Source organism: Spinacia oleracea, chromosome 6 (genome assembly GCF_020520425.1).
Source record: "Spinacia oleracea cultivar Varoflay chromosome 6, BTI_SOV_V1, whole genome shotgun sequence".
In the NCBI taxonomy this organism is placed as follows: domain Eukaryota; kingdom Viridiplantae; phylum Streptophyta; class Magnoliopsida; order Caryophyllales; family Amaranthaceae; genus Spinacia; species Spinacia oleracea.
In genome coordinates, this window is record NC_079492.1 from 139,063,359 (window position 1) to 139,351,716 (window position 288,358).

Here is a 288,358-nt window from a genome sequence, read left to right on the forward strand (position 1 = left end):
CCAACAAAACCTCATATAGTTCTCTCAATTTTGCAGTAACCTCAGAAAGTCAAGACCAACAACATGGTCAACCAAATCCCTCTCAGGATGAAACCCTCATTTGGAATCGGCTTATTCCGCAACCGCATGTTGACTCTTCTTCGAAGTACCATTTTCTGACGATGAACCATCATTTGGAATCGGCTGATTTAACCAATAGGAGGGAGACAGGTGTAAGGTCGAACACATACGTTAATGGGTCCCTCAAAAGTTTTATGTCAATTACTATAGCTTGTGGGGGAATAATACGTACAGGGGTGGTGGTAGGTAAACTAAAGTCTGTTTCTAATGTGTTGATTACTGTGTCAAGTTTTGTGAATTATGAATTTCATAAACTTATCCGTCAAACTCCTGATCACCAAAAGACGACCATAAACTAGTGATGGTGTTCAAGTATTGGAGGTATCGGTTCTAGTCCAAACCCGTCATCTAAAGGAGAAGGATACATGGTAAAAAAAAAAAAATTAGATCTAAATTTGAGAGGTCAAAATGAGAATTCATTTTTATGATTTCAAGGACAAAAGTGAAAGGATCTCATAGCGCGGATCTATGTTTCTTTTATAAAATAAAATATTAATGTACGTTTTATTATTAGCTTTGGTGCAAATAATAATAATAATAAATTATAATAATAATAAATGATGATAACAATAGCGCGTATCTGTGTTTCTTTTATAAAATAAAAATATTAATGTACCTTTTTATTATTAGCTTTGGTTACTAGCTTGCAAATAATAATAATAATAATAATAATAATAATAATAATAATAAAGGATGATAACAATAGCGCTGATCTATATTTTCTTTTATAAAATAAAAATAATAATGTACTTTTTATTATTAGCTTTGTTACAAATAATAATAATAATAATAATAATAATAATAATAATAATAATAATAATAATAAAGGGATGAATTAGTTAGTACTAAGCTAGCCCCTTCTAGAAGTTTATATAGGTAACCGTAAGACTTTACTTTGTTGTTTGGCTATGTTTTCAATAGGTACCACAAGCTAGAAAATATGAGAAGTTACAACAATAAGTAAGTGGTCTTATATTCACGCGATACATGGGAACATATATAAGAAAGAAAAATAACATTATGTAGAAAAAATTATTAGCAAGGTTTATCTAAAGAAAAGTAGACATCAAAATAATTAGGGGATGAGTTTTATTATGTTTATTTGATTGAATATTTTTTTTAAAAAAAATAATTTAAAATATGATTTTTTATTTTATTTATTTTTGGTAGAGAGACCTTGAAAAAAATTAAAATATGATTTATTTATGACAATATCAAAATGTGGCATAATAAAATACTCCACTTGTTTTATAAAAAAAAATACTCCACTTGTAAGGAAAAGGTAAATCACAACAAATAATTAATTTTTTTTCTTAAAAAATATTATTTAATAGGGAATTGTCCATTGATTCCACAATAACTTGGTCCTTCCTATGGACTTTGTTGTGACTAATGCAGATTGCACGAAGTGGAGGCTCACTGGAGTATATGGTCACCCTGAGGAGGAGATGAAAGTGCACACTTGGAGCCTGATGGAACAACTAAAAGGGGATTGCTTTCTCCCATGGTTGTGTTTTGGTGACTTCAATTGCATATTGGCTCATAATGAAAAACAAGGGGGCGGCCCAAAAAAACAGCATGAAATCAATGGCTTCCGAAGCGCCGTTGACCACTGCCATCTTCGTGACATAAGGTACGAAGGCTACCCCTTTACATGGAGCAACAATAGAGTGGGTGATGACAATGTACAGGAGAGATTGGACCGTTTTATGGCCTCGGACGAGTGGTGCTCACTTTTCCCGTGCACAATGGTGGAACATCTCCCACGTAGAAGATCTGATCATGTCCCTATCAAGGTTGTTATCCAGAAACAACTCCAAGTGGGTGATCGGGACAAGAAAAGAAGACGAGCCTTCCGTTTTGAGAAAGAGTGGTTAAGAGATGAAGGCTGTGGAGAAACGGTGATGGAAGCATGGAATGAGTGGCCACAAGGAAATGTCAAACAAAAGTTGGAATGGTGTGCGAACAGGTTGAGAGGATGGAGCTCCAAGAGGGCTAATGATTTTACAAAGGAAATAAAAAAGAGGAGAGAACATGTCAGGTACCTTATGACTCTTCCCGCAACGGCAGAAACTATTGCGGAGATTCATTCGGTAGATGCAGAGGTGGATGAGTTGGAAAGAAGAGAGGAAATTTATTGGGCTCAAAGAAGCAGACAAGATTGGCTCAAGGAGGGGGACAAAAACACAGCTTTCTTTCATAGAAAAGCCGACCAACGTCGACAAAGGAACACAATCAAAGGTGTTTTTGATGATGGAGGGATTTGGAGGGAAGTTGAGGAGGAAGCGGAAGCAGTTTTTGTCTCTTACTTTCAATCACTTTTTTCTACCAATAACAGTACTGATGAGGAGATGGCACAGGTCTTTGATGTTGTACAAGCGCGTGTGACGGACGACATGAACACGATGCTCACAGCAGCCTACACGAGGGATGAGGTAACTAAGGCTCTCAAACAAATGCACCCCTTGAAGGCTCCCGGGCCTGATGGAATGCCGGCATTGTTCTATAAGAAGTTCTGGCATGTCATAGGTGAAGAGGTAATACAACACATCCTCAACATTCTCAATAATGATGCCCCTAATCACACTAATATTGTGCTCATTCCGAAGAAAAATACTTGTGAGTCTACTAAAGATTATCGTCCCATTAGTTTATGTAACGTCCTTTACAAACTAGTGTCGAAGATAATCTCTAATAGACTAAAGAGTGTGTTACCATTGGTTATCAGTGAAGCCCAAAGTGCCTTCGTCCCTGGAAGGTTGATTACGGATAATGTTTTGGTTGCCTATGAACTATTTCACTATCTCCGTAAGAAAAAGAAGGGGGTCACGGGTCACGGGTCACATGGCCATGAAGCTTGATATGAGTAAGGCGTACGACCGGGTGGAGTGGAGGTTTGTGGAAGGTATGATGCTGAAATTGGGGTTTGCGAGGAGTATGATTGATCTTGTTATGAAATGCATTACGTCTGTATCTTATTCGATTCTCTATAATGGCTTCCCATCAAAGAAATTTAAGCCAAGTAGGGGGCTCCGTCAAGGGGATCCCATCTCCCCTTTCCTGTTCCTTATCTGTGCCGAAGGTCTCTCATCACTCTTGAAGGCGGCAGAATTGAAGAAAGCCGTCCATGGGGTTCGAATCAGTAGAAATGTGGTCCCAATTTCTCACTTATTCTTCGCGGATGACACGCTGCTGTTCACTCGTGCCAATGAAACAGAAGCAGAGGCGGTAATGGATATTCTAATGCTCTATGAGGTGGCATCTGGGCAAAAAATTAACTTGGAAAAATCGGAGGTCTCTTTCAGCCAAAATGTTAGTGCTAATATGCAGGAAATGCTTCTATCGAAGTTGAATTTTAAGGCCGTGCTAGAGCACGAAAAATACCTTGGTCTGCCTACATACGTAGGTAGGTCCAAAAAGGTTGTTTTCCAGGTTATTCTTGATCGGGTGTGGAAGAAAGTGAAGGGGTGGAAGGAGAGATATCTATCAAGAGCGGGAAGAGAAGTGTTGCTTAAATCGGTAGCCCAAGCTATACCCACTTATGCTATGCAATGTTTCAAACTCCCGGAGGGGTTGTTAAACAATTTGAACTCCATATGCCGTAACTTTTGGTGGGGGCAACGGGAAAGTGAACATAAGTTGGCACTCATTAGTTGGGAAAAAATGTGCAGGTCCAAAGATGCTGGAGGAATTGGTCTTAGGGACCTTAGTGCTTTCAACAATGCGTTACTAGCTAAACAATGTTGGAGACTAGTAACTAACCCTAATTCCTTTGCTTCGTCGGTTCTTAAGGGGAAGTATTTTCCTCGCACAACACTCTGGGATGCAAAAGTCCCGCCTAATGCAAGCTACACTTGGAGATCGATTCTCTCAGCGCGCGATCTCTTATGGCATGGGTCGAAATGGGTGATAGGTGATGGGAGGTCTGTACGTTTCTGGAAGGATAAATGGCTCACAGGGATTCCTGGTGGAAGAATTTACTCCCAGCCTAGATGCAGTGAGCAAGGAGAGGGCATGGTACATGAGTGGAGAAAGATGGATGAGAGTGGATGGAAGGAAAGTGAACTTGAAGCAATCTTAACTATGGAAGAACTTGATGCAGTGAAGCGGGTTTATGTTGCGAATGCAAACCAACCTGATTTCTTGGCCTGGGACTACACCAAAAACGGCGAGTTCACTGTGAGGAGCGCTTACCATTTAGAGATGCAGAGAAGACATGGCGAGATTGGATGCTCCAGACCAGATCCGAAGGCTAACCTGTGGAAGATGATCTGGAAAGCAAAGGTTCCACAAAGAGTGAAGAACCTAGTATGGAGGGCGGTTAACAATGGGCTGCCCACTATGAGCACACTGGCAAGGAGGGGGCTGAAGGTCGATCCGAGATGCCCACAGTGTGGTGAGGCTATGGAAACAACGACCCACATGGCTACTCAATGTAGTGAGAGTAAGTTGCTTTGGCTCCTCTCCCCTGCACGAACGGTGATGGTAGAACCCATGGGTTCCTTTGCTGAGTGGTGTTTTGAAATGATTAAGAAATGCAGGATCGCACGTATGTGGGAAATTGTGATGATGCTAATTTGGCAAGCCTGGAACGTGAGAAACATGTGGACTTTTGAGAAGAAAAAAATGAATCCCCTACGAGCCTGTAACAAAAGCATGTTGCTGTTAGGCGAGTTCGAAGCAGCCATGGAGCGTGATCATCCTCCTGCGGATACCCCTGCGGATGGAGTTGATAGATGGCAACCCCCAAGAAGCTCCCTATACAGGCTAAATACTGACGCTGCGGTGGGAGAGGAAAGAATAGGCCTAGGCATGGTGGTGCGAGATGGTGTAGGGGATGTCATGATGACTGCAGGAATGAGTATCAACATACAATGCAGTGCTCTGAGAGCCGAGGCAGAAGCGGTTCAGTTTGGCTTGATATACTCATTTGATGCAGGCCTGCGACAGTTGGAGGTTGAGTCTGATTGCTCCCCGTTAGTGCAGCTGCTCAATAGGGAAAGGAAGGAACGCTCTACTACTCAAGTACTAGTCGAAGATATCCTAGCTTTGGCGTGTAAATTTGATTTTTGTGCTTTCCATTTTGCTAAAAGATCTTGTAATAAGGTGGCACATTCAATTGCCAAGTGCTCTCTCCCCTTAGATGAGACCTTGGTTTGGATGGAAGATCACCCAACTGAAGTTCTTCCCCTTGTTATAGCTGACAAGGGTATCCCCATTGAATGAATTTTGATATCTTTCCCGTCAAAAAAAAAAAAAAAAAAAATGTTCGATAGTATGTATTTCTTTTTTAATCGTAAAACAGTTAATTTCTATATAAAATTTAACATTTATTTAACTTTACAAAATTTTGGCATGTAATAAAGAGTTCATATTTCCGCATAGGTAATTACCTATTCAAAATCAATATGGTATGTCAATACCATATTGATTTAACTTTCATTTCTTTTTATTTTTGACTTTTTGCAGGTTGTGAATAAGTATTTGATTGATATTCCTTTTATGCCATTTTATAACTAATATTAATATAGTTTGTAACTAGGGGCGTTTTAGACTATTGCACAGGGAAACACCAAAATGTCAATTACGATAATAAACGCTGGAGCTTTCTTATAGAATAAAGATTTTTGTCACCATTCTAAAGCGAAATATAAAATTCAAGTAATGTCTAAATATTTAATATAAATAAAGTTTGGGCTTGGTTTGTCTAGTTTGGGCTTGGTTTATCTTATAGTTTGGGCTTTAACTTCTATTTAAAAAGTAAGTTTAAAACGTTTAGGATTTGGGATTGTATATTATTTTATCGGGTTTCAATTTCAGGTTACAAGTACTCAATATTGAAACCGGGGTTGACAAGGTACTCGACAAACTCCTTTTTCCCAAATAAATTGTGAATCGAACTTGTTGGCTTATTGTGATTTGTGACTGTTTGGGCTCCCAATTGATTCTCAATTGGGCCACTAAGTCCAAAGCCCAATGGCTCTAAACAAACAGCATCAAACCCACCAATGGCTAGTCAGCCATCCATCAAGGCCCAAGGCCCAAAAGCAATAAATGACCTATGGGCATTTATTATGCAAACACTATAAATAGGCCGCCAAGGCTCACACCTCAAGGTACGTCCAATTTATCGCCTTAAGACTACTCTTCTAGAGAACTTCTCTCTAGAATCCGAGCATCGTTCTTACTTAGGCATCGGAGGGGCTTTCCTCGGAAACACCCCCGAGGCTAGTGACTTTGCTCTTGTGCAGGTGAATTCGGACTCTACTCATTCAAACAAGCAAGATCTTCAACACATACAAAAGGGCCTTCATTCGAAGCCCATTGTTTCCATCTTTACAACACCGGAACAATTTGGCGCCGTCTGTGGGGAAGAACACTACAATTTGGCGCCGTCTGTGGGGAAGAACACTTCAAAGCCTTTGAAAGACATCAATCACCTCTTTCCGCGAAAATGGTGAATGATGTTGTTAACAACAATGACGACGATATGATGGTGCGGTCAGATTCAGAATCTGACCAAGAGGAACACCCTCAATCGATGGCGAGGTCACAGCCAAGCAGAGCTACGACCGCCACAAATGCAGGACCTCCGATTCCAACTAGGGAAGAGCTCACTGCGGCCATGACCATCATGCAAAACTTCCTCTTCAATGAGAAGCAGCAAGGACTGGCAAATGACCGCAGAGAAGAGAGGAGGACCAGGCGAAGGCTGAACGAGCCACCCAGTGCGGAAGTGTCTAGACCCGAACGAGAGCTCCTTCCCTTGACAGGTACACACTTGACGTCGAGGTGGATGGAAAGCACGTGGGACACCCAAAAAAGGGCACAACAGCAACCAGATTGGTTTGCGAGACCATCGCCTACTCCAACAGCTCTCCAAAGCGAATCGACTACTCGTAACACTCGGGTCCGAAGCTCGGTGCTCAGCAGGTTGAGGCCCTCGGTCCACTCAAGGTTAAGACCCTCGATCCATACGAGACTCAGGGTGGGCGAGCCAAGCAGATCTGGCGAACGACCCGAAGTCAGTAGCCGAGAGAGAAGAAGAGACAGGAGGCATGATCGAACCCCTAGCCCCCATCGTACGCCCGAACGTTCTAATCACAGAACCTCGGCAAACGAAGGCATCAGGGCTAGACTCGGGAAAAGAATCATGACTCCCACGTCATCCCCTTTCTCGGACGAGCTGATCATGGAAGAAATACCGAAGGTAAGACTGCCAGCGCACCTGACCTACAGCGGAATCACAGATCCGAGGGATCATGTCATCTCCTACGAGCAGCAAATGTTCTTGAGTCCCTACTCCGAAGCATGTTGGTGTAAATATTTCCCAACCACGCTAACCGGAGTGGCGGGAGAGTGGTTTAGATCGCTGCCGAAGGGATCGATCAAGAGCTGGAAAAAGCTAAAAAAGAGATTCTGCACACAGTTCGTGAGCAACAATCGCCCCGAGCGAACCACAGCAGAACTGACCTCAATCCAACAAGAAAGAGACGAAAGTCTGAGAGAATTCATGGCCAGATTCATGAAGGAATCAACAAACATACCGAACTTGCAGCCAGACGTGGCCATCTTCGCCTTGAAGCACGCGCTCCAGGAAGGGAAGTTCCGTGACGAACTCTCAATGAAGAACCCCTCCAGAATAGCTGACGTGCTCCAAATGGCTGATGCGTTCATCAGAACCAAAGAGTTTAACAAGGCCGCCGCAAGATTGAAGGGATCGTCGGATCCGAGAGACACAAAGAATACCCAGAGCAAGCCCGAGGGCAGCTCAAGGAAGGGGAAAGAGAAAGTAGGAGCTAGAGAGATGAGCCCGAAGAAAGACGGGAGAAGGGGTGAACTTCAACCCAAGTACACCAACTACACTCCACTAGCTCTGCCCCGAAAAGAGATATTTAGCCTCAACAGAAATGACGAAAAGTGGAAACTACCTAGGAAGCTCAAGTCCAACCCAGCTCGGAGAAACAAGAACAAATGGTGCGAGTTTCATGATGACTTCGGTCACCACACCGAGGAATGCAACTCGCTGAAAGACAACATTGAGGACCTCGTTCGCCGAGGCTACCTGAAACAGTACTTGTTAGACCGAAGGGAGGAAAAAGAAAAGGCCGCAAGCGGCAAACAACACGAGCAACCCCAGAAAAGGGTCTACGAAGCAACAGGGCACAAGAAGAATGACATCCTAGTGGTGTTCGGGGGACAGAAGTCTGGCCAGGCCAGCAAAAAACACCTAAGAGCCCTCTCCCATCGGGTCAACTTCAGCGCGGTGGGAGACAACCAGCCACACCCCCCGAACATGACCTTCACTGCTGATGATTGCTTCGGAGTCCAGTACAAACATGACGATCCTCTGGTCATTTCCATGGACCTCAATAACCACAACGTACATTGAGTGTTAGTCGACGGAGGAAGTGCCGTCAATATCATCTTCAGAAACTGCTTCGAGCAGCTGATCCTCGAAGAACCAGAGGAAGCACTGACGAAAGTCAGTTATCCTCTGATCGGATTCAACGGATCCGCAGCTATCCCTCGAGGAAAGATCACCCTGCCAGTCACAGTGGGTGAAGGCCAAGCAGCAAAAACCCTTCGGGACGAATTTTTGGTGATGGACTGCGACTCCGTATACAACGTAATCATGGGGAGAACCATGATTCACAAGATGCAAGCAGTCCCCTCCACATACCACCAGCTGATGATATACGTCTCGGATGCAGGATTCGCCGAACGAATCAGAGGTGATCAAGAAGTGGCGAGAAGAACCTGCCACACTGCTGTCCGAAAGCCCAAACTAGGGGACGGCCCCGAGGAAGAAAAAGGAGCTACGGGAGAGGAAAGCGAGGCAAAAAGGAGAAGAGCAAGCACGAGCAGCTTGTCCCCCGCAGAAGTTGATGCCCGCCCCGAAACCCTATCTCCCGAACCAGATCAAGAAATGGAGGATATCTTCCTCGAAGAGGATTCAGACAGGAGCGTCCGAATAGGCAAGGGCCTAAGCTCAGGGCTCCGAATCGATTTGATCCGATTACTCAGGGATCATAAAGACATCTTTGCATGGTCAGCAGCAGATATGCCAGGGATAAATCCGAAGCTGATTTGTCACAAGCTGGACGTCAACGCTGAAGCTCGGCCAGTCAAGCAAAAAAAGAGGAACTACTCCTCGGAGAAAAACAAAGCCATCGCCGAGGAGGTGAAAAAGTTGCAAGAGGCCGGATTCATTGAACCATGCATGTATCCGAAATGGCTGGCCAACGTGGTGATGGTCAAAAAAGCGAACGGCTCCTGGCGAATGTGCGTGGATTTCACAGACCTGAACCGAGCCTGCCCCAAAGACTGCTATCCCCTGCCAAGGATAGATCAATTGGTTGACTCCACCAGCGGCCATGCACTGCTCAGCTTCATGGATGCCTTTTCAGGCTACCACCAAGTATTCATGCACCCCGATGACAGAGCAAAGACAGCGTTCATCACAAGCGCAGGAGTATTCAACTACAAAATGATGCCTTTCGGCTTGAAAAATGCCGGAGCCACCTACCAGAGGCTAGTTGATCACGTCTTCGCCGACCAGAAAGGGAGGAATGTGAAGGTCTATGTGGACGAATCCATCGTAAAAAGCATCAAGGAGGAAGACCACGTCAAAGACTTGGCAGAGACCTTCGGAAATCTGAGGAAATACAGCATGAAGCTGAACCCAAAAAAATGCGTCTTCGGGGTGAAGTCAGGGAAATTCCTCGGATTCATGGTGAGCGAAAGAGGAATTGATGCGAACCCAGACAAAGTCCAAGCGGCATTGGATTTACCCGAGCCGAAGACCAAGAGAGATGTGCAGAGGCTAACCGGCAGGTTAGCCGCACTAACAAGGTTCATATCAAAAGCCTCGGACAAGGGAGCCCCCTTCTTCAAAGCACTGAAACCAAAGAGCCTCCCCGGAGGAGAAGCAGAACCAGTCAAGAAAAAGGGGGTCCCGAGGAAAGTGGATCCCGAACTGATATGGGAACAGGAGCAAAAAGAAGCTTTTCAGCAACTCAGAGCCCACCTAGCTCAACTGCCGACACTGGCCAGACCAAAGGAGGGGGAAACCCTGTACCTATATGTCGCAGTTAGCCCTGGAACCGTCAGCGCAGTGCTTCTTCGGGAAGAAGAAAAGAAGCAACAGCCAATCTACTTCACCAGCCGAACACTCACAGGGGCCGAAACCCGGTACCCGCTCATCGAGAAAGTCGCATATGCAGTAGTGGTAGCTGCACGAAAACTGAGGCCATACTTCGACTCCCACCAGATCACAGTGCTAACTGACCAACCGCTCGAGAAAGTACTCGACAAAATAGAGAGGTCAGGAAGATTGGCTGCCTGGGCCTTCGAACTATCAGAGTTCGGCATCAAATATCAGCCGAGGACAGCAATCAAAGCACAAGCGTTGGCCGACTTCTTGGCCGAATGCTCATACCAAGAAATGCTGGATGACACGAAAAGCACTTGGGAGGTCTTCACTGACGGATCTTCCACAGTAAACGGCTCAGGAGCAGGAGTTGTACTAATCCCCCCGACGGGGAAAAGCATAGAGTATGCATTGAAGTTCGGCTTCAAAGCAACTAACAACGAGGCCGAATATGAGGCCGCAATCGCAGGGATAGAACTTTGCTTATCCTTGGAAGCCGAGCATGTTCGCCTCAAAACTGATTCCCAGCTTGTAGCCAACCAGATCCGAGGGGAGTATGAGGCCAAATGGCCCAGCATGACAGCTTACTTAGCAAAAATTAAGTCCTTAACGTCAAAGTTAAGATCCTTTGAAGTCATTCTCATTCCCCGAGGACAAAACACGCAAGCAGATGCACTGTCAAAACTCGCAAGCTCAACACTCATCGACCTAAACAGGTCGGTCCACGTGGAAGTTCACCAAGAGAGAAGCATTGACTTGTTACCCACCACAGTATGCAGCTTACGTACCGAACCCAGCTGGATGGACGCAGTAGTTGCATACAAAGAAAGGGGAGAACTTCCCGAGGATAAGCTGCAGGCAAGAAAACTGAAAAGATTCAACAAGTGGTTCATCATCAGCGCTGAAGGAGAGCTCATGAGGAAATCATTCTCCGCTCCGCTGCTAAAATGTGTGGGTCCAACAGACGCTGATTACATCCTAAGGGCAATCCACCTCGGGATATGCGGAAACCACATCGGAGGCAGGACATTGGCACATAAAGCCCTTCGGGCTGGGTACTGGTGGCCCACTATGGTTTCCGAGGCAAAGCAGATGGCAAGGAAATGCGGGAAATGCCAAAAGTTCGCACCAGCCATCCATCAACCAGCTCAAACCCTACAATCAACACTGTATCCATTACCATTCGCACAGTGGGGGTTAGACATCATTGGTCCCTTCCCCTCAGCAACGAACCAGAAGAAGTGGTTGATTGTAGGAGTCGACTATTTTAGCAAATGGATCGAAGCCGAAGCTGTCTCCTCCATCACCGAACCTCAGGTCCGCAAGTTCATATGGCAGAACATCATCACAAGGTTCGGCATACCAAGACTGATGGTCTTCGACCACGGGAAACAGTTCGACAACACCCCGTTGCAAAAGTGGTGCAAACAGTTCGGCATACACCTAGCTTACTCGGCAGTCTGCCACCCACAAAGCAACGGGCAAGCTGAAGCTGCTAACAAACTCATCCTCAATGCACTCAAGAAAAGAGTCGAGGATGACAAAAACAAGTGGGTAGAAGAGCTACCCGGAACGCTATGGTCCCTTCGGACCACCGAGAAAGAAGCTACCGGGCAAACACCGTTCCACCTCGTATATGGATCCGAAGCTGTAATCCCTGTGGAAATCGGAACTGAAAGCCTGAGGATCCAGGCATACAACAGGTATGATGGGCTCCAAGGAGAAAGCAACAACCAACTTCTGTCCGAAGCTCTCGATCTACTGGACGAAGCTCGGAACGATGCAAGGACGCTCAACGCAGCCTATTTGCAGAGGGTCAACAAGCATTATAATCGAAGAGTCAACGCCAGACCCCTAAAAGTCGGTGATCTAGTGCTCAGAAACGCCGCCTCGGTTCAGAAAGGACGGATCCATGGCAAACTCTCAGCCACTTGGGAAGGACCATACATCATCCATGCCGAAAAAAGGCCAGGCACGTTTATGCTGAAACAGTTAGATGGAACAATTCTGAAGAACCATTGGAATACCGATGTTCTCAAGAAATATTTTGTATGATCTCTGTCTGTAAACCAAGTAAGTTGTTTAATGAGAAGAGGAAAGCCATTGGCACCGTGTGTTTCATTAAACTTATCTCTATATTTATTGTCCCCTTATATATATGCAGCCTCGGATCTGATCAATCCGAGACTAAAAACAGGTTGACTTTGCCCATTCCTTGATAAAATGCAAGGAATGACCAAATCATACACTTCAGGGAATCGTCCAGAATCCTCGGATTCGCGATAACCAAATAAAACTTGTTCGCCACAAACAGTCGCTCGAATCAAGTTATAAAACTCCGGCTCAGATCCACGGATCGCCGAAGGCATAACTAAGAGGCAGACTAACGATCTCTTGCCCAGGTTTCCGAACCACAAGAGATCGGAAGAACAATCCAGACCTCTGAGCAGATCGACGGATTTGAAGAGTCTGGAAACTAAAGAGTCTCTTAGCAGATCTACGGATTTGAAGAACTCGCAAAACTAAAGAGTCTCTTAGCAGATCCACGGATTTGAAGAACTCGCAAAACTAAAGAGTCTCTTAGCAGATCTACGGATTTGAAGAACTCGCAAAGTTAAAGAGTCTCTTAGCAGATCTACGGATTTGAAGAACTCATAAACTAAAGAGTCTCTTAGCAGATCCACGGATTTGAAGAACTCGCAAAACTAAAGAGTCCCTTAGCAAATCTACGGATTTAAAGAGCTCGCAAGATCAAAAGGTTTTCAGCAAGTCTACGGATTCAAAGAAAAGCTCGAAAGTACAAAATTGAAAAGCAGCCAAGTAACTAACACTCATTTTTCATTCAATATTTGGGGGAAGTACAAATACATTGAAAACCTCAAAAATTGAAAACAAAATGAAACAGTTAAAATCGGCAGCCATCAACAGACAATACCGGCCTACCGAAGTACTAAGAAAGCAAAAAGAAACGAGTACAACGCAGCGCCGAGGCAAAAGGGGGAAAAGCAAGCACATATTCGGAAGTCCTCAACTGGAACCGACCGACTCTGAAGAAGACGACTGCCCGAATCCCTAACTCTTGGGAGTCTCAGGAGCGGCCCCTAGGGGAGCATCCTTCGAAGAACCCCCAGCAGTAGTATCACCCTCGGAAGTTGCCTTCTGGGCCCGAGCCTCTGCGAGAGCAGCTTGGCGTTCAGCTTCAGCTTCATCTCGATCAGCTTGGCATTCCACCAAGTGGTCCTCGGCCTGCATCCATAGGGGAACTTTCTCGTTCCAAGGGAAGTGAGGCATGTGCTTCGCAAACATGCGCCGAGCACCCAGGATGCCGTTCCAGTACTGCTCTCTACACTGATCAGCAGTGTAGAGGTCGACTCGCTCCTGCTCCAACTTCCGAATATAGTCATCCTTTTCCCGAAGCTTCAGCCGAAGGACAGGCACCTTATCAGCTTGCTGCTGGATCAGCTCCCGATGCTGGACAAAATGGCAAAGCCTTAACTCTGCCTCTTTATGCTCCTTGTCGGCCGCTTCAAATTTAGACTTCATCTCCTGGAAGAGTCTATCTTTTTCCTCAAGTTCGCTAGCAAACTTAACGGCCATATCCTTCTTTTCCTCAGCAAAGGAAGCGATCTTCTCAGCATCCTCTTCAACTCGGAAGATGAGCTGGCCAACCTCGGCCCCAATCTTCTCAGCAGACTCTCTAGCCTCGCGACTATACAGAAGGTACAGCTGCTTGACTTCCGTAAGCTCGGAGAGGAGTTGCCCAGCCTTCTGGTCCAAAATGGGAATATCACGAGCATAAGCCTCACGATATTTCCTCAATTGTTTCTCCTCAACCGAGCTACACTCGGAAGCGAACGAGGACCAGAAAACAGCCTGGGAACGAGAGAAAGATGAGCAAAAATAGGAAAAACATAAAACAAAAACACAACTCAAAGAGAAAAATCTAGCAATTACCTCGTTCAGATAGTACTGGGCCATCATAGCCGGATTCCTCTCTTCGGCCCCAGGAACCCTCCACTGCGGGTTAGCACGAATCAGATTCTCCCGAGCAGCCTCGGGGCCCACCAAGGATCCCACATGAGCCAAGGGGCCCTCTCCCAAAATCGGAGCCCTGGCATACCGAGCCATCGCCTCCCTTACTTCTTCGGGGATCCGTTTTAGCGGAACATCCGAACAGGGATCAGCATGGATCAACCTATCCAGGGCCGAGGTAGAAGTAGAACCCAAAGTTGAGTGGCGCCTCTTCCTCGTCAGACCTTGCTCGGGCTGCTCCTCCTCTCCAGCAGAGGGAACCTCCTTCTGAACCTCGGGAACCGCAGCTTCGGGGCCCGAGAGATCTATCATCTCCTTGTCTGGACTCTTCTCTCTCTCGAAGGGAAGATCAGCAGACTCCTTCTTCTCCCCAGCTACCTCAGGGACATCCGAACCAGGAACAAAATCGGCTTCAATCGCCTCCATCACCTCGGTGATATCCTGGATTTCGATCCCCAAAGCAGCAGATGGTTTCAGTGGAGAGGGGATGATATCTTCCTCGATCAGCGGCTGGTCCACGGGCGGCGGTTCAGCAACCACCACACTCTTTAACTTCTGCCCTGGCAAGGGCATGAAGTGAAGAAGATTCTTAGGAGGAGGCATGACTTCCGAAACCGCTTCCTACATAGCAAGTGTTCAAAGATTAGTTTCGGAAAAAGGGAGAAACGAACTACAAAAAACTCCAAGTCAGAACAAATACCTTCTCCGAGGGCTGAGAAGCCTTTGCTTTCTTCGGATGCGTGGAAGGCCTCAAAAGAGTGCTACCCTTCCTTTTGCGTTGATCCTAAAAAGGGGAGACCAAGGGTCAACGAATGTAAAAGAAGAAAAAGGAAGAAATAGAGAAAAAAGCGTGAAGTACCCGGTTCCTAGATAAAGAGATATCTATCCGAGCCGGAGATGAAACCGAAGGAACGGCACGCGGCACAGCGTCAGTCCCAGGACCCTAAAAGATGGTCCAGGACCAAGACGTTAGCCGACGGCCAACCGAAAAGAAGAAGACAAACAGAAAATCGAGCCTATAAATGAACACTCACCGGGTCCGAAGTTGTCTTCAACACAGGAAGCACAACCTTCACAGGAACAGCTTCAACAGAGGAGGCGGAATCCCACGGATCAGCTCGAACTTCGGATATCCGAGCAACCCCCGAAGGAGACAACACGTAATCCTTCAGGCGAGGATTACGAGGGTTATCTTTTCCGAACTTGTACTCGGGAGCCGGGTCGTGAATAGTCTTCAGATCCAAAGAAATGCCCAACTTCTTAGGATCAATGCAGCTAAAGCCGTACTCTGCAAAAACAAAGCACAAAACATGTCAGCAAAACGAAGCAGGAAAGAGAAGGACAAACTCACTGAAAAAACGGTCTCAGCCGAAAGACACCTACCCCTGTCAAAAATCCTGCTGAGACCGGCAACAGCAAGAATGTCCTCCCTCAAAATGTAATTGAGATTCGGGAGCCAGCTAGACGGCAGTCGATGGTTATCCTCTTGAGCCAAGAACCACTGGAGGAGGTCCACATAGTGGCGATGATTCCGATCTGGAGCTGCCACACTCCTCATATCAGGATCAGGAGCCACGAACCACTTTGGAGGACGATAAAAGTTGGGATGCTTCGGATCCGTCGGCACACGAACGAGCAACCACTCCGTCTTCCAATTGTGGTCAGAGCTAAGGTAGGGGTACGCCGTGATGTAGTTCGGATCCCCCCTCTTTCGGGACTTCTTGTTGACAATGGTCCACCAACCATACCCATCACCCTTGGAAGCATGGTTGAGAACCAGATCGTGAAGATCCCGAAAAATAGCGACAGAGCAAGGGAAATTGACGAAGTCACACACCCATCTAAATCCGATTATGTGCCTCATAGATTTGGGTGTGAGCTGGGCCAAACTAATGTTGTACGACACCAAAAGCTCGGATACGAACGGATCCAAAGGAAAGCGGAGACCATTCTCCAAATGGTGAGTGTACACGGAAATGAACCCCCTCGGTGGATGAGTCACCCGAGGACGCTCTTGTTCAGGAAGCTCGCACCAGTACCCCAAGGCATGCTGAATTCCGTATAGCTCCTCGGCCTTCCGATGATAATTCCCCAACTTCGCTTCCACCAACCAGTCACCGCTGACCGATTTCTCCAACGGACCGTCGATCTTGGTGGTCTCGTGCAAAATTGAGGCATACCTGCCCTTCGGATCAGCTTCCGTCCAATGAACTGGAAACTCGGGGTAACGACGACGAGCACCCGAAAAGCCAGCTCTCTCACCAGAGGTTGCGCGTTCAGACACGCCAAACCCACCAACTACATCATCTTCGGAAGCATCCCAACCAATCGAACTCTTCTCCAACGGCCTTGCCGAAGGCCGACCCCTCGAAGTTTTCGGTAACCTCCCCGAAGGCACGTTCTCCCTCTCACTAGAGGAGCCAACGACGAACTTGCTTTTGCCCCTATTCTTTGCCATGGTCGCGAAATCTCGATCTAGGGTTTAGATTGAGGGGTAGAAGGAAGAACGAAGAAAAAAGGAGAACTCAGAAACAAATTACCTTTTTCCGAAGCGGAATTCGCCGATAAAGCGAACAACACAAGTTCCCGAAGTCTAAAGTTGGCCGAATTTCGTAGATCTGAAGAAGCAAATTGCACTGCGATCGCCGGAATTTAGAGAGAGAATGGGTTTGAAAGAAGGGGTAAAAAGTTCGAAAAGAGCAAAGCACCCAGTATTTATAGAAAAGAAAAAGGGGCGCATCAACTTCCTCAACCCACGATCTCCACGACACAATACAACTCCCAACACTTGTCATCAATGCAAATCATCCCTTTTCAAAAAAGAGAGGGAACTTTCGGACTTCTGACAGCTGGAAACCCACCCATTTAATTCTAAATGGACCGGGTCTGGGGGGCATGTTGTTTGGGCTCCCAATTGATTCTCAATTGGGCCACTAAGTCCAAAGCCCAATGGCTCTAAACAAACAGCATCAAACCCACCAATGGCTAGTCAGCCATCCATCAAGGCCCAAGGCCCAAAAGCAATAAATGACCTATGGGCATTTATTATGCAAACACTATAAATAGGCCGCCAAGGCTCACACCTCAAGGTACGTCCAATTTATCGCCTTAAGACTACTCTTCTAGAGAACTTCTCTCTAGAATCCGAGCATCGTTCTTACTTAGGCATCGGAGGGGCTTTCCTCGGAAACACCCCCGAGGCTAGTGACTTTGCTCTTGTGCAGGTGAATTCGGACTCTACTCATTCAAACAAGCAAGATCTTCAACACATACAAAAGGGCCTTCATTCGAAGCCCATTGTTTCCATCTTTACAACACCGGAACAGTGACATTTTCCTAACCTTTCGTTAATGGGATTCAGACCTTTACCACTGGTTCCGGTTAGTCGGTTACGATTATGGTTACTCTACTTTTTGCTCAGAATTACTCCATTCGTCTTTTTTTGTTTTTTTAATATTTGGTATGTTGCAGCCGATTTAACAAATAATTAATGTGGTTAAATATGATCGCGAAACGGCTCGGACAGACCCGACACGAAAAAGCCTCAAAGTTGTGGGTTGGACCTAGACCGTATTTTTTTGGAAAAAGTACGACTCGACCCGCCACGACAAAGCACACTAAATTTAGTAAAATTAGGCTTAGGCATGACGCCCAACCCGGCCCAGCACGGCACGACAACCCGTGGGTCCGGGCCCTATTTTGAAGTTTTCAGTTCGGCACAGTGGGTCTGATGTGGGGCCGTCCGTTTAGGCCAAGGTCATGGCTCAGCCCAAAGCCTGACTCGACCCGACCTACGGCCATGTTCAATGTGGATAACGATTCTCTTTCTGTTAAAATTAAACAAATGCAAATTACGTTTATTAATAATATTTTCACTTTTATAAACAATCTGACATCGGAAAAATGAGAAAATTTTATTGTTTCAAATGGTAAATGTGAGAAATTTAATGATTAAAATGAACCAATAAATTTAATTGGTTGAAATTATCGACTTTTGACAAAATATTAGAGAATTTTATGCTACAATATAAAAGGAAAGTTTTGAAGTATAAAAATTAAAATAAGACACTATAAACAAAAGGCATAAATAATAAATTGGGACGGAGGAAGATGTACTTATCTATAGACAAATTTCAAAATAAAAAATTAGGAAAACCCCTTGATTGTCTAACTCTTTCGAATCAACCATGTCCCAAATAGAAGTGGCCAAATCTATCGACGTCATATTATTTTATGTGTTTGATTTACAGGCCATATCCACTGGAATGGCCCGACGGACTCTACCTTTTTTTCCCTCGTGCTTTTAGTCTAGTTAGGAGACAGAACCTAGGCCCAAATATAGAGTGAATAAATATAAAGTGAATAAAATAACAATTTAAGGAAAGTATAAGACGGTCTTATGTATAAGACCAAATTCTTAATAAACCTTTATACTAGCTTTTATCAAATAGTTACTTATTGTGATCAAATAGTAATATTTTACTATTATTTTGACACTTTCCAATCAAATAATTATACTTTATAATCATATAGTTATAGTTTCTAGTCAAATTGTTACTACTACCTTTTTTTTTATTTTTTTTATTTTTTTTAACGTTAACATCAACGGTCACTCTTTAAGGGCTCTGTTCCGAGATTTGTTCTATTTGAATTATTTTAGATTTAAAAAAAAGCGCAAAAACATGATTTCCGTCATGATAAAAATGCAAAATTATGATTCTCGTCATGATAAAATCCCCCAGAGATTTGTTCTAATCTAAAATAAGTTCAAAAAAGTATGATTTTTAGATAATTTTGTAAACAAATGAAACAAAATAATTTCCATAAACCAAGTCTAATGAATTTAGCCTAATTATTAGGCGGATTATTTCATGTGTTGTCTTCACATGTTGAGAAGGAGAATCATCGCAGACAATCACAACCGACTTGTAGAGAGTAGAGACAACAGAAAGCTTTAAAAATGTAACACAAACGTACTTCTATAATCATATATTCATATCTCAATCATAGTCTAAAATAAATACAGGGTTGGTAAACTATGATGCAATACTTTTAAAGAAATATTACGATTTTAGTCAAAATACAATAAATTAAAGATATTCTGCAATTATACGTGCAAATTATATTTGTATAATTTCTTATCCAATTGTTGGTAGCAAATTATATTTGTATATTTGTATAATTATACCTACTTTCTCTTTTCGTAGCTGTAACTTTGTAAGTTGACTTACGTACTTTGATCCTTAAAATACATAACTAAGTGTATAAAATACGAGTATGCATTATGACTTTCTATGTGATTATATATATATGCATGTCATCAATTATACAAAGTATGTACTTTGTCCACGCACAACTAGACACTCTAGTACAGTTGTGCATGGGTCATGTTTGATTAGGATGTTAGATCAGATCTCATAAATTTTTGGATAATATTAATACCAAGTACCAATATTAATTACCCATTACAACTTCCTAAATTTGGATAATATTAGTTAATGGTGTGTACCTATTTTTTTGGGTGAAATAGATCGGGGCAATTAATATTGTGTACCTAAGTAGTAATGTTAGTTGTTATTAAAAAAAATCACGTTGACGTAAATTTTTATAAAAGATTGTCTGATACATAACTAATTTTCAGACCATATGCCACGTTACTTATTTACTACTTAATTAACATATTATTAGGTATTATGTATCACAGTTAAGTAAATGTAAGAAAGTGTAATAGAAGACTACGTAGTAGATGTTTATTACTTGATCAATTAACATATTACTACTACGTACATATTAAGCATGGTCTGACAGTTAAATACCCAATTGCTTTTATCTTTCTTTGCAATATGGACCTGATATTGACCCATGACCTACTTTTTGATCCGTTAAATATCAACCTGCTTTAAATGAACCTTTCATTATACAACTCGCTTTTGAACTATATCGACCCTAGTCCAACTCGCACACCTAATAACCAGGTCTATATAGAATTAAGATACTCCGTACAAGATATGCACAACCCATATTGAATCATCTTAATTTAGTTTTACATTTATAGGGTACACAAAATTATAAAGGGATTAGGAGAACATTATGATTATTATTGAGTGAAAGGAATACAGAATTACAAATTATCAATATCATTATATCTAACATTGCAATGGAACATAATTTTTCCCTTTAGGGATTGCAATCTTGTAATCTCTAGCTAGCTCTCATTAGTAGCTAGATAGAAATGCTCATTACATTTTACAACAATACAATTTTAACCAAACAAACTAATTTTACACACAAAGTTACAATAAGAGAGAATTGAATAATATAATCTCTATAAACATTACGATCAGTCTTATTACAAATAACACATTTAATTATGAGTAAGTATATTAGATAACTAATTAAGTCTGAGCTCGAACCAGAGGAGACATAGGTGAGTGTGGTGACCCAAGTTGCGAAACACCCATCAAATCCTCCAACCTTCTAGAAGATAATCTAAGCTGAAGGTTAGTTTGCCAACACTTCCTCTTTGCCGAACCAACAGGCTTCGCAACCTTTTGAGCTGCGAAAGTTCTAATCCTTTTTAAAGCAACCTGCATTGTTTCATCATCCATATTAGCAATACAAACCCTGAACCACCCTGGTTCATGGCAATGGAACGAACACCCTGGTGAAACGTTAATCTTGACGTCGTTAATAATCACCCTCCACAAAGCTAACTCACCCTCCATTGTTAGATCTTGCTCAATCAATGGACGTAAATTCATCCATACAAATAAACCAGCATTACTTTTCAAGCATTGGATTCCAACTTGACTAAGTCCCCATGTGAAAACATTGTGTCTTGTTTCAAGCCTTTTACTACTTTCGACCAAGAATTTCTCAACAAACACCTCATCAGACAACATCGAGGCTATTAACATCTGGGTTTGGGTCGAAACCAGCCCGAAACTCGACATCTTCCTAGCAACGTTTACAACCTTATCGTTGTAGGAGTACACTATCCCGACCCGAAACCCGGGGAAACCCAAGTCTTTTGAGAGGCTGTACACGATGTGTATGAGTTCTGGGTTGTGTTCTTGTTCGAGCATGACCTCTGATATGCTAACAAAAGTTGGGTACCCGAAAACAGTTGCACCATATATCTCATCACATACTAAATGAATGTTTTTCTCAGTGATGAAAGATAATATGCTTTTTAAGGTATCTTTGTCTAGGACTGTTCCTAGTGGGTTTGAAGGGTTGGTTATAAGTACACCTTTTACTTTAATGTTGGCTTCTTTAGCTTTCTCATATGCTTCTTCCAAGGATTTTCTTGTTACTTTGAAGTTATTTGAGCTATGGCATTCAACTGGGAAGAGTTCTACCCCTGTTCTCCACCTCAAATCTCGATCAAATCTGCAAATTAAATAAAACACTATTTAGTTTATATAATTATTTCAACTTAGTATCATAAATACAACACGCGTAATTAATGACATATTCTCTTTAGTTACAGGACCATCCATTAATTACTTGATTTGAGAAAGGGACCTTAAGGCGTAAAATATTAATAATTGGACCGTTCAGTTACTGGAGAGAATCCTGATCTATACTAGTGTTTGACTAGTAGTACGTGTTTGGAATAATAATAATATTGTTTAATACAAAGTCAAAGAGTATATATATACGTACCCAGGATAGTAAGGTGTAGGAACCAAGAAAGCTTCACCAGGGTTAGCCAAGCAAAATGCCATAAGTTCATGGGCTCCAGTAGCTCCACCACTCATAACTATGCGATCAGGATCGAATGTCACCTTGTAACCTCTCACTCTCTCCATGAAACTTGCTACAGCCTGTTAAATTTCAATTTATTCCAATAATTAGCCGCAATTTAATTAACCATAAACATAAATTTGACATGAACTAGAATAATATATGCTTTATATAGGGCTGCTATTTTCAGTCAAAGTGTGACGTGGAATAACACATAATAATATGTTGTGAGCTACTCGAGATCGACTCAGTCAATTAAACTCAACTCGAGTCAAAACAAAATGTAAAAAGACTCGAGTTGAGCTGATTAAACTTCGAGCTCAACTCAATACCACCATTTTATAGTAATAGATTGACCATTGGTGAGATTTTTTTTTTTTTTGTTTGTTTTTACTAAAATTAATTAGTTGATAAAAAGTCGAGGAAATTACATTTCTGAACGCTGGCAAACCATGGTAATCCTGAAAGATGGCAATATCTTTGAAGTGATCCACTCCTTCAACAGTACAAATAGAAGCAGCTGGGTTTTTCAGAATCCACTCTTTCACCAAATCAAAGCTTAGCTGCAAAAACAATAAATAATGTTAACAATCAAAATTATTGACAAAAATTAAAGTTGCCAATTAATTAGATGATTAATTAAGAGAGTGATTAGCAAATAATCACCTGATTTTCAGCAAGACCCATCTGAATCACACCAGTGGGATTAGTGGCAGGGTGAAAAGGGTCATTTTCATAGGCTTTCCAGCCATCAAAATAGGCAGATTCTTCACCATGCCCATTTCCTGCTGCAATCCTTGACAACAATTCAGCCACCATTATCTTAAAATCTTGAGATTAATTAGCACAAATGACAAATTTAGCCCTTAGAAAAAGTTTGTTATAATAGTAAGTTTTCTGGTTTGAGAAAATGAAGCAAAAGAGGTTTGTATATATAGGGGAAGGGAAAAGAATGAAATATAATTAATGATGTTTGAAAGATCGCCTAATATAGCTGGCACTTGATTTATGTTGAGAATTAATTGGACATTTATGTTTGGAGTTGGTAATTTTCCCTCTGTATTAGAGTATTATTTATACTACTACTAGCTACTTTAAAGTACTTAATATTATTGGTTTACAGGAAGTTTCTCATTGTGGAGGGCCCTGCCTTAATCTTAAACCGTGGAGGTACTAAGAGAAACGGATCGGATCTACTCTTATTTTAGTCGTTGTCAATCTCCTTTCATCATTGTTTCTGTATGATAATAAAATTTGCAGTGAATTTTATGGTAAATTATTTTGTACCAATATTTAAATGTGTATCACGCATTTGAATATTGGTATTCCTTTAAATTTACAATATTTTAACTGAGCGAATTTTAAGGTAAACTATTTTGTACTGACATGTAATACACATTTGAGTATTGGTGTTCCTTTTATTACAATATGTTAACTAGTGTTTGTTGTACTTTTCAAAATTCTAAGACATAAATCGATGTTTCTTTTATTGTACAATCCATTATATCATGTCCCTAAAGAGTAAAGACCGGTATTTGCTCAATTGTTCATTCTCCCCTTGCTTTAGAACCGATAAGTAAGGGTGTACCATGTGATTTTAGAAAATCGAGTTTGAATTAAAAGTTTATCGATTAAAAAAAAAAAAAAAAGACCTTGTGAATATAATGAGGTTGCATTGAGAGGAAAAAAAACAAACCAAGTCATTTGCTTTTTAACCAGTCAATTAAAGATTCAAAGTAAAATGGCATGTTCACTTGGGTTGAAAAACTACATGTTCAACGTTTGATCATTTATGGGTGCAAAACTGCAAACCGTGCAAGTGTGCAACAACTACTTGTAGACCAGCATCAAGGCATTGACTCTAGCTTAACACTATCGAAGTTTTCCTTTCCAGAGTTTACTGAGATTCTGAGAAAGTGCAATTCAAATCATCCTTTAAAATGAACTACAAGGATTTGTAATTTATCAACATAAAGAACAAATATCGTCACAAATATATTTACTTCATTTTAAAAAATTATACTCCATACGAAATATAAATTTCTTTTATCCTATTAATAAAGGATATTAAGGGTATCTTCGTAATTGTATTAGTGTACGATATCACTACATATGAGTCTCGGATACTTGTGTTTCTCATTGTGGTGTGGTTGTACTTTATGTCCCTATTAAGTTACAAATCGCTTACATTTTTACAAAACGTTTCTCAAGTCAGCGTATTGAGCTTATAAGCTCCAATATGTGTGTGGTTCCCCTACACAATTTGAGGGGTGTAATAAAGGATACTAAGGATGTACTCGTAATTGTATTATTGAACGATATTATTATATATATGAGTTTCAGACACCCGTATTAGATTAAGCCATATCATAATATTCACACCTACATTAAAAAAAATGAAATATAATAAACATTGTTTTATAATTTACGCCTTGCAATATGCAAAATCATTAATCAGGATTATTCTTGTATGGACCTGGTCCACAATAATATTATTGTAGACCTAAAGCAAACAATTTACCCTGCTGCATTTTTCATACATAGTGACATTTATTGTTCACCTAGTGACTACAAGAAATTAAACCCCGATTCTTTAGATATAGTAACCAGTTTTTGAATCGAAGTAACCCCATATTTTTAAGAAAGTATCATTACTTAAAATTATATTATTCAAACTCAACATGTACTAACGAAAGCAATTTGATAAATTTTTCATAATAACTCTAATAAACACATCTAAATAAATTAGAATTAAGTTGTTAACTTTAAAAAAAAAACATGATTCACGATAAATTTAGTGCGTACCAGGTCCATTTAAAAAGCATCATTCAAACATTTTACTTTCTGAAACTTACACTCAGAGAAGTTCTATCAAGTTTTTGTTTAATATAAATAAGTCGAGCAATATAGTTTCGACCTCATTTTGTTAAATTTATGTCTCGAGGTGTATTCATTTAATTTTATAACGAGTGAGATTTGACCAAATATTAATTTAGAATTGTATATGCTCCGACACTCCGTACAAATATTTGCTACCCTAGGAAAATCTCAACGACAGAAATCGCCTAACCAACCGGAAATAGCCTAGAAAGAATTGTTTCATAAATATATGGAAAAACCCTAAAATCAAAGTGGGGCATAAATTTAATAAATTAAATTAAATTATTTTGGATATGGTTGGATGGTATCTTTATTACACACGGATGCACCGTTATTTTAATAAAACTTGCACGAATAGAAACACGACAACCTAGATATATATTGCACGACTGTCTGCTTATATTTCACTCACTTTTTATACAATTATTTTGTAAGTAAATATTTTCCACTTTATTGGGGCACAAAAAAAAGTCTATTGTTATTTATATATAACGCGTAAAAAACATTTCTACCAAACTTTACTGCTTAGAATTTCTTAATCTTTCCGGCTCGATCAAAACAAATCATTATCTTTTGACTTCTATTTTCATTCTCTTTTCGGCTCAAAACAAATCTTTTTTATTATGTTTGTTTGTGGTTTTATAATTATATTTCAATAGTTATAAGGGCCGGACACCGGGAGTGCATTGTATTCATTGTGCATCGAATGTACCCGATACATGGCTTGTTGTGAATTACATGATATGTGCATTGCACGAGGTTTTTAAAATGTATACTTATATGTATTTTCAACTGCATATATAAAAAAATATGTAAACCATATAAATAAAATGAACGACATAACATACAAAAAAAACATGGTACCCCGTAGTTGAATTATACTACTATACTACATGTACTTAGTAGTTAGTATAAAGAAAGAGATAAATTATTCACGTTACATGTTCAATTCTTTTATCACAGATAAACATTAATTATCACATGACTAATTGATTTTTTTGATTTTTTACTACGTAATACTACCTCGGTTTCAAAATGATCTTTACACTTTTCGTTTAAGTCGGCTTCATAATATTCTTTACACTTACTTTATGTTATTTTTGGACAAGAAAATTTACCACCTTACCCTTCTACCTCACAATATTTACCATTTTCACTCACTTTCTCTTACTTTGTTTTTTTTCTTACACTCACTCACCTTTTTACACATTTATCTTACTTTATCTATATTTTATTATATTCAACCAACTTTTAAACTTTTGTTTTAATATTTGTGCAAATAGTAACTGTAAAGATCTTTATGAAACAGATATAGTAAATGTTTTTTCATGATAGGAGTATGTTTTTTCTTTATATATAAATTTACTCTAGTTTACTAATGAACATGAGATTCGTTCTTTTATTTTGAACGGAAAGTGAATAGAACATTAGTCATTAGTGTAGCATGTTTATTTATAGATGCATATGAGATTTTTTCTTTTATTTTAATCAGTTTATATTGCATATGTAGTGTCATATGCATCGTATTTTCACTTATATATTTTCACAACACACCTTTTTTTTTTACGAATGACAAGGTCACAAGGAGTATATGTTTAAATAAATTAAAAAACACTAGACCTCAAATACAAATCAAGTTTCACTTGCTAGAAAATGCTATGAAATCCGCCAAATAACATATCTTCTTCAAAAGTATTTTTACAAAGGTACTATTCAAGCATTGTACTTTAATTAATAAATGTAAGAAAATTAGCATTTTGATCTGTATGTTGGTTGTTATACTACTATGTGGTTTAGAAAATACAATATACTCCCTCCGTTCCTAAATGTTATATCCATTTGGGAAAGTGGGATGTTTTTAAGAAAATTGAAATCTTGGTTTGTATTGGTATATGTAATGATTGGGTGTAAGAGAAATGATTGTATGTAAGAGATTATAATAAAAAATAAAAAAAAATAAAAATAAGGTGAGAGAGAAGTGATAATGATGGGTGATAAAGGAGGTGAGATATTGGGTATACGGGGAAGTGAAAAAAATTAAATAATAGGGGTGGGAAAATTTAGGTGGGAATATGGGTAGAATCTTTAGGTATCTTGGTAATTAGATAGAAATGTAAGGGTATTTTAGGATAAAATGTATGTCCAAAAATAGAAACGGATACAACAAAAAGAAACACTTAAAATAGAAACGGATACAACAAATAGGAACGGAGGGAGTACTCCCTCCGTCCCGGAATACTTGACCTGTTTTCCTTATCGGGCCGTCCCTTAATACTTGACCTGTTTCTAAAAATGGAAATATTCTAACAATATTATATTATTTCTCACTCCACCCCTATTAACCCACCTACCCCCTACTCCATACAAAAAATAATTAAAAATTCAACCCCTACTCTCCCCCAACCCCACCTCTTACCCCATCTCCCACTAACTACATTAAAATAATACCCCACTATCAACTATTACCTATTAAATTAAATAAGTCAATTTAAGTCCCTTAAACTCTGTGCCGGTCAAATCGGGTCGAGTATTCCGGGACGGAGGGAGTAGTACTTTATTCCACTTTTTCATGTACTATATTCCCCTTTTCTTAAAATTCGTATTTTTTGTCTAACAGAAAGATAATTATGGGATGGAGGGAATAGTAATCTTCGCATACATATTTCTGTTCTTTATGAAAGTACATTCAAAAAGAACTCGCGCGTCGAGTGCAAGATGTTTTATACTTTTAAAAATATGGTTTGACACGCATACTTGGTACACACGTGACAAGAGCACTTGATATAAACCAGAAGTGTGAGTAAATCGTGTGCGTAAATATGGACATCGAATATATGCAAATAGTAAAACACGACCTTATACGGTTATACCCAAAAAAACGGTGAAGAAGCAGCCAGATTCAGACCCTAATACTACTACTATATGTGGTCGAGAAGTTTGGCAGAAATCATTATTCATGCAAAAAGTGTGCCCTAAAATTGCTTTACACTCGTTTCATCTAAAGAGAAAATAACTACGAGTACTGTAGTATAATTCCCATGAGGAAAACCTGTTCCTCTCAATGACCTTTTCACAAACCCACATTCCAGAATAGACCGGTTCAACGGGCCTAATTAGGATCTAGACTATAAAACTAATACTTTGTAATTTCTTTAATGGGAAATTTGTCACAAATTAAATGACATTTTATATAGTGTCATTTTTGTGATAAGGCGCCTTTTAAAAGAAGGTGGCAAATAAAGACCAAAAAAGGAAAAGGTTGTGAGATAGAACCTTACCTCATTTTCCAATGTTTGACCAAACTTTCAGGTGTTGATCAAGCCGTGCAGGACATTTGTTATTTGGTCCCCACCATCTAACCACTCAAGCATTGTGGAACAGTTAAATTGCAACAAGTGTTTCATTAGGTCAGTTTTTAAGAGGTTGTACTTCTTCACAAAATTTGAACTCTTAATACGTCATACGGAGTATATTAATTTCCAAACTTGCCCTCATTTTCTTTACCAACTGAGCTAGCTGGATGGTTGAGAAAGACCTTTTACGTAGCCAATTTTTTCCCCATGACCTGATTGTCAAATAAGACCAATGTCAAAAGCTGAAAAAACTACACATATGATATATCCACAAGATTTTGAATTAGTTCATAGGTTTACCATTCAATTTCTTAAAGATAGAATAAATGAATAATATGAAAATAAATGCATAAGAAAATCATAGGTAAAAGGTCAAATATGCACATGGGAGGCGATTAAAATTAGCTTGTCAAAGATGAATATTTGGTCCAAGACTTCAAAACCAACTTATCTACAAAGACTATTTTCATTTCAGCAGACTTGCGTATGTAATTCCTTAAATATAAAGTCGCACTTCAGAATAAGCCTACTCAGTCTTATATTTTTCTTCTTCTTTTTCTCTTCATTTTAATTTTATTTTTCCACGAGGTGGTGTTTGAACCACAAGCAAGTCAGCCATGGTGCTCACGACGCCGGCCCACCGCGCGTAAACTTTAATTACAAACTAATTTACATTGTGTTTAACAGTATAATTAAGCATATGCTTTGATGATAATGATCTTCAGCAAACACAAAGAGTTCTTTTGACTAGATTAAATATGTAGACCTTTTTGGAGGTTTACATATAATAATAATGTCACATCACTATAAACATATACGTAAGCATATGTTTTCCATTTTTTTCAATTTCCTAATGCGGAATTGCTGATGAATTAAGGTTATGAGAACGATGATTCTGTTTACAAGAAAGGGTCCGTATGGCTCTATCGCAATTCGCAATGGAAGAGAAGGATTGTAGCTTGTAGGAACTTTTTGAAGAGTTGAAGGCGCCTTTTTTTTTTTTTTTGTTTGATAGGTTTTCATATTTTAGACAGAATTATTAGGTTACTGTTAATCCAGTGATGAACGAATGAGTTCCTATTTCTTCACCAAGCGTTGCCCCATGATTTATTGCTAGTTTTGTTGTAAGTTTTTATGGATATTGTGTCGACACACACTCTAAAGCACCCAAAATTCAACAAAGTCAAACAAATAATTTTCATTGGCGGTCCCGCTTGTGCTTGCATCAAGCGCCCCGATCGACTCTCGTCACTCATCCCTCGTTCTTGTCGATCACCAATATACAAGCGTGTCCATTCCAAATCAAACACTCGCTCATGCCCCTATGAGTCCCGAGACAATAATTCCGCATAAGGCTTGTACCCTTGCCACCAGAAGGCAAGAACGCGTCGCACAAATCAGTGGCACTAATTATTGCTCTCTTCGTATGGTCTAGTCATATTTTTCTAGTTTTTTATCTGGTCAGATTATTCTTAGTTTTGTCTAGTATGGTCTGAATTTTCTGGTCTAGTGTGGTCTGATTATTTCTGGTCCGCCCTAGATGTTTTCTTTTTTTGCCCTTTCTGGTCTGGATTTTTCTTATCGATTACTACCTCCATTTTAAAATGATCTTTACACTTTTCGTTTTAGTCAGTTTCATAAATATTTTTATAATTATACTTTATACGTAGTACTACTTTTTGACATAAAAATTTATTACTCTATCCATCTTAGCCCAGAACATTTACACACCTTCTCACTCACTTTCCCTTTATTCATTTTTTTTCTTACACTCACCCACTTTTTTACACATTTATCATATATTATCAATATTTTATTATATTCTCCCGTCTTTTTCGCGCTTTCACTACTTTGCCTTAATATTTGTGCAAATAGTAGCCGTAAACATCATTATGAGACAGATATAGTATGATTTTAAAAAGAATAGGTGATAAACATATGAATAAGGTGAAAAGAACATGCATAACCTAAGAGTACCCTCTTAGCTCTTTTGAGAGGATTGACAACTTTATAGCTAAGAGAAGGGGTTTGTGAGGGCATATGCTAATATGAATGATGATTAACGTTACATGTGTTATGTGTAAGGTGCACTCGGTCGCACAAAACAATCATGTCGTAGAATAGTAGAAAACTTCGTGTTACCTCCCCACTCACTCGTCGCACAAAATCCATTCATTCGCTTCACTTTCAGTGGTTGTTTAGGAATAAATTGCTGGGACACACAGCCATTCACAAGTCAATTTCACGTTGCTTTTATAGGGCCCACATACAAGAAAAAGAGTTGAACAAAAATTGGCCAAAATAATGGTCACCCACGCCCTCGCAGACGACACGGCATATACGAACAACATAATGTAGCTTACCATTCAAACATCAACATTGTTGCTGCAGTAACAATTATACTAACTTTGACATTCACCCGTTTCTACTAATGAAACGCGAGCACAAGTATCGACTATCCTGAGTTATTATTTTTGTTGACAATTTGGATCATGGTAGGCCCCGACTCGACTCCCAAGAGCCTACCAGCTAACCGGCTTATAGCCCACCGTACTTTATATGTACTCCGTGGTGAGTTAGGCGGAATGACTAACATGTTTGTTAGCAACTTATTCTATATCTAATACGAAGTATGTATTTTTCATGCGATGCTTAGGCGAAATAGCTAACATGTTTTTTTCATCTTATACCCGTTCATCTTCAATTGAACTAAGATCGAGTCAATCTCTATACATAGCTTGAAATTTAGCTTAATTCTTTTAAACATGTGTAGATGTTCAAAAAAATCATGTTTTACTTTTAAATACGTCAAAACTTCTTAAATTTGACTTCAAACAAGATACAAAGATATTTTAAACAAAAAATTCATTTCAACAAAAAATTCAACAGAAAAATCAAGGATTGTGAATTGTGCCCCAACAATAGTTTTGTGACTTATAATTTGGTCAATTAGCCAAGTTGGTATAAAAAATATTTCAACTCTTTGCCATAAATTCTTACTTTCTCCCTTATCCTTCCCCGTCTCCCCAAACCTAGATAACGTCATAATGGAGGAGATAAAAACGGAGAGGATAAACGAAAATAAGAAAATGTCATGCCTCTGTATTGAGACTCTGGTGGTAAAATAAGCCTCAATAATGTCATCGGCATATTTTTACACTTACATGATCCCATTGTTTATATTTCCTCATACCAAAGTTGCAAAGACATATTTTCTTAACAATTGGCCCACGGTACTTAGATATGGGCCATATGGCCCTTTTCATTTTTGGTACGGACAATAAATGGTATCCCAACAACAATAATTCAAGTCCTTCCGCCGGTGGCTCTTGCTCAATATACATTGATCCTAATTCTGTCGGCCAATACCAGAATTTAGTAACAAATTTACCATAGAACTGTGAAAATGCTATACACTGTTAGTTGTAAATTGTAAGTATTACATTGATACATGAAGCTTTTGCTAACTTTCGGCCAAAATAACAAAAGCTATACCCATTACCCGATACTTTTGCAAGCATTATCATTAAGTCCAACGAAAAGGGCAGCACACGAGATCCAAGTATTTAACCACCGTGAATCTTTAAACTGGTGGTCACCCTGATTAGTATAATATGGCAAGAATTTCAAGCTAATGGGGTAACTACATGAGACTAATACAGTGACATTGATCTTCTATATCGGGTCCTTTACATCTTCATCAGTAGAACCACTGTATGAGCTGCGATACTTCTATTTTCTCCAAGACTATCGACCTTTTCATGGGTTTTTGCTTTCAGATTCACGACAGATGGATCAACCCCGAGCAGAGCAGACAAATTGTCCTTGATTGCCTCTTTGTGTGGGCTAACTTTAGGTCTTTGGAGAATTAAGGTGGCGTCTAAATTTCCAAGCTCATATCCTGCCTCATGCATAAGTCTCACCTGTCATTATAAAACCACAGCATAAGCCTAACTTAGCCATAGTAATGCTTACTAGGAATCCTACATCAAACCAAGCATTTGGAGGTGAAAATGTCTATTCGTCTAACTAAATATGCAACAAACACAGGAAAAGTGTCCTTAAAACCCTTAATAACATACTGCAGTACTATAGTTTAACTCAAATACAAGCACTATCAACAATTCACCCCTTGTTAGTTGCCAACTGTTAGGCAATTAACCGGAGTCTATGGGCAATGACGAAAGTCTATGTTCCATCCTGTCACAGTGGTCCCTCTAATGTGATGGACATCACTCACAAAGGAAAACAACAAATAAAGGATGGATAATTAGGTGTTGGGACATTGTAACTTGGGACCATAACTCAAAAAAAAAAAAAAAAAAAAGAGGAATTCTCAGCTATAACCACAAAGTTAGACGTTTGGAGTTCTTCTTTTGGCATCTCAAAAGGTTAGCCACAACTCCTAGTAGCTTACTCTTTCCCCTTTAATGGGCTAAACATACCTCCAATGGTTGAATAATGGCTACATGTATGAATTTTCTTCAAAGAGTCCCACATGCAAACGTTCAAAAGGTTGGTTGGGGTGGGGGACACCCTAGTGTTGAAAAGGGGGCTACTTCATCTCCCACTTGCAACGACAAGTGTCACTAGCTGAAGAGTGAAGACTAAGGATAGTTGATAGTATTATTCCTACTTATTGAGCTTTTGTCTTCTTTTTTGCTTCTTTAAGCCAAGCTAGATCTTATTGTAGCCAAGCTGCTAAACCTGGCAGGTTTCCTACTTTCTCTCTATGGTAAGGGAGAGTACAAGTGGGTGAAATGATCATAAATGCAATGTCATCTCTCTATCAGTTTAATTAGCTAGCGGGGTACCAAATACGTTCTTAGGTGAGGATAAGAAAACTAGCAATAATTCTGATAACAAACTGCCACCACACTGAATTATCAAGGGCATCAAGTCGATATTATCCTGCTGTAATCACTAACCAGGATTGTGAAATATTTCTTTAAAGGAACTAGAATGCATAAGAAGTGTGATATCACCGACATTTCATAATCTGTTTCTGCTTTCACACTGTTAGCCTACTCCCCCACTGCATCAATACATCACTAGCTCACACATCAGATTATGTGAACACTAACCACTGAGGTAAATGATGATCAAGCCACCTAGATGTTTAGTTATCCTATCTGGAAATGCACCAACGAAGTGGTGTTTGCAAGTTTAATTCAGCTCTTTTGCACATGAAACAAGCTGCGTTACAAAACTAAAGCGGACATACATTTCGTCCTTTCATGACACTAACAGATCAAAACAATTCTCTTTACATTTTACTAAATCTATGAAAAAAAATCCCATTCCGGTATAAATGGTGCAAGCTATAGAAATTTCTTGAGCAAGCAGGAGTGGTTTATTGCTTTCCTTCAGGATGTCTTGCCAACTTAAGGACTATTTCCCCTGATTAAGGATCTAGATGGAGAACCAGTGGCAGAATATTAAGAGAAGGGCACCCCCCCCCCCCCCCCCCCTCAAAAAAAAAAAAAAAAAGTCTGCTTTATGTAATGGCCAATATGCTATGCTTTTTAAAGTGTAAAGGAAAATAAGCGTAATGGCATTGGATAAACTAAAAACGCCAATAAGGAAAAGGACAAAGGTTCACATCTTGGCCCCGCCTAAATTTTTTACCAGTTATCGACATTGCAAAGCACTAGTTATTACAGAGGAACAATATAGGCTTTATGGAACTCCGTGAGTCAGTATGATTAAATCATGCATAAGAGACGATCGATATCACAGATTTACACCAGTAATCCATCTATCTACCATATTGGCACTGGAGGCAATCAGTTAGAAATCTACACTGGCAGATATTGAGATAAGCCTACTAGTTTGTAATAAGTTTGTGATGTATAAATGTATACTGAGTATGAACCGTATGACAGTAAAAGAAGATGCAAAAGCACAGCATCAAAGAATTAGCATGCCTACATTTAATCGGCTAACTTTACACTAGATATGGTCCATTACAAGTTCCAGATTAGCAGTCAAGAAATTTGTAATGGATTTACCAACAAAGACAGTGTAACAACATCCAAAACTACATCATCAAAGAATTTGGACGCCTGCAGTTGTTTCAACTTGAATTCCTGAAGCATTTTGTCTTCACTTCTCTGAAAACCTCAAGTTTAACCAGCAAACTTTCGAAGTCATCCCCTCCACTCATAAAGTGACATGTAAGACTGCAGCATCATTAAGCACATAAGGCTGTCACTTCTATTAGGTTGCAGCTAAACCATATACCAGTTTTTTTAGGCAAACATCTATTATTTGAGACAATTGGTTTACACTTATTGTGAGAGTCACAAAATGTACACCTCATGTCTTAATCATCTACTTGACTTATTCAATGATGGGAATGGTCCTCCCTAGTTTTAGCCCAGCCCATTTCAATACTTAATCTTGGCATTATTGGGCCTCCAGCCCATGTTACTCTTAAGGAGTATATCTTTCAATCTTTTTTCTTGTAGTGGCCGTACACATATATGATATATATATATATCATCAGAAGACAGATCCTTCTCAGTGTTTAGTTTCCCCACCTTGGAATTTGGCGTTTCACTCTCTTCATTCCTACCATCTACATCCTTCACCTGACTGAGTTACTACTTTATCTGCTTCAAGTGATTTACTTCTATAATTCCAGTACATTAATTCCACTACACCTGTTCACATATATCCCCGATTTCTGAGTATTTGAGTTTTCGATTTAGTTAGATTCAACCATTGATTGATCTAACTTTCAGATTGCACAAAATCCCATATTATGTTCCTTGTATCCGGTAATAGTTATTGGACTGTTTAATCGGTATTCTGTGACCAAACTCCAAAGTTCCCAATTTGACTATAAAAATCTACTCAAAACAACCATGAAAGCCTATTTGCATAGCAATTAAAAAAAAGAAAGCAACAGTGAAAACGATTCTGGGCCTATAACCATTAATGACAATGTCTAACATTACCCCATGGAGAACAACTTAGCTACTGATTTGCTGGATGGGACTAACTATAACCGGTGGATAAAACTGGCCTTATAAAAGTTACCTAAGGGCTAAGAACAAATCAGGTTTTTAATTGGTGACTTGTGTGACACCCAACTCAGAACTCGCCTATCTTGCAACAATGGAAGAGGTGCAGCCTAGCTAATACATTCAGTCACCAAAAACATTTCTCCTAGTGTCCTTCACTGCAATTCATCTACTGAGATTGAAATGAGCTTATGAGCTTAAGATAAATGGTACAAAAAGTCACCATGCTCAACAGGAATAATCACCATTCCTCAAGGAAATCATTCTGCTTCTAACAATTTCAAAAGATTAAGGGGGTTCGGGATGACCGGATGAGTGCTCAGAGCCATCAATATACTTAAAACAGTTAAACGCACGTGTGTTTCAGCTCAAGCTATACTTCAATTGATAAAAAAAAAATCATAACAGCTAATGCAATTCCTTATGGGCCTCAATGTCCATAGTTTTATACAAGGTCATTCAAGGCAACATCCTCGTGAGTCGTGATTACCCCCTGCCGGATGTTACAAAGCTTATCAAATGACTCCAGAAGAAGAGAAACAGATGTAAAATCCAGCATTTTTGGTTTCAGATTCAGCAGCGATGACATATCACCAAGTTACGACAAGTTGCCAAGAGATACCATCGTCAACAAAGTTACAACAGAAACTTGGGGAATGCTTTCTCTATTAGAAGGAACAATCTACATAACCGAATCCAAAGAAACTTTAATCAATACCTCTCTCTCAAAAGGCACCTTTAAATGGATATACAAACTTCTGTGACCACAACAGAAAGCTCCTTTATTCTCCATTATTATCCACCTGAATTCAGGGCATGAAAGAGTACAAGGCTTGCTGCATATGTTCAGGATGACACTGGATCAGATGATGACACTCTTACTACCTCAGCTCAAGCTACAATTTCAGCATCAAATCTCACTCTAGAGTACCACCAGTTTATGCAGCACCAAAGCAAGGAAAATTTCTCCACCGAACCAGAATTCCTTGTGACAAGAAACTTACACTGCTGTTTTAGTAGTTGAAAATGCTTATCTTTGTCATCTAGCATTTCTTTTAAATCTATTGGGTTCCCTATATAGTGGAGCAACAGGGCACATTAACCCTTGTTTACCCTTGTTTAAGTCTTACATAAAGATGGCATGACCTAACAACCATGTAACAATGCCAAATAATACAGACTAAGAGTTCAAGTCCTCCACATAGGAACAATCAAGTTGAAACCTAACATCATTTTGCACAATGTTCTCCATGCTTCTCACCTCAAATTTCCAACACTCCTGCAATTGATGAGGCCAATTTCTCACCTAAATTATCTCTACTATAGACAATTCTAGTCTCAAACCTATCATTCTTTCAGTGAGGAGTTCTGGTAGAACAAATGGATCACCATCTGAACTAAAAGACTACATGTTCTACAGCTGCCGAGTCAACTGATGAAAATTGGCGCAACAACGTGCAGTTTCCTCAATTTCATACCACTCGTAACGCTCTGTGTCCAGCCTTAGTTCCCACAGAACATGTAAAACTAAAACAAAATCTGAAGCTTCACAAGACCCTAATTTGTTCAATGAGATGCACTGAAGCTTACAACCTCCCAGCAAGAAAAAGACCCAGAACACAAATGGTGTTCTGTAAACTCAAAGTTAGACGGAAACATTAAAAGGTCCAAAGTCCTAACCAAGGCCAGTGGCAAAGGGATTCACTCAAAGTTGCTGACATTGATTTCCAAGAAACTTTTTTGCTGAGTTAAAATGTCAAGTATCAGGTGAATAACGGTTATTGCAGCACTGGGACTCCGGGAGGTACCAATTGTTGATAACTAATGCCTTCTTAGTTCTTAAATGAGAAGTTGTGGGAGGATGTTTAAATGAAGATGCCTGAAGGCATAGAAAACCCAAATAACAAAGTTTGCAAACTGACCAAGTCCTTACATAAGCACGCAAGCAGAAAATGGTTCGCAAAGACAACTGAGGCCCTAAATAGAAAACAAATTTGAGCAATCCAAAAATGATTACTCCAACTCCATCAAGAATGTAGAGGAAGGGCAACGATTCCATCATTGCAGTATATGTAGGTGATACTTCAGTGTAGTTATACTAAAAGCTCAACTGAGTGGGGTTTTCAGCATTAAGGACTTGAGGAAACTCAATTGTAATTTAAGACTCCAAGTAGCCAATCTATCTGAAGTCATTTTCTTGATTTGGCAAAAACAAACTATGGAGCTCTAAACTGAATGTGGAATTACTCATTGTTAGAAGTCAGTCCTTAACATTTGCACTTACAGCTGATTTTAGATGAGGGAGCTTCGCTGCAATTCCCAGGAATTTGTATAGCTGACTTGTCCTAAGCTGTACAAAGTCTACAAGACTACAAACACAAAGAAAAAACATGTTGAACCCTAGATATATCTATCTTCAAGCTTGCATCAAATCCTACTTGTGTCATGGAACCAACGGTCAAGGCATCATTCTCAAAGTTTGCTCTAACTCTCACCATTCAAGTTCTTTCTGATTCAGACTTCAACCTTACAGACCCAACATCTAGAATGTCAACATCTAAGTTCAATAATCTATTAGGTCAGTTTTAATCTTCCTAGCTAGCGACATTGCACCGTGACAACTAATCCACACTCCACACAGAAAAGAACACCATATTCCACGAGCGATCAGAGCACATCAAGATTATGGAATACATGTCAGCTAATATAGTTCCTACATGAAAAATGAAAACTTGAAAAAATAAGGGAGCAGCAATCAAATAAATTACTTACAGCTTCTTTAATAAAAATGGAAGAAGCAGCACCCTTCCACTTAGGATCATTGTCAGGGAAAAGCTGCCCGATATCCGGAAGCCCTAATGCCCCCAATATTGCATCCACCACGCAATGAAGCAGCACATCCCCTATATTTAGACAAAAAAACACATAAATTTCCAGTATCCACTTCGAATTTGCACACACAAACACAACAAATCCAAAAAAAACGAACTAGCTCAAAATAATTCCAAAACAAAAATTTCCCAGAATTATTCAACAGCCAGAAATCACATAGACATCATGAATTTTCAATTTCTAAAATCCACTTCAGAGTTCCACACAAAAGTTCCGAAATGACCCAGAATTATGCCAACCAAACAGGTCCTTGAAACACAATTGCCCACCATTATTTAATACACTATTCAATTTTCAGACAAAATCAAATTCTACAAAAAATCGAAAACAAAAACCCGGAAATAATAGAAAAGAAAGGTACCATCAGAGTGAGCCTCGCAGCCTCTGTCATGAGGAATATTGATACCGCCAATGATCAAAGGATAACCCGGCTCCAAACGATGGAGATCGAACCCGTGACCCACTCGAAAGGGAAGGGTTTTGGATGGGTTTGAATTGGATGACGAAGTGGATTGAGATGTTTCAGCAATTGGTGTAGAAACTGCTGAAATTGAGAAAGATTTGACGGATTTTAACGATGACTTGTTGAGAGAGAAGTGAGTAAGAGAGTTTGGGAAGACGGGAGAGGAAGAGGAAGAGGAGGAGGAGAGAGACAGTAGAGGTTTGTGCGCCGCAATGTGGAGGAAACAGCAACTGTTGAAGACGGTTGCCATGGTTGTATACGAGTGGTTTGAATTGAATGGTTTTCACTGTGCGGCTCGTGGTCCTGGATATATACCATAGTTGCATAATTCAACATAGGTCATTTTCGGCAACACTAGCGGCAGCGGAGTGGTTTTTAGCGGTTGAATACCGGATAGCTGTCATTAGTAAATGTTACAAATATCGTATAAAAAAAATTATAAGATTACCTACAATATAATTATATAAATAAAACATCATATTGTATAAAATATTTCTCATAATACAAGTTAAGAAATATCAATATCGGCTATATGTAATAATTAAAAAAATACAGAAAAATCATTTAAATGTCCACAACTCATTAAAAAGAACTACCACTACTCCGTATTAAACTACAGCCATTTCCGGTAGAAATGGGAGAAAAAGGAAGAAGAACAAGATGTTTTTTGCCTACTTCCTCCATACTTGATCTCTCGTAATGGTGGATCATCTGGATGAACGTACATTGGAATATTCATTACCAATTATTTCCAACAAACAACGTACAACAACAATAGAAGCATGACATATGGCATGCTCAAATGGGAGAAGGAAGGAGAAGGAACGAGGAAAGTATTAAATTCTTTGCACCACTACTTCCATGCAAGAAACGTTACTATTTGTAATGTTTGAGATAATCTAAACCTGAACAAAAGGCGGGACGGGCCGGGTTCGGGCCGGTCCGGGAGAATAAAAACTGCTCATTGTGTCGGGCCGGGTCGGGCTAAGGTTCGGGCAATTTTGTGTGCCCAGAACCCGCTATTTCGGGCTAAAATTAGCGGGCTTTTCGGGCCCGATTGGCCGGGCCAAATTTATAACTAAAAATGTTGTTTTGCGTTGCCCAAAGCCCAAAATTTTTTAAAAAGTTCGGGCCGGCCCGGAATAGGCTGCCCAAAACCCGCTAATTTTCGGGTCGGGCCGGGCCGGTCCAGCAGGTCGATCCCATGATGATCAGCTCTAAGATGATCTACCAAAACGCTACCTCAAACTCTACCCGCTACTCCAACCGCTACCTCACCAAACACTCATATTTTTCTTACTAGTGTTTTGACTAGATCAAAATGTTAACCGCTACTCCAAACGCTACCGCCGAACAGGGCCATGGATAGACCACATGTCCACAGTCCTTAGTCCTTATTGATCGTTGTAAGTGTGGACGTCAATTAGTTTATTTAGTTAAAGTCATGCAGTAGCAGTCACCACTTCTGATCCAATTTCGTCTCTAATCAAATCACTCCATCTCAATTTCTTCTTGAGTCCATTGTCAATAGAATTATGAGCTAGTCTTCTCCGTTGGCTTGTGAATTAGGAACATCTCTCGCTATCTTTTTCATTTAAGGTTTATGATTTTCTCTTACTTATGACTTTGTGAGGTAATTAACTAATCATCTTTTCATTTTACTATTTGTCTATTAGGTGGGATTGAAAAGCAAAAACACTCCCTAAAATTACACCTATGGTGATATTGTAAACCAAACTCCTCGATAATTGCCTTCTTCATAATTATTTCATCTTATTATATTTGAGCTATCGTAGATCCTCAAGGTGTCACTCCTAAGCTGGAAATTTTCAACATAATTTGTCCATTTTCTAGCCGTTTGAACCTTCTTCCTTGATTTGTATCTCTCGAGAACAAATGTAAAATAAGCTAAATGAATAATTCTTATAGCATATATGGTTCATCAATCTACATGTTATAGAATTTTATATTTAATTTAATTTTTATTCCTCTCTTTGGGATTTGAAAATGATATAATTAGTAAACATTTGAGCTCGATTTTTTGTAATCCGGAATCATAGTAAATAAAAGATACCTCGAATGTGTTTAATTTTCTTTTACTAAAGGCACTAATGCCAACCTTAACTCATCAAACCCTTCTCCTGGAAGTGAATTATACTTCATCAAAATCGCACATGTTACATATAGATACGACCTTTATAAGATCTATTGGATTAGAAAATATTCTTATAGACTTTGCATGTTAATGAATTGCATGTATGTACTTGATAACCTATGTCATTAATCCTCGCCTTATTGGTTAATAAGTAGTTGTGAAATCCATCAACAGGGGCAATGATTCAAATTTTGAGTATATACTTTTAATTTGAATGCAATTGACATGAAAAATAAGCGTCATTACATATTTCTACCTTTAACTGACCCGTTTCAATTAGAATCATTGTCTTTACTATTTGGAGAGTTTGAATTCCTTTTTCATCAAGGAATATTTTGTCATCAATCATAAATCGTGATTAAGATTGTCCGCTAATATGTGCATGTGTTCCTCCAAACTCCTGCTGGCGCCGCTTATCGTCCCTCCGTGGACTGGGCCGCCAGAGATCACATACACGGGTGGTTTTTTCCCGTTATCCCTTTGTTCTGCTCTGGCACTGGTTTTCGGTTGTCTTTGTTCAATTCTGGGTGGCTGATATGGTTGTTCGATTCTGGGATATTGATGTTGACTTTGCTGTTGTTGTTGCCGGTATGAATTGGCAGGGTTTCCTCCTACCGAGTTGTTGTTACTATTTCCTTGTCTCGCCCTATACTGCGAAAAATACCCCTTTCTGACCATGTCCTCAATGTTGTCTTTGAGGTCTCTGCAGTCCTCTGTGAGGTGGCCTTCTCCAACCGTCCATTTTGTTGTTTATGTTGTAAATTGCCGTCCGCGGTGTGTTCAACGGAGTGTAATTATCAAAGAGTCCTCTTGACTCCCTTCTATCTTGCCGGGGTCTCTGCCCCTGGGGATTGGCATTTCTATTGCTCTGGTTTTTCTGGCTTTCCCCTTGCTGATTGTTATTCTGGTGAAAATTGTTTCCTCCTCTTCCCGCCTGAGGGTTGCTATAGTTTGGATTGTACCCGACACTTCCGCCGGTTGCCACTGTTACACTGGAGATCTTCATCATTTCATCCCCTCTGATGTACTCATTTGCCTTGTGTAGGACATCGCCCAGATTAGTGTATGATTTCCGGCTGAGGTACTTCTTGAATTCACACTCTTGCATTCCCCTCATCAAAGCCAGAACCGCAACCTCCTGTTGTAGGTTGGGGATAGTGATTGATTCGTTATTGAAGCGGGTGAGATAGTCTCTTAACGGTTCTCTATCTCTTTGAGCAAACGACATTAACTCTCCTGGCGATTTCTTTCTCTTCTGCTTGCTCACAAAGCGTGACAAAAATGCCGCTTGTAGTTGCCTAAAGCTGTAAATGGACTGAGCCTCTATGCCCTTATACCAGCTCGCTGCGACTCCTAAGAGTGTGGATGGGAACACTTGATATGTGCGTTTTATATAGTGTTTCACCCCCGTCCCTTAGTACTTTTTATGTGTCAAACGTGCTCTTAGGAGCCGTTTCTAGTACTAATGTGTGTTATTGAGTGTGCCTTGAGTTTCAGGTTTGATTATGAGAAATTGGTCTTTTTAGACCCGTTTCATGTTGATCTAGGCCACTATATGAGCCCGAGGAAGTTCGGGACCTTCACCGTCGACTTTCGGGAGCCTTGGATGCTTACGGTTGAGCCCCGGGAGTTAGACTCGGTGATATGGGCGAGTTATATTGAAGATTGCAAATCGCCCTGGAAGCTGAGGGCGAAATGCAACCATCAGGCAGTTTAGGAGCAAATAAAACTCATCAACGCGCGCCCGATCGGGCGCTGCTCGCCCGATCCGGATCGGGCGGTCATCCTGGAGCTTATGTGGAGAGTTTGCAATCCGCCCGATCTGGCGGATTTTGGCCCGATCGGGCCGACTATCGAGTGGATCGCCCGATCGGGCGACGCCAACCTCCTGCATTTATGCGCGAGTTTTCTTTCCGGTTTTTGGCTTGTATTTTGGGCAAACTATAAATACTAGCCCCTTATATTTTTAGAGGCACCTTATTTTCTAGTATTGAACCTTAGTATTATTTCCCTTAGCCTAGTTTTCTCTCTAATTTATGCAAAAACACTTGGTTTAATTCTCAATAAAAATTCAAGCTTTCACTTCCCTTTGTTCTTCAAATAGGTATTGTTTCTTATTTTAATTCTTTGTCTTGCTTTAATAATGCTTTCAATTATGATTATTGCTTTGTTTATTGTCAACATGCTTGAGTAGTTTAATTTCTAGGGTTGGGGATCCATGAATAATATGAAGGGATGATTGAATGATTATGATTCTTGGCATTGTAATTGATTCCTATTGATTGGTTTATTTCACTATACAATTAGATTTGCGCAGGTTTAATTGTGGTAGTTATGCAATATCAAATTAAGATTCGAGAGATGCAATTTGATGTTTAGGCTTGTGTCAATAGGTGGAATTAGAGTTAATACGTAGCGAGAGCCCGTTAATTCTAAGTCTATGATTAGTATCGACTTGAGAGAGCATGCTAGTCTAATTAATTACTTTGTTGATTATCGTGATTGTTCAATGTCCTGGATTATTATTTGTTGGCGAACCTATGCCCTAGATTCCTTAGTATATTGATTCATTCTTGTTTAATTATCGTTCGTAGTCTTAGCATACAAACCACCAACCAACTCTTGTTCACAATAGTCTAGAGTAATTAATTGATAGTAGAAAGAACGCCTGTTTCCCTGTAGATTCGATCCTGACTTCCCTTGCTACCTAGCTAGTGGACCTTAGGTTATTTTTTATTAGGTGATACGACTTTAGCCTGTCAACACTTTGCACCACATGGCGTCAGAATCTGTGTACAGCATCATGTGTTGTTCAAAGGTGGTCCAGTGATCCTCCGGATCCGTCGTGCCATTGTATTTCCCTGTCGGGATTTTTATCTTTTCCATCCTTTCTTCTAGGATTTCTCGGCACAGGGGAGAGTCCTTTAGCTGGATTGTCTGCCGCCTAGGTATCTGTAGTACCGGCCCTCTACGCTCATACTCCGAGATGGGGTGTTGTTCTACTTCCGGCCGCTCATTTTCTTGTGGGTCCGGGCGTTTTCTTTTTTCTGTTGTGTTTTCTTGATTGAGGGAGGATAGGAGGTCTCTAACAGGCAGGTGGGGATTTGCCGACTTGGTCTTTCTAAGACTGCCGACTGAGCCTGGTTGCTGGGTGGCGGGTAATTCCGACAAAGCGGTCATTACTGCCGACAGTGTTTTTAACTGTTCTCCCGTGAATATTTCCGACAGGGGAGACAGGTGCTCCTGCAGCGTCTGCTCTAGGGGTGTTGTTGGTTGTGTCCTGATAGGGCTTTCTATTTCTAGTTCGTCATCATCTTCTACTGTGAAATCCTTTTGTGCCGGTATAGGTATGTTTCTTATCACTGGGCTTATGATTGGTTGTGCTTGTATGGGGTTCATTAGGTTTACGGGTGAGAGCTGAGATTTGGCGATTCCCGCTGACTGAGAAGTTGTCGCTTTTTCCTGATTTTTCTTTGACTTTTTACTGTCTTTGAGTGAGAGATCCATGCTAATTGTTTTACCGTTGATAGGGATGAGGTCCCCCCCTTCTAGCGCCAATTGTTCCGGGTGTGGAATGAGAACAGCTGACTGTGGGATACTGGATTCCTGTTGAGAGTGCCGGTTGATATCTGCACAACAGAATGGATTAACTAGCCTCGGGGGTGGTTCGAGGATCCCCCCTCCGATGCCTAAGTAAGATTATTGAGGGATTAAGAAGTGATTAAGAGATAATCAAAGAGTAAGAAAGAAGTGTGTTTAAGTGTTTTTGTACCTCATAGCAATAAATGATGTGCTCCTTATATAGACCAATCCAAGGGTACGGTCAAGTGGGTCCCTTGTGGTGGGATAGCGACATGTTGACAGTGACTCCTGGTTGATCGTTGGTTGGCCGTCCTCTTTATAATGCCGGTAAGGTATTTCAAATGTGCCGGTAGGTGTTGTTTACCTAAGATGACCAGATTACCTGCAGGTTAAAGTTTACTTACGGGGAGTTCTGCCGGTATCTAATAGTGCCGGTAGGACACCCCGTACAGGTTGTTTGGTCGTTGTTGTTGTTCCTCTACTCTATTGCTGCATAATCTTTCCTCCATTCAGGTTTTGTTATCATAATTTCAAAGATGAATCGCAAAACCTAGGGTTAGGGTTTGGTGCAATTAGTAGTATCCAGTTGATGTAAATCGTACTCTTAAAGCGTTTGACTGATTTTGTTGATGTTGTTATTCTTGATGGTGAATAATTTTAGGTTTTTTATTTTGAGTTTTTTTAATTTGATTTTGATTTTGATTTTGATTTTTGTTTTTGGTTTCATTTAGTTTTTTATACGATTAGAATGAATTAGATTAGGTTTTTGTTTTTTCATTTTTTGTGATTTTGATTTGATTGATTTTTGATGTGATCTAGGTGATTTCCACGGTAGTCAAATTACCGTCAATGAGGCTTAATCTCGCAGTGGCGGATGCGGCGGCGGAGGCTACAAGGAGGTGAACCGTGGCAGCTGCGGCGGATACGGAGGTGAAGGTGTTATGGTGCTGGTCGTCGAAGAAGCTAAAGAGCTGTCGTTATTTCTTTGTACGACAGCCTGGTGGTGATGTTATTGCTCGCTTTTGTTGTTGTTCGGGGCTATTGATCAACTAAGCCACCAAAACCTTTCTTGCTGCTTGTTTAGTTTATATACATCGAATTATTTGGTGACTATAATGTACTCCGTAATTACGTATAGTATTTTGGGACTATAATGTAATCAATATACTACGTAATTGATATTGAAATTTGGTTCGTATAAAGTATGTCATAATTAACCATTTAAGTTAATTATGTTAGTTATAATGGAATTTGTTTTAGTTAGGATAATATTTTGGATGTTTAGTTATCATAATTCGAGTTTTAGTCAAGATTATCTTGTTTTTAGTTAAGATTTGTTGAGTTTTAGATATGTATTTTTGAGTTTCGGTAATTTTTAAGCACTGAAACTAATTAGTTAAACAATAATATCAATTAGTTTAGCACTGCAACTAATTAGTCAATCAACAAAACCAATAAGTTTACATATATAAAGAAAATATTTGTTAAACCTGAAATTCAATTAGTTAACCAATGGGCCAAATAGTTAAATAATTGAACCAATTAGTTAACCAATGGGTCAAATAGTTAAACAATTGAACCAATTAGTTAACCAATGGGCTAAATAGTTAAACAATTGAATTAGTTAAACAATTGAACCAATTAGTTAAGCAATGGAACCAATTACTTAAGCAACGAAACCAATTGTTTAATAATTGTAACTAGTTAGTTAGGCAATTGAACCAATTAGTTAAGCAACGAAACCAATTGTTTAATGATTGTAACTAGTTAGTTAAACAATTGAACCAATTAGTTAAGAAATAAACTAATTAGTTAAGCCTGAAATTCAATTAGTTAAGCAATGAAACTAACTAGTTAAGCAATGAAATAAATTAATTAAAGCAACGGATCTAATTAGTTACGCAATGGAACTAATAAGTTATCGAAAATAAAGAAATATTTGTTAAGTAGTGGAACCAATTAGTTAAGCAACTGAATCAATTAGTTAAGAAATGATACCAATTAGTTAAGCAATTGAACCAATTAGTTAAGCACCTAGAGAACCAATTATTCTTAACTAAAACATAAATATTATTAACTAAAGCGAATTTAACCGTAACTAAAACAAAATAAATTATGACCAAATAGTTATGCTTTATGACCAAATAGTTATGCTTTTATATAAATTAGTTATAATTTAATATAAATGGTTGTACTAATAAACTGAATAGTTAAACTTTTATATAAATTCGTTTAAGTTAAAAATAATTTTGTTTTAGTAACGTGTTTTTGAGTTTTAGATTTTTTGAGTTTTAATTAAGATTTTCTTAGTTTTAGTTACGGTTTTCTTGGTTTTAGTTTAGATTTTTTGAGTTTTAGTTACGTATTTCTAAGTTTCAAAAAGAGAATTAGTGAAGCAATGAAACTAATTAGTTAAGCACCAGAACCAATTACATAAGCAATGAAAATAATTAGCTAAGACTAGAACTAATTAGTTAAGCCTAAAATTCAATTAGTTAAGCCTAAAATTCAATTAGTTAAGTTTTGGAACCATTTAGTTAACCACTGTAACTAATTAGTGAAGCGTTGAAATTCAATTAGTTAAGCATTTGAACCAATTACTTAAGCAATGAAACCAATTAGTTAAGCACTTGAATTAATTAGTTAAGCAGTCGAACTAATTAGTTAAGCATTTGAACCAATTAGTTAAGCAATGAAACCAATTAGTTAAGCACTTGATTAATTAGTTAAGCAATCGAACTAATTAGTTAAGCATTTGAACCAATTAGTTAAGCAATGAAACCAATTAGTTAATCAATCGAAGTAATTAGTTAAGCATTTGAACCAATTAGTTAAGCAATGAAACCAATTAGTTAAGCACTGTAATTAATTAGTTAATCAATCGAACTAATTAGTTAAGCATTTGAACCAATTAGTTAAGCAATGAAACCAATTAGTTAAGCACTGGAATTAATTAGTTAATCAATTGAACTAATTAGTTAAGCATTTGAACCAATTAGTTAAGCAATGAAACCAATTAGTTAAGCACTAGAATTAATTAGTTAATCAGTAGAAATAATTAGTTAAGCATTTGAACCAATTAGTTAAGAAATAAAACCAATTAGTTACCCAACAAAACCAATTAGTTAAGCTTGAAATTCAATTAGTTAAACCTAAAATTCAATTAGTTGAACTATGAGACCAATTAGTTAAGCAATTGAAACCAATTAGTTAAGCAATTGAAACCAATTAGTTAGGCACTGAAATCAATTAATTGAGATTAAAATTCAATTAGTTAAGCTTGAAATGCAGTTATGCAATGGAACCTATTAGTTAAGCAATTTAATCAATTAGTTAAGCATTGGAATCAATTAGTTAAACTATGGAATCAAAGTTGAGCAATTGAACCAATTAGTTAAGCGCTGAAATCGATTTAGTTAAGCGTTGAAATCAATTAGTTGAGCAATAAAACCAATTAGTTAAGCTTGAAATTCAATTAGCTAAACCTAAAATTTAGGTACACTATGGAACCAATTAGTTAAGCAATGTAACCAATTAGTTAAGAAATGAAACTAATAAGTAAAGCATCGGAACCAATTAGTTAAGCAACATAACCAATTAATTAAGCGCTGAAACCAATTAGTGAAACACTATAATTAATTAGTTAAGCACTAGAAACAATTAGTTAAGTCTAAAATTCAATTAGTTAATCCTGAAATTCAATTAGTTAAGCAACGAAACCAATTAGTTATCCAACAAAACCAATTAGTTAAACAACGAAACCAATCCACGTTTTTACATCGGCGGTATTAAACGAGGTTAAAGAGCTCATAATGGCAACTATTTGTATGATACTTTAACTAATTTGTATAAAAACTTAACTATTATGCTCATAAGTGTAAATATTTGTATTATACTCCGTAACTAATATACAATAACTTAACTATTTGGCTAATAAGTGCAACTGTTTGTATTATACTTTAACTAATTCACATAAAAACTTAACTATTCAATCGGCTCACAAAATGGAATTATTTATACTCCGTATTATATTATAACTAATTTATATAAAACCTTAACTATTCGACTTAAAATTGTAACTTATGTTTGAATCATTTAGTTACATAAATAATACATTTAGTTACATAAATAAAACATTTAGTTAAATAAATAAATTCTTTGTCTCTCCCATGTTTACAAATAGTGCTTTTATTAACTTTGAATTGTCCATTCTTGACAGTTGCTCCAGTACTCTCCACCCACAAACATCCTCAAAGAAATGAGATATTGAGATTTCATACCACGCATACATTCCGATCAACCGATTGCATAAATCTGCAATTCTGCATTATAATTCCACCCAATCGACCGCCATTATCGCAACCACCAACCTCATCGCCGCCATCTGTGGAACCACCAACCTCGTCACCACCAACCTCGTCGTCGCCATCTCCACAACTACCTCCGTCGCAGTTGCCTCCATCATCGACGGAATAATCGGCTTCGATCTGTTTAGTAAATAAATCAGCGACAACGCCGATTACTTACTCACACCTTCCCCGCACCTTCGATCTGTTATCCCTTCGGCCCTTCCCCTATGTTGCGTCGCCGTCAATCATGTCAGCCGATGCTCCTCCCCGATGAACTTCTTCATTAGAAATTGGTGAATTAATTAAGGTTTAGATGGAACTTTAAATTGAAACAAAAAGTAGATCAAACCGATCAGAACAACAAGTAAAAACGGATCTTGAAAATCAAAAGAAAAAAATCAACAAAAGCTGAAAAATCCTAAGAATAATTGAAGAAGAATGGAGGAGAAATGAAGGAGAGAGATGGACAAATTAGGAGAGAGAGAAAGAAGAATCAGAGAGAATGGGCTACGCAGAGGAAATGAGGAAGGAGATAGGAATTGAAAGAAACCAAAATTTGTAGGCGCGTGAATAGATGTGCGCATGGGAAACACACCCGGTCCGACGCGCGCGTGAGCGTCAGGCCGTCTGACAGGAGAGTTTTTTTTTTTTTCAATTCTTATATTTTGCGACAGATTGACAATCAGTGGCCTAATTGGATTTTAGAGTTTTTATTTTGGAATGTTATATCCAAATTTCCGATTTACAATAAGTTTTATTTAATGTTTTGACGAGAATAGTGCTACGTTTTATTTATTACGTAGAATGTAGTAGTACATTGATTGAAAAAAAAAATAGGGGCCTTTTTTCAATTTTGCCTAGGGCCCTTAAATTGTCAGGACCGGGCCTAGAGTGTATCATCTCCCATACGTAGGTTCGGTGTAAGGCCCTGTTCTTTTTGGCTTAATTTCAGCTTCAGGACTTATTTGGCAGTTCAGTTCAGTCCAGTTAAGTTCAGTTCAATTCAGTTCAGTTCAGTTTAGGAGCATTCAGTTCAGTTCAGGAGCATTCAGTTCAGTTCAGTTCAGTTCAGTTCAGGAGCATTAAGTTCAGTTCAGTTTAATTCAATTCAATTTAATAATAATAATAATAATAATAATAATAATATTATTATTATTATTATTATTATTATTATTATTATTAATATTACTTATATTATTATTTATATTATTGTATTACTTATTACTTATTATTTATATTTATATTATTATATTATTATATTACTTATTATTTATATTTATATTATTATATTACATTTATTATTATTTATAAATAATTATTTATATTAATTAGTTACGGATTATTAGTTATTAATTATTTAGTTATTAGTTATTAAATATGAATTATTATTATTATTATTAATATTTATCATTATTGTAATTATTTAGTAATCAATTACAGATTATTATTATTTATTATATATTTATTTAGTTATTAATTAATAAGTATTCTTTAGTTATTAGTTAACATTTTTTATTATTAATTATTAATGATTATTTATTATTTATTATTTATTTCGGTAATATATTCTGTTAAGTTAAGTTAAGTTCAGTTCAGTTCAGGAGCATTCAGTTCAGTTTAGTTCAGTTCAGAAGCATTCAGTTCAGTTCAGTTCAGTTCTAAAGAACAGGGCTTTAAGGCGTTGAAGTACTTTTATTTTGAGCCGTGAGATTTATACCCCACACAAGTTCTTATACAACACCGCGAAACACAGTATAATCAACATTCTCCCCCAGTCCCTCTCCTTTTACAACTACCTCCAACCCCCGCAAAACCCTTCTCTCTCTCTCGCACATTTCTTCTTCCGAGAGCAGCAGCAGCCAGCAAACCGAACATGGCTGCTCCCAAAGCCCCCGTACGCTATGTCGGCATCGACCGACAATCCGCCGCCTTCCGCCTCATGAAGCAAATGGTACTCTACTTTCTCTATCCTCTTACGCCTTTCTTCAATCCGTTCAAAATTTCAATATTACCGGAACTTCGATTTCTAGGGTTTTCCGTTCAATAGGAAGATAATATATTTTAATTTCATAATTTTACCTGCTGAATTTAGGGTTGGGAAGAAGGCGAAGGAATTGGAAAAGACAAGCAAGGGATCAAAGGTTACATCAGAGTTGAAAACAAACAGGATACTACTGGTTATTATCCCTCTCCTTTTTTTCATCTTTTGTTTTTTATTTTTGGATATTTTATGAAAAAGTTGGTTGTTTAATTGGTGAAATTATGTGAAATGTGAATAGGTATTGGACTTGAGAAGCCTAATCAATGGGCATTTGATACCACTCAATTCGACAACATTCTAAAAAAATTGAAAGTGGTGGTAAGCTTACACTTCTGTTTAAGCTTTGTTAAATTAAGCAAATCTAACTGTAGTTTGTAATTTTTTTTGATTTGATCATGTCTATATTATTCATTTGGACCTTTTGCAATTCTTTAGCTTATTTAACTCCTTTGTTAGTTTGCTCTATTGAAAATTTTCACACATTTTATGAAGAAGTTACTGCAATATACATGAACTTTTGGTCCAAATATTTAGGAGTTGTCCTATTGTGGAATTTTCTTACTAGATTATTTGGATAAATCACAATTAATAGATGTGGTGTCTTCATTGTCATCCTTCTTTGTGTGTGATCCTTCCAAAAAATTAGAATTCAACGGTTTTTGAATTAGATATATTTGTTTTGCATCAATCATCGTTATAAACTTCCCATTGCATTGTTTTCCATATTGTAAGGGAGTGTTCCTTTTTTTCGAAGTTTCATCTCTCTCTGTTGTCATAGCTTATTTTCTCACAACCTTTATATTTGCGTCAACTTGCAGCAATCAGCAGAGATCAATGTTGAAGGTACTAGCAACTCGGAGAGTACTGTAGTCCGTATATTTAAATTAAATTGTTGTTTGCTTGTTAATATTGTGTTGAATTTGGCTTGACCATTATGCTCGTAACAGCTAAAGAAGACGATAATGCAAGTACTGAGACTTCTGAAGCTGTTGAGACAGCGAAACCAGTAAAGGTTACTCGACCACAAGGAAGGTATGAACTTTATGGGGTGGTGGTGTTTGCAGTTATTTTTGGATTCAAATTTTGTTGTTCCAAGGATTCTTGATACCATGTGAAGTTTTTAATGAATGTTCAGGTATAAGAAGAGGGAAAGAGGAAAGTTAGTTCAAACCTACTCTGCTCAGGATCTTGAAGGAATACTTGTGAGTGTCATACTGTCATCTGCTCCTTGCTAAATGTGGTGTTATTTTCCAATAAATAAATAAAAGTACATATAGGTACTGGCACAAAATTTGCAGCTTGTTTGAACTCTATGAAGCTGGAATGAGAATAACTAAGCATAACTTATGCGTTCGGTTATACTTCTGTACTTAAATGTGGGTTTATCAGTAAGTAATTAAGTATTTATGAAAATAATTTAGAAAATAAAAACCTGTAAGTACCTATAAGATGGTTATTCTGTTTGGTAGCACCTTAGTACCTTACCACCAGATTCCAGCCAATAAGTTCAGATTCCTACCTTGAAATTCTTCCCTTTTTTTCTCTCTTATTCTTCCCCATGTATTTTTTTTTGGTGAAGTCCAGTATTGATCCATCAAGATTTTTATCTTTATTCTAAATTCCAATATTTTTTGAACTTCAAACCCATGGAGTCCAGTTCAGAGTAGCACGGGGATTGTGATAAAGAAATCTTTTACTGAGATAAATTAAGTGAATTTCAAGATGAAATACTTGTCCACATCCATTTATTTCTGTAAATTAAAGGTGCTGTATGTTGAACATGCTGATCCAATTGAATTTTTTGAACTCTTATTCCTATTCTTTAAGGTATTATTGTACTTTATTTTGTACTCATATCCAAATCTGATGTTGATACTTTGATGTAGCCTTATTTCTTTGACTTATATGTTCATCTCATTTTTTTGTAATTGGAAATTGTGCACTCAGGTGAAGAAGATTGATAAACCAACAATCCCCTCAGAAGATGAAGAATTAGAGACAAAGGTTTCTGATGGTCTCCACTACGAAGCTGAAGGTAATGTTTGAACCTGATTCCTGAATCAAGTATGTATAACATCAGATGCTCTAACTTTTCATGAGTTTTTAACAAAGTAGGACACCAGGACTGGAGGTTCGTTTAATTGTTTATCTCTGAGTATTTTCTATGCTGAATGTTGTAAGTAAAGAGAGGAGTAGGATAGTTTTATTCACTGCCTTATGACTTTTAGGGACATCAATTTGTGAATCATCCCGATGTTTGTGGTCTAGTGTGTAGTGTGCATTAAGTAAAATATGCATGAGAGGTTGTCTTTCTAATCTCTCCTCATATAGTATGAGATGTAACAACGTAACATTAACATTTTAAGAGCCTGCAGGAATTGAAAACCACAAATATATATTGGAAAGACAAGCTGAACTATTTAGCTGTTTTAAGATGTATAGGGTTTTTTGTACTTCGTACTGAACTCCATGAGTTAGAGCTATTACAGCTTATAAAGGACCATAACTTATGTCTTGTCTTGGACTCTTGGTATTTGAAGTCGAGTGAACATCTTAAAGCTAGTCTTATTAGTTGGAGTGATTTCAGTAATGATTTATTTATATTGCAAAATCAGCACAAATGCCGGATGCTGGTTGTGGTCTTTTTGATGAATTGGATCCTGATGTATTAGCTTGTTCCTCATCGTATGAATTGAATATTTTCTTCAACCTTTAGTCACAGTATCTTCGATCATAGCCTGGCTACCCGCTGCTGATATTCGGTATCAGTAGTATATTATGCTTTTTAGAATATCGAGCTAAAATGCTGTGCTACTTCTTAGATAAAGTTTGTCCAGAGTGCAAAAGTGACCACATTGAGTTGATGCCTTAGGAAGAGAATTCCAAAATATGCAAAAATCCAGGAGAATGTAAATCTGCCTGATACTCTGATTTGAGATCTCATCTATGAGCGAATGCCTAACATGAAGGTTATTCTATTGATTTTTGGTTCTAGTTGGAGAAACAAGCTGGGCTAAATGCAGGGCTCTGTTTTAGTATTATTCACTTATCAGCTGTCAAGACATTTTTGTTAAAATGAGCTTCAAAAGCTAACTCAAGCAGTGGCGGAAAGCGAATACAGTCTTGGATTTTATTTGAGGTTCCCAGCTGATGATTACAATCATAGAAGTGGAGTGGCGTGAGCTAGCTTAGAGCATGTGCTAGGATAGTTACTGAGCTGAAATCCCAAAACAACCAAGCTTTGCTAGCCCTCTTAAAATAATAACTAGACTTCTTGGTGCAATGGGCTAAGTACCTGCAAAAGTCTATCAACTCATCCTTAATGGTTTTCTTGAGCAGCTTCTTGGAATCTTATTTGGAGATTAAAAATAAAGGTGTCATCAATGATTATCGTTTGTTCCTTTAACTTTTCAATTCCTCCTCCCCCCGCCCCCCTCCTCTCTTCCAGGTCAAAATTAAACTGCCAGTAAGTATCTAGCCCCTTCCGAATGCATGCCATTTCATGCATCTCCAACTTTCTGACATTTGCAGCTAGCTTTCAATAGAATTCAACAATAGGTATGATTGGTAGAAGTAAGGGAGAAATAAATATCACTCAGTATCAGTTACCATTTTTCAGTATGGTTTCCTTGAAATTGGAGGGAACTTGGGAACTGAGGTGTAAGAGAGAAATGACAATGAGGGGGAAGGAATACTTGTGAAGAAACTCCTGTTGAAGTTAACCGTCTCACTACTTATGAATCTAGCGACTAGCCACAAAATGCTTTGTATTGAAGTCAAATGAAAGAATCTTGGCTCAGTTGAAGTTATAATGATAGTTAGATGAGTAAGAAGGATTAGTAGTCGCAGACAGCCAAGCAAGAGTAGTTTATGAGAATCAGAACCAGTGTTACCAGATTCGCGGGTACCCCCTGCGAATCTCGAACCAGTTCGCCCGTACCGAATCGGGTTCTCCAGCGACCCAATTCCCTGTGGTTCGCGAACCAAATCGTTGGTATTGTCATGCTGAATCCAAAACCCTAGTTATAGCTATTGAAGGTCAAGAGAAGAAAATATATGTTGGGGCTTTTATTTGGGAATGAAATAACATGTTATTTGAGTATGAATGTATGAGTATTAAAATAAAATCTTGAACAATTTGTTTTATAAATCCTGGAAAAAAAGAGTTTCAAACCCCTCTTGCGAACCTAAAACTAGCCAACCTGCGAATCGCGAACCCGAACTCGTACCCCGTACCGAAGCAAACCACAAATCAGGTAACCCTGATCAGAACGAAGTAACAAACTGAACCTTTAAAGTAAAACTGTGTGTTTTGATGACTGGGGAAGGAGTGGAACTTTGGAAGTAATCAAATGGGTCCGATAATGATAGCTGTTTCATTACTCATTTTACCATAATGGTCACTGTACTATTGACCTATTAAGGTACGTAAGGTAACTACTCTGTTTAAATTCTGAGGTTTATTTCAGCTTGATTTGTTAAGGTTGCAGAGTTTGAATGTCTACAGATCATTATTTGAGGGCCTTAGTTAGCTTGGTATACTTATTGAATGATGGAGTTTGTTCAAAGGAAGAGGAAACATAGTCATGAAGGATGTGTTCAATAATAATATCAAACATGCAAGCTGAAACCGATTATTTAATGAGATTAAGGAGCTTGTTAGAATGCCTTTAAAACCGCTTATTTTGCTGTTTTTTTCTGGGCCTTTATAATCCTAGATAATATGGTTATTTTGTCCGAGATATGGAAGTACCAAGATTTGGTGCTGGAAATTCGCTGATGACACCTGTGCCTTTTCAGAATTTATTCATCAGTTGTATGCTAGCCTGGCTGTGGCCTTCCCTGAGCTGCAAGGCTAAGGTACCCAAAGTTCCATGTACTTCAGCCCTAGGCCTATGCATGATTTCCAAGCCAAGACTAGGGTGTTTTAATCGCTATGCTTTAGGTGACTCTAAACCTAAAAAGGCCTTTTGTAGAGTTGATATTGGTCATGACGGGAGGACAAAGATCCACTTCTCTTCCCCTAACCCGCCAAATGATTAGTGGTCATAACAGGAGGACAAAGATCTACTCCCCTTCCCCCCAAGCCGCCAAATATAAGCCACTGGAAAAACTAATACTACCTCCGTTTCATAAAGATCTTTACGGTTACTATTTGCACAAATTTTAAGACAAAAATAGAAAAGTTGGTTGAATATGATAAAATATGGATAAAGTAAGAGAAATATGTAAAAAGGTGGGTGGGTGTAAGAAATAAATGAATAAAGTAAGAAAAAGTAGGTAGAAAATTGTAAATATTGTGGGGGTAAAAAGGGTAAGGTAGTAAATTTTTATGTCCAAAAATAAAATAAAGCAAATTGTAAAGAACATTATGAAACGGACTAAAACAGAAAGTGTAAAGATAATTTTGAAACGGAGGTAGTATATTGAAGAGTATGCGCCATGTTACTAGATGTTGTGTCGCGACTGATGAGATGCAAATTAAATTATGTTGTTGGATAATACTTTTGCGGAGGAGGCTGTTGCTGGAAGGATGGCACATATTTCACTTTTGGCAATTAAGAATTTATTCTGCTACAAACTGTCAAACTTATGTTTTTTGTCTCTGGCTAATGCCTACATATTTTATGTTTATCTGCAGTTATGGAGATTATAGAATATCCACCAGAGTGGTGGGGCTATAAAAATGGTTTTGTTATCGGGGGCTTTCTTGGAGCCAAATCTAAAAAGAGGAAGGCTGCTGCTGATGAGGCTTCTATGTCTAACAAAAAGATCGGTTTTCTTGAAGAAGATCAAGAGAATCTGTACAATCTTTGCCAAGTGAGTAATGATCTTCTAATTGTTTGGCATATGATCCCTTTATACCCCTAAAAACAAAGAGCAGCAAGAATAGTAAATAGTGATCCTTTGTACCTGTGTGGTGCATGATTGTACAATTTACTCTCGACTTCATGCTTCATTTACTTGAATCAATATGGGTATTTTTGAGAAGCTTATAAGAACAATCTAAAATTATTTGCAAATGTAGCGAAACTGATACGTTGCATTTGTACCTGATTTTTTGGTTCAAATGTTAAATCGAAAGTCAATCTTTTTCGTTGGATTAGATAAGAAATGGATTTTCTGATACTTTTGCACAGGGGATGTCCAGAGGTCTAGTTACAAGCATTCTTACTCAGTGGCAGTATAAACCGCCTAGGAGAAAGTAATGTATTCCCATTAACGACCATAATATGCTTGAGACATGCTTTGTCAATTAGTTATGATTAATTCCCAGTACTTCTTGACCAAACTATCAATGATGGATATTGTTTCTTCTTGTGGACGTGTTTTACTGACAATTGATAAGCTGTTAAAGCTAGACAAAAGCTGAAAAATTGTAAATTGGTTTTGATTGAGATCTGGTTAATTCCAGGATAAAAAAACAACTGGGAAACAAGGTCTTGGTATGAAAGATAGGCCTAGGAAAGTTGCTGGTGTTCACTTTGGAGGGAAAAAGACAACCTTTGGTGATAGCGATGATGAAGATTCTGCGAGTGCTGGTTCTGAAGAGGGAGAAGAACACGATGAGATGCCTGAAACTGACAGTGGTAAAGAGCCAAAAGTGAAGCTGAAAAAGTTGTGCCGCCAGTTGCTTCGTCAGGTTTGTTATCCTTATACTCCGTATTAACAAGACTTTAAGCAAGTCTGTTGTTTGTTGAGAAGCTAACTAGTTGCTTATTGCAGGTGCCTGGTAAAAATTTGAAGCTCAAAGAGCTGAAATCCGCGATAGATCAACATTCTGCTACAATTTTCTCAAGTTTCTCTTCTAAAGCAGATGCTCTTTCTTTTCTAAGACAAAAGGTATGTTATTATAAATAATACAAGTACGTTATTATAAATTTATTAGTATGTCTATTGTTTGTTTTATACTTGTTGAGGGAAAAGGAAACGAAAAAACTTAAAATCCTGAAGTAGAACTTGTAGCTGTAACACTTATGTTTCAACCTCCCCCCCCCAAAAGGGAGATAAAACAAGAAGAAATTCCGAAACTACACTCTAATAAATATCCTGTTGGCTGCAGCTCGAAGGAAATTCAAAGTTTTGTGTGGCGGGAAAGAGAGTGACCTTATCTTCGAAGAGAAGGTAAAATTTTGCAGATGTGTCGTGAATGTAACGATATGTACATTGCAGATCAGATGCAAATCTTCTACTATAGCCGTGCAAGCCTCGAATACTACTGCAAAGCTGCAGTCGGCTGTGAGGTTATATTTATTCTTATTTTAAAGGTATTGCTAATAGGTGTTAGGCGTCATGTTTTTCACAAATGAGAATGTAATTCTTTTCGCGGGAAAGCAACCTAATGAGCTTGTTTATTTGTTTGTATCAAAATCATAGCATGCTTTCTGTACGAAGGAATAAGGATGTTTATTGTATCAGTTTCTACTTCGAGTAGTATCAATTTTGGCCTTTTGTTTTTTTGCTTTTATTCTTCTAAAAAATTCATATTGTTGTAATTGCCTCATGTAATTGCTTAATATTAAGCACAATCAGGAAAAAAACGCTGCATTCTTTTTCTGTAAAGTTATTATGTTAAATACTACGTATGTTTTACTAGATTTCTCCCTTCATGTATATACTAGATTTCTCCCTTCAGAGTCACAATTTTTACCGATTCTCTACGTTTGGTCGATTTACTGAGATCGATGGAGGTTACGGATATCCACCTCATCTGGACGCTTGCGGAAATCCAAAGAATTGGAAAGACCTTTCTATGGTGCTGTATTAACAAGGTCGATAGGCAGAGAGTTCATCAGGCGCACAAGCTTGCAAAGGCAGCTTCTATTTTATGTTTGTCGTTTTGTAATTTACCTTAATTGCTTGTATAAGCTTATGTCAAAAAAAAAAAAAAGGTAATGCGAAATGCAAATTTGGAACCACTCTGCGGGGTTAAGCCAAATTTATTCTCTCTAGTCCCATTTTAGTAATCTTTCCACGTTTATGGTGAAGGTCTATGGTTTTAAAACTTGCTAATGCTTTGGCGTACATGGGAAAGTATTAACTATGGTCACCAAAATGTTCGGCGATTTTTGTGTAAGACTGTCTTATCGAAAAGACCTCTTCTATTGCTTAACTAATTGGTTCATTATTTAACTAATTGGTTTCGGTACTTAACTAATTTGTTCCACTGCTTAACTAATATGACATCAATGCGTTTTCTTGTGCAAGACTGCCTTATAGTTTATACAAAACGTTAGATCGGATCAAATCTGCTCTGCAGTCTTTATAACTATAAGTAGTTGCCAACTTGACATACAATTTTCATCTTGCATATAAGTGTAATTTTACAGACGGGTGAATGATAGAGATATGAACAGTTGTTACTACATTGAACCTGTATTAGAAACCAAGCTTCACTTCTAGAAGGGTATTACATGTTCATGACCAAAGACAATATTTTAGCTAGGTTCAATACTTGTCCATCCAACATGGTAATAGGTAAGCCATACTTTTGATAGGTTGTGGGAGATCACTCATTCTCAATTCACTCAACCTCAACAACATTCAAAATGTCGTATTAGCCGTGGCAAAGGGGGCTGGTCCTTTTATTCCTTTTGAACCTATTTTTATTATATTTTCCCTAATTAATCTAGTTTGCCCTTTTGTTTGTTATCTCACATTATTGGCCAATTTGGGATTTTGTCTGTCATTTTTTTCAACACGGTTACCGACTTATCCGACTCAGCATGTACCACTCTATTGTTCAACTTGCATGATTGAGAAGCGCCAACATTAGCTGACCCCTATTTCAATGACTATAGATTAGGGATAAACTATCAATATTACATATTCCAACTTGTTTGACAAGTTAATATCATTTGATATTTTTAGACAAACATTTTAGCTCGTCTACTCTTAGGTTTTGTAGTGAAATTTCTATCATTTGATATTTTTAGACAAACAAGGACTCATGTAAAGTTAGTGATGGAAGAGGAAGAACCGAGGAATTCGATTATGAGGAATTCGATTAAGAGATCTACAAAGGCAATAATACGTACTTCGTATAATCATATATTTGATCCGAGATTACCACGACACCTTCTAAAACAGGGGTGATGCCCTGTTATTGGTTAAATATGTCATGGCCCCTCTCAATCATAAGGGGATTTATGTTACTAATACTATTTATTTGTTCTAAATGTTATTACTTTTGTTCATGTTAAACAAAAATTATACTTCATATCAACTGATCGAGCTCCCTACATCATTCACAAAGTAGCCCGGCTTTGCCTCTATTCCGGAACATTACTAGTTAAGGACTTAAGGGGGAGTTTATCTCTCTTGTATAACATGATTTGATTTGGATGGAGAAATGATCGAGTCTTAGATTTTCAAATCCATATATCGCCAGTTTTGTTGTAATATTATACTGTATTATCCCAAGAGTCTTACTCCATACTTTCCTCCAATCACCTTCAACCTAAGGATAAATTCACCCTACCAAAATTCCAATCACTCATGTATACTTTGATACTAGTGTGACTGCAGACCTATAGTCATGAAAACCCAATTTATTGGCTGTATATCAAAGACTTGACCGTTGACATGAACCTCACAAGGGTAATCAATCTAGAATTAATTTGTACCTTTTTTTTTTAAATAGGAAGAATTAATAAGAACTATTGTATTATTAACTCCGTCTCTAAAAGATTGTTCTATTTTACTTAGGTTTTCAAGATAAGATTTAAAATGTAAATATCTCTAACTCCATACGTTTATAAGTTCTAAAAAGTTGATATTTCAAAAACGAATCAAACAAGACTCCATATTACTCCCTCCGTTTCTTTTTGTTGTATCCGTTTCCATTTTAAGTGTTTCATATTGTTGTATCCATTTAGAATCTATTCTATTTTTGGACATATATTTTATCCTAAAATACCCTTACATTTCTATCTAATTACCAAAATACCTAAAGATTCTACCCATATTCCCACCTAATTTTCCCCACCCATAATATTTAATTCTTTTTCATTCCCCATATACCCACTCTCTCACCTCCTTTATCACCCATCATTATCACTCCTCTCTCTTACCTTAATTCTTTATTATTTTCTCACTCCTTTATTTATTATAATCTCTTACACCCAATCATTTCTTTTACACCCAATCATTACACTTATACCCTTACAAATCAATATTTCAATTTTCTTAAAAACCACACCAGATTCCAAATGGATACATCAAAAAGAAACGGAGGGAGTACTATATTGTTATTTCTTATAGGCTAATGAGAATTAATTGTTAAAGTTTTCAAATTTGACCAAAATATTACAACGGGACAATCTTTTAGGGAAGGAAGGAGTATTAACAATAATTTTGGGCTTGTACAATTGCTAATATTGTGACATGGCCCATAGGCCATGGGACACAAGTCAAACACTCAAAAACTACGTTGCCATTATTAAAGAAAACAAAAATAAAATCAAACTCTTTGACAATTTTACCAAGTCAACCCATTATTTTAATCAAAATTCAAAACCCGGATACCATTTCTCTGCCAGATTCCCACCCTATAAATCCCTCAATCCATTTCCTCAACCCTCTTATCCAATATCATCATCATCATTATTATTCCTCATCACCAAAGTCCACTTTTCAATTCCCTTTCAGAAATTAATGCAAAAAATAGTTTTGAAAATTCCAATCAATAACAAAAAATGATGAGTGAGTTTAGCTTTGATATAGCAAGTGACTGGGATTTGCAAGCCATTGTCAAAGGAAGATCAATCACTACTAGTAAAAACAACAACACCATGTCATCACCTTGTTACGACACTTGGTTCGAATCGTCTTCGTTAGACCTTGATGACTACAACTACCAATTAGGCCATGAAAACTCGACGTTCATCGTCGAAGAAAATGAGCCACTTAATCATGGAATTTCTTCTAGTTCGAGCTCCCCCAAAAATATCGTCGATAGTTCCATGACGAACTTTGACGTGTACAATAGTAGTTCAACGGATGAGCCGAAAAAGAAGGCGGTCGATGTTTCGTGTGCTAATAGTACTCGAGCATCCATATTGAAAAGAAGGTTTGTTATATAATTAAGTTTTTATATATAATTAGTTTAAATAACCACTACACGAAATTGTACTATTCACGACGGAAAATCCCGTCGTTAAAGGCGAATAATTGTTGATTTCCGTCGTGAACCCGTCATAAAAGGGGCCGTCGTTAATGAAAAATCCCGTCATTAACCCGTCGTAAAAGACATTTGCGACGGTTGTTCCCGTTTTTATTGGGTAGATTTTTACCCGTCGTTATTAGGTTGTCATAAAAGATACAAATTTTTGTAGTGAACTAACTAATTTTGGTTGTTAATTTAATTTATATGTTGTTTAATGAATTATTGTGATTGGACAGGAAAAACAAACACAAGATTGTGAAGGTGGTTCAACAAGCAGGAGGGGATCGTGTTATGTCTGATAAATGGAATTGGAGGAAGTATGGAGAAAAAGTTATCAAAGGTTCTCCATATCCAAGGTACATTCTTTCCCATCGATTCCCTTTCAAACTCTTTTCACACCAAACTACAAATTTTGTTGCATTCGTCCACTTTTTGTTATTCAATTGGCTAGTCGTGGTTCGATTGATGTCCTGATTTGTCCCTTCCTAATTAATATCGTAATCTTACACAATAGTAGTGTTTATTAATTGGATGACATCATAACATGGCAGATTGTTTGTGCAATAGGGGTTCTACGAGACGTGTGTGATTTCTTACGAAACACTTTTTATATATTACTCCCCCGTCCCTTATTGTATGCTTTGTGTATTACAGAACATAGTAAAAGTGTTTTATTAAGAATTGAATTAAGTTGAATGAAATTAATCAAGAAAGACAAAGGTGGTATAACAAATGTTTTGTGGGAGAGTAAGGTTGTTATCCACATGGTATTTTAGTAATGAAGCAAATTAAGACAAACATTTAAATAATAAAATAAATTAAAATTCAATCCCTAAGTAAGGATTACTTGTTTGGTTCACATAAGAATTAAACTTCCCAGTTCAAGGGAAGTTATTTTCCTTGTAAAATTCTTCGGAAATTGCTTAAAATTGTTTAGTTGGCACAAGACGATCACTCTTCCTAGAAATCTACGGAAAGTCCACATTCCTAAGACAGTTCACATTTTTTTTTATTATCCCATTTCACGCATTTCTCCCATCTCACATATTTCAATGTCAACCAAACACCATGTAAATTTCCACTTCCTAACAAGTCATACTTACCCCATTTTCTAATGCATGTGTTTCTAAAAGGAAGTTGAAATAGTTAAGTGTACTCGGTACTCCTTAGGGTTATGAACAAGTAGCTAAAAAAAGTAGAAATATTAAGTATTAAAAACTCCAAACCACGAGTGATTTTGACATTTTTGTGATTGCTTTGAAAAATCAGGAGCTATTATAGATGCAGCTATCCAGGAGGGTGTTTGGCAAGAAAACAAGTGGAGCAGAGCATAAGTGACCCAGAATTATTCCTAATAACATACATGGAAGAACATTCACATCCTTATCCAACTCGTCGCCATTCTCAAGCTGGCCGTTCTGCTCGAAGGTTTAATAATAATTCTTCTACCACCAAAATTGCCACCAAAAACGAGTCACAAAACATCTTGATGAGGTCTATATCCTCCGAATCATCAACGACTAATAATAAAGATGATCGAGTTTTAGTCCGCGGTAACGAGGATGGTAGACATTGTTGTGCAGAATATGTAGGTGGAGAAGGTGTGAATTGTATGGGAAGTAGGGTGTATAACGAGGATGATTTTTTTGCAGGGTTAGACTACTTAGAAGGATTAAACATGGACTATTATGCTTAGTCTTAGCTTTTGTGGCTAATTATCATTTTAATTTATGTGTTTAATTCAAATGATGTTTTATAAGTCATAAAATATGGTGTTGTAGATAGAATTACGAGTAGTGTTAATATGAAGTCATGGTCTTTGTTAGGAGGAATGACCAGGGAACTTTCATTATTGATCAATGTGATTAATTTTGTGAACATCTACTATGTAATTTGCTAGCTCTATCTGAACGGGCGGTTATATAGTGGTTGTTTAACCGTCTTTTAAAGCTCTAATTTTATTGAGATTTGTGTTTTTAGTGGGAATGTATAACATAATTTAAACAAGGGTGAAATTTGAAGGTTGAAAAAAAATATAAATGAAATGGTAAATTGATATTGAGCGTTAAAGAAAAAACACTTGAATTGGAAGAGTTTAAGTTTGAATGATTATACGAATTAAATGTTTAATTGATGTTGAATGAGGAAGATGAAGTGGAAGAAGTGCCGAAGCTGTAAGATACATCAGAAAATAAAAAGAAAGTTTGAAAAAACAAAAAAAATCAAATTAATGGATAGAAGGAGCTAACATGGGATATCTAATCATACATGGTTTCACTTTTTATAAACTAGGTATAGATTGTACTACCTCCGTTTCAAAAAGATCTTTACGCTTTCCTTTTTAGTTCGTATCATAATATTCTTTACATTTTGCTTTATTATATTTTTGGACATGAAAATTTATTACCTTACCCTTTTTACCCACAATATTTATCATTTTTTATTCACTTTTTCTTACACCCACCCACATTTTTACACATTTCTTTTACTTTATCCATATTGTGTTATATTCAACCAACTTTCCTACTTTTATCTTAATAATTGTGCAAATAATAACTGTAAAAGATCTTTCAGAAACATAAATAGGGTGTAATACTAGCTGGAGGGGAGGTGATAAATCCAAGAAATTTTTTATTTCGTCCAAGAAAATCCACATTTTTTCAAAGTTGATTTCCTTGGAAGAAGTGAATTCTTCCTTGGATTTATCGTTTCCCTAGCTGGAGGTATATAACAAAAGACAAATTTAAAGGCATTACTCTAGTAAGATATTTTTTCCATCTTTCAAGATACAATAATTCATCTACGTTATTGCTATATTGTACTACTAGCTATTAGTACAACGTAACACCTTAAAAATTAAAATGCATGCAACCGACCCATAAAAGTATAGAACCTTCAAATTTATTTAATTTAAATTATACTATTCATATATGCTTGATGCCAATTTCATCAATTTATAATGATGTAGGACATGATTACATTATGTTGGCCAATTCAAAGGTCTCATTTATAACCTTCCACATGAAGCTCAACTTGGAAGATTCCGCGGCATGAGTACCGGAAAGCATATCAGCCAACAAACCCAAACCCGCAGCATTCAAGTAGGTAGTAGGCTCTAAATGGGTATGGTCTGATCTCACATCCTTGAACCCATCATTTGCATCCGGACCTCCGACAATGGCTCCGACATGTACGTTTGGATTCGGGTTGTTGTTATTGTACCAATTTGAGTATCCCTGGTTGCAGCCTACTTTAGCTGGATGGGCTTTAATGGATGGGATTGAAGCTCCTCTGTGGTGCACTTGTTGTGGGAACTTGTTTCCAAAACCCACCATGTATGACATTTTCATAGGGTTATCTCCTAGAATATAATCCACCTACAAAAAAAAAAAAAAAAAGGGAATATTATATAGGACCACAATTGAGATTCGATATTGCAATCTATCAAAAGTGCATATATGCAAGTTGGGGCCCTAGGGTTAAAGGGGCAAAACCCTTTCTAGGAGGGTCCTTAAATTTTGTATAAGAATGAGGGAAAAGGTGCAAGTAGTTTGTTGGAAATATATAACAAATGGAGAATTCCGTCACTCTATGAATCACAGTATTTGTCGTTTAAAATATGAACGTACAAATATGAACTATCAAATATTCGTTTATAATATTAATATATTCTATTTACGATGAGTACTTGTCGGTTTTACTATTTTACGCGAGAAGTATTTTGTCAAAACTTTTACTTGCAAAAACTTAAACGATAATTAAATTGAGAAGTATATGAACCTGTGATTTTGTGAATGCCTTGATCTTAGAAAGAGATAGATTAACTGAGCCGCATTGGACACCAGAGACATGAGCTTTTTTTAGAGCTTTAGCATAGATAGAGATTATCATTGATGCACTTGTTACATATTGCAAATTTGCTGTATCTCTAACAAATAGAAGTCCACCTGAAGTTCATAAAAAATAATAATAAAAACATAAAAACAAATTAGAAGGAAATTAAACAATATTTAATTAAAATTCAATTTTTTGTTACAAGAAATTTATGTGCATGTACCAGGAGTAGTTTGAAACTGAGCAGAACCACTTCCAGGCACAATCGAACATACAAACGAGTCTGCTTTGCTTTTATAATCACTCAGCATCTGCCTACCTCCTAAAAATTCCTGAAACAAAAGTGCATACGCGTAACTCATGAGCAAAGGAATTGAAGCTCTTGTCATTCTACGTCTGCAAGGGTTTAACCTGGCTTTTCTTTCCTTATAAAAAATAATCATAAAAAAAAGCTCGAGGCCGACTAGGCCACCAATCTTAGCTCGGTATCAATCCCAATCTGCATATTAAAACTCCAAGGCATTCCGTGACATATCTCCATGTGTCACAATTACTTGGCAAGTGACATGACATAGCAGTGCCATGTCATATGCACACATCTTTTATTGCGTCCTCATAAAATTGTGATCCACATGGGGGATGTTTATAATTTTGGTACGTACCTTGGCTAGTAAAACTTGAACCCCAGCATACTTGTTATCCCAACTGAATTCGGAAACTGACTGACTCCATCCTTTATTGCTGGAAACATAGTTCAAGTATTTGCTTTTCCCAGTTGCCTTGTACAGCCATGCTGCAGCCCATAGAAGTTCATCCTTCACGTACAAATTACAGAAGTTATATTTAATAAAGGCCAAAATAGTACTGACTATAGTATTGGATTTAGTAACACTATTGTCATTTGTCATTATATGCAGATGGTAGTTTCCCGTTTTTCTTTGTCACTTTCAAAATCAACAAGATCATTAATTAATTAATGGACGATGATAAAGGTCGCAAGTTGCGACAACATTTAGTTGTCGCAATCTTACGTGTCGCAGTTTAATTGGTACATATAAGCGCCACGTAGGTTACACGTCATTATAATATTTTTACTATTAATTCAATATTTCTACTATGAAAATATGTAAATAAGGTAGCCGATATAAAAAAGGAAAAAAATAGAATATTAAGATTTTCCTACCTTTTTTTATAACATGTATAATAAAAAATATAAGTTAAATATTTTAATTTCCAATTTAAATCATGACATATAAGCATGCCACATCATCATTGTGACACAGCTTAAAGGTCGCATGTTGCGACCTTTATCATTTTCGTTAATTAATTAAGGCTATGAATAATTTAGTTCAGGAATTGCTTTCAAATTTATAAAACAAAAAACTGAAAACTAGTTGACAGTGATGCCAAACAGACCCTTCGTAACACTATACTAAGGTGTTAGTTAAATTTACCTGATAACCAGAATAAGAGCAGTAAAAAGGGCAAGAAGCTGAATAAGATCCTCTATACTTGTCTGCAAAGTTAAAGAGCTGAAACATAACAGTTTATACAACTTAATTAGTAGTCCTAACGATCGAGTAGTCGTGATTTTATTCATCTACATGGAAATGGGTTTTTTGTCAAAAATGACCTTTTATAAACGTTTTTTTGCGAGAAAGGACCTTTTATGACGAAATTGGTGAAATGGGACCTAAAACATAAATTTTTTTGTTGATTGGGACCCTTTACCGGTTTCTTGGAGTTGACCCAAGATTCCGGCAACGACTTTGACACGTGGCAACCGGAGAAGGCCACCTGTCCATTTAATGATTAAAAAAAAAAAAAAAATTGCCCCAAAAAAAAAAAAAAATCCCCAAAAAAAAAAATTAATCGAATTTTTTTTTACCCCAAATCGATATTTTTTTTTGCCCCAAATCGAAATTGATTTTTTGGCCCCAAATCGATTTTTTTTTTTTTGCCCCAAATCGATTTTTTTTTTTTTTGCCCCAAATCGATTTTTTTTTGCTCCAAATCTACCTCCAAAATCCCAATTGCCTTAAAGTTCGTCACTGAAATTGTCTGCCACGAATTGTTATTCATAGCCACACGAATGAGGTTTGCTATTTTTTCCCCTCAAATTCCTCCTCAATTGTTCTAATTTTGCTTCGAAAAAATTAGGGTTCTTCGCAAAATTGGGGCATAAAAAGAGAAATTCTATTTGGGGCAAAAAAAAAAAATCGATAATTTTTTTTTTTAGGCAAAATATTTTTTTTATTTTGGGCAAATTTATTTTTTATTTTTTAATCATTAAATGGACACGTAGCACTCTCCGTTTGCCACGTGCCAAAGTCCTTGCCGGAATCTTGGGTCAACTCCAAAAAATCGGTAAAAGGTCCCAATCAACAAAAAAATTTATGTTTTAGGTCCCATTTCACCAATTTCGTCATAAAAGGTCCTTTCTCGCAAAAAACCGTTTATAAAAGGTCCTTTTTGGCAAAAAATCCTATGGAAATGGAATTAGTTAAGTGTAGTTTATGTGGCGTTTCTTACTGATTGTGCATGTTTTAATAGCTTAGAAGAATAGTTGGAATTAAGCCCTTTGAACGCGATCGATGCAGAAGCCATGGCAGCTGAGGCATCGGCGGCGGCTTCAGTTCCAGGGGATGAAGAAGTGATCTTGTAGAGTGTTCTTGGTGTGTCCATGTCTTCAGGGCGTTCCCAACATTGATGATCAGCGTTTCCATCTCCTACCTGCGTGCTTAAAGTCACCACAACAAGAATAAAAACCTTAACTTTTAGAGGTATAAGTGTATAACGTAATTAGTCCTCTTTTAATTGCTATACTTTTTTCGTTAGTGAGATTAAAGTTCCAAAGTAACGCAACAATTTTAATTAAATTATTTTTTATCACCTCAAAAAAAATCAAAATATTGTATTTTACTACCTAAAAAAATCAAAAAATTACTTTTTACCACCTAAAAAATTAAAATTTGTTTTTACCATCTGAAAAATGAGAAAATAGATTAACTGTTATTGAGGCCCACTAATTCAATTTTCTCCCAAAATTTTACAACCTTCTATAATTTTCTTTAACTCTTTCACCCTTCTCATTTTACTACTATTGAACTTTGTCCATTTTGTGAATTTATGTGAGGAAAAATTAAGTAAATTCATGGAAGAGAAGGAAGCATGGGAAGGGAGAAAATATATTGTATGCACCCGGGTGCAAAATGCTCATTGTGCACCCTATTTTTAGATGAACATATTGTTCAAAGAACATAGTAAATGAACATATAATTCAAATCCAAAGAACATATAGTTCAAATATTCCACTTGTACATGTACATTGAAACCATTCTTCTTGTTCAATAGATGCTCAGTAAATGTTCATCAGGCTGCACAATGAGCATTGTGCACCCGAGTGTATAATCCAAATTGTGGGAAGGGAAATGATGTTGAATAGATGAAATCGTGGAATAAGAGAATATATTAGAGACATTACTGTTGTTGTGGCTCCTCACATTAATGATTTCATTTAATTTTCATTTTCAGGTGGTAAAAATAAGTTTTATATTTTTTTTAGGTGGTAAAAAATAAGTTTTATATTTTTTAAGTGGTAAAAAATAAGTTTTATATTTTTTTAGATGGTCAAATATAAGATTTTGTTATTTTGGTGGTAAAAAACAAATTATCCTATTATTTTTATTGCAAGTGATTAATCTCTATCGCACTCCATGTCACATCGAAGTCTCTCGATCTTATAATCTTTTTCATTCTCATATCTTTTTCTTTTCATCGATCACATATTTACATTGGCTCCTTAATTAACACGTACTTATAAACCATGTATTTGACAACCATCATTTAATTAAATTAACAACTACTCTTTCCGTCTCGGAATACTCGATCCGGTTTGACCGGCACAGAGTTTAAGGGACTTGAATTGACTTATTTAATTTAATAGGTAGTAGTTGATATTGGGGTATTATTTTAATGTAGTTAATGGGAAATGAGTTAAGAGGTGGGGTTGGGAGAGAGTAGGAGTTGAATTTTTAATTATTTTTTGTATGGTGTAGGGGTAGGTGGGTTAATAGGGGTGGAGTGAGAAATAATATAATATTGTTAGAATATTTTCATTTTTAGAAACAGGTCAAGTATTAAGGGACGACCCGATAAGGAAAACAGGTCAAGTATTTCGGGACGGAGGGAGTAATTAACATCTAACGACTAGCTAGTGCAGCACCTAAAACATACTATTGCAGCAATCATTTGTTCAACCGGACGCAAGCATGAAGGTCGTGAAGATTGTACGTAACAACTATTTACTTCATACTTTATCGAGTAAATATATGTTTCATTAAGAAAATAAAAAACAATTATAAAAAGGTGAATTGAAGATGCATGCCTGTGTGTAGAGGGTATTGGAAGAGGTGTGAGATTTTATGATGAAATCGGAACCCCAACGGATGGCTTGGAGAAGGTAATCAAGTTGTTTGGCTGAAGAGATCTCTGATTTATATTCAATTGCTGTCCAACTTAACAAGGCTGTCGTAAATGACATTGGCCACCCAAACTTCACATTGTCCCCTGCATCATAGTATCCTCCCACCAAGTTTACCTGCCAATTAATTTAATAACAATTAAATTAAAATAGATAATTACCTTTCAATTCTAGGATAAATAAGTACTTCATCCGTTTCTTTTTACGGAGTAGTTAATTATCGGTAAATGAAGTTATAAAAAATTGATATTCACAAATTCATTAAAAGAATCTAACAAGATCTCGAATGAGTACGATTTTTCTAAAGTATAGATCATCAAAAATAAAAAAAGTAGATTTTATGAATAGTGCAAAAAGCAAAATGCATGTTGCAAATATTTTGAAAGAGATGAAGTTTTTTTTTTTTTTTTTTTTTTTTAATCATAGCTAGGTATGGTATTATAACCTCGCTCGTTACTTTATGAATATTGCATAATACTACTACTAGTAGAACTTCAATTCTTAAATTGTGACTTGCATGTACAACTAATTTTACTACGAAATATACCAATATAACACCTATATATTATTCCAAATTTCCAACTACTACATCTTATTATGCTTCAAATTTTATGTTGAAAAACGTTCGGGTGTTGGACCCCCATGACCCCGTCCATCACTAAGAAATTTGGCGAATAACATAACTACTCATTTCGTTCCTTAATACTTGCACCGCTTTTCTTTTCGAGTCGTTCCTTAATACTTGCACCGCTTCTATAAATGAATTTTTTTATCAATATTATATTATTTCTAACACTTACCTACTAACCCACCTTCACCCATACTCTCTCAAAAAATGATTTAAAAATTCACACCCCACACTCACTACTTCTCACCCCTTACACATTTCCAATAACTATATTAAAAAAAATACCCCACTATCAATTATCCATTAAATTAAAAAGTCAATTCAAGTACCTTAAACCCCGCACCGGTCAAATTGGTGCGAATATCAAGGACGGAGCGACGGAGGGAGTATAAGAATATCCTAATACGAGTTTTGCTACTTATTAACAAAATTTAATAACAAGATATATTTGAGAACGTCAATTCGCCCTATGATAGCTCAAAAGACCATTAATTAAAAATATCGATACGTTATAACATGCATGTCAGTTTTTATAGTCAATGCAATGTTTGACAACATATCTTAAAAACTTTTGCATAATAAGAAATAATGAAGGGAATAATATAGGAGTACATGCAAGTACAAAGTGTATGTATAACGCACATTATCAGGCCTTCCATCAGTTAGGGCAGAATCTCCACGCCACTTTACCCTTTGGCTCGCCGGCAACTTACCCGACCGTTGCCCTTCAAAGAATAAGATCGCTTTGCTTAATGCATCTTTGTAATCATAATTATTAGCTTGCAAATTGTATAACTTATCATCTCCCCCCTTACTTAGCTTTACAAAACAAGCTAAAGCACAAAAGAAAACTACAATTAACCTCATCATGAACTTAGTCATATGACTCTTCTAATTGATAGGTTACCAATACCAACATTTATTTATAGGATTGTGCTAGGACCGTATATATATATATATACCATGCATGATAATTACGACACATGTAAGTTCGTCTCTAATTAACCGGTCTTGAAAAGCTTTTCAAAGGTGCAAGATAAAGTTTTTTTTCTTTTACCCTGAAGTCGTAAATAATTATGAAATGATGAAGTCATATAACATGTGAACGTTACGTGAAGAATTGGGAAATGCATGGGAACTATAATAAGTCACACTCTGAAATGGTGAGATTCCATATAATTGTTCTCGATCTGTCGTTATATCAAACATGCATATTAGGTATGGCATCATAATATCATTCGTACTACGTACGTAATATGTGTATGGAAGTTTAACGAAAGTTTAAGAAGTTTTGATACGCATAATATCTTGATTAATTGAATTACTGATTGATTTAGCTTAAACTTTCATTTTCTAACGTACTGGCATATGGTTCTCCAAGCACTTTTGTTAAAATGATTAAGACCATCATCCATAAGGAAAATAACGAGTTAAGACCGGCCATGTGCCATGTCATCAATCTCCTACTACGCATCTAATATATTTGAGCATGTAGGATTGGTCTAACAGTTAAGTAAATGACATGATAGGAGATTAATTGTTATGTATTATATACTTATGTGTTCATTAGACCTTATTATTGGACGGATAGGCTCAGGATCGGTGCAGGTTAAAAGGGGATCGGGTAATGAAAGGGTTACTTTTAGAGGGTCGATAATTGGCTGGTCAAAACGGGTTGCAGGTCAATAGCGGGCCGATAGTGGACGGATCAATAAACGAACAAGGAAAAATGGAAAAGAAAAAAAAAGTTGTGTGCAAATACAAGTGAATATGAAGCTATCCATATAATTTTTCACATCATAACTATTTTAGTTTTCAAAATTATTGTGTTATAAGTTTGGCCTTATATTGACACTGTCCAATAAAGGCCATGTCCAATAAGAGTCTTACCCAATAAGAGCTCTATTAACATGATCCAGGCCCTATACCCATTGAGCTACCATTTCTAATAACCAGGTCTAATGTTCATTAGTCATTACAATATAAGGGTAGTTGACCAAGCTTAGAATGAGCCAGAAGAGTTACGTATGAGGGTAATTGGCTACTAATCGCTAGTTCGCTACTACTTATGGCTAGTGATGGCAATGGGTAGGTCTGGACCGCATCCTACTAGATCCAGATCCGTTTTCCACACATGGATCCAGATCCGGATTTGCGGATCCAAAATTTTTGAATCCAGCGGATCCGCGGGTAGGATCTGGATCCACATGTAATTTTTTTCCCTTCAAAAAATATTATTTTTATGCTACTTTTTTTACAAAAGTAAAATAAAATAATAATTCATTCACCCTATAATACAAATAATATTCTAATGGAAATACAGAAAATAAATATCAAAATTATGAAAAAATTAAAATTCATATTATTTTATACATATTTTTTTATTAAAAATAAAATTTCATTTTAAAACGGATCCATGGGAAGGATCTGGACCGGATCTGAATCTGAAAAACGGGATTCAGATCCTATCTGTCATAAATGAATTTGGATTCGGATCCAGATCCACAGGTTCCAAAATTTGAAGTTTCGGATCTTGTAAAACAGATCTTGATCCACCGAATCTGTACAATGTCAAGGATCCATTGCCATCTCTACTTATGGCGCATAAGCACTAGCAATTTATCTAGGTGGCCGGTTTACTCTACAAATTCACCGGCCTATCCCTTTAATTTCCTTTGTTCAACTTGAAGATCTATCTAGGAATAATGCTATCATTTCTTTTTTACTCCATTATGAATTTCTAGGATTTCCCTTGCTTTTTTGGAGTGAGGGGGCAATGATGAATTAACGAAAGTGGCAAGATAGATAATAGCTCTTCTAAACGTAACTACGTAAGATTCTTTAGCCGATAATTTTAGATTAGCTGACGTATTTTGTCAAATATTGTGTAATCTCGTATCATTCTCATTAATAACACACGTATATATAGTACAACTCAGTTACCTAAACCCTAGGTACACATTAGGTAACTTACCATAGTTAGGACTCTACAGAATATTCACAGAATAATATCTAATATCTTAACATATCTTAACATCCCCCCTCAAGGTGGAGCATGTAGATCTCGAATGCCCATCTTGTTCAAAAAAAACTCAAATTGCGCCTTCCCCAACGCTTTGGTGAAGATATCTGCTAACTGAACCTTCGTCGACACGTACGACGGACTGATGATCCCTTCCTTGATTGCATCTCGAATGAAATGACAATCTGACTCGATGTGTTTTGTCCTTTCATGGAACACCGGATTCTGTGCAATATGCAACGCAGACTGACTGTCGCAATACATCCTCATGCCTTGGTCGTGTGTCACCCCCAAGTCGCGTAGTAGTTGTTTCAACCACTTCAACTCACACGTCAGAGCTGCCATCGATCGATATTCTGCCTCAGCAGACGACCGAGAAACAGTATGCTGTTTCTTGGTCTTCCAAGAAACTGGCGACATACCAAGTGACACAAACCATCCAGTCACCGACCGACGCGTCATTGGACACCCTGCCCAATCCGAGTCGCACCACCCCTCCAACTGCAACGCACTGTCCGACCGAAGTAGTATACCTTGACCCGGACACTTCTTCAAATATCTCACTACTCGCAAAGCTGCTTCCCAATGTGCCTCCTTTGGTGCTTGCATAAATTGAGATAGGACATGTACAGAGTAGGCAACGTCTGGTCGCGTGACAGCCAAATAAACCAGACGTCCGATCAGACGCCTATACTGCTCACCGTCCGACAGGTCTGGCCCGTCTGCCAATGCCAACCTATGATTCTGTTCCATGGGAAAGTCCACAGGCTTTGCTCCCAACAATCCGGCCTCTGAGATGATGTCGAGGGCATATTTTCTCTGACATACATAGAACCCTTGACTACTTCGTGCCACCTCTAACCCAAGGAAGTACTTCAGAGCCCCGAGGTCTTTCATTTTAAAACACTCCTTCAAGTATGCCTTAAAACTCTCAAGCGCAAACTTGTTATTGCCTGCGATAATCATGTCGTCCACATAAATGAGCACACTCAGCTGCAACGTACCTTTAGACAGAGTAAAGAGCGAATAATCGGACAGCGACTGTCGAAATCCATAGTGCGTCAATGCCGTCGACAACTTCTGGAACCAACATCTAGGTGCTTGTTTCAACCCATACAACGACTTTCTCATTCGACACACTTTGTCAAAGTGATTCTTCAGGAATCCAGGAGGAATCTTCATATAGATCTCTTCCTCCAAGTCACCGTGCAAGAACGCATTGTGGACGTCCATCTGATGCACGTCCCACTGTTTGACAGCTGCGACAGCTAGGAAAGTTCGAACTGTCGCCATCTTCGCGACGGGAGCAAATGTCTCATTATAATCCAACCCTTCCTCCTGATGATTCCCTAAACATACCAATCGAGCCTTCAGTCTCAACAAATTCCCATCCTCATCACGCTTCTCAGTATACACCCATTTACTCCCCAGTGCTTTCTTCCCTTCCGGTAAATTTTCCAACGTCCATGTCCCCTGTTCCTCCAACGCGTCGATTTCAGCAGCCATTGCCTGACGCCACCCCTCATGCTGCATCGCTTGTTTAAAACTCTTAGGAACTTGCCCTTCTTGCAATGCTGCTATATAATGCCTGTGCTTTGACGAAAAACGCTCATAATTAACAAAATATGTGATAGGATAAGGAGTACCTGAGAGTGATGACGCCGTAGGTGTTTTGTCGGAAGTACTATATTTTTCCCGTATTGTATGTATCACACAGTCTTTCAGCTTTGTCGACGGAAACTTCGCACGCTTCCCCCTTCCTAACTCCGTATCCTCCACACACTGCTTTGTCTCACTCTCGTCACTACCCGTCGTCTCCTCTACACCTGTCTGTGAGGAGACGATGTCTGAATCCACTCGACTAGGTGTTTCATGTTGTTGTTCCTCCCTCACAGGCGACGACACTCCCCTGTCGTCGCCACTGGTCAATGACACCCCCTCATCAGCTCCCGGATGCGACAACACTCCCTCAGTATCACCTGTAGGCGGCGACACCCCAGCAGTATCACCTGCAGGCGACGACACGGTCTCAGGACCCGTAGTCCCACTCTCATCCAAACTCCAACGGTCAATCCCCCCATGACCATCATGCACCAGTGGCAACACATCCGATTCATCTACAAAAGGAAACGTCCCTTCATGAAACTTGACATCCCGTGAGACGAAGAACTCATGTGTCTCTAGATCATAAAGTTGCCATCCCTTCCTGCCAAACGGATAACCCAAAAACACACATCGGCGACTCCGAGACTCAAACTTATCCCCTTTACACCGGAGATTATATGCATAACACAGACACCCAAACACGCGGATAGGCACATACGATGGTGGTTTACCAAACAACATCTCATAAGGTGTTTTATTGTCAAGGATCGGGGTAGGTGTACGGTTTATCAAGTAACAGGCGGCCAAAATACATTCCCCCCAAAATGTTATTTGAAGATTTCCTTGAAAACGTAACGCCCTCCCAACATTCAAAATATGTTGGTGTTTTCTCTCGACTCTCCCATTTTGTTGAGGCGTCCCAACACACGACGACTAAAACAGAATCCCATGTTGACGAAAATAATTTTGTAAGCAATTGAATTCAGTACCATTATCACTGCGTACTACTCGAAGGGATCTATTAAACTGACACTTAATCATGGCAACAAAATTAAGAAATGTCGATGCAACTTCCATTTTATTACTCAGTAAATAAATCCACACACCTCTAGAATAATCGTCAACAATGGTAAAAAAATACTTTGCCCCACAAGACGAGGGAGTCTTGTAGGGTCCCCATAAATCAAGATGAACCAATTCAAATGTGCGACTAGCACGACTAACACTAACTGGAAAACTCTCCCTACATTGTCTCGCCCGCGGACATACATCACAAATTGTTTTATTCTTCCTAATCTTATGACTCACATGAGGAAGTAACTGCAACACTTTTTCCGACGGATGCCCCATCCGTTGATGCCACAAGTCGACCACACACTCCACTGCTAGCACACGAACCTTTGGAGCCCCACGGAAAAAATATAGTCCTTCCTGTCGATCACCTACGCCAATCACCATCCTCGTCGAGCGGTCCTGAAGAACACACATTTTGTTAGTAAATTGAGCAGCACAATGTAATTCGTCACTTAATTGAGTTACAGAAATTAAATTGCAGTTCAATTTAGGCACAAATAGAACATTATCGAGCACGAAACCATCCTCCAAGACCACCGAACCATATTGGTTTGAATTTGCAGGTTGACCGTCCGGCAACACAACCTGTTGATTTCTTGATGTCTTGATATTTCTCAGGATTGAAATATCACCCGTCACATGACGTGATGCCCCACTGTCAACAATCCATCGTAAATCAAGATTACCTTGCAACTTGTTTGAAGGTCGTGACAAGATGTCAACTATTTGCTGGACTTGATCCTTCGTCACCCCAACAAGCTCATGATTGGTTGTCGTCACTGCACCCTGCGATCCGTCTCCACTCGTCACAGTGGTTGTCGCCCCTCCTGTGGCATTGCTCACGGCATTGGCACGAGCGACACCACTGGTCGACGACGCTGCCCCACGAGCTACTCTGCCTCCTCTAATCGACGTCCTGCCTCCTCGACCAGGCCCTCGTCCACCTCGTTTCTTCTCATCCCACCATTCAGGAAATCCAATCAGCTGATAACAAGTTTCTTCCTCATGACCCTCACGATTGCAATGACCACAAAATCTGCCACTGACATCTCCCGACCTCGACCGAGCCTTAGTCTCGACCTTGAACGCCATGACACTCTCCGGACCTCTCGCAGCCTTGGCGCGCATGGTCTCGGTATTCATAACCGTCTGGTACGCCTCGTCGAGTCCTGGCAACGGCGATCGTGCTAACAGTTGTGCACGAATGGCTTCATAGTGATCATCCAGGCCAATTAGGAAATAGTGCAGACGATCTTCATCGTGAATGTCCCCCACCTGCTTCGCTATATTACACGTACAACCCGCACATACACACCTGGGAACTCGTGCATACTGTACGTACTCCTTCCATACCTTCGACAAGCGGCCATAGTACTCCATGACGCCCTCAGACGTGCCCTGCTTGCAACCACTTAGAGCCATCTTAATATGGCAGACCCTGGTGCCCGACACGACGCAGTACCGCGTCCTCAAATGACTCCACAACTCGTGAGCAATATCAAAGTCCTCCAGATTCGAACGCAAACTCTCGTCAATGGTGTTTGTGATCCAAGACACCACCATCGAATTGACCGCAATCCAATGTTTCATCTTCGTCTCGTCCGTAATGGGCTCCTTCACAGACCCATCAAGAAAACCAAATTTGAATTTTGAAATCATCGAGCGACGAACCGCTTTGGCCCACTCATCGTAGTTCGACGCTCCTCGAAGTTTTACAGGGGTGATGACAATACCGGGGCCGTCACCTGACCCAAGATAGTAGTCCAGATCGACGGCGGCGGCGATTGTCTTTTGTGGTGGCTCCTCGTCATTACCCATTGTTATGCCCTAGGAATTTGTAACTCCTCAGAACGCAGTACTCAACAAGCGAAGGAATTCGCTGTTCTCAAACTCTCTCAAACTCGTGCGGAAAAAAATCTAGGGTTTTTAACCTAGGCTCTTGATACCATGTCAAATATTGTGTAATCTCGTATCATTCTCATTAATAACACACGTATATATAGTACAACTCAGTTACCTAAACCCTAGGTACACATTAGGTAACTTACCATAGTTAGGACTCTACAGAATATTCACAGAATAATATCTAATATCTTAACATATCTTTAACATACATATTTACACTACTAATATTTGATAATTTGAATTTGATATCGTCAGTAATACGTCCATACATTTACATTACTATTTATGTTAATTGGAAGTTATCAATGGAAAATATCAAAGGAATTTCAAATGTCGTTCCTTCAAATAAAGTGAATAATTGAAGGTACGTGTGAGGCGTCGGCTATGTATGTGGTTGTATCACTTGTACGGGATTGAAAACTCACTGAGGATCTTAAGGACTTTAATTTATACGGCACGACGCACTAAAAAGTAAGTGATGATACATAATACACTTCTTCGGTTCGTTTGAAATTTACGGCAATGATGGGACTTTTACATTAATTTATCGCAATACGCACGTGTAAGTATTTTATTACGGAGTACGTATGTACGGAGTTATATTACTTGAGTCGTATTCACGGTTTGGTTATATACGGAGTACAGTACAATTTAATCAGCAAATATGTGTGTGATAACTGATAAGGCCTTGGCCCAAACCACCAAACTACAACTAACCCAAATAACATTGATCAAGTGCTCAACAATATATACGAAGTATTTGCAAACAAGTGTGTTATTTAAAAGAGACACGTATCCATCCTTAAAATTCAAACACTAATACCTTTTTAAGGGGGTGGACTTAGTTGTTTACTTGTTTAACTAGTATAGTACCCGTACGATGCACGGTTTACAATCTAAAAATCAAATTTGCACGACATCTATACTATATTTATGAATAACTTATAATTCTGTTACGTTATTGCCCCCCATTCATTATCATTATCATTATCATTACCCCATTGTCTCAAAGAGGCTCCCGCAAGAAGCGGGGTAAGGGGGGCTCGTACGTACGCAACCTTATCCCTGCAATTGTAGAGAGGTTTTCAATTGACCCAAAAGCGATAACGGGACGACAACCGACCGACCATCTTTTACTTCATGGAAAGGAAGCGAAAGGCTTTAAGAGTCATTTTGATTTAGTCCATTAGATCCCACAGCCAAAAGAACAAATGAATTTTAGGCTCCATCGGAAATAAGAGTACATAGATAAATTTATTTTAATTTCTTCCCCTTTCATCACTCGTGTCAAACATAAACTTATTCACATCCTTCCTTTACTTTGATAGCCATACCCACATAATTCCACTATATCTACATCATTATCTGATCACTTACACCTACTCTCGCGTACTTTATTCAACTAGATATGACTTCGAGTTAGGGTGGGCATGGTATGGAGGATGGTCCATTTACCTGTATCTACCTGAAAATCTCATCTTCATCCCAAGCTACTACAACAGGTACGCTACTCATTTTCATCCAACTCCCCGCCTGATAGAACTTATCACCGCTCCATCACACCCACCTCAAACTGACCTAGCTCTAGACCCCCTTTTTGGTAGAAGAGTTTTGAAGTTTAAAACTCTATTCTAGAGTATTCGACAATTTCGTTGTCTGATTAGAGTAACCGTGTAAATAAACAAAACATTATAATATGTGGTAGTAGTGAAAAGCGAATGTTGATATATTCATACAATTAGATGAATGATAAACGATGACAGACAAGTCCTGCCTAAAACCCGTGCAATGCATGATTTATTTTTTAAGTTTAATTATTAAAAGAAAGGTGAATGATAGAGTGACATTTGTCATCACCATATTGATTTCCTCTCTTTTAGTATAGTATATAGATCAATATATTGAAACTTATGGGATTCTATTGGAACTTATAACACCTGATTGAAACGTATTGACGTCATAACACCTGATTGAAACTTTTTTATACTTATCTAAATATATTAGACCTTAAACTTATTTTTTTTTAAGCCGAATTGAATACACCTTAAGTCAACAAGGGTGTACGTTGTGCACAATTGATCATGAATACGGGTATATGGCGAGCATGCATACGGTGATCATTATAAACTACAGTAAAAGAATAATTTCCTTCTATTATCGAACAATTCTTTTTCCATACATAGAGTTATAGAGGGCAAATGGTGTAGACGTAATTTGATTTTGGTTTTAGGTGTCACCCCTTCGAAACTTTACCAAAGTACTAATGGTTTCCATCTACATTATCGAATCTATTACTTTATATTAAAACAGACACCGGAAATTAATGACACATGCCATTTCCTGGTGTAATTTTTTCCCACAAAAATCCTAGTGCTAAAATAATAATTTTATAATATCCGTGTGTGCAAGGGATATAACCTAGTTTATATGATAAAAGAAACATGTGAGTTAGAGGTTAGCTAGGTGGTGGGATAGTTTGAAAGAGATTTTTATTTTAGTTTGTAAAGGATCTAAGTGTAAGTCATTTTAATTGTCATATTTTACCAGCAAATAAATCATTTATAATTCCAGCACAAAAATACACATACCATTTATACCATATTAAAGTTCAAGTTACCAATATAAAGGATATCGTCAATAATTTACAATGTGAGCTCAAGGTGGAGCGGAATCGGGTGGATCGAGCTCATGATCTCGATCGCAACTGAAGCATCAATATATTTAAATTGCTTTTCTTATTTCCCGTAATTTGTTTAGTTAGCCCATGTTAAAAGAAAAAAAATATTACAATACAAACTTTGACTTTTCAACGTCAATGGATTTAAGGAAAATGATCAATTTCTTAAATCTTAATATATGTGAAACTTTCTACAACAATGTCATATTAATTTAGATCGGAGGGGGTACGTCGTGATACACAAATTTATTTCTCGGTTCTGACAATTAAGAACATAAAGTTTCTTATTAGCATTAAGCAAGCAACAAAACATAGATGTAATTTCAAGTCATTTTACCTTTTTCATCCAACACGAATACTATATAAAATAAATAATCTAGTCTAATCGTCACATAGTGTAATACGAAGTAGTATTAGAGAATAAAATGCAGAAAAAGCAAAAAACCTAGCCGTCCTCCTCCTTTTTTTCTCTCTAGGGATTACAAATTTCAAAGGTTTCTAGGCCGGAAATAGTCAAATTTCTTCTGAAATTTGGCTATTTTCGGCCCTTTTGGTTTAATTATTCATGTGTTTGTCTTCAGATTCAATAAAACTACATCGTTTGAGTGTAGTAAGTTCCCCTATGGTGGGATTAGTGAGTGTATTAAGTTCCCCTATGGTGGGATTAGTTGAGTATTTGGGTCTTAGTATTAGTATAGTTTTGGTGGAGTATCGTCGTGAATTCGGTTCGTTGATAAAGAATTATACGAGATTGAACCAGTTATCAAAATTTCAAATTGACTTAGATGAATCGGATGGAAACCGTCCTCGCGGCTACAACAAATCGTTAGACCGTCTCTCCGTAAAGGTTGTATGTTCCAGCTATATGTGCGAGAAATGTCCCACAGTGCAATATCTTTCCAACGATGGTAGTTTTGATGAAGGAATACCTCTTTTTGATTCAATTTGTTATATATTTGTTAAATTCGATTTCTGTTGTAGATGTCGTATGACTTTCTATTAATGAATTGATTTTACATTCAAAAAAAAAAAGTAGTATTAGAGAATAACACATCACATCCTTATTACAGTTTTTAATATGGAAATGATTTTACAATATCTTTTTGCTAAATTTTAATTAGTGTATAATCGTATTCTTAGTAATAAAATCAAAGATATTATTTTATTTTAATTTTTTAAACTTAAATATTTATATTAAAAGAGAGGTCAATCAATGAGTGACATTTGTCATCACCACATTGATTTCCTCTCTTTTAGCATAATATATAGATAGATTAGGGCTTGGAGTGTTGCTCGGCGAAGATGAATTGGAGGATGGTGGTGCTCTTGCCTTGTCAAAGATGGAGTGATGATGGTTGTGGTGTTGAATGGTGGAAAATGGTTAAACGGGAAAAGAGGAGAGAGGGGCAAACTGGCAGCCCGAAATGGCCGAGGCGGGTGCAGCACGATATGGAGTGGAGTTGGCTAGGAGATTGGGATATAGCAGCGTGATATTGGAGAGTGACTCCCTGAAGGTTGTTCGTGCCATTAAGACAAGGCAGGAGGGTGTATCCCCTATTTACATTTTGTATGATGATATTGTTGGTACATGTAGTGAGTTTTTCCAATTTATGTGTGTTCATGTTAGGAGAACGGGTAATACGTTGGCCCATTGCATTGCTAGATGGGAAACCGGTATTGACTCAGAGCGTATTTGTATGAATTCATTCCCTCAAAGTTTGACAACTTTGGCGGAATTGGATTTGATTTAATGAATTGGTAGCTCGGTCTTTCTCTCAAAAAAGGAGAGAGGGAGAATAATTATTTTCCAAAACTAAAATGAAAAAGTAATAAAATATGTGACGTGGTGATCCACGTGGACCAATAAAAATTCCCTAAAAAAACATGGACCTATAAAAAGTAGTGGCATATCGCGAACCGTACAAAGAAACTGGACAGAGGAAACTTTTGCTTATATGGCTACGTACATAACTAGGTTTAGCACACAAACATCAGTTACATCACATCACTAAATCATGTAAGGGTGAGTTTATCTCTCAGATCCAACCTCAATTTTCAGACTCTATCACATTAACTTTCCACTAACTTTTATTGTCTATTTTTTCATTATTCAATCTCACACAAGACTCTTCATTTTTACGCGCGTACGTTATTCCCAGACTCACCTCAAACTCAACTAAACTCCTAAAAAAAAGAATTAAATATGATAAAGTATGGTGATGTGACATAATTTATTTGGTTGGAGGAAAATGAATCCCGAGTGAGTCTTGTTTTATCAAACTCACCTCCAGACTTGCTGTAATCTTTTACCACGTTATCCTAGAATTTGACTCTAAATTATTTTCAAGACTCCCCTCAAAACTAGGGATAGACTCACCCTAATGTAGTTTAATTAATTGAATTTTGCATCATGAAAATGAGAAAATCTACCAGCAAACTACCATAAACTAACGAAATAAAAAGATCGATCCTTGAAATTCAAGTTTAACAATAGCATGCAATCATAGTATCTAACTTGTACACCAATAACGACCTTTTCTAATTAAAAATACTATTTTAAGTAGCGATTTCTTGTTTCTTTGAACTCCTTACGTCCCATTTCTAATTAGCCCATTGATAACCTATTTTTCTAAACTACTTGATCCAATTAATTTCATACATCTAATATTATATAAATCCCCCAAAATAACTATACAATTACGTGATTCATAATTAACCATTTGATAAGCTTAACTAATTTTAATCCTCCTTAATTGGTCGCCAAACTTGTTAAAACATTCTCTTGACTCAAATCACACGCAATCCCGGCTTCCAATTTACTTCTTCAAGAAGCTCAATCCAGATTTGATCAACTAGCGACAATATAGGCTATCCAATATTGTTTATGTTTACAAGTTGTTCTCAAACTTTCGATAGTTAGAAGACCAGAAATTATTACTTTAGTTGACTCTGAAATGTTTTTGACTCTGAGATGTTACTAAGGTTCTCATGTCTATAGTATACGTAGTAAAAAAAAAATTTTTTTGACAGCTAGTTCATTCAACGAATAAAAAGCAAATACAACCTAAACTAGAAAGCTAAAGAAAGGCGAATACAGCAAGTCGAATACGTAGTATGAACTATGAAGTGTACGGATATGTGCAAAGGGGATTCCTTTACCATATTGTTTATAAGGATGGCATTGGGCCGGTTCGGCCATAGACAATTGCTAAGGAATGAAGTCGTGGCCTGTGCTCGGACCATATTTTATTTGGAAAAGCGTGCCAATATTACCGAGATGACAAAGCACGATAGGCATATAAATACGGTACAATACGACACGACACAAGGCCACGTGGGTTTTGGGCTGCACTTTTTGAAAATTCTGGCATGACATGAAACTAGTGGGTATGATGTGGACTAGATCTAGGAAAATTTGCCAAATACAATCTAATGAAATTTTCTATTTGCCAATTACAACCTTAAATTTCTAATTTTGCCAATTACAACCTTAAACTTACACATCCATTTTAAATTATAACTCAAAGTTATTTTTCGGCAAAAATCACCGGAAGATGATGTCATAATGTTATTAAAAAAAATTGTATATAAAAATTAAATCGGTACATAAGAATTAAAACAAAAAAAAAAATCGATTTTTTTTATATAGATATTATGTACTTTGTATTTTTTTTTTAATAAAGTTATGACATCATCTTCCGGTGATTTTTGCCGAAAAATGATTTCGGGTTTTAATTTAAAATAGATGTACAAGTTTAAAATTATAATTGACAAAATTAGAAATTTAAAGTTGTAATTGACAAATGGAAAACTTTATTATGTTGTATTTGGCAAATGTTCCAATTAATAACCCCAAGGCACGAGACTCATCACATTCACAATAAGGAGCGAGCCACACGTACAACCGTCTTTATGTAATTATACTTTGTGAGTATATGAGGAAAAAAAAAAACTTTGATGTACAATCAAAGCAGAATCGGTTATACAGTGAATATAATCCTCTTTTTGGAATAAAATTAAAATTAACATGGAAAAATTGGAATTGAACAAGATGAATGGCATTTTTAGGGGTGGTAATTCCATCCAAATTCGACGGATATCGGAAATGCTACCTTGCCAAATACTTAAAATAAGTAGCGTTTTAATTAGGTTAAAACGCTATCCGCTACCTCAAATGATACCGTCGAACCGATCTTAGGCAGCGGGTAGCGTTGGATGAATTTATAGTATAGTTTTAAAAAATATATTTCACTTCGTACATATCTTTTACAATATCAACCGCTAGCTACTTTTACCGAACACGCATGCTATTTATTCGTTACTTTGACCGCTAACTGTCACCACTATTGTTCACCGTTACCCCGTTACTCTAACAGCTACCCACTACTCCATCGTTAACTGCTACCTGCTACTGCTAGTTTTGCCGAACGGGTCTACATCGTGTAAAAATGAGGCTGCGCAGTAGTTACCTACCTCTGTCTACCTTCCTCCAAATACCCTTCAACTACCTCCATCTTCCCCTTGTTAATATAAATACCATCCCCAACAAGCAAGAAAACATTCTTATTCTTTCCAATCCACATTTCACCCAAACTTTCAATTTTCTCCAAATGGAAGCAACTGGGATAACATCTTCATCCTTATTACCCCAAGATTTTACCCAACAACCATCAACCCTAATACCTAATTACAATACTCATGATGATCATCAAATTATGCACATTTTCGACACCGCTAACAACGTTATTAATAATCATCAGTTTATCCAAAACACATTTCCATCCACCCCTACATCTTTATTTACCAATAATAATGATCTTAATAACAACATTATTAGTAATAATAATGTTTCTTCATCCTTAAACCACCTATTATACTCCCCATTATCAATACCTAATTGCTCACAATATCATCAAACTCCTCAACCTCCTATCTTGGATAACATTGATTGGGTTAATCTTTTCTCTTCTTCTTCTGGTGATCATCAACAACAGGCTCTTGAGCCAATAAGCGCGGCCCCATCAGTCGGATCATCAACCTCATCTGCTCCAGCTAACAACAACAACAACAACAACAACGACGACGATAATAGTAACGGTCATACCGGTACAAGTAGTAAAGCAAGATCAATAGCATGTTCTTCTACTAGTTCTATGAAGAAAAAAGTGGTAACCCCAAGGTTTTCTTTCCAAACAAAAAGTGCGGAGGATGTTCTTGATGATGGGTATAAATGGAGAAAATATGGCCAGAAATCTGTCAAAAATAGCACCCACCCTAGGTACGTACGTGTGTCTTTCAATTCTTTACGTATTATTTAACATACTTTAATTAAGTTACGTTTTTTCTCGATCGTCCAAAATTTGTTGTTACGTGTGTTAAATATAGGCATACTAGTGATTATACACGTGACGTGTGTGTGAATTTTATAAGAATGTTGTAAAGGTTTAAAGGAAAAAACAAATTCAACATGTCATTAATTAAGGATATAATAAGAAGCTAGCAAAGTGATAAATGTTACAACTTGCAACAAAATAACTTGTGCCACAACTATTTTTTTAGTTACATAAAAATATATTATTAGATTGTAATTTCTATATAATTACAAATATAATAGGAAATAGTACGTATACATTTACTATAACCATTATAAAATTCATTTCCCTCTTTTTTTATATGGATTACCTTATTTAATATTTTCATAGTAAAAGTATATATGATATTGATAGTAAAGATAATTTGATGAGTCGGGGTCTACGTGACACTCTTGTGGTACCATTAAACCCGTAGAATTGCGATATATTTTATTTGTCGCAACTTTCAACATTTATCATAACATTTACTCTCTTCTAGTCCTATATATCCAATAAGTTTCGATCAAGTCTAGCTAGTCATGCACGTCCAATAAATCAATCCGTTCAAATAAGTTTCAGATAATTTGTTCATCAGGAGAATTCAGGCGAAGATAGTGCACTCCAACTCTTGTAACTATATATTACTCTGTACTATTTTAAGACAACTCGATCACATGCAGGTACAAGAAAATTATTTGTAAACTGTATGTCTTATGTCTAGAATAATAGTTTTAATATACAAAATTGTATCCTAAAAAGAAAAACAGGAACTCTAGACATTTAAGCTGGAGGTTTCAAGAGCCGATCGATACCAAATTAAAGAAATAACATTTCTTATTCAATTATTTTATGTAATAATAGCTTTCTTTCATTAAACACTTTAACTCATTTCCTCGTTGCACCAAAATACATTAGAGCATGGTCAATAGTTGTTGGAGGCTGTTCAGATCCCTTTAAAAAAGCTCACTAAAGGAAGCTAAGGTAGACAAGCTAAACTACGTGTCTATGTACGTAGAACAAGTAATTTATATATCTTCCCGAAAAAGAAAGTAATTTATATATCCATTAATTTTTAATACCCTGCCTAATTGTTTATTGTTTTCCTTTACACGAGCTCGCTCCAATTCACTAAAATCGCAACACTTGCAATTTGCCTAGTAATTTAGGCAGGAAAAAGATAATGCATGTGATCGATCGATTATGCAAAGTACATAAAGTATACTATGTATAATTCATTTTAAAGAGGGTATATAGAGAAGAGAGGAGTGAAAATGAGTATGAAAAGTGTGATTAAATAAATGGTATAGAGTACAAGTTTATTTTAACAAAAAAAGGAAAATTAAGTGTTGCATTTGCAATTATTTTGAAACATCTCAAACTAACATGCTAGTGTTGTAAATTCACTTGAAATGAAATAAGTATCAAATAATTATGGCTTGTAATTAGAGAGTAGTAATGTTATATGATACGAGTAGAATATACTACTTCCGTTCCTTAATGTTCTTTACGCTTACTATTTGCACGGACTCCAATGCAATATTCAACGACTTATATATCCATTTTCGTATGTGAAAAAATTATAAAATTTGATATTTTGAAAATACCTAACGAGACCAATTTAACAAAATCTTACGTGATAACATTTTGATGTATATAACAGTGGAAATCTACGGCCAAAGTTTTCATACTTTAGACACATATTCCAAAGCGTAAAGAACATTAAGGAACAGAGGTAGTACTTCCTCCGTTTCAGAAAGTTCTTTACGCTTTGAAAAATGTGTCCAAAGTATAAAAACTTTGACCGTAAATTTTCACCATTATATACATCAAAACATTACATGTAAGATCTTGTTAGATTGGTGTCGAGATGTATTTTCAGAATATCAAATTTTTATAATTTTTTCACATATGAAATTAGATATATTAGTAGTTAAATATTGCATTGGAATCCGTGCAAATAGTAACTGTAAAGATCTTTTTGAAACGGAGGTAGTATATCTTATTTGATAGAGCTATATATGAACTTGTGAGTATTACCTTTATGCTTTAAGGAATTATAGTATCGACTTTAAAAATGTTTCATTAACATTGTCTAATTATCTTTATTCTTGGCATGGTGAAGGAGTTATTATCGTTGCACATACCACACATGCAACGTGAAAAAACAGATACAACGTCATTCAAGGGATAAAAGTATCGTAATTACAACATACGAGGGCATCCACAATCATCCTAGCGAGAAATTAATGGAGACATTGAGCCCTCTTCTTAAGCAACTCCAATTCCTTTCTCGATTTTAATTAAAGTTGAAGTTCAATTGAAAATCGTGTAGTCTTATGTAATTAATTAGCTAATTAACACCATGAATTTGGTGCATGTGCTGATGTGCACCAACGAATTAATGTTTGACCATTTCTTTTGTACGTACAAGCTAGCTAGGAAAATGTACAAGCTATATACTTAAAAAAGCAATGCAATATCAATTAATGAAAAAAAATATAGACATAGTATATACGATTATATGAATACGTGTTTTTTTATTAGTACGATGAAAAATCCTACCGTACGCTATATATATTTTAAAATTATTCTATATAATTGATACACAAATGAGAGTTGTTAGACTTTGTGCATCATTGACTGAATTTCAGTCAAATTAAAAACATTTTCTCTCTCATCACTACAAGAATTTGTATTGTTAATGACAAATTAATAACGACGGGTCAAAATTTCGGTCGCAAAAGTCTTTTGCGACGGGGCTAACAACCAAATAATGGCGGGGAACAACCGTCGCAAATGTCTTTTACGACGGGTTAACGACGGAATTTTTCATTAACGACGGCCCCCTTTTATGACGGGTTCGAGACAGGAAATCCCGTCGTTAATGATATGTATGTTTTATATAGTGTTTTACCCCCGTCCCTTAGTACTTTTATGCGTCAAATGAGCTCTTAGGAGCCGTTTTTAGTATTAATATGTGTTATTGAGTGTGCCTTGAGTTTCAGGTTTGATTATGAGAAATTGGTCGTTTTTTAGACCCGTTTCATGGTGATTTAGGCCACTACACGAGCCCGAGGAAGTTCGGGACCTTTATCGTCGACTTTCGGGATGCTTATGGTTGAGCCCCGAGAGTTAGACTCGGTGATATGGGCGAAGGATATTGAGGATTGCAAATCGCCCTGTGAGCTGAGGGCGAAATGCGACCATCGGGCGGAAAGAAGAAGAAATTGAAGTCATTTGTACGCGCCCGATCGGGCGCACTTCGCCCGGTCCGGATCGGGCGCCCATACTTAAGCATATCCTAGGCTTTCGCAAACCGCCTGATCGGGCGGAATTTGGCCCGATCGGGCCGACTATCGAGCACATCGCCCGATCGGGCGACGCCAACCTCTGCAGCTTTTCGCGTGCTTTCTTTTCCGGTTTTTAGGCTTTATTTTGGCAAACTATATAAAGAAGCCTTAGTTAATTTTAGAGATACTTTTGTTTTCCAATATTGAACCTTAGTTTAATACCCTTAGCCTAGTTTTCTCTCTAATTTATGCAAAAACACTTAGTTTAATTCTCAATAAAAATTCAAGCTTTCAATTTCCTTTGTTCTTCAAATAGGTATTGTTTCTTATTTTAGTTAATTCTATTGCTTTAATAATGCTTTCAATTATGATTATCACTTTGTCTATTGTTATATGCTTGAGTAGTCTAATTTCTAGGGTTGGGAATCCATGAATAATATGAAGGGATGATTGAATGATTTTGATTGTTGACATTGTAATTGATTCCTATTGATTGGTTTATTTCACTATGCAATTAGATTTGCGCAGGTTTGATTGTAATAGTCATGCAATATCAAATTAAGATTCGAGAGATGCAATTTGATGTTTAGGCGTGTGTCAATAGGTGGAATTAGAGTTAATACGTAGCGAAAGCCCGTTAATTCTAAGTGTAATACCCCGAATTTTTAAAACTCGATTAATTATGCTTAAGTATTTTTATTTAGTTTAAAATCGTTTTAAATCCTAAATTCGAACTTTATTTTAATTAACGAAGTTTTATTTCGCTTGAATTTTTAATTTTTATAATTTAATTTCATATTTACAAGCTTAATCTTAATATTTTCGGATTCTAAATAATTTCGAAACGTTCTTATCTTTATTCGAAAACTAAACCTATTTTACAAAAGTTTTATTTCACGATTTATTTTTCAGATTATATTAATCTCGTATTTTCGAGAATAATTACGTTTTAAATATTTCGTACGTTTTCGTTAACGACTTATTCGGAAAATAAATTCAATTACTTGCACTTTATAAAATTATTTTCGGAAATTAATTTAGCCAAATCATTATTTTAATTTTAGTTAATAGTAATTAAATTCTGAAAATTAGCTCAAAATTACGAAATTACCCTTATTAACACCTAAATGAAACAAGTCAGTTTCACTTTTCTCTTCTTCTTCCTCACGCCATTTTGGCCATGGAGTCAAACTACTTTCTACTTGTCATCACCCTAATTCATCTCAATATGACTCATCACCTATATGACACTAATCCAAATTTATAAGCCTTATTCATCAAAGCTACTTGCAAATCTGTAAACCTAAAACTAGAATAGCCAATATGAATCACCAATTTCCTTGCTCAACCTCTTACACTTGGCACTGCAAACAAGCTTATTTGTGGCATCAATGGAGCACCCATGACAACTATAAATAGCTGCTCAATCAGCCCAAATACAACACAAATCAGATTAACAATCAATTACAATTTTCACCATTGAAATCTATAAAATTTCTTACTTTTACTGTAAATTCAAATCAAACCACCACCACCACTCTTGCCGCCTACAACCACCGTACCACACCTCCCTTATTGATCCGACAACCCAGCACCACCTCCACCCTTCGTCGTCCCATCCCCCGCGCCCAATCTCCCCTTCGCGTCCCTCTCCTCCACGCAAATCCCCTACCTCCTCTCCTCCGCGCAACCGCGCAGCCGCCACAACCACCACCGCTCAGCCGCCCCTTCCTTGCGCACCTAGGAACACCACCTTCCGTCGTCGCCGGCCACCGCCCAGCTCCCCTGTTTTCTTTCCCTCCTCCCTCTGTCGTGCTCCCTGTCGCCTCCCCTGCTTCCTCTCTGTTCCTTGCGTGAGTTCCAGGAACCAAGTTCCTGTTTTGGAACTTTGTTTTATTTTACAATTTCAAGTAAGCCCAAACTCCTATTTTGGCCCAATTTTCTTTACTAGGTTATTTTACTTATTCTAAATATGTTTTACCTATTTATTCTAAAATTTGTTAATATGTTTTACTTAATATGTATTATTCAAGTAAAATTAATATGTTTTACTTATACAAATAAAATTTGTTTCTTTTATTTGAAATTATAAATATACGCACTCACGTAAAACTTAAATTTAATTATAAGTTTTATTTAATTATTTCATAATTACTTGATTTATGAACTAAATATATTATTTGGAAAATATTAATCGTTTCGATATTAATTTTACAATATTTATCATTTTATATATTAATTCAATAATTTAATCTTTTGAAATAATTCGGACTCGGAGCTCAGAAAGAACGAACCAAGGACAAAGCTTAACGTAACGCGGAATTAAGGTAACGGCTATTGCTAGTACCCGCAGTTCCCTTATAAATGCGATTACGAAATTATAACGTTATGATTGTTTTATGAACTGAATGCTTTGACATGTTTTATAAGTTGCGGGAAATGAAATATGATTTGATTGAATTATTTATTATATTATGATTTGATTGAATTATTTATTATATAATTTGATGGAATTATTCCTTATTTTATGATTGATTATAAAATGATATTATGATTGATTGAATTTCTTATTAAATGCCGTTTATAAGAAACCATGAAAGAAAGGATGTTTGATCTTATGATCCAAAGGAAATATGTTACTTCAATCGAAGTAAAAAAAGACTAAAATGTAAAATTAAACGAAACATGATAAATGAAAGTGAAAGACCTAGTCCGTTTGGCAGTATATGTTCACAGGTTACGATTCTCGGTCTTTCATGTACCCACGGGGCATCCGCCCATTGAGCCAAGGCTCTCATGTTTTTCGGGCCAAGGCCCCATGTTTTATGGACAACGGTCCATCGTGGAAGACGTTCCACCATGTCATACTTGCCACGGCTAGCATGTGCACCCAAAAGATTATGAATGAATTAAATAAAGGACTTGATAAGATGTTTTTAATTATTCTATTCTCCCTGTGTTATTAAATAAAATGAATTGAAATGAATTTACGTTGCTAGAATAGTTCGTTACTGAGTCTTCGGCTCACCGTTTTGTTTTCTGTTTTAGGTACTGCGGGGATCAATGGAGACGAGTAGTGGCGAGGAATTTCACTTGAATAATATTCACTTAGTTTATGCTTAATGTTTTAATAGTTTAATTAAAGACTCTTAGTAAGTTATGTACTTTTATTTCGGTAATATAAAGAATTATTATAATAACTTTTGGGATTTAATAGCTTATGATTGATGGTTGCCTTGTAATTCCCAATAGGGGATTACGGCAGGTAATGTCCCGACCAAATTAGGTTAATTCCGCTGCTAATTATGCTTTAATAATTGAATTAGATGTCGGGGCGTTACACTAAGTCAATGATTAGTATCGATTCGAGAGAGCATTCTAGTCTAATTAATTACTTTGTTGATTACCGTGATTGTTTATCGTCCTAGATTGTTATTTGTTGGTGAACCTATTCCCTAGATTCTTTAATATATTGATTCTTAATAGTTTAATTATCGTCGTAGTCTTAGCAAACCATCAACCAACTCTTGTTCCCAATAGTCTAGATTAATTGATTAACTGTAGAAAGAATGCCTGTTTCCCCGTGGATTCGATCCTGACTTCGCTTGCTACCTAGCTAGTGGACTTAGGTTTATTTTTTATTAGGTGATACGACTTTAGCCTGTCAGTTAATCAACAATTATTGGCCTTTAGCATCGTTAATGGTATAATTTCTTGTAGTGCATCCTTCCCCTTTTTTCACCTCATTTTCCACTAACTTGACATACGTATTACTTTAATCCCTTATTTTCTTCCACAATCTTGACTCAAGTCACTAATTTCCTTAGCCTACTTTTTCGTATACACCACCTCAAATTCTCTTTCCAACACAATTAGTAAGTTGACCAACTAATAATATAGAACTAAATCATAATAATAAAATTTTAAAAAATATTTAAGTTATTATTTGTATTTAATTTAATAATAATAATAATTATTATTATTATTATTGTTATTATTATTATGTAATAAGTATAGATATAATTTAGTTATGGAAAAAAATAAGATAAATAATAGGGCATTTCAGCTAAGAAAGGTACTTATCTCCTTTACATCCCTTTGTTCAAATGCTAATATGCAACGTTTCATTGAAGATTTGAGGTAAAATTACTTTTGTTCCCTATAATTTTGTAATAAAAAACTAAGAATAAAGCCATTACTTTAGTTGCCCGATAGGGCAGATACTTGACTGATGTCAAGGTAACTGCTTACTTGACACACCCCTTGTGTCAACATTAAACCAAAATATGAGAGTCAAGTGCAACTTGACAGTGAGCTTCTGTCAACGTTGCCCTTGCTCTTAATGTAGAGTTCATAAACCAACTTTCGCCCATTATAGACTCTTTATAGATAAAGATAGTTGTCAATAATAATCATCTATGAAGTGATTTCACTTATAAGTTATAACTCATGTGACCAGGATTTCACTTTTTAGCCTTAAGCCCTAGGAAGCTTACTGAATGCTCTCACAAATTACTTTAGAGCTACAAGATGGTAAAAAAACAGTTATACGAAGTCTATACACATAATCTGTATATGAGTATATCTAATGTAGTACGGAGTATGATTTTAGGGATAGTGCACCAAATATGAGAGGTTGGCGACAAATAACTTTTTATTTAAGTTGGTAATCGAAAATTCGAAGTAAAAGCCTAGCTAAATACAAAGAATTATATGTATAAAAGTAATTATATTGGTAGAAAGTCAAGGAAGTTAATTCGTTGATATATTTGTACGTCTTAGCTGAATCTGAATCTTCTATCCCACAATTTGTGTCCCATTAGTGCTTTAATTTTTTTATATTGATTGGTGTTTATGTTTGATCAATCAACCACCTTTCATGTTGTATAAAGTACTCCCTCCGTTTCTTTTTGTTGTATCCGTTTCCTTTTTAGTCGTTTCATAATGTTGTATCCACTTAGAATCTTTCCATTTTTGGACATACTTTTTTTCCTAAAATACCCTTATATTTCAATCTAATAACCAAAAAACCTAAAGAATCTACCCATATTCCCACCTAATTTTCCCCACCCATAATATTTTATTCATTTAACCCACCCACCTCCCTTATTAAATTAATAAAACCCTAACGTCACTCTCACCTCTCTCTCCTTATAACCCGTCCCTCTCACCCTCTCTCTCCTCATTCTCTTCGGATCCCTCTCTCCTCCTGTCTCCCTCTCTCTCCTCAAGAAATCTCTCTATTTCTCTAAAAACCCTAACCTTCTCCGCCCCTGTTCTTCGTTTTTTTTGGTGAGATCTCTCAGATCTTTGGGTTTTTCGCTCAAAATTGTTCTCAAACTTTAACCGGAACGATATTCCGGTGAGATCCCCTCTAGTTTTGTCCCCTTTGTCGTCCCAAATCCCGGTTGGTAATCGATTCTCTGGTGAAATTTTTTTGGGGATAAAATCGGAGTTTTATTAGGGTTTTATTAATTTCTTAATGGGATCCTCTTCCTCCAAATATCTTCCGAGTTATTCGGTTGGTACTTCTGGGCAACGAATTCCTGACTCAAACTGTGATTGGGGCTCGAAATGCATTTGTCCCAACAACGAGCACTCGTATTCTGGCGAGTATCTGAATAATTTGAGGTTGGCCCAGAAGGAGAACACGAGTACCCGAAATTATCTCAAAGCTTGGTTTGAGAAAATGGAAGTGGAGCCTGGTGAAGAGGTGGAGTCCAAATACGACGATCGAGTCCCCACACCAGCAGATCTGAGATTCTTTGGAGGAGACGAATCTGATGAGGTATATTTCCTTATTTTTGGGTTTTTTTCCTGATTTTTGGAGTTAATTAGGGTTTACTCTGTTTTTGGGATTTTTTGTGTTTCTTGGAGAAAATCTGTGATTTTTGGTTGAAACGTAGGTTTCTAATAAAATTAGGGTTACTCTGCATGTTCTGATTTTTTGTGACTTTTTGTGAATTTTAATGATTTTTTTTTCATTTGTTGATGATTTTTGTGAATTTTTTTAGATTTAACATTGGTTCATTTTTTTTCATCATGCATGTCCCAAAAATGTTTGATTTTTGTGTTAAATGATGAAGTTTTCGAATTGCATGTCAGAGATTCGTTGATATTTTTTGTTAAATGATGAAGTTTTCTAATTGCATGTCAGAGATTCCTTGATTTATTTTGTTAAATGATAAATTTTCGAATTGCATGTCAGAGATCCCTTGATTTTTTTGGTTAAATGATGAAGTTCATGAATTGCATGTCAGAGATCCCTTGATTTTTCTCGAATTTTATGACTTTTTTTAAATTGCATGTTGAATACCATGAATGTTGGTCTGTTTTGTTGATTTGGATGTTCAATTCCATGATTAATTTGATGATGTTGTTCTTTGATCTTGTTAAGTTGATCTAGTTCAGTTGCATGTTGCATGTTCTTTAAATTGCATGTTGAATCCCGTGGTTGTTCTTTGGTGATGTTGTTCAGTTCAGACATGTGTGATGGTCTTCGTATGATGATCTTGTGACTTGATCTATTTATGATGATCTTGTTCAGTTTAATTAATAAATCCCATGAATGTTTGTGATGATGTGAAATATATTAAACATATTTTATGTCCCCTCTAATTGATTGCAAGGAACCCAATCACTCTGATTCATTCGACCTATACTATGTGGGTGAGTGTGAGAACACAACTGCTGGTCCAGAGGTTTCTGATGGGCAATGTTCGGTTTCGTCCCCAAACGTGAAGGAAGATGAAATAAAAAAAAGCCACCTAAGGGTGTTGATGATGCTTAGAGATAAGTGTGTCTTCTATAAACCCTCTTTTAATTATATTTGGATTGCTGGTTAGCTGTGGAGACATAAGGTGGAGTAGCTAACAACTGTGATCTGTTGTTGGCAAGGGGTGTTGTTGTTTTGTTGATGATGTGATAGGGTTTGGAGTGTATTCATGTCCTCTATTATTGCCTTGTTGCTTGAAACATGTTGCCTTGTTGATTGATGAATGTTGCCTTGTTGATTGATGAATGTTGCCTTGTGTGCTTGCTGATTTAATAATGTTGCCTGTTGAAACTGTGATATGTTTGCTGGTTGATTAGTGTTGCCTTGAGAGGGGTGAAAGCATATGGGATGGGTTTATGAATAAAATTTTAACATGTGATTGGAAAAAAACAGTTTTATTAAAGTCCCCTCTTATTGTTTGCCTTTCCTGAATGCTTGGTCTGTGATGTTAGGGTTTGAATGAGGTCTATGATGAGTCTTTCAGTGCTGAGAAACTATCCATGTTTCATAAACCACAATGCGCCATTAGCATCCAGCCGTAGGCTGTATGAGGCTTTTGTGTGCTAATGGTTTGTGAACATGGTGTGGTTCAATGAAGCTTGGGGACATCTGAGACCAAATTTAACATGATTTTTTTTGGCTTTTCGATCTTTTGCCAGTTTTTATGTCTTAGGAATCAATGAAATTGAATCCGTCACATATAAACTGGCATTAGACCGGGGAGGCAATTCATGTTTTGTTTACTTAGAGGTTAGTTGTCCCCAAAAGTGCCTTTGTATGTTACATCGATGATGAGTCTTTCATATGCTGAGAAACAATTCAAGTTACCTACACTCACTCGTGCTGCCATTAGTATCAGTGATGATGCTTCTCAGGCGCTAAGTGTGTGTAGGTTGAATTTGTTTCAATGATGCTTGGGGACATCTGAGATGAATTTTGATGTCATGCATGTTTCACTTTTGTTAGTTAGGTGGTCCTTCAAAGGGGATTGACTTATTTTTAAAATCCAATGCGATAGTTAACAATTTGTCAATTCCCTTTGGAAGGACCACCATGACACTTAAACAACATGTTTGATTGTGGTGTTAATGATAATCAATGATGTTAAAGGTTGATATCCTGAGATTTATGTTTCAATACTTGTCCTTTAACTCCTTTTGTCTAATGGAGTGATTGTCATTTCACATGATCAGTAGTGAATATCAATCATTCCATTCGGCAAAAGGATGTTAAAGTTGAGAAAATATTGATACAATAGATCAATGATGCTATTCAACAACTCTGAGATTGGAACCCTAATGTTTGCTAATGTCCCATGTGTGAGTTTGATCATTGTGATCTGTGATGTAATTGTTGATTATCTTAGATTTTGGTTTCTAACATATTCCCTCGTCCCCTTTTACAAAAGGGGATAAATTTCATTTCAAAAACAAACAAGTGATCATGTAATCCCTTTTGTGAAAGGGTGATGAGGTTGTTAAAATTTAGAAACATACTACATATATGCTGTAAATCAACCTAACTGAGATTGTTGTGCCTTGTCCATTGCTGCCTTGTTATTTGTTTTGAGTCATCTATGATGAGTCTTCATTTGCTGACACTCAAACCCTATATTCCATTAACACTCATGCGCCATTAGCATGAATAATGCTTCTCAGGAGCTAAGTGTTGGTGGATGGGGTTTGTGTGAGGGATGCTTGGGGACATTCTGAGATGGTTGTGTGTACTTGCTTCTATGTACTTGATGCCTTCTTCTTCATGCTTTGTTCAATGATGAATTGGTTTAAGCATATCGAATTTTACTTTTGTTGACGCATCGGTATCTAGGTGGTAAGATTTTCCATCTGAAAATGATGTGATATGCATTCTTTCCACTTAGATGCCGATATGTTTAGAGAAGTGATTTTGCATATGACTTTCTAAGTATGTTGTAAGTAAATACCTTGCCTTTGCTGCCTTGCTCATGGCCTTGTTTTTTTGAGTTGTTCAATGATGAAATAATTTAGTAACTCGAATATTACATCTTTTGACGCATCGGTTTCAAAGTGGGAATAAATTCCATCTGAAAATGATGTGATATGCATTCTTTCCATTTTGAAGCCGATGTGTTTGGAGTTGTGATTTTGCATGTCCTGAGTTTCCTACACTTTTAGTATCCTCTGTCAAATGGAGTGACTTTCCTTTCCCATTTCTGTTTGTGTTAGTCATTCACTCCATTTGGGAGGAGGATATTAAAGTTTAGGATTCAATGATGATGAACACATACAAACTGAGAACAACATGTCCCCATGCTTTGCCTTGGCTTGAAAATGAATTCATGTGTTGCCTTGAAAACATAAAGTTGTCCCCTTAATGGTTTAAGGAATGGCTGACTCATTCAATTGATGTTTTGTGTTTCAATTACAACTACAAATAATAAACATGATTGTGATTATGATGAACAAAAACTAAACTATGATTGTGATAACCTAGTTATTGTTGCCTTGTGCATTGCTGCCTAGTTATTGTTGCCTTGTTGATGCTGTATTGTTCATGTTGCCTTGTGCATTGTTGCCTTATGATTTTGACTTATCCTGAAATCATATGTTAATATGCAATGTACATGTTCCCTTATGATTTTGAATAATCCTGAAATCATATGTTAATATGCAATGTACGTGAATAACTACAAATATGTGAGTATGATGAACAAAAACTAAAGATTAACAACAATAAATTGATTCATTCATTCTTCCAGTTGATATGTTGCTTCCAAAATGTTTTAAATACATGTGATGCTTTCATTCAAGCTTACAAAAGTGACATTCGGTTTGTTCTTGTAACTTTTAAAACATGTTCCCAAAACACAAAAAGTAATCTCTCGTTCTTGCTCTATACTTCACTGATTTGCTCTCCATTCATCAACAAGTTGTTTGCATTCATTCACAGCCCACCTTGGGGCCTTAACTTATTCTGGCAGATTCCCCTCATCTTCTAAAATCTTTTTCTTGTTGTGTGGGAGTTGGTAGTCATTGTCCCCCTTGTGTTTCAAAATTTCATTTCCAACATATTGAAGTGACATCCACACATTAGATAGAGTTTTTGCATGCAGTTCATTATATGCCTCAGTCACAACACCACTTAAATCTTCAACTGTTTTAGGCATCTTTTTGTGCATTAGTGATTGAATTGACCTAAAGAACCCCAAGTCTAATATGTTACAATCTGGACTGTTTGCTGGCTGCTGAGTCAATATCAATGTGAAGCCATCTTGCTTGTAATGTTGCTGCCATTCTTGATCATTTTGCAAAATGTGTGCCTTTGCATTGTCTTGAATGATGTATATCACCCTTTCCCCCTCATGTGGTGGCCATTTCTCTTTAATTGCTGGGATTAGGTAGTTGATTAGCATGGCCCTAGTTGCAATCTGATTCACTGACTTGATTGGTTTAGTCTCAATTGTCCCCTTGACTCTGTTTTTGGATGTTCTCTTTGCTGCCACTGCATCTGTGAATGGAAATATACCAAGTTTCCCATCCCACTCACACTGCCCATCTTGTCCCCACCTTGGCCTTGCTACTGCTGCCATAAACATGAACTTTGGAATCTTAGTTCTTGATTTTCCCTTCCTGTGTGGAAATGGTTCACTAGTGGAAAATGACTCATTTGCATCGCACATTTAAGGTCATTTGCGTCGCACATTGCGCGACGCAAAAGGTCGCGACGCAAATAACTCTCATTTGCCACGCACATTAGCTTAATGTGCGTGGCAAATGACTTTTCAGCATGGTGCTGAAAAGTCATTTGCCACGCACATTAAGCTAATGTGCGTGGCAAATGACCTTTTGGCGCCAAAAAAAATTAGCCATTTGCGTCGCACATTAAGCTAATGTGCGACGCAAATGACTTTGAATTTTGTAAAAAAAAATAGGTTTCATTTTAATATATACATATATATATATATACATACATATATATATATATATATATATATATATATATTAAAATGAAACCTATTATATAGTAAAATGGACAACTCATATTATTAAATAGAACAATAATTAGGCTAAAATCAGTGTAGTATCGAGCAACGTCCCAACAATCAAGGCCAAGGCATAGCAAGTGATGAGATCGAACGAAAAGCAAAAGACTGACTGTGATGCAAACAACATCAATTAGGCTAAAATCAGGTCTATTTAGCTACGAAAGCTGCTAAACCCCAAAAAAACACAATTTCTGATATTTCTCTCTCTTCTTCCCAGGAACAATCAACCCAAAAAACATGCAATTATCCGAAAATCAACTTGGGAAAATCAAACTTTTCAAAATTCTCCTGATACACTCTGTTGAGCATACAAAACCTTTGGCCTAACAGACCATAATATCTGAGATATGTCCTCTCCTGGCTGCAGCACTCCAATAATATTATATTCCACTCCATCTGCAATGACAATTTCAGATGAGTTTCACATAATAACCAATTACAAACAGCAAAAACAATAAAATCAGCATAAAGAAAATAGCAGTGCTACACAAACAAATAAAACCGGCATAAAGGCAAAGAAATAATTAAATTTTACTGACAATCTTAAGAACTACAACTAAAGGGAGATTCCAGAAAAATACAAAACTACATAAACAAATTAACATGCATCATTGACGTTCTGAACAGCAAAAGGTATACATCAGAGCCATGGTAGGATAATAACTGAAGGATTGCCTAGTATTTCTGAAATAGTTAAAAAATATTCAGATTAAATTTACACAGAACATGTAAAACATTGAAAGGGTGCAAAGAAAAGAATCTCCCAAACTATCAGAGAAACAATTTTCAGATCAAGCCCCTTTTGCACAGTCCGATGCACTTCAAGAACAGAATTTAAGGCAATAAGAAAAGCTGTTAGAGAAATCCAAAAGAGAAGAATTGCTCTACCTCTTGCCCAGGCTCAAGTTTGATTTTCAGCAATTTGTGGCCAGCTTCTTCAAAATCTACACTGGACATAATTGCTAAATATATAGTTCTTCGGAGATTTATAAGGTTGGTTTCTGTTTCATCTTTTATCTGCATTTGCTGCTCTTCATCGTCTTCGTCGTCTTCATCATCGTCCTCATCATCATCATTTGGTCTACTCTGGGCTACAACTGCAACCAAACAAAACCAATGAATAACAAGCTGTGGGATTGCCTATTAAGCAATATTTACAATATAAAATATCAAGAATATATACGCCATATGGGCTTGAAGGAAAAACAGAAGCCATAATACAGTTTACCAAAGCAGGGGAGAATCGAAAGAAACTTCCATTGCCAACCAAATATTGCAGATATTATTAAGAAATAGAAGTATGAAGTCTGAAATAAACAGCACAAGTCTCTTATTTGGTAATAAGGGATTCTAAACGTAAGTAATTAATACCATCGTCTATAAGATTTGAATTTTTCATAACAAATTTTATCTCCAAATCCTCAAACTTGTTCATCATCACAAAATCACGAGGTGAATTGGACAAAATCATAGCGAACAGAAACGGAACGCCTGAAAATCTGTAAGAGTTTATGGGACTACAACCAACACAAGGGCATTTAAACCGACAAATAGAATTGCATATCAGCTCTGTGAAATCCTCATAAAGCACGAACCTTTGTGAGGATTGCATATCAACAAACATCCTACTTGATCAACGATCATAACACCAACTGCATACTCATCAAAAATCAAACCAAATTCTAACACAAACCTTTTGGCGAAGCAACTGCATAATCATCAAAACAAAACCAAAATCTAACACGAACAGAAATTCAATCAAACCTTAATCATTCAGCGACCGAATTAAACAAATAGCCTTCCAATTAGAAATTATCAACCAATCAGAAACCTTGTACAGCAGTAGAAAAATATAAATATGAAATTCGGCGATAATACTTCAAACCCCTAATTCAAAATTGATTAAAACCCTTAATTCCTCAGCAATTGATTAATATCCTCCATCTTAAAAATTGCGCAAATATTACACCAATCAATCGGAAAGAAGCCAAGAAAAGCAGCAACAATCAATAAACCAGCCTATAAATTTGGAGAATTCGAACTTCAGAAATACAATCAAACCCTAATAATTTAGCAATCGTAATAAACAAACAGCCCTCCGATCAGAAATTAAACCCTAGATTCAAGAAGGCATAATAAATCAATTAATGAGTAACCGGCGTTAAGAAACGGGTTTACTGGTTACCTGAGGAGCGTTGTCAAAGAGGTCCTCTGGTGTAGAACTACAGAAAGCGACAAACTCCCGCCATTGTTGCTGTTGTTGTTATGGCGGTGTAACCCGGGACCAATTCGGTCTGAGTCGTCTCAACAGAATCCCCCCAAAACTCAGCCCCACTTCCACCGCACCCAAGATGAGTCGCCGCCTAGTCATCCACCTCAGAGCCAGAGTTTGCAGAGAACGCGGCTTGAAATCCGGCTGAAGACGTCACCGCTTTCAGATCTGGGTTTGCCTCCTTCGTATTCGCTAAGCTTGAATTTTAAAACAAATTTGAGAGATTGGGATGATTTGGTGAGAGAAGACTTTGAAGGGAAAGCTCGAATCTGATTCTGAAGGAGAGACAGAGAAGCTTTGGACTTTCAACAAGGAGATTTGGAAAATACGAGAGAGAAAGACTGAAAGAGTTGTATAGGGGAGGCATGAAATGTATGAGAGAGAAAGGGAATAGGAGCAGGTAGACTGCGTCGCACCAAATTAAAAATAAAAGGAAAAGGTTATAATTAAATTTGAGAAACTTCCGAAATTTTTTTAACTCATTTGCGTCGCAGAGTTACTAATCTGCGACGCAGATGACTCTTAGAGTCATCTGCGTCGCAGATTAGTAATTCTGCGACGCAAATGAGGTAATATTTTGCGTCGTATTATTACTAATCTGCGACGCAAATGACTCTAAAAACATCTTAGAGTCATTTGCGTCGCAGATTAGTAATTCTGCGACGCAAATGACTAATTTTAATGCTTAGAACTGTCAATTGCGTCACATGTTTAAATGTGCGAGGCAAATGTGGTGATGCAAATGAATGTTTTTCCACTAGTGATTGTTTGCTAAATAAACTCTTTGACTTTTTTGTGTAAGATAGAACCATTTCTCATCGATGTGAATGAAATCATACATGCTGTAATATGTGGGATCATTTGGTATTGAGTAGTCCATTAAGAGACCAAGTACCCACTTCATCCTTGCCATCTTGCATTCTTCTGAAATGCCTGGATTCAATGGACTTGAATGTGATTTTATCTGTTTTCTTTTCACCATTCTCCAAACTGTTGTGGGACTCAAATTGAGCATCCTTGCTAGATCAATAATGGTTGTTCTATCCCCCATGGCTATGGAGGCTATAGACTCATATGTTACTTGAATTCTCTTCCTCCCACAGTTGTGATATTTGCTATCATAGAAATACGAATCCATGGCTGCCTTATGTGCCAATGCTCTCTGCCATATTAGTCTAATTGTCTTCCTTGTGTAACCAAACTTTATAACAGCCTACCTATTTGTCCCATGAATGAGTTCATCTGGATGCTTTTCTTTTCTTAAGAGAAGGAACAACAAGATTTCCAACCTTAATTCGTTGTTAATCCTTGGGGTTCTAGGCTTATGATGATTTTGCTCTGTTTCTGTTTGATGAATTGGAGATGGTGGGAACTCTTGTTGTGTTGGCATGTTCAAATCAAACAAAAATGGAACTGAGTGGTTATCTGATATACCTGATGTATGTTGTGGTCCCACTTCACATTCTTGTGCATATTCTTGTCCCACCTCATTCAGATCTGGCAGTTGTTGATTTTGCTCAAAGTCCCCTATTTGATGAGCATTTACTTCACTTTCAGCATTTTGGGTTGCCTCATCATCATCATAATCTGAATCAGAGTTCGTGCTGTCTCCTTCATCATCGGAAAAACCGAGGAACTCGTCCTCCTCTTGATCTGAAGCCATTAATGTCCCCTTGCTGATTAATTGTAGTGCATTTATTGCCTTTGGTTTTTTGTTGTTGTAACTGATATTAAAATAGTTGGAATTTATGAGGGTTTTTGGGTAGAAAATGACCCCTATTTATAAAGGGTGGTAAATGTAGAAAGTTTGGAGGGAAAAAGTTTGGAGGGAAAACTTTTTGCTAAATTTCTGTTTTTGGAGGGAAGTGTAAAAAGGGAAGTGGACTTTCCCAATTTGGGAAGTTTTCCCTCCGTTTTTTTTTTGTTGCTTAAATCTCATTGGATGAAATAAATCCACCTCATGTACTTTGGTCCCCACTTCAATCAGATTTTTTCTGATTTTTGATTAATTAAATGGAAATATCCCCTTTCCCATAATTCTTTAATATTTTCTCTCTCCTTACTTTAATCTTTAAAAAAGAATCTCTTACACATTCTTACACACAATCATTTCTCTTACACCCAATCATTACACTTATACCCATACAAATCAAGATTCTATTTTTCTTAAAAACCCCCCAAGATTCCAAATGGATACAACATTTAGAAATGGAGTGAGTAATTAACTGTCAAATTACATGACATATCACTCCCTATCTGAAGTTAAGTACTCCGTAAATGCAAAATAGTGTGATACTCCGTGGAGTAGAGAAGGCGATACAAAATTACAATCATCGCCTAATCGGACAATTCGTTGTAAGACGGGACGCGCTTCACGCTAGTCCCGCTGAGTTCATAATTCAGACGGACCGCGTCCCCGCCTACACCGACCGTCCTCCCGGTAGCCATTACAACACAGGGGAACCCGAAATATTTTGGACACTATTTTCGCTCCTAAAATTTTCACCACTCCCGCGAAGCTGATGAGAGAGAACGATCGAAAGAGAAGCAATTAATCTATGTAGATGGCGATGAAGTGCAGATCGATTGTAGGAATTTGGCCGGAAACTCCTCCGTCTCACCGCGTCACCTCCGTCGCTGTTATTGACGAACCTCCTTCTCTATACACCGGCGGTACCGATGGCTCCGTCGTCTGGTGGAATCTCTCCGACGATATCTCCTCTCCGGTCAGTCTCTCTCCGACGTTGTTAAGTCTACCATGTGTTTGATTAATTGACAGATTACTTTGAATGAAATACTGTCGATTTCTACAGTTTTGCTTTAAATGTGTCGCGCAATTATCAGCTCTTTCTGTTTAGATTGCTATTCTGTTTAAAAGTTGAAGCTGTCAATGGCCTCTCAGTTGAAAATTTAATCGAGTGTTGATCTGTGTGAATTCTGATAGCGCCCTATCGGAAATGCATGTATTATTGCAATTGAATGTAAACAGTTCATCAAATAGTCAATTTATTGCGAATTTCGTAGTTCGTGGCTAGTTTTCGATCGATTTGTTTCTGAATGCATTTTGTTGATGTCCTTTTACTTGTTTTGCTAGCTGGTGCTGTGTTCTGATTAAACTTCGCCCTTTGATTGTTCACCAGATTGTGTTGTAATCTATTCGTGTTGCGGTGGAAAGAATTGGCTGAATTGTTAATTTGTTAAAAAAGTTAAAGGTTGACTATGGTGTTTTGGTTGATAATGACAAGTATTGCTATATCAGATTGTTTAAAGAACTTTTCTTTTTGGCCTGAGAAGTAGGAACGTGCTTGTGGTTGTTTGATTCTTGAGGCCAGGTTAAAATTTTTAGGGAAAGAAGAGTAGTATGCACTTAGTCAGCCTGTACACTATCTGCAATTCAATGCTAACAAATGTTTCAATTCATGGAATTACATATTTTGATGGTGATTAGTTTTGGTAACTTATGTCTTGCTGCAGAAGATTAAGCCTGTTGCTATGTTATGTGGCCATGCCGCACCAATAGTTGATCTTTGCATTTCTTATCCTCTTTTGGCGTCGTTAGATGAAAAAGTTGATGAAAATGGAGGTGTAGGGACCAGCAATCAGGCTGCGTTAGTAAGTGTGTGCAGTGATGGTGTATTGTGCGTGTGGAGTCGAGGAAGTGGACATTGTAGGTGTCGAAGGGAATTACCTCCTTGGGTTGGTAGCCCATCCGTTATTCAGGCATTACCAACAAATAAAAGATATATATGTGTGGCTTCATGTTTCACTGATATTTCATTTGCTTCTGACCCTGATTACGTGGATTCAACTGAAGGGAGTGAGGTTACTGGGGATGATGAATCTTTGAGCAGAAAAGCACCCAAGTGTACTATCATTATTGTTGATTCATATTCACTCAATATTGTGCAGACAGTGTTTCATGGGCACTTGTCAATTGGTCCATTGAAGTTCATGGCCCTAGTTGAGTCTGTTGATGATAGCCAGAAGCATTCCACATTTATAATTGATTCGTTTGGTAAAAGTCAATGTATACCATTGATTAAAGACCCCAATCTGGAAGAGGGTGGGGCAAAGCTGCATCGAAGTTCTGCTCTTGAGAATATAGCTATACTCAATAATGGGTCTTATGACGGAGAATTGGTTTTATCTGTAGCCACTTATGGTCAGTTGCTAGGATTAGTGTATAAAACCAGCTGCGTCTTTTTCCTAGTTGCCAGTGCTACTATACTTGGAGTCATTTCTTTTGAAGATAGCCATCATGGTGGAGCTGATTGCATTCTGTCGTGTGTCTCTGGAGGCATGTTTTTCACTTCCGAGAGTTCTGACAGTACTTGTATGCCCGAGTCTAGAAAAATACATAATATCACTGGTTTGAAATTCTCTGTGTGGGATGATAGAGGATCAGTAATCATATATGAGTTATCCTATGAGGATGACACTTTCAAGTATGAGGTTATAAATCAGATTCCTGCCACTACTTGTCCCATTAATGTGAAATTGTCAAGTAAGTTTGTTCAACTGAAACAAATCTTTCTTCGAGTTGAGTCAATTTGCTTTCATAATGAGGAGCCTTCTTTGTGGAGACCTCGTGTTACTATATGGTCACTGCATCAACAGGTTGATGACCGTGAGAACTTTGGCAAAATTTGTAGGTTACTTGGAGAAGGGGACTTCCTTGTCGATTGGACTGATGGATCAAGTTATGTCATAAACTCTGAGGCCTCAAAGCATAATTCTGGAGGAATACCTGCTACTGAAGAGGCTCCTATGACTACAATGGCTAGTGCTCTAGACCAAGGAGTTGCTGGAACTTTACACAAAAACGATCTGAACTGCACGTTCATTCAGAAAGAAAGTATTGTTTCTTCAACAATGGTTATATCACTAAATGCTCATATTCCTTATGCAATTGTATATGGTTATCATAGCGGTCAGATAGAACTGGTCCATTTCAACTTCTTGGCTGAGGAAAAAGATTCTCAAGGACCCAAAAAACAATTTTTGGGACACACAGGGCCAGTTTTATGTTTGGCTGCACACCAGATGGTAGCTACTTCCACTGAGAGGATATGCAGCAAAATTCTATTGTCAGGGAGCATGGATTGCACACTTCGTGTTTGGGATATTGAGACTTGCAATGCGATTATGGTAATGCACCATCATGTGGCCCCTGTTCGCCAAATAATCCTGCCACCGTTGCAAAGTTATCATCCATGGAATGATTGTTTTCTCTCTGTTGGTGAGGACTCTTGCGTTGCCCTTGTGTCTCTTGAGACTTTGCGTATTGAAAGAATGTTTCCAGGACATCCTAGCTGTCCTCTAAAAGTTGTATGGGATGGTGTGAGAGGTTATTTGGCTTGCCTTTCTCAGAATCAGTCGGTAGCATCAGGTACGAAGGACACCTTATATATTTGGGACATAAAGGCTGGTTCTAGAGAGCGGGTTTTGCGCAGTACAGCGGCACACTCAATGTTTAACAACTTTTGCAAAGGCATGGACATCAGTAACATCTCTGGGCATGCATTCAGTTACAATACCTCGAGATCCTCGTTGATCCTTCCATCGACAGAACAAGGATGCTCTTTGTCACCTAGGCTAGAAAATTATGTGCCTATTTCATCCAGTGAAGTAAATCTGATGTCTTCACTCAATAATAGTAGCACCAGATCTGTAAAACAAAATACAGGAAACAGTGACAAGCTTCCAATTAGGTGTTCCTGCCCAATCTCTGGAATAGCAATTCTAAGTTTTGACCTTTCATCTCTGTTATCTCCTGATATTTGTGGGGATGTTGGAGGAAATTTTTCAAATCCCCCTCTTAATGGATCACAGACGTCAATTAATTCTGAACGAGGGACTATATCCAATGATTCTTCTGAGAAAGGAAAGTTTCAGGATATGATGAAGGATAATCAATGCATTGACACATTTAGGTCATGCTTATTGCAATTCAGCCTCTCATTTTTGCATCTGTGGGGTGTCGATTTCGAACTAGACCATTTACTAACGATGGAAATGAATGTCAAAAGATATGAAAATGTGATGCTAGCTCCTGGTTTGGAAGGGGATGGAGGTTCTTTTACAATAGCATTCCCTGCTTTCAGTTCTGCTCTTCAGGTAGTTTGCTGTTTGTATAATCACTATGTCAATATTTGCCATGCATGTTGCATTGTATCCTAAGCCCCCAAATTAACTTGTCAGCTTTGGAGATCGTCATCAGAATTCTGTGCAATGAGGTCGTTGACAATTCTGTCCCTTGCCCAGAGCCTGGTTAGCTTGTCCCACTCTTTTTCAGGTGCCAGCAGGTATTGCAGTGTATTTTACGAAATTTCATCATTTTGCTGTATGTATACTGTGTTATTTCTTGTATTGGGGTAGAAGCAACTTATCTTATTATTGCATGAAGAAGGCACCCATTTTATCATCTCGTTTGTGGCTATTGAATTGTTGGGCTGGATAAATTTTACATGCTCAACGCTTATTTTAGGTGGTAGAATGATGTATTTTATGTGAATTCTATGTCACCAAGATTTTTTCCATGGAAAGTTGGCACGGAAACACTATTTATTGACACAGGAGCTAGGATACGATTTTCTAAAAACTTGCAGTACAATTTTTATCAAGAAAGGTCTGTATAAAGTCCATTAAACTAATGTTATTCCTGAAATAGGGGTCCAAAGTCCAATAGATAACTTGGTTCCATGTCAGATTGTCTAATCATTTACATATCTTCTCGGATCATCATATATAAATTCATTCTAATCGATATCCTCCTAAATTAAGCTGCTGTGAAGAGAGAATGAGACAGATTTCTTCTCCATTGCTGCTTGAATAGTAAATGTTCTCCAAGTGTGTAGATTACACTTGTCTAAGCCTCTTCTCTCTCCCCTCTCTCTTGTCTTTATTTGTGGGTCGTAGCTGCTTGAAGTATCTGATACGCCATTGTTGTTTTTGTCTGATACATCTATGTGTAAGATCAATCCGAGGGACTTAGAAGGGGCATAAAGAGTAGTATTCCCAATTTCCTACCCCAATCAGCCAATTGCTACTCTGGGATACAATTTTGTTTTCCGAATGCTTTGTGCATATTGATTTCCAAGTTTCTTCTTTACCCAATAAATTTGTTCTCTTTGGAAAAGTAAAATTCTCATGCCTTCATTCATGCAGACACCAAAGAAAGAAGGGTTATCAGGGAGTTAAATAAGGGGTAACAAAGGTTAGAAAGTTTTCTTGTCGGACATTTCGGCATCGAAATGTAAGAATGTATTATCTGAAAATACTAAAGACCTCTCTACAAACGAAATCAACACCCATTCAGCAAGTGATCACACCCTAGCCTTAATGTTACTCCCTGTTGTTTCAAGTGTGCAACTGGTAAACTAAGGAGAAGAGTTGTGAGCAAGCTTAGGAAACAAGTAACATATCTACTTAAGCTGGAAAAATTGACTGTCTAAGCAGAATACTGAGTATTCCATTATACTCTGAAGTTTTTTGAAAAACGACCAGTCGACCAGTAAACTTTACGTATGTATGAAGTTTTTGGTACTTCCTGCTTAAACTCTTAAAGCAAATTAATGATTCACCCCTGATCTGTTTGACAGGTATAACACAAAACTTCACATATAGTCCAAAATAAAACAAGTAGAAATAAGAAAGGACATTATCCTCATACTGCAGTAGCTCATAGTAGTTGGACTCAGTAATAATGTGGTCACACATATCCATTGGATGTTTTTGCATCCTTTGGCATTATGTACTTGTTACTAATATGCCAATTACTTATTATTTGTCTCTTTTTGGCCTTGCAATTATCCTGGGATCACCTGCCTAATTTTCTGAATCTGTGATGCAGTGCTTTGTCAGCATTCTATACACGTAACATTGCTGAGAAAGTTCCTTCTGTGAAGCCTCCATCGCTACAGGTTGGTGAGATCATAAATAGATCCATGGCTGAACATGCATGCATGCATATACTTCTGTTTTTCTTGATTTTACTGTACGTGATTTTTTTGGGTGAATTTTTCTTTTTTCTTCTTAACTTCAGCAACTTTTTTGTTCCCTCTTATTTATAGTTGACACTCTTCTTGAATAGAGCTATAAGGCACTTGTTCTCAAATTCTAGAAGTCATTTTGACTTTTAATAACGCAAATTTTCTGTTACAGAGGCTTGGTGAATTATATTTGGGAAAATTGTGACTTTTTTAAGCTCTGGGAAAGTAAGTGGTCCTGATGATTGCTACGGACCACTCTAGCCCTCGGGCGGCTTATTGGGTAGTTAGAACCATCTAATTCGTCTCTTAAATGACATTTTAACAGGTTCTTACAAAAATGATTTTGTTGAATACAGGTCATTCTCATGACCATTTATGGTTCCAAACAACCTTAAAATAAACACGGATTCATCTTAAAGATTTTGGGAATTTCTGAGAGCGGATCCCAAAATCTTCAAAATTGGTCCAAGACGGTGTATTCATATTTAGGAAAGTTGTTACTTTTTCGGATGAAAAGGTTAGTATCCTGAATTTTTTCTATAGACCCCATGAGGCCCTGAGATTTTTATTTGGTGATTAGAATCATCTACTCCGTCTCTTAAAACATTTTAGCCAGCTTTCTTACAAATTTGATTTTGTTAATGAATAAAGGCCATTCCGAACCTTTATGTAACCAACTAGTGGTTGTTTATGGTTCAGAACAACCAACAAAACTGAATTTGTTGATGAATAATTTCCATTCCAAACAACATTATATTACATCCGGATTCGTTTTCCAAGATTTTGGGAGTTTATGAAATTGGGTATTGGAAATCTCCAAAATTGGTCCAAAACGGTTTATTATGGATTTGATCGGTTCCAGAAAGGTTGGTGGTCCGGATTCTTTTCATGGACCCATGAGGCCCCAAAGGCTTATTGAGTGGATAAAACAATGGGGGTGTTTGGTTAGGAGAGGTTTGAGAGAAAAAGAGCTTTTGGGATGAATTAGAGGTTTGTCCTTTAAAAAAAGCTAATTGGAAGTGTTTGGTTAGGAGAGTTTTGGGGTGAAAAGGCTAATTTTGAAAAAGCTCAATATAGGAGCTTTTTGCAATTAGAGATTTGAGAAAGTGGATGAAAATGATTATTTTGTCCTACTATTGCCTATAATTACAACCAATATCAACCTTGGTACCCTAGTACCCTAATTATTTTTCTCCTAAAAACATTACTCACTTTCTTTTTCATTTCACCCTATTTACTAGATTCGTTTTTTGTTGTATTAAATTTTATATTAGTACTTTGAAGCAATTAAAATATATTGCAATCATGCTTGAAATATCATTAGTAATATTTCTCTATTGGAAAAATAGGAGTATTATTAAAAAATTAAATCAAAAATATTTTTTTTATTTAGTCAATGTTTATTAAAAAAAAGAGAAAAATTAACACAATAAACTATTTTTCTAATATTAAAAAGAAACGAAGTATGTCAATGTCCTTACCGGTCATTTTACATGTTAAACAACTAACAACTATCAGCTAATTTACCAAACACTTTTACACAAACAGTTGGTGCAACTAGCTAGTCAAATCAGCTAATGCAAACAGCTAACCGCTAACAGCTAGTCAAACCAGCTATCAACTAACAAGTAACAACTAACAGCTCCTAACCAAACAGGGTCAATCTATTTTGTCTCTTAAATGACATTTTAGCCAATTTTCTTACAAAACTGGTTTGTTGAATAAAGGTCATTCTGAACCTTTATGTGACCATCTAGTGAGTGTTTATGGTTCCAAAAAACCTTGTCACAACGTGATTCATTTTCTCGATTTTGGGAGTTCCCAAGACTGGATCTAGAAAATCTCTAAATTGGTCTAATATGGTGCATTATACTCGCTCTGTCCCTACGTTTTGACCGTCGTATAGTGTTAAGCAAATTTAATTGGCTTGGTATTTTATTGTGTGATAGTTGGTAGTGGGGTATTATTTTATTATATTTGGTAGATAATGGGTATTGTTTATTATCGTTAGTGGATGATTGAAGTCTTTTTATTATACTTAGTGAGTAGTGAGTTCTATTTTCCTTTTGTTGGTGGGATAGTTGGTCCCCAGTGAAGAAGAGAGAAATAATAAGAGAATAGTGGGTCCATGGCATTCAAGGAAAGAAAGAGAAGTTTGTCAAGTAATTGGGGACGACTTTATAATGAAAGAGTGTCAAATAAATAGGAATGTGGGGAGTAGCTTTTATATTTGGGAAAACTGGGACTTTTTGGCAACCGTAAGGTAAGTGGTAAGTATGCTTTCCATGACCCAATGAGACTCGGGAGGCTTATTGGGTGGTAAGAAGATCTACTTCGTCTTTTAAATGGCATTTTAGCCGGTTTTCTTACAAAACTGATTTTGTTTAATATAGACTATTTTTAACCTTTATGTGACAAACTAGTGGGTGTTTATGGTTCCGAACAATCTTATATTACACCAGGATGCATTTTCCAAGACCGGGTCCCGTAAATCTCCCATATTAGTCCAAAACGGTGTATTAGCCTTTCAAATATGGGTGGTCATTGTCCAGTTTAGCACCTGAACCAAATCAAACGGCATTTAAATGCAGTGTGAGATTTTCTCAGACCAAACCTTTCCCCAAAAAAACTAATCTGCACCGCAGAATGCAGTTCAGTGAAGTGCAGTTTAAGTGCATTTAAAAGGAAAAAAATAAAATGCTAAAAGTTATGTTCTCTTTTTTTTTCTTTTTTATTTAGTGAAAATCATATATTTATAATGCAAAAATTAAAATTATGAATTTTAAATATTTAAATAAAAGTTATTATTTACATTACATTCTTTTAAAAATACTAGCATACCGCATCAGAGTGCGGTTTATGGTGTACGGTTTAAACCGTAATCCGCATTACTTAGTTGCGGTTTGGTTTGGTTTGGTTTCAAAAGTGGGAAAGCGCACCTAAACTATAATAATTTCAAATCGAACTGCAATTTTCAAACCACAAACTGCACCAAACCACAAAAAAAAGGGGTTGCGGTCTAGCCCCGCACTCTGAACAGCCCAAGCATGAATAGTTCATAGTATCAAGGACCGAGTCCCTTTTGTGTCCTCGTTTTTCTTCAATTTTGAAGATGGTTTTGTCCATTGTAACACTCATTTTTCTAGAAGTGTTAAAACCTCTTGGCTAACTTAATTGTAATAGACAAGATTTTGGACATGAACCTTTTGATTGTTACCTTCCTCAGCGAACACTAATTATTATCTGGGTCAAAAGTCTACCCAAGTAGCGCAGCTTTATGCATCTTTCTGTTTCAAGTTTCCTATTGATCCTGACATATGTGGTTTTCATTCAATTACAGCTATTGGTCAGCTTCTGGCAAGATGAAGATGAGCATGTTCGTTTGGCTGCCAGATCTTTATTTCACTGTGCTGCTTCAAGGGCTATCCCTCCACCCCTATGTTGCTTGAAAACAGCAGAAAACACAAAGCCTGTAAACTCGGTTGATCAAGTCGGACAAAGCGAATTGGAAAATGAGAAAAGGGCCGGAACCTGGGCTAGCTTTCTGCTTCCTGAAATGTCTACAGAAGTTCAAGGGGCTTCTTTGCAAGTTGGACAAGTTGACATACGGAGGTGGCTTGAATCTTATGAACTGCAGGACTGGATTTCTTGTGTTGGTGGAACAAGTCAAGATGCAATGGCATCTCATATTATTGTTGCAGCAGCCCTAGCTATTTGGTATCCAAGTCTAATAAAACCCAGCCTTTCCATGTTGGTTGTCCATCCACTGGTGAAATTAGTCATGGCTATGAATGAGAAATACAGTTGTACAGCTGCTGAACTCATATCTGAAGGCATGGAGAGTACATGGAAAGCATGTATAGGTGCTGAAATTCACAGTCTAATAGGGGACATCTTCTTTCAAATAGAGTGTGTAAGTGGTGCTTCTGCAAATAGTACAACTGTGGCAGCAGCTGTACCTCCCAAACTTCGGGAAACTTTAGTCAACATTCTTCTTCCGAGTTTAGCATTGGCGGATATACCTGGCTTTCTGAGTGTAGTGGAAGGCCTTATTTGGTCAACAGCTTCTGATTCACCTGTTCATTTAGTATCTCTAATGACTTTCATTAGACTCATGCGTGGTTCTCCCAGAAACTTAGCTCAGTATCTAAATAAGGTTTGTGATTCCAGTCTTTTGTCTATGAAATTGTTGGATTAAATATTAGAAGAAGAAAAAAACAAGACTATTAGGCGCCCTTCCTCTCTGCTAGTACAATATCAATATATGGTGCTTGAGGGATATCCAGAAATCAAAACACAATCTGTTAGACAGGTGCAAGTTCAAGCGTGTGTTCTCTTCAACTTATTTTTCCTTATTTCACACAAAATAAGCTCACAGAAGTTATATAAAATAAGTCAATAAGTTCAGATATTCTCATAAGTTCATACAAGTCAAAATTACTTGAAGAGAAGTAGAGAACACACCCTAAGTAATATATATTGAGGCTACAGCTGTGCATATGCATGGTTTCCACCCAAAAAAATATTTAAATCTGCATCATGTTCTAAGTAAAAATGATTTTCTTGGTTTCTTTTCGAGTGGCTAGTGGAATCACATCTTTTAGGTGATTAATTTACTCCAAATGAATTGATGTGGTTAATTTACTACTACTGGCATTGTTTTAGAATTTTGTATTTGACAAACAGCTGATGGTTTTCTGCATTTGCTTGAACTTTTAATGGCTCTGACATTCAGACAGATGTGCAGGTGGTCAACTTCATCTTGCAAACAATGGACCCTGCGAATTCAGTTATGCGCAAGACTTGCCTCCAGAGTTCAATGGCAACTTTGAAAGAGGTTGTACGTGTTTATCCTATGGTTGCTCTGAATGATACCTCTACACGATTAGCTGTTGGGGATGCTATTGCTGAGGTTAACAATGCAAATATTCATGTTTATGACATGCAAAGGTATGACAACTTATCTTAAAAACTATCAATCTTTTATAAATTTTCCAAGATAATGGAATAGAACATAGATTTTAAGAATATAAACTTCACATGAAAGGAGGACCAGATTTCTCTAAAATAATGTGGAATAAATTGTATATGGTTTTCTTCGGACAGTGCAAATCATCCCTAGTACTATCCCAAAGTAAACTAGTTCCAATTGAAACACTAGGCACTACAAACATCAATATATCTCCAGGAATCAAAGATGTTTGCTGCCAGGTTTATTAAGTGTTACATATTTCTGGGGCCACTTGCTCTGCTTGTTGCACTTGCTTTAGGGAGCCAGGGATATTATTTAGTAAGACCAATTTATTCTTTCTGAATCCATCGTGAAATTAAATTTTGATAAATGACATGACATATCTTTCCGGGGCCAAACTCATCAGTGTTTTTCCTCTAATTGAATTCTGTAAACCAAAATGAGTTTCCTTTCTTCTTGCTTCCTTCTTATTAAAGAAGTGAAAATTTTCTTCAGCTTTCTTCACATTCTGTAGCATGTGCCAGGCTGCCAGCAGCTTAGAAAATAATGTGGGTTTGGGTATGAACATTGTGACACATTTTCTTTTTGTGAAGTCAATATACAGCATCTCGCTGAGATGCAGGGTACTGAATGCCCATATATGGATTATTGGCTACATCATTTACATGGGTCGGTTCCTTAACAAATTAACCCTGACAAGGGTTGTCCTATGTAGGTGCCGCTGCATTGATGTGGCCAAGTATTTTCACTGAGCCTAAACTTATAGCCATAAACTACTTTTGTGGTATAGAGTAGTATCGCCTACATGAATTGACAGATTGTAAAACCTCCACGTTTTTGCAGAATACTTGACAATCTTTGTTTCAGCACCTTTTTGAGGATATGTATGCACACACACAAACATACATTCCATCAATTCCGTGAAACCTTTTGGAGGAAACTGCCTTTACCTAATTACATGCTCATAGTTCCATCAATTCCGTGAATGGCATTATTGGGTTAACGTAATGACAGATTGATGTACACAACTCTTTGCTTGTGTTTGCATAAAAGCCCCTAACCTGATTGCTGAGGTGTAGAAAATGTCAGGGAACTTGATAAAAATAAAATATCGTATGCAAACCACCGTAAATCGACATGTTTATCTACTTAATTTTAAAATAATTAATTTGTAAATATCAAATGATCCATATGTATTATTAGTGAAAGTACATGAGCATTAATATTAGCATATAAATAAGCATCATATAAAATTTGTATACAAAGATTTCTAATAATTTTTAGCTTCTTTTATTTGTAATATCACAGTTGATAAACATAAACCTTAAAAATATATAACTTGAATATCAGATGAAAAGAGTAATTTTGTTGACTTGATTGGCTGAAAAAAAAAATTATCATTATTATTTCTCAATTATTGGAGAACTCTTTACTTTACATTACATTACTGCACTACGCATTAAAATATCATGTTGGAATAAGAAAGAGTCACTTGGCACTGTTCCAGGGAGCAAGGGTTTGCTCTCAGCTTGTTTGCAAGTTTAATCTTGCATGGAAAAGGTTCCTTCCTAAAATGGATATCGGGTTGGAATTTGGATCTTCAGTAAAATAGATCAAATGGTTTAAAGGGCCGGTTCGGTATCGTTTTATGTTCCCAGATTTCTGTTTTTTAGAAAACAACAAAAAGTAGTTACCATCTTTTTGTTGTCAGTTTTCAAAATCAACATCCATAGAGGTATGAGTCGTAAAACTATTTTTTAGCTCATGATTTAATCTAAATCAGTATGACTTTCAATTAGTAAAACCAAAAGGTGACAACTAAGAGTGCTAACGAACGGATACTTAGTATTTAATGCATTGCTTTCTCTATGTTCATATGAACATTATTTTTGAGTCATTTCTTTAGATTGAAGGTGCAACTTCATGCCATCTCTATTAGTGGTGGCTTTTCAGCGGCTGAACTTGACCTATTTTCTCTATTTGATTTTAGTGTCACAAAAATCAAAATTCTTGATGCAAGTGGACCCCCTGGAATCCCAACTTTATTTTCTGGAGCTCCTGAAACTGTCATTTCTGCTATATCTACATTGACCTTTTCACCAGATGGGGAGGTATTATTTTTTCGGTTCACTCCAGTTTTTCTTCTGTTTAGTTCTTGGTTTACTTGTTCTTAATCAATTCCTTGTACTTCTATGGTGGATTTTTTAACTCATGATAACCTCTTTTTTTTTTTTTCAAGCAAAGCTGTGATTTAAATTAAACGAAATTCTCGTCAAAAGAAAAAAAAAAAATCAAACGAAGTAGAGAGTAGTTACAAAAGTTAAGGGGCCTATTCCTCCCTGATTACATTCATCACCAAACACGGTGGGAGCCAAAATATCACCTACATAGTTTAGAGTCGGATTACAATTAGCCGTCCTACAAGCTTTTTCCAACATATCTGCTGCTACATTTCTTGTCTTGTTCGCATACTCTATCTTGCATTCTTCAATCCTAGAAATAAGCACCCTGGATTGTGTAATAAGATTAGAATTAATATCACAAATGTCAGTTTGTTCCTCTTGCCCCTGTTGGTTTGCAATCTTGAGGCCTTCAAAGATAGCAATGATTTCTCCCATCAAAACAGATTTGACCCTACACTTTTTCTGGTATCCTACAAGCTAATTACCCTGACTATTTCCAAACAATCCAGCCACACCTGCATCAGCTATTTCCTTAGCAAAGGAAACATCACAATTCATTTTAACTCAATTTGTCAAAGGTGCCTGCCACTTCTGATCATTGTTTTGAGATTGTTCAGTTAGAGTTTAGGGTTTGGAAGAGTAAAACTCCCAAGCAAGGTTATATGAATCACGTTGACAAATGTCTGGGGGTTTATCGGTATTCCGGAAAATAGCTGGGTTTCTTCTCAACCAAATGGACCAAAGTATAAAAAGAAAGAAAGTTCTCCAAGGTAGGGAGGTCTGATCTTCTGTGCTCTGTAAGGGGTCGGAAAGGTTAGTTTTGAGCCAAGTGTGAAGTGGCTGGGTGTAGAAAATGGGATGCACTGGGAAAAAATCCCCAAACTTCCTTAGCTTGCTGACAGTCTCTCAGTGTATGCAAAGTGTTTTAAAAAACAAGAGGACACCAATTACACTCTCCTGAGGGAGTCATTTTCCTTGTTCAGCATTGGGTTTTGTAAGTTTAGTCATTTGTTGGGTTCGTGAGATAAATATCAATTCTATCGCATTTACCAAAGAGTTTTTTGTCTTGTGTCGGTTTTATTATTGTCGTAGTCTGTGTATTCTGGGAGTGGTATAATCTCTCCTTTTCTCTTTACCTAGTCTATTTTTGTTTTTAGTTTTTTCGAGATCAATAAAACTACTTCTCTTTTGCCTATGGACGTAGCCAATGAATTGTTAGTGAACCATGTAAAGAAATGGTGTGTTCTTGTTTGTTGATTTAGTATATGTTTCTTGCATTTGTTATAACTCGCCTAATGTAAGTTTCTAATGTTAGGGGCTGGTTGCTTTTTCTGAGCATGGTTTAATAATTAGATGGTGGTCATTGGGATCTGCATGGTGGGAAAAGTTAAGCCGCAACTTTATTCCCATCCAGTGCACTAAACTTATATTTGTTCCACCATGGGAAGGCTTCTCACCTAATTCTTCTAGGGCAAGTATAATGGCAAACATTGCAGGAAATGGTAGACAAGCAAATTCCCAGGTATTGTTTTAATTTAGCATTGTCTGCATCATTATCTTCAAATCCATGTATCGGGCATTAGTTCGGAGTATGTTATGCACCACGTTGCTATATTGAACATGTTCTTTGTAGCCGTCACAAAAGTGATGGGTAATTTGCATATATAAAGCAATAATTGTATATTGTATAATGTTGTGTAGTTGTATAAGTTTCTCAAAATTTGTAAAAGTAACAACAAACATCATTTGTCCCTTTATGTCTTCATTCCGCTAATTTATTTATGAATTGGTGTGTTCTCTTTTTAATGTGTTTCACCCGTTACACTATGTTGACATCGTGTGATTCATGGAAGTAGTTTGACTAACTGTGTCTCTATATTGGTAGGTTTAGTAATATCTTTTCGTTGCCTCCATTCTTGTATTGAAATGATTGAGCACATTTGTATGTGATATGTACAAGTTCAATCTCAAACATATAGCTTCTCTAATTTTTATGTAGGTGCATACACGGTTCGGCGACGTGGACAGTTTAGATCTTATGCTTTATAATCTTGATTTATCCTACCGATTAGAATGGGTTGGTGATCGCAAGGTTTGTCTGACAAGGCATGGGCAAGAGTTAGGGACCTTTCAACTTTAGCTTCCTCCGACAGTTATGGCTATGGCGGGTATGCATCCTTCAATGTAATGATTGACAAAAGAGATGTGAGTCAAGTACTACTCATTCGCAATTGATGACTCTCAGAGACATTCTTTACTGTTCAACTTGGCAGTTCTAGCGCTCAGAATAAGTTTGTAAATTTTTTGTTTAAAAAGTTGGAGAGGTTGCTAAGATTGAGAATATTGTATAGACTCATTTGAGGATTGAATTTGCGTAAATAATTTTACATTGTTAACCTTTATTATCTTTTAGATTTTGCTTACTTTCCTTTTGTTTCTAAATAGTTTGTACTCCGTATTGGACTTCTGATAGGATAAATGAATTGCAATTTTTACACCATGAGAGTAACTTTAGAATGTTGTCGTGTGTTGACTACACCATGGGAGTAACTTTAGAATATTGTCATGTGTTGACTATTCTGCCCTTGGCTACTAACGCATCGTGCACCACTCGACAAATCTCTTGGCTACACCGAGTCATGTCTTCTCCCTCATTAGCACGCTTTAGTTTTCTCACTAGATGTATACCTAGAAAGATTATACGGACCACAAAAAAGCTTAACAATATGCTTGTTGTATTGAAAAGAGTTTGTAGCTTTGTACAAATGAGCCTATGTGCCAATTTATAGGTCAATTTCCTAGCCTAGAATATTCCTATCTGGAAAATTTTACACTTTCTTATAATACTCCCGCCTACTTGGAGAACCCATATTATTGAGGTTAGCCAAAAAGTATAATGAATTTAGTTTTTCACATCACCTTCCACTATCTTGAGTCTCTATTACGAGTCACCTCTTAACTTCCTCACCAATATCTCTTAAATACTTCGTATGTGAGTTATTTCATAATCAAACGGCAAAATAAATTCAACTACCAAAAAGTCGGAGAGTTGGTAGAAAAATCATGCAAGTGGGTGAAAAGTATCAAAATTTCGTTGAACTCCAGAAATTCAAGTGCGTGTTAGATTTTTGTCATATTTTTTCAAAATGTAAAACGAATTTTTCATTAAAAAAAAGGGGGATTTATTTTTTAAAAAAATGCCCATCTTCACGAGTCATGTGCATGATTTTCATTGGATGTTAGCTCATGGGCTGAGGCATCTGTGACGCGATAATCATTATAACCTCATACCAGGAAAGCTATAGGCACCATCTAGACGTCTATAATGTTGAGTTTACTCACAAAGAGGAGAGAGGGCGTTGTGAGACACTAGAAAATCACAATTGCATTCTTAGGAACTCTGACACATGCATGCTTCTGGATATATTTGTAAATCTACATGAAAGGGTTCTAGAACCTTCTACTTTAAACCAAGCTAGAAACTCTAGTGCACCATCCCATATTTTCGAGCCTTAAACCCAAAATCGCTCCTAGTCATTGTTTTTCCTACCAATGATGTCTTGGTCTAGTGGTTAACACTGAGGGCATGTGTATAATAGGTCTCAGGTTCGAATCCCCCGCCCCCATTTGTAATTTATATTGTCATTGTGGCTCATTCGCACCCAAAAAAAAATGTTTTTCCTGGGCCTAAATATGGTGGATCCCAAAATTCAAGCCCATTTGGCCCACCAAACGGTATTTGTTTATTTTTTTTTATTTTTTTTGATAAGGAAAGAAAACTCAGGCGGAAAGAAAACGGTATTTGTTCATGTTACAGCAAAATAGGGGTTCACAGAAAATTTATGATCAATGAAAAATAAACTTAAATAGGGGAGGTTGCATCTCTACTGCCCAGTGCCCATGACTCCATGACACGCCCCATTATCGATGATGGTGCACTATATCCAGCGACCCACGCGATGTGACAGCGTGGTAAAAAGAAGGGTAATGTGACAAAAACCATCCAATTTTTACTGAATGATTGTAATCCTAGGGTGATGATTAGTGAATCACTAAAAATAAAATGCAAAGGCAAAGCATCTTTATTTTGAACTTTAAGGTAGTTGAATAATCCGTAAAGAAATAAATAAAAATGAGGCATTTTAGATAACAGTGCGCGCAATAAGGTTGATTAGCAAGTTATAAAAAAGCCTTGTAGGTAACCCATATTTAAAGAACTGTAATAGTCGGTAGGATACCAAATAAGTAGCCAATACTAGAGTATTTGCTTTCATTACTGTACATAATAAAATATACATTACCTTAAGCAACTTGGGATCAACTACGACATGGGTTTCCGGAAGGAAATCTATCTTCCAAGTAAGCCTAAAACGTCAAGCATTATAGTGGAGTAGCCAACAAGTAAATCAAAGCTACGAAAGACAGCAACTTAAAACACTAGGCCTACAAAAGAACACCAGGGAGGCACTTACCGTAGGATATACAGCCTCCACGAAACAAAATGAACACTACTAAAGATATTATGTCAGATCAATTAAGCCCTTGAGATGGCTCTGCCAGCGTACTAACAGTTGCAGATACAGTTGCAGTAGTAGTTGAAGATCTATCTTGAAATTCAGATGCAATCCTTCTATTGGCCATCTGGAGTTGAAGACTAGGAGGCATTGAAGATGCTGCTAACACAGATGGTCTAGGACTAGGAGTTTGAGATGGTTGTGCAGCCTGACCCATGTATTGGCTCAAAGCGTGAGAATAGGCTTCCCCCGTCAGTGCTCCTCGCATTCTGCCAGTGGGTCTCCAATTGTTCTCTGACTGCAAATCGATTAAGTTTTCAGGCCTAGTGACAGCCTGAGGAGTTACTCCCGGATGCATAGACAATGAGGACGGCATCCGAACCACCTGTGTCGGGAGAGGCATGGTTTGCTGCTGTCTCCCAATCGAAGCTTGTGGAGGCAGCTGGACACGTTGGAGAGTGCTCGGTGAGTTATTATTCCCAACCCTGGGGGAAACTCCATGCTGGAGATCATTGCGAGGAAGTGAAGTCCGCATTAGATGAGGTGGCTGGCTCAAAGTTTGATGCTTATTATGCATTAGATGAGGTGGCTGGCTCAACGTTTGATGCTTATTATGCATTAAATGTGGTGGCTGGCTCAATGTTTGATGCATACCCTGTTGAACAGAATGATGAATAATTTAAGCAAGATGTTATGTAACAAAATAATCTGGAAGGCTTAAATCGACAGAATCAAAGACAAACTAGTAAATATATGTATCTTACTGAGGAAGCTGAATGGTTTTGCGGTGAACTGTTTACCACATGAAACGGTCTGGGATGTGATTGAAGATGAGGTCGTTGCCTTTCAGCATTGCTGTTAAAAGGGATAGAACCATGTGCATTTGACCCAACAGCCCCCTGGAAAGAAACAGAGGACCCATTTGGTGCAGGGAATCTCACAGATGGTCTTGCATGGTGCTGCAGATTTGTAGGCATCTGTGGTGCTGGAAGGGCCTGTATAGCTGACGGATCTCTCCTAACATTTCTAGATATTGAAAGAAAATTGTTCAAAAGCTCCGGCGAATACACCTCTTGCATTTGCATATTAGTTGGTATAAACATAGGATTCGTTTGATAATTAGTCCCTTGGAAGTTATCAGTCTGCCGGTTCAGCGCAGGAGAAACAGCATCTGTCAACACCGGAGTTATCCCATAGTTACCAGGCGAATTGCCACCAACATATGCTTGAGGCCTCATGTTAAAACCAGCAGAACCAAAATTTAACCCTGCTCCATGAGACGGACTATTTGCAGCTTGTGCAGAAGAATGTTGAGTGAACATGGTGGCACCTCTAGATATTGGTGGTAGGGTTAAATTTGAAGGAACACCCTGGCCCTGAATATTATGATGGATCACAGGTTTTGTATCTACTTGCTCCAATCGATCAGCAATCTCCATCTCGTCATCTTCACCAGTTAGATCATACGTATTGCTAGCATCCATTATATCAGAAGGTGACTCCAGCTCATGCCCTTCCTGCTGATTATCTGAGGTTTGATCGTGCGGCACATCTTTATGTTTATAGCTGGAAACAGCTGTCCATGAACCGTCTGCAGATAAAATCACCTCAGAAACATTCCCTTCCACCTCTTGTAGAACCTGGAAATGAATTGAAGCAATAAAGTATTAAGTGTTTAACAAATATGTTGCACATTTTGTCCCTGTGGAGATCTCCCCGTATGTACTAATGGACACTTTGTCCCTTGATTAATGCACTAGCTTAATTTCCCCCTCAAAAAAAAAGGTTGCACATTCTTCCAAATGCAGAATCAACTTGCCTTGGCCATATTCTGATCAACACGAAGATCAGTGAAGCACGCAGATTGATTACAACTTGGACACCGCCAGGATGGTCGTTTTGACATGATCTCAACATAGTAGCTGAAGTCAAAACACTGCAATAAAAGAAAATATAACACCGAATTAATTAAGAAGGAGAGAGCAGGTGACAGCATAGGATTTAATTAAACTGCCAAAGTATCAACGCTCATCCTGAATGAATAACCCATAACCCAATCACCTGGTAGTGCTTGCAAAGGTTTCCTTTCACTGGCATTTTGATGCGTCTTTTACTGCCAACAAATAAAAAAATATTTTAAAGATGTCCCTTGGTTAGTATAATAGACACCATTAATAGTGATGCGAAGTTTTATTTCCATTTGAAGGAAGCAAACAAAAACTCTAGCACTGCACAAATTCATGATTAACAGCAGTGACAAGGAAAATGATGACAGCAAAGGAAAAAGGCAAAGAGGCAGGAAGGGATAAAAAAAAAAAAAAAGTGAGATGACAAATAGACATCTACGACGACAGCATGGACGGAAGTACTTATTTCAATCATACTAAACAAAAAAGATCTAGTGCAATTCAGGGATACAACAATAGTGTATCGATATTGCTACTAAGTGGGTTAATCATTTGCATTTTGCACCAAGTGTCATATGTAAGGTACAAGATTTCAGGTATATCACATAAGTACATCTGTGTCCACTATGCCTATGAGTTATGACTGTGAACTCCACCAAAATCACTAGTCGATTCAGGAGTAAAATTGAGTAAGAAACAAAAGGCACAGAGTGCAAGACAAAAGTTACCTGATAGGACAATTAAGACTAACCCGGGATGGCCCTTCAATGATCTCAGAATCTGAAACAGGATAGGAGGAAAGGAGGGAAAAGAAATTAAAGATCTAGTATGTCACTCTAGTAATAATCAATAACAAATATTCCTGAAAAGATAAGGATCTACAATTTCTTGCTGAATAACTGAAACCTCCTTCCTGGCAACTCAAATGTACGCATGTCCTTCAAAAAAACTAGGTGTAACATGGAAATGATGAAGCAACAATTTGAAAGCCTAGGAAATATAGAAACGACAGTTACTTTTTTTTTTTAAGTATTTTTCTATTTGTGTAGAGTTTTTATTTGTTTTCGACAAGAACTTTTCTGAAATAAAACCATAAGCATTTTTGTTTACTCAAGCAATGTAATCAGATCAACAGAAAGAATCCAATTAAAACATCCCATTATATGAAAAAACGAAATTGTAGTTTCTTTTTAACTAATTAACATGCACCCTCCACCCGGGTGTCACACACTAAAATTATCTCATGAACTGGTGATAACAAACGAGATGGATGGTTCTAGAAGCTTGTGGATCTATGCTATGTTACTTGGACTCTTCATTTTACCTAAAATACCCTTGTTGGATCCTCGGCACCTGGACATGAGTATGGACACTTCAATTTGGACCAAAATCATGCATTTTTTTCACAAAATAGCCGTGTCGGACACTTGGACACGTAGGGTATCCAAGTCAGGATAACAAAGGATCTATGATGCAGAATGTAATGTGCTATAAAAAGATGTGATGGGACATGACAGCTATTTTGGTGATGGTGAAATTGGTGAGTTAACGAAATCTTTCTAACCCCCATGGGAATATGAAACTCATGAGGGCATAGGTTTCATATTGAAGGGGGTGAATTTAGATAGTGTTACCTACTAACGGAATGTCTAAAGCTTAAAGGACCACCGTGCTGAAGATCTGATGAGTGCTTTTGATGAAGCCTCACTCAAGATCCAGCAAACAGACAAACGACAGAGAGCAAAAGGCTGAGTTTCCATGTTAAGAGGGTTTCTTCTTGTTTGCTCCCTCCAACCAGTTTTTTGTCCTCTTTCCTTTGATGGATATTCTAAAATCTTGTCCACGGAAATAATAAATGTCAATCAATTGATTACACTCATTAATATTAAGTATTCTGCTCCACGATCCATATATAGGTGCTAATGGGGAAACTATATCAATATAACTATCTCACAGCATTTCTTTTGGTCCCTCTTTCCTTTCATGGATATTCCAATATCTTGTGACTCTTGTCCAAGTACAATAATAGAAGCCAAGCTATTTATTATACTTCAGAGTTCCCTTGTAAACCTTCATTAATTTAAAAAAATGGGATTTGACACTAATAAAAAAATTATTAAGATTGCTTCTATAACTATCGTATAATAAGAAAATTTGACCCAAAAAAAATTGCTTTTTTAAGTTTCTTTGTACTCCATGTATAGGATGGGTATATTCCCATTAATAAACGAGTATATCTGAAGTGTATTACGAGTAATTAAGTTGCTAACTATGTTCTATAGTGCTGATACATTTATTTAATTCCTTCTTCCCTTATTGTTTACCCCATGCACTAAAAGTGCTTTATTAAGAAATGGGTAGAGTGAAATTGATAAAGACAAAAACAGTAGGACCAAATGAATCTTTTGAGAACAGACTAAAACGGCAAATGGGCAAACAAAAAGGGGCGGAGTGAGTAATATGATATAATATTAATTTCTTTTGTGATTGGCACACGCATCGTGTACTGTAGTACTAGTTTTAACTTTTAAGTATTAGAGCTCTGTACTATCTGATTCCTACAGAGAATATGTATCAATAGAAGTATATAACAGAGATATTTCTTGAAATTTGGAGTTCTCATAAGGAGCTAGAAAATAGAAATGAAGGTATATTTTTTAACCTTTTCGGGCACCAACGGGCACCAAGTAGCTCATTCCCTGTGCATACTATGTAACATACTAAACATAATATTCCCTCCATTTTTTAAAATTTACTCCCTTTCTTTTTCTGTGCTTTTTTTTTAATCTACACACTTTTAACTAACTAGTTTAGACAATGGACCCAACACTTTACACTTACATAAACTATTTTGTTCATGTCACCATCACAACTTCCCTTTTGTCTCCTTAAATTGTATGGGAGCCATGGTTTTAATGAAATGGCAAGTGTATAGTTTAAATAAAAAGGAGGGAGTATTTCAAACATTTCAGGAGGTTGAAACATTTTGGAAGTCACCAACGGAATGCCACATGTTTTATACTACATTCTAGAGGGTATTTGCGATGTTCTTCTACACATCATAATTGAGCTGAAAGGCATTACCACAGTGTAAAGATCCATTGGGAGGAGTTGAGCAGGGTTAATGCTAGGGATCCAACCTAGGCGCTTTCCAGAAACAAAATAAAAAACTACTTTTTACATGGTTTAAGGATATTAGGATAAAGATCAAAGGAAATTTTGCTATCTTCCCATTAATCCTTGGCTAGAAAGTCCGTGCTCCCATCAGTTGCCCATGTTATTTCGACTTTCAAATATCACTTTGAGGAAATGAAAATAGACAAGTTATAAAAAAATTAATTTCTCAATGAGGATTTTAGCTCTATAAATTAAGCAGTAACAAAACAGGGTTATACTTTCCATTTAAATATGATGTATGCATGTGCCAAACCACAGGCAAGTCTGCAACATTTTAATCTCATAGGGAGGGGGGAGGGGGGTTACTGTACGAATAATCTCACTGGATACCTGAGTTTAATGCAGCAGAGGCAGGCTCATCATAATCTAACGGAACTTGGAGACTAGAAGATGGCATGACACTCATAAGACCAATGAAGAAAATGCAACGACCTTCACATCAAAATAGAATATCTCAGAAGCAACTTTAAAATAAAAAATAAAAAAAGTCAGAACATAGCGTAGACTCTCGTATCAACAGGCAAATACCATCGAATTGTCCCACCACTTGAAGGAGATTTATTCCATATTTTAGGGAACTATTGACTACAGTTGGAAGCTGTGGCCGGTGATCCTGATCAACAAGAACCGAATTAATAGATGGACAAAAAATGGACCTTATATCAACAATGAGATTGTAAATACTCAAGGGTAATTACGAACCATTGAAGAATTGCTTCTATGATCCACAGCGTTACCATTGAGCAAGATACTGCAAGAAGCCATATAATAAGCAGGGAAAATATTGAAGTTCAGAAGAGGACGACAATTAGAGGAGAAGGATACATACTTCGCTTGTCGGGGAGTAACAATACAAGCAGATGTATCTATGTTGTCTTTCATAGCCACGAACAAATACTGTGGTAATAGGGGGAAAAAAAAAACAATATCATAAGTCATAACATGAATAAGTACTACTTTTGGGGTAGGCAGAAATGACAAAAGGCAAAACACACACACACACACTAGGTTCATAACGAAGTGATCAACAAAATACTTGGTCAAAACAATTGAGTTTAATAGTTTATGCAAGGCTGCCCCTTGTCCAAAAAGATACAATTAAGCTATATAAGGAACTACACCAACATAATTGTTGTAATTTGAACTGATATACCAACAGCCAACAAATGCACGTCAGCTAACTGCCTAACCTACAGTCTAGTTATGATCTGTGTGTACAACATTATCCAATTCTGCAGAGTAAAATGACCCATTTAACTCCTTTCTTCACTCACAAGCATTGCCACTCCCAAACCCTAAGGGAAACAGTTAACAAGTTTGATCATGAAAATTAAGTATCACATTGTCATTGGCAACAACAAACTCATAGCAAACCATGAAAGCAGTTCCTGTCATCTTTTCTAGATGAAATTTTTAGTTTGAGATTCTTAGCTTCTAATAATATTGTTTTACAGTGTAACTCTTGTATGCTCTCTACTTTTCTTCTCACTCATCTTCTCTCGCCCCATACCTCCTCCACTTTTGTTTTCTCCAGCATGTTGTGTTTTCCCACTTAACTTAGTTCTCTTTCCCAAACATTCTCCTTTCTCACATCCTTTTTCATGCTTCCTATTCCCTTTTTTCTTCAACCTTTGCATCACTATTAATTTGTAAAACCCTTCTCTTCTGTTGATCCAGTGATAAGATGTTGGTCTATCCATTGAAGCTCCCAAGCCACTATTCTTTGGCTGTGTATTACAAGTTACATCGGAAAAAATCAAATGGCTTTTCAGCATGTCTATACTGCATACTCATTCTGATTTCTGAAGTGGCATCCTGTCATTATAATTTCAAACAGAAGTATAAGGAAACAGCCCTTCTGTCATTAAAAGGGTCAGGTTGTTCACAAATCCACATACATTTTCCTATACAACTCAAGAAAGGACCTAATCTAAAAATCCAAACTCATCATTCTTCTAAAGCCAACAGGAGTACGGTTAATCCGTTAATGTTGACATGTACAACAGCTGTTGAATGTCGTAAGCCATAAATTCCAATTTCAAATTTGCTCATTTTCACAATTCTTTCATTGCCCCATTGGCCATTCACAAATGTACAAGAGATGTTTAATGATTAAAAATTACGGAGAATACTCTTCTTCTGAAGGGAAAAAGATATTTAAAACGCTGACGATTGAACCAGAAACATACATAATGTCAGAGCGATAGTATCATAACCACCCTCACCTGAAGTATTTAACACTCGGATTCATTTCATGCTGCTAAAGTTTCAGTGAGTTAAACAAATAGAAAAAATGACATGAAGACTTCAAGTTCACTAGAATATACTCATATAGTCCCATTCCACCAAAACCATGAATACTTATGAAGAAATTGGGCAAGAGAAGGAAAAAAAACTGTTGACCGATGAGTGATTAAAGGACAGCAAACTTAATGATTGGTTGAAATCTTTGTACATATGAACATTGCTGCTGTTGAAACATATGGCAACTTCTCAGTATCTCAGGCCTAGAGTCCCTCTGAATTAAGTGGATTAGGACTCCTATTTAAAGAATAAGGCTTTCTGGAATTATAATGCAGTGCTGTGCTACTGACTCAACACCTCTGTCCTCAATGTCCACCACATATTCTGGATCAAGTAGGTAGCTGATAAATAGAACAGGGACTAAAAGAAGTTTCGATATCCAGGAATGCTGGAAATTATCTATCAGAGGAATATACCATCCAGGAGCAATAGAGTTTCAAGCTTATTAAAAAAGACAAAGAAGTAACTTATAATCAAATAAACTTCAGGCACTCTTGGCTTATAGTGAAAAGAACCACAACAGCTGAAAACTGATACATTGGATGCATCGACAAGCAACAAACAATACAATTTTGTAATTTAACACCCGATTTTAATTAAATCTTCATCTTGAGTATGTTGTTACTGGAAATATTGAGAAAATTAAGAGGATAAGGAGAAAATCAGCAGGTGCACAAAGGGTATACAAGGATGCAAAGGGTATTCATATTCACTGGAAATTAAAATTTTCCTAGATTAGCATCCTCTCTCATGTGTTGACCATAGAATTTCACAATTCATCAGGATCTTCCCAATGTGATGCATTTAGACTAGGTTTGGTTTCTCAGCTATTGGGTTCCTATTCCTACCAAGTAAACGGTCATATATACTAAAGCATACTAGATAATTTAATAGTATACAGGAAATTTTTGGTTTGCCGATATAAAAATGCTCTTTTTTACCTAAGAAATAAACTAATCATGGTCAAAGGGAAAATAATAAGCTAAAGAAATCTGTTGGCTAATCAAGTGAGAATCCAAGGAGACACTTTACCATTGTGTGTAACATGAAATCAATAGTAAATCCCATAATCACCAGCCAAATATCCAAGAATCTCCAACCTGCTATTACAAGCCAGTCCACTCCACAATCAGTGAATGAGGTTCCAAAACTTACTCTACAAGATCCTCTATATATAGCACCAGTCTTAGAAATCTATTGCTAAAGTTGTTGGACACCTACAGCTATCATACTATTAAACTTCAGTTAAAACTTCAGAGTGACAGTCCTCCTATCCATTTTGGGATTTTCAAACTCAATTGTCCTAACAGTTCAACTCATTCCATGCATTAGGTTTAATAATTCACTAAAAGTTACGGGGTATTCTTTTGGGTTCTTCTACACTTCTCTTAAAATACAACAAAGACGCATGAAAGCCAAGCGGGAAAAATGGGGGTAATAGAATTGACTCATGACTTTACAGTATGAACGTATGAATGTTGACTCGTAAATAAACAAGTGAAGGTATTTTTCACCACTTAATAGTGTAATGCTCTTTATCCCTGTGAAATAATGACTGACAAGAAACATGATTACCACATAACAGAAGATTAAGTTAAGGGCGTCATTGGTATATCAGCCAATAAACTCCAACTAGACAGCAATCCAAGTCTTTTTAGGCATACCCCTCCCCTAGACATCCCCAACCCCAATTACAGTACTCCGCAGGGGGGAACAAACAAACAGGTAGTTGGATAGAACAAAAACTATTACTTTGATATGGAACTCCATCCATTTCTAATACAAGTCATTTTCTCTTTTCTGAGATTCAACTTTAAACACAACTACTCATATACTATATTAATAAAACATGTAGTCGTAAATCGTAATAGTTAATACTCCCTCCGTTCCTGAATATTATCAACACTAGTATTTGCGCATACTTTTAGGAAGTTTTGTGGGTAGTACATGAAAATGAATAAACTACTGTGCAAGAGGAGTTAATGAGGATATTCTAATTGTTTGTGGGAGAAAGATGATAATGAATTGGTGCAAGTGGGGTTAGTAAGAGAGAGAAACAATAAACAATAGTTACAAGTGGGGTTAGTATGAGAGAGAAACAATAAAGAAATAGTGGTCCCTTGCCAAAACAGGAAGTGTCGCAAGTATTCAAAAACAGAGGGAGTATATTTCTAGTTTCGTCTTTGAAAATACTTTCATAATACAGATTTTTACTTTTTTTACAAGTGTAGAGTGCGAGAAATGGTTGGAAATCGGCCTCAAAAGGAAAAAACGGCAAGAATTCTAAAACAGCATGTGTACAAGATAAGTTTCCTGTCCAAACGAAAAAGTAGTTCAATCGAAGCTTGCAACAGAGCAAAGGAAATATATGCTTACAATTTTCTCTTCTTTTGAGATTATTATGTCCTTAGAGATGTGAAAATCAACCAAGTGAGTCCCATATCCTGGCTGCAACAAAGACGAGAAACATGAAGTACACAATTTCAAAAAGTAGTCAGAAATAGGTTCAAGCTTTCCCATTCAATGAAGTAGGGGAGTATGGCTATAAAGAATTAAAAAAAATGAAAAGCTAGACTCAAAGGGATGATAGAATCCTTTTACCCAAAGTAAAGGAAATAATGCAATACATAAGGATTAGAGGCCTACCTCAACTTCAAAAAACGCAAGAATGTGGCCTAATTTGAACCTTGGATAAAACCTACAAGTGCAGGGGAACCACAGTTAATTAAACAAGAAGAAATACACAAAATTTTAGTTACAGATTTCTTTTTCTAAGAATTCTAACCAAGAAAAAATTTTGAATGAAGGAAAATCAGTCTATTACATAGAGAAGCATTACATTATCCTCCAATGAACAAATTAGCAAAAGTTCACACTCAAATTACAGTTTTGTTTGAGTGCCTTTTCATTTAAACAGATATTTCGGCTAAAGAACAACCTCTACACATCTTTTCCCAAAAGAAGACTTGCTCCTAAAGGACTTCTCAAGGACCGAGGAAGTACTATCCAAAAACTAGGCCATAACTAATCTAACCGCAGGGGGGGAGGGGAATAAAGTGCAAGAAAAAGGAGAGATTAATAAACAACTTTTTAAAAAAAAAACCTCAATTGCAACTAGATATACAATTCTGACCAGTTGCGGAATTTGCCAAAAAAAAAAAAAACATTTGGGAGGCAAGATTTGAACCTAAGACCTAAACCTTAGTACCTTTACCACATTAGGATTCAACCACGACTCAGAGCTCCAATAAAAGATTTAACTATCATATCCACGGAATACACCATCTAATAGATCTAGAAAATGGAAAAAGGTGATAGAAAAGGGGGTTCAGCCCCAACCCGTATCAACAAGGAATTGTTATGCAAGTAATGCAACCACCCAAGCCTTCCATCGGATTCACCTATTAAAGACACAACTAAGTGGGTAATTTTGGCATTGCACATTTGCACATTAGATTATTGGGCATGTGATATGATGTCAGAATCAGTTACATTAGAGAGATTGAGAATTAGAAAAAATAGAGGTGACGTGGGAAAAGAGAAGATCATTGAGAAAGTGTGGTTATACTTCTGTTAGTTTGGGAGTCCTAGACTCTCGAAAGCCGTGGAATTCGTTTAGAAATTCTCGGTTAGTATAATCATCCTACTTCCATTTCTCTACTCCAATTTTTTTTGCAAATCTACTTCTCTTCAATTAGTCTACAATTTTCAGTCACTAACTCTAGTTTATTGCATGATTCTCCCCCTGATTCTAACCTTACTTAACTTGTAAATCTGTTGTCATAATAGTTTATACAAACCGTGTGTCATTGAAGTAGCCAAAACCCTTGGCCTCTAAATTCGGCAGCGATCTGCAGTCTTTGGACTTGGAAGGAAATTGTTTGGAAAGATTTAAGATGTGGGATTCCCCACTAGTCCACTAAATATTGCAACATTTATACAAACTGGAGCATGCAGATAATAAGGTGTCTACCTTTGTCTCGCATTAGTATTTATTATGTTCTGGGGTATCCCAAGGGACGAAAGGAATGCCAAATATTTCCATAATCAGGACGAACTGCGGTAAATTCTTTTTTCCTCTGACTCCTTATGGACTCAAACCACACCATATTACACAATGGGATGAGTACTAGACTGTTCACAGGAATCGGAAACCTCTAACAAGCATAACACTATTTTGCAGTTCCTATTTTTCTGGAGGACATTTTATTGATATCTCTCACTTACCTTTATTAGTTTGTCGATCAATACCCACACATATAAACCAAGGTAAGGAGCTTAGTGATCATGATTAAAGATAGGATAGTTTCATGTTGATCATATATGACAAGCACAATATAAGATTAATAGTTTAATACCTGGAAATTATGGTAGAAACAGTTGGCAGAAAATTACACACTTCAGTATTAACGCCATTTTTTGTCACAAAGAAGTTTGCAACCTACAAGGGAAACGAATCCACTAAAGTAAATACAAAAATGTTAAGTTTTCAGCAAAAAAAACAAAAAATGTGCAGAATGTTTAGGAATAACCTATGAGATACCACCCCATGACCGAGAGATAGAGGAGCTTATTTCTATGTATAACCTTTTAGATATTCAATTAAAGGATGTGGAGAATTCAAGAGTATGGACAGGAAATTCTTCCGGGGGTTTTCCTTGTAATTTTTTGCTACTCTTTGAGTTGTTCCCCTAGATATCCCCATTTTCCGTTGTAGAATTTCATTTGAAAGTCAAAGGTCCCCCTTAAGGTCCGAGCTCTTGTGTGTACTTTGGCTTTGGGAAGGTTCAATAAGAATGATATACCCCAGAAACAGCGCCCAAGAATGGCTGTATCACCTGACATTTGCTTGTTTTTTCGGGAAAATAATGAATGAGCACATGTCTTTCTTCACTGTGATATGTTATACACTTATACTGCCAAACGACTCATTGCATTTTATGAAGAATCTTGGGTTAGACTTTTGGAGCATTCAGGAACTGTAGCAGATTCACTTTGTAGGATACTAGGGTTTGGTGCAGGAAAGGAGAAGAAGGTGCTTTGGAAAAATGTGATTATGGCAATTTTGTGGTGTGCGTAGACGGAGCGGAATGGTCGGATTTTTAATGATGCTGCCGCACATGATCTGTTGTGGGAGAATGGTAACTTCATTAGCTTCTTTATGGGCTAAGGCGCTGAGGACTTTTATACATTGAGCAATTACACATTGAGAAACGTACTTATGATTTCGATTGAGCAATTTTAATAATACTTTTCTTCTTATCAAAAAAATATAATAACAATATGAGATACCACCTCATCTGCCAGAGCCAGAAGTTCTTGAGTATCCTCGGCACTGAACCATCCAAGTTTACAGGCATTCTGTGGACAAAATAAGCTTAATCACAAAACGCTCAACACATAATTCCCTTGTATAAAAAGAAAAGAGGAAAAAAAGAGAGAAAAATAGCCAGCAATTCCTGCAAGAAGTGCACAGGCACATGTAATACTCACTAAGAATTCCGAATCCACTAAAATTCAATGAAGAGATAGCAAACATTCGTCAGCTTAAAAAGGAACTTAAATTTTAATGCTAAACCTAGGCCTTCTTTTTCCCAATGACCCATGTTCTTCTCTAATAAAAGTCACAGAACTTCAGTCAAATTTACTGTCCCGTGAGTCCTTGACAAGCAGAAATATGAGTTCAAGTAAATAATAAATATATGAAAGGCAAAAAATCTGCCACAAGGGTGCTTTAACATTTTTATTATTCATTAAAAAAGGGTGCTAAAACAATTCCTAAGATAAGTTCCAGCACGTGCAGAAAGGGGGAGTGTTGGACACCACCATTCCACCTCTAATTTTACGGAAATAAATACAAAAATTATGTATCATCCTATCCAAGAGAAATGGAACTGAAACAAAAAATGTAGGCATGCCACAACATTCACCCACAACAAACGTGCAAAAATAACTGATTTCCCATCATGAAAACATCTACACTAAGCAAACTAATAATAATAAGTGATATATACCTTAACAGAGATCATAAGCACCATGATAGATGCTTGCAGATAGAATTCATCTTTTCGGCTACACACCTATAAGAAGATTATATAAACCTCAGAATGCTGTTGAGGTATGAAAGCAAACCTCAAGAAAATGAGCTAAAAGCAAAGTTTTAAAGAGAAAACAAAGGAGAAAGACAGAATCATCAATTAACTGAATCACCTTTCTCAAAACTGGAGGCAACTTTGAAGTGTGGGCTGGCACCTCGTTGTTTGCAAGCCCGTAGTCTATTCCCCTGCATCTCATTTGAGCACAATACGGAGATCAATAATGTTGTGACACGGTAAAATGTAAATGTAAGTTACACTCTAAATGATGATCCAGGTTGATTCAAGTACAGTTAAGTGGTTCTAAAAAACAGGAAAAACTTGTAACAGAAGAGAATCGTTTGTAACACAAGGTATCATGGGCCTCATAATCACCATGGCGGTAATTGTTGTGCATCACTGAAGTTTACTTTATTTTTGTTTACAGTAAAAGGTGTAGCGAGTTGATGTGGATAAAATTTATCAGACATATCGTTGTATCTGCTAATACGTACAGTGGGAATTGGTAAAGATCCATTCCATAAGTTGAAAAACATCAACGTATTAGCCAATAGGGCTTACCATAGGACAAGATTCAAAACTGTGTACACGAATATTAAAGATCCCCAAAACATCTGATGATTTTTTATACTTCACTTCAAATGTATTTACCACAAAAAATTCAATTTACTCCCAGTCCAGACCATGTACTGACTTATAGCATACCACACAATCAGTTTGAATTCACTAATTAAGTTACCAGTAGACCACTTCCATATCTCCCAAGTCCTCAGCACCAAACACAGACTGCTACTGCAGCATGTACAAATTTCAGACGAATTTGCTCTATGGTTAAAAAAAAAATTGCAATTTCCAAGTAGCTACCAACAACTGCAACTCCATAAAACTGTAATGCATAAATGGAATAACCAATCAATAACAAATAAAGGATTGAGAAATAATGTGATGCATGATTGGTTGTAAGGTAATGCCAGAAAGTTCAATATGAAAATTATTAGCCCTTGCAAGGGAAAAAGGCATCACAGACGCAACCTCTGATTCTTAAAAACAAATCAGTACATTCGACAACTGTCTTACACTGTGTCAAAAGGTAGTAATTAAAATGGGATAAAACTAAGAAAGTGTTTAAACCACAAGTAACCAAGTTTGCTTGCCTTAAAGCATGTGGGCTATTGCCTCCGTGAAAATTCTGGTTATATCGAAGAAATTTATCTACCAAACTGTCCAGCTTTCTAATTAAGCATGGGAACACAAGAAAATTGGTTACTTACGCCTTTGGCCTCCGCCATTCACCAAAAAAACAATTCAAAATCCGGGAGTTATCTTCTCATGCGCTACTACAATCAATCTATTAAACCTAATTCACCTAAAAAAACTCCCACAAAAATTATAAACACAAACAAGCTACAACTTTAATAGCTTCACACAATCAATTTGACCCAGTTAAAATCAAAATCATATTTTTCAACAACCACCCAAGCACCAAAATGACAACAATGTAAAATAAAAGTGAAAATTCAGAGAAAATTAGGGTTTACAGATAGGGAAAAAAGGAACCTGGAAAGAGCAAGACAAAGGTGATGGAATTTTTCAGTTTGGTCGGAAGTTTGTGCGCACATGTTGAGCTGTTCCGCTACAGCAATCACACGGTACGCGTTCACCTCCAGCGCTTGCTGTAATGGACTCTTTCCCGAAACACTGTCGTTTCTCGGTGCTGGGGCCTGATATGCCACGCTACTCGCGGTCATTCCACCGACACTGCAGAAAAATTACGGCAGATTTCAACCTTAATCAAACGGAATTTTAGCAATATTAGGGGAGATTTAAAAATAAGGACCAGATTTAAGCAATATTAGGGCAGATTTCAACATTAATCAAACCGTATTGTAACATAATTAGGGTAGATTTCACAAAATCCTCATCAAACCAAATCGTAGTATACCACTAACCGGAATTTTCGAATAATCGCTGGATATTTTCGCCGGAGTTTTTGCTGGAGTTTCTTCTATTCGAACGATCTCTCTGCCGGCAGTGAAGAAGCTCGAGAGAGTGAAGGTGGAGAAGTTAACAAGGGGGGGAGGTTCTGGAAAATGGTTATTGCCTGCGGTCAAGTGCATTGTATGAAGTAAAATTTCGTCCGTTTATTTCACTTGTGATTTAAAGATCTTACGGCTGGAATTGTACACCAAAAAATGGGTGGGATTTTTTTCGCCTTCTGCCAAATTTTTGAAATTTTGGCGTTTGGTCGCGCGCGGAATATTTTGTATAGCTAGATTATTAGACCTTTTTCATTTTATTACTCCATACGACCAATCGACCATACCTCCTGTTCCGTGTAGAAAACTATGAACTACTTTGTATGAAACAAGTAGCCTCGAATAAGATTTGTTTGTTGGAGGAGAAAGACCTCTTAGTTGTCGGATTTAAATGTATTACACATAAAATACGTTAAACTGGTCTTGGGTAGATCTGAGGTAGTCCCTCCAAGGCCTAAATCAGTTGGTGGTCGATAACAAGAGATATTAATAGGTTTAGGTGTGTGAAAACAATAAATAAATATACATTGGGTGAGTACCATGTGGTGACTTATATATCGACATATATTGTTTGATAAAGGTTGATGGGCGGCTTTTGTCGTATTGGGACTATGGCCTTTCAAGGAAATGACATATTTGGGACCAAAATGGGGGGAAACCTTAGTGGTATTTGATAGCGATTTGGCCTAATTGGGAGTGAATTGAGCACCCAAACACCTTTGTTCTGGTTAAATGCATCTTAACTTTGACTATTAATATATTTAACTGTCTATTAGTAAAAGTTATAAAAAGTTGATAAGAAATGTATTGTTTCTTATCCAACAACATGGTATAGGATAACATACATTTTTTTTTTCTATATATTAATAAAAATCAAGTTAGAGTTATCATATAAATAGGGTTAAAAGTGATGCATTCATTCATAAATGTATGGAGTAGATTTTTTTTTTCCCAACTCACTTTTGTTCAATAATTCATTTCACTTTTACCAAAACATTTAAATGCACACGATTCATGTTTTATTAACATCAAACAATTAAGAACAGTATGCAATAAATGAGTATTTTAGATATTTTAACTGCATGTCAAAAAAACTCAAAAGTTAGCTTATAATAAAAATAAGTCCAGTTCATTACGCCCAAAAGCGCAGAGCTTTAATACTTCCACCGTTCCGGAAATATCGCACTATGGTTGACTTTTACCTCTCAAACCGTTACTTTGACTCTTAATATCTCAAATTGTGTACAAGTAAAATTATAAAAAATTAATATTTAGAAAATATATATTCGATACGAATCTAACATGACCCCACATGACTAAACTTTTCTTACGTACGAGTCACAAAAAATGGTCAAAGTCGTAGTGTAAATAGTGTAAAAAACAAATGATGCGATATCTCCGGAACGGAGAAAGTATAACTTTATGACTATAAGTATCACATATCCCCCTATTAGGCCCTGTTTAGTTCACCTTATTTAAGGACCTTATTACTTATTTCAGATCTAATCAGATCAGATCAGACCATATCAGATCAGATCAGATCAGAAAAAATAAGTTCAGATCAGATAAGAAAAAATAAGTTCAGATCAGATCAGACCAGATCAGACCAGATTATTATTATTATTATTATTATTATTGTTATTATTATTATTATTATTATTATTATTATTATTATTATTATTATTATTATTATTATTGGTATATGTTTATATCATTGTTATTATATTTAATATTTTATTACTATTATTGCTTTAATAAAAAATAATGTTGTTGTCGGTGCAATTAAAATCTATCATTTTAGGCATAAAAAAATATTAACAAAACATTCAAATTGATCATGTCCAAATTAAAACCATTAAGTCCAGGTTAGAAACGATATGATCAGGTCATGTCCATATCAAAACTGATTTTTATAGATCAAAACCATTATATATCCAGACTAAAACTGATAGGATCAGATAATATCCAGATCATAACTGATCTGTACAGATCATGTCCAAATCATGATCAAATCTGCAAAGATCTTATCTACATCAGAACCGATCCTTACAGAACCAATATGTTCAGATCAAAACCGATTTGTACAGATCATGTCCAGATCAAAATCGATATGTCCAAATTATAACTTGTCTAGATATCGACTCTATATAGATTATGTTCAGATCAGAACTAGTTTGTACAAATCATAACCCGATCAAAACTGATATGTACAGATCATGACTAGATCAGAACTAATATGTACAGATCATGACCAGATCATAACTGATCTGTACAGGTCATGACCAGATCAGAACTAATCTGTACAGATCATGTCCTGGTCAGAACTGATCTATACAGATCATGTCCAGATCAGAACTATACAGATCATGTCTAGATCAGAACTGATCTATACAGATCATGTCTAGATCAAAACTGAACTGTACATATCATGTCCAGATCAAAACTGATTTGTACAGATCATGTCCAGATCATAACTACACTGTACATATCATGTACAGATCAGAACTAATCTGTACAGATCATGTCCAAATTAGAATTGATTATGTCCAATTCATAACTTATATGTACAAATCATGTATAGATTAGAACCGATCTGTACATATCATATCCAGATCATAACTTATATGTCTAGATCATAACCGATCTATCTAGATCATGTATAGGTCTATCTAATATAAGGAATAGTTAAATCATGAGCAAAGTCAAGTAAATAATACCAATATTATAAATTTGTGTAACATTTATTTTACACGTAAGTCGTTTAATATTAATAAATGTAGATTTTTGTTTAAACTTAATTCAGAAGAATCAGATCAGATCAGATCAGACCAGACCAGATCAGATCAGAAAAAATAAGTTCAGATCAGATCAGATTAGACCAGGCCAGACCAGGCCAGATCAGATCAGAACAGATCAGGAGAAATAAGGTGAACTAAACAGGGCCTTAGTATGACTATAAGTACTTCCTCCGTCTTTTAATACTAGCAACGTTTGGACTTTTGCCACTATTCATATAATCTACTTTAACTATTCTTAGTGCTTTTTATATAAGATAAAACATAGTCATGTGGGATCTTGTTAGATTCGTCTCATTGTGTATTTTTAAAATATCAACTTTTTATAATTCTTGCTTAAAGAGAATTTAAGATATAAATGATCAAAGTTGTGCATTGACATGCGTGAAACTAACAAATGTTGCGAGTATTAAAAGACGGAGGAAGTATAACTTTATGACTCTAACTTTATGACTATATGTAAAGTCGTTTGGTTGGGGGTTTTCAGGAAAGGGAATGGTGAAACATGCCAAACAAACAATAACAAAGGAATGATATCAGTCCATTCCCTTTCCCTTTCCTGAAAACCCCCAACCAAATGCCCCCTTAGTATTACTACTTTTTTTACGCAGAAATAGGAAATATATTAGTAGGAGGTAACTAGGACCTCATGAACCAGAAAGTATAGTTACAAAGGTGCCAAAAGCAGCCCATAGTCAAACCCAAAAACTTGTAATCACGACTATGGCTGAGACCAGGATAAAGCTTAAAATGTTTAGCATAATACAAAAGCAAATTAGGGAAATTAGAGCAGTTAGCAATATAATCATTGATCTTCAAACCCAACTCGAAACAGGAACTCAAGGCTAGACTGCATTGACTGGGACCAACTCCTTCTCATAGGCTTCCCTTACATTAGTAGGAGGCTGAAAATGGTAGACCTTTGGAACAGTCATGATGCGTCCAATTTCAGCGAGGCCATGAGCAACTTGGTTAACATCTCGTTTGACATGAAGGAGAGAAACACACCAGTTCCTCCTTAGGAGTGAAACAATATCATTGATGATAGGAGCTAGATGATGATCTTGGTAGCCCTTTGGATTCTCTAACATGTATTTTAAAGCCGCCGCATCTATCTCCAATTCCAGATGAGTAATCTTCCTCTCCCAAGCAATCAGAAGCCCTTCCTTAACTGCAGTTAATTCCGCTGAAGCAGGACCAAGAGATTTGAAGCGAATGGAGAAACCAATATGCCAAAGGCCTCTATCACATTTGATCACACCACCTCCTCCAACATTGTCAATATCAATCCAGGAACCGTCAGTGTTCAATTTGAAAAAAGAGACTTGAGGGGGAGCCCACTTCCTTGGTGATGGAGGATTAGCAGAAGAGCTGGCTTCAGTTTCATCGGAAATAGACTGCACCAAAGTGTTAGAGAAAGTGTAGTCTGCCCAGAATCTATTATAAAGGCTAGCACTGCTTCCCATTTTCAGCTTAAAGACAACATCGTTTCTATAAGACCATATGTGCCAAATTGCAATTGAAAAAATTCTTTGCCATTGATTAGACCCATTTAAATTATAAGCCACCCACTCATGCCAAGACAAGGAGTAGAATTTGATAAATTCAAGATCAAAAACTGAAGAATGACATTGAAAAAGCATAGACCAGAACGCAGAAGTACTATAGCAATCTCTAAAAAGATGTAAATTGTCTTCAGTGGAAGTGGTGCACCTGATACAGATAGGATTGAAATTCTGGATTTTAACAGCTAGAGTTTGAGCTACAGGAAGAATGGAGTGACAGACATTCCAAAGTAACATCTTATATTTATAAGGAATGTTGATTTTCCAGAGTTTTTTCCAGCAAACATTAATAAGACAAGCATTGGAATGGGGGCTAGCAGTAGAATTATATGCTGACTTAATGGTAAAGGTTCCTTTTTTATCCAAAGTCCATCTTAGTGAATCCTTGGCAGCAGTTAAAGTTGAGAGGGGAGTAGCCTTTATGATACTGCAAATATGAGAGGGGAGTAAATGCTGGATTCTAGTAAGATCCCAAGAGTTATTTTTAATAATATGGGAAACCCTCAGGTGGGCAAGTGATTCAGGAATAACAATATTAGGAAGCTGATAAAGAGGGCATTGACCAACCCAATGATTGAACCAAAGAGAAGTGTCTTCACCATTCCCAATACTAATAATCATGCCTTTTTTAACAATTTCCCTTCCTTTGAGAATATCTTTCCAAATAGAAGAAGAGTTGGAATTTGGGAAACAGTCATTGAAATTTGAGGCTTTTAAATACCTAGAACTTAGGATTTTAACCCAAAGTTTATCAGGTTGAGTAAGGATTTTCCAACCTAATTTAGCCATAAAAGCAAGATTCCATCGTTTTAAATTTCTAATTCCCAATCCCCCCAGATTGATAGGATCACAAACTCTATCCCAACTGGTTCTCGGGATATACCTAGACCTATCCACCCTATTCCACATGAATTTTTTGCATCTAGACTCAAGCTCTTGGATAACAGTAGCAGGGAGGATGCAGGTTTGCATTTCATATAATGGATAAGCATTAAGAACAGATTTGATAAGTGTACACCTACCTGCCATATTGAGAAGTTTAGCCTGCCACCCTCTAATCTTAGAGGTAGTTTTATCTAAGAGGTTAAAAAAATCACCTTTTTTAAGTCTAATAGGGGATATATTGCAACCAAGATACTTACCAAAGGAAATAGTGTCCTTAAAGGGACACACCATTCGAATAGAGTTCCTAACATTGAAATTTGTTTTCTTTGGGAAGATAATGGATGATTTATCATAATTAACATTTAACCCTGAAATTTTCCCAAATTCTTGTAAGCATTGAAGCATTACATCAATGTTAGTGGTGGTTGCCGTCCCAAATAGGAAAACATCATCAGCATAGAAAAGATGGGAAATAGACACCTCTTTAGATATGCGCAATGGTTTCCAAAGTTTTTCAGAAACTCTACCTTCTATCATGTGAGAGAGTCTTTCTAAGCAAAGAACAAAAATATAGGGAGATAAAGGATCCCCTTGATCCCCTTAGTATTACTACTTCGTAACATCATGCTCTGGTTCTACAAGTATCACATCATACTTTGGTTCTTGCAAGTAATTTCTCAATTAAATTGTTTTATGATATAGCCATGACAATGCTGGTTTGGACAAATTTGGTATAGGAATTAACTGGAACTTGGACTATAGAATTCCATGGGTTAGATTTCAATCCGCCTTTCAAGTTAGTGCCCGAACTCTATTTTATTTGCATATTAATTTGTTGGCTCTTTGTTGGAATAAAATCATCCTTAGTTGTTAGATATACTCCGTATTACTTACCAAACAGAGTAGGATGATTGACATGATTAAAGGAGTGAAAGTGATGTCATGTTTCCATACACTATATTCCACTTTTGTTAAAACCCATATTTTTAGTCAACTGGGACTATAATTTTATGCACAATTTACCATGCATTCTGATATTGACCATAAATTTACGATTTAAAGTCGATACCAACATTTGCAACTCCATGAAACTGTGATACGGAAATGGAATAACTAAACAATGACAAATACTTAACAAAGAAGTAATATAATGCATGATTGAATATCATAATAAAATTCTCCTTTCTTAATCTTGGAATTCTTTCTACTTCTCTCTCTATATTCTTCTGCATTCTTCTTCTCTGAATCTCATTCTTCATTTCTGTTCTAAGTGTCTGATCTTCATTCTGAAAGATCGACTTGCAGCTGAGGTATATCCCTCCTGCATCAACTTGCTACTAGTCTCAAGTACATGAACATCAATTATGGCGTGGCCATTTCTGCAATCTGTCAGAGTTAAAAACTCTTCAGCCATAAAAGGAGGTTAAAAATAGGGGATGGGGGATCTAATATTAGTTACTGGCTATTACAACAAAATAGGCACGAATAATAATGGACAAACGCAGGATCCTGAAAAAGACGCCTCATTCGGACGACATTGCATAACTGCTGTATGATTTAGCAGCTTTTGAGTTGACAGGGGAGCTTCTATTCGTATGATGAGATACGAACCTGCTAACCTTTCCCGCCCTGAGATGTCCGGAAATTTAAATTAGCTTTAGTACCACAAACAACGAAAATTAATTAAATGAAGCAAAATAAGTTGGTAAGTAATCGAATTATCCTGTTACGACTGACCAATAACATAATTCACTGACAAGAATTGACAACTACAACTTCATCTGTAACTGAAGCATTCTTACCTTCCGCGGGGGAGTCCCAGGTCTCAACATATGATTATTAAAATCAAGTTTTCCTTTCTTTTCACAAGCTTTGAGGATCTGAAACGAACATGTCAGAGAATCATCCACGCTCATCATTGCTCCAGCATTATCAAACTCCCCACAGTAATTCGGTGCTGAGAATATGGTCACGAGCTGGCGATTGGCGAAAAATTCATAACCATCTTCCACAACCTGATTATTTATGAACCAGCAAGGAGAAATAAGTGGGCAATAATTTCCTACCCAGACTTGGATGCTTTGCATTTACTAAACAAGTGATAAACTTTATTTCCTCCCCTCAAAATTAAATACCCTTCTTATCTAAGGCTCCGTTTGTTTCTACTCCTTTTTTTTTTTTTTGTTAAGGGTGGAAAACTACTTTCCCAAAGGCGGAAAAGAACTTTTCTTTTTTAAAAGAAAGAATGCCACATTTTCTTCTCTAATCTCTTCCAGTTCGTTTTCTCTCCTCCTATCCATCTTTTACTTCCATTTCTATGTTTCCTTTTTCTTTATAACTTTTCTTGCAAGGACACAAACTAATGAAATTGCATGGAAAATGTTTTCTGTAAGTGACAAATCAATTTGTTCAAACAAAGGAAGAAAACCCCTCAAAAGGGCAACGACAACAGACAAATCATAACCATGAAAATATTGACGAACCAAAACTTCAAGCCAGGATCATTGACAAATCTGGCTAATGGAACTTAAACCAACAGATCAAATAATTAAAAAAAAGTGGAACCTGAGGACTCATTGTGCCATAAATAACACGAGCAGAAATCAGAACCACAGGCTAAAATATGTTTAGAAGCAGCAGGAGGCTAGTCAAAAAATTAATCGAGATGATGATGCAAGGGACCATAAAAAGAAAGCCAAAGAAAATGTGCCATATGATTTTTTTTATGCAGCAAACTCCCCGAAAAGCTGCAACAGAACTCTCCGAGTAGTGTTTGATTCGCAAATTTCTGTTCTGAGCTATGAGGTATAGGTTTGCAATGAGTGAAACCCATACCATGTATTTGGTTCACAAAATTATGTAAATTTAGGCCCATAACTCAAAACCATATGTATTTGGCTCATAGCCTCGTATTATAAACCTCTAAGAATTTAAACAGAGTAGTTACCTTAATAGGTCAATAATAAGTAACCATTATGGTAAAATGAGTAATGAAACATCTTCTCGATCCAATCCAATTTGTGGGTGCATCTATCATTATCAGACCCATTTGATAATCTTTAAAGGTTCAGGTTGTTACTTCGTTCTGATTCTCATAATCTTCTCTTGCCTGGCTGTCTGCGACTACTACTCCTTATTTACTCATCTAACTATCAATATAACTTCAACTGAGCTAAATTTCTTTCATTTGACTTCAATACAGAGCATTTTGTGGCTAGTTGCTAGTGTCATGAGTAGTGAGACGATTAACTTCAAAAGGAGTGTGTTCACAAGTATCCCCCCCCCCCATTGCCATTTCTCTCTTACACCTCACTTCCTTCCAATTTCAAGGAACCCATACTAAAAAATGGCAACTGATACCGAGTGATAATTATTTCTCCCTTACTTCTATCAATCATACCTATCGTTGAATTCTATTGAAAGCTAGCTGCAAATGTCAGAAAGTTGGAGATGCATGGCATGCATTCAGAAGGGGCTAGATACTTACTGGCAGTTTAATGTTGACCTGGAAGAGAGGGGGAGGGGGAGGAATTGAAAAGTTAAAGGAACAAACGTTAATCATTGATGACACCTTTACTTTTAATCTCCAAAGAAGACTCCAAGAAACTGCTCACGAAAACCATTAAGGATGAGTTGATAGACTTTTGCAGTTACTTAGCCCATTGCACCAAGCAGTCTAGTTAGGCAAGTCCAATCCTCCTTCCAGTTATTATTTCAAGAGAGCCAGCAAAGCTTGGTTGTCTCAGGCTTTCAGCTCAGTAACTACCCTAGCACATGCTCTAAGCAAGCTCACGCCAATCTACTTCTATGATTGTAATCCAGCTCGGAACCTCAAATAAAATCCAAGACTGTATTCGCTTTCTGCCACTGTTTGAGTTAGCTTTTGAAACTCATTTTAACAAAAAAAATGTCTTGATAGCTGGTAAGTGAATAATACTAGAACAGAACCCTGCATTTAGCCAGCTTGTTTCTCCAACTAGAAGCAAGAAAATCAATAGATGGGATCTCAAATCAGCGTATCAGGCAAATTCGCATTTTCCTGGACTTTTGCATATTTTGGATTTCTCTTCCTAAGGTATCATCTCAATGTGGTCACTGTTGCACTCTGGCCATACTTCATCTAAGATTTAGTTAAACTTATCATTTGTCAAACTTTTTGCCACAGCACTTTAGCTCGATACTCTAAAAAGCATAATATACTACTGATACCAAATATCAGCGACAGGCAGCCAGGCTATGATTGATGATACTGTAACTAAAGCTTGAAGAAAATATTCAATTCATACGATGAGGAACAAGCTAATACATCAGGATCCAATTCATCCACAAGACCACAACCAGCATCCGGTATTTGTGCTGATTTTGCAATATAAACAAATCATTGCAGAAACCACTCTAACTAATAAGACTAGCTTTAAGATGTTCATTGGACTTCAAGTACCAAGAATCCAAGAAAAGACATTAACTATGGTCCTTTATAAGCTGTAAATAAGCTCTAACACGTGGAATTCAGTACGAAGTTCAAAAAAAAAACCTACATTGTCTTAAAACAGCTAAACAGTTCAGCTTACCCTTCCAATATGTTTGCGGTTTTCAATCCCTGCAGGCTCTTTAAATGTTAATGTTACGTCGTCACATCCCATATTATATGAGGAGAGATTAAAAAGGCAATCTCTTATGCATATTTCACTTAATGCACACTACGCACTAGACCACAAACATCGGGATGTTCATTTACAAATTGCAGTCCCTAAAAGTCAAAAGGCAGTGAACATAACTATCCTGTTTTTCTCTTTACTTACAACATTCAGCCTAGAGAATACTCGTAGGCAAACAATTATACGCCGTCATATCAAATTAAGGGGATTACATTCATTTTTGAGGTGAACAGCACACACGGTGTTAGGGTATCAAGTTCCAAACTTCCAACCCAAAACCACATTGGTAATAGGTCTCATTCCTGATTGCAAGCCCACACACCACGCACACCAAAAATCCCCTTAATATCATACAATGCATTATGACCACCAGCAAATCCAGATATATTATTGAAAACACAATCAGCTGTAAAAGAGCTTACAGTGGTAAAACTATGCTATATATTAAAGCAGCCACCTAGATCACATGGAATGATATTTCATTTCTCCACAATAGTAAAACCTTCGTAACCCATTAATTGTGATGGTTCAGTAGCAAAGGAACTTAGGAAGTATAAATGACTCACATAGGCTTACCTCAAGATTAGATCAATGATATCCAAATCAGACGAGAGTACGAGACATCAGAAATGCTAAAATAAAATGTAGATACTATGTATTCTTTGCTTCGTGCACAAAAAGCAATTACTCCAGCAATTTATAAAATAATAATGCCCCTAAGCTTCTCCACCAAGAAATAAAAAATATAGTTACAGTATCAATCGTTAACTCTAATCAAATCTCCCAAAATTTCAACTTTTCTTCCCCTAAAAGCTAGACAAAGGCAAACCATTGCAGTGATCCCTTTTAATGCAAGAAGGGTAGATAGGAAACCATGCACTGCAAGCATATACATGCGTACACCATCCCCTCAAACAAGGAATTTGTAAACAATCAGTGGGCTTCCTTTTATACCCTGTATATAATTGCAATCAATAAAAAAGAGGGGGGGAATCTAGGATGCAGCTATTACAGAAAAACTCACTATTAATACCCACTTCTAGATGCAACAACACATCAAACATCAACAAGAAATCATACTGAGAAGCAGTTACCTGATGAGCTCGGCATACTAGATCGATGTCATGCTTCTGAAGAAATTCTGAGACAGTGTCCGCTCCAAAAGTGAATGAGACCCCTCTATCATTCTCACCCCAGCCACCAAGTTCCTTCTCAGGGTCAGCCCACAACAAATCACAAAGAAGGCCCTGATCTGGGACGTCCGCTGGTCGAGATAAATTCCTGATCTGATCAAAATTTTTCAAATCGGGTGACAGTCCTCCATGCATGCAAAGGATCTTTTCATCGACAAGTGCAGCAACAGGCAGGCAATTAAAACAGTCTGTGAATGCTTTCCAAAGACGAACATTATACCTCCTCTTGCACTCGTCATAAAACCCGTATATGCGATTTATTGAAGCACATTCATGGTTTCCCCTAAGAAGAAAGAAGTTTTCCTTATACTTTATCTTGTATGCGAGAAGAAGGCAAATGGTCTCTATGCTCTGCTTACCACGGTCTACATAATCTCCCAAAAATAAATAATTCGCCTCAGGCGGTAAGCCCCCGTATTCAAACAACCGAAGCAGATCAGAAAACTGACCATGAATATCTCCTGAAGCAGCAATTAATCACATTAGGAATTCCGTAAGACCAAATATTTGTAACATAAAATTGAGCTAAACTGCTTGAAAGCACAAGTAACTCCTCCAGTCCATAACAAGTTATGAACATGTGCAGAAGGAAACATGATGTTAAAGAATACAACATAATCAGCTCTCATAGTCATAACACATGTCCAAAACAAGCAAATTTAGCATGATCATGTTAAAAATGGACGAGCATGATCTTATTCATTTGAATCAATTTTGTGCATACTATCCCCATTAGTTATAGCAATTTATTAATAAAAAAAAGTAAGCAGATTAGACGGAAGTGGTGCTAAGCAGCGTGATAGCACGGATAATTCTTCTGGTCAACAAAAAGTTACGAACATGCGTGGATGGATTCATGGTAATAAACATAATCAGCTCAACCTACGCATTGCCAAAGGCAGCAAAATTAGCACGTCCATATTAAAAATGCACAAAGAGAATGATCTTATTCATTTGAATCAATTATGTGCATAGCACACCCCCAGACCCACCAAGGGAAAGTCGACTTCCGATCTGGATGCATTTAAACACCATGTTACAAACATGAAGAAAATATATTTGAAATTTTGAACGGAATACATTACTCCCCTTCATACATGATGATCCATGCAATAACTAACGATAATAATATAATAGTCTGCTTTATAAAGGTTATATGCTTATATGCAGTTCGATAAAAGGACTATTAAGAAGGAAAACCCTAAACACTGATGAAATTGGAGACATCCACCTTATAAACACAGACACCATTTCCCCATCTAATGACCAACAAACTAATTCTTAAAGCAACAGGTTTCAAAACCCACAATTAAGCTTACAGTGTGATAGCAAGTTCTAATACCCGGAGAACTGGGAATCAAATATGAAAGTGTTACACCATTACCATTACCACTACAACAACCACAACAACACCACCAAAAGCCTTATTCCCATGAACCAAGACTCTATCTCATCTGGTCATCAACATAAATCCTCTTCCTCTATTTGTTTAACACTAGTGGTGCATGCTCTTGCAAACACAATATCTTAAAAGTTAAAAGTATTTTAACCCCCTCCATCTAAGTCATCTTTGGGCCTCCCTAGACTTCTTTAAAAGACCCATTATCCAACCATCGACTCGTCCACGTTCCTTACCGTTGCATCTAAGTCATGTTTTATTATTTTTATTAGATTCAATTCTCATGCCTTAATACGCGTGTCAGTCTAACACATGACTCCTAATAAAGTACAGAGGGAGTAATAATCTAACAACCAATAAAACAAGTTCCACACTTAGCTTAAAGCAAGTTCTACATGATTAGAAATCAAATCATTTATTCATTGTGAACCATGTAGCTTAAAGCACACTAGCGATACATAGAGAAAGTGCCGCGCCAAACTATGAATTTTGCCTTTTAATTTGTTCAAACCTAATAAGAAAAAGGAAGTTGAATATCTAATACCCACACTGTTCAATCTTCACACAAAAACCACAAGAATAACTGCTACTTCCCACTCCAACACCCACCATCTCAAAAATTAATATTAATCACTATCACCACATGAGGGACATGCTTATACCACATACCATGATGTAGTGGGCGATCGCCGAATTTACAGCTAAACACAACCTAACCCCATTGTAGCACAAAAAAATTGTTTCATACTTTCCTCTGCATAAGAGAAGTATATACACTACTCAATTTCTACTTCAAAACAAATGGAAGCTCAGAAAAGTAAATAGCCCCCAAATTAAAAGCAAATTTCACCAAAAACAAAAGGGGTTTTACTACGATTAGAAAAATCACGCATATATTGGTGTTATTAATCGAAAGGGTTTACAGGTTTACAACCCTATCCATATCGTTAACCTTCATATTAATTAAACCCCCAAACTCACATGAGCTCAAATATAACAAATTTACAGCCCCAAACTTTTCAAATTCAATATCTAAAAAATAAACAAATTTGAAATTTATTTACCAAGAAATCATACCGCAAATCTTAATAGGAGCTTCAAGTTCAAGGAGATTAGGTTGACTAAGAAAAATATCTTTAGAAGCAACACAAAGCTGGCGAATCTCAGCCTCGGGAAGGTGAACCTGTTTCACCGTTCTCCCATTCTTAGCATCAAGTAACCGCCGTATGATTTCATCAAGCACCCCAACATCCATCTTCAGCCGTCAAAAAACCAATCTTTCTGATCAAGCAATCAACTCTTACAGCAGACCTGCGTCGCAGAGGATTCTGGCCGATCAACTCTCACAAAACGAGGTCGTTTAATTATGAGTGGCCGCCATTTTTGAGGCAGAGATAGTTGCTCTGTTTCCCTCTCTTGTTTTCGTGTGACCGTTGTTGGGTTATTTGGCCTTTTGGTGTGAGAAGAACGGAGGAAGGAGGGGGACTCGAAAAATACGATGACCTAATTTAGGTTTTTAGGGAAAACGAAAACCCTATCTTTTGAAAATTTGTTAAATTGTAAATTTGTAATCGTTTCTTAATGAAGTCAAGACGTGTCATGTGGGCCTTGTGGGGTAAAAGTTAAACATATCTCGGTTAAATGCTCCGGCCTCCGGGCGATTACTTTTGCGTGGACCTAGTCCACAATCATATTAATGTGGACCCAAATCATTCATTTCTCCGGCACTCTTTTGAGGTATATAAAGACTTTTATGGTTCATATCTATTACTATATACTAAAAGAGACACCATGAATGACACGTGTCATTTCCTGGTGAAATTTTTTTCCGCCAAAAACTCTTTCCTAAAAAGACATAATTATTTTATTTTATTTTATTTTCTCTCCTTTTGTATTAATGTTTATATATGGAAAAAAATATTATGGAATATGTAATTATTAAAATTTTGGTAAAATTTTAGTCAAACTGTCATATATATCAATAATAGAAAATATTCTTACTCGATATTTTGGTCAAATTAGCATATTAAATATATCAAATATTTAAGTCATATCATCATATTAAACATATAAAATATATAATACGTAGTAAGTTAAAATATGATGTAATGAGTACATTCGAGATTATTAATTACGCAATAGATTTAAGGGATAAATAATTCAATTAATTTTTTTATTAAAAAGATGGTCAAATAATAATTTTCAAATATCCGTGCGTGCACGGGACCTAATCTAGTATTGACAATATATCAAATTTGTTAGATATAGTACCCATTTTTTTAAATCATAGTAAACCTAAGTTTTAAAAGTGAATTGTGACTTAAAATTAACATTATTCAAGCACATCATGTATCGACGACACCAATTTGATATTTTTTTCTCATAATAATCTTAATAAACATGACAAAATAAATTATGAACAAGTTGTTGACATTCTTCTAGGCATGGTCCACAATAAATTTAGTGTGGACCAAGTCCATTTAAGAATTGATGATGCTTCGGAGTACTTGTTCCGAGTTTTTATTTTTTTATTTTTAACACAATAATATAATTGATGATACAGTTTTTTATGAACTTGAGTTTTATGAGCGATTTACTTTAATATTGCTTGAAGATTCATAAATTCTCAAAATATGTTACTTTTTCATTCTACCGTCCACATCAGCAAAAAAACCGGTCTAATTTTTTTTATAAAATCTACAATAAACCGCTATCTGAAACAACGACTTAAAGGGGTAAACCGCTATTTCAGTTCGCAATTTATACCTTTAAACCGTCAATTCAAATGGCGGTTTGTTTTAAAACAAAATCGTCATTTCAATTGGCGTTTTGTTTTAAAACAAAACCGCCATTTCAATTGCTGGTTCTAAGCTGAACCGGGAAAAAAAAATCTTTCTTCCATGCTGACGTGGACGGTATGGAGGAAAATAAGTTAGAAAGTGGCGTATTTTGGGAATTATTGGATCTTTAAGCAATGTTGAAGGAAATCGCTCGAGTTTTATGGAAACTTACCAAATAATTTATGGGTTTCAAAATTTTATCAAATACTCCCTCCATCCCGGAATAAAACGCTCTTCTTATAAGGTCGTCTCGAATTACTTGCAACGTTTCTAAAAATGGAAATTTTTATTAGTATTATATCAATTTTTCACTTACTCAATGACCCACCTACATCCCTACTCCCTAAAATAAACATTAAAAAATACCTCACTATCCCACTATCCCACTATCTATATTAAATAAATACTCAACTACCCCACTATCCCACTATCTATATTGAAAAAAAATACTCTATTACCCACTACTACCTCCGTTTCGAAATAATAGAGACACTTTGGCTTTTGACATTATTCAGAAAATGTAATTTGACTATCATTTGTGATTTACGGATAAGAAAAAAAAAATAGTCGTGTGGGGTCTTGTTTGATTCGCCTCGATATGTACCTTTAGCGTATCAATTTTTTATGAAGTAATTTTTACTAATATAAAATTAGAGATATTAATGTCCAACATTTACATTGGCAAGCGTGAAAAGACAAATTGTCTCAATTATTTCGAAACGGAGGGAGTACCATCTAATTAAATAATAAGTCAATTACAATGCATTAAACTCTGTACTGGTCAAAGCGTTTCGAGTATTCCGTGACGGATGAAAGTATATTTTTGAAAAACTTAATACACCAAGTATCCTTAATAAACGCCATAAACCCCGAATTAACATCTTAACCACATAATAAACACATTGCTTACATTATTTCTACACCTAATGCTCCTGAAACTGCTATGAAATCGAAAAGAAAAACAAAATTTAGAAAGAGATGAAAGCAGAATCTTGAAGAAAAATGAGCTTCCTGACCATCAATGGATATTCAAATTTAAATGCTGGAAATTTGGAAAAGAGAGCACATAAACATCAAAATGAATGAAAAAATAATTCCAACAACACGTATTGTAACATTTACTTGTTGAAGCACATTAATACATAACTAAATTAGGTACTGTGCAAACCAATTGAAGTTGGTAGGGGTGTTCATAAATACCCGACCCGCATTACCGAACCCGTCGACCCGCTGACCCCGACACAAATAGAGCGGGTATTTTTCTACTTCCTCCGTTCCGTTAATATCGCACCATTTGGGTTTTTTCACTATTCACACTACGACTTTGGCCATTTTTTGTGATTCATACGTAAGAAAATTGTAGTCATGTGGGGTCACGTTAGATTCGTATCGATATATATTTTCTAATTATCAATTTTTTATAATTTTTACTTACACGTAATTTGTGATATTAAGAGTCAAAGTTATGTGTTAGAGGAGTAAAAGTCAACCATGGTGCGATATATATGGAACGGAGGAAGTATTTTTTCTGAAATAAACGGGCCGGGTACCCGACCCGGAAAATTACCGGGTATGCGGGTCGAGGCATGGGCCGTTTATTTTGGGATTCGGGTACCCGGTACCCGTTTAAATCTCTAACCTTTAAAATACTCACATTTGCAACACTATGCTTATCAATAGTGTTTTGAGTCACAAATTCATGAAATTCACTATTCCTAAGGAAATGTTTTGCATTCCTTCCCTTTGCAAGCTCTATCATACTTCTTCAATCAACCAAGGTTCAAACCTTGTAAGCAACAAATTTCCACATTTTTTTTTCACTTTCTCTCTTTTCTGTTTTCTGATTCATAAGTGATAAATATTATATAAGGGAAAAGCTTTCCCCCAATATTATTGATGAACAAGAGTATTTATACACCCACAATTTCCAAGCAGGGCGTACGAAACAACTAGGATAAGAAAATCAAAGAGTTTCCTAAACCCACTAACCTTCCTAATACTTTCTAACTTACGTAACAACTACAACATTAATACTTTTAATACTTTGTAACTTACATAACAGCTAGAACATTATTACTTTCTTAATTAATTAGGTATAACATTTAATTTTCGTAACACCCTCCCTCAAGTTGGAGCATGTGTGGGGATTAAAAATGCCCAACTTGGAAAAAAGAAAATCAAATTGTTGCTTCCCAAGAGCTTTAGTAAACATGTCAGCGAGCTGTGAGGAAGTGGATACATAAGATGGTTCAATTACACCATCTACTATAGCATCACGAACAAAATGACAATCAACCTCAATGTGCTTTGTGCGCTCATGAAAAATCGGATTCTTAGCCATGTGCAAAGCGGACTAACTGTCACAAAATAATGGAATAACTTTAGGATGATGAACTCCTAAACTCAACAACAATCCCTTTAACCATTTTAATTCACATGTAATCGCGGCCATGGAGCGATATTCTGCCTCTGCGGAAGAGCGAGAAACAGTGTGTTGGTTTTTTTTGTCTTCCATGAAATAGGCGAATGACCTAAAAACACAAACCAACCTGTTAAAGAACGACGAGTGATGGGACACACTGCCCAATCTGAGTCGCACCATCCTTGCAAAGTTAAATTACTATCAGCACGTAATAGGATACCCTGCCCTGGTGTACCCTTCAAGTACCGAACAACTCTCAATGTTGCATCCCAATGGTCAACTCGAGGCTCCTGCATGAATTGTGATAAGATATAGACCGAATAAGCAAGGTCCGGAAGAGTCACAACTAAATAGACCAGGCGGCCTACAAGCCGGCGGTAAGCCTCAGGCTCCTTCATTAACGACTCATCAGCTAGGCCAAGACGATGATTTTGTTCAATGGTAAAGCCGCAAAACCTGCTTCCGAAATAATATCAAGAGTATACTTCCGTTGACACAAAAATAATCCTGAATCACTCCTCGCAACCTCAATGCATACATAACCAAAACGCATAGGCAATTCTGAAGAAACCTTTCAGAATTCACAAACCATAAAACACAAATAGAGAAGAAGATAAGGGGATTGGGAAGGAGAGGGAGAGATGGAAAGGAATGAAATTATAGTTTGGTATATATTCGTTGGAATCCCTGAAAACAGATATATTGAAACTCCTTTGGGAACAAATTAAGGAAGTGTATAATCTCATCTCACTGTGATATGATCTAAAAATTAGGGGGGGGGGGTATAGGGATACCAGTTTAAGTTAGGATAAGAGCTTTTAGTATGCTATTATTTATCCAAAAACAATTATTTCTCAAGCAATTAAAAAGAACCTTTAAAACTTGTCAACCCACACAAGACATAAGAAAGGGAAGATACTTTGAACTTCGATTCTGTGATGGAACTGGCATGCCGACACAATGCCTTTTTAACACGTTCTCTAAAAATTCTAAAAAAATATTTAGAATATACAAGATCTGCCCTCTAACCTATTCTCGAACTTATACTTTCAATTTACTTCTAAAATTTAATTTTGTGATATACTTACCAACTGGTGAAGCATGTCTATTGTCAGGTTGATCAAAACGACTTCAAAGATGTGCTCGAAACACTATGCACGTTCTACTTCCTAATCAAAATTAACCTAGCGACGACTCTTTCTAGGAACATTGTTCTGCAATTGCGCCTCAAGACATTTGTTCATGAAGAAGCAGAAGAGCATTTTAGAACGTCAGTAAACCTTTCCATTTGTTTAGTATACCACGAACTAATTGTTGTGTATAAACTTTCTTTAGTTTTGAGAATTTCTATAAGAATAAGTAGCTATATGCTACATATATGTTCTTTACTAATGCCTTTTGCAAATAGGACTCTTGAAACTCAACTAATAGCTTATTGTTATATTAATTGTTCTATCTATTTGTTTAGTTCGTTTTGCCATTTGATTTCGATATCTTGGGGGACCGCGCGCGCTAGCGCGCGGTCCAACAACTAGTACTCTTAAAAAAAGGAAAAAAACCAATGAACCACATGTACTCATGTAGGGTATTTCATTTCTTGTTGTAGCCGCCAGCCTCACACAAACCAGATACTAGATCTCCTCTTCCTCTCTTTCTCTCTTCTTCAATTTCCATACTCCCTCTCACACTCACTTAAATCTACAGAGTATTACATTAAATAAAAACTCGTTCTCACTCACCACTACGACTCTCTGGCTTTTTATTCTTTAGATTTTGGGGGTTTTTAATCTATTTAACCGCAAACGTCGAAGTGACGAAGCTGCGTAATTGATTTAATTTCTCTATTTATTGATTAAGTTGTGTGGTCAACTGGTCATTGATTTACTCCAAGATTATTGCTTTGTTGACAAATCGGATTGATGTTGCTGCTTCTTTTCCTTTTTTGTCAACAACAATCTTAAGGGGAAGGGGTACTCTTACTTCTTTTTGTTTTGTTGTGGGTTCTTTTAGTTTGGTATAATTTTAATTTTGCTTAATTTGTTACAATATCTCTCCTCCTTTGCTTTTGCACTAACAAAACGATGGTAAAACATCAAATTAGAGTTAAGCACAAAGGTGGGGACTAACCTTTTAATTTTTTTACCGTTTGGGACCTATAACTTTTTTTTTCACCGATCAGGATCTACTATTCACTTTCCGGTCAAAACTAACCAAAGTGAATAAAAAAATTAGTCCCCTTGATTAAAATCTTAGTCCCTTTGGTTAAGATACTGTGGCAATAACTTACACTAGAGGAAAAATTCTCATAGGTGGCTCATCAAAGGTTGCCCTTATACAACAAGAGCCACCTTTGATAGTTAAAAAAAAATAAAAAAAAAATTAAATCATTAAAATCTTTCCCTCCCTTTTGTTAAGCGCATCTTTAGACCTGCTTCATTCTTCTCTCGCAGTCACTCCATACTCACCTATACTAGGTAAATTTACTTCTTCCCTGTCGTGCACAGTCAGCCACTCCGGCCACCATCACCACCGACTACTTTTCAAGTGTCCTTTAGAAATTACTTCCATATTAAAAAAAAGGAAAACAAAAAACACTTTTGAAACCAAAAAAAATTCTCTCATTCTCTTTCAAAGTCTCCTGCAATTCTTCTCTGCTTAATTCCCCGCACTCCCTCTCAAGCGCCCTTATGTGCCGTCGTCATCTTGATAAAAACATCACCGGCATACAAGTTACCAACGTCAACCACCACCCTCAAGTATTAATCGAAGTTCATAGTTGATTTAGGTCGGGAATCTTCATCCAGATCTGCTCAATCTGGGTTACACAAGGGCTTATCTCCTCAAACTCAATGAATTTCCGCCGCGAACCTCGAAATTCGGTATATTTCTTTATATTTTCTTATCCAATTTTATTTTTCTATGAACAAGATTGCTTAAGATTGGGCTAATACTATCGCATAATCTTGTCTTTTCATTACATGATACTTAATTTTCTGTTTATTCGATCACTTTTCATCCAAATTTCTTGAGTAATTTGTGCCCTAATTTTTCTGAAACCTTTCTCACTCGGTTTGATTGAGTAATTTACTTGCAAGGTAATATTTGATTACATATTTCAGGTTTTATAGTTTTCAGCCTTATTTTGTTAATTATTGAATTCATGCCATATAGAACTGAAGAACCTGTTGTTGTGAAAGAAATTGATGACATCAGAGGCATTAAAAGGGATCTAATTAGTGATTCTGAAAAAACTTCTGCCAACTCTATGTAATTGTTGCTCAATGTATATATCCGGAGGATACTTGAGAATCAGAAGCATAGAGGTACAACATTTCCATTCTAGGAACAAAGACTTTGTTTACAGATGTTCTTTTGATGATTTCTTTTGCCAATTTGAGTTTGTTTAGAGAATATGAGGGTGGTTTTAGTTTGTGTAAACAGACTGTTGTGGTGTGAAAATCAACTGGTACATATATATCAGACGGCTACCAATTGTCAATATTGTACCATGATGTCCAGCTTTTTAGTTGAGTTACAATTTATCAGCTGACAAAACTAGAACATATATAAGATGTTGTTCACAAGTCCTTACATTTATCAACTAGAACATACAATTTATCGGCTACTAAGTATCTTTCACTTTGGCATAGAGTTTCATCAGAAACCATTTCTTAGTTACCTAATAATGTTGGTATGGACCACTTAATGCTCCCAACAGAACTACACAAGTGGTGGCTTCAAATGCTTGATATCTCAAAGCTTTCATCCCACTTCCACACTACCTTTTATACTAAGAGAAGAAATATTGAACAGAAACATTTATTTGCTGTTGTAATTTGAAAGGATTGTCATTGTGCATTGGACGAGAGGAGGGTTTTTATTTTATTTTATCCAAATCAGTGTTAAGATTTTTTTATTTTAATTTAGGAAATTTCCTCTTTGGATGTCTTCTTTTAGATTCTTGTTGAAGTTGATAATCTGCAAGACTTTTATTTTTTTGACTCAGGGAGAAATAGCAGCAGCATTCGTGACTCTTTTTCAACGGTGTCAGGACTAGCAACTGCAGACGTGGTAGAAATCCCAATACCATATGTTGTTGCAGAAGTTTCTATTAAGCGTCTAGCCTCTCTAAACAAGCCTGAAATCCCAATACTTGTGTTGGGATGTCTGTTTGCAATTGCCAGTGGTGCAATATTTCCAGTATTTAGTACAATATTTGCTAGTGCGGATTGAAATGTTTTACAAGCCACCAGATATCTTGAGAAAGGATTCAAGGTTCTGGTCCCTTATGTTTGTTGTCATTGGCTTAGCAACACTGATATCGTAACCAGCTAGAACCTATTTCTTTTCTTTACCTGGGTGTAAGTTGATAAGAAGGATCAGAACTTTATGTTTTGAGAGAGTACTGCACATGGAGATTGGCTGGTTTGACGAGGCAGAAAATTCAAGTGGTACAATAGGTGCAAGGCTATCTGCTGATGCTGCAACTGTACGTGCTTTAGTTGGAGACGCATTGGGTTTTCTTGTCAAAATATTTCCTCTGCTATAACTGGTTTGGTCATTGCTTTCCTTGCAAACTAGATTCTGGCATTGATAGTCCTCGTCTTAATCCCTCTCATAGGAATCAGTGGTTATCTCCAAGTAAAGTTTACGCAGGGATTTAGTGCTGATGCAAAGGTTCTTCATCTCTTCTTTCTTTCATTCTCTGCCTACATTTGTAATTTTCACCAAATTTCTTTGTTCTTATGTTTATGTTTCTGCAGAAGAAGTACGAGGAGGCTAGCCAAGTTGCCAACGATGTAGTTGCGAGTTTCGTGTTTTCAGAGTTATTCGAAGGTCAGGCTTCCTCAATTTAATCTTTGTTTGAAACTGGATGCTCAATTTTGTGCTGGTTTCTTTTCCTCTGAAACTGAGTGATCAACCAATTTGTCAAAGGAGTTTTAAAAGTTCTAAACTTTTCTATGAAACATTTATTAAGTACTTAGGGTTTTTTTTCCTTTGTATTTGTTATGTATAATGATTAATTAGTTTCTGAAAATGCAGCGACCTCTTTCATCCTAGATAGTTGCATGATTTTTTTATTAGTCTCCCATTTCTAATTCCTCTTTATTTTAAGAGTGCAAGGCCATGAGAATTTTTCTTTCTTGTGCACCTTTGTATTAAGATCTAGACATTCACCTTAGTTCTGTTATGATGCGATGCTTCTGAGAGTTGTTCCTTATATATTTTCTTTCCATGTAGCGCAATGACCACATCTTTATCTCAAGACAGGAGGATCAAGATTGCTGGTGGTGGTGATCCTATTTTCTCTAACAATTTGTTTAAGGCAAGTGTCTTTCCTCTATATAATTTGTTCTCATCTTTGATATCTGGTATGTTGTGAGCATGTTGTGAGCATGCTGCATGAAAATATAAAAACCTGTATGATATGTAATTAGATTTATTAATGGTAAAGGACTACTGTCAGGCTACATAATACTTACACCCATTTCGGTTCTGGGTTGCCGTAGTCTGCGCAGTGTCTATTGCCACAGTGAGATAGCAGTTGCTCTAACTTCTTTTGTGGGCCTGATGCACGAAACAATAATTTAAATGAAAAATAAAAAGTGAACTAAAGACTTTTTTGTTTTTGACAACTAGGACCTAAAAACTACTGTAATATAAATCATCATTATATATAGAAGACAACAAATTGCAAAACAACATTTGTATTCTTTACTGAACAACACAGAGATGGAAAATCCAAGTATCCTGATATGCTTGAACAAAGTAAGACCCGTTTCTTCAAATTTAGCAAGAAATATTTGAAACAACATAGATATTTGCAAGAAATATTTGAAACAACATAGATATTTACTTGAATGAGGCTTCTCTAAGTTAAAAGATGTTGTGACCCTAGATATTTTTACAACAAACAAATACTCAACAGAAAATTCATTTCAACAAAAATAAGTACAACAGAAGCTCAGCTGGAATGATCAAATGATCGTACTCAAGATACAAATGGCACAACCAAACATTTTAATCAACTTTAAATGCTAAAGGGAGACTTAAATAATGATTCTAATATTCCATGAGTCATGACAATCACTTCATGAACTAGCAAATACGAATTTTAAAATCAAACAATAACAGTGTACTGTTTAAACATAGTGAGCCAATTTCAGAAACTAACATGGTAGGTGGGAGGAATCATGAAAACGTTTAAAATATGGAAATAATTACGTTTGTTGGTAGTTGGGATCGAAAATGCCATTTTTGGCCATAAATGACCTATATCGACCCAAATGACCCATAGTCGTGCATAACGAACTTGAAATGAGTCTTATAAACATATAACTAATCATATGAATCATGAAAAAGCTTTAGAATTTGAGTATAAGTTCGTTTGTTGGTAGTTGAGATCGAAAATGCCATTTTTGGCCATAAATGACCTATATCGACCCAAATGAACCATAGGCATGCATAACGAACTTAAAATGAGTTTCATAAACATATAACTAATCATATGAATCATGAAAAAGGTTTAGAATGTGGATATAAGTTCGTTTGTTGGTAGTTGGGATCGAAAATGCCATTTTTGGCCATAAATGACTTATATCGACCCAAATGACCTATAGGCGTGCATAATGAACTTGAAATGAGTCTTATAATCATATAACTAATCATATAAATCATGAAAAAGGTTTAGAATGTGGATATAAGTTCGTTTGTTGGTAGTTGGGATCGAAAATGGCATTTTTGGCCATAAATGACCTATATCGACCCAAATGACCCTTAGGCGTGCATAACGAACTTGAAATGAGTCTTATAATCATATAACTAATCATATAAATCATGAAAAAGGTTTAGAATGTAGATATAAGTTCGTTTGTTGGTAGTTGGGATCGAAAATGCCATTTTTGGCCATAAATGACTTATATCGACCCAAATGACCCATAGGCGTGCATAATGAACTTGAAATGCGTCTTATAATCATATAACTAATCATAAAAATCATGAAAAAGGTTTAGAATGTGGATATAAATTCGTTTGTTGGTAGTTGGGATCGAAAATGGCATTTTTGGCCATAAATTACCTATATCGACCCAAATGACCCTTAGGCGTGCATAACGAACTTGAAATGAGTCTTATAAACATATAACTAATCATATGAATCATCAAAAATAGTTAGAATGTGGAAAGAGGTTCATTTGTTGGTAGTTGGGATCGAAAATTTTATTTTTGGCCATAAATGACCTATAACGACCCAAAAGACCCATAGGCGTGCATAACGAACTTAAAATGAGTCTTATAAACATATAACTAATCATATGAATCATGAAAAACGTTTAGAATATGGAAATAAGTTCGTTTGTTGGTAGTTGGGATCGAAAATGCCATTTTTTGCCATAAATGACCTATATTGACCCAAATGACCCATAGGCGTGCATAAAGAACATGAAATGAGTCTTATAATCATAAAACTAATCATATGAATCATGAAAAAGGGTTAGAATTTGGAAATAGGTTTGTTTGTTGGTAGTTGGTTTCGAAAATGATATTTTTTGCCATAAATGGCCTATATCGACCCAAATGACCCTTAGGCTTGCATAACGAACTTGAAATGAGTTTCATAAACATATAACTAATCATATGAATCATGAAAAAGAGTTAGAATGTGGAAATAGTTCGTTTGTTGGTAGTTGGGATCGAAAATGCCATTTTTGGCCATAAATAACCTATATCGACCCAAATGACCCATAAGCGTGCATAACGAACTTGAAATGAGTTTTATAAACATATAACTAATCATATAAATCATGGAAAAGATTTAAAAAGTGTACTTAGGTTCATTTTTTGATATTTGGGATCGAAAATGCCATTTTTGGCCAAATATGATCTATATCGAGCTAAGTGAGCCTTAGATGTGCATAAAGAACTTGAAATGAATCTTAGTACACTCAGAAAATTATTTTCGCGACCAATATAATTTCTGTTTTCGCATATGAAACTTAATTTAATTTATTGGTTTGCATGTACGTTGTTCTTTTAAAGGTTTTCACAACTCCAAGGGAGGGGCCCTTCACCAAAGAGGAGTTGGATGAAGTTCGAGACAAGTGGGCTACTTACTTCAACGATTGTGAATTACCCTCAGGCTTGTAGTTATTCGTGACTCTTACATTATTTTGTTATTTATCGATTTAATTAATTACATTTGAATTAATTCGGAAATATTATTGGAAATTTGAAATTTATATCATTTTTGAGGAATATCAAGATGATGTTTGGTGAAACAGTATTCTATAAATTATAATGCAGAATTTTATATTGCAAAATATCAGGAATTATATTGCAGATTTTTTTTTTTTAAAAAAAAAAAATAACTCAAAAGTTGCCCTTGTTTGCAACAAGAGCAACTTATGTGAATCTTATAAGTTGCCCTTGTTTCAAACAAGAGCAACTTATGTGAAGCTTATAAGTTGCCCTTGTATGCGACAAGGGCAACTTATAAGTTTCACATAAGTTGCCCTTGTTGCAAACAAGGGCAACTTATAAGATTATAAGTTGCCCTTGTTAAGGGCAACCTTTGATAATTTCACAAAAGTGACCCCCCCATATGTTGCCCTTGCAATTGGCAATCTATAAGCCAATTTTAAGGGCAACTTATGATGTTTTTTCCTCTAGTGTTACTGGTCCTATGTGGCAATTCTTGCTGTATTTTTTTCCCTTGAAAATACTTTTGCTCCAAAATCTGTCACCTACTCACCTTTCCTTTAACCACCATTCTTAATCAACTAAAATAACTAATTAAAACCCACCGAAACCCCCCATTAATGAGAAAGCTAATCTCATTTCCGCCATTATTCACGAACGCAGGGTGTGCAGGGAATGTTACATTGGGTTTTATCTTAAAATTTGGGAATTTGTTAGGTTTTGTTGTGATTATTTTGATATGGTGAGAGTTTATGAATTATTGTCAATGTAGAATTAGAGGGAGGGGATCGGAGGAGTTCAATTGTCTGAATAGATGGATTATGGGATAAGGGGATTGTATGAATATGTGAGGAATCTCCCATAGCAACTATTTGTTATTCGCTCTCATAAATTTCTTGTTCTTGTTCTTCTTTGTTTTGATCCCCTCTCCAATCTCATTTCCACTATTAATGACGAACCAAGGTCTTATTTTCACTCTCTTTAATTGCTCAATTAGATCTATGTTATATCGTTGATGCAATTATGTTGGGAGTTTTTGCATTTTCAATTTTAATTAGATGATTAATTGAGTGAAATTGTTATGTGTTGAAATTATTGATGAATATTTTCTTTGATATTACCCAAGATCCATCTACTCCCTTTCTTAATTCTTATTTTCTCTCTCCTCAAGACCTACACTACTACAAAATAGAGAATAGAAAACGCTGAATAGAGGACGGTTAAATTTGTTAAGCGTTATCTAGGAGTATAGAGTACGCATTGCTCTCATAACAGTTGTGTGAAAAAAGAATAGAGTACGGTTGCCTTACCTAACCGTCTTATATTTTTTACCATAATAAAAAAATATATAAAATTTAAAAATACTTAATAAAAGGAAAAATTGACATAAATAATCCCACCTTTCACTCATCTTCTCAGAATAATCCCAACTTCGGATTATTTTAGAATAATCCAAACTTTAGGGGTTACATTCTCAAAATAATCCAAACTATCAATTTGCCTATGTACAATAGACCCAAAATGGATTAGTAATGACACAAAAAAAAGACTTCGGATTATTTTGAGAAGGTAACCCCTAAAGTTTGGATTATTCTAAAATAATCCAAAGTTGGGATTATTTTTAGAAGATGTGTGAAAATTGGGATTATTTATGTCAATTTTTCCTTAATAAAATATAAAATTGTTTTTAAGATAGCCGCTTCATATTCTTTTACAAAACTATTTTTACAATAAAAAAAACCTTAATTAAACCAAGTGAACCATTTATTTTAAAATAATAAAAAAAATAACAAAGCAATTCAAATTTTAAGCAGTACTCCCAAAAGTTAGGCGGCAGATCGAAAATGAATTCCCAAAACTTATGAGTTAGGCGCGGGGAATTTAGAAAATTAACCCTGCACGTACTCCAACCTCTACCTCTACTCGCAAGAAAAACCGAAAACCTCTACACCGTCGCTCCTCACTCTGCCGTCGCTCCTCACTCTGCACCGTCGCTCTCTTGCACCCCTTTCCGGCCGCCTCCCAACCGCCGGTAAAACCCTCGGAAAAACACTCCAACCTCTGCTCGGAAGAAAACTTGCAACTCCTCCGCACCGCCGCTCTGCACCGCCCCTCCTCACGCTGCACCGCCTCTCCCTTTCACTGCTTTCCTTCCTCCTCCCAACCTCTGGTAAACCCTGGCTGCCCCACTGCTGCCTTCAATTTCAAGGGTTAGTATGTGCTTAATTCTGTTTCTCATTAATTTTATTTAACCTATAACCTAGGGATTATGAATATTTGTTTGTTTGTAATATATGATTAAAGAATTCAGTTTGATAATTGCCAAAATAAAAAAGAATAAGAAATTGTTTAGTTCAATCACGATTGATCAGCGTTGAATATGTTTATTGGCCTAATTGGTGTTTTCTTTGACCTGAATTTAATTTGGAACCGTGTTTTGATATTTACAATTGAATTTTGATGACTAGCTATTTTCTCGTATCAATAGGATGTGTTGGTGTTAATATTAATGCTCTTCTATGGGATGATTATGATTTTGGATTTGTCTATGCCTTGTTAGAGGCTTTAATTGATTTATTTAACATTAGCAATCTTTCGTTTGCTTAATACTCCGTATTATGGTTTCTCTGTGACCCAAGTTCTATTTGCCTAATTTTAGCTCTTTAAGAATTCAGGTTTTTAATTGCCAAAATAAAATAGAGTAATAAATTGTTTAGTTTTCAATCACGATCGATCAGCCTAGGATTGTTTAGGGCATTAAGCTCCCCTTAGAATGGAATCGCAACAAAGTGTCGGTTGTGAAGGAAATAATTCCCTTGGTCCAAGTATGCATTCTATGATAAGTCTAATAAATGCGGTTCAGTATTAATTAACAAGTTAATAAATTCAGTGAGATCAAGTGAGCTGAATGCCTAGCTAGAGGCCGCTTCAGTTCAAGTGGAATTAATGATATTAATCCACAGCTTACTCTTGACTGAACCCGTAGGGTCACACAAATAGTACGTAAACGGATCAAGTATTTAATAGCATTAAATACTCCATCTATGAATATTCGGAACCGACGGATCTTGGTTTCAGTGGGAGCTAAGATCGTCACAGGCAAGGAATGAATACTCCGGAAACGATGATATTGCCGGAAACGGAAATATGGATCGTATCGGAAATATAAATATTATCCAAGTCGTAGATGTTGCCGGAAACGGAAACATGGTACGTGTCGGAAAATATTATCGGAAATGGAAATATTGCCAGAATCGGAAATATTGCCGGAAACGGAAATATTGTCAGAATCGGAAATATTACCGGAATCGGAAAATAATTCCGGAAACGGAAATATTAAATATTTGTTCGAAACGGAAATTAATTCCGGAATCGGAAATATTAAATATTGTTCGTATCGGAAATGAATTCCGGAATCGGAAAATTTAATCGGAAGCGCATCGTACGAATAAGCATCGGACGAGGCCTGCCGGACGAGGCCCAGCACGAAGCCAGGCCATCGCCCAGCAAACCAAGCGCGCCGCACAAACAGCCACGCCAGGCCCAGCGCAAGGCCAGGCCCAGCAGGCTGCGCGCAGCGCGCAGCGCGCACAGCGCGCACAGCACGCGCAGCGCGCAGCGCGCGCGGGCGCTGAGTGGGCTGCTGCTCGCGCGCACGCATGGGGCCCATCGTGGCTGCCGTGCGTATGTGTGCAAGTGTTTGTGTTCGTGCACGTTTCCTAAAACATGCAGAGTTCGGTTAATGATTAAATTCCTAATTCTATTTGATAAATTAATTAAATTAGAGTTCTTGTAGGATTCTAGGTTTAATTAATTTGTATCTGAATAGGATTTCGATTCCCTTTCCATACCGCTATAAATATGAGGCTAGGGCTCACAATTTATAACACAAGTTTCAAAGTATTCAAAGTGAGTTTTTGAGAGAAAAATTCAGTCACACATTTGCCTATAAAGTGCCGAAAATAATAGTACCTTAAGGGCGATTCTAGTTGGTCAATCTTAAGGCGGATCCGGACGTGCTGTGGACTATCTACGGAGGGACGACACTTGGAGTCCTAAAGACTTGTTCTTGTTCGGTTCGGGCGCAGCTAGGGAAGGCACGCAACAAAGAGTATGCATCTAATCTATGCTAAATGATTATGTGTAAATAATATGTTTTCTTGGGTTTATGGTTTTTCCGCATGATTTATGAATTGTCATATGTATCATAACCTAACAGTGGTATCACGAGCCCCTTATTATTTTCATAATCTAAATTGCATGAACATGGTTAAATATTACAAATTTGCAAGAATTAAAAGGGGTGATTAATTTTCGTAATTGTTAATTAATTGCAAATTGCGTTTATTTAATTATACGTACGCAGTTTTTCGGCAGTTTCTTCGTTACTCATCCGAATTGAGTGATTTTTGTGTCAATTCCGCATGTAAAAGGCATTCTAAAATTTTGACTTTTCGAAGGTTTTAGTTTTTCGAATGCAAAATTTCGTAAATTTAAGATGTTAAATTAAATATTTGCGATTCTTGTTGATAAATCTTGAATTTTTGATTGACCTACTGCATATGTTTAACAAGTTTGAATGCCTAGTCTTGTTAATTATGCAATCTAATTTGTAATTATGATTAATTTGTTGAAAATTAGAATAATTTAGAATTAATTTGATTTTCATAATTAATTGTAATTTAATTAGAAACCTATGATTAAAAACCACCATAAAAATTGTAAATTTACGATAAATTTTAAATTTTTATGACCTAGACTTGAATCCATAACAATCGGAAATCAATTGGATAATAAATTTTCGATTTTTCGCCCTAAAATTATGAAATTAATAATATTTATTAATTTGTCATTAATTTTATAAATTTCAAATTTTTATGCGATTCGTTCATAAAACTTGCACGCACGAAGCAATGGACGCTTCGTGTTACCCTTAAGGGGTGTTGTATAATGCGGGCATGCGACGACGAGCAAGGGAGCTCGTCGCCCGTGCGGCACGAATGCAATGAGCAAGGGCGTAGTGCACGAGCACAAGGCAGCAGCCCTGCCTTGTGTCGTGTGCCACGACCAATGGACGAATGGGCATGGGCGTAGGGCGAGCCAAGGCAGTCGCGTGTGGGCAGGAAGCGAGCTGCGCCACAACGCGCGCTGCCTCGCACAAGAGCGCGCAGCCTCGCGCGCAGCGAGCGCAAGCTCGCGTGCCACGAGCGCTGCGCCCAGCATTGCTCGCGCGCACAACGAGCGAGGACTCGCGCGCACAGCCAGCATTGCTCGCGCGCACAGCGAGCGATGTCGCCCGCCCAGCGAGCGATGTCGCGCGCCCAGCGAGCGATGGCTCGCGCGCCCAGCGAGCGATGGCTCGCGCGCCCAGCGAGCGATGTCGCGCGCCCAGCGAGCGATAGCTCGCGTGCGATGAGCGCTGGCGCGCGCAGCGAGCACCAATGCGTGCGGAGGCTTGCGATGGGGATGCAGCAGCTATGCGACGAGCGCATGGGCTGCGCGCACATGGCCAGCAATGGCTGTGTACGTGCGGCCCATGGGCGTGCAACGCGTAGGGTGTTTGCGTTACGATTAAAGATCGTTTTTGAATGTTTAATTTGAGAATTTCAGTTCACGTAATTTTAATTAATTTTAAAATTAATAATTTAAATTATTTTCTTGGATTTTAATTTTGAATATTGTAATTATAATAAATTTTATTTATTCTAATTATTTTACTAAAATTAAAATCATGAATTAATTTAAATACGACTGAAATTAAATTAAACTTTTGGATTCAATTATAAATTGATATGAGCTTTAAATTTTAATTAAATTTGTATGTTTCCGGTTGGACTAGAAATACATTTTTATGTTTAAAATTAGTAAAGCATATAAATTTATTGGTTTAAGTGGGAGCGCTTTTTAGTCATAAACTCTTGATTAGGTCTACAAATCCTTAAGGTTAAAACAACTTGATTAGAATTAATAAGGACTGAATAATTGGTAGATTATTGGTGCCCTTGATTAATTGCTGCAAATGTTTACGTGATGCATAATGTGTTTTACTAACCAGCTATGTGGGCCATTCATGATAATGAATGGGTGAATGGTATATATTGTATATGTACTGTTTTGCAGGTTATGAAGTGACTAGTATGGCCCAAATAGGATAGAAAATATGGTCTGCGTACCATTAATTTGAATGTAATTGGTCTAAAGTACCAAAGTTATTTTTCAATTCAAATATGGTCTGCGTACCATCAAATAGTTGTAATTAGTTATAGCTTATCCTATTTGAAGAAAATGGTGCCTCCCACGGAGATTTTCAAGACGGACTTTGAAGTTAAAGCTTCAAGATGAAGTCGGGCCATACTAGATCACATTTATCTTATGCATGCTTTAAGTTATTTATTGCTTTAAATATGTCTTAATTATGCATAAGATTGTGGCTTGATTATGTTGCATGATTAAGTATTTTAGTTCACTTAAAATCTAACCAACATAGTAAGAGCCTTAAGTTCCAAACTTAAAAATTGAGTTAAAAGGTGCCATGCCAAAATATACACTTGCTTGGATATCCTTTACATCAATCTAGTAATAGTTTTCGCTCAGCGAGGTGTTACTTATTGGTCCTAAAGGGGCAAGGTACACAAATAATTGTGAGTACATGTTAGTTTTGGTGAAACTCAACGATATAAGTAAGGAGTCCTTTTATGTCGTGGCAAAATCGATAGGTTTTCCTAATAAGTTCTTAGACGTACCTATCAACCAAGAGTAGTTTCTAGACTATTAGCAAAAGGCTTTTGCTTACCTAAAATGTTTTAGAATTGAGTCGACAAACTGTGATTAATTCTTCAATGGTTTTAGGGTCTTGGAATCATTTTATTCACACCTGCCGGAACAATAAAATCGAATAAAATGCTAATAACTTGTTTGAATTGCATGGTTGCTTTAATTTCAAGTTATTATTCATGATAAATGTTTAGACTTTGCATGCTTCAATGTATGTTTTAATTATTGTTTATAATTAAATATCTTGCACTGCAATAAATCCTTTTAGAAAGGTAACAGTAAATTTCCTCGATTGGTAGTGAATCCAAGAACGATTCACGGAAAAGAGAGAAAGTGAGCAATTTAAAATGTACGTTTCTTATATCCACTTTTATGGTTGTTTTCGAATATCAAAATCGAATGGCAAACCAATTGGTGCTTGTGAATTCAAAATACACTGTAGTTTTGAAATCATGAAGCATTGAGTTTAATACGCTCAGCTTTACCAATGGTTAACAACCTAATATCTTTGTCCATTTAATTCTCGAATGAGTCTAGTCCCTAGACATTCGAATAGATCGATGCTTAGAGAACTTTAGAAGCTTCTAGTAAGATCATCTAGTTGAAACAAAATATTCAACATAAATTAAAATGGTAAAGAACCTTGTTGGTGACATTGGACATGTCTAACAAAGTATAAAAGTCAACACTAAAGAATTCAATTCTTAAGACTATAAGAAAGGGTACAAGAAATAGGAAAACGAGGAACAAATGAAAGGAATTTACGATTCCGTTTCTACCTATAAGTTTATGTTTAAAGAGAAGTGACCTAGCAATCAAACTTCCTTGGTATCATATACCGCTTGAGGTTCTTACTTCGGTAATAACTCAAACAATGGAAGCTAGGATACACTAATGACCTACAAGTGGGAAATGAAGCATGGCAATGCTACATTAGTTGTAGGGTCATCTAGTTTGTTTTAAGTCCTTTCAAAGGCTGGAACTTAATGGCTATTTTGTTCCATAATCAACATACCTAAATTTCTGTTTTCAAACACAGAAAGACTCACATTCAAGAAAAAACAAAGACAATGTTTGTTTGTTTATTTGAATGAAATGGTCAATTACATGTTGAGTCAATATGCTTGATTAAAACAAACAACTCTTTAAAAAAAAAACTTTACTAGGTTCAAATCAACCCCTTGATTTGAGTTCCACTAATCTTTGGCATTGTTGCTTAGACCATATCAACAAGTTAACATTCAAAAAGCTCTATTTTGATAAACTTTTGAAAGTTGATTGATTTCTAGATCATTTTAAGACAACTAGTCTTACTTGTTGAAAGTAACTATTGTTAGAACGCCTAGACAATAGAGTTCAAAGCTAAAGAAAGATTTTATGACTTTATTATTTCACATGGATTTGAGTGAATATAGGTTTATTTACTCAATGTGATATAAGTTTGAATCTGTTTGGCTAGTTCAAAGATTCAGAAGTATAAAATCCACTTGGCAAGAAATCACAAAGATCTAGGTTAGATCATGTTCATGATTACTTGAGACCAAATATGATCATCAATGATTGTGTGTTCACAATCTAGGTCCATAAGATATGGCATATCTACGTTGGAATGATCGAAGTCAATTAGTACTTGATTCGATCAATGATGAATCATAAAGACTTTTCCTATAATTTCTAAAACAAAATGCTCAACTACCACCAAACTAAACCAAATTCGTCAAAGCTATTGAAAAGTAATTTCAGAATATCTTTTCATAATATATCTAAAGAGTTCCTAAACTCAGTGGGAGCTTAGTGTTTGTTATTCAACAAACTAAGGCCCAAGCATAGATATATGTTTCATTGTGATTTATTCAAATGAGACACAAGGGTATTGTTTCTACCACGAATTTTTGAGAACATAATGTTTGTTTGCTCGAAATAATGTCCTTTTGGAGATTCGTTTCCAAAATGACAAGTGGGAGAAAATAGACCTCGAAAGTTTTCGAGGCGAACAACAAACATAAACGGACATTCCGGAGGCTTTTCGAAGTGCTTCAGAAAATCCGAACTTATTCTTTAAGGACGTTAGAAGTGGCTTTAAAGAATAGATATCTCTTAGAAGACTTTACAAGTGCTTCAAGGAGAACAGAATATTCAAAGGACTTTCAAGTGGCTATTGATATTCTATTGTTTGATGTTCTATACCCAAGTAGGCATAGAATTCAAGTCACTGAAACTATGAGATTCTTCTATTAGATAGTAAAGAAACATAGAGATCAGGTCAATGAAACTATGAGATTCTTCTATTAAATAGTGAAGAAACCTACAACTTGCAGTCAAACTATTATCATGTAGATTAATGAGTTTGTGACTTGTAAGAAAGCTATGACGAAACCCAGATTCCCTAAAATGGTTAGAGGCCATATATAGACTCAAATGTTTTTAAATGGTTAGAGGCCATAAAACATACTCAATGTTTTGATGACAAAATTGAAATTTTGTTGATTTGCAAGAATAGTTTCACACCTATTGGTTGCAAGTTTGTTTTAAGGATAAAAACCATCAAACATGGAATTGTGTTCACACACAAAGCTAGATTAGTTGCTAAAAGTTACAAGCAAATTCACAATGTGGATTGTGTTGAAACCTCATGCAAAATCGTAATGCTTCAAGTCTATAATTCAAGCAATGATTGCATATTGGTAAATATGGCAATTGGATGACAAAAGTATTCCTCAATCAAATGTTGGAATAAACTATGTACATGGCATGTCATAGGATTTGTGGATCCAAATAGATGCTTGAAAAGGAAAGCTAGCTTATAAAATCTAAGTACAAATTTAAGCAAGCAATTGGGAATTGGAACTGTATTTTAAGTGAAGCTAATAAGCATTTTAGTTTCATAAAATATACATGATTCTTATAGATGTGTAAGAGGTTTAGTGGGAGTACATAAAACTTAATTGGTCCTATGTGTATCACACACATATCTCTCTATTGTGAAATAACATTCAAATGCTAATGACTTAGATTTGAAATTATTCATCAATGATGGACCATGGCGAAACTTAATACATACTGGGTATTAAGATCTATTTACAAAGATCTTATGATATTGTTTTGGATTAAGTAATGGCATTTACTAAATCAAACACGAAAATCTCCATTGGAGATATTCGACCCATGTGAATAAATCTAAGTAAAGGATGTTTGAACTATGTATAAGCATTTACTAAGTTAAACATCAAAGGATCTAAATAAGATTCTTAACCTATATTATATGTCAAAGAATTTAGCTGAATTTAGTATCTACTGAAACTAGATAAGCTAAAGTTACATGAATAGAATTCAATTGGGAATTATTCTGCAAAAGAATTTATCATGTATGATATAATATGAGGATCGCCAAAAACGTATCGTATGACTTTAGCCATGACGAACATATACCAATCTCTATTGATCTAAGTAAAGATCAACTAGATTGAGATCAAGAATACTTATGGTACTTGAAAAGGTACATAGGAATAGTTCTTGATTCAAGGAAATAAAGATATGCTAAATATTGATGCTACACGCATAAACACTGGCAAAGGATCAAGCAAGACCCTTTGGAGTTAACCATTGATAAGGACGAGCTATAGAGCATCGTGTTTTGAAATGGCAACATGGATTGGAGACCATGAGTTGTTGCGTGGGAAATTAAAATAATAATTTCTATGTTCTAAGATATAGTTGGAGAGTCTTCCACATATCTATGAACTGCTTGGATAGGTAAATCCAAACAAAGCATCACTAGCAACCTATACAGTTGAAGTAAAAGTAATTATTGCCTAAGAAGCAATAAAACAGGGTTGTTTAAAGTTCTTCACTGAACTTGGGTAGATCACCTATCTGCTGGCTTGATGGTTCTTCATTGAAAAATGCGTAGAACCACTCTTGAAGCAAGAAAAACGTCTGCTAACTTGATGGTTCTTCATTGCAAAGTGAGTAAAACCACCATCGAAGTAAGAAAGACTAGATCACATAATAAACAAACTCGAAAAGATCTTATCATCATATCTCGAAGAACATTCGATGAAAAGGATATTAAGATTGGCAAAGCATGATAACTAAACCTATGCAACAAGTGAGAAGCAACACTCACATTGTAGCACTGGAAATCAAGCATAGCTTTGAATTCCATGAATTGTTTTAGAAGATGGGTTTGAGGCCCATGGTTATAAAACATTGGGGTTGAACATTTATCATATATGAAATGTATTTTCATATTCCATTTAATCTTGGTTTAGTATTAAATGATGAGTCCCTTCAAATTTGACGATATATTCAAGATAGACTGTCAGGACCAGTCCTGTGACTAAGAAATGTCTATCAAGTGAACTTGAATGTCAAAGGTTGAAAATGGTCCCTAATCGGAGTTTTCTATAAAATTGGACGCATAGAAAACGTTAGACGATTAGAATGCAAGATGACTAGTAGTTCTGTTTCTTGAACTATGTGGACATGGCAATGTCATAATCATTTGCATAGATACTTACTTTGGGAAGACTAGTATCGGACAAGACCTATGAAACTTTACTGTAAGAGATGAAAATCTGTCATGAGTAAATTTCATTAAATTATTAGACACTAAATCCTCAATACCTGAGTGATTTGAGATTACTTGTTTGAGAACTGGTTGCTTTGACGTTGACCAACCGTCGCACCGTAAAAGGAGGCTATAAAGGCAACGCTCAGGTAATCACCTATCAAACGAAGTCTAATCTCAAGATCGCAAGATTGGGATTGTCCTCCCATAAATCGGGATGAGATGCTTAAAAGTTGTACAAGGCCACTCGGAGAGCTAGAAACTGTGAAATGCATGGCCGTGCTCGGATGAATCATAGGCTATGATTATCTGTTTATTTGATCAGTTGAACTCTGAAACCGAGGAACACCTCTGGACATAATAAGGATGACAACTCTTACCTTATGTTCAAGAGCAAGCATCGAGCGACAAAGGAATTAGGAAATGCACACTTGTCCCTAAGGACAAGTGGGAGACTGAAGGAAATAATGCCCTTGGTCCAAGTATGCATTCTATGATAAGTCTAATAAATGCGGTTCAGTATTAATTAACAAGTTAATAAATTCAGTGAGATCAAGTGAGCTGAATGCCTAGCTAGAGGCCGCTTCAGTTCAAGTGGAATTAATGATATTAATCCACAGCTTACTCTTGACTGAACCCGTAGGGTCACACAAATAGTACGTAAACGGATCAAGTATTTAATAGCATTAAATACTCCATCTATGAATATTCGGAACCGACGGATCTTGGTTTCAGTGGGAGCTAAGATCGTCACAGGCAAGGAATGAATACTCCGGAAACGATGATATTGCCGGAAACGGAAATATGGATCGTATCGGAAATATAAATATTATCCAAGTCGTAGATGTTGCCGGAAACGGAAACATGGTACGTGTCGGAAAATATTATCGGAAATGGAAATATTGCCAGAATCGGAAATATTGCCGGAAACGGAAATATTGTCAGAATCGGAAATATTACCGGAATCGGAAAATAATTCCGGAAACGGAAATATTAAATATTTGTTCGAAACGGAAATTAATTCCGGAATCGGAAATATTAAATATTGTTCGTATCGGAAATGAATTCCGGAATCGGAAAATTTAATCGGAAGCGCATCGTACGAATAAGCATCGGACGAGGCCTGCCGGACGAGGCCCAGCACGAAGCCAGGCCATCGCCCAGCAAGCCAAGCGCGCCGCACAAACAGCCACGCCAGGCCCAGCGCAAGGCCAGGCCCAGCAGGCTGCGCGCAGCGCGCAGCGCGCACAGCGCGCACAGCACGCGCAGCGCACAGCGCGCACAGCACGCGCAGCGCACAGCGTGCACAGCACGCGCAGCGCGCAGCGCGCGCGGGCGCTGAGTGGGCTGCTGCTCGCGCGCACGCATGGGGCCCATCGTGGCTTCCGTGCGTATGTGTGCAAGTGTTTGTGTTCGTGCACGTTTCCTAAAACATGCAGAGTTCGGTTAATGATTAAATTCCTAATTCTATTTGATAAATTAATTAAATTAGAGTTCTTGTAGGATTCTAGGTTTAATTAATTTGTATCTGAATAGGATTTCGATTCCCTTTCCATACCGCTATAAATATGAGGCTAGGGCTCACAATTTATAACACAAGTTTCAAAGTATTCAAAGTGAGTTTTTGAGAGAAAAATTCAGTCACACATTTGCCTATAAAGTGCCGAAAATAATAGTACCTTAAGGGCGATTCTAGTTGGTCAATCTTAAGGCGGATCCGGACGTGCTGTGGACTATCTACGGAGGGACGACACTTGGAGTCCTAAAGACTTGTTCTTGTTCGGTTCGGGCGCAGCTAGGGAAGGCACGCAACAAAGAGTATGCATCTAATCTATGCTAAATGATTATGTGTAAATAATATGTTTTCTTGGGTTTATGGTTTTTCCGCATGATTTATGAATTGTCATATGTATCATAACCTAACAGGTTGGGGATAACAAAGATTACTTCGCATCTTACATTGGTGTTGTTGTTCGTGAACGTGTGAATATCAATTACACTGCATGGGATGAAGTTCCTAAAGAAGTCATCAATGAAGTTTATGACTACATTACAGCAAGAAGGATATCACTTCTAGTTTTTTTCTTCTCCCATTTGAATTTCGTTTTATTTTTCTTCAGTTTTTTCAGTTGAGATGCAAACACTAGTAGAAAAAACCCCTATTGCACCCCCCTTGTTGCAGCGTACATGTATTAATACGCTTCAACAACCAATCGGTCAACGCGGGTCAAACCATTTAAAGGGTTGTTGCAGCGTACAATTTAATTGTTCCCTGCAAAAAAGTTTATTGCAGCGTACATTTTAAAAGCCCCTGCTATAACTTTTTGTTGCAGCGTACAATTTAAAAGCCCCCTGCAATAGCCGGGTAAAAAATTGCTCCCTAAGTGATTCAGAATACAAATTTTCATTTCTCGCGCTCAACTCCCTCTTCTTCCCTTACCTTTCCCTGCGTCGTCCCCTAAAAAAAAACCTAAGACGCATCTCAAAATTTCAGTTCTCGTTGTTCGCGTCCCGTTCTCCTCTCCTCACTTCGAACACTCTTTCTCTTCGTTCCTCTGCATCGCCGGCCACCACCTCCTTCATGTCGCCGCTGCTGGTGTGGTGGTTGCGATGGTTATTGCGTTGTTGTGGTTGATGGTGTTGTCCCGCCTCCGTGCTCGCCTTTCCTCTGTTTGTCGCCGCCAATAATGGTGGCCACCAACACAACATCATTTGCAATCCATCACTAATTGGTAAGTTGATTTCAATTTCTCCTTCAATTGATTTAATAAGTTCGTGATTTAAAATCCCAAAACCCTAACTAATCGATTTCAATTTTCTTTTCCCCATTGCTTGCGCCGCCCCTTCTAGTTGTTGGGTGCGACAGCGCTCTGTCGTCGCCGCCGCCTCCTTGTTCGTTGTTGTGAATGCTAATTATGGTCTTGCTCTCCCCTTCCCTCTCCTCCATTGTTGCTGCTCGTTTCTAGCCCAAGGTACGACACTCCATTCTTCTTCCTCTCTCTCCTGATACTAATTTAAAGAAGTTTTTGCTACCTATGTTAGTTGTTGTTAATTTTGAGTGCTTTTTAAGTTGACAAATTAGTTTATGAGTTTAATTGGAAAACTATTGCAATTCAGTTTTCATAATGATGCACAATTGATGGTTTTAATTTGAAATTTAAGCTTAAAGTGGTATTTCTGCTTCTGGCAGTTTCATTGTCTCCTTCCCAAACAATCCTCCTGATCCAAAAAAGGATAGTGCCGCAGTTCAGAAATTCTTTGCCAATATGGAAGTCGCATTCAGGGCGCATCCACTTTGGAGCTGTTGTTCAGAAGAGGAGCTTAAAAGTGCTGGTGAAGTGAGTTATTAAACTTTCCTCTTTGCTGTATTCATTCTTGATTCAATTATGCGTACATTATATTCTTTATATCTAACCTGGCTAACTTTCAGTTGCAGGGAGTGGAGACGTTTTTCACTGTAATTCGGGCTTGTTGCGGGGTCGGAATTATTGGGTTTACCTTATGGTAATTTTCTTGATGCTAGGTCTTCAAAGAAACCTGCATTTTAGCATCGTCTTTCTAGAGAACGGCAAATTCATTGGCAATCGTCGTCGACTTCTCCGGTGAGGTATTCCCGTTTCTTAATCTCTCTCATTCCCTTTCTCCTCCCTCAACCCTCCCGCTGCTTCTGTTTTCTTCCCTTTTCTCAAATATTTTATATTATTTGCTTCAATCAAACGCTAATATTGAAATTTAATCTTGCGGTATATCAATTCTGCAATTTAATTTGTTTAACTTCATAAATTGAATCAAAAGTATGATAATCGCATGGAATCAATTTTACAATTTTGCTTGGTTTTTGTTCCATATTTTGCAAAAAAGCCGCTGATTTAATTAGGACAGAGATGTCCAGATTCAATTCAATCAGAAAATTTGAAACATTAGGCATTTGGTAGCTATTTGGTGGGCGATTAGTTACCAATGATGACAGTAGGTTTATTTCGATCAAGAAATGGTCTGCAATGCGCGTAAGTAAAAGAAAACCCAAAATTAAGACTATTAGTCATGCTTTTCAAAGTTGATTGCTTAACTTTCTTAAGGAAAGAGATTGATATCAGGGTTATATTAAAGGTCATTATGGTTTTTCTTAGATGTATAGATTATAGTTATGGTGAATTTGCGATTATTGGTAATTGGAGTGGCATGTTGCAACTGTGTAGGTTGCATTTGTTTGGATAACTATTTTTGTCGGTTAATATCCTAGGGAGTAGAGACTAAAGAGCAATTTTTAATCTGGATTAAGGTGTAGTTGACTAACCTTTTTTATACTGCATGATTTAATTATGAGATCTTAATATCTTATAGAAGTATTATATTGGAGTGAATCAATTGAAAGGTTACAATTTTTGAAAATCTGCTTTGCTGTTTGTTTGTATTGGTCGGATTCCACTTTCCAAGTACTTAATTTAAATAAGGTGTATAGTTTGTTCAATGTTTTATCGCTCAGCTTAATTTTACATTGTGCCTAATGTAATATTTAAAGGCACTTTATAGTAGTTGGATCATTCTCATACCATACCCAGTATTAGACACTAAGTCTAAGTAGCGGTGCCAATTCCTCTCTTCATTTACAAAAGAACATAAATTATTCTAGTGCTATTTGATTATTGTTTCTGAACCAAGGGAGTTTGGTGTAGAATTATCAAACGTCAATCTAGACCACAGCCAAATGCTGACCTAAGGACGTTTATGGATTAAATCTGTATTTTTAAATTTATAATTTTGGCATGGATTCTTAATTGCCTTAATGACACTATGGATCTATGATACTTGTGGAATCATCTTAAATAGTGTTGGAAATTTTATAAATTACCTTGATTCTTGCAAACATGTGGGTATCTTTCGGTGAGTGAGGCGAGATGGCATTGCTTGTTACCAATGTTGCAAGTCTTACATGTTGCCGAACTTCTGACCATCATTGATTGTCATGCATCATCAACCTATGATGTTCCTTGATTGATTATCGTAATAGTCACATATATGTTCCTATAATTTGGTAGTTCTGTAACACTACTCTTTTCGTTTCTGCTAACAGGATCACGTGCCACTGATTACAGTTGATGCTGCTCTTCTGCTACACTTTCTCATATTCTTTTTAGCAGTCTGTCTTGTGCTATACAGTGCAGTAACAATGATGCTTGGAAAGCTGAAGGTAACATCATCATATTCACCTGCCAGAGTCTACTACTATTTTGGGGAGGTGGTTGGTCATATGTTAACTGTAAAAATACTTATGCAATTATTACATTTGAGGTCACGTCCTAATCTGGAAAGCTCTGCCCTAAGTTGATGTTATGTTTGTTTTTAGGTGAGAATTAGGACTAAAAGAGCAGATTCAAGAACTTCAAACTAAGATGGCAATAATAAGCAAGCTATTGTGTTATTAGCTTGCTTATTCTTGCCCCTGAAATGATGATTCATGATCCTAAGTCAATGCATGAATCCATTTTCAACTGCAATCTTCAATCACGATTGTTACTACTAGATCACAACTGCTATCATAACCAATGAACCCAACATATAGTCCCTTTATTTTTTGTTTGCAGTGAATTATGCAGGGTATATTATATAGAAAATGGGGAGGCAAAATTTACTTTGATTCCTTGCTAGCATGTTTGAACTATAGTTTGGGCCTTCGTGGTAATTTTTTTTTTTTTTTAGAATTTGGAGTGGTGATTGCAAAAGTACATATCAATCCACCCGTGGTGAGTTTGCAATTTCAGTGTCCATTGTTGGATACAAGTGGTTACATTACATCTTACTGTGCCTTATCCGTAAGATGAATGAAAATATGCTTGGTGCCGGGTATAGTCTACCTGATCGCCTGGAAACAGTTGTAATGGTTCATATGGTCCCTTTCATTAGCGAAATTCCAGTTTTTCAGAAGATTTCCCTTATTGAAACGAATTATCTGCTTCTCCTGCGTGAGGATATTTACCTGGATAATATTTTTGGTATGCAGTTTTCTTTACTCAGCCCTGTTGCTGACTGATCTGCTCCTACTGACTGATCTTCTGCTACGCTGCTGCTGCACTAGTGCAATGTTGCTGCTGATTGATATGTTGTTACGCTGTTGCTGCTGCACTAGTGCAATGTTGCTGCTGCTGGATTATTGTTGTTGCTGCTGCTTGATTTATGTTGTTGATGTAGCTTGATTATTGTTGTTGCTGATGCTTGATTATTGTTGTTGCTGCTGCTTGATTATTGTTTTTTTTGTTTCTGGTTGCTGCACTTGTGTGAATGTTCTAACCGCCACATTTTGTATGTTTTACTTGATTCAGGAACTCCCTAGGTACCATGAATAATAACCAAAATTTGTTGGGCATGAATCAGAATGTGGCAGTGATCGAGTTATTACTCCCGCAACAGGTCACGAATCATAAGGTATTAGTACGATTACAGGAGTACTACATAAAACAATTATTTTTTACTTTCTTCGTTCCTAAATAGAGATGGCATTTCTTATTAGTCTATCCCAAAATAAGAAGCCACCTTACATTTAGACTTCAGCATATCACCCTTTAACAATACCTTTAACTAAGAGTTCTAACGAAAAACCACATGTAGGTCATATTTAGGCTAAAGTGACATTTTCGCTCCCAACTATGAACTAAAGAACCTAAGGACTCATTTTAAACTTACTAAATATTTTATATGCTTAGTTTTAACTTTCTAGGACTAATTCCAATCCATTTATACACATTTAAGGCTCATTGTGTCGTTATAGGTCATATTTAAGCTAAAATGACATTTTCGCTCCCAACTATGAACCAAAGAACCTAAGGACTCATTTTAAACTTACTAAATGTTTTATATGCTTATTTTTAACTTTCTAGGACTCATTCCAATCCATTTATGCACATTTAAGGCTCATTGTGTCGTTATAGGTCATATTTAGGCTAAAATGACATTTTCGCTCCCAACTATGAACCAAAGAACCTAAGGACTCATTTTAAACTTACTAAATGTTTTATATGCTTATTTTTACCTTTCTAGGACTCATTCCAATCCATTTATGCACATTTAAGGCTCATTGTGTCGTTATAGGTCATATTTAGGCTAAAATGACATTTTCGCTCCCAACTTTGAACTTAAGAACCTAATGACTCATTTTAAACTTATTATATGATAAATATGCTTAGTTTTAAGTTTCTAAGACTTATTCTAATCTACTTATACCCATTTAATGCTTGTTTGATAGTTATAGGTCATATTTAGGCTAAAATGAGGCATTTTCGCTCCTAACTTTAAAATAAAGAACCTAAGCACTCATTTTAAACTTAATACATGTTTAATATGCATATTTTTAACGATCTAAGACTCGTTCCAATCTATTTATGCACCTATAGGCTCATTGGGTCGTTATAGGTCATATTTAGGCTAAAATGACATTTTCGCTCCCAACTTTGAACTAAAGAACCTAAGGACTCATTTTAGACTATTAGGACATTGTCATTAGTTTCTTGAATGTTAAAATGTGATATTTAATTTGTATTTAATCTAATGTTTAATTTAAATTTCTGTTTTTGTAAAGGTCTACACTCCGAGGATTGCGCCTTATGCGAGGAATTTGATGTGGTTTGTGAGCAATGGGCTAAGTTTTTTACCAACAAGTATTTATTATTGGCTTTAGCGCGCTTGATCGAGTTGGTTTAGTTGTTATAGAATAAATTTTATATTAAAATGTATGTTTATGTTGAAATTGGAACATATATTTAAATGTAATATGTGCACTTTGGTTTTGGGATATATAGTATACAAAACTCCAGTTGTTGTTTTTATATTTGTTATACAGGTTGTGTTATTCTATTATTGTTTTGACAGGTTTCTATATTTGGTGCAAGGCACTCTAGGTATCCCTAAACAAAATTATAATTTTCCCGCCAAAAGTGCTTTTTTGCAGCGTACATATATGTTGTACGCTGCAACAAGGGAAAAAAATTTCGCAAAAATTCAGACTTGTTGCAGCGTACAAATAAATGTACGCTGCAAAAAATTAAGTAATTCAGACTTGTTGCAGCGTACAAATAAATGTACGCTGCAAAAAGTTGAGTCTTTTGCAGCGTACATATGTACGCTGCAACAAGTCCAAAATTCTGCCAATTTTTTGGCACTTGTTGCAGCGTACATCTAAAAGCCCGCTGCAACAAATCACTTTTTGCAGCGAACATTGTACGCTGCAACAAGTTCAGATTTGTTGCAGGCCCCCCAGTTGCAGCATACGATGTACGCTGCAACAGGGGTCTAAAAGCCCGCTGCAATAAGGGTTTTTTCTACTAGTGAAATTTTTGTTAGTTAATTGTTTAATCAGCCTGCAGTCAGGCTTCTTGGTTCTGTGTTGTTGTGTGTTGTGTGATGAAGAGTATTGCATCTCGTGGTTCTTTGTTTCTTCTTGGATTAGTAGCAGGGATGCAGGGTGTTTGTTTATGTCTTTAGGTTGCCAACCAGAACTGATGCCAAATCAACTAAAATATCAAGTTATTTAACTGAAATCCTAGGGACAGAACCGGTCAGTACTGAACTGATAAGAATTGATCTGATAAGAACTTATCTGATCAAAACTGATCAGAACACTTAGAACTGACCAGAACTAACTGTCGTGTGTTCTCGCCCTCTCACTTGTCTCTCGTGTTCTGCACAATTCAAGAGAAACTATAAGGCTGTGGGTCATATATTTTACTTTAGGTGATGGCACCTCAAAGCGTCTATCTAAGTGCTACGGGGTAAATTTCAATGATGACTAAGGAATTTTCTGTTTAGCAGTTTAGTAATAGACTAGTAGTATGTAAATCTTAATGTTTCGTGACTGAATCCGCTTCTTTCATAGAAAGAAACTCTGCAAGTTTATGGATTCAGGTAGTTTAACTATGCAAGTGTATGAATCCTGCCTTTTAGACTGGTAGTTGTTTGTCCGAGCTGTCCAACAATTGCACTGATTGTCGTATGGTTTTGTTGCTGTTTGCAAATATTACTAAATGTTTATTGTGGATCTTATTTATGATTTCGGAACAAGGAAACTGTATTCCTGAGATAAATTATTTGTGTTCTGGAAATTGTATAGAAAATGTTTAGGAGAATTGACTTCTCTTTTCTAAAATGGAATTTTTCTTTCATGCCCCCCTTGAAAACAAGTGTTCGTGAAACTGGCTTATATGACGTCTCTTTTTGTTTGTGGGTTAATTATGATGTTGTTTACAAAACAGAGTTTTCCCAGAGACTTTTGAGAGGTCGCAACTCTCCCAGCTACCCAATACTCTCAAGAGGCCTTCCTTTCTGTCCTCCCTTCCCTTTTATTTACAATTTGGAATAATAAGACAAAAGCAATTAAAACAGCAGCTAGTGTATAAGACAACAGGCTTAATGAGCATTGTGTTCGTTGCCACCCAGTGTAGTGGTGCCTCCCTTTGCCAGAGTATCTGCAGCTTCAGTGTTCCCAGTGCCCAGTTGTCATTTCTGTCGCCTCCTTTCATATGTACGGAAAACATCAAGTGGGTGAGGTGAGTGTGTAGCATATACATATTGTTAAGTATAGCCAAATAGCAAATTGAAAGAATAGAATGGGCTTGTTTTAGTTCCTGATTTATTTTTGTTATCTTTCCATGTTTGTTGTCATCCCGAACTCCCGAACTCCTGCTGCTTGTAATTTCTGTTACATACTTTGTTGAACTATACAAATAATGATCTCTCAACCATAGATGAGCAAATCTTGTATGTGATCACTTAGAAGTTAGAAGTTAGAAGCATAGATCTTGCTGATATTTACATGTATATTTTGTTTGCTGCCTGCTTATGTTGTTGCAACAGTCTTATAGTTTCTCTTGAATTGTGCAGAAGGATTCACAGTGCCTGAAGAACGTAGAAGGTACGTGTTAGGGCGAGCTTCAATTCGGTGGAGATGTTTCAAGGCTAGATTAAGGAAAGTCTTCATGTACGAGTCTAAGGGAGAGAATGAAAATGTGATAATAAGGACTCCACCTCCGTTGTATGGATGGATAACACAAACTGATTGGGACAAATTCATTGCAACATATACTGATCCTAAGTTCAAGGTACTTTCAATACTCCATGTCACTAATGCATAGTTACTACACATTCAAAAGAATTTTGTGCACTAACTTTTATGTGAATCATATGGATAGGAACTAAGTGACTTGAATCGAGAAAGGGCAAAACACAATACTTCAAGATATCGTGGAGGTCGAAAAGGGTACTTGTATTATGAAGAAGAGATTGTAAGTTCAGAACGATCACATATAATCTAACACTGAAAACTTAAACATATGATTCTTATTCTTATGATTATTATTTTATATTGTTAGGCCGAAGAGCTTCAGGAACAAGGAGTCCAACTCACTGATGTGCCTCGACATTTTGTTTGGTTAAGAGCCCAATTTCGTAACAATATTAGTTTGTTAATACGTTGTATTCTTAGGTGCTTAATTATGATGTAAACTTTCTTGTGTAATAGTGCCCTCGCCAACCTCCAGGCTCCAAGGAAAGTGGATATTATGTTGGTCGCTACATGATTGAAACAATAGCTTTGAGGCAAATGTTCATTCGTGAAAAGGTATTACTTGCTTCTGATGCATTGAAACTCATGCTTATTTTTTATTCTATAATCTATTGCATCGAAACTCTCTTCCTATTTCTACTATATTTGCTGTATTTGAAGTATTTTTGGGGTCTTTGGATTGTTTGCTGGATTTTGTTTTATTCTGGAATAAAGCACTGTTGTTTGGTTGTGGACAATGTGCTTGGCTTTTAATGTCTTAACATCTTTTCTGAAATAGCAAATTGATCTTCTGATAATATAGTAGGGCCATTCTTTTCAGCTTATGCGAAATCAAATCAGTTCCATTAAAATTAGTTGATCATGTGATAAAAGCATTAGTGAATTAGCAATAGTCAATATTAAGGTGGGAATTTTCCGAAATCGAGGAACTGAAGAACTCTAGATGGTTCATTTGGTAATTAGTAATTCAGATTTGATAAGTTAATCGTCTGGTGTAGTTGCATTTGTCCACAAGGTAGTTTGGCTACTGTCACTAGTGGTCTTTGCTGCTGTCATTTGATTTTCATTACTTTCCTACAAGTTTGTTCCTAAAATACAATTGAAGCGTTTTAAAAAAACAAAAAATGCCAAAGTTGTAACTATCTTTTTCTATGGAGAACTGAGAACAGAAACTTAATCATAGAAACATGATGAGGTTTGTATGACTAGCAATATGTCTTCCAGTTCTGAAATGTAATTTGCAACCAAATTTCCTAGTCTATATTATGATCAGTAAGAGTGAAGTAAGAAAGCTATGATTTCTTGTGACATCATAAATATCATGATAGACTTTTAGCACACCATTCCTTCAGCAAAAGCCGTGGGCAAAGTGGAACTTGAATCGTAAGCACAGCATGACTATGACAGGTAAGCTCACTGTGATACAGAATAGTAGAACACTGGTATATTGTGATATTGCAAACTCTATTCCATGATTTAGTATTCAGGGTTCTTGTACTAGTGATTCTCCTGTAAATCTCCTTCAGTCCATCCTCCTCTCCCAAGTTCCATCAAAGTGAAAAAGTCCCACAGCTACTTAAGTAGCAATAGACTCAAGAGCTTGCACATAGTTCACATGCCATTGATGGATAAGATACGATCAAAGAGGGCTATTATAGCTCTCTTATATCACATTTGGACTTGACACTATCAAACTTGATGCTGACCAGGATTGTTCATACGGGGGAATGTTTCACGCACTCAAAGCCCAGCTCATGTTTTGCAGCTTACCTCCTGTCTTGGTTAGCAGTGAACTAAAAGTACCCAGTTTCGTAACAGTGGATGATGAGACTTTCTTAATCAGTTTCATTGGACTGATGGAGTGGATTAAGTTTTATCTAATGTATTTGCAAGAGTTATACTATAATAAATACTGACCATATAAATACTTGTCTTGTAGTATTTTGCCAAAACTCCCACGTATTCTCAAACTACGATTAACGAGCTAAGGGAGAGGTGGATCTCATATGTTACCGAATATTCCCAACCAAATAACGATGAAGATGAAGATGATGATGACGATGATCTAGTGTGACTTAAGCTAGCTCATCAAGGAGATGGTTGTTGTTGTTCCTGCTGCAGTTGTTGCTGTTGCTGCAGTCTGTTCCTGCTGCAGACGTTGCTGTTGTTGTTGAGTTCTTGTTGTTGCTGTTGAGTTCTTGCTGTTGTTGTTGAGTTCTTGCGGTTCCTGTCTGTTGTTGTTCAGTTCGTGCTGTTGCTGTTGAGTTCCTGCGGTTGTTGTTGAGTTTTTTTTTTTTCACAGTGATATTGGATTTTTTTTACAGTGATTTTTATTTTTATTTTATCAATGAATAATAGAATTTTGTTATTGAATGAACAATATTATTTTGTTATTGAATGGAATGATTGTTTGGAAAGATCGTGTGGATATAATTTTTGTTCTATCATTTTAGATTTGTTTTACATACTAGAATCGTAATATCCTCTTTTTAAATAATATTAATAAAAAATGCGTGGGCTGTTTTTAAATAATATTAAAAAAAGGGGGTAGAATATAGAACGTTTGTGTAAGGAAACAACTTTATATCTTAATATTAAACATGAAGTATATAGTACGCCTATGTACGGAAGATGTTCTGTATCTCAATATTTCATAGGAAGAATAGAGGACGGTTATGTACGGGAGGCGCGCTTTATTATAGAGTATAGGAGACGGTTATGTACGCTAACCGTTCTATATTCCTTCTTCATTTCCTGATTTTAGGAAGGGAATAGAGGACGCTTATCTCTTATCACTGTACTTTATGACTAGGTATATAAAACGCTTCTTTTACCCGTTTTATAAACTTTATAGCGCGTTGAGTTGGAGAACGGCTCTAAGGCGTCCTATAAAGTGTATTTCAACAGTACTCTATGCCCTTTTTTGTAGTAGTGCTATGTTGTGGATGTTGGCATGTTGCTGCTGTTGCGTATTTTAACTTTTATATAATAATCAAAGTAACTCTTTTTTTGCTAGCACAAAGTCATTCATTGATTGATGTTGTTGCATTTGTTTCTTCGTGTGTCATACTGAGTACTTCGTATTTGATATATGATGTATTTTAGGTGAATTTTGGGGTAAATTCCCACTTATTTAATGTTATAAGTTTAATTAATTGTATTTAAATGTTTTACTTTTTATTTTTATATTGTTGATATGGTTAACGGTGAGTTAATCTTGGGTTAACTTACCGGAAAGTTAGTTTGAGGTCCTAAAGGGTGAAAAAAAAAGTGTAGGTCCTAAAGGGTGAAAAACATGAAAGGTGAGTCCCCATTGTTTAGCTTAACTCCATCAACTTATATGGAGTATTTAATTGAGAGATTTAAAAAAAAAAAAAAAAAGCAGGTTAAATATTTTCGGGTACCCTGTGACCCGACCCGGTTTAATCGGGTACCCGGTTTTTGCGGGTCGGGTCATGGGCCGACTTTTTCATTACCTGCAAAAGCTGGTACCCGACTTTCCGGGTACCCGATAAGCCGGGCACCCGCTAATGAACACCCCTAGAAGTTGGTATGAGTGGTTAAGGGTCTCTTGCTCCTTAACCAATTAAGATCTCAGGTTCGAGCCTCGGGTATGGAAAAAACTTCAAATTGGAGGGATGTTGCCCATCGAGGTACACATGCACCCGCGGGAGATTAGTCCACTCGGCAAAGGTGTTGGGAACTCCTCATAATAGAAAAATAAATAAATTAAGTCTCGTGCATCCACTAATATTATAAAATTATAATTTGACCATCTTTTTATAAAATATTTGAGTAGCAAAGAATTATTCGAAAATAAAATACTCTGTAGTATGGAGTACAAAAGATTTTGACAGATTTTCAAAAGATTAATAAACTTTTAGTCAAATATACTCAATTTTTTTCATTCATATTTATTGAAACAGATAAATGAATAAAAAAAAGAATTCGGTGGCAAAAAATTTCATCAAAAAATGACACGTGTCATTCATGATGTCTATTTTATTACTCCGTATAGTGTAATGTAATAGATGGGATAATCGTTTCAAAATAGAGCAAGTAAACACATTATTAATTTTGTATTCATGTTATTATATTTTAAACAAATGTTATCTTATTTGTTATTCGTGTTATTTGTTTTACGGGATATATAGGGGAAAAAAGTCATTAGGTTGAGTATATAATCGATATTTCACATCAATATGTATGACACCACTACATGAGGAGTAAATCTATAATGTCGTAAGCAAGGTTTTTCAGTAGCTACCATAAAATGGTATCCACTATATTATTTAAATCTCAACCCTTCATTTTTAGAAAACAATGTGTCCTTTCATTTGATTGAATTTTGTATGATTTAATTCAAACCAATTATATATGTTCCGGTGTTGAAACAATGGGTTTCAGATTGAAGTCCCCTTTGTAGATGTGGACGATCTAGCTTGAATGATTGTGTAGAATCCAAATGTACCTGCACAATGAGCAAAGTAACTGGCATCGGGGGTGTTCCGGGAAAGCCCCTTCGATGTCTAAGTAAGTACTTGGTACGTATTTTAGAGAGAGTTCTCTAGAGAATAAGTGTTAAGGCGATAATTTGGACGTATCCTGACTTGTGTGCCTTGGCGGCTTATTTATAGTATTTGTATACTAAATGCTACTCCCTCCGTCCCAAAATTATCTTCCTGCTTTCCTAAACGAGCGTCCCAAAATTATCTTCCTGTTTCTAATTTTGGCTACTAAGGTCCCCACTTTTTCATGTACTATATTAATTAAAATTGAATTAAAAACCCCACCCATGTACTATATTCCACTTTTCCCATGTACTATATTCTCTTTCACATGTATTTTATTCCACTTTTCCATACAACTCAATCATCATTTGTATTTTATTTTACTTTTTCATGTACTATATTCCACTTTTCTTAAAATCCGTATTTTTGGTCAAACAGGAAGATAATTATGGGACGGAGGGAGTATGTAGGACATTTATTACTTAGTGGGCCTTTGGGCCGTTGTAGATTGGCTGGCTTTGTTGTTGATGGCAACCTATTGAGCTTTTGGGTTGTACGCCCAATTGGGAGTCAATTGGGTACCCTAACAACATGCCCCAGACCCATTTCATTTAAGGATAAATGGGTGGGTATTCTCTTGACGGTTTTGAAGTCCAAAAGTCCCGTCAATTTCGAAAATTGGGATTTTTGAATCCATGCATTTTTTACAAGTGTCGACTGCCTTTTCAGTTTCTTTGATCGTACGATGAAGAATTATGTGGAAGTTGAGCGATTTTTTTGGGAAAATTCCTTATAAATACGCGACCTAACTCCTCTTTTCAACCTTTATTCACACCGCTTTCTCAAATTTTAATGAATTTCGGCGCTTTTTGCTCTTGATTTCTTCAGATCTCCGCTCACCTACTGGGAATTTTCTTCGGAACTTAACATCATTCACTTTGTCGGCAAATTCTGCCTCGGACGAAGGTAACCTTTTGTGGTTTCTTGTCTTTTATGTACTCTTCTTTTCTTCCCTACCTTTTGAACCCTAGATTTCGAGTTTTGGACCATGGCCGACGGGAGGTGGAAGAAGAAGTTCACTGCAGTTTCCTCTTCTAGTGAGAGGGATGAGGAAGAGGCTCCTTTGGTTAGGCAGAGGGGGGTTTCTCAGGACCTCGGGACTCCGGGGAGTGTTGATGTTACGGGAAGGTCTGAAGACGAGGCTCGTGTGGAATCGGGTCGACGAACCGGTGTCATTGGTCGTTTTCCCATCCAGTCCTTCTTTCCTCGTCGCTTCAAGGAGGTAGAACCTAACGGGCGGCTTGCTCCCATTTTTTATGACGTTTCTGGGAGTGTTGGTCCGGCGGGCCGAGCAGTCGGTGACACTTGGCTAGTAGAAGTGGGGAGAGGCTTTTATCATCGGTTGGTCGAAGATTTATCAAACCTCATTGTGTTAATTTTCGGTTATCAATGACATGAGGACGGAGAGACCCATCTCAGAGATGTGGTTTCCAAACACATATCCGAGGACTAGGTGGTAATTTCACCATTATTTTGAAACTTTGAGTACCATATTTGAGAAATGAACACCATTTTAAAACATCTGAGTACCATTTTTGAACCTATGAGTACCATATTTGAACTTATTTTGGTGATATATATCTGAGGTTGGAATATAGTTCATCTTTTTCACAACGCTTTTTAATATATTAGTATAGATGTCCACACTTTTGGATATTGCTAAATATGATTTAATAACATTACAACAGTTTGGCAATAGTAAACATATGTGTTAACAAAAAGCCTTGCATGCATAAGGTGTATAATAAACTAATTGTACTTGGGGTAGCTTTTACCTAGTTTTCGTAACTTTATAATATTTTGATTCACTTTTATGTTATGAAAAAAAATGATGGATAACATTTAAAGGGTTAAATGTAAAATTTATCCATTATTAATGAATTTGAATGAATAATTTTATTAAAATTAAATTTTTTTATTACTCCCTCTGTTCTCGAATATTAGTCCCTTTTGAAATATTGGCACTATTTACAATTAAAGAGAATTTTCTAATTTCTTTCTAATACGTATTTCAAAACATATTCATAATCTTATTTTGTTCGTCTTAATGTGCAGTTTAACAATATCAAATTTTTATATTTTTTTAACATACGTATTTGGAGATATTTACGTTAGAATATTGAGTTGAAACGAGTTGAAAAGTCAAAACAAGACTAATATTTAAAAACGGAAAGAGTACTAAAAATTACAACTTTTACCTTATATCGGGGTAACTTTTATACATTATTAGTTAACTTTTACTTCAATATACAATGTTTATTATACACAAACTTAAAATAAGAATTTGATGAAATCCATCTTAAACAACAATAGATTATTTACACTAATATAAACCTGGTCCACGCTAACTTAGCGTGGACCAGGGCAACGGAGTAATTTGTATGGGCAACATGTGTAACTGTCACGTTACAGTCATTTTTTGATTTTAAATAGTAACTATATGCGTATTATAGTAACTATGTGTTTTAAAGAGTTACTATGTGTTTTGTAGAGTTTCAATGCGATTTGTGTCTAACCCACTTTATATACGTTTTAAACTTTTTTATTTTTCAAAATTTCAGATCTACATTCTGTTCATTTCTCTTTCATTTCTCTCTCTTCATTTTCTCTCTATGCTTTTCAAAATTTAGCCCAAATTTCTAGGTTTTGTTCGATTTTATTCGTAATTATCTTATAATTCTTATAATTGGATCTATTAGATGAGGAAAAATTGGGGGAAGTAGTAGACGGAGAAGGAGGTTCGTCGTTGCCAAAATCGAATCGAAAAATTTGCGCTCGTCTACAAATCTTCGCAAGAAATTTTATAGATCACATCTCGGTTTGTTGTTTTTTAAAGAATTTTAAGTCTATTTTTATTTAAAATTGAAAATATTTGTTGTTTTGGAGAAATTAATGTTTGTGTCTTGCCAAAATATTGTTTCACTTCGCGAATTCGATCAGTGAATTCATGATTTTAAATAGTAACTATATGAGTAATACAGTAACTATATGGTTTAAAGAGGTACTATGTAATTTTAATGGTTACTATATGTGTACAATAGTTACTATATTATTTTAATGCACTAGAGGAAAAAACCTCAAGTGCGGGCTCATTTTAAGGGGTTTAGTGCGGGCTTTTACATGTGCAGCACATGGCCTGCCCGCACTTGGCATTTCTCAAGTGCTGCCAATATATGAGCCCGCACAAAACTATTTTTGTGCTGCCAATTTAGAAAATGTGCCCGCACTTGACAACTTTGTGCTGCCAATTTTCGAATATGTGCCCGCACTTGACAAAGTTTGTGCTGCCAATTTTCGAATACGTGCCCGCACTTGACAAACTTTGTGCTGCCAATTTTTTAAATGTGCCTGCACTTGACAACTTTTGTGCTGCCAATTTTTAAAATGAGCCCGCACTTGACAAACTTTGTGCTGACAATTTTGTAAATGAGCCCGCACTTGACAACTTTTGTGCTGCCAATTTTGGGAATGAGCCCGCACTTGTGATATATATACGAGCCTATAAACGAGCCGTATTTGTTATATATCCTATTTTCCTGCCACATATTTTATATAATTGGACCACGCCACTAGTTAACCTCCATACATCATATAAAAAAGTACCCAATTATATAGATAATTAAATTGTACAGTTGAAAACTCGATTACATAACAGTCATAAAAAACTAGCATCCATAACCTAAAATTCATTACAAGGAAATATCAAAAACAATACTAAAATTCACTACAAGAAAATATCAAAGACAATCACTAGAAATGAAGTTTGCCAACTTTTCTCGAACTTCATTTATCTCTTCAATCGTGAAAGGCTCCTCCCTCGAATTTTTGAGTACCTTACGAAGATCGACAATAAAAAAAAAAATATGTATACTTTAGTTAGTTATATTATAAATATTGTATCGTAAAATAAAGTAAGACTTAATTTGCTCATACCAATGAAATAAAGAATAAAATTGTCGTTTTCGATCCAAACTCTTAACTAATGAACCTATATAGATATTCTAAACCTTTTACATGTTTAACATATTGTTTTTATGTTTATAAGTCTCATTATTACCTAATTTGGTCAAGTTATGCACAATTAAGGGTCGTTTAATCGTTATATGTAATAATTTTACTAACATTGTCGTTTTTGCTCCTAACTTTTAACTAATGAACCTAAAAAGGTATTCCAAACCATATAATTGTTTAACATACTTGGTTTTATGTTTCTAAGTTTCATTCTTCCCTAGTTTGGTCAAGTAATGCATATTTAAGAGTCGTTTGATCGTTATATGTCATATTTTGACTAAAATTGTCGTTTTCGCTCATAACTCTTAACTAATGAACCTAAAAAGGTATTTGAACTTTGAAGCCATATACATGGTTAACATACTTGTTTTTATGTTTCTAAGTCTCATTCTTACCTATTTTGGTCAAGTTATGCACATTTAAGGGTCTTTTGATCCTTATATGTCATATTTTAACTAAAATTGTCATTTTCGCTCCTAATTCTTAACTAATGGACCTAAAAAGGTATTTTAAACCATATACATGTTTAACATGCTTGGTTTTATGTTTCTAAGTCTCATTCTTACCTATTTTGGTCAAATAATGCACATTTAAGGGTCGTTTGATCCTTATATGTCATATTTTGACTAAAATTGTCGTTTTTGCTCCTAATTCTTAACTAATGGACCTAAAAAGGTATTTGAAACCATATACATGTTTAACATACTTGTTTTATGTTTCTAAGTCTCATTCATACCTATTTTGGTCAAGTTATGCACATTTAAGGGTCGTTTGATTGTTATATGTCATATTTTGACTAAAATTGTAGTTTTCGCTCCTAACTCTTAACTAATGAATCTAAAAAGGTATTTCAAACCATATACATGTTTAACATACTTGATTTTATGTTTCTAAGTCTGATTCTTACCTATTTTGGTCAAGTAATGCACATTTAAGGGTCGTTTGATCCTTATATGTCATATTTTGACTAAAATTGTCGTTTTCGCTCCTAATTCTTAACTAATGAACCTAAAAAATACCATATACATGTTTAACATACTTGTTTTATGTTTCTAAGTCTTATTCCTACCTATTTTGGTCAAGTTATGCACATTTAAGGGTCGTTTGATTGTTATATGTCATATTTTGACTAAAATTGTAGTTTTCGCTCCTAACTCTTAACTAATGAATCTAAAAAGGTATTTGAAACCATATACATTTTTAACATACTTGTTTTTATGTTTCTAAGTCTGATTCTTACCTATTTTGGTCAAGTTATGCACATTTAAGGGTCGTTTGATCCTTATATGTCATATTTTGACTAAAATTGTCGTTTTCGCTCCTAATTCTTAACTAATGAACCTAAAAAAGTATTTGAAACCATATACATGTTTAACATACTTTTTTTTATGTTTATAAGTACCATTATTACCTATTTTGGTCAAGTTATGCACATTTAAGGGTCGTTTGATCGTTATATGTCATATTTTGACTAAAATTGTCGTTTTCGCTCCTAACTCTTAACTAATGAACCTAAAAAGGTATTCCAAACCATATAAATGTTTAAGATATATGGTTTTAAGTTTCTAAGTCTAACTCTTACATAGTTTGGTCAAGTTATGCACATTTAAGCGTCCTTTGATCGTTATATGTCATATTTTGACTAAAATTGTCGTTTTCTTTCCTAACTCTTAACTAATGAACCTAAAAAAGGTATTTGAAACCATATACATGTTTAACCTACTTGGTTTTATGTTTCTAAGTCTCATTCTTACTTATTTTGGTCAAGTTATATACATGTAAGGGTCGTTTAATCGTTATATGTCATATTTTGACTAAAATTGTCGTTTTTGCTCCTAGCTCTTAACTAATGAATTTAAATAGATATTCTAAACCTTTTACATGTTTAATATACTTAGTTTTATGTTTATAATTCTCATTATTACCTAATTTGGTCAAGTTATGCACATTTAAGGGTCGTTTGATTGTTATATGTCATTATTTTGACTAAAATTGTCGTTTTCGCTCTTAACTCTTAACGAATGAATCTAAATAGATATTCTAAACCTTTTACCTAAATATATATAGATAAATTCCATATACCTCATACATCTCTTGTAACTTATTCACGATGTCCCCATCTTCATATTTACCAAATAGCGAAGATGTCATGCAAACACCTATAGAACCCGTGAGAAAAAAGAGTAAGATGTTACCAACCAAAAGCAAAGTACATTAAAAAACAGAAGTGTCAAGTTGGAACTTTTTCAATTTATTGAACATGCATGCTTTGCGCTTTACGAAATATGATAACTGGTTGGAAACATCTACCTTGCATAGAAAGAAAACGAAGTTCTTGATTTGTTGATACAGCAATCTCGACAAGGCGATCATCCACTGCAACACAATTATCTTCAGTAAAGCACGTACTTTTCAACCGTTCTAGAGGAACAACTGTTGTCTGTGACCTGCAATTAAATAAAATAAAAGTGAGTTGCCTATTGATACGAAATTCACAGAATGCAGAGACATTCACCAATTACTTTATTCACAGTCAATTCACTGAGCATGCTGTTGGAAGTCAGATTGTATCTTACTTGTTTCCACGTTTGTAGCAAATATTTTGCAGTACTTACATCTTGTTTCCTCAACTGAATTTAAAGCAGCTATTCTCCTTGAAGTGGACGTTGATTCAAAGTAGCTATTCTCCAGCTATTCTCTATTATTTGTTTGTTTCGAATAATCAAGTTGATTGCTGGAGTGTTGGACGTCGAGTAGCTACTAGCTCTATTGTCTTTTTTAATATGATAACTTGACTGTTCAAGGGATTTCACACCTTGTATCAGTTAGGGTAAAGGATCAAAAGTACATACATTTAACGAAATGGATCGTGTCTTCATTAATCTCCCTGAAATGCTTTAATCACAGTATCATCCCTGTCCATAAGAGCTTCCATTAGCATGGCCCCTACCATTTGGTCCTAAAAATCAATTAAATAAAAAAAAAAAAGTTCATGAATATCTCCACCAGAGGCCAAAACAAAATCTATAGAGTTCTTAATGAAGTATATGCAATTGAAATATGAAAATTCTTGTACAAAGACTAGAATTATTCGAACACAGGCAATTTATAAGTTATGCTTTCATTAGAACAGCCTGCTTATGATTCGAAGAAACCTAATTGCATATTTTCCTAAGAAAAGAAACCTAATTGCATATTTTCATCAACCATAAGAGTTATAACAACCAATACCTCTTCGGAGAGAAAAAATGAAGGCAAGAAGAAATTCCTACCAAGAAATACATGCGCTATAGAGGTTAAGAAGTGAAGGGGGTGCCAAAAAGGAGTAGGCAACATCATTAAATCACTAGCAGTAGACATGGAGCATGGAAGAAAATTAATATTAGTTTCTCTTTAACACTTTCACTTTCCTTATGCCATCCTACAATAATCTGCAGTTGTTACAGTGTTTTTTATAGACTATTATAACCTAAGAATCATATTTTTGTACGGTGCCAGGAATACGAATAAATCAATATATTGAACCATCATATAAATCATTGAGGAAAAAACAACCTTGTTACCTGTTGAGATTCTTTTATAACAGAAGTGAATAAGGTTTTTAGAAGATCATGCACATAAGAAACAATCACAAACTTTAGATGACATGTAGTTAAGAACAAGACAACCTGATCGAACACAAGCTGCTCTGATCTCTGCATCCTCTAGGGACTGTATAAATACAGTAATAAAAGGATAGAGGAGAAATTTTACCTCTTTCCTGCAGAAAAGAGGGAAACTAAACTGAATGAAGATAACAATTATATAGATGAACAGGCATTGAATGTGAAACAAATAAGACAAGCTTTTTCGACACATTCCAACATAGAAGACTTCCTACATCCATTAAATCACCGAAATGCAACATAACAGACTTAATCAAACAAGCTCAACCACTATGCTAAATTTCATAATTCATAATATTTAAATATGATTTAGATAAAATTCATGTACAACTAACAAAATCCATTCAAATCCAAACCATCAACAAATTCCAAATCAAACAATCCGAACCCTGCATACATCACCAGTGAACACAATCACAATTCAAACAATAAAAAAACCTAAAAAAAATCAAAAACTAAGAGAAATTAACAATAATTACACTAGAATCGAACTTTTTCAATGCAAACAACATAACAGAAATATGAATCGCCAAAAATATAAAAAAATCGAAGAACAAACCTGAATTAGTTCGATTTGGAAGAAGGTAGAGCTCGACGGCGGTGGGGGAAAGAGGAGCGACGCGGAAGGAGGAGGAGAGGAAGAGCAACGACGACGTGTTAGAGAAGGAGAGCGACGTAGAAGGAGGATGAGAGGTTATGCGTTGCAGAGGAAGAGTAGGAGCGACGTGTTAGAGAAGATCCAGAGAAATAAGAAGCAGAGAAGGGGAAAGAGAGGAGCGAGGAAATGAAAATGGAAATGAAAAAAAAAATCGTGAAATTTTGTGCGGCTCGTTTTAATGAGCCCGCACTTGAAGTTAAGTGCTGCCAATTTTCTAAAATGAGCCCGCACTTGTGAAAATGTTTTTTTTTTTGTGTGTGTGCTATCAAGTGCTGCCAATTTAATAAATGAGCCGCACTTGAAAGGAAACACATGTCGATTTTTCCTCTAGTGATGGTTACTATATGTGTACAATAGTTATTAGTTTGTTGAGTGATTTGAAATATTTGTTGTTTTATTGAAATTAGGGTTAGTGTTTCACATAGTTAGTATATAAATGATATAGTTACCTTTAATTTATGTTGCGAAATAGTGTTTTTAATAGTCACTGGAATGTACGTTATGTTTATGTTAGTAGTAGTTTTTAGAGTAACTATATTTTTTTAAAAAGTTACTCTAACTTTAAAACAATAACTATTTGTTTAAAATAGTTACTATATTTTTTAGAAAGTTATTAATATAAGTTTAAAACAGTAACTATGTGTTTAAGATAGTTATTATGTTATGAACAGTTTATAGTGACTTTTTGATAAATAATAGTTACTATACGATTACATTATGTACTATGTTATTTAGAGTATGTTTTTGTTCACTTCTTAGATAGTGGTTATATGATTATAATGGTTAATATATATGTACAATAGTTACTATATTATAATAATAGTCCCTATGTTTTATATAGTTACTATATGTTTTATATAGTAACTATATTTTTGAAATAGGTACTATGTTTATTTTATCATGATTTGTTACTAGCTATATGTTTATTTTCTTCAATAGTTACTATATTATTTATATAGTTACTATATGTTTGAAATATGTATTATGTTTATTTTATCATGATTAGTTACCCTATGTTTATTTTCTTCAATAGTATTTGTATGTTTTATATAGTTACTATAGGTTTGAAATAGTTACTATTTTAATTTATTATGTTCTGTGCATGTTTTTGATGTTATTCTATATTTTTAGTGATAGAGTTACTACATTATTATCACACCAACTATGTCTGCAACTATGTGACTACATGACCATGAATAATATTTATAGGTATTATATCTTGTATAATAGTAACTATATGTTTGATATAGTTATTATGTATATTATAATGTTCTTTTTATGTTCTTTGTTGTCCTCTATGTTATTATTAATAAGAGTTACTATGTTATGATCACATTAACTATATGATCATAACAATAACTATATATGCAACTCTGCTAATATATCACTATCACTAATATTAAAATATACTATATCATGTATAATAGTAACTATATATTTTTAATACTTACTATGTTATCATTTTGTTCTTTTTATGTTTTTTTTTGTCTCTATGTTATTAGTAATAAGAGTGACTACATTATTATGACAGTAACTATATGACTATAACAATAACTATATCTGCAATTCTACATGCGAATATCTTACCACCATTAATTCTAAGAGTTACTGTATGATGCATAATAGAAACTATATGTTTTATATAGTTACTATGTCATTTTTTCACGCTTAAATGTTAAATTATTAACTTAGTTTATATATTAGTAATTCAGAAATACAAAGATGATTCATCTAGAATTGAAGTCGTGCGAAGAATAACTTCTGCAAGAAAAACAAAAGCAGGAGAAGAAGAAGAAGAAGAAGAAGAAGAAGAAGATTTTGACAACAATGAAAACCAAGGACGTGGTAGAGAAAAGAGAGGACGCGGACGTTGAAGGAGAGGACGTGTTGGTGTAAAGAAGGGACGTGGACGTGGCGATTAGTACTTCTTAGTTCAAAAACATTTGAGTTTAATGTGTCTTATTGAATAGATGTAAATAATTATAATGCCGTAGCTAAAAACAACTAATCATGTAGTTAATGTTTTCTTAATTATTGTTCAAGAGTTATAATTACTCTTACTTTTGATATTTTTACTCTTTTTTTTTTATTTCAGTAATTATATGAAATAATAGTAACTATAATCGAAAAAGTTACTATATGGCCTCTAAAGCATCTATATTATATTGTTTATTTTAAAATATACTTCGTAGTAATTGTTCTACAGTTAAAATTACTTTTCTATATGATTTAGTTACTCTTTAGATAGAATAGTTATTCTTATCGAAATTGCTATATTATTATTTTTCCATAGTTACTATTATAAAGATATAGTTACTTTACGGAAGATATAGTTACTCTTTGGATAAAATAGTTATTTTTATCGAAATGACTATATTTTTTTTCATAGTTACTATCATGAACATATAGTTAATTTACAAAAATACCCTAGTCGACGCTAATTATAGCGTGGATCGGGTCCATACAAGTGGGATTGACAATAGATAATCCTACAAGGATCATCAAAAATACTAAAATACGCCCGGAGAAGGGCATTTTTGTAAATTAATGGACAATCTATCCACTCATATGACTAACTCAGCCAAACACGAGTCACATCCTAATTGGCGGATGCCAAACCCTACTAAACACCTTTTAGACCAGCGAATTTCCATAAAAATCCCTACTCCCTCAATTTAATGCCGTCTTTATCCCCATCAACCTCCCACGTAAGCAAGGAGAGAAGCGTCATTTCCTCGTAAACCTCACCGGAAAATTCCCCTTCGATAATCCAAACTCACGCCCATTTCTCCCTTTTCCCGAAAACTATAAATACTTCACTTTCTACCCCCCTCCCTTTCTTGCCCTAGACGCCTCCATTTTCGCCTCTCCTCCGCCGCAACCCCTCTCTCTCTCCTCCCCGCTTCCCGCCTTTCTCTCCGTTATCTCTCCGTTATCTCTCCCCAAATTGTTTCCCGACGCTTCCTTTTCTCTCACATAGGGTTTGTTTCACTCGGCGATTCGTTGATTTCGCCGATCCAAGCTGTTCGAGGTCTGCAATTAGGGTTTTTAATTTATTTTATTGATAGTGGTTTGTTTTAGTGGAGGAGTTGGTGATGACGTGGCGGTGATGGAAGCTGTGGAACTGGCGATCCCGGTGGATGTTGCGGCGCCGAAATTGATGGGTTCAGACGTTTTCGTTGGAGCTAGGGTTTGCTCTTCTACTGATGGAGAAGCTCGTGATTCCGAGACCATTTCGCCTTTTCTTGGTTCGAAAATTGATGAATGCACCTCTTTACTTGGCCACAGAGGTGAGTTTTTTTTGATTTCAGAGCTGTTTTTCATTTGTATTTTTATCGATTTATTGCGTATTCCAGTTCAATATTGATTCCTTTTAACTTACTTTACCAATTTGGTATTTGAACTTTTTGTGTTGATAAGTTTCTTTATCGGACTGCAAATAATCCTCTTATTTTGATTCTTCATGGTTCTGGATCAAGAATATAGAAATGTCTAATAGTTACCATTTTGATCCATGGGTTTACAGACTATGGGATATTTAGCAACAAGAGAGGGAAAACGTGTCGTTAATATTTAATTAGTCGTGAATTTGGTAGAACCGTGTGACATAATCCGAATATTTGATTACTTCCGGATTGGAAGTTCAGTGTATTATTATGTGCCATGATACTTTTCTGTCATAACGTGAGTATTTGTGTATGTTTCAGATCCACTGAACATGATTGTTGTGAGCACTGATGCTTTTCTTCTTCCCATAGTGGAGTCATTCTAAGCTATGAGCTTTGTTTATCAGTTTGATAGTGTGATTTTCCCCTCTGTTTTGTGACTGTCTATAGCTCTTTAATTTCTTTATCTAATGGAAAGTAAATGATTTCATGCTCAAACTATGGTATTTGAACTTTAAATCTCTTTCTTATCCGAGGGCATGATTTCATGATGTGGGCTCTTTTTCTTCACATTTTCTTTGCGCTCCTTTTTCTGCTGAATTCCTGAAGAAACCAATAATGACATTTTGTACTCTGATAGTCTGATGTTCTGTGACTTCTTTCTGTTATGACTTATGAGTTCAAGTGTACATTGTTTGTTGACGGATTTGTTCAGTGCTCTAATAATCAATTAGCTATATATAATGGGTCTAGGAAGTTGGAAGAATCTCAATTCTCAAGTGACGTACTATTACACGGCTCAGAAGTTTACTTAATTTATCAATTTTGGCCATGTGTAAGTTTTTAGGGATTTTAGTTTGTATAAGGGCCTACTCGGATAGTACCCTACTACCCTTTAAAGACAGAAAGGGCATGTTAAACAGCTAAATCTTTCAATAAAAATGCATGTAATAATTTTAATCAACTTTTTTTGTGTTCAATGTTTGTCTCTTATCTGAAGTTCAATAGGGAATTATGTCAATTTCATCGAAAGGACTGAAACCTTTCTCTTTTAACCGAACACAGAATGTTTTACTTTTTAGTTTGGGGATTTTCTTTCCCATCTGTAGACCCCACCAAATGTACCACACCAACTGTAATATAATGTTGTCATTTTTCTTAAATTGTTGGGTTTAGATTTTTTTATGAAATTACTAATTGGATTTTAATTCCTAATTGAAGTTCTAACTTGCTGATTAAGCTTCGAATCCTCTAATGCTATCCAAATTCTGAGCAGGTACTACCACTGCTTCTGGTCCACCTCCCTGGTTGAAGAAAACAGATGCAGCTTTATGTAGGAATAATTTTCTTCCCTCTAGATCAGCAACAGAAGATGCATCCCTGGGGGTGGTTGACGGGATTACAAGTGGTTCTACCATGTCGATGTCAGAGTATGAAGGAAAACAGATTCAACGGAAGGTGGGGAAGTTTCCAAGAAATGGAAGTGGCTTATTAAAAAAAACCCGAATGTTGCAATCGGACAATTTTTTATCTCATGGTGAAGCTGATGAAGCAAAGACGGAGTCAGATAAACTTGGCTTGCATCTAATGAAATGTTCAAATGCAGGTAAAGTGTTTAACCATGGGTTGGTGTGATCAACCTTATTGGTTGCTGACATTGCTACCCAACATGGGTAATAAAGTTTTGCTTACTTCTGATAGTACTTAAATATTTATACTAGTAAACGATGTTTGTAAATATGCTTGTCCAAGTTTAAGGATAGTACTTTTGTGTTATGTACTAATCTTTCTTTCCTTCCATTTTGACCCTTCCTTACTTGCTAGTGGTCTAGATAACACTACGACCTGATGTGAAAATTAATGGCTTGCACCTCGCATCATGCTTAGTTCATTTTGCTTTTTGGTAAATTATGCTGATATAACTTTCCGAGGCTTGTACATGGTAGGAGAGAGCACAAAAGTTGAAATGGGGTAGTTTGATCCTTGAGGGATCTTACTTCAATAAGAAATGTATAAGTCTACCACCTGTTTTCTCTTCAAGTTCACTAGTATTGCTGAATTGTAGCATTTGTATGGGAAGAAATTTGCGGGGCTTGATTAAGCATCTTTGTTCGTTTGTAAAGTACAGCCATTTCCTTTTTGGCACTTGGTAAGAGATTGATGACTGATATTAAATAGAGATTTTGGTGGAGTTGAACTTGTATAATTAGTTACAGCGTAGATGGGTTATAAGTTTACAACTAACAAGTTGGATATGGATACTGGATAGGTTCTGGAACCATTTGATGTCCCTACATATTGTGCTTGTATCTTTGACCCAAGATTCCTGAATGTGATGATGATTGGGAGTGCAATCACTTAAACACATGACTGAGATAAAATGTATTTTTCCACTTAAGAACTTTTAAAATCAAATTTGTATCAGTTTCCTTCGCTTAGTCATAATACTCAGTCTTCACTTGGTACTTAGAATTGATAGTACACCTTGCATCATGCTTAATTCACTTAGTTATAGTACTTCGTTGACATGTTAAGTAAATACTGATAGATTTTGAGCTTGAATTTCATTTGAGGTGACACAGCATTTTAATTGGTTCCATTTTCTTTCAATGAGCATTATATGTAGCTTCTTCAAATATGTTTTGAAGTTCAGGGTAGTGTCGTCCGAGATAAAGAACAGGAAGTTCTTCAATGCCAGACTTTTGGTCGCTTGCCATAGTTACTTAACATCTATACCCCCCATAAAAGTCATTACTAGTTTGTTACCAAGTCAGTAGATAAATCAGTAAACAACAACAGATGATTTGTCTACGACTATGTATGCATGAAGAAATGGCTAGCATGAATCCCGTTTCTGAGTTTTACCTAATTTATGCTTAGTATATGAGATTTATCTTTTTTCTATAAGCATTTTTTTTTGTCTCAGTGGTTAGTTTTCTTGTAGATTGACTGACAGAAGTTCTTATTTTATTTACAGTAGACAAGTCTCAGACAGTTAAACAAAAGACCAATATAAATGGCAGACGTGGTGATAGAAGGAATTCAAAAGCTCCACTGAAGGCAAAATTTGACCCATTTTCACTGAAAGTTGGTTTAACAAACTTCAGTCCTGCAAGTGGAGCAAACAATCTTTTTGGTATGAAACTGGTAACTTAATTGTGAGATTGCTTTAAATATTTTGAGGTTTAGATCTTCCACAACCCCCAGCTATGAATTCTTTCCCGATGGTGGCAAACTGGCAATTTTTATTTTTTTTAATTCTTTGTGGTTCTCTTCTGTGCCTCTCCCCCTCCTTAATGGTAGTATCTCTGCACGACTTTGAAATACTTTGACTTTTCCACTATTTATATACTTTGTACTAACTTTGACTTGATGTTTTTACTAATACATAAAAAGCTACTCCCTCCGTTCTTAAATGTTAGTCCTAGTTTGACTTCTCTAAACTTTCAAATCTGTATTTTAACGTAAATATCTCCAAATACGTATGTTAAGGTATTATAAAAATTTGATATTGTGATAATGTACATCGAAACGAATAAAACAAGATCTCACATGAATATGTTTGAAATATACGAAGTAAATTTAAAAGAATTTAGAAAGTTCTCTTCAATTGTGAATAATATGAAGATTCCAAATAGGACTGTCATTAAAAAACGAAAGGAGTATTATTTAAAATGTTGTTGGATTAGTCAAAGTGTTTATTTTTAATTTTCATAGTGTCAATTTTATCTTTTAGATTTTTTTTTACTAATATACAATTAAAGTATTCATGGCCAAAGTGTGCACTGACAATTGTGGACTAGTGGCATAGAATATTTTAATAAATGACTCATAATAATTGTATTGTTTCTTGGTTTTTGATATTCTCTTTGAACAGGTTAATCTGCAGGATGTAAAAATGTTTCCTCTCATAAAAAAAACCAAACAAAAAAAAACCAAGCTCCCTGAAGCGAGTCTTTGTTTTTACATCTAGGATTTCCTAGCTGCTCCTACTTCAAAATGGATGATATCAACCTTCAATCAGTGTTTACATCAATTTTTTTGGGTTTAATACTAGTTATCGGTGAAGTAGAGTTTCTATACTTGGGGAGTTATTTCAATTCTGGTGTTGCTTTAAATGTGCGCGTGTTAGCATTTAACCTGGGTGCTCCTTCGATGTTTGTTTGCAGGAATATATGGTCTCAAGCCAGATACTCATGATGTCTCAAAACTTATGGATGATATTTCTTTGGATGAGCTCCTTGATGGAACCTATAAATGTCCTAACCTTGGCAAAGAAAAGGGAAAGAAAGCAGCTAGTTTGACTGAGAATATACTTGATTCGGTTAAAAAAGCTTTTTCTGTCATCCGGCTTCCAGGGATGCAACAGGCCAAACAACCTGAAGAGGTGGATATCCAGGTCAACAAGAAAATCCCTTTGTCATCATCACCTTCTAACACAAGTGTAGTAAATGGTACCGATGTTGATGAAAGTAGTGTTACTGCAGGCTTATCCAAATGTGGAGAGGTAAGTAGTTACTGAAAGCTACATTTAATGCAGAGGAAGGGGTCTTATTCCAGTTTCATTATTTGTCTTTATCAATACATATCTACATTATGTTTACACGAACCATCATTTTAAGGGGGTAAAGGGCCGCAATCAATGGATGGGAGTGAATATAGATTCAAGGAAAGATTTTCGTTTTAGTAAGTTGGGAAAAAAGAAGTTCAGTAATCCATCTCAAAAAGCTAATCTTAAATAGGATGGATAGGTTTCATTGAGTTCCTTACCTTTCTTACTCAGGAATGATTCCCATATTAACTCTTGAGCCGAGAGGCTGTCAACCGATTACAATACTTTAGCTTTCGGTTAAAGGAATCTGCTAGTTTCTTCCCAGTTGGGGTTTCCGAATAAAAAAGAGCATCGTTAGTTTTCGGTTAAAGGAATCCGCTAGTTCCTTCCCATCTGCTTTCTAATTCCTATATATTTATATATTTCATTTAATGCTATACCATTACCTCTCTCCTTTTTTCCTTTTAAGGTGGGGGGTCATTTTCCTTACTCCCTTACCTCAATCGAAATAGACGACGCCCAAACATTAGGCTTAGTTGTACATGTCAGTGATCACCTTTGTTGTCCTTATGAACTGATTACCATGTACATCTTTTTCATCAGGATTTGGAGTCCTCTGTAAAGGCTGAATCTCCTGCTGACAAGAAGGATAGTCCTCTGTATCAACCTAGAGATATTTTAGAAAGGTTGGCACTTCCTCCACCCAAGGAATTGGACTCTTTGTTGCAGGATGCAATGAAGCCAGTATCCTCAAAGCTCAATGATTCGCGTAATGGCAAGCCGTTATCTCATCGAGCTAGCTTGCCACCTTTTCCCTGGTCCCATAATTTTAATGGGCACCATAAATCTAATAATGATTCTGTAAGAATATCAAGCAGAAGCACTTGCCAAGGCAGATGGGTAAGGATAAGGAGCACTGACAGTTTTATTGGAGGGGGCGATGAAAATTTTGTGGACTTGGACTCGCTCACTTATGATAATAAGCTTGTTCCAGCAGGACAATTAATATACCAACTTCCTGAAATTGGAAGCAGTTCATCTACATTTGTCAACCAGCAACGCTTTCAGCAGAATTCTTCTTCAGCTGCATGTCAAACAGCATGCCAGCCACCCTCTGGTAAGAACCTAGCTTTCTTAAAGCTTTTGGAAGGTTGCAATTGCCTTTTGGTTTCATTCATTTCTCCTCTTTTTCTTTAAAGTCTACATTGTATTTGTAGTTTTTAGGATTGATGTGTGTTAAATTGTTTGCAGAATCTAGAAGCACTGTGCACTACAAAATGAGTGGTATGTGGCTGTTAGTTGAAAAAGCAAATTTTACAACTCTGAAACATAATCTCTGTAAGAGTACCCAGTTTAAAGATATCACACTCCTATATTGGCACTTAGACCCCTTTCTCTAGGGTTTAGAAGGAACACCCTCAAAGAAAAGTTGCGAGCTTAACCCAATAGATTTGATTCATACGGTTTATGGTGTGCGTCATCCCTCACCCGTCACATGTCATTGCTTTAAAGTTGAGGATATTCAGACCATAATCAAATTTGATATCAAGTTTTTGAGAAATCAGTTATATACACGTCTTGTTCTACTTCTACTTGTTTAGTATCTTCCTACAATAAAATTATTCCTTCACTGTGAAAAACTGAAAATTACTTCCTTAAGGCAGTTAATTCTCTTCTCATTTTTGATTGGTTCTTGGTGACAGCTCTGCATTCTCCCAGAGTATTGGCTGCTGCTCAGACACTTTGTGACATTGCTAGCGATAGCTCTAATCGGATCTCAAATGGAATGCTGAAATGGTCGAAACAACCATCACAAAAATCCATGAAAGCTCGCAAGTCAAGATCGAGTGAAAAACCCGAGGAGTTCTTGACACCCAAGTCGGAGACATTACTTGATCATGCAGTGAGGAGCATAGAGTATGGATCAACTTCGAAAAAGCCGAAAATCTCCATGGTTGAGCGGAGAGAAGAATTTAGTCACATTCATACAGTTATAGGACTGAGCTCTGTATCTGCTCCAAGATCAAACAGATCATCCCCAAGCAGATTGTCGAGGGATTCGGTTGCAGAAGCTAGAAATAGCTTTGTGAAACCACAATTTATGGCTCCCCCTCCTCCTCCTCCTCCAAGGGTTTTGGATAGGAATAACCACAATCCACAGAAGTTGAGAAAAGTTTCTCCAATGGATTGGAACAGGACAAGAAGCTAGCAGCTTTCATGGAGAAGAGAAGTTGCGGATGTGTAATACGAAGAGCTGTTGTGAAGTTGTCAGTGGCACTGACATATGAAACTTAGTTGAACATGTTAGTTTGTATATATTGGTGTTGATGTGTAGCTCAGGATTGGTGGGGTTCTCCTTGAAGTGAGGCCCAAAATTCCCAGTGTTGTAACAGTATAAGTTAACAGATTTTAGATGTAACTTCCTCAGGGGATATTCTTTGCCTTGTACAGAGCCATTCCATGAGGCAATTGAAATTTCAATTCCCTCTTCCCTGGCTGTTGCAATTGTACTATTTCTTACTAATCGTAATCTCTAATAAGCTACCTATCACTGTTCAGGTGCTATATTCAATTACTCATGTCTGGTCTTTATATAATGCCAATTTCTTCTTAATCTGTCTAATAAGCAACTTTTGTGCAGAATTTGCAAGCATTATTTATCACTTGTCAGGTGCTATTTACTGATGTCTGATCTTTCTGTAATCAGGCTTTTCAAGCTACACTGTAAATTCTTGTGTGAGATGGTCTCGCAAAAGTTATCGTGTGATCGAGGTGACTTTTATACTCGAAACCTGTCGCATTATTATGAAAGCTGTAAGCCTTTCCTTCTCTTACGATGGGTTCCTTTGCTTGCAGAGATGGAAATGGAACACTTTTTCTTAAAGGAGTACGGAGTATGAAGTAGACCAAGATGCAATCCCCTGCCGACTGGTAGTCAGTCCTTAACTTCCCATTAAATGGATTCAGGTGTGCTTTCTACCGAACGATTTGTCATTCAAAATACAGATATTTTGCATTTACTGTTGAGACAAATGGCAATTGGCCTTCCCCGAACTTACTTGAAAAACTTGTGTTGTCCTATACTGATTTTTGTAGAAGCTAATACAGCCGATACACTCATACACGTACACGTGCACGTGCACGGATTGACCATTTTCATCGCCTAATTAGGTTCATAGTAATTTGAATTTCTAATCAAAGTGGTTACCGTAGGAAATCAATCCGTGGTTGCTAATTTTTATTTATTTTTTATTAGGAAAGAAAACCTAGCGGATTACCTGAACCACCCTTTCGGATGATGTACAATGACGTCATCGAGATAGAATCATAGAAGACCTCATAAGGAAAGGAAGGAGTACAAAGAGATACACCCTAAACCTAAGGAATTAATTTAAATATTCAAGACTAATTCCTAATATATACATAGTCTATCAGTTACGTTAATAAAAAAAAATTATGTGATTATAAATGAGCCAAACCAGGCATTAGTAAGTTTCATCGCCTATGATTATTGATACATACTTGGTATATGTTGTATGTTGTTATTGCAATTCATCTCCTATGATTATCGATTCATATATGTTGTATGATGTTATTGAAACTAAAAGTAAAATTGATTGTCATATATGCCCGAATCCAACTGTGTTTTGTTCAACCAATAATTGAGTTATCATCAATCACAAATTCTTGTTTATAATGGGTATACAATAAATATTGTACACCGGAGTAAAAGTTGACTCAAAATGCTTAAAAGTTACATTTATATATGTAAAAGTTATCTATTTTTTAATGATAATTTTTTTCATTTGAATAAATATTATTTCTTCAAAATCACTAATAATGTATAAATTAATCATTTAACCCTTTAAAATGTTTATCTATCAACTTTTTTATTTTATAATATAAAAGTTATCTTGGTGTACAATAAATTTATTTTACACCTTGTGCGCGCAAGACCTTTTTGATCATCAATTTGTAGGATTGTGTCGTAAGTGTTCCTTTAAAACTCCAACTTGATACAGAGTAATATTTTCTCATGAATTTATAACGTAATTTATTTATCTATTAGGTTAGTTTCCTATTATACTTAGAACTCTCATGAATAGATATAAATAATGATGATAGTGAATACGGAGTAGAATTCTCTGACGATAAGACTTCTCCGATCTAGGGATATATCCGAGTTCCACAAATCTACGAGTAACGACTAACAACTAACAACATATACTATCTCAGTTTTCCATCAATCACAGGAACTTTACATATTTTGCAATAAATAATACTACTAGGTAGAGATGGAGCTCTTTGAGAAAATATCTTTGGATTTAGTTATGTGTTTGGGTATTATGGGTTGTGTTATCGGGTTCCTAATTCTATGTGTTCCTCCAACTGAGAATTACCTCAATGACAGCATCAAGAATGATCTGGAGGCAGGAGCATTACTGTTAGATGAAACCGGGGAGAACGACGACGGCGGCGATCGTAAGATTATTAAAATCGCTACAAGTTGCTTGGTTTGTGCGATTTGTTTGGTTAGTTTTGACAATAACCATCTACAGGAAGAAGAAGAAGAAGAAGAAGAAGAAGAAGAAGAAGAAAGAGTTGTTAATCATCAGGAGGATGGTGGTAACAATTTTGTTAATATGGGGATTACGATTTTGAGACGATGTGGACATAAATTTCACAGGTATTGTATCAAAGTAATGTTACAAAACCAACACTATTGGTGTCCTCTTTGTCGCGGCACCATTCTTAAATGGGCGCCTGGCTACTCTCGTTATGAGCCCTTTTAGTCATTTTTGACTTCTTATTTTATTCCTTTCAATGTATGTTTTCTAATACTCCCTCCTTCAACAAGGTTTATCTTGGTTTTCAATTATTTTTTAATTTAATTGAAATTATTTGATTTTTTCTTTTTAGTATTCTAGGAGTATTTACGAGTCAAGCCCGAGCTCAAAAATTTTAAACCAAGGTTGGGCTTCTGCACGAGCTTGCAGCTCGTAAGTTCAACTTGAACTCGATGACAAAAATGAGCTTAACTTGAGGCTTGTAGGCTCATATGAAATCTAGACCAGAATAAATAATCAAAGGCCCAAAACAGCTCAACAGAAGTATAGCTTTGTGAGGCCCAATTGTAATCAAGATGATCCATATTTGAATTTTAGTTACATTGCTTGATTAACGAATGAATCCCAAATTCCTCCATGTATTAAGGTTTTATTCTCTTCATCTGATATGGTGTGATTTTTAAGTTTCTGGTTTAGTCTTATTTTTCTTAGTCTTATCTAGTCTAATTTGAATATTTTTTGCGCATATTTTTCACCTTTACTAATCCAGTCTAGTCTGATTTGAATAATTTTGCGAGTGTTTTTCACTTTTTTTGGGCCGGTCTGATTTTTTCTAACCGGGTATGATTATTCTAGTCTTATCTAATAAGAAATAAGAATAAGGTGAAGAAAACAAAGCCTTAGTCGGTGTAAAACTCTAACACAACTCATTTCCAATCGCTCTTAAAATTAACGTCTTCTGTTTACAAAAACGTAAGTAAAAAGTACTTGCTCACAAAAAATTGAAACTTAAAAGGTAGTTATTTTCATAAACTAGCTGAAAAAAGCAAATCACAAATTGTATACATTTGACGCCTGCTGAAGAAGATTCAGCTAACACAATTAAGGATGGGTTAGCAGGTTAATTAGAGGTAGATTACAATGGACTATTAATATATATTCCCACTTTATAAAAACAACAGGGGAATCAGCCCTCATCATGGAAACAAAAGCCAGAGGGGCACTCTAAAACCCAACAAATTAAACAAGAAACAAACTAGTTTTGGTATATATAGTTTGAGTTAATTAAACATCTGATCTAGCAGTAAAACTAGAGTCATTGCGAACCCAGAATCGAACCCTGGCCATACAACCAAGTGGAAAACCTCGAGACCAAACGAAGCACATCCATTAGCAGCTTCCTTCCTCTTAATCTCTGCTACAATCTTCTTCGAGGATTTATCGATTACTTTACATGATCTTTGTCCATATGACCCTTCAATCACATATGTAGGACTCTTACTTGATGTACCCAGGAAAACTTGTGCAAGTATATTAGAATTTGCTTGTAGTAAGCTAACATTCTTCTTCACACAGCAAATTGGCTGTTTTTTCTGGTATCTGTTGGTGTTTTGATCTCTTGAGTCACCTTTGTATACAAGCCAATCACCCACTAACCGCAGCGTCTGGTTATCAAACAAGAATAGGATCAGAATCATGAAATTATGATTATATATAATTAAAAAGGGTGTAGGAATTAATCAAAATATCTAATGACACGACATAACTTGAACTAGAACTCTTAGTTTATTACGGAGTATCAAACAAGTTTAGTTTAGATAATTTATCATTAGTATAATTTAGTGTAAAGATCAATATAAAAAGATATCACATCTAATATGTACGTTCAGATGAAGATGGATAAGTTTATTTTCGAATAAACATAGCTAAAAGATCCGGCACTAAGTTGCTAAGACTTTCATGTATAAGTAACTTGTCCCATCCAAAAGTTACGTGGAAATGTGGAATCACCCCTAGAGTTGTGAAAAGACTTTCAATTTATTTTTCTAAAATCATATACTCCGTACTAGTTGTAACATTGCGGACAACTTTTTATACCACGTCTAAATTAAGGCAACATATACATGGATTTATGGATTAAAAAATTAAGCACACTATGGGACAACGCTCAAACACAATAGTTCTGTATTGATAATTTGATACGGATATTATTATATACGGATTTTTCATGAAATACCCCCGAATTTTGGCGTAATTCACCAAATGCCCCTCGACTTTCAGAAATACATAAAATACCCCTGTTTTAATACTTATTACATGAAATACCCCTATTTCAAAACTAAATACACCAAATATACTTAATGACGTCATCAACCCCATAATCAACCCCTTAACGTGTAATTAAAGTACCTAATCCCTAATTAACACCCCTAATCAACCCACCCACTAACAACCCACCCATTAACCCACCAACCCACGTACCCATTTCTTTTTCTTTTCTCTCTCCCTTCCTTCTTCCATTAACTCACTGGTCTCTTCCCCTTCCTTCTTCCATTAACCCCTCAAAAATCAGCAACCTAGATTGCAGATTCCTCCCCACCACGCCCACCGTTTCATTTCTTCTATCTCCTCCTCCTGCCACCGTAACAACCACCACCACTGCTATTAAAATACCCCTCAAACATCAAGCAACCCAGATTCCTCCACCACCTTGCCACCGTTTTCATTTTTTCTCTGAATCTCTTCAATTTTCTCTTAATTCATTCCATATTTCTCTGAATTTATGTTTGAGCTGTAGTTATTTTTTCAATTCAAGCATTTTCAAGCATTTTTGCCGGACGATTTGGTAGTCTGTGGGATTACTTTTTGGCAGAAAATTAAATTCGGACGATTTGGTAGTTTGTGGGATTTCTTTTTGGCAGAAAATGCAGAGGATTGAAGAAAAATGGTCGGAATCGTTCAATCGAGTGATGATGTCGAAACTCCTTCACCTCTGCTATGAGTTCGACTCGGTGAACTCAACAGAGGTTCTGATTAGCGGCGAAATTACCGGCGGCGCCGTCGTTCCTTCAGTTAACGACGTCGACGGAGATTTCGGCTTCGCTCCGCTTCACACCGCTGCGGAAAACCACACTCTCCACTGCATTGAGTTGCTCCTCCGCAAAAGAGCACGAACGAACGTGAAAACAAAGTGCTGTTGCAGGTGTTATTGCAGGCACATCGGTTGGAAATGGTTGTGTTTGGAGGAGGTGACTTGGTCGTTTCTGGGCTGCGGGTTCGACGAAGACGAAGGGCAGAGTAGCAGCAAAGTAACTTCCATGGAGGGAAGGGAAGAGGAAGGGGGTGAGAGAAACGAAAAAGTAATTAGGGAAAAAAATGGGTTAATGGATGGGTTAATTGGGTTAATTAGTGTTGATGACGTCATAAGGGTATTTCGTGTAATAAGTATTGAAATAGGGGTATTTTATGTATTTCTGAAAGTCGAGGGGCATTTAGTGAATTACGCCAAAATTCGGGGGTATTTCATGAAAAATCCGTATTATATATACCGACTTTGTTTCTTTTGTTTGGGTACAATGATTTGGTACAAAGTCGGCAACAAAGATATACTTCCCATTTAGGCGTAACTTATAAGATATACTTGAACAGTCGTAAAAGCAGAGTGACCCCCCAACAAAATGTTTATTTTGGTGTGTTGCGTAATCCGAAGAGGCGTAGAAGTTAAAAGTAGGTGTATCATATATTCATATGCAGTTTTCTACTCATTTGATTAGTATTGTTCGTTTAGAAAATTTTAGGGCATTATTATAAAGGGTAAAAGAATATTAATTTTTAATTTCGACAAAACATGAAAAAATCAAACTAATTCATGTAAGCCCATGAATAGATGAATACCCTCAATGCATTTCATACTAAATATATCAAGACAACATAATTAATATCCATGTTAACATAAATTAAAGAACATATAGACATGAGGTGAACTACTTGTAACCATAAATTAAAATGAAACGGAGGGAGAGTATGTATACCTTATGACGGCAAATAGTTGAAATGGAAGTTCCAGAAGCATCCATTAGAACAATTTCAGCAGGTTTACCACGGTAATTATCAACACGATAAACCAAATTACCATTACAATCAATCACAGTAAAACCACTGCAACTCATCAAAAGAGACTTCCTCCAAACTGTTAAATACGTACATGCTGACGTCGTCACTCTCTCATCTCCTCCTTTGTAATAATATTCCTTGCAATTTTCTTCGCATCGTTTTTCATCTGTAACTCTTGTTGAGGATTTTGATTTCAGAAATAACACCATTTTTATTTTTATTTTTTTGGGAGGATTATTTTTGTAATTTGATTAGATTTTCTTTTGTTGGTGGATTATGTTTATAATTAGGTGAAGATCGATTTGAAATGAGAAGAAGAAACCAGATATTTATAGATGGAAGTGACTTTGAAGCACTAGTGAGGTGGGTGGGTGCCGACCATCCACGGAAGATTCCACGTGTATCCAGATGGATTTTTTAATAGGCGCGTTGCTATTTATATTGGTATGACTTCTTTTTTTTCTCTTTTTAAAAAATAATGATGATATTAATGATTTTAATGTCAAAATTTTATCCTTTCCCAAAGCAGATCGATATTCCAAATATTAATGCTAACGAATCGTAGAATGGATAGGGAAAATGATTCCGATCTCAGTTTTTAACTATCTAACATTTTACCAATTAAGATAGTTGACTTTATCGTAAAATTGATTGTATTTTGTAGGTAAATTTGTTAAAAAAGACTTTTTATAACCCGAATTTTGCGAAAAATGATCTTATATAATTTTTTTTGCAAGAAAGGACCTTGTATAAAAAAAAATTTGTGAAATCACACATTAATGTAATTTTTTTTTTTGCAAAGGACAATAAAAAAATTATATAAGGTCCTTTTTCGCAAAATTTGAGTTATAAAAGATTAAAAAGTCATTTTTGGCAAATTTGCCTATTTTGTAAGGTATGTTGTATGCTCAAATTTACTCTTTTGTCTATTTGGTCATAAAGCACAAGCGCATAAACAAATATTTATACATCATGTATAACTGGTCGTACATGAAAAATTGCCAACTTTAAGCTGGAGTATGATTGATGTTGTTTGCATATTGAAGTGTACATTGAAGAAAAATAATTAACGGAAATAAAGAGGATCCATTCTATTGCTTTGCACATCTCGTAACTTTCGATCTATCAATGAGGAAATGATTCCTCGTGATAGAACTTCTTAACTTAGCTATAACTAGTTTCATATGAAGTACTTCAAAGTCAATTGCAAGTGTAGAAGACTATTTCCAAATTTTAGTGTATCGCTATTCGACGCCCGCCCACGCTAATATCGTCCTACTATTTATAGCGAGTACAGAACTACCCTTATATTTTTTTTACCCCTCCCTTTCATTTTTTTACCCTTCTCACCTCACCTTTCCCTCACCTCTCTCTCATCCCCCCCTCCCCACCAATCTGGCTGCCGGAAAATCGCCGGAAAAATGAAATTCCGGCGAGAATTTTTTTTACCCCTTTTATAATTCGCCGGAAAACTGATATTCATACCTGTTTCTTCACAATTCGCCGGAAAACTGAAATTCTGGAGAACGTTAGTATCTTCATAATTCGTGTGAGAGTTGTGGCGGTGTTTATAGTCGAGGAAGTTATCCCGGAAAATCGCTCCTGGAAAGCTCGTGAGCTTCAATGGAGGAGGTAAAAATGGTGTTTTTTTATTTATTTATTTTATTCATTTCTGGCGCACAAGATTTGCACCGTTCATATGTACCTGGCGCACGGAATTTGCGCCAGTTCCATGGACCTGGCGCACGGAATTTGCGCCAGTTCCATGAACCTAGCGCAAAATCTGTGCGCCAGGTCCATGGAACTGACGCAAATTCCGTGCGCCAGGTCCATGGAACATATGCAAATTTCGTGCGCCAGGTAAGGATCGGAAATGGGGCGGCGGAGATGGGGCGGCGTTGAGGGCGGCGGAGATGTTTATAGCCGGCAGGAGGAAGGGAGGGAGAGAGCAGAGAAGGAGAAGGCTCATGAAGGAAGGGGGTGAATTTGAATTTAAAGGGTAGAATCGTACTTTAACGTAATAAATTAGGGCGTTATTAACGGAACAGGACGTCGAATAAAAATCCCCAAATTTTATCCCTGCCAAAGTACGGAGTAGATATTTCCAAGCATTAATGCTAAGTTCGAGGAGGACGATCACCAAATCATAGAATCAGTATGTTTTGTTCATTTGCTTACAAGCTACAAGGACGTGGACAAAACAATAGCTTTGGTTGTACTATCTACAAATGTAAAATTAATTAAATAACCATCAATATATAGAAATTTTTTATATGGAGTAGCTATTTTCAATTTATATCCACATACAATTAAGGTAAGCGTGACCTATTTATGTAGTTGGAAGTTCTAATGGTTGTTTTCTAGAATAAAATGACTTTTATTTCTAGATTTTGATGGTATGATGTATACAGTGAAGATAACTAAGGATTTTTTTAATTTTATTTTTGGGTAATCAACTAAGGGTTTTTTTTTTTTAATTATACTTAAATGCTCTGTTTTTCAAAAAAAAAATGAAAATGAAGGGAGAGAAATAAAGAGATGCATGCGTTATTTAATTATTTTTGTGTGAATGAGTCATGAAGTCAATACTAGCTAGCAGTGGCAGTACGGTTCTTAGTTATGGTGTGGGTGGGCCCAATCCTCATAGGCGAAAAAATTTGTAGTGTATTACTTCCTCCGTTCCTAAATAGTTGCACCGTTTTGACTGTTGACACTATTCACTTGTCTTGCTTTGACCTCACTTTTCTACTAATAAATAAAATTAAAAATTATTATACAAAGTATTATAAGGTTTGTCTTAATATATATTTTAAATATATCAATTTTTTATAATATTTACTAATACATAATTATAAGTATTGATGGTCAAAGTTATGCGTTGGCAAACGTGAAAGTCAAAACGGTGCAACTATTTAGGAATGGAGGAATTATTAGTTTCTACCTCCCCTAAAATTTGAATATAATCGTCTAAATTTATATTATACGAAGTATTACTTAATTTTTCTACTAGTCTCCCTTGTAAAACTGTTCAAAATTTGCCACTAACTCACTGCATACAAGTTACAAACGAAGTGAACAGCTAGAGTCTCAAAGTTGTGAATTAACTACCATATAAAAACGAGTCTTAACTATTAGGACAAAACATCGTTGATATATAATACTACAGAGGATCTATTCCATGCATAATGTCATAGCTTTCGACCAATGAAGAAGTGATTCCACATGATCGAACTCCTTTATACGGATGAAAATCAAGCGCGTTACCTAGCTATAAATAGCTAAGCTTTATACTTCAAAGTCAAGTGCAAGTGTGCAACTAGGCACAAGAAAATTAAGAAAAAAGTGTTCAAGTTCACTGCAACTGTATATTCATTCATTTATTTCAGGAGGACAAGTTTTGGACTACAAAACTACAATAGAATGTTTAGTGTACATTGTTCAATCATAAGATATTTGTAATTTTTTTTGTTTGTTTTGATAATAGATATTTGCATGGATTTTCTTGCATACTAGAATCCGATTTGAAGTTCTTTTTTGTAAAAGTAACTCAATTGCATTATCGACAATTATGTCAATATTATTATTCCGTATGTGTATATGTCCCTTATGTGTGACGTGGTGACGAGGCCGCGAGTGCTTTCAATATATTGAATCAAACTTATACGTGAATAGTAATTGTTTATTTCGATTACTATATATAATCATTTATGAGAGTATCTAACCCAATCGATCAACCAAACATTTTAATGTTAACGCATACTAACCTACATTCCTTTATAGTAAATAAATGTGAGTACTACTACTAATTACGGAGTACCCGATTTTCATTAATTTGAACTTATACGAATTTATTTTAGTTACAAATTATACTACTCTTTAAGAACTTCCTCCATCCCTTTTTTATCCTATCTTAGGTAAACTTATTTTTTCTAAAATAAGTGAAATATGGTAAATAAAATAATGTATGAATCGTCTGTCAGTCACATTATACAAGAATGCCAAAAGAATACACACAAGACTTAAATCAAAATGAAGGAGATGATTAGTTGAGTAATAAAACAAATGTTCTAGCCTTATGGAGATCGTCAAGAGATATGCTTAGAAATTTCCGATTTTTATTTTTTTAGATTTATTTTTGTGTACCATCAATTATTTTGCATAATGTTTTGAATTGAGATGTGCATCAATTTTGGTTGGGTTAGGCGCGTGGGATCTTAATTGGACCACACTAGAATCTCTACGGGCTCAATCAACCAATCTAGACCATGTTTTAGTCAGACAACGTTTTAGATTTTAGCTCATTAATTGCAGAAACGATAAAACTATTTAGCACGTCAGTTTCTAAGGAAGGACACGCAAGAAAGAATAACACGTGTATTCATGTGACAGTATAACACATAACGACGTGGAAAATAAAAAGAAAACAAAACAGAAAAAAAATACTAATGACAAATATGTTAGTTTCAACACTCATCAAATTGACCAGAATAATCTCAAAACAAAGTTTAATTAAATGGTTAGTTGATGCATTTAGGGTGCGTTCTACTCACCTACTCCGTATAATTTAAAAATTAGGATTTCTTAATAAGCGCTCAAAAAACCAAATAGTTCCACTTAGGTCAAAAGTTTCCCTCTTAAGTTTAATTATTACAGTAATAACTAGCAATATGGTCCTAAAAGTTCTAATGAGGTCCAATCATGTCCAATAAATTCCAATCATGTTAATAAATTCCAATCAGTTCATATGGTTAGTTTAGGAGATTTTTAGATGAATAGAGTGCACTATAGTTTTGTTTAATCAATCGATAATACTACTCCCTCCATTCCTAAATTTTCTTCCCGTTTTTATTTTGGGCGTTTCTAAATGTTCATTTCATTTTGAATCTATACAATTTTTTACCATACTTTTTTCCCAAAATATCCTCATATTCTATTTAATTTACCAAATTACCTAAAGATTCTACTCATATTCTAACCTAAAATTCCCCCCCCCCCCAATATTAAATTCATTAATCCTTCCCCATAAACTATCCTCTCACGAGGTTTTCTGAATCTATATTAGATATACCATTAAAATGGTATACTAAGGGCAAAATAGTAACTTCAATTGGTATATTAAGGGCTAAATGATAAGTTCATGTAATAAATTGAGTCTGGCGCACGATAAATAACATTTATCTTTGACTTGTGAGTACCAAACTATGTTGTTTGGGACCAAATAAAAATGAAACCATGTTACCAAACTATGTTGTTTGATATTACATGAAAAAATACAACTACTTTTCTTATACTAAATTATGTGGTTTGGTACTAAATAAAAATGCAGAATATTAGTATACCATTTCAATGGTATAACCAGTATAGATTAAGACTTCCTCATCCTCTCACCTCCTTTTTAATCCATCCTTATCACCCCTTTTCTCCCCCTTAAAATATCACCCCTTTATCTTATTTCTTTATTATTTTCTCTCTCCTTTATTTATTCCAATCTCTTACACATAATCATTATTCTTACAACCAATCATTGTACCTATATCCATATAAACCAAGATTTCAATTTCCTTAATCCCCTCCCCAATTCCAACCGTGAAATTTTAAAGGGACGCAACCGCAAGGAGTAGTTGTTTATTGCAGCCAGCCTGATTGTGTTGATTTGTCAGCATTAACAAAAGTGGTTAGAATGTAGAGAATAATCATACATTAAAACTACGAAAATTCATTTACTGCAAACGCGTTTTGCAGACTAATCAATAATACATGCAGTAAGTGAGTTTAAATTTTTTAATTTTACTCCTAGTTTATATGGTAAGTTGGAGTTATGGAGAAAAACTTTAGAATCTCGGGGTTTTAGGATCAGTAGAAAAAAGACGGAATATATGGAGTGTAAGTTTAGTGGAGTCCAAGATAGAGATACAGGGGCAATTACCTTACATGGGAAAATTGTCCAAGGCTCTTAAATGTTCCGTTATTTAGGATCTATTATCCAAAAGAATGGAGAATTGGATGGCGATGTGGTCCATATAATCAAAGCAGATTGGTTGATGAAGTGAAAATGTGCCACGAGGTTCCTATGTGATTCAGGCATGCCCCAAAGATTGAAGGAGAAATTTTACCGCACGACAATTCGACCGGCTTTGTTATGCGGCACGAAATGCGAGTGAAACATTGTCACATACACAAGATGAATGTGGCTGAGATGCGCATGTTACGTTGGATGTGTGAGCATACAAGAAAGGATCGTTTGAGGAATGAGATTATTAGGAAGAAAGTAGGGGTTGCACCGATTGAGTTTAAGATGATGGAAATCTTTTAAGATGGTTTGGACATGTAAGCAGAAAATCAAGTGATGTCCCAGTTAGGAGGATAGAAGGGTGTGGCAAAGTGATAGAATTGCAAGGGGGAGGGGAAGACCTAAGAAAACCTGTAGGAAGGTGATTGAGCACCATTTGAGCTTTCTTGGGATTGAGGAAAATTGGATAGGACAGAGTGGAGGGAGAGAATATATTGGTGACTTCATTTGACTTATACAGCTTCCATTTTTCGGTTTCTTTCTATTTTTTTTTATTTTTTTTTCTAAAATTCTTTTAATTTTTCTTAATTTTACCTGCTATTTTGAAATGTACGGAGTACTTATTTTACTTATTCATTTATTTTAAACTTTACTTATTTTTTATTATTTGTTACAATATTTTTTCTATAATGTATATACATTTTCCTCTTATCTTACTTTCATTAATTCCACTTTATCTTCCTTGTTTTTTTTGTTTTTTTTTACTTCCTGCTCCTTTCTGGTTTAATTGGTGACAATGACGATTCCTATGACGATTCATGTTAGCCGAACCCAAATCATTTTGGGACTAAGGCTTTGTTATTCCCATCTAAAATTTTGGCATTATTCACAATGGAAAAGAATGTTTAGAATTATTTCCAATGTATTAGAACAAATATAGTAGTACGAGGTCTTTTTTTGATTCGTCTCTATTAGTTATTTAACAATATGAAAATTTTATTTTTAAATAACACGAAATTAAAGATATCGACGATATAAAATATACATTAGCAAATGTGTCAAAGTGAAATAAGAAGAACATTTAGGAACAGAAGAAGTACATGACTTATTACGAGAGGATCTTCCACCAATATCGATCAATGCGATTAGGGTGTCTCAAACATTTTTGGAGAGAATACATAAGAAATAATGGAGATGCCGTAACATCATTGGCGTAACGCTCAAGTGACCTTTGAATAGGCATGCAACCTTAGCATGTTATTTCTTGTACTTCGAATCTAACGAACGGTAGTCTTTTATTTAGTCATAACTTTTTATCAAGATTTTGAGGTTTCGGGTGAGATTCGTGAAGATTTGTTGTACTAATATAATGTTTAATTTATCTCAATTTTGACTAGATTAGTGTACCTCATTTAGTGTGTAAGATTAGTGGACTGGATTAGCGAGCTACCTGTGGCTTAGCATTCTTGTGCATGTTTTTCTCGGGGTTTCTTTCTAATTATACAACTCAATTACGTGTTTTCTTGTCTCCTCTAATTATTTCTTTATTTTTATTAATCTTGGTCTAAGGTCAACACTTTCTTGAAATAATAAGTTGTTGACAACAATTAAAGCAAATCTGCTGATCTTAAACAAGGTACTTTTATGATTAATTTGTTCGAATGTTCGATATGCACTTGTTTAATTGTTTGTTATGCGATTAATGTTAGATTCGTCGGGATATAAATATACTTTTAAAATATAAACCCTTTTGTAAAAAAAAGTGTAAAAGCTAATGGAAGATATATATTAATGTTCAAAATAATTAGTTGATTTATGTAAAACTCAAAGAATGCATGGAGGACCGTTTAGGCCGGCCTTTAGGGCGCGTGGCGCTATTAACCGGTTTAATAGGTTAAATTTTTATGACAGTTTAGAGTGAAGACCCCAAATTAACTTAGGACCACAATGAATTAATTAAAAGTTGAGATTTTCTAAAATTGACCCATCATAGTTGAAATTGGAGGCGTCAATTATTCTTTCCTAGTAAGTTTAAAAGATTTGAATAACCCTTCAATATTTCTCATCCATCATAAAATATAAAGTAAGAGAAATGTGTAAAAATATATATGGGTGTGTACGTATAAGAAAAAAGGGAATGAAATAAGAGAAATTGAGTGGAAAGTTGTAAATGTTGTGGGTAAAGATGGTCAGTGGGCCGCGTTTGACCCAACCAGCCCCTGACACAATCACACAACCCGTAGTGGGTCACGTGGGTGCCATTTATGACCCACGACACAACTCATCCAACTCGTGTATTTTATTCTTATGTGTTGTGGGTCGAATTATTTTTTCACAAGTCACAACCCATTTCGACCCACCCCATCAAACCCGACACAACCCACCACGGCACACCCGGCCCACCTAACACAACCCACCCAACACACGAACCCAAAGTACCCACCAAACCCATCATCATTTAAATAATTTTATATGTGTAGAATGCTAATAAATTCTAATCTTATTGTGTAAATATACATTAACCACATTCATATGAGCATGTGAATAACATAAAAGTTAACTAATTTAAGTTACATATAAAATTTGTAACTTTAACGCTTAAGTAATCGTCTAAACCCACCTGACCCGGCCCACATCAGTTCCTAAAACTCATGTAAACCCACCAAACCGACCTGACCCATTGGAGTCAAATTTGTCATAACCCACCAAATCCATCGGGGACCCACAAGAATTGCACATCCCACCTCAACCCACGACCCACGTAACCCACGACCCATCATGCACTGTATCCATTTTTCCAACACAATTCACTACTCGACCCACCTTAGTTTAACAGAGGCGGGTCATGTGTCAATTCCCGACCCATGACTCACGTGCCAATCCGCCACATTGGCCATCTCTAGGTGTGGATAAGAAGGATAAGTTAATAAATTTTCATGCCCAAGATAATATAAAGAATAATATATGTAAACAATATTATGAAATGAATTAAAACAAAAGGTAAAGATTAGTTTAAAACGGAAGTTGTACGTAACAACTTAACAATACATACCGAATTTTTACGAATGGTTCCATGAAGTACAAGGTGTGGTTGATGTATAACCACACCTAACAAACTAGGCATTATAAATAAGTGGAATCATGCATTTTGATAAATTTTGTAATAATAATTATTTTCTTTCAAACTTTTGTGCATGCTTTTTATTGGTGTGTTATATCTGTCATTTGTCCCGTAATCTTCCGGCAAATAGTTCACCGCTTTTGATATTGTTTTGGTGTTCAAACTTCAAAGGAATAGCTAGCCATCACCACGCAATTTAGAAGGTGGACCATGGTGCACATAGAGCTACGTGCACCAAAAGAACACAGTATATAATTGAAAGAACATCTGGTTACGAGAAAAGAACATGAGTATTTTTTTATTTAGGTTTTAATAAATAGTAAAATAATAAATTATTTTTATAATAAAAAAATGAAATATTATATCGCATGTTCTTTTGCCGTAGTATCGTGTTCTTTTATTTATGCACACATGTTCTTTTGGTGTACATAGCTCTATGTGCACCACGGTCCATAGTCCACGAATTGCCATCACCACGTACGTCTCTAAGCTTTTGTGAACACTCATTCAGTAATCCTGCCGCTGGTCGGCTGTTCTAATGCTGTTTAATTATTGCAATTTGATTTCACAAATACTTTTGAGCTGCGGATCGAGGATATAATTGCTTTTTCTGCTTGTTCATAAAATTAACGGATATTTCGTGAAATACCCTCGAGTTTTGGCGTAATTCATCAAACGCCCATTAAGTTTCGATAATACATAAAATACCCCTATTCCAAAACATAATGCACGAAATACCCCTATTTCAATACTAAATACACCAAATGTCTTTAATGACGTCATCAACCACATAATAAACCATTTAACGTCTAATTAAACCACATAATCCCTAATTAACATTCCTAATCAACCCACCCATTTAAAAACCTAGTTAACCCATTCATTAACCCAATAACCCACCCATTTCTTTTCTTCTCTCTCTCCCCTTTCTTCTTCCATTAACTGACTAGAAAGAACCCATCAACCAGCCAACCATCACAACCATTTTTTCGACCCCTTATTTTCTCTCTCTTTGCTGAACTAATCACCACCAACCATCACCACCATCCCATTAACCATAGCTCAGCTCCCAATGCCGCCTTCCTCCCCCTCCCCCTTCCCTCATTGTGAACCCCATTGAAAGACAAAAAAACTCAATTAAATCGACGAATCAAGGAAGAGAAATAATTCGATTTGGAGATGAGGATGCATATTGATATCAACAACAATAGGTGTGAGATTACTGTAGCACCAATTTAAGAATTCGTAGATTAGAAATGGTGTTTTGTTTTTCAGATTTTTAATTTTAGTTTTTCTCTTCTTATTTTTCGTTCTTTGGCATACCATATTTGTTGGGTTCAATTAACGAGCAGTAGCAGTAGCAATTGAGCAGCAACAGTAGCTATTAAATGGAGAACATCAGCAACGACGAATAGGGAGATTAGAGCAACGTAACTAGAATTCGAATTTGTAGATTAACTATTAAATTTTAGGAATTAAATCACAAATTTCATATTCTTTTTCTCTTGTTCTTGAGTTTGTTCTTCAATTTTCAGAAATTGTGTTCTTCAATTTGGGAATTCAAATTCAATTTTCAAAGAAGAGAGGTAAATGTTGGGTGTTGCCATGGAAGCTCGAAGACAGAGAATATGAAAAGTGTTCATTTAATTTGTTGCCAGAAAACGTAAAAGAGGGAGAAAAAAATTGTAATCGTTTTTTCTCTCTCCTCTTGTTCTCTTCATTTTCAATCTTCTCAAACACAAAAATGGAGTTTCAGAGAAGTTGAGGGGTTGAGGAAATTGGCAGCCATGGAATAACTGGTAGAAGAAAGGGGGGAGAGAAGGAAAAAAACAGAAAAGTGGGTCAATTAGGAGTTTAGTAGATTAATTGGGGAGAATGGGTTAATGGGTGGATTAAGTTGGTTAATTAGGGTTGATGACGTCATAAGGGTACTTGGTGCATTAAGTTTTGGAATAGGGGTATTTTATGTATTATCGAAACTTGATGGGCGTTTGGTGAATTACGCCAAAACTCGAGGGTATTTCATGAAATATCCGTAAAATTAATTAATACTATGTTGAAACTAAAAAAAAAATGTAAGACACATATTGTATAATGTGATAAATAAATCTAAATGGTTAATTAGTTTTCATGTTAGTATCGTGTTTTATTAATTTCGTGTTTCTCTCAATAAGTTTGTGTTAGCTTCATATATGTTGCGGTCTTATGGTCATGTTATAGTGTCGTGTTATTCAAAACTTGTTTTTACACAATATCATTTTTTAAGGTGTGAAGATCGAAAACAGAGTATAACAAAGTAAAAAGGCCAAATCCTGAATAAAGCTAGCTAAAAATTGCTGTTTGATTATAATCACAAGGTATTTCCTTTTTTGTCGCTTTTTTTTAAATAAAAAATTTAGAAGGTAAGATAACGTGATCGATCTATGTATTGAGATAGAACCTAAACATATTTAGAACCTTTTCCAATATAACTAACTTCATCCGTGTTAACAAACTAGCTAGACACTTCGAGACTGGGAGAATGATAAGGGAAATCCTCCCTCAAATCACCTTTAATGGAGATTGAACCTTCAAACTTTTGGTAGGAATGTGCAATTCTTTTCTTACATCAGATCAATTGTTGCCTCCTCCTACCACTACAAGAATTTGTATTATTGACAATCCAATAACGACGAGTCTAAAATATCGTCACAAAAGATTTTTGCAACGGAGCTAACAACCAAACAAATACGGGCTAACACGAGATTTTTCATCAATGACGACCCCTTTTATGACGAATTCGCGACAGAAAATCCGATCCCACCATTAATGACCTATGACGACGGAATTTTTCGTCATTAATAGTACAATTTCTTGCAGTGAAGATTGTACGACAGTATAAACAATTTTGTTATATACCGGACAAAGGTATAAAATTAAATACTTCTAACTGCTCCGTAACATGTTAGTCGTTGTTTAGACTTTGTTATAGAAACTTCTTAATTTCTTACCCTATGTCATCAATGAAATGAACTTATTAAACATTGAGAAAAGTAGGCTTACGCTTACCTATAAAAGGAAACTTATTTACGGCTAACTTCAAAAAGCAGTCCTATTTTTATCAAGCCTTAATGTTTTTGTTGAAAAATATTGATAATATATATGGAGTACCAAACACGGCACAACATTAATTTACATGGGTCACACAATGTAAGCAATTAATTAACTGAAGAAACGATATTTCTAAATTACTAACCCTAATAATATGGCCTAATAAAGTTTGTACAACCTGAACCCACTATTGCTTAAAGAAAGGTCCTAATTCATCCACCGTTCAAACCTTAAAAGTTAAAAGTGGATCTCATGCAAGTACTAGTTGTCAAGGACTCTAAAACGACTAAAAAAAAGGACTCTAAAACAAAAGTGGATATGGATACTAATATACTAATACAAATATTAAATACTCCATTAATACATCGAGGTTGTTTTTCCGGATATCAGATATGTCAGTTAAATGACATATAACTAAAAGACAAAATATGAAGTATCATTCATGTAAATAAAGTACAATTCTGTAAAAAAAAAAAAAAGTATCATTTTTGTTTAAAAAAGTACTAATTTAATTTCTTTTTTGTCTTTTTCCTATTTTGCGATTTGCTATGATGTGTATTTGCAAGCACATATGACATATCTGATATCCGAAAATACTTCCTCATACTACATCGTCATAGTTACTCAACTTTTGTTTCGATTTGAGGAGAAAGTTAATAAGACCTGAAAACATATTATTGTAGATTAAGATCTATTAAAATTGTACTACGGTCCATAACTTTTTTTTTTACAAAGAGTTCATATAATTGAATATATCTCCGGCAATGTTGCAAATTAGCCCTCGACTTCAATCGATCGTTCAATAACAAAAACATTAAAAGTTGGATCGAAGCTTTTGTGATTTTTGTCTTATCACAAGTAATTGCGCCTCTTGAGCACCCCTTTTTAACATGTAAATTAAAATAACAAAACCTTCAAAATTAGTAACCGTGAATGTTTCTATATAAGTGTCTACTTTGTAAATGAGTTTTGATACCAAAGAACCAGCTTTATACTTTGTAAAATTATCCACGTAAATAGTATTTATTACAAAGTACTATGCAGTGACGGATATTCTATATGGATTGGGTGTGCCTGATCTCCGTAGGAAAAATTACATAGTGAATTTTGAGTTACGACCCCCCTAAATTTGTGCATAATTGTATAAATTGCATACTACGGAGTATATTGCTTAATTATTTCATCGGCACCCTTCAAAAAACTGTTCAAGATTTGCTCTTAATACTAGGCAGTACGTACAAGAAACTCCTTGAAACTCTTCTCAAGACTTTTATCAAGATTTATAATAAACTCATCCGGACACGTAGTGATCTATTTTTTAAAACATACTTGTAGATTTGTGTATGAGAACTCTTGCAATCAAAGTCGAACATGGAAAAAAGATTTCTAATTAAAAAAGAAGGGAATGTCAAGATCTTTCCACAATTAGCGAAAGTGACTCCCCCAACATAAGAAAAGCCGCCTTTCCTTAAATATCAAAACGTAGTAATATAAAAATTAATAACGTTGGAAAACCCTCATTTTAACTTCTTGGCTTGTTGCATGATTGATCACGATTTTCCTCAATTACGTTCATGGACACGTGTGTTACTTTCAGTGTCACAAAGATTAAACAATAAGATCGTACTCTTAGACTTATCCTTTCTTACAAGTTTTAGTAGGATATTTTGATAGGTTTTTTATATCCGTATATACTAGACTTTAGCCCGTGCGATGCACGGTTTCTATTAAATTGTTACGTTAAAATAAAACTCCTACATAAATCAACCGCTATATTTTATATATTAGATTACGGCAACTTTTGTGTAAGACCGCCTTACCAGAAAGACCACTTTGATTGTTTAACTAATTGGTTATATTGGTTAACTAATTAGTTCTAGTGTTTAACTAATTATTTTCATTGTTTAACTAATAGGTTCTAGTGCTTAACTAATTAGTTCAAGTGTTTAACCAAATGATTTCATTGCTTAACTTATATGACATCAAGGTGGTCTTTTATGTAAGACCGACTTATATAAAAGTTTGTACTTAGATTAAATTGATTTTTTTTTTTGGATTGAATTTCATTTTAGATTTATTTTTTTAATTATTATAGTGTTTGATTTTGGATGAAATTGTATATAAGAAATATTAATAATTATTTAATAAAAATATTTATGTGGCACCTAATTATTTATTTACGTGGCATTCGACTTTTTAATTCAAAAATAATTTTGAAGTCTTATTTTTTATTGGATGAAACCAATAAATTTTCTACTTGGCTCTCTAATATAGGATTAATGTTTGATTTTGGATTGAATTTTATTTTACATTAGTGTTTGATTTTGGATGGATTTTATTTTAGATTTATTTTTTTAATTATTAGAGCTTTTGATTTTGGATGGAATTGTATATATTAGAAATTAATTAATTAATTTAAATATCTATGCGGCACCTAATTAATTATCTACGTGGCACTCGGTTTTTTTAATTCAAAAATAAATTAGAAATCTTATTTTTTATTAGCCGAAACCATTAGTAATCCTAGGTGGCGCTCTAATAATTCAGCAAATATGCCTCCTTTATATATGTATATTAGATTAGCGGAAAGTCCTGTGGCGGATTGTAAACAGTTTTACGAGGGGCGACGGTAGGAAAAGAAAATTAAGTAATATACTATACAAATTTTACGGGGACCGTAACTAAAAATACCCTATAAATTTTTACGGTCATAGGGGCCGGGCCCACCTAAAGCTAACTAAGATCCGCCCCTGAGAAAGTCAATCGTGCAGTAAATTACTTCGTCCAGATTCACCAAGATATTAATCCTTATATACTTTGTGCAAAATATAATTATTTTTATTGTTTTATATCTTAAATAAGATAGGGTACAATTTTGGAAGAAGATATCAAGACTGTTGTTCTACATGAAGTATCTATTTTATTTTTCTGAAAAAAAAGCTTGTGGGAGGATCAAATCACTTTGGATATCTTTGATAAGATTTTCAAACACGTGCAGTTTTTGGTGATCGTGACTTTGGAAGATTTTAATTTCAATTTGAATATTTCCATGGTTAGAGGAACACCAACATCAAGATATCTTAATAAGTTAGGTACGAATGATTCTGAATGAGAGGGATTATGTGATCGTTCTGCTATTTAATCTATTTCGGTAAGTGGGGGTTACATGAGGAAAATTCAATACGTACTCCGTAATATTTATGTAACTCATTTTGTGAAACATTCTCAACTTAAAACTTATTCTATACCTAATATTCCTTTGACACTGATTCTTAAATGGACCTAGTTTACACTAAATTTATGGTGGACCATGCCAAAAATAAAGTTAACAACTTGATTCTAATTTATTTTGACGTGTTTATTAGAATTATTATGAAAAAAGTATTCATTGGTGCCGTTAGTACATGTTGCACTTGAATAATGGTTACCATATGAGTTATGACTATATCTATGAAAATTGAGGCTTAATTTGGTATAGTCACTATACTATGTGAACAATAAATGTGCATATGCATGTAATAAAGGTGTTAGATAAAATTATTTGTTTTGGGTCACTAATATTATTGTGGACCAGGTCCAAGCAAAAATAATCCACACACAATAAAAGTCATTGTATATGTAAAAATGATGTTAGAACAAACTGTTAACTTTGGGTGCACAATAATATTATTAAGGATCAGGTCCACCCAAAAATAATCATATCTTTAAATGATTTCGTTATAAGATAACCATGTGTTTATCGCAGTCATATCGTTGTATCACATCCTTCTTAGTTACACAAAATTATTTTTGATTTAGGTTTTGTTCTATTCATTTTATCTTATTGTTTACTCTGTATTATTTATTTTTGTTAAAATCATATGAAGTATATACTTGACCGAACTATATACTGGGAAATTTCAGGCCATATTAGACCATATCCTTTTCATTTCTTTTACTCATTACCATACGATCGAGTATATCCCTAATTATGTACTTGTTAAATTTCTGATCACCAGATATTTGGAAATACAAATTAAGACGAAATTAACAAGACTTCACTTGATATTATTTTTTTCTATAAATTGACGTATAAAAATGATCAACGTTAGTAAAATCGGGAGATCAAACCAGACTAGACTAAATTAGAAAATTCAACCCAAACCAGATTAGATCAGGTGAAAAGAACAAAGCCTTAAACGACTTATACTACATACTACGTACGTGAAGCATGATGATATTGTTTCAAGAATTACCTTGTTTTGAATGATAATCTTATTTTAGCCACCTAATTAACACTTTTACAGTAAACGAGAAGAAAAAAAATTAAGCGCTGTTTGGAAAACAATTTCAGTCACCTTAAATGATTAGGTGTTGATATTTAAGCCACCTTAAATAATTAAGAGTATTTGATAGATAACTGAAATTTTATTTAAGAGCAACTAAATGACTGAAAATTGAAAAGTTAGTATGATTAACGTTTAGAAATCAGCCAGGTGAGTTTTTTTTTTCACCTGACATGCATGAAGATTGGTATGTTCAATATACCATGCAAGAGGAGAAATTAAAAGAGGAGGAGATGTATCATTAAAGCAAACCGTAATATGTGGCTTGGGAATATGGTGAATTGATAAAAATCAAAGAAAGTGAAAGGGTTTGAAAATAAACATGCATGTGGCTTGATCAATGAAAAAAGGCATTCAAAATCATCATATTTTCCATATCGATCTATATAATATTATTACTATTCTTAGCATTTTAACTCATTTGTAGTATTTATTCTTACATATAAAATATTAAAAATCCGAGTCATAATTTATAGATTTTTTCCGAATCAAACTTGGTTAACTACGAGATTTTTCATTAATGACGGCCCCCTTTTAATTCATGACGGGTTCGCGATAGTAAATCTCGTCGTTAATCAACGATTATTGGTCTTTAACGAAGGGATTTTCCGTCGTTAATGGTATAATTTTCGTAGTGAAAAAAAACTAGTTTTATCAAACAAGTAATGCAAACAACTACCTTATCAGTTTCAGTTACTATCTTACCGATTTCAACTAACTTACCAATTTTAGCACAATTTCAACTAGTATTGTCAAACACAACCTTAAGTTGAGGAGCTAAAAATAATACTCATTTCTTTTATTTTGATTATCCTAATCCTAATTCAAAGTTCCTAATTTATTCAATATCGACCCTTCTATGCTACTCCCTCCATTTCTTTTTGTTGTATCCGTTTCCATTTTAAGCGTTTCATATTGTTGTATCCATTTAGAATCTATTCTATTTTTGGACATACATTTATCCTAAAATACCCTTACATTTCTATCTAATTACCAAAATACCTAAAGATTCTACCCATATTCCCACCTAATTTTCCCCACCCATAATATTTAATTCTTTTCCCTTCCCCATATACCCACTCTCTCACCTCCTTTATCACCCATCATTATCACTCCTCTCTCTTACCTTATTTCTTTATTATTTTCTCACTCCTTTATTTATTATAATCTCTTACACCCAATCATTTATCTTACACCCAATCATTACACTTATACCCATACAAACCAATATTCCAATTTTCTTAAAAACCACACCAGATTCCAAATGGATACATCAAAAAGAAATGGAGGGAGTATTACCGTAGACTACAGTAAAAGATTTGTTAGTAGGACGTGTTTGGTGGCCTATTTCACCAAACGGCAACTTTTGTGTAAGACCGCCTTACCGAAAATATCACTTTAATTGTTTGACTAATTGGTTTCATTGTCTAACTAATTAGATCCATTGATTAACTAATTAGTATTAATGTATCATTGCTTAATTAATTGGTTCCGATGCTTAACTAATTGGTTCAATTGATTAACTAATTGGTTCATTGCAACACCAATGTGGTCTTTTGTATAAGACTGCCTTATATAAAAGTTAGTATTCACCGAAATTGGTCCTTAATATTGATTTTGCACCATGAAATGAATATAACAAGGACCTAATGCATATTTTTAGATATGCATGCACGGAGTAGAACATAGTATATTAGGCGTAAATTCAACAGATTTTCATTTATTTTTTTCTAACATTCTTGATCAGTAAACTATATGGACGATGATATAGGTCGCAATTTGTGACAACGAAATATTGTCACAATCTCACATGTCGGCGTCTTATTGGTACATATAGGCGTCACGTAGGCTACACGTCATCAATTTTTTTTTTACTATCAATTCAATATTTTTACTATGAAAGTATATAAATAAGGTAGTCACTACAAAGAAGTAAACAAATATTTATTATATTTATAGTAAATATATACTTCCTTTTATCTTATAAATTACAAATAAAAAAATAAAATTTATAATCTAATAATATTTTTTTGTGTAACTAAAAAAAATACATCAATTTAATTTAAAAATACACTAATTTACATTTAATAATATATTTTATGTAAATAAAAAAAATTCATAATTATACATTACTTAAAAATATTATTTTAATTTGGAATTGGGTGATAGACTTGATCAAAGCAACTACGCAAGCAATTGAAACTAAATTAAGATGAAATACCTTTTTCTAATCTTTATTTTCTAATGTACTATATTTATATTTTCTAAGTACAAATTAGTAAATGTATTTTTTATTTTAGTTTCCTATATCATATAAATAATTAAAAGTATTTTTTCCTAATTTTCTATGCAAATTAGAATTATTTTTCTGAAATAAAAAATTAAATTACTCAATTGGTAAAGTAGAATATTATGATTTTCCTACTTTTTTTGTAACATGTATAATAGGTTATATAATCTAAATATTTTAGTTTCCAAATATATTTATGACATGTAAGCGTGCCATGTCACCATTGTGACACGGCTTAAAGGTCGCATGTTGCGACCTTTATCATTTCCGAAACTATATTATGCACCATGAAATGAATATAACCAGGACCTAATGCATATTTTTAGATATGTACGGAGTAGAACATAGTATATTATGCGTTATATTCAAGAGACTTTCTTTTATTTTTTTCTAACATTCTTGATCAGTAAAAAAAAAAAAAAAAAAACAGGTGCATTGATTACATAGGACTTCTGTAATGATCTCCTTAGACATAGTTTCAAGAAATAGACATGTCCATCCACAATAAGAGTCGTTTACTTGTTTCAATATAAGACTTAATTTGTGAGTGATTTAAATAAATGATGTGACGAAAGCCCAAAATGTTGACTACTGAATTGGTTGATAATTTATTTGTTTTGCATGCACCAAAAATTCAAATGACAAACCGACTGATTTTGAGTGTGATGTATTTGTTTCTCAAATTTGCTAATTTTAATCAAAAGTTTACGAAATCCACAAACCACAACTTATGGTAGATATTGTAGTAATTTTGTACAAATCAAGAAATATACCCGTAGTACATAGACAAAAGCACTATTTATTCACCTGATTTTTATTTATCTGAAATGTTTTAATTATATTATTCCCTCCATTTCTTTTTGTTTATTACGTTTTTCTTTTAGGGTGTTTCACAATGTTTTTTACATGGGATAATCTTTCATTTTATAAACTTATATATTGTCATTTTTTGTGCCAACTTTTAATTTTAATTGGTCCAATTTTTTCAACTCATTAAATTTCTAATTTCCCAAGTTTTACTTAGCTGATTTGACTATATTCAAAGAGACAATAAATGTCAGAATTTGGAAAAGTTAAATCAGGATTAATGATGGAATCTAAAATACTTTTTTAAAAAATGAATCTTTATTATACGTTAATAAACGTGCAAAAGTCCAAACGTAACAAAAAAAAAACCAGAGGGAGTAATAAATTATACGATTTTTCATTAAATGTTCATGAGTTTTGCCATAATTCACCAAATGTCTATGGGGTTTCAATGATACCCAAAATACCCCTAAAACAAAACTTAATACCCCAAATACCCTATACTTTGAACTCCACGTTAATGTCCCGTTAGCACAAATTCAAATTCACCAAATACCCTATTTTTAAATTTTATTTCACCAAATACTCTTATACTGAAACTTAATTCACCAAATACCCATATATTTGAAGTAACAATTTTGATTTCAAGCTCCATCTCTGAAATTTTAAATATATGAAGTTTATTTGAAATGGAATACTCACAGAGAGCCATGTGGCACATAAAAATCTTTATAAACGTCTTTTAATATATACGGAATATAGATGGAATAATGACAAAATATGAGAAAATGTTGTTTTTCTCATTTGTTTTTCCTTTACTGGTACTTGTGATGACAAATAGAACTTAAAGTTTATAAAGGTGGTGTTAAAAATGTTAGAAAACAATAACTAGACAAAAAAGGAAAATAAAAGAGGCTAGATTTCATAAAAACGTGCATCACATGAGCTAAAACTAGCTTTCCCTTTAGAATTAGAGCCCCTATTTGAGAATATAAAGATTGAGCCTATTTTGAGAATATATAATGTAATATTGTTAGTTTCTAATAGATCGTCTGACACTTATTTGACATTTGAAATGCCTACTTCTCCGTAGTAATATGCTAATTTGATATGAGTTGGTGATATAACATGAACTTGTAATTATCCATTCACGTCTTGGAGATATTAAAACTTCATATAAACCCGTCAAAATTGCCATCAATCTATCATATGTAATTTACTAATTACCAATAGTAATATTTATAGTAAACAAACATTTAATTATTACCCTAATAATATTTTTTACCAAAAAAGGTATAAAAAACCATCTTTAGATTGGACCATAAGCATCAATAAACCTTGAAGGAAGGCCCACCATACAGAAACCACAGTAATACTTCCTCCGTATTTTAATACTCGCAACGTTTGTTAGTTTCACGCATGTCGATGCACAACTTTAATCATTTATATCTTAAATTCTCTTTATGCAAAAATTATAAAAAGTTGATATTTTGAAAATACACATTGAGACGAATCTAACAAGATCCCACATGACTATGTTTTATCTTATATAAAAAACACTACGAATAGTCAAAGTAGATTATATGAATAGTGGCAAAAGTCCAAACGTTGCGAGTATTAAAAGACGGAGGAAGTATGCAATTAACAAAAGCCCAACATTGTCAAACACCACGTACACGAATACATTAGTACATTACCCACTTCCAAGGAACAGAATTAATTTCACAAGCATCCACTCAAGCCTTTTGTTGGAGAATCTGATTCATTTTTCATACTAGCGGTTCCACCATTTACACAAGTCAATTTATTGCAACTTCATTACCATCTACAAACCGTCCATAAAAAAAGGTCTCGTTATCTATTATGATGTCCAGAAAAGATTGCTGCGTCTTCCAATTTTGAGTGGATGTCAACTAATTTAGTTGGTAAGTCATAAGTGGTGGTATCCAAAACCTGTGATCGAATCTCATCTACAACATTTATCGCCTAGCCCTTTGTTACACCCAAAAAAAAAACAATCTTCCAATTTCGAAATGATACATGTGTAATGCCTAGTGTGATTAAATTTACAAACATACCCCTACTTGAATAGTGAAACGGATAGATGAAAATATGAAAGGCTATTGTGAACACTTTTTAATTATTATACTAGTTTTTGGGCCCGGGCGATGCCCCGGGTTATTACATTAATTACATTCACATTTACTTATATTATCTTTTTGCAATGATAAAATGAACACATGTAATAGCTTAGTGGTATAGACTTTAATGTTTAAACTCAAGGTCAAGGGTTCAAACCTTATGCAAACCATGTTTGATATTTTTTTTAAATGTGTATGAAGATTACATTGAGCAAACCACCCATAAGAAGAGTGCCACGTGTCACATAAACTTTTTTTTAAACGCCTTTTAATATATAGTATAGATAGATAGATATTATATGAGGAATTAGAAGATACGGAGTATGACGGTTATTTATGAACGGATGGAGTATTATGCATGGTTGGCATGTAAAGTCTTCTTTCATACGTTGAGAAGTTTGTATGGCGCAACAATGACTTTCAGCTGTTAGTTTAAACACATTTATTTCAAAAGCATCGATTTAACAATCCAGGTTCATGGAACTTTTTGTTAGCAATAGCTATGCTAGCAAGAATACGAATATATTTTTTTTTATTTGACGGGAAGAATAAGAATATTGAAAAGTTGTAAGTGATCGAAAGTACATTAGAAAGAGATGTATGCTTGAGTGCTTGTATTGATTGAGCCAAGTAATCTACCGGGCAAATTTTATGAGTATCTAACATAGTAACATGTTTTTTTTGTTTTTAGTAAAGGACAATAAACCTAACCATGTTTCTTTATTATGACTCTGTTATGTTGGACTTATTTTGGCTTATTTTAGATAAAATAAGTTCAGTTAAATTCAAATAAGTTTAGTTAAGTTCAAATAAGTGCAGTTAAGATAAGTTCAGATTAAATAAGTTTTTTTTATACACTTCACACACAAATAAGTTTTTTTACACACTTCACACACAAATAGTGCACATAGATATAAATCATTCCAGAATCCCGATAAAATAATTCCAGATAAGTTCATATAAATTTAAGTAGTATACGGATAAGACAAAATAAGTCGAACAAAACAATAACTTATGTCATATTACTTAATCGTTAATTGAAGTATTGAACAACATTTTTTTGGCAAAGACAATGAACATACCCTTAAGTAACATGTATAACATTTGTATCGTTTCTCGTATTTACTTATGAACGAAAATCTGTTTATTTAATTGCACTATGGCAAAAAAAAATGATGGTCAAAGTGAAATGGGTAAATAGTGCAACCAAAAAAAGTTCAAATATGATTAGAACCGAGGAAGAGCACATAAAATCAGAAAATGTCTATCCATATATGAAATTCAAGGGCTTTAAAAGTGAATATTTTTGAGGCTTATGATAGCTGGTTTTATTAATAGGGACATCTTACATTCTTACAGGATTTGGATTTCCTCCATTATTCACAAATATATTCTAAGTTACAATTATTCTTATGATACCTGTGGTTATCCCCTTATAATATCCTCTAACGAGCTTTAGGAGAGTGTCCCTTAAGTTAAGCTAATGTTCGAGATATGGGTCGGGTCACTATGAAATTAGCCAACGACTTGGGAATTGTTCAATTTTTCCCGAAAGATTGTACTTCATGATTATAAGAATGTCCACTGTACAATCGGTTGTACCTTACAAGATATAATCAATGTTACTTTTTCCCGAATCTTCTAATTTTAATCTTCCATATGAGATAACAAAAATAGCTTTAGTTAGTATTGCTCAAGGTACAATCAATTGTGTATTTGTGTACATATAAATTCCGTTAAAAACATTATTTAACTTATTCTATTTTCGAAAATGAAAATTGACTTAACAAATCCCAACTTGTAGGGCCTTCTAAGTGCGCAAGTGCGCAGCAGAGTCTAAAGTCCAGTTGGCGCTTTGCAATATTATTTGGGACTGCTAACAGTCAAACTAATAGTCCAGTTCATAGTTGACTTTAGCCCAATAGATCTATTTATACTAATGTTCTTTAGCCCAATAGATCTATTTATACTAATGGACTTTAGCCCAATAGATCTATCTATACTCTGAACTCAGAAGGGCCAGCGTTATTTTCCAAATATTAATAGTTTAACACAAAATGTATGTAATTAATTAGAATAAACTAGATTAGATCATGCGCTCACAAGGATATTATAAAATTATAATTTGACTATATTTTAGTAAAAAATATTTGAGTAAAAAAATAATTCCTAGAAAATAAAGTAGTATGGAGTACAAAAATTTTGACAGATTTTCAAAAGATTAATAAAGTTTTAGTCAAATATACTGAATCTTTTCATACAAAATTATTGAAACAAATAAATGAATAAAAAAAGAAAAAAGAATGGAGGAAATTTTTTTCATCGGGAAGTGACCCGTGTCATTCATGTTGTCTGTTTTAGTATAATGTAAGATAAAGTTTTAACGTTAATCACACATTCGCGCATACAAGATGCAAATTAATGATATTGGTTTAGTGGTGAAGACTGAATACTTCTGTAAGATAGGGCACATGTTCGAATTTCCCGCCCCATTTTTAATTATGTAAGATAGGCCTAGAATACTCGCACCGTTTTGACTTTTTGCACTATTCACATATTTTGACCCTATTTTATTTCTAGTATATGAAAACAAATGTTAGTATATAACATATTGTTGGCTTTATCTTAATATATATTTTCAAAATATTAAGCTTTTATAAGCTTTTATAATATATAGTTCAAGATATTGGTGGTCAAAATTGTACATTGACAAGCGTATCCAAATAAAACGATGCGTGTATTACGGGACGGAAGGAGTAATGCCCGGAGAAGTAAAGAGCCAGATACTCTAAATATAAGGGTGTATGGACTATGGTCTATGGTCTAAGGACTATGGTGTATAACTGTATATAGGCCAATGTTATAAATTCATCTTGCGACCCAACAAGCACGCAAACATTATTTAAATACTTCAATTTTTAAATTTGTACATATTAGTACAAAATTTCGTAAGTATTAGCAAAATTTTAGAGAATTTACTCAACTCTACTTGATTTGTTGTCTAATATGAGATGAACCATTTTAATCTCTAAGCAAAATACCAGCCAGAAAACGTCATAACGTCTTATGTATGCGGAGTATCACAGAAAATATAATAACGTCTTATGTATGTGTTGATTATAGCATGTTTAGTGATGCTGCTTCCCTAATGTTATAGTGTTGCTGCTGATGCTATGCTGTTGTTCTGCTGCTGATGCTGCTTTGTCAGCATACAGTCAGCAAGTTGGTTATGAGTTTGTTATAACAAACTTTAGAACAATCTAGATCCCTAAGCTGTACTATATATACTTCATTGCTGTAATAATTATATCATCATAAAATACAGAAAATCAGAAACTAAATTCTGCTTTCTTCTTCTTCTCTCAATCAATACTTTTCTATTCTGTTTCGTTTTTCTTCATGGTATCAGAGCAGGATCAAGGATCCTTGGCTCAATTTTTCTGAAAATTCCGCAAAACTGTTATCAGTTCTGTTTTTTGTTTGTTGTCAAATTGATCAATCGATTCTGGTGATTGTTCACTGGATTTGTGGTATTTTTTTTGATTTTGGATTTGTTTTTCCATTGGTTTCTGAATTTGTGTTGATCATCTTGATCAAAACTGCTGATATTGATCAAAACTGCTGATAATGGCTGCTGGTGATGAGAATGTTAACACCAATTCACACAGAGATCTTCCACCTAATCAAGATCCAACTAGCATATATTACATACATCCATCTGATGCTAATTCAGCACAACTGGTTTCATTCAAGTTCAATGGTGAAGAAGGTTTCACTAGCTGGAAAAGATCGATGCTATTAGCTTTATCAGCAAAGAACAAAATTGGATTTGTTGATGGAAGCTACATGAAGCCAGATGCTGGAACAGTAGAATGCAAAGCTTGGGAAAGGTGCAATGATTTGGTATGCTCTCTGATCCTAGGGAATCTGAATGAGGTAATTGCTAAGAGTGTTATGTTTCTCAAATCTGCAAGAGACATTTGGCTTGATTTAGAGGATAGATTTGGATTTGCTTCTTTGGCTCAAATTTATTCACTCGAACAAAAATTAGCTGAGATAGCACAAGGAAACAAGTCTGTGTCTGAATTTTTTACTGAAATCAAGTCTATATGGGATGCAATTGAAGAGGCTCATCCCTTGCCTTATTGCACCTGCAACAATTGTACTTGCAATGTGACCAAGAAATTTTTCCAAAGACAACAAGAAAAAATGGTCATGCAGTTCATGATGAAGCTCAATGATCAGTTTGCTACAATTAGAGGCAATGTACTCATGGTGCCTACTTTGCCAAAAGTTTCTGAAGCCTACAGGTTGTTTGCTCAAGAAGAAAGACACAAAGAGGTGTCTCAGGCTAGTAATCAAGTGGAAACATTGGCATTTGCAGCTGAAAAGAGAAGATTCAATGGAGATCACTGGAACAATAACAACAAGAGCTACAAGACTCAGCAAACAGGATTTCAATCTGGTTTTCAGAAAACTGGAACTAATACAAGATATGGTAAACCAGGATCCAACTATTATTGCACTCATTGCCAAATCCAGGGTCACAGTGTGGAGAGATGCTTCAAGATCCATGGTTATCCACCTGGTTTTAAGACTAGGGACAACAAAACAGCTGCTGTTTCTTTTGGAGGTGATTCTAATGAAGGAGAAACAACAGTGCCACAATCTGAAACTAATCCAGTGATTACTATGGACCAATATCAACAGCTTATGGATATGTTGGCTAAGCAACAGCAGAGTGCAGGGACTGGAACAAACTCAGCTATGATGGCAGGTAATATTTGTTTACTGTCTCATACAAATTCTAAGTGGCTTTTAGACAGTGGTGCTTCAGACCATTATTGCTATGACCTGACACAATTTACTAGTTATGAAGCTGTTAAGAAACAAAACACCTACATAACTATACCTGATGGGAGTATAATAGCTGTCACTCACATTGGTTCAGTAACTCTTAATGATGACATAACCCTAAATAATGTGCTGTATGTACCAGATTTTAAGTACAACTTAATATCTGTGCACAAACTGTGTCAAGATTTGGATTGTGAGATTCACTTTACTCATGACAAGTGTTTTGTTTGCTGTCAGCAAGGGAAGTTGATTCCTCTTGGTGATGTGAAGTCAGGCTTATACAATTTGGCAGAAAAGAAGTTGGGAGAAGCTAATTCTGTGCAGACACACACATGTAGTGTAGCTTGTCTCTCTACTGTAGACAATGCCAAGTTGTGGCACTTAAGACTTGGTCATTTACCTTTCAGTAGGTTGAAACTAATAAACCCTAGCTGTGTGATCACACCTTGTTTACAGGATACTATCTGTCAAGTATGTCCTGCTGCCAAACAGACTAGACTTAGCTTTCCTTCTAGTAGCATTAAGTCAACTAGTCCTTTTGATCTTATACACATAGATATTTGGGGCCCTCATTCTGTAAAAACTCCTACTGGATGTAATCAATTTCTGACAATTGTGGATGATTATACCAGATTTACTTGGTTACATTTTCTGAAACAGAAAAGTGATTGTGTTACTGTCATGAGCAATTTCTTAAACATGGTGAAAACACAGTTTGGAATGACAGTGAAATGCATCAGATCAGACAATGCTAAAGAGTTTTGTGAAGGTGACATGAAAAAATTATATCAGACTCTTGGCATTTTGACTCAAACTAGCTGTAGTCATACTCCACAACAGAATGGTGTTGTAGAAAGGAAACACAAGCATTTACTAGAAACAGCAAGAGCATTGTACATTCAATCTAAGGTGCCAAAGAGGTATTGGGGAGAGTGTGTCCTTTGTGCTGCTTATCTGATCAACAGGATGCCTCTACAATCCTTAGATCTTGAAACACCTTACTACAGATTGTTTAAACAAACCTCTCACATTTAAGAACCTTTGGTTGTCTTTGTTATGTATCCACATCTAAGGTTGGGAGAAACAAGATGAATCCTAGAGCAACACCTTGTGTGTTCATGGGATACTCTACTACTCAGAAGGGATACAAAGTACTGGAGATAGACACAAATAGATTCTTTGTAACCAGAGATATCCATTTTCATGAGAAACATTTTCCTTTTCATCTCTATCTAAAACACAGCCTTTCACCTTCTCCCTATACTAATGCCATCTACTTACCTAGCTTCATGTCACCTACAATTTTTGATCCACCTGATTTCACTTCTTCTACAAACATCTTTCCACCTCACTCTTTGCCTGTACATTCACCACCACCCACAGAATCAGCCACATCTACAGATTCTGTGCATACACAGTTCAATTCTTCTCCATCTCCAACACCACCTCCCTCAAACACCACTCAAACTCCTAATAACTCTAACTCTTCTTCTGAATCCCACCCAAACACCACTCATTCCACAGATTCCACTTCCAGTTCCTCCAATTCATCTCTCCCTTATCCTATTATCAGACAATCTGCAAGAATACATAAACCATCAGGTTACTTAGATGCTTATGAGTGTTTTGCAGTATCATCCACCAACACAGACACCCCTGTTGTCACCAAGCATTGGTGTAATCTAGTTTCATATGTCACATTTCCAGATGAATTTCAAGCTTTTTTGTCTCAAGTTTGTACTATCACAGAACCAGTGTCCTATACTCAAGCTGCTAAACATCCATTATGGCTTGAAGCAATGAAGAAAGAACTGGAAGCCTTGGATAGAAACTACACTTGGGAATTAGTGGAATTACCAAAAGGAAAAAAGGCTATAGGGTGCAAGTGGGTGTTCAAAGTGAAATTGAGATCCACAGGTGCACTGGAAAGGTGCAAAGCCAGATTAGTGGCTAAAGGGTACAACCAGAAGTATGGTATTGATTATGAGGAAACTTTTAGCCCTGTTGTGAAGATGAGTACTATTAGATGCTTGCTAGCAGTTGCAGCTAGTAGAAAATGGCCCCTTTTTCAGCTAGATGTCAATAATGCTTTCCTACATGGGGATCTCAAAGAAGAAGTGTATATGCAGATGCCTGAAGGGGTAGACAATCCAACCAACAAAGTTTGCAGATTGGTTAAATCCATTTATGGCTTAAAACAAGCATCAAGACAATGGCATGAGAAGTTGTTGACTGCTTTAGAGACACAAGGTTTCATACAATCCAAGTATGATTACAGTTTGTTCATCAACAAACAAAATGGTCACATCAACATTGCAGCAGTTTATGTAGATGACATCATTTTGACAGGAACAGATGTTGATACACTGAAAGCATTAAAAGCATATCTTCATCAAACATTCAGTATCAAGGATCTAGGGAGGTTAAACTATTTCCTTGGTATGGAGGTGGGCTATACTACAGATGGGATTATTCTGAGCCAGAAGAAGTTCACTAGAGAACTTATTGAATCTTGTGGTTTTGATACCACTAAGAGAGCAATCACTCCTTTGCCCATGACTGTTAAATTATCAAACACAGAAGGAGAGTTCTATTCTGATACTGAGAAATATAGGTCTTTAGTAGGAAAACTCAATTTCCTAACCCACACAAGACCTGACCTTTCTTATGCTGTCCAAACTCTCAGTCAATTTTTGAAGAATCCTAGAGAACACCATGTGGCAGCTCTGCACCACACTCTCAGATATCTAGCACACACTGAAGGTCAAGGGATATTGCTGAAAGCATCAGATGCTGTTAGTTTACAAGCATTTTCTGACTCAGATTGGGCATCTTGTCCTGATACTAGAAGATCAGTCACAGGGTACATTTTATTGCTTGGTGGATCACCAGTCTCATGGAAGTCTAAAAAGCAAGGGACAGTTTCTAAATCCTCTGCAGAAGCTGAATATAGAGCAATGGCAGCAGCTGCCTCAGAAGTTACTTGGATTGTCAACCTGTTAGAGGACTTGGGAGTTCATCATTTGAAGCCAATCACACTACACTGTGATAATCAGCCAGCTCTCCACATTGCTAAAAATCCAGTGTTTCATGAACGCACTAAACACATAGAGATTGACTGTCACTTCACCAGAGATAAGGTTTTGGAAGGGCTACTGCATCTAAATTACTTGCCTACTCAGCAACAATTAGCAGATATCTTCACTAAGCCATTGTGTTCTACACAATTTCAGACACTTCTTTCCAAGATTGGAGCTTGTGACGCTCCATCTTGAGGGGGGATGTTGATTATAGCATGTTTAGTGATGCTGCTTCCCTAATGTTATAGTGTTGCTGCTGATGCTATGCTGTTGTTCTGCTGCTGATGCTGCTTTGTCAGCATACAGTCAGCAAGTTGGTTATGAGTTTGTTATAACAAACTTTAGAACAATCTAGATCCCTAAGCTGTACTATATATACTTCATTGCTGTAATAATTATATCATCATAAAATATAGAAAATCAGAAACTAAATTCTGCTTTCTTCTTCTTCTCTCAATCAATACTTTTCTATTCTGTTTCGTTTTTCTTCAGTATGCATCACGTGTGATTGTTTACGCATCACATGTTCGGAATATGAAGTACGTGTACAATCATATACATTCATCATCCGTAAGTCACTCATCAACGTAATGACACATGTGATATAAAACTCCGGAAAATGCGAAAAATGCATCTTTCTAGCCAGATTTTCTTTTACAAACAACACATTTTTATTTTGGGTTGTTGAGGTGAGACTTGAGTCTTGATTCTTGAGACTTGAGAGCAAGCGTGCAATTGTTCCGCCCCATCCGTTATGTGGTGGTACTAACAATAACAATGGGGTTGGGAGAAAAGTTTGTCTGCCATGGTGATTTGTAAGGCAAAGCACATGCTATTTGTCACCGCCAGAACCAGCCATATAATCTCGTAGTGGATTATTTCATTTTTAACAATGATTGATATCTATGTGCACTATCGTCATACGGATTATTCTCTCGTCTCTAAAAGATTGTCCTATTTGATTTTTCACAGTCTTCATAGATAACTTTAATTCTACACGCGTAAAAATTATAAAAGGTTAACATTTCGAAAACATATATTGAAACGAATCTAACAAAACTTTATATGACTATATTATTTCTTATAGGCTATTGAAAATTCATGGTTAAGTTTTCAAAGTCTTATTGAGATAATATCATAATATAAAGGATAATATATCATTTATATTATTACTGATTATGTAAATATACTTAACATATTAGTGGTAGATTTGCTTTTAAATATCTTCTAATTATGTACAATATCTTTGTTATTTTAGCAATTGATATTATTGTTGACTTTGTAATATTCTTAGACTTGTATAAATATTTCATTGCAAATATCAATACAATTAAGCTTTCTCATAACTCTATCAAATTTGACCAAAAAGTTTTCAATGGGTCAATTTTTATGGAGGGCGAGAGTATGATACAATTGACACAAAGATCGGAAACGTATCATGACTAAATGGGCTAGTCATATTTCTTCGGCCTAGATCTGCCACTGCATGCCACCAAGAATATAGGATCGATCAGGTTGATCATTTACTTGTATTGTCTTATGTATTGTTTATATCTGCACCCTTAATTATGGTCGTAACACTTGTAATGTATTAGGGGTTCCTATTAAAGGGAGCAGTAAATTTAATTTTAGAGTTAGAAATGTCTGATGAGGCGGGCCGAGTGGGTTATGAGCAAGTTTAGTGGGTCATGGGTCGGGGATGGTTTACTAGTTGACACATGACAGGCACAAGGCAGGTTAGGGTCAGTCGGGTCCTGGGTTGTGTTGAGAAAATTGACACACGTGTTGGGTAGTGGATTACGTGGGTCGCAGGTCTTGTTGGGTTGTGCAGATCAAGTGCTTCCGATGGGTTGGTGGGTTTGAACGGATTTTAGGGGTTGATGTGGGTCAGGTGGGTTTAGTGGTTTAGATGGATTTTTGGGGTTGATGTGAGTCTCGTGAGCTATGTGCGTTTGGATGATAACTAAAGCGTAAAAAAATTACAAAATTCCTATATCCTAAATTAATACATTTTTATATATTGACATACTTATATAAATGTAGTTAATATACATTTAAATATTAAATTAAAAATTTATCAGCATTTCATACATACAAAATAGTTTAGATTAGAATGATGGGTCGGGTAGGTCACAACCTAACAAGATCAAGGGGGGTGGGTTCATGTGTTGGTTGATCTAGTTTCTTGTGTCGAGTGGGTTGGGTTAGTGTGTTTGGCGGGCTATATTTGGTGGGTTAGGTGTTAGGTTATGATACATATGACATTCCATAGATCATGCGGAAACAACCATTAACCCAGGACAACATATTATTTACACATAATCATATAGCATAATTTAGATGCATACTCTTTGTTGCGTGCCCTCCCTAGCTGCGCCCGAACCGAACAAGAACAACTCTTTAGGACTCCAAGTTGTTAGGTTATGATTCATATGACAGTTCATAAATCATGCGGAAAAACCATAAAGCCAGGAAACATATTATTTACACATAATCATTTAGCATAGTTTAGATGCATACTCTTTGTTGCGTGCCTTCCCTAGCTGCGCCCGAACCGAACAAGAACAAGTCTTTAGGACTCCAAGTGTCGTCCCTCCGTAGATAGTCCACAGCACGTCCGGATCCGCCTTAAGATTGACCAACTAGAATCGCCCTTAAGGTTCTAATATTTTCGGTTAGGTAGGCAAGAATATTGGCTGATTTTTCTGTTTAAAAATCTTAGTTTTGAATACTTAAAACTTGTGTATAAATTATGACCCCTAGGCCTTTATTTATAGAGTTATGGAAAAGGAATCGTAATCCTAGTAGGATACGAATTAATTGAAATTAGAATCCTACATGAATTCTATTTAATTAATTTATCCAATTAGGAATAGAAATTTAATCATACACTAACACTTGTAGATTTAGGAATCACGCATTAGCACAAACTCACACACACACGGCAGCCACAAGGGCTGCCCATGCGCGTGCGAGCAGCAGCCCACGCAGCGCGGCCCACGCATCCGTGGCCTTGGCGCGCGCTGGGCCTGCCTTGCGGTAGGCCTGGGCGCTGCCTTGGCTGGGCTTGTGGCGCGCGTGCTTGCTGGGCGATGGCCCGGCTTCGTGCTGGGCCTTCGTCCGGCAGGCCTCGTCCGATGCTAATTCGTACGATACGCTTCCGACTAAATTTCCAGTTCCGGAATTTATTTCCGATACGAACAATATTTAATATTTCCGATTCCGGAATTAATTTCCGTTTCGAACAAATATTTAATATTTCCGTTTCCGGAATTATTTTCCGATTCCGGTAATATTTCCAATTCTGACAATATTTCCGTTTCCGGCAATATTTCCGATTCTGGTAATATTTCCATTTCCAATAATATTTTCCGATACGTACCATGTTTCCGTTTCCGGCAACATCTACGACTTGGATAATATTCATATTTCCGATACGATCCATATTTCCGTTTCCGGCAATATCATCGTTTCCGGAGTATTCATTTCTTGCCTGTGACGATCTTAGCTCCCACTGAAACCAAGATCCGTCGGTTCCGAATATTCATAGATGGAGTATTTAATGCCATTAAATACTTGATCCGTTTACGTACTATTTGTGTGACCCTACGGGTTCAGTCAAGAGTAAGCTGTGGATTAATATCATTAATTCCACTTGAACTGAAGCGGCCTCTAGCTAGGCATTCAGCTCACTTGATCTCACTGAATTATTAACTTGTTAATTAATACTGAACCGCATTTATTAGACTTAACATAGAATGCATACTTGGACCAAGGGCATTATTTCCTTCAGTCTCCCACTTGTCCTTAGGGACAAGTGTGCATTTCCTAATTCCTTTGTCGCTCGATGCTTGCTCTTGAACATAAGGTAAGAGTTGTCATCCTTATTATGTCCAGAGGTGTTCCTCGGTTTCAGAGTTCAACTGATCAAATAAACAGATAATCATAGCCTATGATTCATCCGAGCACGGCCATGCATTTCACAGTTTCTAGCTCTCCGAGTGGCCTTGTACAACTTTTAAGCATCTCATCCCGATTTATGGGAGGACAATCCCAATCTTGCGATCTTGAGATTAGACTTCGTTTGATAGGTGATTACCTGAGCGTTGCCTTTATAGCCTCCTTTTACGGTGCGACGGTTGGTCAACGTCAAAGCAACCAGTTCTCAAACAAGTAATCTCAAATCACTCAGGTATTGAGGATTTAGTGTCTAATAATTTAATGAAATTTACTTATGACAGACTTTCATCTCTTACAGTAAAGTTTCATAGGTCTTGTCCGATACTAGTCTTCCCAAAGTAAGTATCTATGCAAATGATTATGACATTGCCATGTCCACATAGTTCAAGAAACAGAACTACTAGTCATCTTGCATTCTAATCGTCTAATGTTTTCTATGCGTCCAATTTTATAGAAAACTCCGATTAGGGACCATTTTCAACCTTTGACATTCAAGTTCACTTGATAGACATTTCTTAGTCACAGGACTGGTCCTGACAGTCTATCTTGAATATATCGTCAAGTTGAAGGGACTCATCATTTAATAAACCACAAATTAAATGGAAAAATGAATTCCTTTCATTTATTGTGAATGATTAACCAATAATGTTTTACAAAGATTTAAACTCTAAAACTTTAAAACATTAAACAGAGACATCAAAGCCATTCTCCAATATGCTTGATTCCCATAGCTGCAGTGTGCGAGTTGTGCTTCGCTTGCGGCAGAGGTTTAGTTAATGGATCTGATATGTTGTCATCAGTTCCAATTTTGCTTATCTCGACTTCTTTTCTTTCAACGAACTCTCGTAGAAGGTGAAATCTACGAAGTACATGCTTGACTCTCTGGTGGTGTCTAGGCTCTTTTGCCTGTGCAATAGCTCCGTTATTATCACAATACAGGGCTATTGGTCCTTTAATGGAGGGGACTACACCAAGTTCTCCTATGAACTTCCTTAGCCATATAGCTTCCTTTGCTGCTTCATGTGCAGCAATGTACTCCGCTTCAGTTGTAGAATCCGCAATGGTGCTTTGCTTAGCACTTTTCCAGCTTACTGCTCCTCCGTTGAGGCAGAAGACAAACCCAGACTGTGATCTGAAATCATCTTTGTCGGTTTGGAAACTTGCGTCCGTATAGCCTTTAACAATTAATTCATCATCTCCACCATAGACCAGGAAGTCATCTTTGTGCCTTTTCAGGTACTTCAGAATGTTCTTGGCAGCAGTCCAATGCGCCTCTCCTGGGTCTGACTGGTATCTGCTCGTAGCACTGAGTGCGTACGCAACATCCGGGCGTGTACATATCATAGCATACATTATTGAACCAATCAATGATGCATATGGAATCCCATTCATTCGTCTACGCTCATCAAGTGTTTTTGGGCACTGAGTCTTGCTTAGAGTCATTCCATGAGACATGGGTAGGTAGCCTCGCTTGGAGTCCGCCATCTTGAACCTATCAAGCACCTTATTGATATAAGTGCTTTGACTAAGTCCAATCATCTTTTTAGATCTATCTCTGTAAATCTTGATGCCCAATATGTACTGTGCTTCTCCTAGATCCTTCATCGAAAAACATTTCCCAAGCCAAATCTTGACAGAGTTCAACATAGGAATGTCATTTCCGATAAGCAATATGTCGTCGACATATAATACTAGGAAAGCAATTTTGCTCCCACTGACCTTCTTGTATACACAAGATTCGTCCGCGTTCTTGATGAAACCAAAGTCACTGACTGCTTCATCAAAACGTATATTCCAGCTCCTGGATGCCTGCTTCAATCCGTAGATTGACTTCTTTAGCTTGCATACCTTTTTAGCATTCTTTGGATCCTCAAAACCTTCAGGCTGTGTCATAAACACAGTCTCTGTTAAAACGCCGTTTAAGAAAGCAGTTTTGACATCCATCTGCCATATTTCGTAATCGTAATATGCAGCGATTGCTAACATTATTCGAATAGACTTTAGCATTGCAACTGGTGAAAAGGTTTCATCGTAATCTACACCGTGGACTTGCCTGTAACCTTTTGCAACCAATCTAGCTTTGAAAACTTCAAGTTTCCCATCCTTGTCCTTTTTCAGTTTGAAAACCCATTTGCTTCCAATGGCTTGGTAGCCATCTGGCAAATCGACCAAATCCCATACTTGGTTTTCAGACATGGAGTCTAATTCAGATTGCATGGCTTCTTGCCATTGCTTGGAGCTAGGGCTCGTCATAGCTTGCTTGTAAGTCGCAGGTTCATCACTTTCAAGTAATAGAACGTCATAGCTCTCGTTCGTCAAAATACCTAAGTACCTTTCCGGTTGAGATCTATATCTTTGCGATCTACGCGGGGTAACATTTCTAGATTGACCATGATTCTCACCAGATTCTTCTAAAGATCTCTGAGTTTCATCTTGAATGTCATCTTGAGCATTTTCTAGAGTTTGTTGTTCGACTCGAATTTCTTCGAGGTCTACTTTTCTCCCACTTGTCATTTTGGAAATGTGATCTTTCTCCAAAAAGACACCATCTCGAGCAACAAACACTTTGTTCTCAGATGTATTGTAGAAGTAATACCCCTTTGTTTCCTTTGGATAGCCCACAAGGATACATTTGTCAGATTTTGGATGAAGTTTGTCTGAAATTAATCGTTTGACGTATACTTCACATCCCCAAATCTTAAGAAAAGACACATTTGGAGGCTTTCCAAACCATAATTCGTATGGAGTCTTTTCGACAGCTTTAGACGGAGCTCTATTTATAGTGAGTGCAGCTGTATTTAGTGCATGTCCCCAAAATTCTAATGGAAGTTCGGCCTGACCCATCATTGACCTGACCATGTCTAGCAAGGTTCTGTTCCTCCGTTCTGACACACCGTTCCATTGTGGTGTTCCAGGAGGAGTCAATTCTGATAGAATTCCACATTCTTTCAGATGGTCATCAAATTTATAGCTCAGATATTCACCGCCTCTATCAGACCGCAGTGCCTTGATCTTCTTGCCTAATTGATTCTCTACTTCACTCTGAAATTCCTTGAATTTGTCAAAGGATTCAGACTTATGCTTCATTAGGTAGACATAACCATACCTACTGAAGTCATCAGTGAAAGTGATAAAGTAGCTGAAACCACCTCTAGCATTTGTACTCATTGGTCCACATACATCTGTATGGATTAAACCCAATAGTTCATTTGCTCTTTCTCCAACTTTAGAGAAAGGTTGCTTTGTCATTTTGCCAAGTAAACATGATTCGCATTTACCATAATCCTCTAAGTCAAATGGTTCTAGAATTCCTTCCCTTTGAAGTCTTTCTAAGCGTTTCAAGTTTATATGGCCTAATCGACAATGCCACAGATAGGTGAGATCTGAATCATCCTTTTTGGCCTTTTTGGTATTTATGTTATATACTTGTTTGTCGTGATCTAATAAATAAAGTCCATTGACTAATCTAGCAGATCCATAAAACATCTCTTTAAAATAAAACGAACAACTATTGTCTTTTATTATAAAGGAAAATCCCTTAGCATCTAAGCAAGAAACTGAAATGATGTTTTTAGTAAGACTTGGAACATGGAAACATTCTTCCAGTTCCAAAACTAGCCCGGAGGGCAACGACAAATAGTAAGTTCCTACAGCTAATGCAGCAATCCGTGCTCCATTTCCCACTCGTAGGTCGACTTCACCCTTGCTTAACTTTCTACTTCTTCTTAGTCCCTGTGGATTGGAACATAAGTGTGAGCCACAACCTGTATCTAATACCCAAGAAGTTGAATTAGCAAGTATACAGTCTATAACGAAAATACCTGAAGATGGAACGACTGTTCCGTTCTTCTGATCTTCCTTTAGCTTCAAGCAATCTCTCTTCCAATGCCCCTTCTTCTTGCAGTAGAAGCATTCGGATTCAGAAGTGGGTTGACTGACCTTCCTCTTTGCAGATTTGGCGCCAGTTTGCTTAGTTGGGCTGGCCTTGTTGCCACCTTTCTTAGCATTCCTCTTCTTTCCAGATTTCTTGAACTTGCCCCCACGCACCATAAGCACATCCTGCTTATCACTTTTGAGCGTCTTTTCAGCGGTCTTCAGCATACCGTGAAGCTCAGTGAGCGTTTTGTCCAGACTATTCATATTGTAGTTCAGTTTGAACTGATCATACCCGCTATGAAGAGAATGGAGGATGGTGTCTATAGCCATTTCCTGAGAAAATTGCTGATCCAGCCGACTCATATTCTCAATGAGTCCAATCATTTTGAGAACATGTGGACTTACGGGCTCGCCTTTCTTAAGCTTGGTCTCAAGAATTTGCCTATGAGTCTCGAATCTTTCGACTCGAGCCAGATCTTGGAACATGTTCTTCAACTCACTGATGATTGTGAAAGCATCTGAGTTGATGAACGTTTTCTGCAGATCTGCACTCATGGTGGCGAGCATTAGACATTTCACATCCTTGTTGGCATCAATCCAACGATTGAGGGCTGCCTGAGTGACCCCGTCGCCTGGAGCTTCGGGCATCGCCTCATCTAGGACATACTCCTTTTATTCCTGCATAAGAACTATTTGCAAGTTCCTTTGCCAGTCAAGGAAGTTTTTCCCGTTCAACTTCTCCTTTTCGAGAATTGATCGAATGTTGAATGAATTGTTGTTTGCCATATTAAAAAAAAAAACTACAATTGAAAAGAATAAACAAATAAATAACCATTCACAGTTTCTCTTAATAAACTTAAATTCTAGCATACATGCATAATTCAATGTTTATTAAGCATTTTATTCAAGTTATGTGTTCCGGCAGGTGTGAATAAAATGATTCCAAGATCCTAAAATCATTGAAGAACTAAGCACAGTTTGTCGACTTAATCCTAGAACATCTTAGGTAAGCAAAAGCCTTTTGCTAATAGTCTAGAAACTATTCTTGGTTGATAGGTACGTCTAAGAACTTATTAGGTAAACCTATCGAATTTGCCACGACATAAAAGGACTCCTTACTTATATCGTTGAGTTTCACCAAAACTAACATGTACTCACAATTATTTGTGTACCTTGCCCCTTTAGGACCAATAAGTAACACCTCGCTGAGCGAAAACTATTACTAGATTGATGTAAAGGATATCCAAGCAAGTGTATATTTTGGCATGGCACCTTTTAACTCAATTTTTAAGTTTGGAACTTAAGGCTCTTACTATGTTGGTTAGATTTTAAGTGAACTAAAATCCTTAATCATGCAACATAATCAAGCTTTTGATCTCATGCATTTTAAGACATATTTAAAGCAATAAATAACTTAAAACATGCATAAGATATTTGTGATCTAGTATGGCCCGACTTCATCTTGAAGCTTTGACTTCAAAGTCCGTCTTGAAAATCTCCGTGGGAGGCACCATTTTCTTCAAATAGGATAAGCTATAACTAATTACAACTATTTGATGGTTCGCAGACCATATTTGAATTAAAAAATAACTTTGGTACTTTAGACCAATTACATTCAAATTAATGGTACGCAGACCATATTTTCTATCCTATTTGGGCCATACTAGTCACTTCATAACCTGCAAAACAGTACATATACAATATATACCATTCACCCATTCATTATCATGAATGGCCCACATAGCTGGTTAGTAAAACACATTATGCATCACGTAAACATTTGCAGCAATTAATCAAGGGCACCAATAATCTACCAATTATTCAGTCCTTATTAATTCTAATCAAGTTGTTTTAACCTTAAGGATTTGTAGACCTAATCAAGAGTTTATGACTAAAAAGCGCTCCCACTTAAACCAATAAATTCATATGCTTTACCAATTTTAAACATAAAAATGTATTTCTAGTCCAACCGGAAACATACAAATTTAATTAAAATTTAAAGCTCATATCAATTTATAATTGAATCCAAAAATTTAATTTAATTTCAGTCGTATTTAAATTAATTCATGATTTTAATTTTAGTAAAATAATTAGAATAAATAACATTTATTATAATTATAATATTCAAAATTAAAATCCAAGAAAATAATTCAAATTATTAATTTTAAAATCAATTAAAATTACGTGAACTGAAATTTTCAAATTAAACATTCAAAACGATCTAATCGTAACGCAAACACCCTACGCGTTGCACGCCCATGGACCGTACGCACACAGCCATTGCTGGCCATGTGCGCGCAGCCCATGCGCTCGTCGCATAGCTGCTGCTTCCCTATCGCAAGCCTCCGCACACATTGTGCTCGCTGCGCGCGCCAGCGCTCATCGCACGCGAGCTATCGCTCGCAGTGCGCGCGCGCGACATCGCTCGCTGGGCGCGCGACATCGCTCGCTGGGCGCGCGACATCGCTCGCTGGGCGCGCGACATCGCTCGCTGGGCGCGCGACATCGCTCGCTGCGCGCGCGAGCCATCGCTCGCTGGCGCGAGCCATCGCTCGCTGGGCGGGCGACATCGCGCGCTGTGCGCGCGAGTAATGCTGGGCGCAGCGCTCGTGGCACGCGAGCTTGCGCTCGCTGCGCGCGAGGCTGCGCGCTCTTGTGCGAGGCAGCGCGCGCTGTGGCGCAGCTCGCTTGCTGCCCACACGCGACTGCCTTGGCTCGCCCTTCGCCCATGCCCATTCGTTCATTGCTCGTGGCACACGACACAAGGCAGGGCTGCTGCCTTGTGCTCGTGCACTACGCCCTTGCTCATTGCATTCGTGCCGCACGGGCGACGAGCTCCCTTGCTCGTCGTCGCATGCCCGCATTATACAACACCCCTTAAGGGTAACACGAAGCGTCCATTGCTTCGTGCGTGCAAGTTATATGAACGAATCGCATAAAAATTTAAAATTTATATTTAAAATTAATGACAAATTAATAAATATTATTAATTTCATAATTTTAGGGCGAAAAAATCGAAAATTTATTATCCAATTGATTTCCGATTGTTATGGATTCAAGTCTAGGTCATAAAAATTTAAAATTTATCGTAAATTTACAATTTTTATGGTGGTTTTTAATCATAGGTTTCTAATTAAATTACAATTAATTATGAAAATCAAATTAATTCTAAATTATTCTAATTTTCAACAAATTAATCATAATTACAAATTAGATTGCATAATTAACAAGACTAGGCATTCAAACTTGTTAAACATATGCAGTAGGTCAATCAAAAATTCAAGATTTATCAAAAAGAATCGCAAATATTTAATTTAACATCTTAAATTTACGAAATTTTGCATTCGAAAAACTAAAACCTTCGAAAAGTCATAGTTAGGCTTCGAATTTGAGAATTCTGGGTTCGGCAGAAAAATACTATTTTTGTCAAAATTTTAGAATGCCTTTTACATGCGGAATTGACACAAAAATCACTCGATTTGGATGAGTAACGAAGAAACTGCCGAAAAACTGCGTACGTATAATTAAATAAACGCAATTTGCAATTAATTAACAATTACGAAAATTAATCACCCCTTTTAATTCTTGCAAATTTGTAATATTTAACCATGTTCATGCAATTTAGATTATGAAAATAATAAGGGGCTCGTGATACCACTGTTAGGTTATGATTCATATGACAGTTCATAAATCATGCGGAAAAACCATAAAGCCAGGAAACATATTATTTACACATAATCATTTAGCATAGTTTAGATGCATACTCTTTGTTGCGTGCCTTCCCTAGCTGCGCCCGAACCGAACAAGAACAAGTCTTTAGGACTCCAAGTGTCGTCCCTCCGTAGATAGTCCACAGCACGTCCGGATCCGCCTTAAGATTGACCAACTAGAATCGCCCTTAAGGTTCTAATATTTTCGGTTAGGTAGGCAAGAATATTGGCTGATTTTTCTGTTTAAAAATCTTAGTTTTGAATACTTAAAACTTGTGTATAAATTATGACCCCTAGGCCTTTATTTATAGAGTTATGGAAAAGGAATCGTAATCCTAGTAGGATACGAATTAATTGAAATTAGAATCCTACATGAATTCTATTTAATTAATTTATCCAATTAGGAATAGAAATTTAATCATACACTAACACTTGTAGATTTAGGAATCACGCATGAGCACAAACTCACACACACACGGCAGCCACAAGGGCTGCCCATGCGCGTGCGAGCAGCAGCCCACGCAGCGCGGCCCACGCATCCGTAGCCTTGGCGCGCGCTGGGCCTGCCTTGCGGTAGGCCTGGGCGCTGCCTTGGCTGGGCTTGTGGCGCGCGTGCTTGCTGGGCGATGGCCCGGCTTCGTGCTGGGCCTTCGTCCGGCAGGCCTCGTCCGATGCTAATTCGTACGATACGCTTCCGACTAAATTTCCAGTTCCGGAATTTATTTCCGATACGAACAATATTTAATATTTCCGATTCCGGAATTAATTTCCGTTTCGAACAAATATTTAATATTTCCGTTTCCGGAATTATTTTCCGATTCCGGTAATATTTCCAATTCTGACAATATTTCCGTTTCCGGCAATATTTCCGATTCTGGTAATATTTCCATTTCCAATAATATTTTCCGATACGTACCATGTTTCCGTTTCCGGCAACATCTACAACTTGGATAATATTCATATTTCCGAAACGATCCATATTTCCGTTTCCGGCAATATCATCGTTTCCGGAGTATTCATTTCTTGCCTGTGACGATCTTAGCTCCCACTGAAACCAAGATCCGTCGGTTCCGAATATTCATAGATGGAGTATTTAATGCCATTAAATACTTGATCCGTTTACGTACTATTTGTGTGACCCTACGGGTTCAGTCAAGAGTAAGCTGTGGATTAATATCATTAATTCCACTTGAACTGAAGCGGCCTCTAGCTAGGCATTCAGCTCACTTGATCTCACTGAATTATTAACTTGTTAATTAATACTGAACCGCATTTATTAGACTTAACATAGAATGCATACTTGGACCAAGGGCATTATTTCCTTCACAAGTGTCGTCCCTCCGTAGATAGTCCACAGCACGTCCGGATCCGCCTTAAGATTGACCAACTAGAATCGCCCTTAAGGTACTAGAAAATTTCGGCAATTTGAGCAAGATGTGTGTTTGAATTTTCTCTCAAAAACTCACTTTGAATACTTTGAAAACTTGTTATAAATTGTGAGCCCTAGCCTCATATTTATAGGGGTATGGAAAGGGAATCGAAATCCTATTCAGATACAAATTAATTAAACCTAGAATCCTACAAGAACTCTAATTTAATTAATTTATCAAATAGAATTTAGGAATTTAATCTTTAACCGAACTCTACATGTTTTAGGAAACGTGCACGAACACAAACACTTGCACACACACACGCACGGCAGCCACGATGGGCCCCCATGCGTGCGCGCGAGCAGCAGCCCACGCAGCGCCCGCGCGCGCTGCGCGCTGCGCGTGCTGTGCGCGCTGTGCGCGCTGCGCAGCCTGCTGGGCCTGGCCTTGCGCTGGGCCTGGCGTGGCTGTTTGTGCGGCGCGCTTGGCTTGCTGGGCGATGGCCTGGCTTCGTGCTGGGCCTCGTCCGGCAGGCCTCGTCCGATGCTTATTCGTACGATGCGTTTCCGATTAAATTTTCCGATTCCGGAATTCATTTCCGATACGAACAATATTTAATATTTCCGATTCCGGAATTAATTTCCGTTTCGAACAAATATTTAATATTTCCGTTTCCGGAATTATTTTCCGATTCCGGTAATATTTCCGATTCTGACAATATTTCCGTTTCCGGCAATATTTCCGATTCTGGCAATATTTCCATTTCCGATAATATTTTCCGATACGTACCATGTTTCCGTTTCCGGCAACATCTACGACTTGGATAATATTTATATTTCCGATACGATCCATATTTCCGTTTCCGGCAATATCATCGTTTCCGGAGTATTCATTTCTTGCCTGTGACGATCTTAGCTCCCACTGAAACCAAGATCCGTCGGTTCCGAATATTCATAGATGGAGTATTTAATGCCATTAAATACTTGATCCGTTTACGTACTATTTGTGTGACCCTACGGGTTCAGTCAAGAGTAAGCTGTGGATTAATATCATTAATTCCACTTGAACTGAAGCGGCCTCTAGCTAGGCATTCAGCTCACTTGATCTCACTGAATTATTAACTTGTTAATTAATACTGAACCGCATTTATTAGACTTAACATAGAATGCATACTTGGACCAAGGGCATTATTTCCTTCAGTCTCCCACTTGTCCTTAGGGACAAGTGTGTATTTCCTAATTCCTTTGTCGCTCGATGCTTGCTCTTGAACATAAGGTAAGAGTTGTCATCCTTATTATGTCCAGAGGTGTTCCTCGGTTTCAGAGTTCAACTGATCAAATAAACAAATAATCATAGCCTATGATTCATCCGAGCACGGCCATGCATTTCACAGTTTCTAGCTCTCCGAGTGGCCTTGTACAACTTTTAAGCATCTCATCCCGATTTATGGGAGGACAATCCCAATCTTGCGATCTTGAGATTAGACTTCGTTTGATAGGTGATTACCTGAGCGTTGCCTTTATAGCCTCCTTTTACGGTGCGACGGTTGGTCAACGTCAAAGCAACCAGTTCTCAAACAAGTAATCTCAAATCACTCAGGTATTGAGGATTTAGTGTCTAATAATTTAATGAAATTTACTTATGACAGATTTTCATCTCTTACAGTAAAGTTTCATAGGTCTTGTCCGATACTAGTCTTCCCAAAGTAAGTATCTATGCAAATGATTATGACATTGCCATGTCTACATAGTTCAAGAAACAAAACTACTAGTCATCTTGCATTCTAATCGTCTAACGTTTTCTATGCGTCCAATTTTATAGAAAACTTCGATTAGGGACCATTTTCAACCTTTGACATTCAAGTTCACTTGATAGACATTTCTTAGTCACAGGACTGGTCCTGACAGTCTATCTTGAATATATCGTCAAATTTGAAGGGACTCATCATTTAATACTAAACCAAGATTAAATGGAATATGAAAATACATTTCATATATGATAAATGTTCAACCCCATTGTTTTACAACCATGGGCCTCAAACCCATCTTTAAAACAGTTCATGGAATTCAAAGCTATGCTTGATTTCCAGTGCTACAACGTGAGTGTTGCTTCTCACTTGTTGCATAGGTTTAGTTATCATGCTTTGCCAATCTTAATATCCTTTTCATCGAATGTTCTTCGAGATATGATGATAAGATCTTTTCGAGTTTGTTTATTATGTGATCTAGTCTTTCTTACTTTGATGGTGGTTCTACGCATTTTGCAATGAAGAGCCATCAAGTTAGCAGACATGTGATCCACCAAAGTTCAATGAAGAACTCATTAATATAAACAACTCTGTTTTATTGCTTCTTAGGCAATAAGTACTTTTACTTCAACTGTTTGGTTGCTAGTGATGCTTTGTTTGGATTTACTTATCCAAGCAGTTCACAGACATGTGGAAGACTTTCCAGCTGTATCTTAGAACATAGAAATTAATATTTTAATTTCCCACGCAACAACTCATGGTCTCCAATCCATGTTGCCATTTCAAAACACGATGCTCTTTAGCTCGTCCTTGTCAATGGTTAACTCCAAAGGGTCTTGCTTGATCCTTTGCCAGTGTTTATGCGTGTAGCATCAATATTTAGCATATCTTTATTTCCTTGAATGAAGAAGTAATCCTATGTACCTTTTTAGGTACCATAAGTTTTTCTTGATCTCAATCTAATTGGTCTTCACTTAGATCAATAGAGATTGGTATATGTTCGTCATGCCTAAAGTCATACGATACGTTTTTGGCGATCCTCATATTATATCATACATGATAAATTCTTTTGTAGAATAATTCCCAATTGAATTCTATTCATGTAACTTTAGCTCATTCAATTTCAGTAGATACTGAATCCAGCTAAATTCTTTGACATATAATATAGGTGAAGAATCTCATTAGATTCTTTGATGTTAACTTAGTAAATGCTTATACATAGTTCAAACATCCTTTACTTAGATTTATTCACATGGGTCGAATATCTCCAATGGAGACTTTCGTGTTTGATTTAGTAAATGCCATTTACTTAATCCAAAACAATATCATAAGATCTTTGTAAATAGATCTTAATACCCAGTATGTACTAAGTTTCGCCTTGGTCCGTCATTGATGAATAATCTCAAATCTAAGTATTTAGCATTTGAATGTTATTTCACAATAGAGAGATATGTGTGTGATACACATAGGACCAATTAAGTTTTACGTACTCCCACTAAACTTCTTATACATCTATAAGAATCATGTACATTTTATGAAACTAAAATACTTATTAGCTTCACTAAAATACAGTTCCAACTCCCAATTGCTTGCTTAAATCTGTACTTAGATTTCGTAAGCTAGCTTTCTTTTCAAGCATTTATTTGGATCCACAAACTCTATGACATACCATGTACATATTGTATTCCATCATTTGATTGAGGAATACGTTTTGTCATCCAATTGCCATATGTACCAATATGCAATCATTGCTTGAATTATAGACTTAAGCATTACGATTTTGCATGAGGTTTCAACACAATCCATGCCATGAATTTGCTTGTAACCTTTAGCAACTAATCTAGCTTTGTGTGTGAACACAATTCCATGTTTGATGGTTTTTATCCTTAAAACAAACTTGCAACCAATAGGTGTGAAACTATTCTTGCAAATCACAAAATTTCAATTTTGTCATCAAAACATTGAGTATGTTTTATGGCCTCTAACCATTTAAAACATTTGAGTCTATATATGGCCTCTAACCATTTTAGGGAATCTGGGTTTCGTCATAGCTTTCTTACAAGTCACAAACTCATTAATCTACATGATAATAGTTTGACTGCAAGTTGTAGGTTTCTTCACTATTTAATAGAAGAATCTCATAGTTTTATTGACCTGATCTCTATGTTTCTTCACTATCTAATAGAAGAATCTCATAGTTTCAGTGACTTGAATTCTATGCCTACTTGGGTATAGAACATCAAACAATAGAATATCAATAGCCACTTGAAAGTCCTTTGAATATTCTGTTCTCCTTGAAGCACTTGTAAAGTCTTCTAAGAGATGTCTATTCTTTAAAGCCACTTCTAAAGTCCTTAAAGAATAAGTTCGGATTTTCTGAAGCACTTCGAAAAGCCTCCGGAATGTCCGTTTATGTTTGTTGTTCGCCTTGAAAACTTTCGAGGTCTATTTTCTCCCATCATTTTGGAAACGAATCTCCAAAAGGACATTATTTCGAGCAAACAAACATTATGTTCTCAAAAATTCGTGGTAGAAACAATACTCTTGTGTCTCATTTGAATAAATCACAATGAAACATATATCTATACTTGGACCTTAGTTTGTTGAATAACAAACACTAAGCTCCCACTGAGTTTAAGAACTCTTTAGATATATTATGAAAAGATATTCTGAAATTACTTTTCAATAGCTTTGACGAATTTGGTTTAGTTTGGTGGTAGTTGAGCATTTTGTTTTAGAAATTATAGGAAAAGTCTTTATGATCCATCATTGATTGAATCAAGTACTAATCGACTTCGATCATTCCAACTTAGATATGCCATATCTTATGGAGCTAGATTGTGAAATTACAACACACAATCATTGATGATCATATTTGGTCTCAAGTAATCATCAACATGATCTAACCTAGATCTTTATGATTTCTTGCCAAGTGGATTTTATACTTCTGAATCTTTGAACTAGCCAAACAGATTCAACTTATATCACATTTGAGTAAATAAACCTATATTCACTCAAATCCATGTGAAATAATAAAGTCATAAAATCTTTCTTTAGCTTTGAACTCTATCGTCTAGGCGTTCTAACAATAGTTCATATCTTTTGTTACTTTCAACAAGTAAGACTAGCTTGTCTTAAGTTGATCTAGAAATCAACCAACTTTCAAAAGTCCATTAAAATAGAGCTTTTGAATGTTAACTTGTTGATATGGTCTAAGCAACAATGCCAAAGATTAGTGGAACTCAAATCAAGGGGTTGATTTGAACCTAGTAAAGTTCTTTAAAGAGTTGTTTGTTTTAATCAAGCATATTGACTCATTATGTAAATGACCATTTCATTCAAATGAACAAACAATCAAGCATTGTTTTTGTTCTTCTGAATGTGAGTCTTTCTGTGTTTGAAGCAGAAATTTAGGTATGCTGATTATGGAACAAAATAGCCATTAAGTTCCAGCCTTTGAAAGGACTTAAAACAAACTAGATGACCCTACAACTAATGTAGCATTGCCATGCTTCATTTCCCACTTGTAGGTCATTAGTGTATCCTAGCTTCCATTGTTTGAGTTATTATCGAAGTAAGAACCTCAAGCGGTATATGATACCAAGGAAGTTTGATTGCTAGGTCACTTCTCTTTAAACATAAACTTATAGGTAGAAACGGAATCGTAAATTCCTTTCATTTGTTCCTCGTTTTCCTATTTCTTGTACCCTTTCTTATAGTCTTAAGAATTGAATTCTTTAGTGTTGACTTTTATACTTTGTTAGACATGTCCAATGTCACCAACAAGGTTCTTTACCATTTTATGTTGAATATTATGTTTCAACTAGATGATCTTACCAGAAGCTTCTAAAGTTCTCTAAGCATCGATCTATTCGAATGTCTAGGGACTAGACTCATTCGAGAATTAAATGGACAAAGATATTAGGTTGTTAACCATTGGTAAAGCTGAGCGTATTAAACTCAATGCTTTATGATCTCAAAACTACATTGTATTTTGAATTCACAATCACCAATCGGTTTGCCATTCGATTTTGATTCTCGAAAACAACCATAAAAGTCGATATAAGAAACGTACATTTTAAATTGCTCATTTTCTCTCATTTCCGTGAATCGTTCTTGGATTCACTACCAATCGAGGAAATTTACTGTTACCTTTCTAAAAGGATTTATTGCAGTGCAAGATATTTAATTATAAACAATAATAAAAACATACATTGAAGCATGCAAAGTCTAAACATTTATCATGAATAATAACTTGAAATTAAAGCAACCATGCAATTCAAACAAGTTATTAGCATTTTATTCGATTTTATTGTTCCGGCAGGTGTGAATAAAATGATTCCAAGACCCTAAAATCATTGAAAAACTAAGCACAGTTTGTCGACTTAATCCTAAAACATCTTAGGTAAGCAAAAGCCTTTTGCTAATAGTCTAGAAACTACTCTTGGTTGATAGGTACGTCTAAGAACTTGTTAGGTAAACCTATCGATTTTGCCACGACATAAAAGGACTCCTTACTTATATCGTTGAGTTTCACCAAAACTAACATGTACTCACAATTATTTGTGTACCTTGCCCCTTTAGGACCAATAAGTAACACCTCGCTGAGCGAAAACTATTACTAGATTGATGTAAAGGATATCCAAGCAAGTGTATATTTTGGCATGGCACCTTTTAACTCAATTTTTAAGTTTGGAACTTAAGGCTCTTACTATGTTGGTTAGATTTTAAGTGAACTAAAATCCTTAATCATGCAACATAATCAAGCTTTTGATCTCATGCATTTTAAGACATATTTAAAAGCAATAAATAACTTAAAACATGCATAAGATATTTGTGATCTAGTATGGCCCGACTTCATCTTGAAGCTTTAACTTCAAAGTCCGTCTTGAAAATCTCCGTGGGAGGCACCATTTTCTTCAAATAGGATAACCTATAACTAATTACAACTATTTGATGGTACGCAGACCATATTTGAATTGAAAAATAACTTTGGTACTTTAGACCAATTACATTCAAATTAATGGTACGCAGACCATATTTTCTATCCTATTTGGGCCATACTAGTCACTTCATAACCTGCAAAACAGTACATATACAATATATACCATTCACCCATTCATTATCATGAATGGCCCACATAGCTGGTTAGTAAAACACATTATGCATCACGTAAACATTTGCAGCAATTAATCAAGGGCTCCAATAATCTACCAATTATTCAGTCCTTATTAATTCTAATCAAGTTGTTTTAACCTTAAGGATTTGTAGACCTAATCAAGAGTTTATGACTAAAAAGCGCTCCCACTTAAACCAATAAATTCATATGCTTTACCAATTTTAAACATAAAAATGTATTTCTAGTCTAACCGGAAACATACAAATTTAATTAAAATTTAAAGCTCATATAAATTTATAATTGAATCCAAAAAGTTTAATTTAATTTCAGTCGTATTTAAATTAATTCATGATTTTAATTTTAGTAAAATAATTAGAATAAATAAAATTTATTATAATTACAATATTCAAAATTAAAATCCAAGAAAATAATTTAAATTATTAATTTTAAAATTAATTAAAATTACGTGAACTGAAATTTTCAAATTAAACATTCAAAACGATCTAATCGTAACGCAAACACCCTACGCATTGCACGCCCATGGGCCGCACGCACACAGCCATTGCTGGCCATGTGCGCGCAGCCCATGCGCTCGTCGCATAGCTGCTGCATCCCCATCGCAAGCCTCCTCACGCATTGGTGCTCGCTGCGCGCGCCAGCGCTCATCGCACGCGAGCTATCGCTCGCAGTGCGCGCGCGACATCGCTCGCTGGGCGCGCGACATCGCTCGCTGGGCGCGCGAGCCATCGCTCGCTGGGCGCGCGACATCGCTCGCTGGGCGGGCGACATCGCTCGCTGTGCGCGCGAGCAATGCTGGCAGTGCGCGCGAGTCCTCGCTCGTTGTGCGCGCGAGCAATGCTGGGCGCAGCGCTCGTGGCACGCGAGCTTGCGCTCGCTGCGCGCGAGGCTGCGCGCTCTTGTGCGAGGCAGCGCGCGTTGTGGCGCAGCTCGCTTGCTGCCCACACGCGACTGCCTTGGCTCGCCCTTCGCCCATGCCCATTCGTCCATTGATCGTGGCACACGACACAAGGCAGGGCTGCTGCCTTGTGCTCGTGCACTACGCATTTGCTCATTGCATTCGTGCCGCACGGGCGACGAGCTCCCTTGCTCGTCGTCGCATGCCCGCATTATACAACACCCCTTAAGGGTAACACGAAGCGTCCATTGCTTCGTGCGTGCAAGTTTTATGAACGAATCGCATAAAAATTTAAAATTTATATTTAAAATTAATGACAAATTAATAAATAATATTAATTTCATAATTTTAGGGCGAAAAATCGAAAATTTATTATCCAATTGATTTCCGATTGTTATGGATTCAAGTCTAGGTCATAAAAATTTAAAATTTATCATAAATTTAAAATTTTTATGGTGGTTTTTAATCATAGGTTTCTAATTAAATTACAATTAATTATGAAAATCAAATTAATTCTAAATTATTCTAATTTTCAACAAATTAATTATAATTACAAATTAGATTGCATAATTAACAAGACTAGGCATTCAAACTTGTTAAACATATGCAGTAGGTCAATCAAAAATTCAAGATTTATCAACAAGAATCGCAAATATTTAATTTAACATCTTAAATTTATGAAATTTTGCATTCGAAAAACTAAAACCTTCGAAAAGTCATAGTTAGGCTTCGAATTTGAGAATTCTGGGTTCGGCAAAAAAATACTACTTTTGTCAAAATTTTAGAATGCCTTTTACATGCGGAATTGACACAAAAATCACTCGATTTGGATGAGTAACGAAGAAACTGCCGAAAAACTGCGTACGTATAATTAAATAAACGCAATTTGCAATTAATTAACAATTACGAAAATTAATCACCCCTTTTAATTCTTGCAAATTTGTAATATTTAACCATGTTCATGCAATTTAGATTATGAAAATAATAAGGGGCTCGTGATACCACTGTTAGGTTATGATACATATGACATTACATAGATCATGCGGAAACAACCATTAACCCAGGACAACATATTATTTACACATAATCATATAGCATAATTTAGATGCATACTCTTTGTTGCGTGCCCTCCCTAGCTGCGCCCGAACCGAACAAGAACAAGTCTTTAGGACTCCAAGTGTCGTCCCTCCGTAGATAGTCCACAGCACGTCCGGATCCGCCTTAAGATTGACCAACTAGAATCGCCCTTAAGGTACTAGAAAATTTCGGCAATTTGAGCAAGATGTGTGTTTGAATTTTCTCTCAAAAACTCACTTTGAATACTTTGAAAACTTGTTATAAATTGTGAGCCCTAGCCTCATATTTATAGGGGTATGGAAAGGGAATCGAAATCCTATTCAGATACAAATTAATTAAACCTAGAATCCTACAAGAACTCTAATTTAATTAATTTATCAAATAGAATTTAGGAATTTAATCTTTAACCGAACTCTGCATGTTTTAGGAAACGTGCACGAACACAAACACTTGCACACACACACGCACGGCAGCCACGATGGGCCCCCATGCGTGCGCGCGAGCAGCAGCCCACGCAGCGCCCGCGCGCGCTGCGCGCTGCGCGTGCTGTGCGCGCTGTGCGCGCTGCGCAGCCTGCTGGGCCTGGCCTTGCGCTGGGCCTGGCGTGGCTGTTTGTGCGGCGCGCTTGGCTTGCTGGGCGATGGCCTGGCTTCGTGCTGGGCCTCGTCCGGCAGGCCTCGTCCGATGCTTATTCGTACGATGCGCTTCCGATTAAATTTTCCGATTCCGGAATTCATTTCCGATACGAACAATATTTAATATTTCCGATTCCGGAATTAATTTCCGTTTCGAACAAATATTTAATATTTCCGTTTCCGGAATTATTTTCCGATTCCGGTAATATTTCCGATTCTGACAATATTTCCGTTTCCGGCAATATTTCCGATTCTGGCAATATTTCCATTTCCGATAATATTTTCCGATACGTACCATGTTTCCGTTTCCGGCAACATCTACGACTTGGATAATATTCATATTTCCGATACGATCCATATTTCCGTTTCCGGCAATATCATCGTTTCCGGAGTATTCATTTCTTGCCTGTGACGATCTTAGCTCCCACTGAAACCAAGATCCGTCGGTTCCGAATATTCATAGATGGAGTATTTAATGCCATTAAATACTTGATCCGTTTACGTACTATTTGTGTGACCCTACGGGTTCAGTCAAGAGTAAGCTGTGGATTAATATCATTAATTCCACTTGAACTGAAGCGGCCTCTAGCTAGGCATTCAGCTCACTTGATCTCACTGAATTATTAACTTGTTAATTAATACTGAACCGCATTTATTAGACTTAACATAGAATGCATACTTGGACCAAGGGCATTATTTCCTTCATTAGGTTGGGTGTGCCGTGGTGGGTTGTGTAGAGTCGGGTTGGGCTGGGTAAAAATGGACTGTCGGAAACCCACGACCTATAAAAAAATATTTTTTCATGGCACGTTAATATATGGTCCAACCCACGTGACCGACTTCTTGTTGTGTTAGGGTGGGATATAGATGATATCGTCAAGGAGCGGGCATGGCTTCGGGTTGAGAAAATGGGCCATGGGCCTAATACCGGCCTACTGGACCAAACCACGTACGTCAAGCTCGCTTGAAACGTGTCGGTGGGGTCGAAAATTTCAAAAATACAAAACAAGCTGGGGTCAGGTCGGGCCGTCATGGTTAACCCTAATTAATTTCACTAAAATTAGCGTGATTTGTCGTATCTTGTCTTGCTTTTTTCCAAAAACAATGTTTGTCACGGCCCAAGACTTTGGGCCCATGCTGGTTCATGCTTTTTTCGTGCTCGTATCGGACCAGACTTTTTCGTGACAGACATCTACATTTTGGGTGGCCTATGTCATTCCCTGGCCACTGACCCTCTCTACTTGGAGTATATTGTAAGTTGATAACGAAGTAGCCCAAGCAGGTCATGGGTGTAGGGGTGTCAATCCGGACAAATGGATCTGGTTTGGATCTGGTTTATTGGTTCGGATTCAAACGGGTTCATTTGGCTATCGTGTCGGATCGGGTCGGGTTGACAAATTAACGGGTCGGTTCGGTTCAGCTTGGTAGACGCTGGTTATTTACTTATATCGGACCGGATTATTATCGGATCAGGTTCATATTGGGTTGGGTTAATCGGGTCAGGTTGGGTTGGGTTGTTAAAGGGTTTAACCGGATTGTTACAAGTTCGAGTCATATCGGGTCGGGTTATAGTCAGGTCGGGTCAGATCGGGTCGAGTTGTAACATGTTCGGTCATATCGAGTCGGATTCATATCGGGTCGGGTTACAGACGGGTCGGTCAGGTCAGTTCGGGTTGGAATAATACAGCTACAAGTTGTGAACGAGTTTAGTCGGGTTGTAACAATTAAGTTCATATCATGTCGGGTCAGATTCATATTAAGTCGAGTCAATTCAGATACAAATTATAAACAATATCAGGTTAATTATTACTAAAATCTCAATTTTCAATACGTTTATAAATTATAATACGGATGTCTTAATTAGGAGACTAGGGCGGTAACTAAATTTTAAAAGTGTTAAAAATTTAAAATCGATAGAGATAGTGAGTATATTGTATATGACTTAGTTTAATCATCAATAACTAATAGTAACAAATACTTCGAAGAATTTATCACTTCGTATTCATGAAACATTTATTGATGAATTAAATACTAATAACGTAATAATTAATAATCGTTAATGATGAACTAATACCTAATAAATTTGTAAAGTTAGTAAATACAAGTTATCATATTATTCATATTATATTGGTTTAAACAGCAACGAAACTAACATGTTCACCAACGAAACGAGACAAACAAGTTCAATTGTTAATTTTTTTTTTGGTGTTAGTACCCGGTTCACCCTTAGGGCTAATCCGGATTCGGGGCGAGTTCTGGGTGGTTAGGTTCCAGTCCCCTTCCAATTGTTGTTGCGGGGGATCGAACACAACATAGTTCAATTGTTAATGAATTAAGACGATTTAGTTAAAACAACATAGTTTTTCGATTAGTTAGTTGTTATAAGCTTATAACTTATTGAATTACTCCGTAGATAAATTAGTTGAATAATTGATTAATCAGTTGAATATAAGCCATTAAAAGAGTGTAAGACTAATCAAATAATACGAATTCATAAGTTCTACTTATAACACTGTCAAGAATTAAGGAATATAACATTCTACATTTGTTTACTCTAATAAGCTAATAACTGATGTAAACTATATAACTTATATAAGGATATAAATATACAATAATGTAATTGTGTATTTATATAAGTATATAACTTTGTGGGATTATTAGTTTACAACTATCTAATTCTATATAACTTTATGAGATTATAAGTTTACAACTATATAACTATGTATGACGGTAATTTTAAAACTTTATGGATTAAACGAGTTGTAAATGGGTTATGGGTTGTAAACGGTTTGGGTTCAAACAGTTCGGGTTATAAACAACGGTTCGAATTGAAACAAAACGGGTCATTAAAAGTCTTTCGGATCCATTCGGTTCGGGTAGAAACGGTTCGTGTTGCCGCACGGAAGTTTTTTAACATTTTTGGGTCATAATCGGGTTAATATTTTCGAGTCGAGTCGGTTCATGTTCGGGTTGAATATGATCGGATCGGGTTTCAGGTTGCAGCTCACGGGTTATTAACGATTCGGTTTTAATGATCGGATTAACCCATCGGATTCAGCAGTTCAAGTTGAGAATCGACGGTTCTATATGGGTGCAATCATAGGAGATTTTGTTTTTGGCGTCAATTACTATGTAGTACGTACTATGTACTATGTGTCTATGTTAGTTAATCAAAGTCATTTGTGATGTGATTCATGTGAACCACGATGTTCAAACTGGTAAACAACGGGCTAGTTCACTACCAGTTGATATTTGACAATTCTTTCTCTGATTTGAGGTTGGCCTATCTTTGACTAATGTAGTTTCTAATTGAGGTTTAATTATCTTGTCAACCTGGTAAGCTCAAATGTCTACTTCTAGCCATCAACAAATCAAATATGTAACAAACTTTTACTCTTCCTAATTAATTTAAAAGTCATCCGGTTACCAAATTTTGGCTGTGATTTCTACTTCGTAGCAATTATTATTTTATTACCGGGCTTGTCCCCCTCGTTTTTTTTTTTTTTTTTTTTTTTGACATCAGCTAAGGATGAAGAAAAAACAAAACAAAAGTAATCTAGCTCCAACGGGAATTCCCGCAAGAATTGGGGTGTTTAATAATTTTTCAAGTAGATAACGAGGGAATTGAAATTCTAACTTCGTATAAAAGACGGTCTACGTCAGACTATTCAAACAATCAAATATAAGTTAAACAAGAAAATGATAAAGCTAAGTAATAATTAGCCTCCATTATAATGATCTTAACTATTATTATTTGCACAAATGTGATAAAGTGTGTAAAAATGTGGGTGTTTAATAATATATAGATAAAGTAAGTGGAGTAATATAGTTTTAAAAAGTGGGTGAGAAAAAAAATGAATGAAGTAAGAAAAGGTAATTCGTGGGCTTAAGATAAGTCGTGGCTCCCCCATAATAAACCATTTATTGTTTGCGATAGACGCTTTATTTTTCTTTAATGCTACATCGGAATCGTGTGCAAAGATGAGGGAGGTCCTTGATGAATTCAGTTTGATTTCGGGGGAAGTAGTAAGTCTGGAAAAGTCCTTCATGATCTTCTTACCTAATACACCAAGGAACTATATTCAGTTGTTGAGGACACCATTAGGTATGAAGAGTAAGGCGGAGATGGGCACGTACTTGGGGTGCCCAATGGATGTTGATGGGCGTAGCTCCCAAAAATTCGAGTTCTTGGTGGATCGAGTTACAAAGAAACTTACTCCGTGGAAGTTTCTAAACCTTTCTCAAGCAGGTAAATTAATCTTGGTTAATAGTATTATCTTGGCCTTGGCTTCTCACGTCATGACCCTTTACATGATTCCCAAGCGTATTCTAAAGAAGATCTCTAGCCTTCTCACAAAGTTTTGGTGGTCCTCATCTATGGATAAGAGCCCCATCTACCGGAGAAGCAAAACCCTACTAGAGAAATATGTGTCGAGAGGAGGTTTAGGCCTCAAGAACCTGGATAACCTCAATTCAGCCTTGGTGGGAAAGCAAGCATGGCGTATTCATAATAACCCTCAGCTTATATTCAGTCGTATTATAACAGGAAAGTACAAGTGTTCCCCCGTAGTTAAGGAACGATGTGTTAACAATCTGCAATCTTCGTCCTGGGGTTTTAGGAGTATGTTTAGAGCGGCAAGGGTGCTAAAGGAAGGGGTGGGGGTGCATATAGGGGACGGTTCAAGCATCAATATTGAGAGAGATATTTGGTTGCAGGGAAGCTTGGTCAGGAAAAAATTAGGTGCAGACCCAAGCATAGTATGGATGGCGGACCTCCTCACCGTGGACCTAGATTGGAACCCATCGCTAGTGTGGGCCTCGTTTGATGGAATCACGGCAAGGAAGATTATGGCTACTCATATTAGTAAGCAGCCTCGTTTGATGGAATCACGACAAGGAAGATTATGGCTACTCATATTAGTAAGCAACAACACGTTGATGAGGAGGTCTGACATCTCTCGGCGAGTGGGAAATACTAGGTAAAATATGCTTATACCCTACTACAAGGCCAACAACGACGTGAGGGGGAAGACGGCTTGTTCTGGACGGTTTTTTTGGAAGATGAAGATCTTTCCAACTTGGAAAGTCTTTTTCGGGAAATTATTAAATAAGGCTTTGCCTTCGTGTACCAACCTCATAACAAGAGGAGTGGTGGTTCATGCAGTTTGTAAGAGCTTTGGAGTGGGCGAGGAATCTTTGGAACATTTGTTTCGGGACTGTGAACTGGTAAAGCGCATTTGGGCTATGAGCCAGTTGGGTTTACGGGTGGAGGATAGGGGGGTTCCAATCAATTTATGGGTGAGGAATTATATGAGGTATTTCTGGAAGTGTGAGCATGAGTGTGATGAAAAGCTTATTGGTTTCTTATCGACTCTTTGGAGTGTGTGGAAACATAGAAATGATGTCATCTTCAAGAACGTTCCTCCAAACCCCGGGTTAATAGTTCAGAATATTTCAGATAATTACAGCAGATCTTGGAATTTTATAGAAGGTAAGAAACGGGGGAACAAACACAACGGAGTAGCCGAGCAAGTAGGCGAGGAGGCGGTTTTCTGGGTGCATGGTTGTACTGCAAGGGACAGTCCTGTAGTCATGGAAATTGATGTGCTTGGAAAAGGGTAAATAAGGCAAAGAATGTTGAATGGAGGGCAGGAGCAGGATGGTTTGCGAGTTGGGAAGGAAATAGGAGGGCAGGACAACAACACGTTCTTGCGACATCACCTCTCCACGCTGAAACAATGGCCGGCTCTTTGGCTTGGCTTGAATGACATGAGTGGTATTGCAACCAGGATCGAGGTCTACACCGATTGCTTGGAGCTGATTCGTGCGCTACAACAACCAAACAAGGTGAAGCTAGAAATCAAATCCCTTATCTCTAATATCTTACATTTAGTTGGGATGTTTAACTATTTCTGCATTTCTGAAGTAAGTAGATTAATGGTAACTAGAGCTCATAATCTGGCCACTAAGGCTAGAAAAAGAGACCAGGCTTTTGTTGTTTTCCTTTTCCTTCTGCCAAAAAAAAAAAAAGGTGAAAGGAAGATGTACATTGTGACTGTGGGATAAGATCATATATTCATATGCAATGAAAGACTCGAATAGGGGGCTCAAAAGAAGAATAAGAGTTGCTAAATAAGAGCCCGACGTTGAACGAATTATAAAAAATGACAAAAGTTCTCATTTTATATAACACTTCTCAAAAGTATTTTTCCCTTTAAAAAGGAAATTTTGTGGGAAAAGAATTCTTTTGAAAAAAAAATCCTACGTTAATAAATGAAAATTACTTTTAAAAAGTCTCACCACTAGATGTTTGAGTTTCAAAAGGGATTTCAAAATAAAGAACTCACTATTGTAAAAAAAAAAAAACAATAAGAGGGGCAAGGTGATGCTTTAAGAGGGGCAAGGTGATACATTTTCCTGTCAAAAATTGTATAATACATAATGTAACAAATCGGAAAATATAAAGATCATTATGAAACGGAGACAATAAAGATTATGAGAAATTTTTCACCGTATTACCATTCCTCCGTTCTTATTTACATGACACAATTTCCTTTAGGTAAAATTCTTTTTAGTTGACACAATTCTATTATAGGAAATTTTTATATGGTGAATGTCATCTTTGCCCTCGCTGCTTGTAAAGAGGTAAAAGTGACAGTTGGTTGTTGTTGTTGTTGTTGTTGTTGTTAAGGGACACTTTTGTCGTTTAACTTTCTTTTTTACCTCTCCTTAATATGTGTGCCAAAATCAATCGTATCATGTAAATAAGAATAAATGAAGTATATCATACACGATACATCAAAAGCATTTTTCTGGTAGTCGATCCTTACGAAAAAAATGATTATGCTATCCGGTTTCAGTTATGCTATCAACATGTTATACTACGTACAAGATTGTCGTATAATATTTACTCAAAGTTATACGGACAACATCTTAAACATGTCATATGTGTGGGTATTTCAATAGACGGGTTTTATGGGACGGTGCGGTAACGAACTCAATTGAAATTGAAATGAGGATATTTCATCATTACCAGACTCAAGAAGATCAAAATGAAATTCTTTATGGTGGTCCCTCTTTCTATCGATTTAAAGGCATCGCATCATCGTCCGCCCCACATCCGTCCTAACTAGGCGGGGATGGGGAGAGGTTTGGCGGGTGATGTGACGGGAATGTGTATAAAAATTGTACCCCCATGGGTGATAGGGTGAGTGTGGATTTTGTGTTGGACCCGCCCCATCCCTGTCCACCCCGCTTCATACACATCAACTTAACCCGAGTATCGTTACCTACATGAATTAAAACATTTAAAGAAGACCTAAAATTGAAAAAAAAAATGTGTTTGGTTATTTTTCCCATTATGTATGCTATTTTTAATTATTTTAAAAGTTAAATTTTCGTTATATATGTTGCAGGATGTTTTTTAAATAAGAAAATGTAGTCGGGTATTAGCGTGGGTAAGGGCGGGGATGAGACGGGGATGGATACCCAGGCGGGTGGTGGGGCGGTGATGTATTTTAGTTTGTAACCTTTGGGCGGGGATGGAGATGAATTTTGTACCTGCCAAGGTGATGGGGCGGGATGAGGATGAAAATTTTAGGTGGGGATAAGGATGGAGTTGAGGGACCTACATCCCCATCCGCCCCATTCCATTGACATCCCTACACATGGAGTGTTTGTTTGTGGAAAATGTTGTAAGGAATGAAAATTTATATCCCTACTTGAAACAATTCTCATGTTTGTTTGGTGGGTTTGAGAATGGGAAAGATGGCCTCAATTCCCTTGGATTGATTCCCTAGGGAGGGGGTGAAAATTGAAAATGGGAATTGAAAAAGGAATAATGTCCAAATCTCTAATATGTAAGGAAACGTCTGTCACGGCGTAAATAGTGATTGCCTACTTTATCCCTTTACTAAAATTAGACAAATATATAAATTTAAAACAAAAATATTTTATATTACAATATACTACGTAAAAGGAAATGAATTTAAAAGATATTTACTAAAATCACAAAATATTAAAACTAACATAAAAAATATGAATAAAAAGTAATTAACCAAATAAATATTATTGTGTGTGCGTTTTTAAATTACAAGCACGCACCGCATACATAGAAAACAATTGTCATTGACGAAATAGAGGGTGAAGTGAATTACTCCGTACAAGGTTATTTGAATAAATTTAAAATGTATTTTCAATCTATTTCTCACCCCTATCCAAACAAAACAATAGGGAAAAGTTCATTGAATTACCATCCACAAATTCTCATTCCCAATCTCACCCTCTATTCCTCAGTTTCCCACGATCCGAACGCCCCTTAACGTAAACATAGGCCCTGTTTGGCAATTGGCTGTTGGCTGTTGGCTGTCGGCTGTTTTACTTGGCTGGTTTGACTGGCTGTTCAAGTTGGCTGCTTTTGTTGGCTGTTTGACTATGGATTGGTTACAAATGTGTTTGGTAAAATCAGTTGTTGGTTGTTGGCTGTAGCTATGTAAAATGACATTTAAGGACATTTAATGTCTTTTATTCATTTTTCAATACATACTGTGTATTGTGTACGGAGTAAAACGTAATTACAAATAAATAAATATACATTAAAAATAAATTATTTTTTTCAATAGTATTAATAAATTATTATTTTAATTAATAATTGCGGAGTAATAATCAATGATTAATAATAAATAATTAATAATAATTAAATTAATAATAATTAAATTAATAATAATTAATAATTAATAATTTATTCATTAATCATTAATAATTAATGATTAATTATTAATTAGTTATTCACTCTTAGTTATTAGTCATTAATTAATACTCCGTAATTATTAATTATTAATTATTAACTATTAATTATTAACTATTAATTACTAATTATTAATTATTAATTATTAATTATTAACTATTAATTATTAATTACTAATTATTAATTATTAATTACTACCTCCGTTCCTAAAAGTTCTTTACGCTTTCCGTTTTAGTCCGTTCCTGAAAGTTCTTTACACTTCTACTTTATTCTATTTTTACTCTTATTTGGCCCACCATAACTTACCCACTCACAATACTTTAATATTAGTTTCCACTCACTCACATTGGTGGACAATTTATAGCCACTCATTTTCCATTTGTTACCCCACCATCACATGTTCACCAAAATTCCTTAATTACCGTGCAAATAGTAACCGTAAAGATCATTTAGGAACGGAGGTAGTATTAATTATTAATTATTAATTATTAATTATTAATTATTAATTATTAATTATTAATTATTAATTATTAATTATAATTATTAATTATTAATTATTAATTATTAATTATTAATTATTAATTATTAATTATTAATTATTAATTATTAATTATTAATTATTAATTATTAATTATTAATTATTAATTATTAATTATTAATTATTAATTATTAATTATTAATTATTAATTATTAATTATTAATTATTAATTATTAATTATTAATTATTAATTATTAATTATTAATTATTAATTATTAATTATTAATTATTAATTATTAATTATTAATTATTAATTATTAATTATTAATTATTAATTATTAATTATTAATTATTAATTACTAATTATTAATTACTAATTATTAATTACTAATTATTAATTATTAATTATTAATTACTAATTATTAATTACTAATTACTAATTACTAATCACTAATCACTAATCACTAATCACTAATCCCTAATTATTAATTATTAGTTAATTGGTAAAAAACAAGGACAAAAAAGTAATTTAGATAGTGAAAAGCCAAAAGCCAACTCCAAAAAGCTAGTGTTACTAGCTTTTCATTTTTGGCGGAAAAGCTAGCTTTTCAGCAAGCTAAAAAGCCAGTTACCAAACACATTTTTTGGCTGTTTGACCAGATTAAAAAGCCAACAGCCAAAAGCCAACCAAAAAGCCAGCAAAAAGCCATTTGCCAAACAAGGCCATAAAAGAAAAGAAGTTTGAAAGAAGACATCTCAAAGTTTGGAGTTTTTGTTTCTTTAAAAAGGATTGTGTGGTTAATCAATGGACCATAATCTAATTTTCCAATGTACTTTTCGAAATGCAAAAGTTGGTGGGCTATGACATCCAAATGTGTTGGGTGGGCCCATGGAATATTTGGGTATTTTGCGTAAACTTAATCTTCTAGAAGCCCACCTACCCATCATATCTACAAGACGACAATCCATCTCTGCTAGACCTGTTAAACGGGTCGGTCGGGTCGGGTTGTAAAAAAAATTATTTTCGGGTTAGATCGGGCCGGGTTGGTCACATTCGTGTCGGGTTTATAAATGCTTGTTCAAGACCAGAACTTATGGGTTCGGGTCGACCCAATGGGTTGAGAGATTTTAAAACGCGCATTATATTTTCATTAATTTAGGTAATAAATATACAAAATATAGGCACAAATTAACAAATTTTCCTACACAAGTTTATATTTATTCAAATTCAACCATAAAATGGGGTATAATTCAAATTAAATCATATTACACACAATAATAGTAAAAACAACGTTTTTATTATGCTTAAATTTTCTCATAATCGCATTTATTACTATAAATACAAAGCGAGTTCGGTCGGATTTTGACCCATTACTTTTCGGATTCCCCGGGTTCGGATAAAATCGGGTTACGGGTCACAAAATCTTGTTCAGGATCCAGTATTTTCGGGTCGGGTTCGAGTCGGTTTTCGGATCGGGTCGATTTTTGACAGGTCTAATATTCTCTGCCTTCCTCATCCCGCAGGTTTTGAGGCTGCAAAGTGTAAACATATTTGAGTAATTTTCTTTTGATAAAGAATAAAAAGATTAAATATGAAGCCCACTTGGGCACCCGATTTTCATTGCACTCGGGTTCTTCTCTCTTTCAAAAAAAAAGATTAAATATGAATAGTAAATAATAGTAATTGAAATGACTTTCATTTGCGTAAAAAATAAAAATGGATAAAAAGTGATGGGGTATAAAGGTAAAATGTTGTTTTTAACTTCGCTTTATAAAAAATGAACACAAATGCTAGTATAAGTATGTGGTTAGCCAAGAAAGTACATGAAAACGAAGTTTGTCTATTATGGTGGTCGATCTAGTATTAAAGCATGGCCGGTCCTAACTTTTTGGTGGTCTATGGGCGAAAAAATAAACTGGGGCCCATATTTTATAGGGTTAGGAACAAAAAATTATCAAAGATGTGGTGTACTTTTTTTTATTGAAAAAATATTTTTTAGATCATCGGCTTTTCACTTCTTAAGAATTAATATTACTCTATATCTAATTAAACTCGCAAAGAAAATTTAATTCGATCAGAACAATATTAAGACTCGCATACTTTTGACCTCGTGCTATAAAGAATGAGTTACTCCGTATATTTTAATATTTCACACATTTATGATCAAGTTAACATAAGACAACATGACATCTCCAATCTCAATTCAATTCTTTTTTCGAAATCTTAAATTAAACAAGAAGTGTGATTAGATTAACAAAAGAAGAAGAAGAAAACAGTTGGATTGTACATAATTCTCTTTTTGGTGTTCATTTGGATTTGAATTGGGTACTTCGTAATATATGTAATGAAGTATCAACCAAATTACCAGAAGAAAAAATGGCAAAAATAAAAAAGAAAAAAAACTATAGCATAAACGTGAAAAAAAAACATTCCCAAAAAAAAGCTACAGTATACACGTAGAAAAGGAGAAAAACAATTAGGGAATGTTGGTGGTGCAGATTATCAAAAGAAAATTGACCACAAAATAAAATTAAAAAAAGGAAAAAAAACTACAGTTTTAAAGGTGAAAAAAAAAATACAAAAGATAACAAAAAAAACTACAATATAAAACGTGAAAAAAGGGGGAAAAAATAAGGCAATGTTGTGATAATGAACAGAATCGAATTGAACCCCGCATGTATGCTAATTGAGATGTAGACCAAACCACCAGTCTAGTTTATTTAATAATTACATATATGCACGGAAACATATATGAGACTTATTCTAGTTGATATAGGAGATATTGGGCTATTTGGGGCCCAGGGCGACGGCCCCTTATGTCCTGCCCCAGGGCCGTGCCTGTATTAAAGGTTTGATCTCATGATAGTCATGCATGCATCAATGCATGAGATCAAATTTCAATGAAGGCTACTCTTGGGGTAGAAAAAAAAATCGTGTAATCATCTCTCTCACTAGTGAGTTTAAGTAAGGTGAATGTCTGACCTATAAAATTAAACTGGATTAATCTGTGAAAATGCCTTCGATAAGCTTTTTCTCCTTGGTTACAAAATAAATAAAGAAAATGGAAGTCCATACATTATTCAAGCCATGTTAATCAAGATATTATAATACTAACTAGTGTGTGGTCCGGGCGTTGCCCCGGGTTTTGACTTTTATTCGGCTTTATTTGTTTTAAATATATGTCCGTGTAAATGGTGTCGTCATAGAATTATGGTGTTACACACAAGATTAGCGCCCGATTAACAACCTGCTCAAGTTGAAACTCCATGTTCTATTACCCCGAGTGCATGTAATACGTTCTATAATTATTCAATCACTTACTCATTATAAATTACATTCTATTACCCAGAGTTTTTATTTTAGGCTTAATCTAGAAAAGTAATAACTGTACATTTATAAATTAAGTATTCATTCGATCTCTTTTTTGCATTCACTTTTATTCAATTTGTTATTTATTGTAAGAAGAACATAAATGTTTATATTAGAAATATATAACATAAGTTGTAGTTGGTTAAGATGGTTGGATGTTGAACTTTTAACAAAGAGGTCTAGTGTTCGATTCTACTACATGTTTTTTGGTTGTCAATGACATGTCATAATGCTGATTAGTGGCGACATAACGTAATAAGGAGAGGTATATGTAACACGTACACGTTCTTAAAAATGTTTTTTAATATATTAGTATAGATTAGTCCATAATAATAATAATTAGTTTGATATTTATAAGATTAATTTCAAAGAGTATATACTCTTTATAAGCTTAAAAGTCGGTCCAATTTCTAATGAAATGATTGATAATTTTAAGCAAGGGTCAATAGCTGATTTGCCATTTCATTTTCACATGTTATAAGATTCGGAAGTTGCAACATTTCATTTTCCAATATTATTGTTTATTCCTAACATTCCACGTTTAAATGTACAAAAGTCAATTACTAATGATTGCCTTGGACATAAAAGAGTTGTATGATGGACCATTCTGGTCAGTACGATCGGGTTCTTCCAATTCACTAATACTCTCTATGTTCTTAAATGTTCTTCCCGTTTCTATTTTAGGTGTTCTTAAATGTTTTTTCCAGTTTGAATCTATACTATTTTTGGCCATACTAAAACCTTGTAGCGGATGTTTTGCCTTTTTTAGTACGTATATAACCGAATGGTTCATAAGGTACAACATGAGTGGTGTACGTACAATAACAATGGTTTACTAGTGTTTATGAGTACATAAACTCTTAGTCGCCACTTTGTAAGAAACCATTGATTCGTTATTGGTTTAGTGATTGTTATGTCACTTGATATAAGTACAAGTTTTATTGGACTAGCTAAGTACTTTGAATCTCAACCCACTTATAATCGACTAACTGAGTAGTCTAAGTTCATGTTGAATTTGCGAGCAAAGGTGATATTTGTTGGTTGTTAAAACGAGGTATAGTAACTCCCATAGTTTCCCTCAAAAGGAAATCTACAAATTTCATATGAAGGTGTATGAAAATACCTAATCCTCTTCTCTTGGTGTAATGATATGGTGGTGATGATAGCAAAAATGGAAGGCATACAAGATCGAATGTGTTAAGTAATTAAAGAGATCAACTCCAACTTAATGACGTTGTAAAAATACTACAAGTGTGGTCTATGCAAAAGGATAGTACAGTAACAATTAATACTTAGTTTGTTGCAAAAGAATCTCTAACGTGTTATACCAGCCCTCTAATAACAAAAACTCAAACACGGAGAGACTTGTCTAAAGTTCTAAACTAGTTCTAGTACTCCATATACGAAGTGTATAATTTTTTAAAGTTTAATATAAATATACATACAAGAAACAATATATGTTAACTACTTCAAAATAAAAGCATGCATGCGATACTTTGAGGCATGGATGGTGGGTATTCAACTCTCATGAATTCTTGAGATAGGATCTAGTAAGAAACACGCCGCATAACAAAATGTGCACGTATAAATCAATGTGATGTATAATTGAAAAGTGATTTAACATTATTTACCGAGACTAACGAATTGGGAAAAAGAAAAAAGAAATTTCAACTTCAAAGCAAAAAAAAACACCAATAACAATTTCCAACCTACTCTATAAAAATACTAATGCAATCGTATGATCTCTCCAAATAGAGCAACAGAATGAACATTTCAACTTCAAAGCCAAATCAAATATCAACAACATTTTGTAAGGCTTTCTTAAGAAAGTCAAATGCAATCGTAGATCCCTTACAAAAATTATAAAATAATGATCATTACTTTAAATAGTACTCCGTATAATGATTATTTCTACTTTCCTAAATAAGTCAACCTCATCACAAATAACTAAATAATGGTCGAAAAAATGTAATAATTTCATAATTTGTGTTGCCTATGTTCTATTGGTCACAATTCAATAGAAAATTTGCACTTTAATTTTATTTTTATTATCCTTAAATCCTTAATCCTTTAAATTGATTGAAAGTACAATACCATTGCAAGTTGTTTGAGTTTAACTTAATTATCTGAGATTAATTTAATTATCATTGAGTTTGACACAAGATATTAATGTGTTATGTGCATATGTTGAGCTAAGCAGAATACAACTCAACCACAAAAAAATCTTGCAAGTAGTTTGACATTTTAAAACAAGTAATTATATACTCATAACATTTATTTATTTTTATTAACAAACAATTACCTTAAATTCTTTTAAAACCTTTATCAATAATAAAATTTAATTTAAAGACTACTCACGAAAAAAATCAAACCGTCACAATATAAAGAAGGAAAACTTAACTCTATCGGCTTCAATAATTGTCGATCAGCTTTAAAAGGTCCTATTTTTTTAATTATCTTACGACGGTCCAAACTTTAGGTGTCTCCACTTTAAAGTCTTCAACCAAAATTAACATGCTAAACCGATTAACAGTGTCATGTTTGTGTTAATCATTTAATTTATTTATTTTATATAAAAAATTAATTTTTAAATTTGGCACTCAAGATATTAATGTGTTATAATTATATGTACTTAATTATGTGTACATGTTTTGCTAAGCAGACTATAACTCAACTACAAAAAAATCTTGTAAGTAGTTTGACATTTTTAAACAAGTAATTATCTAACACTTTTTTTTAACAAACAATTACCTTAAATTTTGATTTAAAATTATGACTAAGTAAACATTAAGAATAACACAAAGAGAAATATACACTATAAAATAATCATTTTATAGAGACGAGGAATTTCATCTCTATATAGTCCAAATCCGTCTCAAAATGATGCTTAGGGACGGATTTGAGACGGAAATAGGGCTTCTCTAAAGAGGGCGTCTCAAAAAAATTTGAGACCGAATTTTTGCAAATCCATTACAATTTTGAGACGAAATATTTGAAACTCCATATACAATTCCATCTCAATTTTAATTAGAGACGAAATTTTAGTAACTCGTCTCAAGTTTGAGATGTTTATTGTATCCGTCTCAAAATTCATCTCTAATTGATGCATAATTTTGTAGTGATATAAGTATCACAATACTACGTACGTAGTATAAAGATTTAAGTAGACGTAATGTGATGTTTAATATGCTAAGCTAATATCCTAATTAAACTTTAAAGCATACAACACGGTTAGAGATGTCAATGGGGCGTTGCGGTTGTGGAAATAGGTCCCTCCATTCCATCATCACCTAAATTTTTATCCCCATCCCCGCCTTATCACCCACTGGTCATTGCGGATACAAACTTCATCCCTATCCCCGCCCCAACGGGTACCAACTAAGGCACCGTTCTATTGGACTTGTTTTGACTGAACTTATATTATCTGAACTTATACGAAATTATTTTATCTAAAAAAACCTATTTTGTCTGAAATGAACTTATTTGTGTGTGAAAATGTCTGCAAAATATATGGGCCAATACTCGTCTGGTTTTCTTGTTTAACAAACATATATTTGACAACATATAAATGAAAAATTAACTTTAGAAAAAAAATACCTTTTGACTAAAGTAACATACTTTATTCGTTTCTTAAATATCGCACCATTTGGTTTTTACACTATTCACATTACGACTTGGCCATTTTTGTGATTCATACGTAAGAAAATTGTAGTCATGTGGGGTCATATTAGATTCATATCGGTATATATTTTCTAAACATTAACTTTTTATAATTTTACTTACACTCAATTTGATATATTAAGAGTCAAAGTAATGTGTTAGAGGAGTAAAAGTCAACAATCATGCGATGTTTATGGAAAGGATGAAGTATATAAATCGAAAAAAGTACCCACCATAACAAAAAAATATCCAAACAAAAAACCTAAAAGTCGCACCTAAATTCATATTATTAAAAAAACTCAAACACATAATATTTTTGTTTAACTTTAGATCTTTTAAAAAAAAATCCAGTCACGTACTAAAGGACACTCAGGACGGATATGAAGCAAGACGAGTGGGGATGGGGAAAAGCGGAGCATATGGGACAAGGATGAGGCATGTTCAACACAAAATCCACACCCGCGCCCATCACCAATGACGGGTACAATTTTTATAACCCATCCCCGCCATATCACCTGCCAAACCTCCCCCAATACCCACCTACTTCGGTTGGTTGCGTGGCGGGTCTCCCATGAAACATGCCCCACAGACATACCTAAACACGATGGTCATAGTCATCCCAAAATATATATACAAAGTAAGAGTATAGTCCCTCCGTCCCTTAATACTCACCCCGGTTTGACCGGCATATAGTTTTTGACAATTTAATTGACTTATTAATTTATTAGGTGATAGTTCATAGTGGGGTATTTTTTTAATATAACTAGTGGGAAAAGTGTCAAACTTTTTTGAGGTGTGAGTAGGGGTTAGAATTTTTAATATTTTTTTCTAGAAAGTAGGAATATATGTGGGTTTTTGTGAAATAAGAGAAATGATATAATATTAGTAAAAGTATGTCATTTATAGAAACGAGAAGAGTATTAAGGGACGACTGTATAAGGAAAGCAAGACGAGTATTAAGGGACGGAGAGACTCAGAGAGTAATTGATAAGGGGAAACCATTGCAATTTGTTGTCGGGGTTGTTAAAGTTGGCCAAGTTGTTGCTATTTTTCAACAATCGGAAATTTATATTGAATCTGAGAAACAACATCTATTTACCAATCACTTTTATACAAACACCTAATACTCCGTACAAGTTAGTCAAATAAAATAATGAAACCAACAAGTCAAACAATCTAATACAATAAGCTAACAATTTGTAACCAAACATGGCACATAACAAAGTTTAAAGTTCACTTTAAATATTCATCAATTCCCTTCGCTTCTCTGAGTTTTCTCCTATTTCTCACACAACTTACCAAGTCACCACAAAATAACACCGGGAATTACATTGCAATTCTTTAAATCACCCTAAACTGATATGGTATCCACCGAGTGACCCGTCACCGGCTGACCACTACTTTTGTAAATTGGATGCAATGCTAATACGCTACGGCTAGCTCACAATTCCACTCCTGCCTACAAAAGTGCCAAAACCATATTGTCAAAAAATAGTTGACCGACTCAGGATCAACGACGACTACGAGAATACGAGTCATTCACTGTACTTAACTCAATTACCAAAATGTCGCAACTCATTTAATTCATAACTTCGTTTTTTAACTCATCCTATTCCTCTCTCATTATATATATAAATTCTTAAGTCTAAAATCCCAAAATTCAATTCCAGTTCATTTTCTCCTTTCCCTTTTCAAATAATTCCCTATTGTCGTTTCCTCCTCCTTTCTCCCTCCTTTTTTTTTTTAATTTGTCCACCATTTCTCCTGTCCCGTTTCCTCACTCTCATCCGCGTCTCCGTTGCCCACTTACCTCCACCCAAATAAAGCTACCACCACTTTCTCTCTCCTCATCTTCATTCATTCATTTATTTATTCTGCTCCGTGTTTTGATCCTCTTGCTCAGTCGAACGACGCGTTTTTTCATGAATTATTCAACGTTAAAGGAATTTTCCGGCGGTGGCGGTGGTTGCTGTTGAATTTTGCTTTTGACTTTTTTTTTATTGGGAAGCGAACTTTAAAATGAGAGGCTACGCGAGGCATGAATTACGGCGGTGGGGCTCCGACAACATTCGGACGCCGGCGATGGCCATGAGTACCGGATCTTCGCCGGGGAGTGACTTCACTACGTCGGGATATTCTACTCCGCGTTCTACAGCTACAGCTGAGGAGTTTGTGGAAGTTACTCTTGATATTGAGGATGACGAGACTATTATTCTCCGCAGTGTTGAACCGGCAGCGACACCTCCGCCGCCGTCAACGATGAATGCAGAGTCGTCATCATCACGTGCGCCGAATTCCCTGGCGTCAATGGCTGGAATGGAGATCCCGACGGCGTCAACGTCTAGAACGCCGGCGATTCGGCGAACGACGTCGTCGAGCAGCCGTATACGGCAGTTCTCTCAAGAGCTGAAGGCGGAGATCAGTAAGGCGAAGCAGTCGTTCTCAGCGCAGTTGACGAAGCGCTTCTCTGGAAAGTTCTTGAACTACTCGCCGTCCATGAAAGGGTCTGACGCAGTGGTTGACCCGGCGATTGCGGCAAGGAATCGTCGGAAACAGCTGGCACAACTCAATCGAACTCGGTCTGGCGCGCACAGAGCTCTCAAGGGGCTTAGATTTATCAGCAATAAAGGAAGTGCAAGCTGTAGTGAGGTTGAGTCCAATTTCGAGAAATTGGCCAAAGATGGATTTCTTTATCGTACTGATTTTGCTAAATGCATTGGTAATTTTAAAAATTAATGCAATACTTGCGCTTATAATTTGATGAATTTTAGTTTAGGCTTAAACTTGATTGATTAAATTAAATTGAATTGTGAATTAGGGATGGAGAAATCGGAGGAATTCGCGCTTGAAATGTTTGACGCTTTGAGCAGGAGGAGGAGGTTGAAGGTGGAGAAGATAAGCAAGGATGAATTGTATGAGTATTGGTCTCAGATTACAGATCAGAGCTTCGATTCTCGGCTCCAGATCTTCTTCGACATGTACGTAATCATTTTAGTTAATTTTTTTTAATTTTTAATACTTTTATTCTACTATGAAGTACTTCGTATTTTATTTATTTTTGATGTGCAAGAGAGCTATAAAACTATGAAAGACAATGATGTGTGATAGGTTTTGATCACAAGGTCTAGAGTCTAGACACCGGCCGGAGTCTAATTGAAATCGTCTAATTGAAATCAATATTTTTTAATTGGAATTGATTGATTTAATGATATTAGTTTCACTAAATTATTGTAGTACTTCGTATTAGTTAACAATTCTTATTGTAGCCAATGATTACCCCACTAATTACAATCCCAACGTTATATGATGATGCATATCAGCATATGGTATTATGTTGTGCCATTAATCTGTTATTGTGGTCACTAGAACACGAGTTAGGCTTTTTGGTTATTTGGCTAACAATTACTCGTAGAGTTGTAAATAGAGTTATGAATTTATGATTATAGTTAATCTTTTTATTTTAAACTTTAGTAGTAGCAATATAATAGTAGTACCATTAGTCCATTACCATATGTCCATATGCCAAAATGAGTGATTTATCTTTTTATTTTAATTTTAACGTCAAGTTAAGTCTCAAAAAAATGATATATAGAAGGATATTTTAGTCATTTTGTTACGTTAGGTAAATAGAGGATACTTTTGGCGGGTTGGTTGATTTGTGGGGATCCATTTCTTAACTCCCAAAGTGAAAACAATAAGAAGATAAGGCGTAGCGTTTGAAATAAGAAGAGGGCATTTTTATTTTTATTTTTATTTTTATTTTAGAAAAAGAGGGCATTTTGTACACTGACATTTTGGTCCTTTGTTAATAAAGTTATGGGTAATGTTAAACACGCCCTCCGTACTAGCTTAGAGCCTTAGAACTCGTGGTAAATAACAATTTAAGGCCCTGTTCTGTTCACCTTATTTCCACTTATTTCAGGAAAAATAAGTTCAGATAAGTGCAGTTAAGTTCAGATAAGTTCAGATAAGATAAGTTCAGAAAAAATAAGGGTTGGCCAAGTACAATTTATAACTAAAATAAGTTTTGATAAGTTCTAATAAGTTCAGATAAGTTCAGTTAAGTTCAGATAAGTTCAGATAAGTTCAGATAAGATAAGTTCAGGAAAAATAAGTGGAAATCAGGTGAATAGAACACAGCCTAAGTAGGTAACAATAGATAGAGGGCTAGAGGCTGCCCGGCCATTCGGCCAACACAGGCTCAACCATGACCCAAGCATGAACTCCACAACACACTCCCTCCTTTGGCTTGTGTTGAGTCGTGCCCAAAATACAAATTGTGGACCAAGCACGACATACAACCCATCATAAATTTTCATGGGTTGCATGGGGGCATTTGCCTAACCCGTTAGTCGCCGACCCTACATACTCCCTTAGTGAGTTAGTGCATTTGAAGGAGAAGTGGGTGATTGTTACCCAAGTGAAGACAATTGTTTCCCGTTAGGATAATAATTCGTACTGTACATTATTATCAATATATAGTTCTCCCATCTCTCTTTAATTTTCTCACTATTTATCTTCAACTGCCACCAAAACATCCCATGAAGCACATCCTACTTTAGACTTTATGTCTTTATCAACCCACAAGGCCACAACAATAGATTCCTCACTCATTGTCTCTCATCCAAGCATGCTGATTACCACATTAGTATAAGTCATTTGGTGATATACTCCGTAGTTGATATTTTTGGAGGAATATAGAGGAGTATATTTCTTTTTATTAAAATTTTTTAAAAAGTTTTAGTTGAAGTCATCTTATTGACATTACAGTCAGAAGTTTGACAAATAACGTAGGAGATAAATTAATATTCCGTATTTCGGAGCTTGGAGAAAAACACATGCTATTTTTTGTTTGCTGGTGAAGGTATACAAATATATATACACTCCGAATCCGAATAATATATCCAGTCCTACATCGTTCTAGAAGAGTTGGCAAAGATATTACTCCGTAGTCCGTACAAATGAATAAGGACCCTAGCTACATTCCTCATACTCTGATATGCATCTTATGCACACAT

General features: G+C 36.1%; 17 protein-coding genes and 2 long non-coding RNA genes across 31 annotated transcripts in view; 11 read left to right on the plus strand and 8 right to left on the minus strand.

Annotated features, from left to right (window-relative positions):
- Positions 1–20,463: 20,463 nt before the first annotated feature.
- On the minus strand, positions 20,464–23,114 carry LOC110805592 (1-aminocyclopropane-1-carboxylate synthase). The gene is made up of 4 exons (XM_022011213.2): positions 22,721–23,114; positions 22,486–22,617; positions 21,974–22,134; positions 20,464–21,697 (listed from the first exon to the last, which is right to left on the minus strand). Exons 1-4 carry the CDS (start codon positions 22,871–22,873, stop codon positions 20,701–20,703), a joined length of 1,443 nt encoding a protein of 480 aa, XP_021866905.1. The 5' UTR covers positions 22,874–23,114; the 3' UTR covers positions 20,464–20,700.
- Positions 23,115–31,661: 8,547 nt separating this feature from the next.
- On the minus strand, positions 31,662–38,959 carry LOC110805603 (2-C-methyl-D-erythritol 2,4-cyclodiphosphate synthase, chloroplastic). The gene is made up of 3 exons (XM_022011225.2): positions 38,569–38,959; positions 38,088–38,218; positions 31,662–32,210 (listed from the first exon to the last, which is right to left on the minus strand). Exons 1-3 carry the CDS (start codon positions 38,918–38,920, stop codon positions 31,977–31,979), a joined length of 717 nt encoding a protein of 238 aa, XP_021866917.2. The 5' UTR covers positions 38,921–38,959; the 3' UTR covers positions 31,662–31,976.
- An 11,541-nt stretch (positions 38,960–50,500) lies between these two features.
- LOC110805590 (G-patch domain-containing protein 1) lies at positions 50,501–58,263 on the plus strand. Its single transcript, XM_022011211.2, has 11 exons — positions 50,501–50,707; positions 50,849–50,933; positions 51,036–51,115; positions 51,616–51,640; positions 51,745–51,829; positions 51,933–51,999; positions 52,745–52,832; positions 56,439–56,617; positions 57,213–57,440; positions 57,524–57,640; positions 57,861–58,263. The coding sequence occupies exons 1-11, from the start codon at positions 50,630–50,632 to the stop codon at positions 57,924–57,926; spliced, it is 1,098 nt and encodes a 365-aa protein (XP_021866903.1). The 5' UTR covers positions 50,501–50,629; the 3' UTR covers positions 57,927–58,263.
- A 3,115-nt stretch (positions 58,264–61,378) lies between these two features.
- On the plus strand, positions 61,379–63,967 carry LOC110805595 (WRKY transcription factor 22). Its single transcript, XM_022011215.2, has 3 exons — positions 61,379–61,868; positions 62,201–62,320; positions 63,234–63,967. The coding sequence occupies exons 1-3, from the start codon at positions 61,495–61,497 to the stop codon at positions 63,658–63,660; spliced, it is 921 nt and encodes a 306-aa protein (XP_021866907.2). The 5' UTR covers positions 61,379–61,494; the 3' UTR covers positions 63,661–63,967.
- Positions 63,968–64,706: 739 nt separating this feature from the next.
- LOC110805597 (endoglucanase) lies at positions 64,707–71,844 on the minus strand. The gene is made up of 8 exons (XM_022011217.2): positions 71,552–71,844; positions 70,186–70,398; positions 68,331–68,531; positions 67,253–67,330; positions 66,461–66,613; positions 66,022–66,130; positions 65,745–65,911; positions 64,707–65,341 (listed from the first exon to the last, which is right to left on the minus strand). The coding sequence occupies exons 1-8, from the start codon at positions 71,789–71,791 to the stop codon at positions 64,940–64,942; spliced, it is 1,563 nt and encodes a 520-aa protein (XP_021866909.1). The 5' UTR covers positions 71,792–71,844; the 3' UTR covers positions 64,707–64,939.
- Positions 71,845–85,640: 13,796 nt separating this feature from the next.
- On the plus strand, positions 85,641–90,072 carry LOC110805596 (WRKY transcription factor 71). Its single transcript, XM_022011216.2, has 2 exons — positions 85,641–86,470; positions 88,666–90,072. Exons 1-2 carry the CDS (start codon positions 85,641–85,643, stop codon positions 88,841–88,843), a joined length of 1,008 nt encoding a protein of 335 aa, XP_021866908.2. The 3' UTR covers positions 88,844–90,072.
- Positions 90,073–95,221: 5,149 nt separating this feature from the next.
- LOC130464436 (uncharacterized) lies at positions 95,222–96,774 on the plus strand. The gene is made up of 2 exons (XM_056833978.1): positions 95,222–95,621; positions 96,463–96,774. Exons 1-2 carry the CDS (start codon positions 95,316–95,318, stop codon positions 96,676–96,678), a joined length of 522 nt encoding a protein of 173 aa, XP_056689956.1. The 5' UTR covers positions 95,222–95,315; the 3' UTR covers positions 96,679–96,774.
- A 2,781-nt stretch (positions 96,775–99,555) lies between these two features.
- On the minus strand, positions 99,556–100,176 carry LOC130463656 (uncharacterized). The gene has a single exon (XM_056832852.1). The coding sequence runs from the start codon at positions 100,174–100,176 to the stop codon at positions 99,556–99,558; it is 621 nt and encodes a 206-aa protein (XP_056688830.1).
- Positions 100,177–105,192: 5,016 nt separating this feature from the next.
- Positions 105,193–120,547, plus strand: LOC110805598 (uncharacterized). 4 transcript variants are annotated; one of them, XM_022011219.2, is made up of 9 exons: positions 105,195–105,630; positions 106,379–109,021; positions 109,106–109,209; positions 110,757–110,826; positions 114,236–115,051; positions 115,643–115,845; positions 117,858–117,978; positions 119,366–119,572; positions 120,050–120,547. In XM_022011219.2, exons 1-9 carry the CDS (start codon positions 105,469–105,471, stop codon positions 120,188–120,190), a joined length of 4,467 nt encoding a protein of 1,488 aa, XP_021866911.1. In that variant the 5' UTR covers positions 105,195–105,468; the 3' UTR covers positions 120,191–120,547. The 4 variants fall into 4 exon arrangements, 2 of the variants coding, with proteins under 2 accessions (XP_056687739.1, XP_021866911.1); XR_008923643.1 differs by lacking the exons at positions 117,858–117,978; positions 120,050–120,547 and having other exon boundaries at positions 105,193–105,630; positions 115,635–115,845; positions 119,366–119,504; XR_008923642.1 differs by lacking the exons at positions 119,366–119,572; positions 120,050–120,547 and having other exon boundaries at positions 105,193–105,630; positions 115,635–115,845.
- Positions 120,548–122,294: 1,747 nt separating this feature from the next.
- Positions 122,295–138,170, minus strand: LOC110805588 (E4 SUMO-protein ligase PIAL2). Of its 3 annotated transcripts, none has more exons than XM_022011209.2 (17): positions 137,997–138,170; positions 137,605–137,805; positions 136,163–136,235; positions 135,967–136,032; positions 135,248–135,313; positions 134,311–134,393; positions 132,599–132,650; positions 132,329–132,400; positions 128,478–128,545; positions 128,351–128,399; positions 128,177–128,261; positions 127,979–128,080; positions 125,200–125,251; positions 124,626–124,677; positions 124,384–124,500; positions 123,365–124,204; positions 122,295–123,219 (listed from the first exon to the last, which is right to left on the minus strand). In XM_022011209.2, exons 2-17 carry the CDS (start codon positions 137,793–137,795, stop codon positions 122,581–122,583), a joined length of 2,607 nt encoding a protein of 868 aa, XP_021866901.1. In that variant the 5' UTR covers positions 137,796–137,805; positions 137,997–138,170; the 3' UTR covers positions 122,295–122,580. The 3 variants fall into 3 exon arrangements, with proteins under 3 accessions (XP_021866901.1, XP_021866900.1, XP_056689609.1); XM_022011208.2 differs by having other exon boundaries at positions 123,329–124,204; positions 137,997–138,167; XM_056833631.1 differs by having other exon boundaries at positions 123,329–124,204; positions 137,605–137,833; positions 137,997–138,167.
- Positions 138,171–144,459: 6,289 nt separating this feature from the next.
- Positions 144,460–152,116, minus strand: LOC110805589 (serine/threonine-protein phosphatase PP1). Its single transcript, XM_022011210.2, has 4 exons — positions 151,656–152,116; positions 149,081–149,640; positions 145,131–145,343; positions 144,460–144,957 (listed from the first exon to the last, which is right to left on the minus strand). Exons 1-4 carry the CDS (start codon positions 151,831–151,833, stop codon positions 144,943–144,945), a joined length of 966 nt encoding a protein of 321 aa, XP_021866902.1. The 5' UTR covers positions 151,834–152,116; the 3' UTR covers positions 144,460–144,942.
- A 5,319-nt stretch (positions 152,117–157,435) lies between these two features.
- On the plus strand, positions 157,436–164,158 carry LOC130464178 (ABC transporter B family member 3). Of its 4 annotated transcripts, none has more exons than XM_056833633.1 (6): positions 157,436–158,719; positions 159,012–160,329; positions 160,422–160,517; positions 160,604–160,676; positions 161,112–161,166; positions 163,878–164,158. In XM_056833633.1, exons 2-6 carry the CDS (start codon positions 160,252–160,254, stop codon positions 163,993–163,995), a joined length of 420 nt encoding a protein of 139 aa, XP_056689611.1. In that variant the 5' UTR covers positions 157,436–158,719; positions 159,012–160,251; the 3' UTR covers positions 163,996–164,158. The 4 variants fall into 4 exon arrangements, 2 of the variants coding, with proteins under 2 accessions (XP_056689611.1, XP_056689610.1); XM_056833632.1 differs by having other exon boundaries at positions 157,437–158,719; positions 159,847–160,329; XR_008924516.1 differs by having other exon boundaries at positions 157,440–158,719; positions 159,847–160,329; positions 161,082–161,166.
- A 14,085-nt stretch (positions 164,159–178,243) lies between these two features.
- On the plus strand, positions 178,244–183,200 carry LOC130464285 (uncharacterized). Of its 2 annotated transcripts, none has more exons than XR_008924659.1 (6): positions 178,244–178,352; positions 178,571–178,718; positions 178,811–178,987; positions 180,455–180,571; positions 181,382–181,803; positions 182,954–183,200. It is a non-coding gene; the product is annotated as an uncharacterized lncRNA (long non-coding RNA). The 2 variants fall into 2 exon arrangements; XR_008924658.1 differs by having other exon boundaries at positions 181,701–181,803.
- A 10,404-nt stretch (positions 183,201–193,604) lies between these two features.
- LOC110777980 (uncharacterized) lies at positions 193,605–196,391 on the minus strand. The gene is made up of 3 exons (XR_002530636.2): positions 196,324–196,391; positions 196,096–196,172; positions 193,605–193,835 (listed from the first exon to the last, which is right to left on the minus strand). It is a non-coding gene; the product is annotated as an uncharacterized lncRNA (long non-coding RNA).
- Positions 196,392–201,047: 4,656 nt separating this feature from the next.
- LOC110778130 (uncharacterized) lies at positions 201,048–208,818 on the plus strand. 3 transcript variants are annotated; one of them, XM_021982694.2, is made up of 7 exons: positions 201,127–201,626; positions 202,999–203,328; positions 204,703–204,858; positions 205,892–206,229; positions 206,878–207,391; positions 207,526–207,558; positions 207,978–208,818. In XM_021982694.2, exons 1-7 carry the CDS (start codon positions 201,446–201,448, stop codon positions 208,481–208,483), a joined length of 2,058 nt encoding a protein of 685 aa, XP_021838386.1. In that variant the 5' UTR covers positions 201,127–201,445; the 3' UTR covers positions 208,484–208,818. The 3 variants fall into 3 exon arrangements, with proteins under 3 accessions (XP_021838389.1, XP_021838386.1, XP_021838382.1); XM_021982690.2 differs by having other exon boundaries at positions 201,129–201,626; positions 204,700–204,858; XM_021982697.2 differs by lacking the exon at positions 207,526–207,558 and having other exon boundaries at positions 201,048–201,626; positions 204,700–204,858.
- A 3,025-nt stretch (positions 208,819–211,843) lies between these two features.
- On the minus strand, positions 211,844–215,272 carry LOC110778143 (protein LURP-one-related 17). The gene is made up of 2 exons (XM_021982707.2): positions 214,874–215,272; positions 211,844–212,506 (listed from the first exon to the last, which is right to left on the minus strand). The coding sequence occupies exons 1-2, from the start codon at positions 215,162–215,164 to the stop codon at positions 212,123–212,125; spliced, it is 675 nt and encodes a 224-aa protein (XP_021838399.1). The 5' UTR covers positions 215,165–215,272; the 3' UTR covers positions 211,844–212,122.
- A 25,248-nt stretch (positions 215,273–240,520) lies between these two features.
- LOC130463222 (uncharacterized) lies at positions 240,521–242,241 on the plus strand. Its single transcript, XM_056832292.1, has 2 exons — positions 240,521–241,516; positions 241,834–242,241. The coding sequence occupies exons 1-2, from the start codon at positions 240,532–240,534 to the stop codon at positions 241,857–241,859; spliced, it is 1,011 nt and encodes a 336-aa protein (XP_056688270.1). The 5' UTR covers positions 240,521–240,531; the 3' UTR covers positions 241,860–242,241.
- Positions 242,242–272,072: 29,831 nt separating this feature from the next.
- Positions 272,073–272,708, plus strand: LOC110777678 (uncharacterized). Its single transcript, XM_021982272.2, has one exon. It carries the CDS (start codon positions 272,073–272,075, stop codon positions 272,706–272,708), a length of 636 nt encoding a protein of 211 aa, XP_021837964.2.
- Positions 272,709–284,984: 12,276 nt separating this feature from the next.
- Positions 284,985–288,358, plus strand: part of LOC110778151 (respiratory burst oxidase homolog protein A) — a 12,464-nt gene continuing 9,090 nt past the window's right edge. The window contains exons 1-2 of one of the 2 annotated variants that reach the window (XM_056833977.1): positions 284,985–286,059; positions 286,159–286,318. In XM_056833977.1, coding sequence (XP_056689955.1) covers positions 285,360–286,059; positions 286,159–286,318 — 860 coding nt within the window. In that variant the 5' untranslated portion in view covers positions 284,985–285,359. The remainder of the gene's footprint in view (positions 286,060–286,158; positions 286,319–288,358) is intronic. The other variant, XM_021982715.2, reaches the window with a different exon arrangement.

What these genes read in the sequence shown, in the direction of transcription:
- LOC110777678 (XM_021982272.2), top strand. Translation starts at nt 272,073, where the DNA reads ATGCTTATACCCTACTACAAGGCCAACAACGACGTGAGGGGGAAGACG.
- LOC110778143 (XM_021982707.2), bottom strand. Translation starts at nt 215,164, where the DNA reads ATGGTGTTATTTCTGAAATCAAAATCCTCAACAAGAGTTACAGATGAA. An exon ending in CAACTATTTGCCGTCATAAG is followed by an intron (nt 212,507 to 214,873) that starts GTATACATACTC and finishes TTTGATAACCAG; the next exon opens with ACGCTGCGGTTAGTGGGTGA.
- LOC110805598 (XM_022011219.2), top strand. Translation starts at nt 105,469, where the DNA reads ATGGCGATGAAGTGCAGATCGATTGTAGGAATTTGGCCGGAAACTCCT. An exon ending in CTTTCAGTTCTGCTCTTCAG is followed by an intron (nt 109,022 to 109,105) that starts GTAGTTTGCTGT and finishes TTAACTTGTCAG; the next exon opens with CTTTGGAGATCGTCATCAGA. An exon ending in GTAGACAAGCAAATTCCCAG is followed by an intron (nt 119,573 to 120,049) that starts GTATTGTTTTAA and finishes ATTTTTATGTAG; the next exon opens with GTGCATACACGGTTCGGCGA.
- LOC130464178 (XM_056833633.1), top strand. Translation starts at nt 160,252, where the DNA reads ATGGAGATTGGCTGGTTTGACGAGGCAGAAAATTCAAGTGGTACAATA. An exon ending in GATTTAGTGCTGATGCAAAG is followed by an intron (nt 160,518 to 160,603) that starts GTTCTTCATCTC and finishes ATGTTTCTGCAG; the next exon opens with AAGAAGTACGAGGAGGCTAG. An exon ending in TCTCTAACAATTTGTTTAAG is followed by an intron (nt 161,167 to 163,877) that starts GCAAGTGTCTTT and finishes GTTCTTTTAAAG; the next exon opens with GTTTTCACAACTCCAAGGGA.
- LOC110805590 (XM_022011211.2), top strand. Translation starts at nt 50,630, where the DNA reads ATGGCTGCTCCCAAAGCCCCCGTACGCTATGTCGGCATCGACCGACAA. An exon ending in AAACAAACAGGATACTACTG is followed by an intron (nt 50,934 to 51,035) that starts GTTATTATCCCT and finishes AAATGTGAATAG; the next exon opens with GTATTGGACTTGAGAAGCCT. An exon ending in TAAAAAAATTGAAAGTGGTG is followed by an intron (nt 51,116 to 51,615) that starts GTAAGCTTACAC and finishes GTCAACTTGCAG; the next exon opens with CAATCAGCAGAGATCAATGT.
- LOC110805595 (XM_022011215.2), top strand. Translation starts at nt 61,495, where the DNA reads ATGATGAGTGAGTTTAGCTTTGATATAGCAAGTGACTGGGATTTGCAA. An exon ending in GCATCCATATTGAAAAGAAG is followed by an intron (nt 61,869 to 62,200) that starts GTTTGTTATATA and finishes GTGATTGGACAG; the next exon opens with GAAAAACAAACACAAGATTG. An exon ending in AAAGGTTCTCCATATCCAAG is followed by an intron (nt 62,321 to 63,233) that starts GTACATTCTTTC and finishes TTGAAAAATCAG; the next exon opens with GAGCTATTATAGATGCAGCT.
- LOC130463656 (XM_056832852.1), bottom strand. Translation starts at nt 100,176, where the DNA reads ATGGCAGCAGTAGCAAGGCCAAGGTGGGGACAAGATGGGCAGTGTGAG.
- LOC130464436 (XM_056833978.1), top strand. Translation starts at nt 95,316, where the DNA reads ATGGGATCCTCTTCCTCCAAATATCTTCCGAGTTATTCGGTTGGTACT. An exon ending in GAGGAGACGAATCTGATGAG is followed by an intron (nt 95,622 to 96,462) that starts GTATATTTCCTT and finishes ATTGATTGCAAG; the next exon opens with GAACCCAATCACTCTGATTC.
- LOC110805588 (XM_022011208.2), bottom strand. Translation starts at nt 137,795, where the DNA reads ATGACCGCGAGTAGCGTGGCATATCAGGCCCCAGCACCGAGAAACGAC. An exon ending in AGTGGTGGGACAATTCGATG is followed by an intron (nt 128,081 to 128,176) that starts GTATTTGCCTGT and finishes TTTGATGTGAAG; the next exon opens with GTCGTTGCATTTTCTTCATT. An exon ending in AGTCTTAATTGTCCTATCAG is followed by an intron (nt 124,678 to 125,199) that starts GTAACTTTTGTC and finishes ATTTGTTGGCAG; the next exon opens with TAAAAGACGCATCAAAATGC.
- LOC130463222 (XM_056832292.1), top strand. Translation starts at nt 240,532, where the DNA reads ATGCTATTAGCTTTATCAGCAAAGAACAAAATTGGATTTGTTGATGGA. An exon ending in AAACTCAGCTATGATGGCAG is followed by an intron (nt 241,517 to 241,833) that starts GTAATATTTGTT and finishes GTTTGCTGTCAG; the next exon opens with CAAGGGAAGTTGATTCCTCT.
- LOC110778130 (XM_021982690.2), top strand. Translation starts at nt 201,446, where the DNA reads ATGGAAGCTGTGGAACTGGCGATCCCGGTGGATGTTGCGGCGCCGAAA. An exon ending in CTCTTTACTTGGCCACAGAG is followed by an intron (nt 201,627 to 202,998) that starts GTGAGTTTTTTT and finishes AATTCTGAGCAG; the next exon opens with GTACTACCACTGCTTCTGGT. An exon ending in AGCATGCCAGCCACCCTCTG is followed by an intron (nt 207,392 to 207,525) that starts GTAAGAACCTAG and finishes AATTGTTTGCAG; the next exon opens with AATCTAGAAGCACTGTGCAC.
- LOC110805596 (XM_022011216.2), top strand. Translation starts at nt 85,641, where the DNA reads ATGAGGCTGCGCAGTAGTTACCTACCTCTGTCTACCTTCCTCCAAATA. An exon ending in AAAAATAGCACCCACCCTAG is followed by an intron (nt 86,471 to 88,665) that starts GTACGTACGTGT and finishes GGCATGGTGAAG; the next exon opens with GAGTTATTATCGTTGCACAT.
- LOC110805597 (XM_022011217.2), bottom strand. Translation starts at nt 71,791, where the DNA reads ATGACTAAGTTCATGATGAGGTTAATTGTAGTTTTCTTTTGTGCTTTA. An exon ending in GCTCTTATTCTGGTTATCAG is followed by an intron (nt 66,614 to 67,252) that starts GTAAATTTAACT and finishes TTGTACGTGAAG; the next exon opens with GATGAACTTCTATGGGCTGC. An exon ending in AGGCATTCACAAAATCACAG is followed by an intron (nt 65,342 to 65,744) that starts GTTCATATACTT and finishes TTTTTTTTGTAG; the next exon opens with GTGGATTATATTCTAGGAGA.
- LOC110805592 (XM_022011213.2), bottom strand. Translation starts at nt 22,873, where the DNA reads ATGGTGGCTGAATTGTTGTCAAGGATTGCAGCAGGAAATGGGCATGGT. An exon ending in TGGGTCTTGCTGAAAATCAG is followed by an intron (nt 22,618 to 22,720) that starts GTGATTATTTGC and finishes TTGTTTTTGCAG; the next exon opens with CTAAGCTTTGATTTGGTGAA. An exon ending in GTTTGCCAGCGTTCAGAAAT is followed by an intron (nt 22,135 to 22,485) that starts GTAATTTCCTCG and finishes GAAATTTAACAG; the next exon opens with GCTGTAGCAAGTTTCATGGA.
- LOC110805589 (XM_022011210.2), bottom strand. Translation starts at nt 151,833, where the DNA reads ATGGATGTTGGGGTGCTTGATGAAATCATACGGCGGTTACTTGATGCT. An exon ending in AGCTCCTATTAAGATTTGCG is followed by an intron (nt 149,641 to 151,655) that starts GTATGATTTCTT and finishes TTGCTGCTTCAG; the next exon opens with GAGATATTCATGGTCAGTTT. An exon ending in TAGTATGCCGAGCTCATCAG is followed by an intron (nt 145,344 to 149,080) that starts GTAACTGCTTCT and finishes ATAAATAATCAG; the next exon opens with GTTGTGGAAGATGGTTATGA.
- LOC110805603 (XM_022011225.2), bottom strand. Translation starts at nt 38,920, where the DNA reads ATGGCAACCGTCTTCAACAGTTGCTGTTTCCTCCACATTGCGGCGCAC. An exon ending in CTGCGAGGCTCACTCTGATG is followed by an intron (nt 38,219 to 38,568) that starts GTACCTTTCTTT and finishes GTCTAAATATAG; the next exon opens with GGGATGTGCTGCTTCATTGC. An exon ending in CCATTTTTATTAAAGAAGCT is followed by an intron (nt 32,211 to 38,087) that starts GTAAGTAATTTA and finishes TTATAATGACAG; the next exon opens with GTGAGACTTATGCATGAGGC.